This window comes from Lissotriton helveticus, chromosome 2_1 (assembly GCF_964261635.1).
Source record: "Lissotriton helveticus chromosome 2_1, aLisHel1.1, whole genome shotgun sequence".
In the NCBI taxonomy this organism is placed as follows: Eukaryota; Metazoa; Chordata; class Amphibia; order Caudata; family Salamandridae; genus Lissotriton; species Lissotriton helveticus.
Window position 1 is genome coordinate 1,257,974,118 of NC_136059.1, and position 288,358 is coordinate 1,258,262,475.

Consider the following 288,358-nt stretch of genomic DNA (forward strand, 5'->3'; position numbering starts at 1 on the left):
TCAATGAATGGAGACATCTAGGTGAATTCTGCTTTTTCTATCAGTTTGCTGAGGAATGGTGTGTTTGAAATTGGTCTGTAGTTGTTTGGGTCCTGAGTGTTCAGGTTTGTTTTCTTTAATATTTGACTTATGTATTCCCTTTTAAAGTCATCTGGTAAAACTCCTGTTGTTAAGGAATGATTGATGATTGTTCTGACTAGTGTGGCAGCAGAGGTTGCTAAAAGGATGTTTCTGAAGATTTGCGGTGGATAATGGTCAGAAGGGAAGCCAACTAGCCTGCTTGTTTTGACCAGATCCATGAATTCAGTTTCTGTTGAAAGAATGCAGAGACTGGGTTAACTACCCTTGGTGGGAATTCTTGGAAATGGGGCTGTGCTGGTGGTTTTCCTTTGGTTTAGATAGGAATCCAACATGCCTGCTTAAGCTGTGTAATGATTTGCCAGTAAATTCTATGTCAATTGGATGGTTTCCTTCTGTGCATTTAAGTTTGTGAAATTAGGTGAGAATAATATGAAATTCTTTATTTGCACATTTTACATTCAGAATTCTGTTTAAAAAATAATTTTCTTAGCTTTTTTGATAGTTGACTTGTATATTATGTTGTGTTTGTGTAGGCAAAGTTTGTCATGGATGTTGTTTTGAGCCAGGTACGTTGCAGTTTTGCAATTTGTTGTTTTTTACTTTTTAGTTCTGTTTTCATTTAAAGTGTTTGTTTTCTTTTGGCAAGTTTTGTTGTTTTTGGTGGAATTAGGATATCAATAGTTTCTAGAAACCTCTCATAAAGTTTCATAGAGTCTGTGAACTGAATGTATCGTGTCCAGATCTGTGTGGGTTGTTAGATGCGTTTTTAGGTGTTTTAATATTCAGTTTGTTCCCAGGTCGATATGTGCTTGCTGGTAAGGCGACCTTAGGTGTGGAGACCTGTGGTACCTTATGTTGGAAAACTCCCAGATGGTGGTCTGACCACGTGATTGGAGTAATCCTTTGGAAGGTGACTACTCTGGATTGGCAAAAATGACATCTAGGATGTGTTCAGTGATGTGTGCAGGTTTGGGGACGATCTGATGCAGGTTAGTGATGAAAGTTGTGGTATGGGGTATACTGGATTTATTAAACCATATGTTTAGGCCACAAAGGATACACAGGTTGGAGTGTAGTGTCAGAAGGTTTGAAACTGTGCCTAGAAATGTGTCTGGGAATGTTCCATTTCTAGGTTGTGACCTGCAAAGATAGAGGAGGTTACAGGAGATGGTTGGTGTAGGGTTGCATCTGGAGATGAGGGCCTCAAAACTTTGCATGGAAATGTCCCCAGTTTAGTGAGATGTATTGTCATCTTGAGTATAATAGCTAGTATGCCTCCACTATGTGATTTTGTGTGACAGTTTGGTAGCCTGGATCAACAGCTTCATGCAATACTGGAACTATGTCATCCCCCAACCATGATTCCATTATGAGGTGTAAGTCAGGTTGTGTGGCTGTGGAGAGGTTGTAGATGTGGTGCTTGTTTTCAAAAGCAGATTGTGCATTTATGAGTAGGTGTTTTAGAGATTGTGTTTTGTTGATGTTGTGAATTTGTTTTCTGGAAGAGTGAGTAGTATCCTTTGGGGTTGTAGCAGATGGACTATTGGTGATGTTGTTAACTGTATTCGGATAGGAATAGTGTTTGTCTATATCATTATCCTCGTCCAACAGGCGTAGAAGGCAGTTTGTTGAGTCGGTGCGCGGGCAGTGGAAATACTGGTTGAGAATGAATTGGTGAGCCTTGCAGTTGTTTTTGTGATGTAGTCTTGTGTAATAGACAAAGAGTTTCAAAGTTGTGAAAAGAGGTGTGTTGTTTATGTCATCTGCACATTTTTAGGGTGGAAGGTGAATGTGTTGTATGCGTAAGGGGTTGTGGTTGAGCATGTGGTTCATGCTTTAAAGCTCTAAATTGTGCAATGGATGAAAGGCTGGTGGATATTGTGCACTGGAGGAGTTTGTGTTTTGTGTTGTTAATGTATGAACATGTGGGTGCAAAATTGGTTTAGGATGTGTATTGTTTGTGTAGACATGAGTGTGGGAGCGGGTGTTTATATTTTGTGATGGAATGTAGTAAGAAATTTTGTTTGTGCTGTTTTTGTGGAGTAGTGATGTGTGATATTGGTGTAATGAGTTTTGCGTAGGATTTGGATCTAAAGCACTGGGGGGAGTGGATGTTGAAAAGGAAAGATGGTGGAGCGTCTATATGGTGTGTGAGAGGAGATGAACATGGGTTATGAGTGTCTGTAGTAGATTTGGTGGCAGGGTGAGGAAGCATTTGACAAGAAGTGGGGTGTAAGGAGGGTTTGGTTGTTTGTTTTTTGTTTTTGGTAAAAAAAGAGGAGGGGTTATTGTTAGAGGATGATATGGGCATGGGCTGAGTAAATGGTTGACGATGCTTGAATGTGGTTGGTTAGCAGTAAGAGAGACGACTTGTTTTTTGTGTGAAAAGGGAGGGTGTGTTTTAGGGAATTGAGGCTATGTGTAATATGGGTTTGGGGATACATTCATTACAACGCAGGCATTACAACGCAATGCCTTTACAACGCGGTCATTACAAAGCAGGCTCCATTACAGCGCATGCCATTACAACGCATGCTATTACAAAGCATATCCCTCACTGACCAGCACCTTCCCTCAGGTATAATAGTAATAGTAATTTTCGTTGTAATGGAATATGCGTTGTAATGGCTTGCGTTGTAATGGAGCCCACTGTTCCCAATAAGGTGCGCGCGCATCTCTCTTCCTGTGAGCGCGCATCCCCTGTGTGGAGCACGCACACACAGGACATCCCGAGAGAGAATTCAGGCCGCCGCTTCAAAAAGCGAGCGGAGCGAAAAGCACTTCCTTGATGAGGTTTTGCCAGCAGGAGTGCAGGTACGGCTGGCTTGGGGCACTTGCTGTATGTTTTTGGCGTGGCGCTATGCGGGGAAGACTGTCGGCTTTTGTTTAAGTATTCATGTTAATCACAGCCCCTTCACGAGCTGTGATTAACATGAATACTTAAACAAAAGCCCACAGTCTTCCCCGCACGTGCTTTACTAACAAAAGAGTAGAGCAAGTTTAAAAACACAGCTCTGTGTTTTTAAAGTTGCTCTACTCTTTTGTTAGTAACTGTTGGAGAGCATTGTAAACCCATGGCCTGACCTTCTCAGTATAGCGTCATAGCACCTAGTGGTCTTCGCAGGGTACGACCCCAGAATTCCCTCCAGTTAGTTCCTCGTGATGCGAGAACCCCGTCTGTGCGCGCTCAGTATGAAAGCTCCATTACTTTAATTAGGTATGAAGGGTTGAGATTTAAAATGCAAATCTGGGTCATTGCATATGTAAATGTGCAGCTGCAGTCTCGGAACATGCCAAAAGATATCAGCTGAGGTGCCGGCCATTGACGGGAATCAACTCAAGGCTGGCGAACAGGCCTTCAACGCGTCAAAACGCAAAGCCTACTCATTAACGCACGGGACTGCTGATTTGTTAGACACGGGTCAAACGTGCTGTGGCTTATTTGAGCGTAAAAAGATTTACTTCTAAATGCAAAGTATTTTTCTGAAAATCCCAGTACCTCGAAAACTTGGCGCAAAGGCGTGCATCTTGAATCAAACTTTACACTTTATCTACACACAGATGAGTTTCCTCTGCAGTCACAAAGCTTAATAAAAAGAGTCGCAAGAGAGGTACCATTATAAACAACCAGTACAGTGTGGTTGGGGCGTTCTATGACATGTGAGACACCATTTTTACCAAGAATTTGTCTTTGACTATATATGCTTTTTACATTAAGGAAGCCACAATACTGCAGAGTTGAGAGCGCTAACCTGTTTCCAGGCACTCTTCGTTTTGGCAAATCAGGGAGCTAAACTAAAACGTATTTCATGCACTTTGATAAAGTAAGGAAGTCAGTATTTAATCTTCTGTTTACATGGTTCACATTCTCACAGCCTGGCTGCAGGGGAGGATATCATATCTCTTCCTCTGAGACTGCATTCTGCTGTAATAGTAGTCCTGCTCACATATGTTCAATTCATCTAAACAATACCAACCAGTACCACCCTTCATGGGCCATCCCTTCCAACCTTGGGACCCACAAGCTCCCCAATTCAATTACTATGGGCAGCAGCCTTTTTTAGGCCAGCGCCGAGGCCCCAGAAGGGGAAGAAATCGAAAAGGAACCCAAGTTCATTGGAACCAACCACCGGAGACCACACCCGGTGTATCGACTCGGAGCCAAACAGCCTCCACCAGTCGGGGAACTTAGTAGTGAACCTATCAGATCAGGATTTAACAGAGGCCCAGACGAATGTTTTATCAAAAGGTCTAGGTTTTGTCCCTACGAACAGAATGGACAAATTTAAAATCTGCCTGGAGATGAAGGAGTTCATGCGAAAACTAAAACTCCAAGCTTTTTTTCAAGATTCCACCAAAGAGGGCACCGAGCAGTCAGACACAGGGTTAAAGAAAAAGTCGACTTTCACCCCACTAGACTCAACTATCCCTGTTGAACTGCTAACCTTCGAAAAAGCAGTAATGGATGATCTTGACAAGTTACCCACGGGTGATAAGATCTCCTTTTGGAACACTTCCAGGCTAGAACAAACAGCCCTACAAGAACTTGCAAATAACCAGACTATAGTGATCAAACCAGCTGATAAGGGTGGGGCCACGGTTGTACAATCTCACTGCAACTATGACAGGGAGTGCAGGAAACTGCTGGAAGATGAACGTAACTATCAAGAACTAAGAGATGATCCATCTGAGGAAGTAAGGATAGCGATCCAGATCATGATCGAAGAAGCCAGAGCTAATGACTGGCTCACTAGGAAAGAGAGTGAGTTTCTGGTCCAAGATAAACCGAAAATACCATACTTTTACACTATCCCCAAGATTCACAAAGACGCCCCCTATCCACCTGGGCGTCCGATAGTGTCCGGTATTAACTCACTCTTGGAACCACTATCGAAGTTTGCAGACGCATTCCTTCGGCCAATTGTCCAAAAAACCGACACCTATCTCAGAGACACTAAGGCAGTCCTCCAATTGATAAAAGACGTTCCTTTTGACCCAGAGCATGATCTCTTATTGGGACTCGACGTGGAGAGCCTTTATACAAGCCTCCCACACCAAGAAACGTTAGAGATAATAGAGGAAGTACTTTTCTCTACAACATGGGATTACCAAACCCCCTAGACAAGTGGTCTTGGAGTGTATCTCTTTGTCCCTCACAAAGAACTTCTTCCAATACGAGGACACCTACTACCTCCAAAGACATGGAACCAGCATGGGTAGCACCTGTGCGCCGAGCCTGGCTGGACTCTATGTACACCACCTGGAATCAACAAAAATCCTGGGACAGAGCAATCCCTATAGACACCAGGTATTAACATGGAAGAGGTATATAGATGACATTTTTGTCATCTGGAGGGGTAACCAAGACTCTGTTGTCCAGTTCATGACCTGGCTGAACCAACAAGATCAGTTCCTGAAATTTACACACACGGTTTCCAATGAAAATTTGGTGTTTCTGGATTTAAACATCTACCCGAAAGACGGTAAACTTGTAACGAGCACTCACTTTAAGCCTACAGCAAAGAACAGTCTGCTCCTGTACAGCAGCTTCCATCCACGCCACCTGCGGGAGAATCTCCCGTACGGACAGTTCCTCCGCCTACGTCGGAACTGTAGCAACATTGAGGATTTCAAAACACAGGCGGCAGACTTGGAGGTCAAACTCTTGAACAGGCAATACCACACGAACATAGTTCGGAAAGGCCTCAAACGTGCACGGAATAACAACAGGGAAGCACTTTTGGAGGATACCGATAGGAAAGAACCCGATCCTCGCCCAATCTGCGTGACAACTTATAACACAAACTCCAACCAGATCACAAAGATCGTGCACAAACATTGGAGAGTGTTATCCTGTGGAAAATTGAATTTTCCTAAACCTATGTTTGCGCATAGGAGAGGAATGAACCTGAAGGATCTTCTAGTTCATACCAGACCGAAAGCTACAAGAGCGAGTGACCCCCCCAGGATAGCAGGTGTAAGCGGGCACCACCCCTGTGGCTCGTGTGTATCTTGCCAATACACGCAGAAGAGTAGAAACATCACTTTTTCTAACAAATCTACATGGGTACAGCGAGCCTTCACTAACTGTAACACCCGCAATGTGGTGTACCTAATCACATGTCCGTGCCACATGGAATATGTGGGAATGACCAGCAGACCCGTGAAGATCAGAATGGGCGAACACCGTAGCAACGTCCGTTGCAATAAGACTACCACGAAAATGTCTACACATTTTGCTACTGTTGGACACAGTGTCCATGACCTTAAATGGACCGTCATAGAAGCCTTTCCCAATGATAGAGACCTTCTATCGAAAGAGCAACGTTGGGTGTACCGTCTGGGGACACATCGCACAGGCTTGAATGACGATATTCCTTGGGCTCAGTTGAATACCTAGGGTCTGCTGCTTGTGAGACAGCCACTGACAGCCAAAGCCATCAGGAATAATTTCTTTGCAAATAGGTGTGTGGCTCTAATGCTTTCCTCTTTACCTCAATAGGTTTACCACCGGTCCCCCCCTTTTGTTTTGTTTGTTTTTTACAAAAACAAATAACCCTTTTTTAGAAAAATGAAAGTCTTATACATGACTGTATTTTCCTTATGATAATAATCTGAAGCCATTATTAGCTAGACTAAACTAAAAGCTCTTCTCCAGTCCTCAAAGAACTGCCTTTGAACACAGTAAACCTCCTCCTGTTAATTTATTGAGCATAAAACCCTGTAATCCGCTCCACCATGAGCCACACTACTTGTAATTCTTTGTATGCCTTGCTGGCTTTCGCCAGACCTCGAGACAAATGAACATTACCCATTTAGGTACTTGTGCGCACGCGCACACAACGGGCGATAGTGACCTGAAGACGCGCATGCGCGCAACGCAGGGTGACCGGCGCATGCGCGGTGCACTCTGCACACGCATTGCTTCTCGCTCAGCGCCGAGTAAGTCAGAGCCTTCCCTCAGTACCCCAGGCTTGAAACTGTAAACGAGCTCCTATCTTAAAGCCATGAACCGATCCGTGTATCCACCACACTTAGGATCGAACGCGCATACTAACTAGCAGGTAGCGGACCTTCCAGCATGGCCGCCCTCGTTACCAACCTGTTTGGCCCTTAAAGTTTCGGCGGGTCTTTCCTGATGTAATTGATTAATTATCCAATTATTTAAGCATATAAATACTCGCCGCTCCCTTCCTCCCTCACAACCACGGAAGCAGCAGACGAAGGAGGAAGCACAAGCGTGCAAGGGGCTCAGTAAGTACGGCATAGCCGGTTCAAAGAGGATAGACCTGTATATCCCAGCAATGTCTGTACCTAGAGATACTACTAATGGGATAGAACTTACAATGCAACCCCCATCTTTTCCCTCCTGCAGTTGGGACCCCACTATACCCTTCAGTCTAAAGCTGACTCATGAGGCATTACTTCCTCCATTGAAAAGTATGTATTTGATTCCCTGGCTATTCGCATCCCCCATTACTTACTCTGTGTGTGTGACTATGTGTGTCTGATGATGTTTTTCTTCACCATTCATGCTAGATCCCTCATTTGCATACCGGTATATCTGTGTGTGTATGTCTCTTTTCCCTTACAGGTGATATTGAGTTAAGCGCATACTGGGATCGGCGCTATTATTAAACTGGTTTTCTTATCTTGCAGGCATACTACATTATCAGTGTAGTAGCATAGTAGTGTTGTAATTATTAATTGTATTTACACACATAGTTCCTTTTTCACTTTTTTTGTATATACACCATTTCTACCTTTGTGGAGGAAACACTAGTGAGTGACAGGGGGATCTCCCCTAAGGTCCTGACGAAGAGGCCGAGCGCCTCGAAACATGTTGACCCACATAGGAGAGAGAGCCCATTAATCAGCTCCATCTCTCCGCTTCACTTTTCTTTTAACAATACCAGCCAGTGTTTAATAAATATCTTTTTTCCACTAGGCCAGGTATTTTTTAACATTTCACCAATATCTCACTCCTGACCCCACTGACACTCACTCCATACACATAGCACTTCCATCTAAAGGTGCTCCGGCGTATCCGCTTGTCGCAGCACTGCCCCGCCCCGCAGCGGGACGGGAAGACACCGACGATGAAGCATGACACCAAGGGCCCTTTTGGTGTGTGAGGGGTATTTTAACAAAGAAGGTGTATTCCAATAATATCCGGTTATACACCCACCCATTGCGAGGTGGCCCTTGTTTGATTGACCTTTATCCCTGTTAAGAGGAGGACGTGCCCACCTCGGTGCCCATCGGCACCACCTCTTCACTCCCCCCTTTTGATTTCCCTGCAATTCATCTAAACCCCAGGCTTCCCCAAAGAGTATCTTGTGAGCTACTGGTAGCTCCCCAGCTACCTGTAAGTAGTTCACATGTCTAGTGCACTAAATTAGAAGATTTTGCTGAATTGGGCTAATATATGTATACCACATTTTTAAAGCATGGATTTGAGACAAAAGAAATATTTTCAGAATTCATAAGTTGATGTTTGTGAAAATTGTTTGAATTTCCAATCTAACCATTCCAACCTTTCAGTTCGTTAAACATAAACACGTGTTATTTCAGCACCAAGATACCACCATACAGATGCTATGTTATGTTATATTTAGAGCTAATATTTGAGTAATAAACAATGCAGCATTGGAGACTTATTTTTATCTTGTTGAATTGCAGCTATGGCTGTTAAGTATTACCTAGGTACAGAGGTTTCTCACTGATAATGGCTATTTTGCAATCCTGGTGTGGCCACTAATGTAATCTTGTCTGGTGTGGTCTCTGTTACAGCACTAATATTAGTAAGTCAGGCTGATTTTCTCTGAACATAAGTAGCTCTTATTGGAAAAAAAGGTTGGAGACACCTGCTCCGACCCTTTCCACCACCCCATTCAGTTCCACCACCCTTGGCGGTCTTCATCTTTAAAGCCTGGGTTCCAAGTGACCCTTGGAGTGTGCCTGGCCAGCTCATGTGGTACTGTGGCCCATATGGGCGTGTTATCTCTCTCCTTGATTTGATCTGAGGCTGTCATGTCACCTTCCCTCATTGGATGTTTCTATGTATGTTTTTTTATAGGCACACACCCAGAGAGAGCAGCACACTGCTAAATGTGTGTGAAACCCCGGGAGCCTAAGTGTTTGACAAAGAGGCGGAATATTCGTCGATGGTTATCCCGAATGAGCACATCGTCCACTTGTGCCTTCTTTTTTTTAATGTAATTCTCTTCCTGCCCCTTCTTCCATGCTCTTTTCTGAATTCTAGGGATGTTGTTTCATCTCATCTCTCTCTATCAGCTGAAGAACTCCATGTACTTCAGGCAGTCTATGGACCCTCAGCCGTTGGAGTCTTGTGCTTTTCTAAACCTGAAGTGTACTTGTCTTTGTAACCAATTCATGTCATGGCGTGTGTATCCAAATTGCAAATCTGCCTTAAACCCCTTAACGTGGGTTGTATGTGTGGAAATGCACCGTCTTTTCAGTTTTTTAAAGCAAAACTTTGGAGTGATATTTGGCGCTGCGCACAAGCGCGGTCCGGTTCCTGGTGCACACAGCCATGACTGCAGCGCCCAGAGACCCTACACTGCCGCACACAGAGGAAAAGAATTAGAGGGAACATTAATGGAGCCTGCGTTGTATTGACTGCATTGTAACGATGTGCGTTGTAATAGTTTGCATTGTAATGTCATACATTCTGTATTTTGTGGAATTTTGTAGTGTTTGATGAGAGATTAAATTGTGGATTTAGTTTTTTTTTGCTATGAATGAGTAGTATATGTTTGCAGAGACTGTGTTTGTATGTATGAGGATGTGGATAGGTTATGGTGGTGGTTTTTATTTGGAAAAAAGGCAGCATTTATGGCTTTAGGCCCAACCCAAGCAGGCCCAAACAGACAATGCCCTTGTCCTCTCCGCCTGGGCTGAAACGCTCTTGGAGTAGGGCTTGAAAAAGCTGATGGTGAGGTCAGTTGGCTCTCTTTCACCCTGTTAGGCTCAACTGTAGGCCAGGCCAAGTGGTCGACTAGCAACAGGCAAGTGAGTGCAACTTGAGGAGGGGTTTGTGCAACTCTCTATTCCACAAGCTGTGTCTGAAGAGCAGGTAAGAAGAGGGGGACATGGAGCAGGAAAGGCGGGAAAATGTCTTTTTAAGCAGTACGTTTTTTAATAACAGAAGAAATTCCCGAAAAACTACAATGTCACTTTCAGCAATAAACAGTAGTACAGTATAAAACCAAGGAGTGCACAGCTATTGGGCTGATAGGCAGATTCATGGAGGGAGCAGGGCCCTGTGAGTGGAGAGCCAGGGGCCAGAGAAAGCAAGCGGGAAAGAGAGGAAGACAGAGCCTACAAAGAGGGATACAGTGCAGAGGATAAAGAGCAGAAGAGAGAGACTGCACAGAGGGAAAGGAAGGAGATTTTAACAGGCTTTAATACACACACAAAATGTTTTTCGTTAAAGAGGTTCAGACTCCAAGTGGACCACTGACTTTACTAGAGATCACAGATTAACAGGTATTAACGCTATGTTATATTTGCAGTCAGATTTGGATTAAGGTCAGATTAAGAGAAGGAGTGATGTCGCTCCTGTTACCTGCAGGTGCGTCTTTCTCTCAAGGGATCACAAGCTCAGACTGAGAGAGGTGGTATTGAGCCCCAAAGGGTATATCCAGTGGAGGAGGTGTGGGGGTCACGTGGTACAAGCCCAAAACTGGGAATCCCCTTTTCCTCTCCACCCTTAGCCGCGATGCCCTAAAATAGTGTTTTTTGTGGGTGTGTTTTTAAATATTTGTTTTACAGGTTTTCAATTCCAAAGTGTTGAATCAAAAATACTATTTAATTTATGTTAAAAGTGACAGATCTACATGATATCTTACTCCTTCACAAATGTGAATATAAGGAAGTCTGTTTTAAAAGAAGAGAATTTATTAGGCATGCATTTCTTGAAAAAACAGACAGGAATGTGTACACATTGGTGACAGTGTAACACATACCCCAAATCATTTTTTAAATGTCCTTTCTAATGTCCAGATGATGAATCAATGATAAACAAAAGAAGGATACTTAAATGGACTTTTGCAGATGGAAAGTTCTGTCACATATATGTTGGAGTATCCCATCTGAAAAACTCAAAATCAGGCATAACTCAGGAAATTGTAGAAATGCATTAAGGTTTAATCTGTTTCATATCATGATTTCAAGTTTACATTTTTATTTCAAAAATATATATGAATCACTATATGAACTATTTACTGTGATGTTGTACCAATTTTTGTCTAAAGTGAAAGTCACCTTATTAAAAAAAATAATCACAATAGTAAAACAAACTGGAAATAAGTATTTACTTATGCTGTAGAAATCATTTGTAAATCCCCCAAAAATATTTCTTAATTTCTTCAACAGCATACATAAATATATAGGGCTTGATACATGAATAAATTCCTTCATTACTGAATCCATATAATATTTTGAACATTTGAAAAATACTTACGTTATTTGAAGTAAGTATTAACACTGTGAAATGCTCAAACAAAGGAAACAGGCTTTCAGTTTATTCAAATATTGGAACAACATTGCAGTAATTTTTATACACATTGATTCATATTTTAATTTTCCATAATACATTTAGTTGCTCTTTTGCCTTGTACACACACGGTACAAAGCTATTTTTGCTTTGTATTATTTTTTGTGACATAAGTTCACTTTTCAAACCAACAAATCTGAAACATTCAGAGTTCTTAAAAAGTTCCTGAAAAGAACTGAAAATGGTTAAGAGAAAAGTTCATAAATGATATAGGAGCAATAATGGGAAATTACGAAACTGTGACTAAATGGTTTTTGAAGATGCTCCCTACATACATGAGATAATGATGAAAAGGAACCAAAGTTTGAAAGCCTTGAAGCAGGTGAAATCGGAAAAATGTTTTGAGAAAAAATTTAATGATCAGTTCTATTTACACAGATACAATAAAACTATTGTATATAACTCTCAGGAGCAGGTGAAGGGGACATTGGCCATGAATGCAGGGAAGCAGCTGTCCACAGTTTTTCGGGTAGTGAGACCATGGTCACTGATTGACACAGTGGCATGGAGGGTGAGGGGACTGGAACAGAGGCTATCAGCTCGTCAACATCTTCGGAGGCATCCACAAGCAACCAGTCCCTAGTGGTGGCGGACCCTATAGGAACTGTACCAACTGAATCCTTGTCTGCCATCCAGAGACCTGTCTCCAACCTCCTTCTTTCCCCCCCCAGTTGGCCAAACCCAACCCCCTAAAAGGGTTGGTGTCTCCTTTGCCACAGGTACCTCATCCCTACCCCTGTCACCCTGGCTGCACTAAGTAAAGAGGCTATTGACCTCTTATGCAACAACGCTGTAGGTCAGACTGTGATTTTGAATGGCACCCAGGGCCTTAGTTGCAAAATGCAACAAATGGTTGCACTTCTGGATGCCATTCACAGTTCAATGTCTGGCATGCAGAGATCACTTGCTAAAATAGCATCCTCACTGACCGCAGCGTCTGAACCAGCCCAACTTTTTACCCCAACACAGGTCCCTTCTTCATCCCAAGTACCATCCCTATTCATAGCACACTCACTTCTTCACAGGCACCCACTCCAGAAGAAAAGCAGCACAATCACTCACACATGTAAAGACAAACACACAAAGAAACAGACAAACAACATACACACACAGTTGACACCACACTCACAAGCCCTACAACCACACCACACCACAAGCACCTCAACCACACCCAAAAGCAACCCAACCACCAGCACACCCACAATCACCAGCACACCCACAAGCACCACAACCACTACCATACCCACAAGCCCCACCACACCCACACCAACCACCTCAACAGCACACTCATCCAAATGCACACCTACACACATAACACCAACCAAACTCAAATGGACACACTCACACGAATACAAAATACCTGCCAAGCCACACTCATCCAACATACACCAAACCCACATGCAACTGCAAAACATACAGACACACTCACATCACCTATTCCAACTCCCTCTACCTCCCAATCCTCTCCCACCCCTCCTACCCATTGCTCAGGTACTGCGACAAGATGCTCAGGTTATTCCCTCCAATTCAGGTGGCTATAAAAACAAGGTTGCATTTTATGCAGATGACCTGGCAATTTATACTTCAGACCCGGTCTTAACTATTCCTAGGGTAGAAAATCTGGTGAAAGAATTCGGGCTACTATCTGGTTATTTGGTTAATAATACAAAGTCTGGGATAATGTGCTGGAATGTCCCAAACTGGAGGGGAGAAGTACAGAATGAGCTCAGATATCTGGGAATAAGCATTATAAAACCATTAGAGAAAATCCCAAAGTACAATTTGGAGAGGGTAGTAAAGGAGGTTGACACACCACTAGCTAGATGGAAAAACCTGTCCCTGACCATATTAGGGAGAGTGAATTTAATTAAAATGGTGATACTCTCTACACTGATGTAACTTTTTACTTGTATCCCTCTGACATTCCCCAAGTCTGTTATTGACAAGATACAGGGGAAATTAGTCAGTTTTGTCTGGGCATCAAAGGGAGCCTGGCTTGCTTGGAAGAAATTGAGGCGTAAGCTTGAGAAAGGTGGGCTGCCTCTCCCAGATTTAAAGTTGTATTCTATGGCCTTCCAGTTTAAAAAGTATAGAATCCTTCTTGGCACGCCGGGGTCTTCATTCGGGGTCTTAATTTTGGGGAGGATTACTGAAAGAAATAGTAAGGGAGTGGGGCTCTAAAGGTTTCTTATATAAGTTTGGGGCAAGGAAGTTCTTCAAGAAAGTTAGGCAGCACTTACTCTTTGGCTGGGAATAAGGAAGATGCTTGGAATGGGCTACTTTTCAGATTTCTCCCCAATCTGGGACTAACCAGGTACGCCTGAGTGCCTTCAAGATCGGTTGATTCTCCCATTGAGGAGGGCGGGAATTGAAGTATGGGGGGATCTCCTGACAGTGCAGGGGAATGTTGCCTTGGGAAGTGCTGGTGGCAAATATGGGCGATCCCCTTTCAAGACTTAAATACCTGCAGCTGTCATCTTGGGTGGCTGCCAATGCACAGGACATCAGTGGAATCTGGGAATTCGATTTGAAACTACAGGACAAGGCCGCCAGAAAAAAGGAAATTGCTGATTGGTATTGGACTTTCCTAGAAGCCGAGGATAGGAAGCTGAAGGCACCATACTCGATATGGGAAGGAGATATCAAGATGACTGACCCACAACTAACGTGGCAACTTTCTCTAAAAATACTTTATAAGGTGGTCAAAACTGCCAATCTGAAGCTGAATAATTTCTTTACAATTAACAGGTTGTACTGGTTGCCCAAGAAGTTAACCAAGTTTATACCAGAACAGATTCCAAAATGCTGCAGATGCGGCATATTAAGAGCTGACGATCTACATATGTTTTTATTAATGCCCAGACTTACAGGTGTACTGGCAGTATGTCGAGAAAGTTGTCAACAATATTTTTGGGCTGAGTATTACTCCAAGCTCAACACTGGTCCTGATGTGGTTGGAGGACCGCCCAAGTCAGCCCCTATTGGCAGCCAGGAGAGCCCTTTTGTTCTATTTGATGGTTTTAGCCAGGAGAGAGAGCTGTAAGCGATGGACAAACCCCCTCCCCCCCAAAGGGGATTGATTGGATGCAGGCAGTCAGAACCATATGAAAAATGGACATTGGCGCTGGGAGTGGGGGGGGCCTTGCTCTAGTAGTGGGATCTTGGACAATTTCCAAAGATGGTGTGGAACTGTAACGCATTAGGGAGATGTCCTATGATTACACCTGCGTGAAACCAGTAACCAGGAAACTGGTAGGACTGGATTAGCAGGGTCAGAGTTCTAATTGCAATCGGCCTAAGGTTGGAATAAGTCACACTCTAAGGCCTGGTTTTGCAGACATTGGTGATATGAGGACAAAAACAAATAATAATATGTAATGCATATGTATATAATTTGAAGTTTACAGAAAATGATTTAACACACCTGTATGGACACATTTAGAATTTTGGATTCATGTAAATTTTTGTGCAGGTGTCCATAAAGGCAGCTTCGACCAAATTGGTAATTAAAATAACATTATACAGGTGTGTTTCATTAAACTTCTTTAACGACCACATTACACTCATGTGCATCACACATTAGTTAAATATTGCTTGTAACAGTGATTTTTAAAAGCATGAGTCTAAAGCTAATGTAAACAGAGAATTCAAAGTCAACAAGTAAGAAAGAAGCCTACCTTTTATTTCGGCGACGACGTGGTTGATTTGCTTTGTGGTCAAGTAGCAGCAGGAAATGCAGGACTTGGACAATTGGGTCCATAATGGAAAAGGTAGTGGAAAAAAGGTAAGCATATCCCTTATATCCCTTCGGAACACCAAACTCGGGTGTGGAGGTTTCCCCGCCACAGTTATGTTGGCAGAAAGGCACGCCGTGATTGGCATGGCGGAAATACTGGCTCCCTCAACAGCCTCTTTTGCCTATGGCTCCATCGACCTGGGTGGACTTCTGGGGGAGACGGTGGCACTCTGACAGACTCTCGTCCATCGACCCGCCAGCATCTAAATAGAGCAGGCGGACCATCTAGTAGGCGGATGGAGAATCTTTAAGAAAAGCAACGGCTGGATCAGATACGCCAAGATCTAAATCAGGCCCTAAGTATTGCTGGATCATGGCTTATTCAAAGTCAACTGTTATTTTATATGGGGAGTAGCTGTTTGTTTTAATTTTAATTCGGTTTAATAGTTCATAGTAAGTGCTACTTTGTTTATAAGGTAGCAAGGCATATATGAATGGTATATTAGTGTTTTGATATTCACCATATATGCTGTATATCTAGCATAGGTGAGTGAATGGTTTGGGGCATATTTTGAATGTCCCATCCATCATACATGTTTGACATTGGCTTGGTTTTAATAAGGTATCTGCTGTAACAAATATAATAATGCGTGTCTCATTGTTAAGGTTGGGAATTTAAATATTTCGGTATCTTCTAGGAGCAGGAGGAGAATCACTGGTGACTTTTTTAGTTCATGCTATTAAGCATTTCAAGGTGGGTATAGCTGGTATCTTGCCTGTGATATGTTTAATTACTTTATGCATTATTTCTTTAAGTATTTTATTAGTGGGCTCTTGGGAACTAGTGCTTGCCTCTCTTAAATTTTGTAGTGCATGCCTTACTTTGGTTTCGGTGGTGTGTGGGGGGTAGTTGTGCTCTCTTGCAATAATATCAACATCATCTTTTGTAGTAGACATCCCATAACAAACATTAGAGTAACATTTTTTACTTTTCCAATTATAATTTTATTATATATATATATATATATATATATATATATATATATATATATATATATATATATATATATATATATATATATATATATATATATATATATATATATATATATATATTCACTGAAAAAACCATAGGTTATAGACCATATATAGTTAGGAATTAGCATTTAAAAAACCTTATTTTACTCACACAAAACCATTGAAATTCCATATATAGTTAGTTGCACTAACTATATATCGCACACCCGCAATCCACTGCTGATGATGTCACATATTACATCATTCATGACATGGTCAGTGACATCACTGATGACATCACTGATGACATCTCAAATGACATCACTGATGACATCACTGATGACAACATCCAGTGACTATGTTTCTGTAAAGTTAAAATATGTCTTACATATTGAAGAATGAGTGGATGTATAAGTGTCTGGATGAAGGATTTGTAGGTGCCTGACTGACTGTATGAGTGAGTGATTAAATGTGTCTCACTGAGTGCATGGGTTAGTGACTAAACTGTCTTAATTTGTGCATCATTATGTCTGTTGTTGTGTAAACTGCTGCATGTGTTGATCAGTAGCTATATGAGTAACTATATGGGTTATTGATTGATTGCCCAAGTATTTGCATGGGAGACTGAGTGTGTGTGTGGCTGGCTGGGAGGTGTGTGACTCTGTGCAGATCAATGTGTACTTGTATCAATGATTGTATAAGAGAGTAAGTATGTGTTAGTATATGGTTGAAAATGTAAAGTACTCTATGTTTAAATGGAAAATGGAAAAAATAGAAAATGGAAGTGTGATTGATTCTTTACAGGACTGACTAGGTGTGTGAGTAACTCCATGGATGAGTGGCAGAGTGTGAGTGTCTGTATAGGTGTATGAGTGCATATGATAGTGTTGTAAAGATGAGTGATTGTATGTATGAATGATTGTATGGGTGAATGAGTGAATGTGTGTGTAGACGTAGGAATCAGTGAGTGCGTATGTAGTAACTAGTATTGGTGTGTCAATGGTTTCAAAAATTATACTCTGTATTTAACACTGGGTGAAACAGAGGTTATATTAAAATGTGAGGAGATGCATTGTATTGTCACATGAATGATATCATCAGTGATGTGGTCATTGATGTCAAATGAGATGTCATCAGTGATGTCATCAGTGATGTCATTTGAGATGTCATCAGTGATGTCACTGACCATGTCATGAATGATGTAATATGTGACATCATCAGCAGTGGATTGCGGGTGCGCGATATATAGTTAGTGCAACTAACTATATATGGAATTTCAATGGTTTTGTGTGAGTAAAATAAGGTTTTTTAAATGCTAATTCCTAACTATATATGGTCTATAACCTATGGTTTTTTCAGTGAATTTTCAAGGTTTTGTAAATGCTAATTCCTAACTATATATAGTCTATAACCTATGGTTTTTTCAGTGAATTTTCAAGGTTTTGTAAATGCTAATTCCTAACTATATATGGTCTATAACCTATGGTTTTTTCAGTGAATTTCAATGGTTTTTTAATAGCAAATATCATAACCTGTCGAATGTCAAGTACGTGGTAAGTAAATACATTTTCGTGTTTATGCACACTGATCTGCTTTGAATGCTGCCCCCCCCCCCCTCATTTCTATTAGGAGTACTCTCTCTTTGCAGATAGTGAAGGGTAGTTAACGCAGGCCTTTGCCCCCGTTGTAATCCGTAGTGCCTGCTTCTCTCTCCATTTGATTGATTGTTATCCAAGCATTTACTGTTTTAGAATTGGTTCTCTTTGGTTCATTCTCTATTTACAAACAAGCACAGAGTCGCAATACTCTGTTTAGTCTTTGCAGATAGTGAAAAATCGTGTAAAAAAACAAAAGGAATCGAGCAAAATCAGTAGGCCACTAATGGGATCTCTTTTTGACCTCGCTAAAATAGAAATTTTAGGAACAACCCCTCATGAGAAATACGAAACTAGTGAGATGAACTGAGCTCCACACCATGATGGCTGCAAGACAGCTCGGCTCCGCCACCCACCCCGCCCAAAATAACGATAAACTCTATGCAAATATTACAAATATATACAACACACCAGCAAAGTAACAGGGTAAAACATTTTATTAAATAACTATTTACATAACTATTTTATACTTTTTGTTGCCCGATCCGGCTAGCTCAATCGATCGAGCATGAAACTCATGCACTCTGATAGTTCAAAGTTTTGAGGAGTGCTTGTTAGACTGTCTGAAGCTTATTTGCACCTGCTACAGCTTCACTATTCTCAATGTAAGTGGGGGCTGTTTGAGGACGTGACTGCATTTGAAAACAATGTGATGCGGTGCCTCCCTGAACCGCTTGACGGAGGCCCCCGAGGGACGGTGTGATGGCTTTTTTCTCTATGGGATTTTTGAAAATTCTATGTCTAATAACTTTGGCGTTTGTGGACGGAATTGGCTGAAATTTTCAGGAAAATGGAACATTTTGTTTCTGAGCAGCCCCTGCAAATTTGGGGGGGGGGGGGGGGGGGTTCGTCAAGGGGGGGCCGAGAAAAAAGGGGGGTCCCAAAACGCGTTTTTCCCATGTTAATTTCCATAGGGCGGTTGGCCTCACTTTTAGCCCGAACGGCTGAATGGATTTGCACGAAACTTGGCAAAATTGTAGGGACTGGTAGCCCGATGTGCCTTTGCTAGGTCTCAATATATGTGCTCCAGTGGATTTTGAGAAATTAACGTTAAAAAAAAGATATATATCTGTGACAGCGTCCCGGGTAGCGCTCCGTTTCGCGTACTTTTCGCGTTACGGAGCTTTGCGAAGCGAAGCTGATTGGCTCTCCGGTGTCTGCAAACATTCCAAACAGTCCGTAGCGGCCGCCATCTTGTCTCTCGGTAGGATCGAGAGACAAGAGGAGGCCAAAGCGAAGGGGCAAATGACCATAAGGGGCATAGTAGATCCTCCCTGACCCCCTAGGTTTGATGTGGAGGCTTTAAAAGGGCCCAGCCAGGCAAAAAAAAAAAAAAATCGTTTTTTTTCGTGGGGTGCGCCCGGTTCGCGAACCGGGAAGCGGTCTGGGGAGCGTACTACAAGGAAACAAGAATGATTGACTTTTAACTTATTGTATGTTTATAGACTTTTTTTGATTTATTTATTTTTTCTGCCGAGTGACGTCTCGGCCTATCTCCACGGGATGCAGTCCCTACTATCTCGTCGTTTAAGCCCAGGGGGACCGGTAGTGTGGGAGAGATAACGTCTGTTAACGTTCGATTCGAAGGAAATCAGGAAGTGTTGATAAACATTGTCTGCGCCATCTTGCCTTTTTTCAAATGCCACACTTTTGTCGTGCACGGCAGCCATTTTAGATGCCTTGACCAGACCCACTCTCTGCACGCTGTCGATCCTTAGCATGGCTCCCCACCCTCGCAAGCATCTCCCCCAGGCACTGGTCACCCCCGCTCTCTGTCTTATGCATGGGCAATAAACCTCCCCCCATCTGCGCTGCTCTTCCTTGAGAATCACACCCTGTGCCCGCCCGACACCTCCCTTTCGCCCTATTCACTACCGCACCCTCTGTCACTCCTCTTCCTCTGTGTCCGATTGTCCAGGCCGGTCCCAGGCTATCACCTAGCCCTGCAGATGTAGTTTATGGCCCCAGCTGTAAAGAATCACCCCTCTTCAAAGGAGTTACAGTAGATCAAGGCCCCCACCCGATGAGATCCGTCACACCACACGCGTTCCTACTATCTGAAAACCATCCTGTATTGTGATTGGGTAGGGGACCGAGCCTGAAGCGGAAGATTCCAGGGATGCCTCTTTGTACATCAAAGTTTTTACAATTATGTGTCACATTAAAAATATATAGCACTCCAACAAAGTAGTAGGATTATAAAACTTTAATAACTTATAAATATATACAACGCAACAAAAACAGTAAATACATTTAGACATTTTGTTGAAAAAAGAAGCAACAATGGTCAGTAGCTGTGTTTTGTGCGAATAGTCCCAAGGCAGCACAACGTGCTGAGTTCTGGACGGCACCCAGGTGATGTTACCTGGGTGCCGCACTGGTTTTGGGTATCCTACAATGCAGCTCCGAAAAACGGCGTGGGGCGTCCCGGGGGGTGGCCTCGTCAGTAGCGGTCTGTTGTGCGAATAGTCCCAAGGCAGCAGAACGCGCTGAGATGTGGATGGCACCCAGGTGATGTCCAGTAAGTTGCCGCACTGGTTTTGGTATCCTACAATGCTGCTCCGAATAACGGCGTGGGGCGTCCCGGGGGGGGGGGGGCCGGGTGAGGCGGCGTGAACGGGCCTCCCCAGGTGGAGGCTCGTCTGCTGTAGTGGGGCGCCCCTTTACCGTTTCAGTTGCCATTCCGCCCGCTTTTGGTACACTGTGCCAAAATCCGCCATTCAGCTGAGTTGCGCCCACTCTTGCGGTGCAGCGATAGGCGGCTGCCACAGGACTCTCAAAATGGCGGCAGGCTCTTTCCTTTTTGGGCCTGGTCCACTGAAATGGCCCTGGGACACCTTGGAACTCGGACGCTTGTCTGCTAGGGCTTGGGCTCCATTCTCGAAAGCGTCCCCTCAGCCTTGAAGATTCTACAAAAGTCTTGGGGGCCCCTGACTCCCGCAGGCTTCTGGTGGGGAGCGGCTGCCATGATTGCTCGTGGAATGGCCACGACGGAGCTACGAGATGGTGGTGCTCTCATGCTGACGCCAGCTTCAGTCTGAAACATCCAGAAACACTGTAGACTACCAATTCGATTTGTTCCGGTAGCGCCCCAATGTGACCCGGTAGAGAAGAACTTGCCCTCCCCTCTTTGACTGATGGTTCTTGTTGCCTGTCCCTTCTGTTGTCATTTAACAGAACTATTTAGCCTGCTGAAAGGGGTTGTGTTCCGACCGCTGGTTGGAGGAGACATTTTGACTATATTCTGGACCTGCGTTGTCGCGTAATGCGTCATATGACGCGCCGCGTTAGCGCATCCGGAAGTGCTCCGGTGCGCAGCTTCCCGGAAGCGATCCGGGGCGCGGCGCGCAGCGCGTAACGTAAGCATAACAGGTCATGTGACTTGTTAATAAAACTTTTCATTGGTTCATTTTACTTTTCTTATTCTAATGATGAAAGGCTTGGTCATATGACCTAAAAATTACACTTTTTATTACTTTCGAACATTATTTTTTCTTAAACATATATGTTATAATGTTCCAGGCTAATGTACTTTCCCGGAAAATTTACAACTATCCTGCCAGTAAAATATATTCCTTTTTCGAGAAAAAGGGCGTTTCTTCGTCCCATGACGGAGCCGTTGAGCAAAAGAGGCTCGGCCTGCTGTCTTAGTCGCCGATACGCCTGAATATCAGATTCTTATCTATCACTTTATGTTGCAGGAGTAGAAAACACAACAGCCCTTGACCATTTATCTTTACTGCGTTCCTGCGTATTATACCTTTTACCCTTCATGTAATTGGACTGCTTTATTTCACTTGCCTTTTACTGATTCGAAAACAGTGACTATTATTAAAAACTTTACCAATGTAAATACTACTACCATGTTTTCTTTTAAAAACCTTTATTGTGAAAATGTCAGTATACAAATACGGGCCTATAACCACGTGGGCCGGCCACGGAGCAAACTGTAATCGTATATGATGAGGAGACATTTACACTGTAGAGGAACGTAACGGGCGGGCCATTAGGTTGCAAGAACTAAGGTGTCTAACAGTTGCGGAATCGGTGGACGTACATTTTATAATTAAAATACGACAGGGCCAGTTACAATAAAATTATCTAGATATACATTTGCGGGCAAGTACCATGGGTGACGTTAATTCGAACTTTCAATAGTACAGTAATCAATAACACATCAGAACTTAATATCAATAGGGATGTCGAAATATTCAATCAATTCTCGTCCCCGCCCGCCATGTGCTTCAAAACTGCATACGTATCTCGTGATATCAAGGTTGTGCAACCAGTACACAACAAGGAGTTACGAGTCCCATTTATTCCGGTGCCATTTTGGGCGAGGACGGGCAGGTCCAGGATATAGTCAAAATGTCTCCACCAACCATCGACTATGATGATGTTCATATGCTGTATTTATTAGAGTAACACTCATCTGTCCACATGAAATTAATTTGCCACAATCTAAACATGTCATTTTAATCTTTCCAAAGTTCTTCTGAATATTTGGGACTGTTTCCCTTGCCTCTGATGCTGTCAGTGCCACTTCTTTGGTGAATGTACTGGCAGGTCGGGGGTTGTCCTCCAAATCTCTCTTTTGTGCAGCACTATAATTAATCGGTGCCACCTCTCCATATGACGATGCATGGTATAATTACCATAACTATATTTTTTTTCGGTTCCTCTGGGGAGTACATCGTGGCAGATGAGGCAGGTAACGTACCGGGCATTTACCTTTTTTGCATGTAGAGGAAAGGAAAATAGATTCGAGCGTCCGAGTGCTAAGGTGTCCCAGGGCCATTTTAGTGGACCAGGCCCAAATCCAAAGAACAGGCCGCCATTTTGAGAGTCCTGTTGCAGCCGCCTGTCGCTGTAGCAGCAAGAGCGGGTGAAACTCAGCTAGACGGCGCTCCACTGAAGGAACATAGACTTGCTGTGGACCTTTCATCTTTTCAACACACACCAGTGCGGCAACTTGCTAGACACCACCTCGGTGCCATCCGGATCTCGGCGCCCCACTGCAGATGAAGTGCCTCCACATGGAGGGAGAGACTCGTTTGCGCCGCCTCCCCCCCGCTTCTCAGAACTCTCAACTATGACACCACCTCGGTGCCATCCGGATCTTGGAGCCTTGTGCTGGTTCCGGCCTATTCACACATCGGTCCGCTACTGACGCCACCTCACAGGCCAACGGGGCACCCCACGCCGACTTTCGGCGCAGCATTGTAGGATGGCCACACCAGTGCGGCAACTTGCTGGACACCACCTCGGTGCCATCGGATCTTGGCGCGTTGTGCTGCCTTCGGCCTATTCGCACATCGGTCCGCTACTGACGCCACCTCACAGGCCAACGGGGCACCCCACGCCGACTTTCGGCGCAGCATTGTAGGATGGCCACACCAGTGCGGCAACTTGCTGGACACCACCTCGGTGCCATCCGGATCTTGGCGCGTTGTGCTGCCTTCGGCCTATTCGCACATCGGTCCGCTACTGACGCCACCTCACAGGCCAACGGGGCACCCCACCCCGACTTTCGGCGCAGCATTGTAGGATGGCCACACCAGTGCGGCAACTTGCTGGACACCACCTCGGTGCCATCCAGATCTCGGCGCGTTGTGCTGCCTTCGGCCTATTCGCCGCAAGTGCGCACGCAACTCAGCTGCATAACGAGTGAAACACCAAGGGGCGACCCACTGCAGCCGAGGAACCTCCATATTGGGGGCGACGCACAGCATCACATTGCTTTCCAATGCAGTCAGATCCTCAAACAGCCCCCACTGACTGACGCGAACTCACAGGCCAACGGGGCGCCCCACGCCGACTTTCGGCGCAGCATTGTAGGATGGCCACACCAGTGCGGCAACTTGCTGGACACCACCTCGGTGCCATCCGGATCTTGGCGCGTTGTGCTGCCTTCGGCCTATTCGCACATCGGTCCGCTACTGACGCCACCTCACAGGCCAACGGGGCACCCCACGCCGACTTTCGGCGCAGCATTGTAGGATGGCCACACCAGTGCGGCAACTTGCTGGACACCACCTCGGTGCCATCCGGATCTCGGTGCGTTGTGCTGCCTTCGGCCTATTCGCCGCAAGTACGCACGCAACTCAGCTGCATAGCGAGTGAAACACCAAGGGGCGCCCCACTGCAGCCGAGGAACCTCCATCTTGGGGGCGACGCACAGCATCACATTGCTTTCCAATGCAGTCAGATCCTCAAACAGCCCCCACTGACTGACGCGAACTCACAGGCCAACGGGGCGCCCCACGCCGACTTTCGGCGCAGCATTGTAGGATGGCCACACCAGTGCGGCAACTTGCTGGACACCACCTCGGTGCCATCCGGATCTTGGCGCGTTGTGCTGCCTTCTGCCTATTCGCACATCGGTCCGCTACTGACGCCGCCTCACGTGCCAACGGATTTTCTACGCTTTTTATAGCCCTATGTCGCATAACAGGTCATGTGACTTGTTTATAAAACTTTTCATTGGTTCATTTTACTTTTGGTTTCCTAATGATGGAAGGCTTGATCACATGACCTAAAAATAACACTTTTCATTGGATTAAAACATTTTTTTTCCCCAAACGATGAAAGCCCCACCTTGTTTCTGGATGTTTCAGACTGAAGCTGGCGTCAGCATGAAAGCACCACCATCTCGTGGCTCCGTCGTGGTCATTCCGCGAGCAATCATGGCAGCCGCTCCCCACCGGAAGCCTGCAGGAGTCGGGGGCCCCCAAGACTTTTGTAGAATCTTCACGGCTGAGGGGACGCTTTCGAAAATGGGGTCCAAGACCTAGCAGACAAGCGTCCGAGTTCCAAGGTGTCCCAGGGCCATTTCAGTGGACCAGGCCCAAAAAGGAAAGAGCCTGCCGCCATTTTGAGAGTCCTGTGGCAGCCGCCTATCGCTGCACCGCAAGAGTGGGTGCAACTCAGCTGAAACGCGGGCGGAATGGCAGCTGAAACGGTAAAGGGGCGCCCCACTACAGCAGACGAGCCTCCACCTGGGGAGGCCCGTTCACGCCGCCTCACCCCCCCCCCCCCCGGGGCGCCCCACGCCGTTATTCGGAGCAGCATTGTAGGATACCAAAACCAGTGCGGCAACTTACTGGACATCACCTGGGTGCCATCCACATCTCAGCGCGTTCTGCTGCCTTGGGACTATTCGCACAACAGACCGCTACTGACGAGGCCTCCCCCCGGGACGCCCCACGCCGTTTTTCGGAGCTGCATTGTAGGATACCCAAAACCAGTGCGGCACCCAGGTAACATCACCTGGGTGCCGTCCAGAACTCAGCACGTTGTGCTGCCTTGGGACTATTCGCACAAAACACAGCTACTGATCATTGTTGCTTCTTTTTCAAAAAAATGTTTAAATGTATTTACTGTTTTTGTTGCGTTGTATATATTTATAAGTTATTAAAGTTTTATAATCCTACTACTTTGTTGGAGTGCTATATATTTTTAATGTGACACATAATTGTAAAAACTTTGATGTACAAAGAGGCATCCCTGGAATCTTCCGCTTCAGGCTCGGTCCCCTCCCCAATCACAATACAGGATGGTTTTCAGATAGTAGGAACGCGTGTGGTGTGACGGATCTCATCGGGTGGGGGCCTTGATCTACTGTAACTCCTTTGAAGAGAGGTGATTCTTTACAGCTGGGGCCATAAACTACATCTGCAGGGCTAGGTGATAGCCTGGGACCGGCCTGGACAATCGGACACAGAGGAAGAGGAGTGTCAGAGGGTGCGGTAGTGAATAGGGCGAAAGGGAGGTGTCGGGCGGGCACAGGGTGTGATTCTCAAGGAAGAGCAGCGCAGATGGGGGGAGGTTTATTGCCCATGCATAAGACAGAGAGCGGGGTGACCAGTGCCTGGGGGAGATGCTTGCGAGGGTGGGGAGCCATGCTAAGGATCCACAGCGTGCAGAGAGTGGGTCTGGTCAAGGCATCTAAAATGGCTGCCGTGCACGACAAAAGTGTGGCATTTGAAAAAAGGCAAGATGGCGCAGACAATGTTTATCAACACTTCCTGATTTCCTTCGAATCGAACGTTAACAGACGTTATCTCTCCCACACTACCGGTCCCCCTGGGCTTAAACGCCGAGATAGTAGGGACTGCCTCCCGTGGAGATAGGCCGAGACGTCACTCGGCAGAAAAAAAAAAAAATCAAAAAAAGTCTATAAACATACAATAAGTTAAAAGTCAATCATTCTTGTTTCCTTGTAGTACGCTCCCCAGACCGCTTCCCGGTTTGCGAACCGGGCGCACCCCACGAAAAAAAACGTTTTTTTTTTTTTTTTGCCCCGCGGGGCCCTTTTAAAGCCTCCACATCAAACCTAGGGGGTCAGGGAGGATCTACTATGCCCCCTTATGGTCATTTGCCCCTTCGCTTTGGCCTCCTCTTGTCTCTCGATCCTACCGAGAGACAAGATGGCGGCCGCTACGGACTGTTTGGAATGTTTACAGACACCGGAGAGCCAATCAGCTTCGCTTCGCAAAGCTCCGTAACGCGAAAAGTACGCGAAACGGAGCGCTACCCGGGACGCTGTCACAGATATATATCTTTTTTTGAACGTTAATTTCTCAAAATCCACTGGAGCACATATATTGAGACCTAGCAAAGGCACATCGGGCTACCAGTCCCTACAATTTTGCCAAGTTTCGTGCAAATACATTCAGCCGTTCGGGCTAAAAGTGAGGCCAACCGCCCTATGGAAATTAACATGGGAAAAACGCGTTTTGGGACCCCCCTTTTTTCTCGGCCCCCCCTTGACGAACCCCCCCCCCCAAATTTTCAGGGGCTGCTCAGAAACAAAATGTTCAATTTTCCTGAAGATTTCAGCCAATTCCGTCCACAAACGCCAAAGTTATTAGACATAGAATTTTCAAAAATCCCATAGAGAAAAAATCCTAACTATATATACCTACTGGCGACCGCCAGTAGGTAATATATATATATATATATATATATATATATAAATGTTGAGCAAAATGCCTGTAGCATTTGAGGGGCAAACTGCGGGGCTCTGCCTTCCGGGCTTCTTGTTCCAGCATACTTTCTCACAGAGTCCTGCGCTCATAATTCTTCCAATTAGTTCGGAAACCCGAGCTTCATCCTGCTGCTCGAATTTTCAGATTAGCAGGCGATGGTGCTCCCTCCACGGCCAGGCTGCCGTGCAAGAATATGTTGAGCAAAATGCCTGTAGCATTTGAGGGGCACACTGCGGGGCTCTGCCCTCCGGGCTTCTTGTTCCAGCATACTTTCTCACACTGCAAAGTTTTCCAATGCCCGACGCGTTTCAGGGGGACCTCCCCCCTCCTCAGGGGCTGCTTCCATCAAACACTCAAAAATGCATCACATGGTTACTTGACATTTTATTCAGACAAGCCCCAAGGTAGGCGTGTCTTTTCATCCATCGTCATACCCAGCATTATGGGACTTGGAGTCACTGTGGTGATGCATGTGTAGTTATAGGCTTTTTAGTAAAGTCGAGGGTCTGGGATCCATGATGCATGCGATTAAAACCTTAAGTAGGCTGCCTGTGTGTTTCAGTGCGCTGTATCTGAAATAAAGAGTCCTGCGCTCATAATGCTTCCAATTAGTTCGGAAACCCGAGCTTCATCCTGCTGCTCGAATTTTCAGATTAGCAGGCGATGGTGCTCCCTCCACGGCCAGGCTCCCGTGCAAGAATATGTTGAGCAAAATGCCTGTAGCATTTGAGGGGCACACTGCGGGGCTCTGCCCTCCGGGCTTCTGAAAGGGATGAGATCCTGTTTTGGATTACTCGCAAAAGTAACCAGCTACAGGCTGTTTATCCTCACACAACACCCCAGGGTACATATGAACTGTTAACTGTTAACTATGCGAGTCCCACTTGGTATGGTATCACCTATAGAAGAGTGCAACCTTGGGAAAAATATTGAGGAGTACTTATACTAGTATGCACAGCACATCCTTACCATTGTTACCTGAGGTGTTCAAACAAAAATAAAATGAGCAACGAGCTGCACCTGCTTTTGATGTAGGAATTAAGTTAATAGGTAATTTAGGGACAGTTTCCTTGAAAGGTCCGAGTGACATTCGTGGATATCCTAGGATATTTAGCTGCAAAGCCAAAACTCAGTTCAAAGAATGAGAATGATGGCTCTGGTCAAAAGAAAGCTGCGCAAGTGATTAAGAAAAAGCAGAAGGTGAAACAAAAAAACCAGAACTGGGTTCCCTCCAATGCAATATTCCAGTAGGGCTACAATTTGAGGTATTGTGAAAAAATCAAAAAACACATGGGTATCAGTATTCTGATATCTGTTTTTCCCATTCTTTACAGGACTCTAGTGACAGTAAAAAGTCAGAAATGAGTGGAAGTACTGAGTATCACAGAAAAAGTGAGTAGGTCAAGCAGAAGATTGAACTTAGCGCCAGGATGCTCCTTCCGGAGCGACAGTTCGCGCTTTACAAATATCGATTAACATAACATAACATAACATAACATAACATAACATAACATAACATAACATAACATAACTGTGCACGAAGTTGAAATAAAAAAGAAAGTGAAAGGTTTAGAATTAAAGACTCACTTTAAGAAGAAGAAAGCAACAGGTTTATCAAAAAGGAATGCCCTACAAACTACATATACATCTGTGGAACGAGACTTGGGCAGTGGAACTACTGGAAAGTGCAGCAGAAGTGACAATAGTTCACCAGACTCTTAAAGAGAATCCAGTGGCAACTCTAACTAATGAATATACACGGGCTGAGACACTGGACGGATATGTAAACTCTCCAGATAGTGTTAATGGAGTTGAGACACAGACTGGGGGTGGTTTATAATTAAAATTATATTCTGGTCTCATTTGTCAGATGCTTATGATATCACACTCACAGAGGATGACTGGCCTCCAGATGTTGTGACAGATGCGCCTTGTACCTGAAGAACTCAGGGAAAAATATGTCCAAGAATAGGCTTTAAAACAGGCTCTTGCATTATATAGAAACACAGCAGGGTAGGACAAAGAATCTGTTCCACATGCGATTCCCTTAAGGCTTGAGTCCCAAGTTCAGGTTCAATATCCTCTAAAGCCAGAAGATTAAGCACAATATAAAAATAACTTAGATCCGCAACAATTCCACCATGAGCACTTCTCTTTTCCTGGTGTTCAAACCTGATTATTCATCCAGAATAGTTTTCGATTTTAGAAATTTGAATGCACATACACACACACGCTGTACACATGCCTACAGAACGGGATTAATGATTAATTTAGTGAGGAAATGTATAAAACAATGGTCAATATATCCAATGGATTCTTCAGTTAAAATGTAGTACCTGAATTCCATTATCAAACCGTTTTTTCATTCAGTGGTTTACAGTATGCTTTATAAGATTGTCCTAGGTGTATAAGAACTGCCATCGGCTCTTTGCAGCAAAGAATATGGAGATCTTACAAGAAGATCCAAAGGCGTTATTACATATTGATGACATATATATTACTGGTGATGACTTGACTAAACAGCTGGCCAGGGAGGACAGGATAGTGAAACATTTAGCCTGACAAGGGTATAAAATTCATTTTAAGAAAGACTACACATCTTAATGTTATTTTTTATTGGATATGAGTTATCCAGTAAGGGTAAGGGATTGGCACTTGACTTCCTGCAGAAGTCTGCTACTTTACAAGTTATAAGCCCTCATAGGGTTTTTTAACTTTGGAACTTTGGACTTATCATATTATGCTGAAGGGTTTTAGCCCTTGTATGAATTAATTATACCAACGTTTTAAAAAAAAAGAATTTGCCAAAAACACACATAGCTATCTTACGTGGACTGCTGTAGACATGTTTGAGACTAAGGGCCAGATGTACAGTGCCTTTTGTTTTGTAGTAAAGAATCCGATTTAAAGAACCAGACACTGCAAAAAAGCATTTATTAATGTACAAAGCAAAAATTGTAATTCAGTGACTCGTTATCAAATCGCAATTTAGATTTGCGACCAACAATCGATATCAGTATTTGGAAGAGGAGTGTTTAGCACATCCCTTCCAAATACTAATTTCCCTTGGAATGTATTAATGTTTTTTGATTGGATTCCAGTTGCAAAACATTAATCTTTTACCACCTTCTCAAAGAAGGTGGTAAGCCATTTTCAAATGGGAAGGAATCCATATAGGTACTCTGTGGAAGGATGGACGGAAATACAGCTTAGGAGGTTTTTCATTTTTTTAATTATTATTTTAAAAACAAGATACAGGGAAGGATGTATAGTTCAGCCGAGATAGAACCAGCTGATTGAGGCTGTCTATTCTGATGACGGTTGCGAGAGGTGTATTAATCTTTCTTCTCTCCTCAGGTCCTGTGAGATGATTGCTGCCATCACCGTCAGAAACACAGGAGAACGTTGTGGTAAGTAACATGTGGGTTGAGGTTTTGTTTCTATATCCCGTCACCAATCACCCGTAGTATATTGTGCTTATCAAGAGGTTACACCGTGGCAGAGACCTACAGTCTTCCAAACAAACAAAAATATATCTCCCTTGGGGTTAGCTTCTAAAGCTTGTGCTTAAACAGTGCTTGACTGTTATTCCTTTCTTGCCCCTCTTTTGGAAGCTCTTTCCTGGTTTAACTCAAAGGCTATTCTGATACTCAGACACCCAGTGAGGATGCAGCATTTTTAAGGGGGGGGGGGGGGGGAAGGAAAACCAATCCAGTCCACAACCACAAAAGTGCCTTTTTCCTTCTCCTCATTATGCCTGAGGTAAAAAGTAATAAAACAAAAACGTTTTCAAGTGGCCCCTTTCTCGTGACCTGCAAACTAAAGGAACTAAAGAAAATAATGTACAGTTTTCCCAAACTCCCGCTGGTGCCCGCATCACTCATCTGAAAGCCACAACTCTCCAGAGTTGTGGCGGGGTTCTGCATGAAGGCTGGTGACATCCATCACTCTTTGCTCCAGTCTTCTGTCTCGTCCGTAGAAGCGGCTTCCCCACATTTTCCTCCTGTCCTCCGGATATTGCAGCAGGTGGTAGCGCCGACGCAGGTACCTGCCCAAAGCTCCATGTTATCTTGGAGTCCTCCCCTCTCCCCAGGGTCCTCTAGGGCCGGGATCGCTTACTGCATCTTTTGCCTCCTCTGACTGGTCCACTGTACTTTTTGATATTCTCGCCCTGCCACCCCAGTCTTCAAAACTGGAATCAGACGCTAGTCTGCCATGAAAACCTCAGAACCAATGGGAATGTCTCCCTCGGTGTACTGAAAATACCAGAATGCCATATTAATAGAAGATTTTGTGTTATATGAATGCAAATCAAATAAGGCCACAAACTAACACCCATGTACGCTTCCACACAAACATGAACACATGCACAGTTCTTCAGACGTGAGTACTAACACAAACAACAGTACCCAGCCCACCCTTCCAGTTCAAATCCACAAATCTCCTACTACCTCATTCTCTTTCTCATGCTAAAAGATGTTTTTGTGCAGAAAGACTGTAGGCTTGTTAATGGTTTTCTGACTAGATATATAGAAAACAATTATATTGTGTGGACAGAATATCTTGTCAAAAATATTGAGGGCCAAAATATCAAAAAGGTAAGTGCAAATAGGGAAGTATAGATTTACTATCTATATATATATATATATATATATATATATAGATCGTGATCAAGTTAACTGTGTTAATGAAACGTGTTGGTTGTTCCTTTAATCTGGAGACCTTGTGAAAATAAACTATTTGGGAAAGCAGTTTTCTGAGAATGTGTTTTCATGATCTGAAAGGATTGTAGTGGATATATATATATATATGTATATATATATATATATTCCACTCCTCCTGCTTCTCCACGCTACTCGCACGGCACGCAGAACACAAGGACCACCACACAGCTTGTCCAGTACAAAAGGTTAGTTTATTATCACCTTTGTATCTCACTGGCCTGACGCGTTTCGGGTATGGACTACCCTTGTTCACATAACGGTTCAGTGGTACCGGAGACCTTTTATCAAGCACACCACGTGATTCATAGAAAGTGAGAACATACTCATACAGAACAGGATGAGTGGCTTTTTCATTATTTGTAAAGCACATTTGTAGTGTTTAACTATCTGAACTTGTCATTTATAGTTTTAACATATTATAGCAGCATAAATGCGTTAGTGGTAAACATGGACTGGATTTGTGCAAATCTACAAAAATAAGTTAGTATGGCATATAACATTGCAATGTAAACAATTTAAAAGACATTTTTAAAATTATTTACTATATACACAGTGCAATAAATGTATGTCAATAACATTCAATTCAAAGTGTCTTACAGCATAAATGCTAAGAATGTATGTGCAAAATTATGCCCTTCTGTAAACTTGACTACTCTATTTCCAATTTATACCATTTTCTAGTTTGCTTGGGTGTTACACTTTGTGCAAATTTCCTGCCTCAGTGCAGTCGCATATGTGCAAATTAGCTATCCGTGCAAACTATATCAGATTCTCATATATACATGTGCAAAAATGGTAGATTGATTCGTATTGACTATTAACAACTGGTCCCAGTTGTCATAAAAAGCTCTCTTCAAATCCTATATCAAAAAATATATTTAGTGCTCATGAAAGTGAATGCTGTACAATATTGTGTTAAAAGATATATATATATATATATATATATATATATACAGTGAGGCTTTCTGCAGAATGGTTAACTTTTCTTTATACATTATATTACAAATGCTCTCTTGAGCGGTCAACGGAACACATTACAAATGGATTTTACCACACAACCCATATAACATATGTCCATGTACTTAGATTCACTTTTATACAGTTTATTTCCATCAGTTTTATCCAGATCAATCAAAGTTCTGCAATCCTGTAGAACGCTTCATCGCATTGGCAAAGACGACCAGTGAGAAGTTTTTTCCTTCTTGTTCATCTATGTTTGGGATCCTCTTTTCAACATACTAAAGAGTGTGGAGGCAAGTTTAAAAAGGGAAGGCAGTGAGTATATGGCTGTAAGTCATGTAAATCCATAAAACAATATATGACTACTCAACTGATTATTCTAAAGAAATGTATGTAGATCCTCCGTGTTGTTGAGGCCCTGAGGGAACTTACTATTGAGATTTAAGATGTATTTAGTCTCTAATTGTCTCAAAAGAATTTCCCTGTCACCTCCCTTCCTGGGCATAGGGACGTGATCAATTACATAGTATTTTAAACAGCTAATGTCTTTATTGTGCATGGCCTTGAAGTGCCTAGCTACCGGATAGGCCGGATCATAGTTAATGATTGCCCTTATGTGTTGCAGAATTCTCATGTGCACCTGTTTGATGGTGCTGCCCACGTACCTGAGCCCGCAAGTGCACGTGAGAACGTACACTGCATAATCTGTGCGGCAATCAAAGTTTCCTCTAATGGTTTGTTCTTGTTCCCTGAATGGAGTGCTATATTTCGAAGTGTTAACCCCAAATTTGCAGGCCGACAGGTTGCACACTTAAAAAATCCTTGTTTTGCCGGTAATCATGTTTTGACTAAGGTTCCTTCCATCATGGATTTTGATAAATAGGATTCCATGGTTTTACATCTTTGAAATGTCACTGTTGGTTTCTCAGGTAATCTATATTTTAGGACATTGTCTGTTAACACTATGGGCCAATTTTTTGTTAAGATAGCCTTAATCTTACGCTCCTGCATACTGTAGGTGGTCACTAGCCTAGGTGTCTCCATATCATTGCCTTCCTCCATTGTGCCCGCTTGATTCATTGGAAGTAAGGATTCTCTAGGTCTTTCATTAGCTTTCTGAACTGCTTTGTTTAGTAAGTTATCAGTGTAACCTCTTCTTCTGAAACGATCTAAGGTTTCATTTTTACTTTTGTCATACTCATCCTGCGTGCTACAAATACGTTTCAACCGCAGCAATTCCCCAAAGGGAATGCTGGCCATCAGATGCTTAGGATGGGCACTGGTGGCATGCAGCAATGCATTTCCTGCAGTGGGCTTCCTAAATGCACTAGTGACCAATTTCTCATCCACTATCTGTATTCGTACATCCAGGAAGTCCACAGTAGTGGAACTACTGTTGGATGTAAAATGTAGGTTACACTCATTAATATTGATTTGATCAATGAAATCTTGAACACTGATACTGTCACCCTTCCAAATCATAAAAACGTCATCAATAAAACGTAACCAAACAATGACCTTATGTTCAAAAATCTCCCTGTACTTGCCCATGAGGACTTGCTTCTCCCAGAGCCCAACGTGCAAGCACGCATAGCTCGGGGAAAAGCAAGCCCCCATTGCCACACCCTGCCTCTGTCTATACATGTCTTTGCCATAGGAGAAGACATTGTTTTCATATATATATATATATATATCCCCCTCCGGCCTCCGCTGCATCTCTTTTGGGGAAGTAGGTTATGGATGTATTCTGCGCCAAGCCAGGATCGCAGTACGGATGGCCCTGTTGTGTAAGTGACCCGGATAGACGGGCAATACGCTGCTCCGCAGTGGAAGATATGCTCGAGGAATCGGGAGATCCGGTGTCCGCCGTGACAGATGGGAGAATTAGTGCGGAGTGAGGTATTTTACCTCCGTCAGGACGTTGTGTGGCTGCATGGCTGTCCCCACACATTGCTTTCCCTTTTTGTCTGGCTGCGGCAGTACGAGGGGACCCGAGGAGGCTCTTTGGGACCTGGGTGCATATTAAAGATTCACGCCATCCTAGCCTGCAAAGGACATTGGAGCCGGTTTGATTATGGAATTGCCCCCCACACCACCGGCCCAGCTGCATGAACATGTTGCATGCTGGGAGTTGGTGTTTGCTTAATGTTCCGTGATCTCCAACAGGTGAGCGGATTGAACTCGGGGAGGAGCCTAATGTCGTCAGCATCATTATAAGCAAAGCAGGACTGTCGGACTAATTGCAAAGACTCTTTCTGGTGTAGGGCCCTGAGGAAGGCAAACATGCCGAAATGCATTCGCCGCAACCAACCTGTGCACTCGTGTAATAAAGAGTTTCTACAGGAACCCCCTCTGGACTCCGCTGCATCTCTTTTGGGGAAGTAGGTTATGGATTTATTCTGCGCCAAGCCAGGAGCGCAGTACGGATGGCCCTGTTGTGTAAGTGACCCAGATAGACTGGCAATACGCTGCTCCGCAGTGGAAGATATGCTCGAGGAATCGGGAGATCCGGTGTTCGCCGTGACAGATGGGAGAATTAGTGCGGAGTGAGGTATTTTACCCCCGTCAGGACGTTGTGTGGCTGCATGGCTGTCCCCGCACATTGCTTTCCCTTTATGTCTGGCTGCGGCAGTACGAGGGGACCCGAGGAGGTTCTTTGGGACCTGGGTGCATGTTAAAGATTTACGCCATCCGAGCCTGCAAAGGACATTGGAGCCGGTTTGATTATGGAATTGCACCCCACACCACCGGCCCAGCTGCATGAACATGTTGCATGCTGGGAGTTGGTGTTTGTTTAATGTTCCGTGATCTCCAACAGGTGAGCGGATTGAACTCGGGGAGGAGCCTAATGTCATCAGCATCATTATAAGCAAAGCAGGACTGTCGGACTAATTGCAAAGACTCTTTCTGGTGTAGGGCGCTGAGGAAGGCAAACCTGCCGAAATGCATTCGCCGCAACCAACCTGTGCACTCGTGTAATAAAGAGTTTCGGAAGGAACCCCCTCTGGCCTCCGCTGCATCTCTTTTGGGGAAGTAGGTTATGAATTTATTCTGCACCAAGCCAGGAGCGCAGTACGGATGGCCCTGTTGTGTAAGTGACCCGGTTAGACTGGCAATACGCTGCTCCGCAGTGGAAGATATGCTCCAGGAATCAGGAGATCCGGTGTCCGCCGTGACAGATGGGAAAATTAGTGCGGAGTGAGGTATTTTACCTCCGTCAGGACGTTGTGTGGCTGCATGGCTGTCCCCGCACATTGCTTTCCCTTTTTGTCTGGCTGCGGCAGTAGGAGGGGACCCGAGGAGGCTCTTTGGGACCTGGGTGCATGTTAAAGATTCACGCCATCCGAGCCTGCAAAGGACATTGGAGCCGGTTTGATTATGGAATTGCCCCCCACACCACCGGCCCAGCTGCATGAATATGTTGCATGCTGGGAGTTGGAGTTTGCTTAATGTTCCGTGATCTCCAACAGGTGAGCGGATTGAACTCGGGGAGGAGCCTAATGTCGTCAGCATCATTATAAGCAAAGCAGGACTGTCGGACTAATTGCAAAGACTCTTTCTGGTGTAGGGCGCTGAGGAAGGCAAACCTTCCGAAATGCATTCGCCGCAACCAACCTGTGCACTCGTGTAATAAAGAGTTTCCGAAGGAACCCCCTCTGGCCTCCGCTGCATCTGTTTTAGGGAAGTAGGTTATGGAGATATATATATATATATATATATATATATATATATATATATATATATATATATATATATATATATATATATATATATATATATATATATATATATATATAAGTCAAGATACATATATGTGGAGTTAGGCATAGTAATACATTGCTTCCCCATAGAAACTTCCCTTCACAATATATTTCTCTTTAATATTCTCTGCACAATATTTTGTCCACTCAATATTTTTTCTTCCGTATTTTGTGCATCCCACTTCAGTGTCTTCATCTGAAGGTGTAGTGCGAAGATTTTCAGCCCTCCAGGCATTATATAAATTTGTCTGCTAGATCCATCCCCACACACGTAGTAAAATGCAATTGTTTGGTCTTTGGAAGTGATTTTGGTTATACTGAACATACAAGGTAGTGCGAGAGAGTCAGAGAGAGAGAAGATATGTGTCCATATTTGAGGCATGATGTATTCGTTTCGCTTTGTTTATTTCGAAGCACACACAGGTCTCCATCAACTAAATTAGCCCCCACCGCAGTGACATCAGCCCCCAGCTCGGCAGCATGCCAAAACGCCCGGTAGCCAGTCCGGCCCTGCCTGCATTGGACTAGCAATGTACATAGTATGATGATTGTATACATTTGCAGCATTTTGTCTCACTAGGTATCAATTAATTGAGCAAAATTAATTTTGAGTAAATCATTTCCCAAAAAATGCACCATTTGCAGGACTTAAATCCCATTTTACTTGTCTTTTTTCAGGGGAAGTACAATAAAGACTACTATACACAAGATCAAACTGTGTGGGTGTGTGTGCGTGTGTGTCTGAGAGAAAGAGAGAGAGAAAGAGAGAAAAGGTGTGATTAAAACACTTCTGCTGGGGCACTGGATTTAGGGCCCTTTAGAAGCTCAGAGATATTTTTTAATTTTAACTGTTTTCTGTTATTGTGTCATCGGCTGCCTGTAGTCTGCAGGCCATGGTTATTATTTTCAGTAAAAATGTAATCAATTTTGCCAGCCGCCCTGGTCCTGTCAAATCAGCTACATTTGCCCTGGATGGCTCCACATATAATTTCTCATTTTACTGTTTTTTTCTAAACTTTCTGCTATTGGGCTTTATGCTTGCCGACCTAGTTATTTGTTTTATTGCCAGTTGCATTTATTCTAGCATATAGGTCTCGCACAAGGTCCTGCAGTCAACATGGTATTCCCCTGCGTTGTGTAAGGATTGTTCAATCATATGGTCTTACAAACGCCTTCCTTACAGTCAAAAGTCCGTTTTTTACATATTGTATGAATATACACACATCTTATATTCAGAAAAGAGCACAATGCAGTATAAATGTTTTTTTCATTGAGAAGCAAATTTGTTTGATTGAATTCACAAAATATTATTTGAAATAAACCGTTCCATAAATAAAAAATAACTACTCCTATGAATCGTCACTTGTAGCGTCCTCCCCAGCCTCAGTACATGTAAATGATTACACCACACTCAAAGCTTGGTATTGCTTGTCTTTATTCCTTAGCATGTAACCTTGAACTCAACATTCTAGATCATGAATTCTATTAGCCATTCCTGAACACTTACATCACAGTTTTATGGAGTCCGTCAGGAAACAAAAGGGTCCTGTCATCTCTAGTTCACAAGGCCCTACATCTCCCTCTTGTTGAATAAAAAATACAAATATTACATACATACATCACAACTCTTCAATGAGTAATTGTGGAGCTTGAATCAATTGCCCAGACCGTGTCCTTTGAGGCTGTAAAGAGAAGATTCCATGGCTGGCATTGGTTATACAGAGACAGAGGCAGTCAGTGGGATCTCAGCCATCTCAATTGAAACAGTCTCATTTCTGACATCTGGAGATAGCGAATGATGAGGCAGATTCTTGAAATACGAAGAATCTCACGTAATGGACTTTCCAGGAAGGTGAGTAGTCACCATTTGTCTTTTACTAGTCACAACCTTAAATGGTTCAGCATCAAATAGAGCATCAGAATTGAGTTTTCTCTTTTGTCTTACTAGGACTCGATCGCCCTCTGTAAATGCTGTGTTCTTAGCACATTGGCATTGGTCTGTGTAGGTTTGCATCTTGTGCTTGTAACACAAATCTGTTTGACGAAGTTCACCTTTATCTGTTGATCTTACATTGGTCCACTGTGGCAACTTGGTCATCATGGCTCTCCCGAACATCAGGGTGGCAGGACTTTCACCTGTTGTTGAATGGGGAGTTGACTGGTAGGCACAAAGAGCAGAATGAATTACTGATTTGAGATCAAGCTTCTCTAGTGCAGCACGATCAAAGGTCTTTTTAAGTGTACTCATAAAACGCTTGAAAATGCTATTTGCTTGTGGCAAAAGGCATGCTTTTCTGATGCTTAACATTGAGATGATTAAGAAAGTCTCTGAATTCTCGACTGTTGAAAGGTGGGCCATTGTCAGACTTTAGAATTGAAGGAACACCACATGTTGCAAAAATAGCATCTAACATCTCGATAACTTTTTACTGAGCGATCGATGAGAGGTCTTCTACCAAAGGAAAACAAGAGTACTCATCAATGACCACCATCTGGTGATGCCTATTGTTAAAGGGCCCAAAGAAGTCAACAGCGATTATCTCCCGCACATGCTTCGGAAGATCAGACATGTTCAATAGATGCTGGGTTGTTTGGGAAGATAAGCTGTTGCACAAACGACAGGGCTTTAATTCCGTTTCAACTCTTTTGTCAAGTCGCGGAAACCAGACTCGGTCACGGAGAGCTTGTTTAGTGGTGACAATTCCACAATGTGCTTCATGTGCCACTTCAGAAAACTTGTTGTTGTATCGAACTTATTGTAAGACAATACGTTCCTGAGTAATGGACAGTTCATCTTTCCCATTTTTAAATTTCTGATATTCACAGTCATTTGTAAAAGGTTGAGTGCACTGTTTCCAGTATTGACGTGCAATAATGTCTTTAAGTATAAGCATGTCACTATCTGTGCTCGTGGCGGTAATGATTTGTTCCAATGAAACAGCGGCAGGTGTACTGCACTTTACGATAAAGTTAATGTATGCTTCAGCTGCTTTGGAAGTGGTACCATGACACTTTACTGGCAGTCATGAAAAATAGTCACCAGGTTCCTGATCTTTCACTTGTCGGTGCATAATAATGTAGTCATATTTATGTAGTTGCAAACCTCAATGCTAAATATGAGAAGGCATCTTGACTTTAGGATTGCCAAAGATGATAAGCAATGATTGATAATCTGTGACAAGAGTGAAATGCTTTCCATATAAAAATATGTGTAAATATTCACAAGCCCACTCCACTGTTAAACTTTACTTTTCAGGTTGTGAATAGGCATGTGTAGTTTGTGACAAATGTCTGCTAGCATATGCCACAATTTGCCTTTGAGCATTTGAGTGTCCATTGTGTTGGGCAAGGATCGAACCCAACCTGTCCGGGCTTGCCTCCACAACCACTGAATGACGCTTCGGATCAAAGTAGGTAATAACTGTGGTGTTCTCAATTGCATGTTTGATTTTCTTGAAGCTTTGTTCACATTCATGTGACTGTTGAAATGAAGCATTTAGTTTCGTTAAGTCTCTCAAGGGAGCACTTAATAGGGCAAAGTGTACCTAGAACAGTAACTGGCCATGCCAATAAAAGAACGCAACATGGTAACATCTTGTGGGGTACGGGTGGCAGACAAAGTATGTATTTTAGCCGGATCTGGAGTGATTCCCCTATCAGACAAAATATGGCCAAAAGAATTTGAGTTTTGCTTTGTGGAACTCAAACTTCTGTGCATTCAAGGTTAGATCGGAATCAGCAAGTAATTGACACACTTATGTAAGAACTTTATCATGTTATTTTCGTATGGCCCCAAATACCAATATGTCATTACTGTAATTGAAAGCATTTATGACAGGCTATATTCAGAGATGTTTTAATGCATGGGCAAAGTAGTCTCTGGCCTAGGGCCCCAGCCTTTCAGGGGGCCCCCTGACAGAGTCAGATCCTTTCTCCAGAGTTTTGGCCTAATGACCTTGAATATTTCTTAAATAGATTGTTTTAAATATTGTTTTCCTTTAATTTATTTTCTATGTACCTGATGTGTGAGAGTCTAATACAGCCATTTTGCAGAGAAATGTTGTGTTCATGTTTCATGCAATATACATAAAAAAAGTTTTTTTAGATCAAAACAAGGCCTAACATATAAGAAATGGGAGGACGTCACAGAGATTATTTGCAGGAATATTGGTGAGCTGCTGCTATGTTACAATATTGAAAACACACATAACTATCCCTGAATATTAGACATCAACACATTTAGAGCCGTATTTCTGAGAAGTGAATCATCGCTGTATGAAAACAGTGATGCGCCACTTCTTAGTGCGCCCTTCTTGTGACATAAAGCATCATGTTGCAAGGAGTTAAAGATACGTCAGTATTTCAGACGTATCTGTAAGCGCAAAAGTGATGCATTGCTGGGGTGTGTCTGAAAATAGACACAACTCCAGCAATGTGTCCTTTCACATGGGGCTTGCCTGCATCAGTCTTACACCTGCTGTGAGGCAGGTGTAAGATATTGATGCAATGGCTGTTGCTTTCGCCTTTGTCGCCCCGAGTGGGATGGGTATGCTCAGACGTGAGTCCCATGCTCTCCACACCACCGGAGTCAAGCTATCCAGGCTAATGACGGCTGATAGCCAAAAACTGGTCCTTGGATGCTTGATTCCGGTCCAGGAAAGACATGGCTTGGCAATTCGGGCTGGACTGTTCCCATGAGGCACAGGGTCAAGGCTGATTTGCATATGGCCATGTCTGACCTGGGGTGGTGTGGAGTGCAAAAAAACGATGAATTTAGGCCCAGATCTCTGTACTGGGGTGAATGTATTACAATGTTCTGCATTCTGTCCATCACCTGTTGTTTTTGCCTTTGTCCCCCGAGTGGGATGGGTATGCTCAGACGTGAGTCCGATGCTCTCCACACCACTGTAGTCAAGCTATCCAGGCTGATGACGGCTGATAGCCAGAAACCGGTCCTTGGATGCTTGATTCCGGTCCAAGAAAGACATGGCTTAGCAGTTAGGGCTGGACTGTTCCCATGAGGCACAGGGTCAAGGCTGATTTGCATATGGCCATGTCTGACCTGGGGTGGTGTGGAATGCAAAAAAACTATGGATTTAGGCCCAGAGCTCTGTACTGGGGTGAATGTATGACAATGTTCGGCATTCTGTCCATCACCTGTTGTTTTCGACTTTGTCGCCCCAAGTGGGATGGGTATGCTCAGACGTGAGTCCCATGCTCTCCACACCACTGGAGTCAAGCTATCCAGGCTGATGACGGCTGATAGCCAGAAACCTGTCCTTGGATGCTTGATTCCGGTCCAGGAAAGACATGGCTTGGCAGTTCCGGCTGGACTGTTCCCATGAGGCACAGGGCCAAGGCTGATTTGCATATGGCCATGTCTGACCTGGGGTGGTGTGGAGTGCAAACAAACGATGGATTTAGGCCCAGATCTCTGTACTGGGATGAATGTATGACAATGTTCTGCATTCTGTCCATCACCTGTTGTTTTTGCCTTTGTTGCACCGAGTGGGATGGGTATGCTCAGACGTGAGTCCCATGCTCTCCACACCACTGGAGTCAAGCTATCCAGGCTGATGACGGCTGATAGCCAGAAACCGGTCCTTGGATGCTTGATTCCGGTCCAGGAAAGACATGGCTTGGCAGTTCGGGCTGGACTGTTCCCATGAGGCAGAGGGTCAAGGCTGATTTGCATATGGCCATGTCTGACCTGGGGTTGTGTGGAGTGCAAAAAAACGAAGGATTTAGGCCCAGATCTCTGTATTGGGTGAATGTATGACAATGTTCTGCATTCTGTCCATCACCTGTTGTTTTTGTCCATGGCATCCTAGAAGTGGCACACTGAGATCTCATAGATTTCAATGCACCACTTCTACGAGGATTTTTGCAGGGGAACACCCACCCTGCATACATTATACCTGGTGCAGATATAATGTGGTGCAGGGATTTACAAAGTGACGTATCTGCCTAGATGCGTCACTTTGTAAATAGGGCGTAACATGGCACATTTTTTACGCTGCTGGTGCATCACAAAAAGTGACGCACCGGCGGCGTAAAAGTGAAGCAAGGCGTCATAAATAAGGCCTTTAGAATTTGGGCGAGTGTTCCTTTGGACTGTCAGGGACCTAATGAAATGAAATGAAATAGTGTATTTAATAAAGCACGCAGCTACTCAGACTAGAGTGTCCTGGCGCGAGACAGCGGGAGAAAAATGTGCGTAAAAGACCCATCAGTTATTAAAAACCCAGGTTTTTATGTTCTTCCTGAAAGAGAGTAGGTCTGTGGTTAGGTTCAGAGACTTAGGGAGCCTATTCCACAATTTTGCACCTAGAAAGCCGAGGCATCTGCCCCCAGTGTGGGCACGGTACAAAAGGGGGTGGTAATGGACGGAGCATCTGAACCAATCAAACACTCACACCCAGACAAAATATCTGGGTTTAATCCATCACCGTTCTTTAGCCCACTCTGCCACCCCAGTTCAGACATGGCTATATGCAAATCAGTCTGACCCTGTGCCTCATGGGAACAGTCCAGCCCGAACTGCCAAGCCATGCCTTCCCTGGACCGGAAACAAGCTTCTGAGGACCGGTTTCTGGCATTACAGCCGTCTTCAGCCCGGCTTGCTTGAATCCAGTGGCAAAGTGAGCAAGGGACTCACGTCTGAGCATACCCTGCCACACTTATGGCAGCCAAAAGCAGTACAAAAGGGTGTGGTAATGGACGGAGCATCTGAACCAATCAAACACTCACACCCAGTCAAAAGATCTGGGTTTAATCCATCACCGTTCTTTAGCCCAATCTGCCACCCCAGTTCAGACATGGCTATATGCAAATCAGTCTGACCCTGTGCCTCATGGGAACAGTCCAGCCCGAACTGCCAAGCCATGCCTTCCATGGACCGGAAACAAGCTTCCGAGGACCGGTTTCTGGCATTACAGCCGTCTTCAGCCCGGCTTGCTTGCATCCAGTGGCAAAGTGAGCAAGGGACTCACGTCTGAGCATACCCTGCCACACTTATGGCGGCCAAAAGCGGTACAAAAGGAGGTGGTAATGGACGGAGCATCTGAACCAATCAAACACTCACACCCAGTCAAAAGATCTGGGTTTAATCCATCACCGTTCTTTAGCCGACTCTGCCAACCCAGTTCAGACATGGCTATATGCAAATCAGTCTGACCCTGTGCCTCATGGAAACAGTCCAGCCCGAACTGCCAAGCCATGCCTTCCCTAGACCGGAAACAAGCTTTCGAGGACCGGTTTCTGGCATTACAGCCGTCTTCAGCCCGGCTTGCTTGAATCCAGTGGAAAGTGAGCAAGGGACTCACGTCTGAGCATACCCTGCTACACTTATGGCGGCCAAAAGCGGTACAAAAGGGGGTGGTAATGGACGGAGCATCTGAACCAATCAAACACTCACACCCAGTCAAAAGATCTGGGTTTAATCCATCACCGTTCTTTAGCCCACTCTGCCACCCCAGTTCAGACATGGCTATATGCAAATCAGTCTGACCCTGTGCCTCATGGGAACAGTCCAGCCCGAACTGCCAAGCCATGCCTTCCCTGGACCGGAAACAAGCTTCCGAGGACCGGGGTCTGGCATTACAGCCGTCTTCAGCCCGGCTTGCTTGCATCCAGTGGCAAAGTGAGCAAGGGACTCACGTCTGAGCATACCCTGCCACACTTATGGCGGCCAAAAGCGGTACAAAAGGGGGTGGAAATGGACGGAGCATCTGAACCAATCAAACACTCACACCCAGTCAAAAGATCTGGGTTTAATCCATCACCGTTCTTTAGCCGACTCTGCCACCCCAGTTCAGACATGGCTATATGCAAATCAGTCTGACCCTGTGCCTCATGGAAACAGTCCAGCCCGAACTGCCAAGCCATGCCTTCCCTAGACCGGAAACAAGCTTCCGAGGACCGGTTTCTGGCATTACAGCTGTCTTCAGCCCGGCTTGCTTGAATCCAGTGGAAAGTGAGCAAGGGACTCACGTCTGAGCATACCCTGCCACACTTATGGCGGCCAAAAGCGGTACAAAAGGGGGTGGTAATGGACGGAGCATCTGAACCAATCAAACACTCACACCCAGTCAAAAGATCTGGGTTTAATCCATCACCGTTCTTTAGCCCACTCTGCCACCCCAGTTCAGACATGGCTATATGCAAATCAGTCTGACCCTGTGCCTCATGGGAACAGTCCAGCCCGAACTGCCAAGCCATGCCTTCCCTAGACCGGAAACAAGCTTCCGAGGACCGGTTTCTGTCATTACAGCCGTCTTCAGCCCGGCTTGCTTGAATCCAGTGGCAAAGTGAGCAAGGGACTCACGTCTGAGCATACCCTGTCACACTTATGGCGGCCAAAAGCGGTACAAAAGGGGGTGGTAATGGACGGAGCATCTGAACCAATCAAACACTCACACCCAGTCAAAATATCTGGGTTTAATCCATCACCGTTCTTTAGCCCACTCTGCCACCCCAGTTCAGACATTGCTATATGCAAATCAGTCTGACCCTGTGCCTCATGGGAACAGTCCAGCCCGAACTGCCAAGCCATGCCTTCCCTGGACCGGAAAAAAGCTTCTGAGGACCGGTTTCTGTCATTACAGCTGTCTTCAGCCCGGCTTGCTTGAATCCAGTGGCAAAGTGAGCAAGGGACTCACGTCTGAGCATACCCTGCCACACTTATGGCGGCCAAAAGCGGTACAAAAGGGGGTGGTAATGGATGGAGCATCTGAACCAATCAAACACTCACACCCAGTCAAAAGATCTGGGTTTAATCCATCACCGTTCTTTAGCCCACTCTGCCACCCCAGTTCAGACATGGCTACATGCAAATCAGTCTGACCCTGTGCCTCATGGGAACAGTCCAGCCCGAACTTCCAAGCCATGCCTTCCCTGGACCAGAAACAAGCTTCCGAGGAACGGTTTCTGGCATTACAGCTGCCTTCAGCCCGGCTTGCTTGAATCCAGTGGAAAGTGAGCAAGGGACTCACGTCTGAGCATACCGTGCCACACTTATGGCGGCCAAAAGCGGTACAAAAGGGGGTGGTAATGGACAGAGCATCTAAACCAATCAAACACTCACACCCAGTCAAAAGATCTGGGTTTAATCCATCACCGTTCTTTAGCCGACTCTGCCACCCCAGTTCAGACATGGCTATATGCAAATCAGTCTGACCCTGTGCCTCATGGAAACAGTCCAGCCCGAACTGCCAAGCCATGCCTTCCCTGGACCGGAAACAAGCTTCTGAGGACCGGTTTCTGGCATTACAGCCGTCTTCAGCCCGGCTTGCTTGAATCCAGTGGCAAAGTGAGCAAGGGACTCACGTCTGAGCATACCCTGCCACACTTATGGCAGTCAAAAGCAGTACAAAAGGGAGTGGTAATGGACTGAGCTTCTGAACCAATCAAACTCTCACACCCAGTCAAAAGATCTGGGTTTAATCCATCACCGTTCTTTAGCCCACTCTGCCACCCCAGTTCAGACATGGCTATATGCAAATCAGTCTGACCCTGTGCCTCATGGGAACAGTCCAGCCCGAACTGCCAAGCCATGCCTTCCCTAGACCGGAAACAAGCTTCCGAGGACCGGTTTCTGTCATTACAGCCGTCTTCAGCCCGGCTTGCTTGAATCCAGTGGCAAAGTGAGCAAGGGACTCACGTCTGAGCATACCCTGTCACACTTATGGCGGCCAAAAGCGGTACAAAAGGGGGTGGTAATGGACGGAGCATCTGAACCAATCAAACACTCACACCCAGTCAAAATATCTGGGTTTAATCCATCACCGTTCTTTAGCCCACTCTGCCACCCCAGTTCAGACATTGCTATATGCAAATCAGTCTGACCCTGTGCCTCATGGGAACAGTCCAGCCCGAACTGCCAAGCCATGCCTTCCCTGGACCGGAAAAAAGCTTCTGAGGACCGGTTTCTGTCATTACAGCTGTCTTCAGCCCGGCTTGCTTGAATCCAGTGGCAAAGTGAGCAAGGGACTCACGTCTGAGCATACCCTGCCACACTTATGGCGGCCAAAAGCGGTACAAAAGGGGGTGGTAATGGACGGAGCATCTGAACCAATCAAACACTCACACCCAGTCAAAAGATCTGGGTTTAATCCATCACCGTTCTTTAGCCCATTCTGCCACCCCAGTTCAGACATGGCTACATGCAAATCAGTCTGACCCTGTGCCTCATGGGAACAGTCCAGCCCGAACTTCCAAGCCATGCCTTCCCTGGACCGGAAACAAGCTTCCGAGGAACGGTTTCTGGCATTACAGCTGCCTTCAGCCCGGCTTGCTTGAATCCAGTGGAAAGTGAGCAAGGGACTCACGTCTGAGTATACCCTGCCACACTTATGGCGGCCAAAAGCGGTACAAAAGGGGGTGGTAATGGACAGAGCATCTAAACCAATCAAACACTCACACCCAGTCAAAAAATCTGGGTTTAATCCATCACCGTTCTTTAGCCCACTCTGCCACCCCAGTTCAGACATGGCTATACGCAAATCAGTCTGACCCGTGCCTCATGGGAACAGTCCAGCCCAAACTGCCAAGCCATGCCTTGCCTGGACCGGAAACAAGCTTCCGAGGACCGGTTTCTGTCATTACAGCCGTCTTCAGCCCGGCTTGCTTGAATCCAGTGGCAAAGTGAGCAAGGTACTCACGTCTGGGCATACCCTGCCACACTTATGACGGCCAAAAGCGGTACAAAAGGGTCTGGTAATGGACAGAGCATCTGAACCAATCAAACACTCACACCCAGTCAAAAGATCTGGGTTTAATCCATCACCGTTCTTTAGCCCACTCTGCCAACCCAGTTCAGACATGGCTATATGCAAATCAGTCTGACCCTGTGCCTCATGGGAACAGTCCAGCCCGAACTGCCAAGCCATGCCTTCCCTGGACCGGAAACAAGCTTCCGAGGACCGGGGTCTGGCATTACAGCCGTCTTCAGCCCGGCTTGCTTGCATCCAGTGGCAAAGTGAGCAAGGGACTCACGTCTGAGCATACCCTGCCACACTTATGGCGGCCAAAAGCGGTACAAAAGGGGGTGGTAATGGACGGAGCATCTGAACCAATCAAACACTCACACCCAGTCAAAAGATCTGGGTTTAATCCATCACCGTTCTTTAGCCGACTCTGCCACCCCAGTTCAGACATGGCTATATGCAAATCAGTCTGACCCTGTGCCTCATGGAAACAGTCCAGCCCGAACTGCCAAGCCATGCCTTCCCTAGACCGGAAACAAGCTTCCGAGGACCGGTTTCTGGCATTACAGCTGTCTTCAGCCCGGCTTGCTTGAATCCAGTGGAAAGTGAGCAAGGGACTCACGTCTGAGCATACCCTGCCACACTTATGGCGGCCAAAAGCGGTACAAAAGGGGGTGGTAATGGACGGAGCATCTGAACCAATCAAACACTCACACCCAGTCAAAAGATCTGGGTTTAATCCATCACCGTTCTTTTGCCCACTCTGCCACCCCAGTTCAGACATGGCTATATGCAAATCAGTCTGACCCTGTGCCTCATGGGAACAGTCCAGCCCGAACTGCCAAGCCATGCCTTCCCTAGACCGGAAACAAGCTTCCGAGGACCGGTTTCTGTCATTACAGCCGTCTTCAGCCCGGCTTGCTTGAATCCAGTGGCAAAGTGAGCAAGGGACTCACGTCTGAGCATACCCTGTCACACTTATGGCGGCCAAAAGCGGTACAAAAGGGGGTGGTAATGGACGGAGCATCTGAACCAATCAAACACTCACACCCAGTCAAAATATCTGGGTTTAATCCATCACCGTTCTTTAGCCCACTCTGCCACCCCAGTTCAGACATTGCTATATGCAAATCAGTCTGACCCTGTGCCTCATGGGAACAGTCCAGCCCGAACTGCCAAGCCATGCCTTCCCTGGACCGGAAAAAAGCTTCTGAGGACCGGTTTCTGTCATTACAGCTGTCTTCAGCCCGGCTTGCTTGAATCCAGTGGCAAAGTGAGCAAGGGACTCACGTCTGAGCATACCCTGCCACACTTATGGCGGCCAAAAGCGGTACAAAAGGGGGTGGTAATGGACGGAGCATCTGAACCAATCAAACACTCACACCCAGTCAAAAGATCTGGGTTTAATCCATCACCGTTCTTTAGCCCACTCTGCCACCCCAGTTCAGACATGGCTACATGCAAATCAGTCTGACCCTGTGCCTCATGGGAACAGTCCAGCCCGAACTTCCAAGCCATGCCTTCCCTGGACCAGAAACAAGCTTCCGAGGAACGGTTTCTGGCATTACAGCTGCCTTCAGCCCGGCTTGCTTGAATCCAGTGGAAAGTGAGCAAGGGACTCACGTCTGAGCATACCCTGCCACACTTATGGCGGCCAAAAGCGGTACAAAAGGGGGTGGTAATGGACAGAGCATCTAAACCAATCAAACACTCACACCCAGTCAAAAGATCTGGGTTTAATCCATCACCGTTCTTTAGCCGACTCTGCCACCCCAGTTCAGACATGGCTATATGCAAATCAGTCTGACCCTGTGCCTCATGGAAACAGTCCAGCCCGAACTGCCAAGCCATGCCTTCCCTGGACCGGAAACAAGCTTCTGAGGACCGGTTTCTGGCATTACAGCCGTCTTCAGCCCGGCTTGCTTGAATCCAGTGGCAAAGTGAGCAAGGGACTCACGTCTGAGCATACCCTGCCACACTTATGGCGGTCAAAAGCAGTACAAAAGGGAGTGGTAATGGACTGAGCTTCTGAACCAATCAAACTCTCACACCCAGTCAAAAGATCTGGGTTTAATCCATCACCGTTCTTTAGCCCACTCTGCCACCCCAGTTCAGACATGGCTATATGCAAATCAGTCTGACCCTGTGCCTCATGGGAACAGTCCAGCCCGAACTGCCAAGCCATGCCTTCCCTAGACCGGAAACAAGCTTCCGAGGACCGGTTTCTGTCATTACAGCCGTCTTCAGCCCGGCTTGCTTGAATCCAGTGGCAAAGTGAGCAAGGGACTCACGTCTGAGCATACCCTGTCACACTTATGGCGGCCAAAAGCGGTACAAAAGGGGGTGGTAATGGACGGAGCATCTGAACCAATCAAACACTCACACCCAGTCAAAATATCTGGGTTTAATCCATCACCGTTCTTTAGCCCACTCTGCCACCCCAGTTCAGACATTGCTATATGCAAATCAGTCTGACCCTGTGCCTCATGGGAACAGTCCAGCCCGAACTGCCAAGCCATGCCTTCCCTGGACCGGAAAAAAGCTTCTGAGGACCGGTTTATGTCATTACAGCTGTCTTCAGCCCGGCTTGCTTGAATCCAGTGGCAAAGTGAGCAAGGGACTCAAGTCTGAGCATACCCTGCCACACTTATGGCGGCCAAAAGCGGTACAAAAGGGGGTGGTAATGGACGGAGCATCTGAACCAATCAAACACTCACACCCAGTCAAAAGATCTGGGTTTAATCCATCACCGTTCTTTAGCCCACTCTGCCACCCCAGTTCAGACATGGCTACATGCAAATCAGTCTGACCCTGTGCCTCATGGGAACAGTCCAGCCCGAACTTCCAAGCCATGCCTTCCCTGGACCGGAAACAAGCTTCCGAGGAACGGTTTCTGGCATTACAGCTGCCTTCAGCCCGGCTTGCTTGAATCCAGTGGAAAGTGAGCAAGGGACTCACGTCTGAGTATACCCTGCCACACTTATGGCGGCCAAAAGTGGTACAAAAGGGGGTGGTAATGGACAGAGCATCTAAACCAATCAAACACTCACACCCAGTCAAAAGATCTGGGTTTCATCCATCACCGTTCTTTAGCCGACTCTGCCACCCCAGTTCAGACATGGCTATATGCAAATCAGTCTGACCCTGTGCCTCATGGAAACAGTCCAGCCCGAACTGCCAAGCCATGCCTTCCCTGGACCGGAAACAAGCTTCTGAGGACCGGTTTCTGGCATTACAGCCGTCTTCAGCCCGGCTTGCTTGAATCCAGTGGCAAAGTGAGCAAGGGACTCACGTCTGAGCATACCCTGCCACACTTATGGCGGTCAAAAGCAGTACAAAAGGGAGTGGTAATGGACTGAGCTTCTGAACCAATCAAACTCTCACACCCAGTCAAAAGATCTGGGTTTAATCCATCACCGTTCTTTAGCCCACTCTGCCACCGCAGTTCAGACATGGCTATATGCAAATCAGTCTGACCCTGTGCCTCATGGGAACAGTCCAGCCCGAACTGCCAAGCCATGCCTTCCCTAGACCGGAAACAAGCTTCCGAGGACCGGTTTCTGTCATTACAGCCGTCTTCAGCCCGGCTTGCTTGAATCCAGTGGCAAAGTGAGCAAGGGACTCACGTCTGAGCATACCCTGTCACACTTATGGCGGCCAAAAGCGGTACAAAAGGGGGTGGTAATGGACGGAGCATCTGAACCAATCAAACACTCACACCCAGTCAAAATATCTGGGTTTAATCCATCACCGTTCTTTAGCCCACTCTGCCACCCCAGTTCAGACATTGCTATATGCAAATCAGTCTGACCCTGTGCCTCATGGGAACAGTTCAGCCCGAACTGCCAAGCCATGCCTTCCCTGGACCGGAAAAAAGCTTCTGAGGACCGGTTTATGTCATTACAGCTGTCTTCAGCCCGGCTTGCTTGAATCCAGTGGCAAAGTGAGCAAGGGACTCACGTCTGAGCATACCCTGCCACACTTATGGCGGCCAAAAGCGGTACAAAAGGGGGTGGTAATGGACGGAGCATCTGAACCAATCAAACACTCACACCCAGTCAAAAGATCTGGGTTTAATCCATCACCGTTCTTTAGCCCACTCTGCCACCCCAGTTCAGACATGGCTACATGCAAATCAGTCTGACCCTGTGCCTCATGGGAACAGTCCAGCCCGAACTTCCAAGCCATGCCTTCCCTGGACCGGAAACAAGCTTCCGAGGAACGGTTTCTGGCATTACAGCTGCCTTCAGCCCGGCTTGCTTGAATCCAGTGGAAAGTGAGCAAGGGACTCACGTCTGAGTATACCCTGCCACACTTATGGCGGCCAAAAGCGGTACAAAAGGGGGTGGTAATGGACAGAGCATCTAAACCAATCAAACACTCACACCCAGTCAAAAGATCTGGGTTTCATCCATCACCGTTCTTTAGCCCACTCTGCCACCCCTGTTCAGACATGGCTGTATGCAAATCAGTCTGACCCTGTGCCTCATGGGAACAGTCCAGCCCGAACTGCCAAGCCATGCCTTCCCTGGACCGGAAACAAGCTTCCGGGGACCGGTTTCTGGCATTACAGCCGTCTTCAGCCCGGCTTGCTTGAATCCAGTGGCAAAGTGAGCAAGGGACTCACGTCTGAGCATACCCTGTCACACTTATGGCAGCCAAAAGCGGTACAAAAGGGGGTGGTAATGGACGGAGCATCTGAACCAATCAAACACTCACACCCAGTCAAAAAATCTGGGTTTAATCCATCACCGTTCTTTAGCCCACTCTGCCACCCCAGTTCAGACATGGCTATACGCAAATCAGTCTGACCCTGTGCCTCATGGGAACAGTCCAGCCCAAACTGCCAAGCCATGCCTTGCCTGGACCGGAAACAAGCTTCCGAGGACCGGTTTCTGTCATTACAGCCGTCTTCAGCCCGGCTTGCTTGAATCCAGTGGCAAAGTGAGCAAGGTACTCACGTCTGGGCATACCCTGCCACACTTATGACGGCCAAAAGCGGTACAAAAGGGGCTGGTAATGGACAGAGCATCTGAACCAATCAAACACTCACACCCAGTCAAAAGATCTGGGTTTAATCCATCACCGTTCTTTAGCCCACTCTGCCAACCCAGTTCAGACATGGCTATATGCAAATCAGTCTGACCCTGTGCCTCATGGGAACAGTCCAGCCCGAACTGCCAAGCCATGCCTTCCCTGGACCGGAAACAAGCTTCCGAGGACCGGTTTCTGGCATTACAGCCGTCTTCAGCCCGGCTTGCTTGAATCTAGTGGCAAAGTGAGCAAGGGACTCACGTCTGAGCATACCCTGCCACACTTATGGCGGCCAAAAGCGGTACAAAAGGGGGTGGTAATGGACGGAGCATCTGAACCAATCAAACACTCACACCCAGTCAAAAGATCTGGGTTTAATCCATCACCGTTCTTTAGCCCACTCTGCCACCCCAGTTCAGACATGGCTATATGCAAATCAGTCTGACCCTGTGCCTCATGGGAACAGTCCAGCCCGAACTGCCAAGCCATGCCTTCCCTGGACCAGAAACACGCTTCCGAGGACCGGTCAGTGTGGGCACAGCATATTTTAGGCATGATGGCCAGGTTGGCATTGGAGCATCTTAGGGGTCTAGATGTTGTGTAGGGATTAACACACTTATTTAGATAGCCGGCTCCTAAGCCATGGAAAGCTTTAAAGAAGATGGTCATCGCTTTTAAGTTGATCTGTTCTTTTATGCGGAGCCAGTGTAGAGACTTAATGATAGGGGTCATACTAGATCTGGGTTTAGGTCTCAGGATGGCTCTGGCTGCCGCATTTTGTACCACTTGTAGGCGCTGGATAAGGGATTTGGGATGACCGAGGTACAAGCTGTTGACATAGTCAAGCTTTGATATCAGCAGAGCCTGCACCACGATCTTTCTGCTCTCAAGCGGTAACAGTGGCAGGATTTTTTTTTGCATCCGGAGTATGCCAAAGCAGGCGCCAGTCAGGTTTTGGATTTGAAAGCGCAAGGAGAGTGTCTTGCCTATGACAATTCCTACGTTTTTTACTTTCAAAAATCAGTTGAGTGTCATCAGCATATGAAACAATGTTGGCGCCCTCTTTCTCTACCAGAAATGCAAGAAGGGATAGATATATAATAAAAAGGGTAGGACACAGAATGGAGCCCTGAGGGACACCTACATTCATGGCTGGAACCGGGTATGAGAAAGGGAGGAGCCAGATGTCCTGAGATCTATTTGCCAAGAAGGATGACATCCATGTTAAGGCAGTTCCCCCAAGGCCGATGTTTGCACGTCTCTCCAGGAGCCTCTCATGTGAGACCGTATCGAAGGCCACCGACAGACCTAGCAGTATCAGAACAGCCTTGCCTCCATGGTCCAGCTTACCATTGAGAAATTCAGTCACTTCCAGCAGAGTGGACTCTGTGCTGTAGTTAACCCTGAAACCGGATTGGGGCTCATGAAGGAGCTTCCCATCTTTAACGCCTTAACTGCGGGCGTTCTGATGAGTGGGCGGGGCTGCGTTGGACGTTGGCCGTTGGCAGCACTGGGGAGGGAGTGCTCCAGTCGACCAACGTCCGACGAGAGCACGGAAGGGGTTAATGTGTTTTTGGAGGGCCTTGTTTACATGCTTCTCTCAAACTTTGGAGAGGGCCGGAAGACGGGAGATTGGCCTGTAGTTGGCAGGGTCCGTCGGTTTGGCGTTAGTCTTTTTTTATCCGTGGAAGAATCTTGGCATTCTTCCATAATTTCAGCATGTTGCCTGAGGAGAGGGAAGCATTAACCGCATGCGTGCGGGCGGAATTCCGCTCGTACGCTGAGATTTTTTAAAGGGCACTTTACGTGACGAGCTGGGCTCGTCATCAGCGTGCGAGGAGGCTACGCCATGACGAGCCCAGCTCGTCATCAGCGTGGAAGGGGTTAAAGAGCTGGTTTACCTTGGGGTTTATGGAGCTGGTTTACCTTGGGGTTTATGGTGGGAGCTAATAGGTTCAAGATATTCGCTCGACATGGGTCGGTAAGAAAGCCAGACTTAATGCTTTGGAGAAGGGTCAGTGACTGTTCAAGCTGAAACTCAGGGAAAGCTAGTAAAGATGGAGGATCCAAGAGGTGAAATTTGCTATTAGAACTAAGGTAAAAGGTCAGTTCTTCCTCTGAGATGTTATTGAAGGCTTTTTGGATCACGGAGATCTTTTTGTGGAAGAATTGAGCAATTTCCTTAGACCATTCTTCTGTGCATGGCCTTTCCTTTGTGCCGGCTTTTGAGGTGGTAAAGGATTTAACTATGCTAAAGATTTCCTTTCTCTTATTTTGGGGATTTTCTATCTTGGTTTGAAAGAAGTTTTTCTTGGCTGCTGTGATGAGAACGTAATGAGCTTTTAAGGTGTCTTTATACACCTTCCTGTCCTCAGGTTGATAAGATTTACGCCATTTCCATTCCATTTTTCTACAACTTCTTTTGCTAGATCTGAGGGAATCGTTAAACCATGGAGCTGGTGGGGCCTACCTTTTTGAGGAGTGGGAAACAACCGGTATCGCTGCACCAATGTAGGTTCAGAGCCATGAATCTATTAAGAGGGCGTCTGAGTCCGGGCAGCCAGACAGCTCTGGCGAGGAACGACCGAGAACGTCTGCTAACATCGGGATGGATATTTTATGAAAAGTCCTGTAATGAGGGACCCTCTGCCCTGCCCTAGCCCAAGAGGACTGTGGCAGAGTTGGGAATGACACATTTTAATAGGAGGTGGTCAGACCAGGTAATGGGAAGCGGTAGGCTTACTGATATGTCAAAGTTGTGAAAGATTTGGTCTAGGGTATGGCCCTTCTCATGTGTGGCGAAGAAATAGATGGAAACATGTTGCAGGCCTGCAGAGTCTCCAACAAGGAATTTGTCTGAGGGTCTTTTCCATTGTCCATATGTTTATTGAAATCTCCCATAATAAGGCAGTTGTATTTTAAGGTCAGGGAGGTGGTGGTTCTATTAAGCGTAGTAATAACATTTCCAATTGCACCAGAAGGTCTGTAAATCAGAAAAACATCTATGCTATTATGGGGGAATAAGGTACAGTGGAAACCTAAGGACTCTGCGCCCTCAATGTTTTCCATCGGGATGGGAGAGCAGTCTAGTTTTTTATTGTAAATTATGGCGACACCGCTCCCCCCCACCCCCCCACTCAGTCGGTCCTTCCTAAGGATTTCATAACCTGTAGGGATGGCCAAGGTAATAGTAGGGATGGAGGGTTCAGACAGCCAAGTCTCAGTGAGAAAAAAAAGATCAGGTTGTTCGTCTAAAAGTAGGCCATAAATGTGTGGTTCATACTTTTGCATAGAGCAATAATTTAAAAGGGTGGCCTTTAAGTCCTCTGTTTTCTCATTGTTTTCACACTTATTGTTGCATGGGAGGATCTTGGGTGCTAGTTTCCTGGGCAAGAGGAGAGACCAGTTGTACTTATTGCATCGAAAGTCTACCTCCAAGCTCAGATCAGCCGCTGTACACTGACATAATGTTAGCCGCCTAAGGCTAAGCAGTTTTTCCCTATTGTAATATAGTGGAAGAAACTCACTGGAGGGGAATTGAGCAGCATGGCCGGCGCCGGACGCTGACGGAACACTAACGGGCGCTGACGGGCTTGCCTTTGGCGCACCCGTTGTGCGCGTCCGTCTGCATCTGGAATATATAGGCTAATGCCTATGATGCAAGCTGGATCGCTAATGCAGCTGAGGAAGCAGAAACTGCGGGGGCAGAAGTGAGGAGCCTGATATTAGCCACAGCCCTCTGCACAATCGGCGTATCAGCCACTGCGGACCAGGACTGGAGGAAAAGTGAGATGCGAATCGGAACAGGAAAGGAGGTGTAGGCAAGCAGAATCAAGCAAAGTGCAAGTGCGTGTAAGTATGAGAAATTGTTAAAAAAGCACAGAATAATTCAGCCACACATATACAATTTAAAAAGTATTAAAAACCTTGTAGCAGGGCAGGAAACAATAAATCCTACCGATGTCAGCTGTGCGCGTCCGTTTACATCGGTAATTAATAGGCTAATGCCTATGATGCAAACTGGATTGCTAGCGCAGCTGAGGAAGCGGAATCTGCGTGGGCGGAAGTGAGCAGCCCGATAGTAGCGCCAGCCCTCCGCACAATCGGTGTATCAGCCGCGGCGGACCAGGTCTGGAGGAAAAGCGAGATACGAATCGGAGCAGCTAAGGAGGGTAGGCAAGCAGAATCAAGTAAAGTGCAAGTGCGCGTCGGAAACAGAAACTGTTAAAAAGCACAGAGTAATTCAGCCACACATATACAATTTAAAAAGTATTGAAAACCTTGTAGCAGGGCAGGAAACAGTAAATCCTACCGCTGTCAGTTGCGCGCATCCGTTTACATCGAGAATTTATATGCTAATGCCTATGATGCAAACTGGATTGCTAACGTAGCTGAGGAAGCGGAAACGGCGTGGGAAACGTGGACTCCAATTGGCTCATAAATTTAAACCTGTTCTGTACAGGGGCCCCCAAAATATGTTTGGCCCTGGGCCCCCAAAATCCTTAAGATGTACCTGGCTATATTATACGTCGAATGGTATCTTGAAAAAGTTCTGCAGCTGATGATACACCGAAACTTTCTCTTTGATATCTGAACAAACCAATATGGGTAGAAAAGGAGGTAATGTACCTACAATTTTCTTGGAGTTCCAAATGATGTTATTTGTTCTGATCAAATCGAAAAAAGACTTTGGCACCATTTAGCTGTGTGATCAGGTCGGCCAATGTGTGGACCTGGATGATATTCTCTTTCAATTGCCTGGTTAGCTTGACACATATCAACACAGATGAGTACAGCCGTTTCACTATCCTTTTGGGACACTACCACTATGGGTGAAACCCTTGGTGTCGGATGAGTAAAGCACTTATTGATATCATGCATTAGTAATATCTCCAGTTCCATTCAACAACTCTTGTAAATGAAAAGCAATCTGCCTTTGTCTTTGAGCAACAGAACAAACATCCTTATTGATAGTTGCACTTTTATGGCCTTAAGTTTTTCTAATCCATGAAACAAAGGTGGTAACTGACTTACTATTTCGGAATGAGTATTCAGGTTGTAGTTTACAGATATCCGTCCCATATCAGCAGGAGTAATGAAAATGAATAAACAGGCACTCAACGCAATACTGTGAAGTACGTGAATGGTTGCTTGGACTTTCGTCTTTTTGTTTTTCATGGTTGCTATGAATGAACCTTGACTTTTTAATGGCGTCAATGCAGGATCACCGCAAACTCTCTGTGAGAGCACTGTTGATTCTTTGGGTTACGTATCCCCTATCTCGTCGCCAGTTGTAGCGTCCTCCCCAGCCTCGGTACATGTAAATAATTATGCCACACACGGAACTTGGTATTAAACGTCTTTATTCCTCAGGGTGTAACTGTGACCTCAACATTCTAAATCTTGAATTCTATTAACCTCACCGAACACTTACGTCACAGTTCTATGCAGTCCATCAGGAACCAAAAGGGTCCAGTCATCTCTAACTCACAGAACGCTACATCACTGAATTCACTTTAGAATTGTGTGTGAATACTCTGTATAACGCCTAGTTCTAAAGATCAGTGACTTAAAGTCTGATGATTAGGAATTCATATCCTGCTTTTGAGATGGTCCTATGTGTGCTCAAAAGTCTTTTACATCGCTTGGTATTTCAATTGTCTCTCTAATAAAGGAAAATTCAATTTGTTTCCTATTGCGATGGATACCGCAGAAGCAATTGTGAAGGCATGCCCTCATCCGCAGAATACTGAAAACCCTGCAATGGCTTTATCTATGGTAAACTGTGCACTATACAAATGTGACTAGCATAACATATATTTAATAACTCACATACATACATAAATAAATGCACACTTCCTCAGCTACAAACAAACAGAGAAAGAGATATGGGTGAATGATCGACTGAGAACCTGCGAGTGGGAAGAAGGGAGGTGGGAGCAGGGATGATGTGCAGGGGATAAGGAAAAAATGCTGGGCACATCTTAATCTAACTTTTAAATCGAATTTTCAGTTTTATTAGCACGAGTTGCTATTTTCCTCTATGTTTTCGTTTATCGCGCTGAACATCCCTAATTCCTGATTCATCTCCCTCAGCTGTCTTAAAAGGTTCTTCCCCTTCCATCCAGCAGCGTAAGACTTTAGACTTTTGGGTCATGTCCAGAGAGAATTCAGTCATAGTGTGTTCGTAATAAGTAGGCAAAACAACAGAAAAATACAACACATACATGTGCATGCAGATATATCTGTGCGAGTGAACGTACACGCCAATGTCCATGCATTCACTTACACACCATTGCATTTGCTTCCATGTCAGTGCTTTCATAGACATCTATGTGCCTGCGTCTACTTGCCAACGTGGGCGTTCATGTGTATTCATTTACTCTAACTTCCATTCATGAGCACTCATGTGCTGGTAACTGTGCATGTTTGTGCAAAAATGTGCTTGCACTACACATATGCAAAGATAGAACATCTAACACCCAAATGCTCACTCTCTTAGACAATCATTTCTAGTCTCTACAACACACACATGCCTAGATACTCTATCACACGCTCTAATACCACATTTACTCATCCTCAGACTTTCAGGCCCAAATACTTCAAGGCTCTGTCCCTCTCACACATGCACATAAGCATAGACATACAAAAACACACGCACACGAGCACGAACAAGGAAAGACACTGTCACTCAAAGAAAAGAACATTTACACTAAGACAGGAACATGCTTAAACTGTGAAAACTCACAACCTAGAAATTAAAGTCTGCATATCACAGGTTAAAAATATGAAATGACTTACAGCAGTTGCACTAAGGACCAGTCAATCACATTCACATGACTTTTTTTTAATGTATTTTATTGCATTTCTCAAACTTGTACAAGGTAGTTTTCCACAACATACTTTTTGCATTGCAATACAAACAGATTGTTACTGTCAAAAAGTATACAGGAGACAAAACATCAATGTGACAGTAAGTGTATCCAAAACTGACAGAGTAAGTATGATTGTAGTGCATTAACTACTTTATTGTACTGACAAATATAAAGGCCAACTGACCGCCCCCCCGACCCCCACTAAAGCGTACCACTGCCATCCACTGCCATCCTAGACGTCACAGGACGTTAGGAGTGTGGAAGTTGTCCCAGTTTATGGAAGACCCAATTTGTCAGTGCCTAATGCTGACAGCTATGACAGGAGGGATGACAGGGGTTAAAGACTAAGTGAGTAAAGCCCAGAGGAGCCTATGTGGTATCAGGGGGCATCCTCCAGCTGTGCCTTGACCTGTGATGTACGTTGGATTGATGAGCTGACATGCAGAAAGCTGGCAAGTAAGATATTTATTACAGCACAGAAGTAAACAGGACTGTAGCCCATCTGGCCAAGCTCCAACTGCCACAATATAGAACATGAAGGAGCATCACAGGGAGAATCTACAAGCAATCTAGAAGGCTGACAGGGTAGGAAAGCTAAAGAACGTTAAGCCATGTACAAAATATCTCCCACCCTTTGGACAACAAAAGAAAAGAAACAAAACACAGAGAACAAAAGAACAAAAGGCTCTCAATGGATGTAATCATTTAAGTAAACAAGTGGGTGACGAGAGCGAGGACTCCTCAAATTAACACTTCAATGAGAAGAATGAGCAGGAACAGAATCAGGGGTAGAAGCTCCGACTTCACATGAAGAAGAAGAAGCTCCGACTTCACATGAAGAAAAAGAAGCATCACCACTACCCACCTCCTCCCGTACAGCAGGCAGAGAAGAAGCATTTGAATCCCCTTGAGAGGATAACAAGTAACCATTACAACTTTTATCATAAAGACAGGAAGAACTCCCCCGAGAAGCTACACCACACTTTTGATAAAGCGCCACTCTCCTGTAATTCCATTTTTCTCCGTTATCAAGGAGTACATAATGAGTAAAAGCTTTCTTAAGGCCAAAAGGACCCCTAAATTTAGTAAGACCTTTGGCACACCGACCAGGCTTGACCTTGACAAGATCACCCACTGAGATCGGTAAAGAAGTTAAGTCAGGTGAGGAAGATTGGTTGTCACACCCTCTTAACCACGCAGGAGTCAATCTCGAAACAGGGGAACGACCACGCATCAACTCAAAAGGAGTCTTTTCCCCTTGTTTATGAGGAGTTGAGCGATAGGCCCACACAAGTTCCTGAACACGCTCATTCGAAAAACATCCACTCGCAACAAACATCTGGATCACGCCTTTCACCAACCGATTCACCCTCTCACATAAGCCATTGCTCTCTGGATTGTAGAGACAAGTGCGATGATGAGCGATACCACACTCACGCACAAAGGAAGCCATTTTCGCAGAGGTTAATTGAGTGCCATTGTCAGTAATCAGCACAGACGGGAAACCCTCATCAAGAAAGACAGACTTAAGAAAACAGATAGTGGAATCAGTTGTAATCTCTCTCATGAAACGAACAGTCAACCACTTTGAGAAACAATCAATAACAACCACAGCAAAACGTTGATTAGAGGGTAACTCATTCATTGGACCAATAAAGTCTAAGCAAATAGTATGCCAAGGTACATCCTTAAAAGAGATATTGCCAATTGAATGAGAACCTACAACCTTTAAACGTTTCTCTCCCTCCCTGCATAAGCAACACTTAACAACACAATCCACAGCATCAGCGTCAATTGAAGGCCACCAGAAATTCTCTTTCACACGCCGCTGGGTGAGGGTCTGGCCCAAATGACCCTCGTGAGCTAGATTGAGAATTTTATTTCTCAAAGAACTAGGAGGGACAAAGCGATCCCCTCTCATCAACACATTCTTACCACAGAGAGACAACTCACTCAAAACACTAAGGAAGGGTCTAACTGAAGGCTCCAGAGTACTCTCCCTTCTCGCCCCCTTAACAACGAGATCTACAACAGCTTTTAGGACAGTATCCTCTTCCATGCCTTTTGACCATTCCTCAGCAGAAAAGGTACCCTCCCCCAAAAATAAAACATCTTGTAAGGAAGCAACGGCAGTATCATCACATACATCGTCCAAAGAGTCCCGTCCCTTAACGGAAGGCACCGGAAGACGCGATAAACAATCCGCCTGAATATTTCTCCAACCATGTACAAACTCCAGTTCTAACTGATAATCTTGTAAACGAGAAGCTAACCTAGCTAATCTGGGCGATCCCTTGCTAGTTCCTCCAGGCGCTAAAACATTGAGTAGGGGCTTGTGGTCTGTACGAAGAATAAATCGTGAACCCCACCAATAAGTTCTAAAATAATTTACTCCCCATGCAGCTGCAAGAGCTTCCCGTTCAATCACAGAATAGTTTGATTCTGAAACAGTCAACGGTCTAGATGCAAAGGCAATAGTTTTCTCTACACCAGCATGTTTTTGAAGAAGCACAGCCCCAAGACCAATCCCACTTGCATCCACCATCAAGATGGAGGGTCGCTTAATATCAAATGGGGTAAGTACATTAGCGGATTTAAGTTCTGCCTTAATCCCACTAAAGCATGACTCTTGCTCGCTAGACCACAAAAACTTGACACCCTTCTTTAATAAGGATCTTAAGGGAGCTGTTTTCGATGAAAAATCCCTTACAAACTTAGCGTAGAACTCGATTAAGCCCATGAAGGACCTGAGCTGCTCTTTGTCAGCAGGAGGAGGGGCTAATTCAATAGCCTCCAATAGATTTTTCTTTGGTTTGATACCATCTGCAGAAAGGCAAAAACCCAAGTACTCTATTTCTTTAACCAAAAACGCACGTAAAGTGAGCCCAGCATCACCCACTCTGTGTAAAACACTTTGCAAAACACCGTTATGTTCTTCCAAAGTATCACCAAAAATGAGGATGTCATCCTGGAAGAAAATTACCTTGTCTAAACCCTTAAACACTTCTGTGACCATTCGCTGAAACACACTAGCAGCAGAGATGAGTCCGAACGGTAACCTAGTGCATTGAAAAGTTCCTTCACCAGTAATAAAGGCTGTCAGATGTTTTGAATTTTCATCCAGACGAATCTGGTGATATGCATGTTTTAAATCCAACTTGCTGAAAAATTTTGCCCCTTTAAGCGTGGAAACCAACTCACCAATATTTGGCAACGGAAATACATCGGCCACTACACACTTGTTCAAAGAACGCAGGTCTACACAGAACCTAATTTTGTTGTCAGGTTTCTGTGAAATAACCACAGGGGAAATCCATGGAGAAGCCTCCACGGGCTCAATAATTCCGCCTTGAAGCATTTCTTCCAGAACTGACTTCACTTCATTACGCAAAGCAAAAGGAACCCTCCGAGCCTTGTGCTGAACAGGAATGCTGCCTTCTTTCAACACAATTCTATGAGAATATCCTTGCAACTCACCTAATTGTTCCCTGAAGACGTGACTGTGACTAGTAAGTAAATCATCCACAGAGACATCTTCTATTACTAAAACAGGTTCATCAGCTCTAGGGTTTACAACAATATGTAAATCATATTGATGGGAACGTCCCAAAATGGCAGGACCATCTGCAGACACATAAACCTTACCCCAAGTAGATCTGCCCTTAAAGACAATTCTCCCTTCAAAGTAACCAAGAAGATCAATTTTTTCGCCCTGGTAACCGGAAGGAAATATGTCAGAAATTTCTAGATGTTTGTCACCCCACACATCATTCAGCAAAGATGCAGGAATGATGGTCCACTTAGAACCAGTGTCGACCATCAGACTGATACATTTGTCATTGATCCTAAAATCAGCCTTAGGAATCCGCTCCCTTTTTTCAAGACAAGAACAAACTGAATCATACAAAACCAGAATTTTGTTAACGTCCCGTTTTAGTTCATTATACTCACTCACCACAGTAACTCTTGGGTTGGACTTGTTTTTGCACATTTTGGCAAAATGCCCTATTTTGCCACAACGTAAACACTCTTTATTATTCGCAAAGCAAAACTTTGCTTCAGACGCATGCGAATAACTTCCACACCTAGAACACATTTTTGACTGTGACTTGCTAAAGGGCTGAGACTGAGACCTACTAAAGGACTGTTGAGACATATTCTTTTTCTGCAGAATATAACCCTTTTTCCTTACAATAGCAACAGCAGCTGCTTCATCATCGCTGTTGTCACTATTGAAAACTTTTTGCGACACTTCAGCAACTTTTGAATCTAAACCACTCTTCTGTAGTTCTTTCATGCATTTCTCACTCTCTTCAACCACTTTAGCTAACTCAATCGCCACCTTCAGAGTAGGGTTTTTAGCAGCCCATAACCGTTCTTGAATTTTGCGATTATTTGCTTGTACAATTAGTTGATCCCTAATGAGTTCATCCGTCATTTGACCAAAGTTACACTTGATGGATAGTTCACGTAGACGGGCAACAAAATCGTCTATACTTTCATCCTCAAGTTGCTTGTTCTTGTAAAACTTGTATCTTTGCAGAACTAAATTTTCTTCCTTTCCAAATCTAATTTCGAGTCTTGCAACAGCTTCCTTGAACTCATCTAAAGGTTGTGAACCAGAAGACAAAACTTGCGGTAGAAATTTAAATAAACGCTGTCCTTCCTTTCCTAAGGTCGTCATCAGAAGCGCTTTTTTCCTTTTGGGTGAAAAGTCCTCTCCATCTAGGGCCTCTATATAATTGTTGAACATTATAATCCAATCCTCCCAGGCTGTGGAAGGATTACCCGGTTCACTCAGAAATTGTGGGGGAAGTGCAACATTGACAGACTGTGCCATGACTACTTCTTCAATAAGTAATCACCACAAGGTGAAAGAAAAATTAAAAAATAAATTTTTATAGTTGCACAGTCTAGGACTAATTAATATAGTAAATCTAATAGATAGAAGAGACAAGTTACTGATAAGCGCTAGTAGGAAAGTGTAGAAAACTGTAACCAAGTCACGTATTGAGCGCTAAATTTTTACCTTTATAAATGTTGAAGAAAGGTAAATAACCCAAAACCGGCGTTAATAAAAACGCGCGCTTACTTGGTTGAAGAAAGTTAAAAGTACTGCTTGATGTCGTCTTCACAGAGACATTTCTGTCACACTCGACAGTGTCAGCTTATTCTCACCTTAAACAGCGTCAACTACGTTTCTTTCAGACTCGACAGTGTCAGCTGATGACTGCAAGGCTTTGGAATTACTTCAAAATGGCCGTCAGCGTCAGACGTCATCCGGGTCACATATTTGACCTTACGTCTATGACGCTTGCGCTAAGACGCACCTGACCTCCGCTCGAGATGCACCAGACTTCGGTTCGAGGATTCTGTGAGTCACGTGAGATGCTTGCGGCGTCCTCCGTTACCCAGGAAACAGTTACCCAGGAGACGAGAAATGAACTCACCAGGCAGGAAACGATCTATAGCTGACATTCACCCCTTCAAATCAACAGGAACTTTGTGAAGGGAGAAAAAGGTCAAAATCGAGTTGCGATCGCTTCTTCTGGGTACCGCTCGACATATAGAGCAGCAAGGAGAGATAAAACAAAAACGCCTCTCACGGTGGATTCGTTGGGAACAATACGCCGTTTCTTCTGTAAATTTTGACACCGCTGTAATTCTCCAAGTTCAAAGGATGGCCAGACACATCCCATCACCAAGTCGCCAAATGATGTACGTTGGATTGATGAGCTGACACGCAGAAAGCTGGCAAGTAAGATATTTATTACAGCACAGAAGTAAACAGGACTGTAGCCCATCTGGCCAAGCTCCAACTGCCACAATATAGAACATGAAGGAGCATCACAGGGAGAATCTACAAGCAATCTAGAAGGCTGACAGGGTAGGAAAGCTAAAGAACGTTAAGCCATGTACAACAACCTGCTAGAACAAAGTGTCCAATTTCATGGCTATAGGTCATTTGCTTAGCCCTCGGTACTCCTCCCTAAGTAATGCCAAGCTCTCAGCAGAGCCCCAGGGATGAACCTTCTCCTGCCAGTTCAGCACTGTGGGTGGAGCAGGAGACTTCCAATGACGGGTTATTTCTTGCTTAGCAAGGAGAAGTGCCAAGTCTACGAAACGAGATTCGGTCGAGGAAGATTTAGATCGGGTATAATCCCAGTATGCAATATTCCATAGTGTCCCAGTGTATGTTTTCAGTGTGGCTTCTAAGCGTATCCCGGACCCCTTCCCAGTAAGAGGAGAGATTAGGGCATGCCCATATCATATGCAAGAGGCCAGCTTCATCTGCGAGGCTTCTGGAGCAGTTGGACACATCTGTAGGGAAGATTTTGTGTATGTTACAGGGTGTCAAATATGCTCTATGTAATAATGTGAACTTAATTAACTTAATTCTGCTGGGATATCCCAGAAGAAACTGCCGCTCCTTCGTGGGAAGTGGACGGCCTAAATCAGCCTCTTATCGGTCTCTTAGAGAAGTCAGCGCAATATGTGAATGGGAGCGCAGCCACTTAAGCAAGTGCTTACCTGTGCCCGTATAATGAGGTGCCTGTACTAGTGCGTGTGTGTCCAGTTCTTCACCTTGTGGAGACCAGTGTTGGTGTATGTAAGGTAGGATAGTGACTTGTAAGGAACAGAGCCCCAGGAAGATCATGAGATTGTATAAAGTCACGGTGTGAAAGCAATATTCCATCCTCAAAGAGGTCACCAATGACAGAGACACCAACTGCTTCCCAAAGTGAACGTTTATTGGACGTAAGAGTACCTGCCGGAGTGGGTAAGCCGCATAAAGGAATGTTCGGGACCTAAGGAGTCGTGCTGTGTATAATACAGAGTGCAGTGTCCCAGTACATAGCGCATTGTGGATGAGCAAAGGCAATTGGATAGGGGCCATTGGCACCCAGGTAAAAGCAGTGCATGTAAGCACCCAGGACGCAGTTTGGAAGGCGTACCATCTGTTTCTTGTAGATGTAATCCCACCAGCCAATATGAAAGCCATTGTAGCTGGGCTGCAAGACAATAAGATCAGAAATCAGGAGCGCCCAGCCCACCGCTGTCTGCTGGTGACTGTAACTTAAGGAGACCAATTCCAGGCTGTGTAATAATTAACGGTAGAATAACAAAATAGTACATTAATTGAGGGAACAGGACCATTTTGCAAGGGCCATCCGACCCGTCACCGATAAGGGTAGGGTGACCCAGAATTTTACTTGGGCTCTCAGAGCTGGAAAAGCCTTAAGTAGTTTCCCTTCAAGCAGGTCGTGTGGGATTGATTGACCTGGATACCCAGGTATCTGAACGTGTGGTGTGCCAAAAGAATTGTTTGAGTACCAAGGGAAATTCTATCATGTGGCATAGCACCTTGGAAGGAAGATGTGTATGATTTGGCATGGTTAACACGCAGGCCAGATGACTCCCTAAATGTGTGAAGTATAGTAGAAATAGGGCTATGGTCCATTCCGTAGTCATGAGTGTATATAATCATATCACCGGCAAACAAGGAGATCGCCTGTGATTGAAGCCCACATGGGATTTCTCAGTTTGCTGCTTCCAGTCGGAATTTCTGTGCCAGGGGTTTCATCACCAACACAAATAACAGAGGGGATAATGGACAACATTGACACGTTCCGCAGGATATCGGGTATTGAGTAGAGATGTGTGTGCCCATTTTGGCTTGAGCCGTGGGGTAAGCGTAAAGCACCATGACCCAGGTAATGAGGGTGCTAGGTATGGCAAATTTCCGCAACACCAAGGACAGGTAGTCTTAATCCAAGGAGTCAAACGCCTGTTGCAGGTTAGGAAGAGACAGCCGGCATTAACAAAGGGCATTCCCTATTTCCATAACTTGGTAGAGGTGCCTAATATTTAGCAAAGTGCTCCTATGTGGGACAAAGCTGCTTTGGTCCACCTGCACTAAATTTGGGAGCAAGGGGAACAGCCTCTGGGCCAGCACTTTACTGAGGATCTAATATTCTGAGGTTAAAAGAGAGAGTGGTCTGTAAGAAGAAAGATCATCATGGGCCCAGCCGGGTTTAAGCAGGGAGGTGACAAGAGCCTGACTGGTTGTTGAGGGTAAAGCACCTGCCTGTAGAGATACCTTGTAAAGTTCTCCAAACGAGGGACCAGCCATGTGGCTGAAGTGGAATAAAATTCAATAGCCAAACCGTTGATGCCCGGTGTCTTGTTACGTGCCATGCCGCAAATCGCAGTGTGCAGTTCTGCCGGTGTAATGGGTGTTGCTAATGGTGACTTCGCTGCTTCTGAGACCTGTGTGAAATCATCTCTCAGCGCAGGGAGCAGTGGGGGACTAGCCTTGTACAGGTTTGCATACTATGAATGGAAAGTGACATTAATGTCCAAAAGTGTCTCAAAGTTTGCACCTGTAGGTAAAGTTATGGATAGGATTGTGTGGGGGACAACTGCGGTTGCATCATGCAGGCAAGGAGCGTGCCTGGCCTATCCCCCTTGGAGTGTATTTTTTGCGTAGGTTTAGTAGTCAATCAGCTGCGGTTGCTCTAATGTTTCTGCATGTTGCATCCTAATGTCTTGTAGGGCTGGTGGGCGTGTGGAGCTATGGACAGTGTCCTGTTCAAAGATTCCTGGTTGCTTCTATACGCGTTGTAGGTTGCGAAGAAAAGAATGCCGACCCCTGTAGCAGTAGCTATGTAGACTCCCCTAATCATGACCATAAATGTCTCCCATTCCACAAGTGGTGTGGAAGAAGTGCCCTCATTCTCGGTGAAGTGTCAATGGAAGTACCTGCAATATCCCTAAATACCGCATCCTCCAACTGTGCCGGTTGCATACGCCTTGTGAGTTTTGGCGTGAAGACCCTGACCCATGACAAGAGCAGCTCAAGTGGGTTATGATCGGAGAAGGTTTTACCCAAATAAGTTGGGTTGGAGAACACCCCGGCCTATGTACTGGGCAGAGAATGCGGTCTAAACAGACATGTAGACCTTGAAGTGGAGAAAAGAAGGAATATTCCCGAATACCCTCATTATGAGCCCTCCATATATCAATCAGGGACCAATGTGACAGCCAGCTCGAGAGGATCTGGACTTGCCTAGCTGAGTTAGTATTGGGCAAAGGGGATGTGAACGGTCAAGGTTAATAGCTAGGACTGCATTCAAATTGCCTCCCAAAAACCAAGGAAGGTGCAACCACTCTGACAGGACTGCAAATACCTGTTGTAAGAAAATGTCTTGCTCAGTATTTGGTGCATAGACACTCTACAGGACTACCATTCTCCATTCAATAACCCACGGATAAGGGCATAACATCCCTTGGTATCGAGTTTAGTGGCCTATGCTTCAAATGAAACATCAGCCCTTAGTCAGACAGTTGCCCTGTGGGCGTCCCCCAAATATGTTGTTGCAGACAGTTGTCCCCTCCATTTCATGCGCAGCTTAGCAGCTTCGCGAGCGGAGATGTGAATCTCTTGCAAGTAAACTATATTTGCTTTCTGACGGTGTAATTACACAAGAACCCTATGCCGTTTATGAAGGGACCCCAGTCTCCTGACAATCCAGGTCAGTATCTTATAATGTTGTACGGTCATTGACACGGCACAATCACATTAGTAGCTATAGCTGTGGGGACACTCCCTGCATAGGAAAGGATACAGGAGGCACAGGGGTCTATCTGTTTTGAAAAAGAAAATGTGCCCATTACTTGGCCCAACAAGGAACAGACGTTCGACCAAACTAGAATGAACAAACAAATCATAAGAATCAAATAAACCACTGTGCAATCGTTTGAGAAGAGGACGAAGCATGGAATAGATTAAGGCCCTCTCTTCTAGGAGAAAGTAGCCACTAATGCCCTGAACTGATGACCAGGGAATCCCATATGTGGACAATTGTAACGATACATGAAAGACATATAGCATCAGAATCAAAATCAAACTGAGTGCATACCAAACACCAAGGGGCCAGCTGCTTGGCGTACAGGCCCTGTCATGAGTATTAGGGTGCAACAACCTAGGGGTAGGGAGAAGAAGAGAAAGGGGAGGGAAGGGAAGTGAAGGATTAGCAGGAAAGAGGGAATAGCGGGGAAAGGCAGAGGAAAGTAGAAGGAGAAGAAACATATATCCAGGAAAAACAGGTCAGTGGAAGGAAGAAATGAATATCGGGACGAAACAGACTTCTGGTTGGTCATGAAGAGTCACAAGGGGGCGTCGCCCCATGTAAAGGTCAGATTATATTATCATAAGTTTGCAGTGTCGCATTAAGAAAAACTGCCACACTGGCATTAGAGTCAGTCAGAGTTCGCACTTGCTGAAGAACTAAAGATCCAAAAGATGACATTGTGTTCAATTCTGCCACCCTTCCCTCCAAGGCCTGTTGTGGAGAAGGTGCCTCCTTTGAGACAGGCCGTCATGCCAGTCTACGTCAGCGAGGCAGACCATGCTCTACCATCTGTGTGCGCTTCGATGGAGGCTGATGACGTGCTTTCTGGTACCGGTGCTCTAACCAGTCCCAGGCAGCATCAGCAAAGATATTCATATTCATTCAATCTTTATTTCGGCCGTTGGCCATCAAAGATATACAGTAAAACATGTATAGTCACTATAAAATCAACATACATAATCAATGACAATATAAAGCCTTAAAATTACATACTAATAAAACTGCGTTAAAAACTGTAAACCTTGAGATTAAGAGGGAGCCTGCATCTTCAAAATGCGAATGCGAGTGTGCCAGACATTAGTGAGGAACTTTGCTAGTACAAATACAGTTAAACTGGAGACATCGGTTTTTAGGATTCTATACATTGGGAGGTACTCCCTACCACCCAGATTTCTAATCAATGGTAAGAGCCAGTATTTCCTCGCTGCCTTATAAGCTGGGCAAAACAGAACCACATGTAAATCACTTTCCTCTGCCGCAGTGCAAGCCGGGCACTGCTTGGTGGAGGGAGGTGATGACCAGGAACTGGTAAAGGATCGTAAAGGCAGTGTGCCGTATCTCCATTGAAGGAACAGCTTCCTGGCCAACACGGGAGAGATGGCATCTAAAACTCTCTCCTGCCTGTACAAGTCCTTGCTTTGCAAAAAGACAGAAGTTAGTGACCCTTCACACTGACTGTCTAAGGCCGTGGCTAATTTATGTTCATGATAAGCGCTAGCCAGACCTTTCCTTGAGATATTTAATGAGGCATTAGCAGGGGTAGACCAAAGGTCGGGGAACCCCAGTACCGTACAAGAATTTTGAATGTATTTTATCCAGGGGATCAATAGCGCTTTCGGGTGGGTCAATAGCTCCATTAGTTCCGCCCTATAGGCGAGAAGTTCGTTGCTACTCCACAGCCTTCGCCAGAAGGCTATGGGTCTCAAGCCTAGTTCGTCAGCTATGGGGCGCAAGCCCAGATCTAGCCTCAGGGGGAGGAGCGGGGTGCTGGGTGGAAGTCTGACTATCTGTCTGATGAATTTGTTCTCTGTTAGAGACAGACTACGACAGGATGTGTGTCCCCACAATTCCGCCCCATACATAGTAGCACCCCTGGCTTGCGCTTTGTAGATCTGGATAAGGGACCCCAGTGGTCGGTATGTGGAACCATTTAACATCCGCGTGATACCCCCTGTGGTCTGTATCAATTTTAGATTGGCCCTGCTCTGGTGTGATCCCCAAGACATAGTTTCGTTGAGAGTTACGCCAAGGTAGTCAAAAGTGGAAACTCTCTCGAGCCGCGAGGCTCCCAATAGCGGATTTGGGCGCAATTTATGACTTGGGTTCAAAACCATAAACTTAGTTTTGGCCGCATTAATTTCTACGCCTCTGTCAGTGCAAAAGGCCACAAATGAATCGAGGATCCTCTGTATCCCCATTGGGGTTTTGGACAGCAGCAGGGTGTCATCTGCAAACATAACTGCAGGCACCCTACTGCCGTTTAGTTTAGGGGCGTCAGTGTATTCAGTTGCATTTAGGTGGGCGATCACCCCGTTGACAAAGAGGCAGAACAGGGTCGGTGCCAGCACACAACCCTGTCTAACCCCTCGGTCAACGGGGAATCTATCTGTCAGAGCCCCAGACCTCCCGCACCTCACTCAAGCATAATTATTTTCATGCAGTCTCTGCAAGATTATCAGGATGTCCGGGGGAACCCCCATCTCAGCCAAGACGCTCCACAGTTTCCCTCTGGGCACCAGGTCGAACGCGGCCCGCAGATCCACAAAAATTGTGTATAGGCTGCCGCCTTAGAATACCGCTGCCCTCCAGTAAATGATATTCAATCGAAAAACCTGGTCCACCGTGGAAACACCCTTTCTAAATCCCGCCTGGTACGGGCTAAGGACACCCAACTCTTCTGCCCAATCTTGGAGCCGATTCAACAATACCCTACCAAACAGCTTCTGTGCCACATCGATTAAACTGATTGGTCTGTAGTTGACTGGGAGAAGAGGCGAGCCCATTTTGAAAATAGGGACCACCTCCGCCCCCAGCCAAGTACTAGGGATTTCCATACCGCTGAGGACTCCATTGAACAACGTGGCAAGGTAGGGCGCCCAAACATTGGGCTCCTGCTTGAACAGGTCCCCGGGTAGGCCGTCCAATCCTGGCGCCTTTCCCGAGGTAAGTCCTGCTATTGCAACCCTAACCTCGCCCAGTGTTATCGGATCTCCCTCATAATCAGGCCAACCAGCACTGGTGTCAGTGGTGGGTTCTCCCGGTTCAGAGCTATAGAGGGATTGAAAGTGTGTCTGCCACACCTCTGGTGCAATATTTGGCTCAATTGCCGAGTGTAGATTCCCCGACCCCCCGCTTACTATTCTCCAAAACATTCGGTGGTCCTGTGTCACTAGGGACTTAGTGAGCTCTTCCCATTGACTCTCTTCCCATTCGGTTTTGGCGTGGGCAATAAGTTTTTTATATGCCCATCTGCGTTCTCTTAGCTGTTCCCCGCCTAGACCCTCCTTGATCGCTCTAAGGAGTTCCCCCATTGCTCTTCTACAGGCTGCGTTGTACCATGAGGATTTACATGGCTGCCCCCTCCTTGAATTCTGCACGTTACTAAAGAGGACGGGAGCCACAGCCTTTATGAGATCCTCATGGGCCTGGTGTAATTTGGCCTGTGAGTCCTTAATTCCCACCTCGGTAGCCAAGTCTCCCACAGTTTCCAGAATGGGTATTATCCCTGCATAAAGCCTCGGGAGTTGTTCCTCACTTGAGGCCAGTTGTTCCCACCTGATCCTTCTCCTGTTGTTTTCCAGGAGAAGTTCAGGTTGGATCCCCTCCCCTGATGCCGCACGAGTTCGGCGCCCGGGGTGGGTGAGGTCAAGTTCAAGGGCATTGTGATCACTGTCTAGCCTTTCCCTAACCCTAAAGTCCCGAATAGCCGGCCAGTTCGCTATCTGTACCAGGACATAATCCAAGCGAGATTCTCTTCCCACTCTATTATAGGTGGTTCTGCTGGGTATGTCAGATCTAATACGCCCATTACAGGCTCTAATTCCAAACTTCAGGGCAAGGGCTGTGATCTACAATGCTACAGGAGTCCATGCCTTCGGGGGGGAGCGTCTACCGTAGGCACAAACCACCTGGCCTCTTCTTCCATTGGGAAACCCTCTAACAGGCCTGGTAGTGGCTCGAAATGGGAATTTAAGTCCCCTCCTACTACATAGGGTAGATCACTTGGTAATTCGGATAGATAATCCGAAAGTTCATCTATAGTGGACGATTCCCTGGCAATTCCAACTGGCCTAGAATAGATGTTTATTAGGACACGTTTCGCTAGATTTGGCCAGGACAATAGAACCACGAGGATGTCATTGGAGGGGACCGGTAACCGTGTGGCCTCACAGCCTAGGTGGGATGCCACCCAGGTTGTGAGCCCTCCTGACGGGCGTCCTTTGCCCTCCCACCTGGCCGGGATGAAAAATGACTGATAACCTTTGGGCCCATAGTCTTCCCTTGCCCAGGTCTCCTGGAACATGCAAACATCCCCAGTCTCAATATAGGTTTCCCAATCTTGAGCAGCCAGCTTGTTGGCTAGTCCGGCTACGTTCCAGCAAATTAGTCTCAGATGTTCGATGGTTGGAGTTGCCGGGATGGGAGAATGGGGGGTGACAGTTCCAGGTATTGCACCAGTTATTCCATCAAGAACATTGTCCAAAGCGGATTCAAGTGGCTCAAGGAGATTACAAGAACCATTGTCCCAGGTCGCAAAATTATTGGTGGACAGTCAATCAACCCCATCAAGCCCGCTCAGACAATTAAAGCGGTTAAAATGGAAATAGGGTGTTTCAGGTGGCTGATAATTTGGACATCGGACATATTCTTTGTATCTTGGTCTCCGTTCCACCCTTGTCCAGTTTCCTTGTGGCCGATCATCGTACATGCGGGCGGGTGGAAAAAAGAAGGAGACTGGCAAGGTCTGTATGGTGGAATCCAATGATCTGTTTGAGCCAGCACAGATGTGTAAAACAGTGCCAGGGTCCCTGAAAGTCACCATTATACAGTCCCCCATAATTGTTTTCCTCGTATTCCCCAGCCATGGCACCCTTCTAACCATAATGATCTCATTGTTAAAGTGTTGTGGTAGGGGTCTGTTCCAGTTGAGCCATTTAATGACTTTCCTTTTAAGGGATTGGAAATCTTCGTTTTCACCCCTTCGTAGAGGGGGGGCACCCGCTAAAACCACCATAAGAGTATTGGCTTCCGGTGGCAGATCTGGTCTCCGCGGTCTTTGAGCGGGCTGGCCGGGAGGGGGAGAGGGAATACTAGCAATGGGGGGAAACTCATGATTTATACCGGGGTCTAGATTGAGAAGGGCCGGGTCTATTAGCTGAGGAGGCATGATATTTGGGATGCTTCGTGGGGTCGGGTCTGGAATGGCCATAAGTGACTGCAAGGGGGCGACAGTAGTAGCGCCCTGTGAGGCTCCCACATTTGCGCGCTGTAATTCTCCTGTTTTGGGAGGGGGATTTTGTTTGTTAGGGAGAGCTCCTTTGGGTGGGTTGGGCCCCATGGTTCTGGTCTGCTTGCTGACCGAGGTATTCAGAGTAGTTAGAGTTGCCTCTAAGATGGTGAGCCTAATCTCTACTTTTTTCAGGCTTTCGCTAATGGGCTGCAAGAGTGAACGTAGTAGAAATTCTATGGTCCCTGAAGATATAAGGGGGGGAGCTTCATTGGATGCGTTAGCCGCTGAATCACTGCTCGTAACAGCAGTGGTAGCACTTGTATCCTTGGTAGAAATAGTATTCACATTATCTCTAACCCTAACGGGAGTAAGTACAGGCTTATGTTTTTTACCAAAATCTAAGTAGGAAATTTTGGTTTTCCCCTGTCCCTTCGTCGTCTGTCTTCTATGCTTACTAGGTGGGGGGCCATGCATTTCCACCACTACAGTGTGTTTGGGTTTGTTTTTCTTGGTTTTATTTAGAGAGGGGGGGGTTTGGGTAGCCAGATCGACAGCCTTGTTAGTAGAGGTTAAGGGTGGTATGGCCTCCGTAATCTCTTCGGGCAGTGTACCCTGGGTGGTAATAATATCCCTTAGCAGTAGGGGGACGCCATCTTGAGTTAATGGATCCTGACTGTCATTAGGGATACCTTCCTCTTGGGAGATGGAATAGGGAGTTATCTCGCTAAGGGGTCTAGTTTTTATGGTTTCAATTGAGCGGCGGCGTTCTGCCCTGCGCTTCTCCAAGGAGCTTTCTTTACCCCCTTCTCCCTTAGCGGATTTAAAATAATTGTCCAGAGTCCCGGTGCTGTTTCCCCCCACCCTTGTTGGAGTTTCACATAGTGCAGGTGAGGGCATGGTAGTAGTCTAATCCTTAGCTCGACTACTATCGGAAAAGAGCCGGCGAAAGAGAGTGGGCCCAGCCCAGCCTCCTTCAGCCCCGGACGGCCACAGACGGTCCCGCCCTTGTCCCGGGCTTCTCCCGGCGCCCTCCCGTGCGCTCCCGCGCCGCGGGAAGAGCTACTCCTAATAAAGGAGGAGGGTGTTCAGGGGGCGGGGCAAGCAGGGAGAGCGTCCAGGTGCAGGTGATGATGTCAGCGCAGGGACTCCTGGGCAATGGAGTCCCTGATCCTCACCTGGCGCTCGCAGCCCAGCTCTCCGCAGTTCCAACAATTCCCCAGTCACAGCGAGCAACAACGATGCGCCCAAGCACACGGGCGAAGCGGGACCCGCGGAGCGGGTTCCGCAAGGTCTGGCGGTAGAAAAAGCAGCCCCAGCAGGAAGGACCTCACACGGACAGAGCTCACGCTCAGAAGTCAGCAAATGTCTCCTCAGCAAAGAACAATGAATGTTCGCCCTGTATAACCTTCAAGTGGGCTGGAAACATTAAGGCATCAGTAAGTGTCTCACAGCTTTGCTGCTACTTGACTTCCTGCAAGGATGTGCAGCATCTGTGCACCTCCAATGTATAGTCCGGGAAAAGAGACAATGTGACATTGTCACAGTGATAGGGGCTGCCTCTCTGGCATTCTGGAGAAGATGATCACAATCTCTGTAATTAAGTATTCAGGCTACCGTGGGTTGAGGCGGCGTTCCGGAGGGAGGGCGACGGGCTGGCACCCTGTGTGCTCATTTCACAATAAACAGGGGTGATAGGCCCTGAGGGGCAATCTCTTTTTGCAGCCATTGTTCAATGAATAACATTGGATTGGGGCATTCCGTGCCCTCCGGCAGCCCTACAGTCTGCACATAATTCTGGCATGCTCAGCCCTCAGTATCATCTGCTCTCTCATGAAGAAGCCAATGGCAGTGGAATTTGAAGCCTGCTGGGGGGCAAGCACAGTCAAAGTAGTTTCCGCGGTGTACATTTTGTCAAATAGTTTACGATGAGCATCTTGTTATATACCATGGTTTGCTGAGAGGGAATTGATACAGTGTTCAATGGCAGACCTGGAATCTCATATTTCTTTGAGTATCAGGTCCAGCTTATCCGGTAGAGGGGCCAGGTTCGTAGGCAGAACACAATCCTCGAGAGTTTGCGTGGAGGAACCATCAGATTGACTTTCTGGGAAGGTCCACAGCCCTGCTGGGACAACAAACAAGTGGATTTTGTTCGCGCCGAGAGAGGATGATGTGGCCAGGCGTGATGCAGCTGTGCACGAAATTGGGCTATCGCTACACATGATTAGCGGCGAAAGATGAGGGATTCCTGGGCAGTGGTCTGGAACCCTAGAATAACATGTCTGCCATTTTCGGCAGTTGGTCAAACTCCACCACATTCACATGCGTTAGGTAAGTTGCACTATGCAATAGGCAAATCTCATCCATTAAGAAACCCATAACCTGAAATCTGAAGCCCCGTTTTTCCACCCTTGAGTAAGCCTTTACTGTAATTAAGCTCACCACATAGCAGGCAAAGTCTGCCTACTAAAGACACTGACTCTCACACAGCAACCAAACTCCCCTGGTTTTCTCTTCATGGACAATCATGGTTATCCATGGCTTATACATGGGCAGTCAAAAAACACCGTTGTTTATTTGTGTTGAGAACATGCATTTGGCCTATCCACTGGGAGTTCCACTAAATGTAGGTGACTCTGAATGCACTCCCTTGTGTTAGACGAAAGGTGGAAAAGCCTCCTCCCTATGGAGGATCCTTTATTATTATCTTATGTCGATTTGTATAGTGCACTTATCACCTGTGAGGGTATCCATGCACTTGAGCAGTGTGTAGGTGAGTGTCAATTCAGAGTCATTTGAAGAGAAAGATCTTCAGCTTCTTGCGGAACTGAAGAAGTGATGAGGAGGCTCTGATGTGCTGTGGGAAGCTGTTTTATGTTTTATGTGTGATGTATGAGGACAAATGACATCCTGTTCTGCTCTTGTGAATGCGGGGGATAAGTGAGAGTGAGTATTGTACACAAATGAGGACCCCCAAAGATTGAAGAAAACAAGGAAATGGTCAACAGTGCAGTGCAGAAAATATAACATACTAGGATTAGCAGCACACCAATGGCATTAGGCACCCATGAAGTAGTCTTATGATAACTGGCACAACTAGCCTAATATGATACCTAATACATAGAAACATCTGATTGATATGCGATCACTTGGGCTTCTGCAAATCCCTCAGACAAATCCTCACACCCTGGCTCGGCTAGACACCATCATCCTAAATATTGACCAGTAGTAGACTCCAAGCAACGTGAATGTGTATTTGTAGCCAGCACATCAACCCTCAAAAGTCAGCATGAGATTCTAAATCAACAATTGAAACTAGTCCAACAGGTTTATCATTGCACACCACTTGCATGATCCAAGTTCAACACATTCCCATCTTGGCACAAAGATTAATTCTGCCAACGAATATGACATGATGTATCCCATCCTTATCCAACAACATCTGATAAAAATGTGCATCCACATCTCCATTTATAGCATTTTATATTCTCCTCATCCCACTCAAATTCAATAGCCCAATATTAAGGCAATAGTGTCACTCCAGGCCAGAGGTCCTCAATTTGTAGGGTGCGACCCCCATGGGGGTTGGGAAGTCCTGGGAAGGGGGTGCACATTCTACAGCCTCACTTCTGCCAGGAATTCAAAATATTTGCTCTTTTTTTTGGAAAAAGACAACTGTCCAGGACGGGTAATTCCGATTGTTAAAATGCTTCAGCTGAAGTTTCATTAATTAAGTCTCCTGTGCTGTGAAACGAAGCAGGGCAGACAGCTAAACAAGTCTTTGTGACCTATGGTCACTAGTGGATTTTCCTATTGACAGCAATGATTAAGTTTCACTGTTTTAGTTTGCACTGATTTCATTGTGCTACACAAATCTATAACTCTGGTTATATGTATGGCATTCTGTTTGTTTTGGTGTTTTAATTAAGATAAAAATACACTCTATTTTTCTAAGTTGGTGTTGAATTTCTCTCAAGTTGTGTCGATTACTTATTGTCCATGTTGGGACTGTGAAATGCTTAATACATGTTGCTCTAGTAAAGCCTGACTGATCTTTGACACACTACCAGGACAGAGCGCAGGATTTATTAGTATGAATCCAAGGACCAACTTTAGGGTTTGTGACAGTAGTGCATGGTGAAGCCTAACTAGCACCCCCCAAAAGTACTCCACCTTCCTACGTAAGTAAGTAAGTAAGCTTTATTCGATAAAAAAATCATATCATAAAAGCATTTCATACATTTTTAAAACAGCAATCATCAGTGTAAAAACATTTCATAGCAGTATATTAACTGTGAAGGCTCGGTCACTGGATTAACAGTTTCCTTGCAACCCTAAGACGCCAGGCCCAACCCAAAAATTTTGCCATGCAGGTAGAAAAAAAGGGTCTAGCATCTGAACGTAAAATGCGCAGTGCTTCTAGATGAGAACGAGTTCCCAAACACCTGCAAAGGGGCCTCAACCACCTACGTCTCGGGGCTGCATAGACACTGCACTCAAACAACATGTGGGACACAGACTCTATCCTAAGGTCACAAAAAGGGCAGTAAGGTACGGTTTGGGCCGGCGGTCTCCAAGTGGACGTAAACTCACATAATGGAAGCACCCCCACCCTGAACTTAATGTACAATGATCTGTCCCATGAGCTCTGGATAATATCCAAATAAGGTTCCTTTAACGGTAACTCTTTAATCGACAAGAACAGTGATACTGATTTGCAGTGGTTTGAACTACGAACCCTCTCACTGTCTACCCATGCCCAATAGACCTTCTTGAGCTGTTGTTTCGGGGGTGCGGATTTGTTGGCCCAAGCCTCTCCTAATCCTAGATTATACAACAACTTTTTCACTTCTCTGAGCCAGATAATTTTATGCGAGCCCGATAGCGACATAATGTCATTCAGGGCTTCTGCATAACTTCGAAGCTCCTGCACGTTCCAGATTCTGGACCATAACAGGAGTGGGCACAGTTTCGCCTGATCGCAGATAGCCCGGGTACCTGCATCTAGCAGCAGTGGGATGGTTGGTGTACTGTGGGGCAACCCCATTAAATCTTTGTGAAAGTTATTCTCAAGGCGAGCCAGGGTGTCAACTTTATGAGTGCCCCACAGTTCGGCACCATAAAGTGCCGCGCTCACAACCCTTGCCCTGTAGATGTCCAGCGGCGCCCCGATAGGTTTTAGTGATGAGGCTCGCTGCTCCTTGAGCAAGGCACCTGCCACCCTTTTATGTGTCAAGAATACTTTATGGTGATGTGCCTTCCAACTCATGGTGTCACTGATGCGTATTCCCAGGTAATCAAATTCTCTAACGCGATCAAGTGGAACAGAATCTAAGACCGGGGGAAAGACAGACTTTTTGGGCGGATTGAGAACCAAAAACTTGGTTTTCCCTATATTTATTGCCAAACCCCTTTCATCGCAAAAGGCTTTAAAGCTGGAGAGCAGCGATTGGATGCCCATTGGGGATTTCGAAATGAGGAGGGTATCGTCCGCGAACAGGAGCGTCGGAATTTTCCTCCCAGCAAGGGTGGGTGCGTCTGATGGATGTTGAAGTAAGTGCTCCACCACTCCGTTGATATAAAGAGAAAACAGAGTGGGGGCAAGCACACACCCTTGCCGGACGCCCCTGTCCACGGGTATACGAGATGTTTTCTCTCCCTGTGTACCCCATCTGATTTGGGCAAAATTCCTGTCATGAAATTTTACAAGGAGCGAGAGCAGGTAGGGCGGGAGGCCTAACCCATCGAGGACGTTCCATAAAAGTGCTCGTGGTACTAGGTCGAACGCAGTCCGCAAGTCAATGAAGACCAAGTACAGACTGCCCCCTCCCAGCACCACCACTTTCCAATAGATCATCAGAAGACGGAACGTCTGCTCGATTGTGCCTGTTCCTGGTCTGAAACCCGCTTGGAGATCTGACAGGATATTGTTTTCATCGGCCCACTGAACAATTCTGCCCAATACCACCTTTCCTGCCACCTTTTGGGAAGAGTCCAGTAAGCTAATTGGCCGGTAGTTTGCTGGGTCGTCCCTAGAACCTTTTTTAAAAATAGGTACAACTTCAGCGCCCCTCCAGGAGTCTGGGAAAGCGCCACCCAGTAATACCTCATTCAAGAGGGAGGCAATTAATTTGCTCCAAGAAGATGGATGATTCTTGATTAGGTCTCCTGGGATCCCGTCAGGACCTGCCGCTTTGTTTGGGACGATGCATTGGATTGCTCTTTCAACATCCAAGCTAGTAAATAACTCGACCTGACACTGGGAAGCAGAAATGGAATTAGGCAGTAAGACAGTGGGTGGGACCCCCGACTGAAGTGCACCTGAAGGGGCAGAATATAATTTCAGAAAGTGGTCAAACCATACGCCCCCGGGGATGTTACAAGTAAGCTGCTTATCAACCGGCTTTTCCCTAGATCTTAATAGGTCCCAGAACCCCTTAGCGTCTTTCCTGCTGCTTGCCTCTACTAGATCTCCCCAGAAATTGGAATCATATTCCTGCTTGGCTTCAGATATGGTTTTTTTATAGGTTTTCCTGGCGGCCCTGATATCAGCTGCATTTTTGGATTTTAATGTGGCAACAAGTTCCCTCTTGGCTACACGACATTTACCTGTAAACCACTTTGCTGTTTGTTTCATGGGGCCCCTACGAATTGATTGGGGAACAATGAATATATTACTCAATGCCAATACAGTCTCAGTGTATAGGGGTAAAATCTTAGTGTCAGTTAGCTCTGAGATGTTCATCCGAGACTCCACTCCTTCCAGAATAGTCCCGGCTTGGGCCATCCTTATTTCATCGGCTGAAACTTTCGCCCACTTCAGGCGCCTGCTACAGTTTGTGGGGGCCAGTTCGTGGGTAGATTTCCACTTATGGGCGGGAGGGCCATAGTTTCCGCCCTGCCAAGGAGATAAGATGGTTAGTGATAGAGGATTGTGATCACTATCACTTGACACTATGACCTCCATGTCTTGATGGTATTGCCAGAGGTTATAATTAAGCATCATAAAATCAATCCTTGATGTATGGCCTGGCCTGTTGTAGGTGTGGGCGCCTGTTTGGTCGGATTTGGAGCGCCCATTTGCTGCACGCAAATTGTGCTCCATGCAAAGAGCATTGATCTCGATGGCGTTTTGCGACCATTTGGGAATCGGGTCAAGGCTGAGAATAGGAATGCCTCTCCTGGAATCCTCCTCAAAAGTGTCCAAGATGTCTTCTCTGGCCAGGGGTTCAAAACAGCAATTGAGGTCGCCTGCGAGCATTACGTAAGAATCCACACTGCAGGCGGCCAGATTGTGATTTAGGCCTGTAGATGGTAGATGGGATGCACCGCCTTTGGCACCCCTCAAGTAGATATTAAAAAGTTCCAAACTTCTTCCCCCTTTATGGGTTATCGTTAACCACTGGAGATCTAGTGACTGGGTGTTTCTCACTTTTACTCTGAGGTCCAAGGCAATGTTAATCCAAATAATTAGGCCGCCTGACGGGCGACCTTTGGAACCTTGTTCCTGGGCAGCGGGGATGAAAAAGGTAGAGAATCCCACTCGATGTCTTGACTCCATGCACCAGGTTTCCTGGAAAAGACAGATGTGATATGGTTCCAGGAAATCATTCCATTCAGGATTATCGAAATTGCGATCAAGACCAGCCACGTTCCAACTTAGGATTTTTAGGGCAGGATCACCAAGTGGAGAATCATCTGCAAAAACAATAGGCCCAGGAGAGACAAAGGTATCCTCAGGTTTAAGAGACCTCACAGGTAGCTCAATATGCTGGTTAGTGGTTGCGATCGCGAGGCAGCCAGGAAGAGTAGAACCTGGTAATTCAGTAGAAGTGGCTACAAAATGAGACATGTAGGGTAAGTACCGCCAGTCTACCCTGCCGGTATTTTTAGTTATATCAGATGTGGAAGGTTCCCCTACAGACCGCGGGCTATTTGGTCGTGCTGCTTTATATGTTGCAGACTCAGAACCAGTACAATCCTTAAGATCATGTCCCTGTAGTGGTGAGATTTCCGTTCGTGGGTGGTTAGCTGAATACACTGGGAGTCAATCCACCTCCTCTAGAGTCCCAAATCTATTATAAGTGGAGGGACCATTCCAATGTAGTAGGGTCTCCTTCTGGCCACGGGAATTATTCAGCCATGGATGATGCTGGACCAGTGTCCAATTTTCCCCCTGATTCCGACTTGGTCGAGGAGGATAGAAGAAGGATACTGGTTTAGGTGTAACTAGGGAGTCGTCATTGTTTGGCCACATACAAATGTGGTGCGCCGTATGGGGATCGTCAAAGGTCACTACAACGCAGTCTCCCGGGATGGATTTCAGCGTTGGGCCTACCCAGGGAGTTCTGCGAACCATTAATACACGACTTCTTCGACCATTGGGGATTGGTCTGTTTGCGTTTAGCCAGTGCATTATTTTGTTTTGGAGCGACCAGTGATTCTCAAATTGACCATCACCTATCGTGGGAACACCCGTCAGAACAACCACATAGTCATTTACCTCTGGAGGGAGGTCAATATAACCACCTCTAAAGTTGTCTTTTACAGGAGGAACTTGGGATTCTGTAGGGATCAACCTGCTGGGTATATTATGCTTAGGATTTTGCTGATGGCGTGAAGGGTCCCGTGGAGGGATCTTTGGTTTTTCACGAACTTGCTCCACCGTAACAGTCCTTGGTTTTGGGACAGGCTTTGTTATGGGTAGTACATTAGAGGAAGTTTGGTTGGTTTGGGGTGCAATGGGTTGTGGCGCTGGGTCATCAACAATAATACCCTGGTTTTCAAGACTTTTCAACCCCAGAGTGGCCAGAGCAATAATGCTCCTCTCCATTTCTAGCAAATTGTTTTCGATCCTAGACAGTCTTAGATCTAGGGGTGACAGCAGTTTTTTGAGAGTCTCCCATACCACCTCTATAAATTCCTTATTATTTCTAGTTAACCCATCTACTTCAGGATCCACACCTGCTGGGATATTAATAAAGGGAATGGGTAGAGCCCTTTCCTGACCCCCATTCGGTGGATGTGTGTTAAGAGTAGGCTCAGCGCCAGCACCAAGTGCTGTGGTGTTAACTAAAGGCAGATCCTTGGGAACAGCAATTTTCGCTTTTTTGCGAAAATACGCAGAGCGAGAATTGCGTTTCCTCTTTGGTTGCTTGCCACTTGGGGTGATATTAGGTAAATTTATCGAAAAGGGAACAGTAGAGGAGGGGTTGGGGACACTAGATGGTGTTGGTGGGATTATTTCAACGTTATTTCCCAAGGCCACCTGACAGATAGCTGGGGTCGCGGAATGGTGGACATCGACCTGAGTAATTATACAATGTGGAAGGGCCGGGCGCTCAGGAGTGACAGAAAGAGCTATATGGCCTAAGGAGGATTTCTTGGAAAGACCAATTACTTGGGACAATCGTCTAGCGGCATCTAATTCTAGCGAGACCCGGTTTTGAAGTTTGGATATCTCTTTATCAATAGCTATGTTGGTCCGGGTAATAAAATCATCCATGGGGCCGCTAATCTGAGACCCACCTTTAGACGTTTTACTGCGGGTAACCATTGGATTCATAACGATGGGAACACAGTAACAAAGATAGTTCTTAAAAAAAATCCCTAAGTAGATCTGTAAAGTCCAGGAATACCAGATAATAAGAGGGTAGGCCAGTCCAGTCCTCTCCGTCCTCGAACGGCCTCAAACGGCCCGCTCTTTGCCCGGTCTTCGCCCCGGGCTGCGTCCCGCGCTGCGGGAATACTAGGAAAATAAGTAGGTGGCCGGGTAAGACAAGGGGGCGTGGCAGCGGGGAGAGCGGACCGGAAGTTGGAAGATGGTCTTGCAGGGACTCCTGGGCAATGGAGTCCCCTGCACGCTCGCAGCCCCGCTGACCACACTCACCCGGTAGCCTGCTGCAGTCCTTCAGCGGTACCCCGGTGTCCAAACAGGCGATGCGGCACCCGCGGAGCGGGTGCGGCGAGTGGTAGCGCTGGTCCTGGAAAAATGCCGCTGTAGCTGCCAAAGTGCGTCCGTGCTCAAGGGCGTCCCACAGGTGGAGGAGTGGTAAGGGCTTTAGTACTGCAGAGAGGCGGGGGGCGGCAGCGGGGAGAGCGGACCGGAAGTTGGAAGATGGTCTTGCAGGGACTCCTGGGCAATGGAGTCCCCTGCACGCTCGCAGCCCCGCTGACCACACTCACCCGGTAGCCTGCTGCAGTCCTTCAGCGGTACCCCGGTGTCCAAACAGGCGATGCGGCACCCGCGGAGCGGGTGCGGCGAGTGGTAGCGCTGGTCCTGGAAAAATGCCGCTGTAGCTGCCAAAGTGGGTCCGTGCTCAAGGGCGTCCCACAGGTGGAGGAGTGGTAAGGGCTTTAGTACTGCAGAGAGGCGGGGGGCGGCAGCGGGGAGAGCGGACCGGAAGTTGGAAGATGGTCTTGCAGGGACTCCTGGGCAATGGAGTCCCCTGCACGCTCGCAGCCCCGCTGACCACACTCACCCGGTAGCCTGCTGCAGTCCTTCAGCGGTACCCCGGTGTCCAAACAGGCGATGCGGCACCCGCGGAGCGGGTGCGGCGAGTGGTAGCGCTGGTCCTGGAAAAATGCCGCTGTAGCTGCCAAAGTGCGTCCGTGCTCAAGGGCGTCCCACAGGTGGAGGAGTGGTAAGGGCTTTAGTACTGCAGAGAGGCGGGGGGCGGCAGCGGGGAGAGCGGACCGGAAGTTGGAAGATGGTCTTGCAGGGACTCCTGGGCAATGGAGTCCCCTGCACGCTCGCAGCCCCGCTGACCACACTCACCCGGTAGCCTGCTGCAGTCCTTCAGCGGTACCCCGGTGTCCAAACAGGCGATGCGGCACCCGCGGAGCGGGTGCGGCGAGTGGTAGCGCTGGTCCTGGAAAAATGCCGCTGTAGCTGCCAAAGTGCGTCCGTGCTCAAGGGCGTCCTTCCTACGTGGTTAGCCCTATGGGGTCTGCTCCCAAGTTATAGTAATGTTGCCACTGTTTAATCTGTGCTAGTTTTTGCAGGTGGTGGGTAACAGCACTCATTTTTGCGACATGGACTCATTTTTTAAACTATCAAACCTTGACAGAGCGCAACAGAGAAAGGGCAGAAAAATAGCAAAAAAGAGCGAAACTAGAGAAAGATAGTAAACAGTGACAAAGGGATAAAGTAAGAATGACAAAATGTAACAGCTAAAGAGACATGATGTGTTGGGTTGTGGAAGAAAGAGGCATGAAGGGGAATAAAGGCAGAGCAGCATATTCAGCAACCCTTACATTTGTGAATTCCAGCTGTGGGCTGCTACAAAGAACTCTGAACCCTTGTATAGAGAGTGGTTTTGTACTAATACCTTAATCAGGGCTGAACTAATTATCCGACCTATGGCAAGCCCAATAAAAGCCAATAAATCAAGAAGAAAAATATTTCAATCTTCAGGAGCAATTGAAAACCAGTCTATTCATTTTTTGCCCACTGGCCCAATTTTTATGATGGCATTTGTAGCTTCAGGAACAATGTATTGTTATGTTCTTTGTATTTTGAGTGCATATACACATATCTTCTTGGCACTGAGAGAAGATATATCAAGACTAATAAAAAACATCAATGCGTGAGAGGAAGCGGGCTACAAATTAGAGTGCTGATTGTCTAGTAGCTTCCTAAAGATAGGATGGTTTGTTTCAGCTTGCAGATTTTAAAGTAAAGAGTTCCAAAGCTCAGCTGTAGCTAGTGAGAAAAATCTGCCTCCACAAGGAACCATTCTTAATTTGGGTACTGCCAGCAAAAGATAGTTACAAGAATGCAGTGAGTGAGTAGGGAGAAAAGGAGAGATAGTTTACTCACTAATAAGCCAGGCCTTTTGCTATGTATCACCTTGTGGACAGTGGCTAGTGCTTTGAAGATGATTCTAGAATAGATAGGCAACCAATGAAGTGACTACAAGATTTGATATGGAGTCACCTGGGGATCTCCAGGATTGCTACATTCTGGATGAGTCGAAGACTACAAATAAATTTTTCCAGAGTAGTCAGATGAATTGAGTTTGCATAGCCTAATCTTGATTGAAAAAGAGTGCTCACTACAGGAATGGGTCTGTGTCAAGAGATGGAATAATTATTTTCAGGATGTACAGTTGGGCAAAGCAGGCATCGACAACTCTTACAACCTGGCAATCCATGCTCAGTTTACAGTCAATATGGACATAAAGGTTGCAAATAACAACTAAAACCATATTTCATTTATATCGTACCCCTGCAAAGATGATGAAATGGGGGAGGGGCTGAACAATGGGAAATGCTTTAGACGGTAAACAGACATAATATCGATTCCAAAATATCGACTGGACATAATATCGAGGTAAAAATATAGACTAGACAAAATATAGACCAGACATAATATAGACTACAAAAATATCGAGTAATATCGATATTAATAGCCAAAATATCGAATCAAAAATATAGACTAGACATAATATCATCTAGATAGAATATAGACAACCAAAAAATCGAAAATAAGGTAAGTTTTAAATAATTGTGTAATATAAATGTGTAGCGGGTTGTGGGTTTATAGGGGAATAGGGTGGGAAGTAATTTAATTATAATTAATTAAATCTGTAATATAATTGTAATTGTTAATTAACTATTAATTGTTAATTATTTAAAATATAATTGATAATTAATAATAATTGATTAATTGATCAATAATTAATTTTTAGTAAATTATTTTCTGTAGCGGGTTGTGGGTTTATAGGGGAATAGGGTGGGAAGTAATTTAAATATAATTAATTAATTATGTAAATTAATTATAATTGTTAATTAATTATTAATTGGTAATTAATTAAAATATAATTGGTAATTAATAATAATTGATTAATTGATAAATAATTAATTTTTAGTAAATTATTTTCTGTAGCGGGTTGTGGGTTTATAGGGGAATAGGGTGGGAAGTAATTTAATTATAAATAATTGATTATGTAAATTAATAATAATTGTTAATTAATTATTAATTAGTAATTAATTAAAATATAATTGGTAATTAATTATAAATATTTAATTGATAAATAATTAATATTTAGTAAATTATTTTCTGTAGTGGGTTGTGAGTTTATAGGGGGATAGGGTGGGAAGTAATTTAATAAAAATGAATTAATTATGTAAATTAATTAAAATTGTTAATTAATTAATAATTGTCCATTAAATAAAATTTAATTGGTAAATAAAAGTAATTGGTATTGGAAATTAAATTTAATTGGTAATAATATTTGTATTAATTATTTTTATTTATGAAGTTTTTACTTTTTCTACTGTTGCACTCACTGGAGTGGGAATAGTAATTTTTACCCCTATGCTATCCATCGTTTTCCCTACTGTTGCACCCACTGGTGTGGGAATAGTAATTTTTACCATTACGCTATCCAACGCTTTCCCTACTGTTGCACCCACTGGAGTGGGAATAGAAATTTTTACCCCTACGCTATCCAACGCTTTCCCTACTGTTGCACTCTTTGGAGTGGGAATAGTAATTTTTACCCCTACGCTATCCAACGCTTTCCCTACTGTTGCACCCACTGGAGTGGGAATAGTAATTTTAACCCCTACACTATCCAACGCTTTCCCTACTGTTGCACCCACTGGAGTGGGAATAGTTATCTTTACCCCTACGCTATCCAGTGCTTTCCCTACTGTTGCACCCACTGGAGTGGGAATAGTAATTTTAACCCCTACGCTATCCAACGCTTTCCCTACTGTTGCACTCTTTGGAGTTGGAATAGTAATTTTAACCCCTACGCTATCCAACGCTTTCCCTACTGTTGCACCCACTGGAGTGGGAATAGTAATTTTTACCCCTACGCTATCCAACGCTTTCCCTACTGTTGCACCCACTGGAGTGGGAATAGTAATTGTTACCCCTACGCTATCCAACGCTTTCCCTACTGTTGCACTCTTTGGAGTTGGAATAGTAATTTTTACCCCTACGCTATCCAACGCTTTCCCTACTGTTGCACACACTGGAGTGGGAATAGTAAATTTTACCCCTACGCTATCCAACGTTTTCGCTACTGTTGAACTCACTAGAGTTGTTACAATAAATTTTAACCATTTTGCTATGCTACGGTAAAAATATTATATATGTTTATTTAATAATATGTATTATATATATATATATATATATATATATATATGTATTATTTTATATATATATATATGTATTATTTTTGTTATATATATTTTTTTATTTACATTAATTATTTATTAATATTACATTTATTTAATAATTTTAACTAAGTTTATATTAAATATATTTATTATTATATTAGTTTTAACTTAATTTAAAGATATTTAAAAAAAACAATATTTTGACAGTCTATATTTTTGTAACTCGATATTTTTGAGTCAATATTTTTGTATCTCGATATTTTTGTGGTCGATATAATGTCAGTGATCCGCTTTAGACATGGGGCAGATTTGGCTGATATTTTACATACCTTTTATGCGTGCAGTAAGTTAACTCAGCTTCTGTGCCATATAGAAAAGTTCCTCTCGGAAATCACTGGAGTAGAAATAAATATCACACCGCCCACTATGCTGATGGGCATAGGGGAAGATGTGACTGAGGGACATCCAGCTTTTGAATTTAGATATTTAATTTTTATGGCAGTTGCTGTGGCCCATCTTTGTATAGCCTCCTCATGGCTGCAAAAGGAAGTCCCAGCTTTTGAAATCTGGAGAGCTAGATTCTTTGTTATTTTTAATGTGGAACGCAGTTTATATGCTCTTAAGGGCACACGGAAACAGAAACTACGTTTGTCAATCTGGGGGCCTATGATTAATCATATGAAGGAGTAATATGAAATTATTGATATATTGGTGCCTAGTGTTTGGCTCTTAGGGCTCGATTTAGTTTTTATGTTGAAGGAATTTATATTAACCTCTTTGGAAATAATATGGAGTTTTATATGATATATACCTCATCTGCAATATGAATTTGTATGTATTTAAAATTTTGGATTGCAATAAAAAAACAAAAAGGTTGCAAACAACTGGAGATTCAGTTGAATGCGGCCTATGGTGTGTTTCCAATTGGATGGAGATGATAGGGTGAATAGGGACTCAGTCTTTGTCAGCCCAAGGAAATGAGTGGACATACACCACCCAATTTTAACTAGGCATGTTGTACTGATGACTGGGCTCTGGTGAAGTGATCTGGTACTTGAGAGCTAAAATATCGGCTGGATGTTGTCTGCTTACAAGGAGAGGCAGGACCCTACAAGAAGAGATACAAGTTCTGCATTACGTAATTGTAGGAAGGTGCCAACGTTTGCATGCTTACCCCCCACTTTTTGCCTGACACATGATGCACTTTTGACTTGGTGTGCCCTGGGTCCCTGCCAATTGAGTTCCCAGGGCCTGTGTACTTTCCCAAAGCTGTACCTTTGCACCCACAGTTGACACATCTCTGGCCACAGGTAAGCCCCTTATAAAAGGTACAATGGGTACCAAGGGGTCTGTTACCAGGGAAGGCCTCTAAGAGCTGCAGCACCTATTGTGCCATCCTTAGAGGCCCTGTACCTTAACACCCTGCCATTGCAGGCTGCATGTTTTAGTGCAGAGAAAAGTGAAGAGTCGACATGGCACACATCTGAGCTATATCTGCAACTCACTGCCTGGGGACTAGGTAAGTCACCCCTCTAGCAGGGAGCACTAGTCCCCAGGTGAGGGTACAGTGACATGAGCCCTGTACCCCGACAGTGTTTAAGTCCATTGTTAGACATTATAAGTGTAGTAAGCCCATAAAGAGAATATGGTCTGGGAGTTGGTCATTACGAGCTCCACAGCTCCATAATGGCTTTACTAAAAACTGGGAAGTTTGGTAGCAAACTTCTCTGCACACAAACCCACACTGATGCCAGTATGGGATTTAATGTACAATGCACACAGAGGGCATCTTAGAGATGTCCCCTGAAAAACGGCCAGCCCTGGCGTAGTTCCAGAATAGCTACCCACCATTTGCCACAACCAGACAGGTTTCTGGACCCCTGGGTAGAGAGCCTCTGCTCTCTGGCTCCAGAGACAAAGACCATCCAGGGCAGAGGTATCATCCATAGGATGCATTGGGACTACGGAGCTTCAAAGGCCTACCACCTCTGTACGCTGTCCCTGCATTTTGCTGCCCTCAGCAACTGACTCCCACCGGTTCTGACCAACACTTCGGGTGGGAGAATCAGCAGGAAACCTGAGCTAATAGGGGACGTGGGCCCACCTTTCCCAACCCCACCCCTCAAGTGGGGGAGGCGAGGTGAAGCACACATCTCAGTCCTCTCCATCTTGGAGATGAGAGGGCACAACCAATTTTGAAGAGGTTCATGCCCCCCCCACTGGAGGGTGGCATAATACCAGGAAAGGGACCCATTGGTCCCGACCTACACACCCTTGTAACACCCCTAAATCTAGTATTTAGGGGTGACCCTGACCCTAGCCTCCTCAGATTCCAGGAAGAAAGAAGAAGGACCGAAGAGCCGAAGAGCTGTGCTGACCCATGAAGAAGAGGACACCTATGTCTTTAGCTCCAGCCCTACCGGCCTTTACCATCATCAATCTACCTACAGCAACAACCCCGCCGAGTCCAGCACCCAGCAACCCCCAGAGCCCGCAGGCCATGCCTGCACTCATCTAACAGACTCTGTCTCTTATGAGCGCCGGATTTGTTCAAGCTAAGACTTACCCACAGAATACGGATTCAGGTGGCTCCGCGATTCTGCACCACTTTGCACCCGACGCCCATAGCTCAAGTTCAAGTAGCCCAACACAACGAGGAGGTCTCCACAGTGATCCTGACCCTGGAACCGGTGATACCCGACCTCCATCCAGCTCCAAAATAACGCCTGCAACCTCCACCTGAAGGGTCGCTCCGACCATGACTGGAGCTAGTAAGAGGAACCTGACGCCAAAGGACATCCTTGCACCCCACGCCCCATGGCCTTGGGTGGCCCAACCGATGGTGTCCAAGCATCCCCTAAGATCCCAACTTACCTCTTCAGCTGGTGGTTGCCTCCAAGAAGTCTCCCTGCCCGAGCCTGCAGTGTTTTTTCTGAACCGAAGATCTCCATTTACATTCAACAGTTCCCCAACGTCGCCTTGGCACACTGCGCCCGGCCGCCCCTGTGCCGCTGGTGGTGCAGCTTCTGTACTGATTGTTGGCCCCTGCAGTGCTGATCTTAACCCGAGGAGCTTTGCTCCCCCAGTCAAGTGGCCTGCTTGTGGGCAATCCGTGACCGAAGGCCTCCTTAGCTCTATTGGCTATCACTGGTCCCCTGCACTTTGCACCTGTCCGTCACAGTGCCCTGGTGGTGCAATTTGAGTGCTAACCTAGACCTTGGGGCGCCTTGGTCCTAACCCCCAAAAATCCCACTCATAAATTGTGTACTTACCTGTGAAACCGATAGCCATTTTTCTCCCACAGGAGCCAATGTTATGTGCTTTTGTTCCTAAAATGTAGTACTATTATTTTGTATGGAGAAAAAGTAACTACACTCCAAATCCTACAAAGTCTTACTTACCGTGTATTGTGAGATCCCTGTGTGGTATCCAGGCATACCACCCCGCGTAGTCAATGTAGTCTAAAAGCAATTCAAAAGTATTCCAAAAGTAATTACTGTGTAATTTAAACTGCTTTTTGAACCAATACCAACCTGTACCGATTGCATATTCACCCGCAACTATATTTCCTTGTAAAGTCTTACATTTGAGAGTATATTTTACTTATCTGTTACAAGTCCTGCTTGGTTCTAAATATAAAACATAAGTATACCTTTTTTTATACTTACCCAATTGGTCTGGATTCAGTCTCTGAGTGTGTGCCATCAGTCTTTTTTAAAAAAAAATCTTTGTATTAATTTACGCAGATGTACAGCAAACATATATGACCATCACCGATTAAAACAGGTCAATTGGTTACAACTCTCGATGTCCCATGTAATCTCAGTCTATGAAGATCTCCCATCAGAGATCATCTTCGTTGACCTCACTGATATTGCCTTCCCCACCTGGTCTATTCCCATGGGCGAGGGAAGGAGTACATATAGTTCCCCTATGTGCGTTCCATTTACACCATACCCGGTCCCACTTCCTGGGGTGTGTGCCATCAGTCTTGATTAGGTGAATACAATAAATGCTTAACACATCCTCTGGATAAGCCTAACTGCTCGCCTACACTACCACAATGAGAGCTGTTAGTACTTACCTAATTTAGCCTCTGCTATTCCTCTGGGGACTTCCAGGACCCTGTGCACACTATATCTAACTTTGGTATAGTATATACAGAGCCAGCTTCCTACAGTAATTAAACAAGTACGGGGAAAGAGTAGATCCTTGCAGGACACCACATCTCAAAAATCTGTCTTTGAATTAGAATGGAGGTAATGTCACATCCTGAGTTCTACCGGGCAGAAAGGATTTAAGGACCATGCTGGAAAAGCCAATGTTTACAAGGGTTTTAAGCAGAATTCCATGGCTGTTGCTGTCGAAGGCTGCATCGAACATAATCAGAGGCCCAACCCCACCGTCCATCCACAAACCTCCTAAGATCATCAAGAGCTGAAAGCACCACTAGCTCTCTGCCTTGGGCAAACTCCTGCCTGCCTGAAGGGCATCTAAAAGACTGTTTTTCTTCACATTTTTGCAACTGGCTGAAGGTCAGCTTCTTCAGTAGCTTACCCTGGAAGGGCAGTAAGAATATAGGATGCAAAATATTTAGATCATCAGGATTTCCTTCTTGAGAAGTGGCTTCACTACTGTCAACTTCCATGCTTTAGGGATAGTTCCCTGGAGAGTGGAAGTTAGCAGTAGAGGAGTCATTTTTCAAGAAGGCTACCTTAAATCCTGATCATCTCAGACGCAGCCAATTAATGCATGCTAAAGGGCCCAGAGTTACCTTGAGGTGCATGAAAAGTACCAAAAGTGCCACAACGTGCTTCCTCCGCAGGTATATCGCGAGACACTTGATAGCCAACCTTTCCGAAGAGTTTTTCTAAGATTAAAACCATCCTTGACAGTGAAATTCAAACTCTCTCAGCCCATTGCTTTGAACAGGTATTCCTTTTTACCTTTGATCAGAATGGGTGCTTCCAACTGCATGCCACGATTTAATGCGCTGTCGGTTTATTTTGGCTGTGTTCTTTCATGTGGTATGTACTGATGCATCTTCCACTGGGAGTGACGTATAGGTCGTGAGACAATTGTTTGTTTGCTCATCATGGCTTCTTTCTCCGACCTAAACCAACATGTTATGCAAGTAACAAGGGAACCAAGCAAGCACTTTTTTGTGAATACTTAAAGAGGTTGAAGACTCAATCTTTGCAAAAAGGGCAGGGGTGGGAAACGCAACTCCTCTAATTATCTGGGTTTCTAAATCTTGATCTGTCAGCTCAAGAAGGTTGCTCTCGCAGGCAATTTCCCTGGGGGAACATCAAAACGAGGAATCAAAGCCTGTTACACTCACTCGAGGCGTGCTGAATACATGCTGGCTGCGGGAGCCCGGCTCCGGCGGGACTGCATAATAAAGATGGATGAGAAAGGTACTTACTGTGCAGAGCAGCAGTTCGCAGCATCCAGAGTACAAAAATGGCATTTAATTTTCGATATGACAAAGGACGGATGCAATACATCCCCTTTTCGAACTAAGTCTATTTGTTCTCATTATTTTATTGGAAGGGCATATATTTACCTCCTACAGCATTACAAATATTGCTGACCACTTTTTATTACAAGTCAAATTTGAAATTCAAACTTCTTTGATGGAAATAGGTTCTGTGATACCATCTTTCTTCAGATTTACCTTCCATCCACAATCATAATCCTATTCTGCCTCTTTCAAGTAGATTTTCAACCATGAGAATTTACTTGGAGGCGGAAAGGTGCCGAAACGAAAGGTTACACCATTATTAGCTACATCAACACTATACTCTCAGGGCCTGATTCTCAAAGGAAAACTTACACTTTTGTGTATCCTTATGAGTGCGGAGACTCAGCACATCCAAATACTTCTTGTAAATGCCTTTGTGAATAGCAAACAATTGTGAACCTACACAAACGCGTATCAGGCCCTCAGTCAGTTACCAGCAGGGCTATCCCTGAGATTAGAATGATATTTTAGGATAAGACACTAAAGCTACAATTCAGGCTCAGAGAACCGACATTTCTGCATTGTTACAGCAAACTTACAGGCGCTGTCCTTAGAGAGCACTAGAGATAATACCATAAAAGACTCAGCAATATATGAATCTTGAACTATCAGCTAAAGCAATAACATACAACACAAGAGCTACCGAGAACACCTTATAGGACCTGTGCGTATATGGTATTCTTCAGAACAGTGGTTCACTAGTGACTTATTTCAATATTTATTAACATTTTCCGGGAATTGTAAGTTGCACTGTGTAAACTCGGAATATGTCTATAAAAACTGGACAGACTTTAATAAATATAAATCTTGCTAGCTACTTCAACACAGTTGTTTGTAACATTATACATATAAAATAACAGATAGGTGCTTAGTGTACCACGTATTCACATGAAGCATATCAAAGATAGTGACTAAAGAAGAAAAAAACCACATAAACAAGAGTATACTGTGTATCACAATGCCACTGGATTTTCTCATTCCATGTAGAAGGAGCCATGTCTGTTTGTTTGTGGAGTTTGTGACGTTTCTATCTTGTCAAAGATCGTAGGTTTATCTTCTGGTCTGGGATGAGAAAAGGATACCTGGATCAAATTAAATATACAGAGGTGAATTCAAAGGACTGCAGTAGATGGGCTTAGGACCATAAAAAGGAAGTTTAGGGACTAACTTAAGTGAGCGAGGAAACATTCCTGAGCGGAAGAAAAACAGGCGCAAATGCGTCCTTCATCCTTATAATTAAAGAGCTGGGGGTATATAAAAAAAAGTGTGATAACTACCGCAAGAGTAGCGTAACGCAACTTTCACCATTGCAGCCTATCGCGGGAAAATAACCCAGTGGCAACGTGGAATTCACAACACGGCGGTAGCATGCGATAGACTGCCGAAACCGTGGACAATGTCCGTGATACAACCACCTCAATGGCGACAAAAATACAAACCACAACACCAAAAAACCTGCGATGGGACAAAGTGCGATGAGGAAACCAGCAAAAAGCAGCGCCAGACCTGCAACTGACACCTGGCAGGCGGGAAAAATCAACATAAAAATAGAGAAAAAAACACAAACACAACCTGACCAACACCCTAGCACCATGGAGGCTGCTGGAGCAGGCGCAGAGGATGAGAGCAACCCCACATGCACCCCGGCCGACCAGCCCGGGACATCAGGGACAGGAAAGGGCAAAGACAAGAAGAAAAGGAAGACGAAGTCCAGTCCGCATGCGAACAGGATCATAGTCACAGAGGTGATGGAACACCATCAACAACTGTTAGTCACCTCCAACGTGTCATTGGGCACCCAAAATGGAATATGGCGGAACATCGTGGACAAGGTGAATGCGGTCGGGGAGCACAAGAGGACAATGAACGAGGTTGAGAGGCGATGGAATGACATCAAGCGGCGGACCAAGGAGAAACTCTCCCCCAACCGGAAGGAAGCAACACAGACTGGAGATGGGGGCCCAGTACCACAGCTCGAGCTGGATAACTTGGAGGTGCTGGTTTCGACAGTCATCAGTGTGGAAACTGTGGACAGAGTCGGGGGGATTGGACTCTGCCCGACAGGACACAACACAACCGCAACAGGGTGAGTGACCTCCAGGTACTGGGGGGACGGGTAGAGATGGGCAGAGTGGCACACATGCACAACCAAGCGCAGCACAGTGCACACCCACAATGAATATGGGTCCTCGCCCAGATCTACAGACTGTCACAATGCACAATGCCATGCTGTTTGAATGTCAACATTTACCATGCAGCTACATACATGTGGACACATTGTAATAAACCATCTCCCTTCACATCGCAGGGGCACCCTCAACACCTCCTGCGGAGCAATCCCAGCCCCTCTTCACTGATGACAACACTAGCATCGACACCCAAGCCATCCAAGACATCATTAACCTCATCCAAAACTCACCTCCAGGATCAGGGCAGGCCAGCAGCATCGAGGAGACCCCACCCACTACCCAAAGCACCCAGCAGGAGGCACCCACAGCAACGGCACCCCCCCAAGACTCCCAGGAACAACACACAGCCTTCCAACTCCTTGTAGTGGACAGCCAGAGGGAAACCGCAGAGCAGGTGCGGTTGGGCTTTGGCAACATGGCAACCAAACCTGAGGTCTTGGGTGTGTAGCCTTGCTCTATGGTCTCCAACGAGCCCTGACTGACATCACTGGAGTCATGATGCGGAGAGAAGAACACATGTCCGCTCAGAGTGGCTCCAGCAATACTAGCCATGAGCTGGCACACATGCGGAGGCTCATGGAGGACAGGGTGCGAAGGGAGGCGGAAAGGGTGGCAGCCACCGCTGCACATCAGCGGAATGTAGCAGGGATCTACCATGCCCTGCAGATCCTTATTGTGGCATTGCTGCCACAAGGCATGGTGATGTTAAATGCTGCTGCCCCAACACCATCCACATCTCTGCCCCCTGGTGTGGCTATGCCTCCCTGTGCGGCAGGCCTAACCCCTCCGGCACCTGAGGTGACAGTGCCACACAGTATGCCAGAAATACCACCTCCGGCACCTGAGATGTCAGTGCCACACAGTGTGTCAGACGATCGACGTCCGGCACCTGAGGTTACAGTGCCACACAGTGTGGCAGACAATCCACCTGAGGTGACAGTGTATGTGCAACAATTCCTAGGCAACTACAGTAATAACAAAGGGGACTAGTTAAAAATAGGAGGACATGAAAAATGAACATAATAATAAAGTCATATATTATTTAATAAACAACGAATAGTTATACAGTTAATATTCATGTTCAACATATTAAATATACAATAAAATACAAAAATTTAAAATAAAACCATAACATAATACAAATTCACAATAATTACAATCAATAAAAAATGAAAAGGTGGTACACAATTTAAAAAGTGGCGAGATAATGTATTAGACGCACGTTTCGGCGTTTAAGAGAACGCCTTCTTCAGAAGCCACATAGAATTTTTAAACGAAAAGGAAGATTGAGCCTGTCTTGGGTCTCTTATTAAATATGTCGAAGACCTATGAACTGTGCAGTATAGTTCCCAGAGGGTTCAATGCGATCTTCAATCCAATCGTAAAAACATCTTAAGGATGTAGACTGTGTATAAAAATTAGAACAATGTATCACAGGCAGTCGGTCAGAAGAAAGAAAAAATCGTGTCCTGGTGCGGAATGTGCCGAGGGCTTTTTTCAGTGATTTTATCAGTCAAATTTACGAGTCTAACATCCAAAAAATGCAGAGGAGTTATACGTTTACTTCGGAATGAATCTTCCGTAGTGTTTCACCCTCTTGATGTGGGGCGGGAATATATTACGTCGTTCTATCGATTGGCAGATACCTCGGTTTTCATTACACGAGTCGCGATAACGACGGGTTTTTACCAAAGAAACGAGGATGCATGAGATGACTGACGGCGTCCCGCGTCCGTTAGGATAGTAGAGGTGACGGTGCCACAAAGTGTGGCAGAAAGACCACCTCCAGCGACTGAGGTGGCAGTGCCACACAGTGTGGCAGATGATCCACCTCCGGCACCTGAGGTGACAGTGTCACACAGTGTGGCAGATAGAACACCTCCGGCACCTGAGGTGTCAGTGCCACACAGTGCCGCAGCCGATACAGCAACACCCACAGGTGGGACAGGTCACATATCCGGGGACGAGGATGTGGACGGGCTTGTGATCAGAAGGGCTCAGTAGCATACATTCCCGCCACCTGGCCTGTTTCTGCCAACACATGGCCTCATGACCTTCCACTGACCCCCGATTCAATCAGATGCACTCAACTTGGACAGCGACATGGACTGCCACATCCTGTTTGATGACCAATGACACGGCTACCAGACTGCGGACTGCACCCCTCCTCTTGCGCAGTACTTGTCTTCCATGGATGGACTCTGGCTGCCCTCCACGGGCCCATATAGTGTGATGTAATCAGCAGTGCCCTATACCGCTCCAACTGAGGAAAAGTACTGGATGGGCAATAAACATCTTTCATCATTCATGTATGTATGTGTGGATGAATGTAGGGACAGTGATTTCCCTTGCGTCAATGATGATCATCCTGTGGGATGCCAGTCAGAGGGTGATACATGTCAAATTGGGTCACGGGTCCCATGGACACCACAACAGGGACACACGCACCAGCCACTTTCTTGTCCAGACATGGACTGAACCACGCCCATTGCCCACAAGTCATTTTTGCAAGCCCTGCCCTGTTCCGGCATACAGCAGGCCAGACCACTTCGCTCACGCTCCTGCGGGGGCCTCATTGCTACCCATCGCAGGCGTACTCGCTGGTGGTGTGCAGGTCACTGGTGTAGTTGTCAGCATGTCACAGCCATTCTCTGAGGGCAGATTTGCACGCAAACTACACCCACACAGCACAGGCGTCACAGGCCATGTGACCCCGTAAATATAAGGGGCCAACAACATCACAAACCCCTCTGCCGCTTGGGACTGGATAACGGACCGAGGCCTTGAGGCCGGCACGGGCCTACTGCCACGTGGCGCTGACTGGGGTTGAACAGAGTTTGTGACACCCGAGGCCTTGAGGCCGGTACAGGCACACGGCCACGGGACGCTCACTGGGGTTAGACAGGGTTTGTGGCAGACACTGCATTGCGGCCGGCACAGGCACCCCGCCACTGGACGGGGACTTAGGGTGCACTGAGTCATTGGCACCTTGAGCTGCTGAGCGGGTGTGCAGCCAGCGATGATGGCCGTCCTGGTGGTCCGGACTGCTCAGGATGTGTGCGCCTTGCTGGACCGCAGTGTAGGCCATGCCAGTGGCCTGCGCGGACCTACTGCCATGTGACCCCACTTCTGGAGTTGAAGAGTTAGTGGCACCCATTGGGCTGAGCGGCTGTGCAGGCTGTGATGTTGCCGGGTGCCCTGGTATGTCCTATGCCATTGTGTGATCAAGTCCCAGCACCAGACGTGTGACCTGGTGGCCTGCGCAATGTGGATGCATCGTGTGGAGGGTGCCATGTCTGCGGGCCACGGGCTTGTGGCTTGCAGTGGCAAGTGGTGGGACCTGCAGTCTACACGCCGGTGGCGGAAGGTGAGCAGTGTCGCCTGGGTGTGCATGGGCGGGCATGCTCCGATGGGTGGCGGGAGGGCCTGCGATGCCTCTGGCTGTGAGTGCATGGGCGGGCTGGTGGGCAATGTTGTCTTGTGCAAGTGTGTGTACTGTGCCAATCACATACCTGGACTCTGTTTCAGATGACGGCTCTGTCTCAGATGCGTGACCTGGTGTGCTGCTATACGTACCGGCAAGTAGTTGGAGACACACCGGTGGCAGCAGGTGAGCAGTGTGGCCTGGGTGCGCTGGGTCGGCTCCCTCTCTCTCTCCCCCTCTCTTCTTCTCTCTCCCTCTCTCTCTCTCTCTCTCCCCCCTTTCTTTTTCTTTCTCTCTCTCCCCCTCTCTTCTTCTCTTTCCCTCTCTCTCTCCCCCTCTCTTCTTCTCTCTCTCTCCCCCTCTCTTCTTCTCTCTCTCCCTCCTCTCTTCTTCTCTTTCTCTCCTTCGCTCTCTCTCTGTCCTTTGATGTGTGCAGGACACACCTTCTCATCATGTTTTTTGTCCTGCAGGCTGTGACCTACGGATTGTGTTGAGGGGAGCCACCATGTGTGTTCATTTTATTTCTGTGTTGTTTCAATAAAGGTTCATTGTTTGCTTCGAAAGTGAATGTCTGATGCTCATTTCTGTGACGACACATGCATGTCACCAGTTGTGATTGTGCAACATCAGGTGGATTATTTCATACATGTTTAGGTGTAGCTGATGTGGCTTGTCTTTGTAGGGGGGTGGCCCGGGGGTGGGGTCCTGAGGGTGGTGGCGGTGGGTGTTGTGGCCCTCTTGAATGTCTGGCCTGCATCCTGCATAATCAGTTGCTCCATGGCATCTGTTGCCCTTCCGATGACACCCTGGGCTATGTTCCCTTTTGTGGTGCAGGCGGTCTTCCGACTTTACACCAGGTTAGAGAAGGTGTATAATTCCTGTTGCTAACGCACCTGGGGCCAGATGTAGGTAATTTTAATTTACCGATTCTAAAACACCGAGTCATACCGAATCGGTATTTCAGAATCGGAAAATGAGATGTAGCTAAAAAATCGGTAAAAATTACCGATTCGGAATCACTCGGTATTTGAATTCGGTATTTACCGAATCGGTATATACCGACTCGGTAAAATCCGATTCGGTAAAACCCATACATTCCAACGGGCCCATGGCCCATAGGAATGAATGGGTATTACCGAATCGGTAAATACCGAATCGGTAAATACCGATTCGGAAATTTGAAATTGACAAACATGTGAGCCTGTGAACCAATCAGGAACTCCAACCACACCCAAACCCAAAGGTACTGGGGAATCAACCAATCAGAATCAAGCACCCCTCCCCAGTACCTGGGACTGGCCACGCCCATGCAGGTGCAGAAACCAACAGTTAGGAGAGCAGGAGAACAGACTGAGGAGCAGGCTTCCCTGAGCTCACCTGTACAGCACCATGGAGAGTCAGGATGCACAGAGGGATGCTGCTCAGCGCAAAAGAAAGATGAAATTCAGCCCTGAGGAACTGCAGGTGCTTGTTGCAGAGGTTGTCAGACATTACAGCAAGATCTTTGGGAAACAATCTCTGCATGTTGCTGAGTCCATCAAGCGCACAACCTGGATTGAGATACAAGGCAAGGTAAAGGCCATTGGTGTCACCCACCGTGAAATAGACGATCTGAAAAGACGGTGGTATGATCTCCGCATCATCACCAAGAAGAAACTAGCTGCCCACCGCAAGGAAGCTTGAGCAACAGGGGGAGGAAGAAACCGAGCCCCATGACTCACCGACATAGAGGAGCTGGTGGAATCCACCCTTGAGCCTGAATCCATCCACGGCATCGGGGACGCTGACAGCTCTGCAAGAGCTGCAAAGAAACGAGGTAAGATGCCAGTACATTGTCATTAACCCATTTACCTATTCCCCTTACACACTCTGTGTGCCTACATCATACTCCAGAACATGTTTTACCTATGTCCTGCAATGCATCATGGGAAATGTAGTCATAGGTAGATACCTCTATGCAGTCAGCATGCCATGCAGCAAGGGATGCTACAGACTACTAGCATAAGCAAATGAGGGACAGGCAAATGTGCTATAGTATTGTGTTTAATCAAGAGACACAGGTGAACCACTCCACTGACACAATGTCCATGTCTGTCCACAGGGGAGTCATCGCGTAGCGCAGCAAAGGATAGGGAGAAGAGGAGGGAAGAAGCTGGACCCAGCACAGGACACGGAGGGAATGACAAAGAGCAGGCTGCCAAGTCACCTGAGGAGCCAACACCACCACAGCCACAGTCCCCTCTGTTATTTGGGAGTCAGGAGTCAGGAGCAGTTGCACAGTCCCCCACCCCCACAACTCCGTCCCCAGTGCTGGAAAGGGCAAGGCGCCCTGATGTGCCCCCCCCCCGCATACTGGAAACATCCGAGGAGGAAGAGGATGAGGGTGACATGGCCATCAACCCACAGGATTCAGCCGACGCTGAGCAGCTGCCCACTCCCAGAGCTGTGCGGGCCAGTGTCCGAGGACGAAGGCCATGGGAGGCAGATGAAGTGCGTCAAGATCAGGGGGTCTTCTGCGGACTGGAGGCCACCATGGTCAATGTTCAGCGCCTGCAGGCGAAAGCAAGGATGGGGGTTCAGAGGCAGGCACGCACCACCAACAACAAGCTGGATGAAATAGGCAAGGGCATTGGAGACATATCTGAGAGCATACAGTCAATGGCACCTGGCATTTCCGACATGACACAGTGCATGACTGTCCTGTGCGACAAGTTGGACAGGAAGCCTTTGGAGAGACGCAAGGCTCGTGTCGATGTGCGGCAGCAGACAAAAGCCCTGAACAGATTTGCAACTGCAACCACCCTGCTGTGCAGACGGTCAGTGGCGATGCAGGATGCCTTTGTGCAGTGCTGCACCAATTTATCTGTGGGAATGGCCAGAGTGACCTCTGATATGGAGCTCATGCTCGCACAACAGACTGCCACTCGAGGCGACATATGTGTGGGTGAAAGTGAGGAGTCCACCAGGAGGAGTGGCGCAAGCACTCCTGTACAAGAAATACGTAGGAGCAGCAGGCGTCATGCTACTGAGACAGGCCACACCGAGAACATTGACACACAGCCACAGCAGTCCCACCCTGTTGTCCATGGCCGTAAACATTGACTATGCCCTCCACCCAAGGAACAGGTCACGGTGGTGTTAACCGTAACAACACAGTCATGGACATTTATATAAAGTCTATGGAGAACTGGTTTTTTTTAGAGGTACAGGGAGATACTGGGCGCACTGCACACGTTAGTGTTGGGAATGGATAGGTCTGGGTGCAAGTAGGCGAGGGGAAAAGGCCCTAAACCCCTCCAAGGGTGTGCGCACGCTAAACAATGTAAGAACAGATACCAAATGCACACCAAATTACAGTACAGAGAGAGATGCCTCAATGGACATAAATGAGTACAAGTAACAGAGTTCAGAACAAAAAAGGGGAAGCGATGTAGTACGATTCCTCTTTATTTGCATGGACGGCCAGCCGACACGTGTTTCGTCGTCAAGCGGTAACAATGCTTGCACGACTCATCAGGGCTGTAGCGCGAAGGAAAAGGACCACAGGTCGCTAAGCCGGTGATACTTCCGACCCGGCCCCTGCTCGAGACCAGGTAGACGTAGGTAGGTGGATGTGGCTCCAGATTCCAAGGATCATGCAGTGTGAACGATGCTTTATGTAAAGAAAACAGTACTCCAAGCGACTCCAGTAAATGGATGCCACAAAATGAAATAAAGCATCCGCTTCGCGGTGCTAGCGTGACTGGGTTGAATGATCGGAGATAAGGGTTCCGGAGTCTTTTGATCGCTCCAAAGTGCGGGATCGGTAGTTATTGCGAGACCTGCGGGATGGGTGCCTCCACGCAGCGGTTCCGGGTGCTTTATTTCATTTTGTGGCATCCATTTACTTGTACTCATTTATGCCCATTGAGGCATCTCTCTCTGTACTGTAATTTGGTGTGCATTTGGTATCTGTTCTTACATGGACATTTATATATCGTGTTCAGAATGTGTGCTATCATTGCACTTGCGTAGTGAAAATTAAACTACCTACGTCATGACCTTTGCCTGTCTGTGTCTCATTACTCACTCAGAAATATTGCTGTGTGACCTCTGCCCGTCTCAGTCTCCCATCTGTCGCTGCTGCTGCTACTGTACCATGGGGCTCTGCCAGTTCTGTGTCATCATCAATGTCCTCATGATGTGTGATCTCCACTTCTGTGCCTTCCTTGGTGGTGAGATTGTGTAACATTGCACAGGTCGCAATGATTTTGCAGCACAGAATAGGGGTGTACTGGCGTGCCCCTCCACTCTTGTGGAGGCAGCGAAACCTGCTCTTTAGGAGTCCAAATGTGCGCTCCACAACGTTGCGTGTAGATCTGTGAGCCACATTGGACCGCCTTTCACTCCTGGTGGATGGGTTGAGGTAGGGGGTGAGCACAAAGGACCGCAGGGCATATGCACTGTCGCCTAGGGGGGAGAAAGACTGACATTACTAGCATGTACATGATACATTGATCTGCTGTGAGTAACAGGGTGTGTCAAATTAATTTACCTAGCAGGTATCCGTTTCCAAATTGTCTGGCAACTAGGCGTGTGTATATTCCACTATTCTGGAATATGTACGAATCATGGGTACTTCCAGGGAACTTCGCAACGATGTCTGTGATGATGTTGCCAGCGTTGCATATGACCTGTACATTGATGGAGTGCGTTGACTTGCGGTTTCTGTATATGTGTTCTGTGGCTGCAGGTGGACAGAGTGGTACGTGGGTGCCATCAATGCAGCCTATCACGTGAGGGAAGTGTGCCAGTTGATAGAAATCAGTCTTGGTTTTTGCAAGTTCTACAGGTGTATCAGGGAATGAAATGTAATGCTCCATCCTCTGCATCATGGCGTCAAGGAACCTCCTGAAGAAGCGGGACAGGCAGCTCTGGGACACACCAACCACTGCAGCTATCACGCTCTGGTATCTCCCGGAGGCAAGCAGGTGTAAGCTACACAGCACCTGCACATGGGGTGGGATGGCGTGGGCCCTGGGTGTTGGGTGCTCCAGGAGTGGGTGTAGGTCCCTGATCAAGTCCTGGATGGTTTGGGGATGTAGCCTGTACCTCTGGAGTATTTCAGGCTCTGTCAGTTGGAACAGTGTTATCCTCTGCCTGTACACTTGTTCCTCCCTTTGCCATTAACTCTCTTCTGCTGCCTGTAGTCTTTGCCGCCTTGCAATGACGTAGAAAGCCGCCATTATGGTTCCACAGTTGCATTTTGGGACTCTTTTTATGGCCTTCATCTGATTACCACCTGCATTCAATCCATGGTAAATACCGACTCATAAATACCGAATTTCCATTTATTCGGTATTTTTTGGCTTTCCTACATCTCCATGGCCATTTTTTACCGTTTCTTATTTACCGAATCAAAAAATAAGAATTCGTTAAATATGAATTCGGTAAATTCCGCCTCGGTAAGAATACCGACTCTTATTTACCGAGTCGGAATTATACCGACTCTTATTTACCGAGTCGGAATTATACCGACTCATATTTACCGATTCGGTAAATAATAGGCTCCTACATCTCATTTCATTTATACCGGTCGGTAATGGACGAAATTACCGAATTACGGCCGTTACCAACCGGTATTTGGCTACCTACATCTGGCCCCTGATCACATGTTTTGTGTTCTTATCGCCGATCTGTCTGGTCGTTGAGAATGTTGAAGTGTGGTGTTGTCGCTGCTTTTTGCACGGGAACTCCTACTCTGCATCTCATTAGCAATAGTTGTGGGGGTCCTCTGTGGCGATGTTTTATGCACCTGCTATCGCGGGTAAAATGGTGCTGTGGGCTGTTAGCACCTGCTTGTGAATGGCGGGGTAAATTTATCACGACTTTTGCTGCGATAAAGTGCAGTTAATTCCATGAGAGCTCCTTGTGAATATGCCCTGTTACTCTTATAAAAATAATGACATCTATAAAAAGGAGGTTATAGGGACTATTAGTGTTATTGCCAAAAGAAGTAACCCAAAGGTGAGCAAAAGGAGGCTAACACTCATGTGGCAAACAGAGAAAATAATTTCTGTTGGCAATTAAAATGTGAGGGAAAGACACAGCTAGAAGGTTCTCATAGTCAACTTGTCATGTGCAATATAATATTAGGTATAACTTACCTAGGCCCCTGTTAATGCTGTCAGTTATATGTGTGAGCTCCGCAATCAGAAATAAAAATAAAAATGAGCATCCCTGTCTTGAAACAAGCACTGGCCTGAGGCTCGTGACTGTTATTATGGGATGCTTGGGGATTACAATAAGGTTCCAGGAAGAAACTAAAAAAGAAAAGCTATTAGCTCAGGGCATAAGCCTATGGCTAAAGTGGGACACATGTGCCATGCATCCATGGCCCAAAACCAGCTCATTCCTGCAGAGAGGAAGAACAGGCCCACAGCGCAACAGTCACTGTCAGGTGTGAAGGCTACTGGTGAAGCCGGCGTACAAGGTCAACTAAAGATGGCCGGCAGGTAGTGTCAGACAAATATCTAAATGAAGTAGATTGGGTAGATCAAGGAGAAACATCTGACTGGATTGCATTACCAAAATGACATAAAAATGTGCCTAGTCTAATTTAGACAATGAGAAGAAGGGGGCAGGCGAAGGGGAGATGGGGCTGGAGAAAGGGGAGGCTCTTCTGAATTGAATATGTGCACCCTATAAAACATGACCTGGGTTCTTTATATGATCATTCGTCACAGTAAAGGCTACACAGTGGTTCATTATAATCTGGTTACATTACAGTCTGAATTTATTACATGAATACAATTTTTACATTTAACAAGTACAGACTAATCAACAAAGGAACAATACAAATGAACATAGAGATGAAGAAAACATATAGTGTAACCACATTAGCGTAAAAAGGTTCCGAAGGGGAAGTACCCAAGAAATAGGTTAAATGCTGGTATTGTAGCATTCTATCATTATATGAAGATTCCACAGAAATCAGTTTTCCATAATATTATACCATTCTTCTGAGACATTCGGTCCGTCTCATTTGAGTTACAGCAATGTATATGCACTTATATTCAAGTCTTTGTATCATTTCTTGCAGGTCACCTCCTCTCAGTGGTTTTTGAGCCACCTCGATCATGTGCCAGTCTAAGTCCTCTTTGGCGGGTCCCTTTTCCAAACAAATGTGCCACTTGTGGTGCAGTTGACCTTACACTGGACCGTGCATCTGTGTTGTCTCATTTGTGCTTTGTAGGTTGTGCAGTTTGGCTCATGTAAATCAACTCATAAGGGCACCTTGTACTGTAAGCCATGTGGGTTGAGTTGCAATTTGAAAGTAACTTAAGGTCCTGTTTTATACAGTTGTGATTAATAGGAGAAGTTGTGGCCTCATGGTCAGAACTGCCGACTATGGAACTGGGGAACCAGGTTCCAGCCTTAGTGTCAGCTCAGCCTCCTGTGATTCTGGGCAAATCACTTAATCTCTCAGCGCCTACCCAAAAATGAATGTGTCCTTGTGTAACGAAACTGGTGCTCATGTAATGCACTCTGATACCTTCGGGTGGGGTTCGGTACATAAATCTGCAACAAAAAAGAAAAATAGTATTGGGATTGAAAGTATAACAGCACGGTATGCAATTGCCACATTAGTAGGGTACATAACATAGTGACTGTGGAATTTTTCTCTCTTTTTTTTTCTTTCACCAGCATGCACAATGTGGTTTCTGATGATGTGGACAAATTTTTAAACAAATAAAAGTTCCAGAACAAGTCTGCCTATTAATAGGGCATTCCAATGTTTTTTTAAATATTTTCAAACCTTTATTTGAGTCTGGGCTAAAAGCAGTGATGCAAACCTATTTGTCAGATTGTTTTTTAAGTTTCGGTGACAGTAGCCCTCTTTGTGGCTGCCTTTACTATCTTACAGGGGGTACCTCCTGGCTGCTAAGTTGTCTAAGAAATTGGGTTCAGTAAACATTCTTAAATGTACAATTGCGCCTAATACATTAAAGCTGGCCAACATGGAGTCTGCTTGCAGTGCCATGGAGTGAAAACATTTGTACTGTAATAACTTGTTTTTATCTTTGGGTTTGCTCTTGCTTTCATCCTGTTTTTCATTTCTTTCTTTCTCTCCCCTTTTCTCTTCTTTATTTCTTCCATCTTTGTTTTCTTCTGCCTCTTTCTTTATCTTTCTTTTCATCATTTGACTTCCTACTGTATCTTTCTCCCATCATCTCCTTTTTCTACAATGTTCTTTTCTATTTTAATTCTATCTTTCCCTCTATATCACCTTTTTTCCTGCTTATTTTGTTCCTTTCTCTTCCTCTGCTGAGCTAACTTTATTTGCTCATCTTGACTCATCTGTAGGCCTCTTTGTTTTACCACCTTGCTCTTACTTTCATTTTATTTTTCATTTCGATTTCTTTGCCTCTCTTTCATTCTCCTCTTCTTTCTTTCTTCTTTGACTTTCTTTCCTCCTGTCTCTCTTTCTTTGTTCCTTCTTCATCTTTCTTTTCAGCATCTGGTTTCTTACTTTATCGTTCTCCCACCCGCTCCCTATTACTTACTCTCCCTCTCGCCTGTTATTTTCTTTCTTGTCTGCTTCCTTTCCATATCCCTTTTTTCTCTTTCTTACTATTTAGACCATTTTCCTTTAATTTTACTGTCACATTTCCATCCTTTTACTTATTCAATCATTGTTTGTATTTTTCCATTATTCCATTTTCCCATCTTTTTGTCTTCTTTCATTTAATACACCTTTATTCATCATTCTTACAGTGTTCTACCCTTCTATTCTTCTCACACTCCCTCTTCCCATCTTGTTCCATCTAATCCTCCCTTGATTCTTTCCCTCCACCTTTTGTTCTTTCCATCTGTCTACCAGTCCTTTCCTTCATCCGTCTTTCTTTCTTCCTGCCTCCTTCCATTTTTACAATCTGTCTGCTATCTTTATTTCCTTCTTCCTTGCTCACCTCTTCCTTTCCTTCTTTCCTCTGTGTCATCTTTAAAACATATTTCCTTTTCCCTTCTTTATTCTTTTCTTACTTGTTTACTTCATTCCTTTGTCCCCTCTTCATATTGTTTTTTTTTCTTTTTTCAATTCCTTCCTTCTGTGGTGTGATTTTCAACCCTGGCAGAGGGATTTACAAAATATGTTAAAGTAGGGTATAGCACTTTACCAAATGGGGTGTAGGGCCTCGCTAATTAACCTTACTGTCTTTCAGGCATGAGCTAATAGGTCTAATGATAGTCGCTGTGTACATATTATCACAACAATAACTTGCAACTAATGGAATGCTTTCAGGCAGAGTAGCACCTATGCAAATTGCAAAAGGACTCTCATATTTACAGGCAAGGAATGGTTAGACGAGAGTACTATCACTTTAGGATTTCTCCTGGCTGACATAATAATAGTCTCATACCTACAGATAAGAGATAGCAGGTGCAACCTATTCAATCAAGTGATACCAAGCACATCAAAGTTCACACACTTTCTCTACGAGGGACCAACAACCGCCATCGCATATAAAGTGTACATGTATTCAGTGGGAGAATAGCACTTTGCACCAAATAATAAAATTTGCACCGGCGTGCAAACTATCATATTTAAAGCAAACCCTAATGCTTAAGGTAAGAACATAAAAATGACTTTGCCACACCCCACATTGAAAGTGTTACTGACGCGAGCGTTCCCAACTAGAGGGAACTGCACCTTCATTGGGATCAATAGGCAGCGATTCGGACAGCAGTGGGCAGAGGAAATACATTTTGAGTATGACTGCATTTTACAAACAAATACCACACAGTTTTTTACACTGTCTTTCCTGAACAACCAGTAGTGGGCACTAGACAATGCTATTGTGCTGCAGGTGCAGTAGGTCAAGGCATGTATGACGGTTCAGATTTCAAACTCTAGCAGACTCACACTATACCTCCGGGGCATGGGTCTCATACCTTTTCTCTAATGAGAGCTATTTCTGGTAAGTAAAAATTGTCGTGAGCTACTGAAGTCCATCTAACTCACATATTACCAGACACCCCCTCGCCCAGATTCATTGACTTTACACCTAAGGTCCTTGGAGCCCGATAATATTGTTTGTACAAAATACTGTGTCCAGGGGTACTATGATAGGGTTGCCATGTGAGTCAGTGAGTGCATGGTCTGTGGGGATGTATGAACATGTGTGTGAATGAATGCGATATATGTGTATGGGTGACTGAGAGCCTGTGTCATGTATGTACCGGTGGCACAGGGCATACCTTTCTTCATATGTGGCACCGTTACATATACAACACAAACATACTACCTTTTAATAGGAGAAATTTAAAGTGCAGAAAATTGTTCTGTAGAAATGTTCATAATAAGGAACATTTTTCTGCACTTGGTGGAACATTCTTCAGCATTTTAAATTTCCCCCATTTTAAAAAGGAATTAATTGGCATAATTAAAAGTAGAGATAAACATTTAGACAACAAACCATAAAAACATTTTTCTTCACTTTAAATTTCTCCCATTTAAAAGAAAATGACAGTATTTTTCAGTTACAAATATGGCACAGGTTCTACCAGCCACTGGGAGCAAGATACCTGCTGTTTGTAAAAGTGACACTTTGAAAAGGGCAAAAATTAAAATGAAGAGTGAACTTAATCATTATGTGTCTGCTTCATTTTAATGTTCTCTCATTTAAAAGCATCCAGAATATCATTTTTTCTCATGCTGCAATACTGAGTTGGGAACAACTCCTATTTAAGAGTTAAATACCTCCATGAATCAGTTCTAAACCTCTGTGACACTCAAGGGTCATACGGCTTACTGAACACTGCTCATTATCAGCCTCTGCTATCTACAGCCTGATAATAAAGTAAAATAAACATAGCCTTTCCTTAACTTTAATATGGAAACACAACACTTATTTATTGCAGTTCTTAATTAAAAATGAACTCAAGGCTGGGAGCACTCGAAGGTTTCTGTGAGCTACTGGTAGAATGCGATTGATTGGTTGGAGACACCTGCTCTGGGAGCTTCTACTGGACAAATACCTGAGATTAATGCATCAATCCTCCTACAAAAAGGACTGCTCAGACCATTCAGACACAAACAAGTGCTTTCAGACTCCTCCTTTTGTATTCATAGTTACAATGAAGACATGAAACACTGGAGATCCAAAGTGGAAAATCAATCAAAGCTCAGCAGTTTGGATATTGGATAACAGCTCTGCAGAGCCAGCTGTCATTAGTGCATGTTTCACTTTCATTAGAATGCTAATCGAAGGTACTCACTCTATAAGAAGTGCAGCGAGAGATCTTAATCTTCAATGGGTGCTTAGATGTGTCAGGTAGCAACCATTACTATTAGAATTTGCCCAGAAATGGAGCAAGAAAGGCGACACATGAGAAAGAAGCCTAGTCTGCAAAGTTCTCATCTAAATGCAGTTATTGCTGGGTACAGACAGGACTCCTACTGTGTCAATTCTGGGAATTTGAAAACAACATATTTTCAATAAATCAGTGAGAATGTTCACCCAAAGCAGTCCATGAGGGTATGCCTTCCACTTAAGCTTGTATATCAGAGACACTGCAGTTCCTATATGAACGATAGGCCTAAAGCTACCAGACATGTTTTACAAAGTAAAGCCTGCCGATTAATCAAACCTTCTACTGTAGTAAGTCCTTTCAATAAAGCAAAGGTTTTCTTCAAGGTCATGTATATTAATACTGTTGGTCCACTTCCCTGCTCAAACAATACGAATAAGTATTAGCTACAGTTGATCAAGTTCTTGATTTAGGTGAATTTAGCAGAAGCATCAAGCAACAGCTCGCCAACTCATAACAGACCTACTGTGCTTTGAAGTAACAAGAGGCGTAGGAGCATCTCAGTCCGTCCAAGTGCTGGCTTTAACTTCCATGGTGCTAGACGAAAGTTTAAAAGAAAGTCTAGCTACATAGGGAACACAACTCCACTTCTCTAATCCTTTCAACTAAAAATCAAATTGATTGGTAGAATATGCATACAGCGCGCTTAAGCAGGCCTTGACTTTGAAGGTGCCAATTAAAGACATCATGGTTTTGTAACCTATTTAGTGTGCAGAGAGTTTAAAATAATCAGCTGACAAACTACTTGACGTACACCATATGAAAAATGATATGGCTTCTCAATGTATGTCTCGGACCTCTGAAGAGGCTCCAATCTGCAGGATCAACCATGTGTTGATCTGTTCTAGGATCCACAGAAAACAAGACATTGCCTACCCAATTCCAGTCCCGCTCCATCACATCTAAAGATGCACCAAGTGGCTGCATACCAGAGGCAGGCAACCTCATCCATGAGAAGATTCCTGAGACAGAAGCCTTTGGACCTGCTTTCCGCTCATCAATACTGGTAACTGGGGTGAAAGACACATAAGCTGGGATCTTGTGTCCACCGCTGAGAGACAAAAAGAAAGGCCAAATATGGAATTACTTTGTGAAATCGTATCATGCTGGCCCATTCTCAAAAGACTCCCAATGTCACTGCCCAAATTACTGTACAATATCCTACATATGAAATGTCCCTCCCTGGAACTTCCTAAAGAAACCATAAGTATTGTTGTAATTGAAGGTCCATGTGGGCGGTGGCACTGAACCTGCATGAGGACCTTACAGCAACCAGCTGCAGGGACACGGCCCCTCTGCACTGCTCAATACTTGTAACCACCAGCACCAATTCTTTCATCTGAGATAAAAGGACTGTGACCTGATAGTGTGCAAAGCTCCCACCACTAAGAATTGGAAGAATGAAGAACCTAATGGCCATGTCATGATTGCCTATCTACCTTTTACTGATTCCAATTTTCCAATTCTTTAACCTGTTAATCTCAGGTGGAAAAACGGATGCATGACTACCATTCAAAATTTAATTGCAATAAAACCGAGATCCACTTATTTTTTGAATCTGCTATTTTTGCCTGTTTTGCATGGTCTTAAACCAAATACAGCACAATGCATCAAGAACTCAGAAGTCAACATAGACTCCAATCTTTTTTTGGTGCAACAGATTAAGTCTGCGGTGAATTCCTGCTTGTTACCTTTGGAAATGTTAAAGAGACTGATAGGGCTTTTCAATTTTTTCTCATAAGGTGCATATTCTCCTATTCTTTATTTTCTGCTAGGTTAGTTGATTGTAATGCAGTCTAATTAGAGCTACCAAACAATTTAATTTAATTTAACAGAATGTAGTTGATACAAACTATGGGGCTAGGATAATATTGGGATTAAAAGGAAGACATTACGTCACATTCATTTACCTCCCTGCATTGTCCTCTTGTTAAAAACATATGGTTTAAACATATTTACGCTTGGCATATTAAACAATATAATTCATAAGACAGAATGTCCTCAGGGTTATTCTGAGTTACATCCTTTAATACAGCCTCTCAAATCTAGCGATAACGCACTTTTAGTAATTTCTTGAGCCCAGCGTATTTCTTTGGACGTTTGTGCTTTTTCAATGGGCGCTGTTAAAAAAGAGATTGTCTTCCTGAATATCTCAGGAAGGAAGTTATTCATTTTAGATTCAGGAAAGGTCTGAAGACTGTCCTTTTCCCAAAACGCAATTCGACTTTTGTGCTAATTCAATGAGGGTTGGGTGGTATCTGTTTTGGTCTACCACTTTGGGAGCTTGCCTTTGTGATTAAAAAAAGAATGAGGAGTGGGCGACAAATGGTGCCTGCTTGGCATTCATCGGTGCCTTCAGTGCAACTGACCCACTGGCAGCTACACACACGCTAGGGAGATTACCAACCATGCCAGTCTTTTTTTCCCACCAGGGAGAGGAAGCTAGGGTCTAAGAGTGATCCTAAGGAATGCACCCACTACCACCACTGTATGAGGCTCATAGTCTCTCGTCAATCATTGGAGCTATAACATATACTCCTTTTCCTAGCCACTGTTTCACATTAAGGGTGGGCAGTAATGGGACATCTGCCACAAAAGTAGCCAATGTCCGACACTCACTCTGCACCTCCGCACCTCATTTAGATTGTGGGGAAGTCAATGTTCTCCATGGTGGGGCTGTTGCCGTCTTTGCCATCAGAGACATTCTCTGTGCACTCCTTATGCCCAGGTTCAGACTGGCTTATGAGATAATCAGGCAATGCCAGAAAGGCTGGTCAGACAGGTCAATGTTTGGGCTGTTTTTGTTTTGGCTCTTTGTGGGCCTGGTTTCTGGTCTGGTGGGTTGGTGTTTACTGTTGATTACCCTGGTATTACCGTATTTGAACCTATATGGATACTAAGAGAGTGCCCTAAGGGGGATTAAACCAGGATTTAAGCAAGCACTAAAGTATATTTACCCTGGTATTACCACACACATTCCCTTCAGCAAGCACAACTGTTTGCAGTCTCCCATATGTTGCAAAAGCCTATATATACTGTGTCTTTACAAGTTCAAAAGTGCCCCGATTTATAAATATGGGCCATTTTTTTAGTTATCTGATTTGCTAATGGGCCCACTTTTATTTTGGCACCTGGCCTACTTTCTGTCCCAGTCCAACCTTGTTTGTGCCACTGGACATGCCAACAGATGGGTCCCCCAATTAAGTACCCCTCCAATACCATTTCCACCAGCATATTTTCTGTATATAATTACCATATGAACTATGGTGGTCCCTGACAAGAACCTCTTTCAATGTAGCCGTTAAGGAGAAACCTCCCAGCATGTGAGCGATATTAGTTATATCATACTTGGAAATGGACACCTATTTTATTTTATTCCCAGAAATAAAATAAGTGACGATTGGCTGCCTTGCATCATTTTACCCCAGAAGCAGCTCCTGTTTGAGGAGCGATTTCAGGTGAACACTGTCCACAACAAGGGAGGAGATGTTTTCATTTTCATTAGCGGACCGGTCGCTGCTGGTGTGGCAGCGGTGGACCCTCCACCACAACGTTGATCTGGGTTACTGGAACACCTATCTTTAAATGAGGTCCTTAAATGTTTGCCAACTTCAGTTTTCTCTTGTACACAAGTAAGGGGCAAGATACTCTAATAATATTCCAATTTCCAGCGCGCTAACAGCCCTCATATGTGCGTGTGAAAGGACATTCTGACAATTCTCAGGCTCAGGATCGGAGTGCCGACCTGATTCTCACATATCCTAGCGAAGGAAAAAATGGTACATGTGAATCCTCCGAACAGACATGCCACGCCACCAACATGCATGTCCCCAGGATAAAAAATGAGTGGTCCTCTGAGGTCAGTATCTCGTGGTAACATTCAAAAAATCTCCAAGAGAAGAGGGACAGAACTGAAAAGAATCGCATTGAATGCATTTAAAATAAAATACCCCATTTCTCTACCAGACATTCCCAGAAACAAATTTCATATTTTTTTCTGAAGATTAGTGAAGGAGATACTCACCAAATGGCTGCTTTTTCAAAGGTGGGCTTTTCCATCATGTGACCTCCGAAAATGTAAACACAAGCTCAACTGGTAGTGTTGGAAGGGGATTTCGATTATGACTTGGCTCATCCACTCATAGGAGTTTAAAGCCCAGCTAGTCAGAATGACCAACAAACGTACTCTACTGAAATCCATTATATGAAAATTCACCTCATGGATATTCATTGTGGTAATCTGAAAGAACATATCAGGATTTTACGATTTGGTAGGCTGACGAGCACAGATTCACTTTGGATACTGGACTGCTTTTTTCAACATGGCAGCTTGAATTGAGTGTTCATAGTGAACCAAAATTTCATTTCAATTGTGTTAATGGATGTCTTGGAACCTGCGTTTTGAGTTTAAAAAATCCTAGAGGAATGTGCACATAAGAATCTCTTTCACTTCTTCCAATCCTTTGAACCCTCAAACAGCCCCACTGATACATCAAGAGAGCTAACATAAAGGTACATACATTTGACCTTTCATTAATGTGATTTTTGAATCTGAGGAGGCATGTAAAGTAATATTTATAGATCGTATTCTGTCATTTTTCACCCCATCTTCTTTTACACTTAGAGGCTGGAAGACATCAGTGACGTGGAGTTACCAGGACTAGAACACCCACTGTGTGCCAGCCAGAGATGACAGAGAAACGTCCTGTGGACATGCTCTCAGAAAAGTTGAGGCCAGGATCCAGTAGACTGCTGGGAGATCTCAAGTGAAGCCGCTGTCTACACCGCTGCTTCCGTGATTAATCTGAGGGGGTACCATCTCCTCCAGCTACTAACTGTAAATTGTTCACAATGCACCTCAGTATGCGTCAGCACACTGGAGATGAATTGGTAACTTCATCTACTGCACATGCAACCAGCTTTGAACATGCATCAAAGACTCGTGCCTGCCAGGGTCCAGTCACCCACAGACATGTCAGCTTCCAGTGATCATGAGATCATATATGGCTTCGCTGACTGGAGGTCCTGAATCTTCAGCCAAAACAATGGCGACAGGTGTTCTTCTGACTTTTAAGGTGAGTGAGTCCAGGAGCCTTGGCCCCAGGCAGACACACTGGACCAGATTTTTGACATCTATATCCAGTACTAGGTTCTGTAAGAATTAACGTAAAAGGGGTATTTTGTTGTACTAGGTCCTGACACAAGATATTGTGCCTTACTTTCTTAATTGGATATTGACATCTATGAGAGCCTCCAACACCGTCTCACAGGGTCAGTTTAAACCCCTGAAATATTGGGCAGAAAGCTTAAGTACCCAATGAGGACTTTGTTACGTTTGAATGTCCGAAAAACTTTCAAAATGAAGTTTATCCCAGGCTGTAAATCTCTGATATTCTGGAAGAAACAAACACTTTAGCCCTGGCAGGATATGCTGACAGTACCATGTGCCCCCCATGCTGCAGAAATGTTTTGATGCAATAATGACATGCCAAAGAAGCTCTGACTCTTTTTGTGATCAGTTACGTCACATGATGATCAGGGGCACTGTGGTACAGAAAATTTTGGACCTGTGTCATAAACATATTCGTATCATGACGAATTTGATATCAGCAGGCCGAGAATGACTAGTGGACTATGCACAAGCATTTTCGTCATATTCGAGTGACGAAATCACCCTGTATTCTGAGTTTTCGCCCAGAACCCTCGGGTTCCATTTTGTGAATAGCAGCCATTTTGTGGTTGCCCTCACATAGGCCGGTGACTAAGGCCATTTACCGAGTCTGAAGGACACGTACACCTTCGCTGACTCCTTCACGACCTGGGTAAGCTGACTCCACTGCCCAAGGTCAAAACCTGTTCGGTCAGTTTCTCTCCCAGTGGCCGGTCGAGATAGTATCAAGGCACAACATGCAATAAACCCTTCATCGCACACAAACCCTTCCTAATCTTACACACACCTGCCTCTGTTTCTTTCTTTATGACTTGCTTTACGAGGAGGAGGCACCTGTTTTTATTGGGGTTTCGTCGATATCTGATGAAAAATACTAGGCCTTGCCGGGTAATTGATTGTGGGCTGAACAAACTGAAATATGGGCTTGTCATCATGACTCTGCTTTTTCTTTGTATTGAAAATATGTGAATGGTCAACTGTAAAATAAGGAATGTTTGCCTGAAGCATAATATTTTGTATAAAAAGAGAAGGCTGGCTTTGTAAGATTGAGCAGTCTCCTGAGAATATACACCGTGTTGTACTTCTAGGACGCCTGTTACTTGGTTGCAGCCAATAAACGCGATCTTTGACTTCACCTAGAAGACTCTGAGTTTCTGTAGTCTGAAACAGGAAGGACCCGAAGTCTTAGGGTGTGTCCCTGGCACCGCTGGGTTCTGAAAAACCCAGTACTTCAGTTGGCGCCCAACGTGGGGCGATTTTAGCGGTACCGGTCCAAGCCAGAGGTTCGTGAGGAGCTTCGTGTGAAAATTCTGGAGGAAGGCCGCCACTTCATCGACCCCTGCATGTCGACGTGGTCCGAAAGTCTTTACTGCGAGGTTCCCCGCTTCCCGACGGCTACGAAGGACAGCTGCCCTGACTATCACCCTGTTTTGGACCCTTGATGATTGGTAGAGCGAAACGAAAGACGAGTCTTCTGGTGACGTCATCGATACCTCAGTTAAGTATAAGTGGAGCGTCTCCCAGTCCTTAGTTTGGTTCTTAGTTTGGGTATCCACTTGGGATCTTTGATTTGGAACTTGCAAGTACCAAAGCCGAGGGACTCGTGTATTCACGAGACTATCGTATTTCGATAATCCTTTGAAGTTTGAAGCTAGACTAGAGAGCGAAGATGCCTGGTCTTAGCAGACTTGGAAACTTATTTTGTCTTGGTTGTAATAGGGATTCCCGATTGGAGGACTCGTGTCCGGTTCCTCCGATTGGAACTCCAACCTATGAGCTCTATGTGAAACATGGCGTAGGTCCAATCACATATAATGAAGTATGGATTCGATACACCAGAAAGGATGGTGTTTTAAAATGGCCCCAATATGGTAGTTTTGACACAGAGATATTAGATAATCTAGAGGTTAGACTTTTTAAGAAGAAAGCCCGGCCGGCGATGTTTGACTCTTTCCGCCTATGGCGAAAGGAAGCCTAACAGAAAGAATTTAAATTAGCTAAAAAGAATAAAAGAGAAAAGGGTATTTCGATAATGCAAGCTGCTATGCAATATAAAGATGATGAGGAAGAACAAGCGAGTGAACAGTTGCACAGGCAACGTAAAATGGCGATCTATAAATGCTATCCAGTTTTGTCACCTCTCCAGCAAGATGCAGCAAAAGAACTTGAGAAAGATCCTTTAATGTCTAATTTATTGAATTCGCCACCCCCCTATGCGCAGAGTGCTACTGCACCTCCGCAACCTTTAGTTGTGCAACCTGCGGTTGTTGTGCCCCAGGTTCTTCCACAACCGCCAGCTCCTCTTCAGTTGGCTCCTACTGCTACGGTTCAGCCTCCTCAAGGGCCGCTGACTTTGCTACCTGCTCACCCTGTACTCCTTACGACTTTGCCTATTACACCGACTACCTCTTCTGATATTCCTATTGTTACTGCGTCTGCATCTGCATCTGCATCTGCCTTGCCTCACTCTGCTTTTACTCCTGTTCTTTCGTCGACTTCTCCTTCTGTTCGGCAGAGAATGACTGATACAGTTGCTAGTCTTCTGTATCCTCTTTTTGGGGCAGCAAGCCTGACCCCTGCTTCAACACACAAACAGTTGCGTAGTCAAATGCCCGACTCTAGAGAGCGGGAAACATTGAATTATTTGGCACACAAATGGGTTACAGACCCCACAAGATATGAGCTAGATTCTGTTATGGATGTCTTCCATCAGCGGGAAGCACCAAAGCAGAGATATGTTTTTGAGAAAATGTGTACTTTTCTTTGTGAGGATTTAGAGGAAAATGATTTGGAGCCCAATCCGCCTGAGTTATGTCGTATGCGGTTCGAGTTTGCAAAGAGCACAATTGTGGGTTCCGATGTTAAGAAAGCAGTTGCGACATTGTTGTCGTTTAGGAGTGAAGGTGTTTCTCGGTCATTGTTTGAGCCTGATCCCTCTGTTAGGAGGAAAGCGAGACAGTACCCCATGAGAGAAGTTCCTCCGGTATGGAAGGAAGAAGTTGCAGCTGATGTCGCTAATAATATCGATGCTATACCGGCACATTTTCAGCGTGTTTTTGTCCATGTTCCTTGGAAGCGAGCTGAAGTTTCGGCCCTTAAGCAGACTTTGCCTGATCCCCGTAAAAACCCTGCTGGATATTACAAGGAATTATCACAGACTGCAGACTCATGTATTATGAATTTGGCAGATATCGACATGTTGTTTAGAAATGTTGTTCCACAGCCTTTATGGGGTTTGATTCGTCACACAGATCATGCGCAGGAGTTAGGTGATACCTGGGCTAATATTTCTGCTGCAGATGGTCGACAAGTTGGTGGTGCTAAACCTGAGCCTGTAGTTGCAGAACTCCCTGGTAAAATCGTTACTGTTAGATCTGGGGGTCTCTAGTTGACAGAGGTAGGTACCACTGTCCAAATAGGGACCCTTGCTTCTAGTCAGGGCAAGGAGATAACCATCTGAGATAACCCCTGCTCACCCTCTAGGTAGCTTGGCACAAGCAGTCTAGGCTAACCAGAGGCAATGCGTAAAGTATTTGTACCAACACTCACAGTAACACAGTGAAAACACCACAAACTGACTCCACAACAGTTTAGAAAAATAAGGGTATTTTTAATCTAAACTACACAAGACCAAAACGGCAAAAATCCAACATACACAGTTCAAGAATATGGTTTCAAAAGAGTTCTTAAGGTTGCGTTAAAATTCTTAGGTTGCAATAGAATTCTCTACGATGCGATAGAATTCTCTACTGATGCGTGAAAAGTTCACAGTTGCGTCACGTTTACTCACAGTACCTTTTAGTTGCAACAAAGTTCCAAAAGCAGAAGCTGGTGCGGTGGAAAACAAGCGATGCGTTGCTCCTGAGACCCTGGGGAGGCGATGCGACAGCCCCGCTGCAGCAGCGGGCGTGTTGCGCCGAATCCGGTCTGAATGGGGAGGAAGGCCACTTGTATGGATTCCGGTGCGTAGGTTCCGTAGGAAGTCTGTTCTCGCAAAGGGACGATGCGACGATCTCGTAGGGGCTGCGACGATCTCCGGGGCGACGATGCGCGGTCCATCGGTGATCCTCTCTCTCGCAGCTCCTCGATGCGATGGTTCTGCGACGATGCTCGCAGCGACGTGATGCGGTCCGCAAGCAAGCGGTGCGGCGTTCTCACCCAGCGACGACAGGCTCTGGGACGACTCTCGCAGCGATGTTCGATTCTCCCGCACCGGTCTGGTGCGTCCCGCAAACGAAGGATGCGACGTCTCTGGCAGCGGCGTCAGGCGCTGCGACGATCTCGACCTCTGTAGCGGCGGGAAACTTCTCGCACTGTCGGGGATGCGATCCGCAAGCGAGCGATGCGACACTTTTCAAGTTCAAAAGTCACTCAAGCTTAGTTTCAAGCTTCCCAGCTCAGGTACAACTTCCAGAGGCCCCACAACTGGATCAAGCACTCTAGGAAGGACAGAACTCTCTCAGCAGAGTTCAGGGAAGCTGGGGGTGAAGTCCTTTTGTTCCTGGGACTTCAAAACAGGGAGCCAGCTCTACTCAGGCCCTTGGAGATTCCTTCAAGACAGGGGACACAGCTCAGCAGCAAAGTCCTTCCCCTCTCCTTGGCAGCAAAGCAACAGGTCAGTCCAGCAGAGCAACAGCAGGACAGTCTTCCTTTTTCAGTTTCAGCTTTCTCCTTGGCAGAGGTTCCTTCTTGATTTCCAGGATGATCTAATTTTCTGTTGTCAGGGGTCCTGTACTTATACCCCTAAAGTCTTTGTTCTCTTGGTGCATGTGGGCCCTGAGCCCGGTCTAAACCAGTTCTGGGTGGATCCTGAGCACTTTGTTTTGCTGGCTGCATCTTTCTTTTCAGAGTGAGGGGCAGGGTCCTCAGCCGCCCAGCAGGGGGGTGGAGCCAGCATTGTGGAAGGCAGGCACAGCCCTATTCAGCCCAGGTGATAACTCCTCCCACCACTCCAGTTGCAAATGCAGTCATTCAGCCTAGTGCTGACTCATCCAGCCTCCTGGGGAATCCCCCAGCCCCTGTCACTCTCAAACCAGACAGTCAATACACAAACAGGCCCAGGCACACAGAAGGGTCAGACAAGAGAACAGCAACTTTCTAAAAGTGCTGTTCTCAAACACAGGATTTAAAAACAACCTTTCCCAAAAGATGTGTTATTAAATTCTGAGTTCAGGGATGCTAGATACTTATGTCCTATCTTGTTCCTATGGGAAGAAATGCTGTTAACCACTGTAGCCAGCATCCCCCATGTTAACCTATGGAGCAAGATAGCCTTACAGTAGTGAAAAACGAAAATGGCTGCCATTCACTACCAGAGCATGTCACCTGCATTAGTACATGCTCTACCTTTTACATACACTGCACCCTACCCAGGGGGGTACCTTGGGCCTTCGATAGGGGTGACTGATGTGCACGAAAAGGGAAGGGTTAGGCCTGGTCAGTGGGGATACTGACCAGGAGGACATGGCAGTTCTAAACTGCACACAGGCACTGCAGTGTCAGGCCTGAGACATCATTTTAGGGCTACTCCTGTGGGTGGCACAATCAGTGCTGCAGGCCCACTAGTAGCATGTGTCATCACCAGCCCTGGCAAACCCAGTGCATTTTACTAGGGACTTCATGGTGATACAAATATGCCAAACATGTATATTCAATCAGAATAACAATTTACACAGGGAGCACTTACACTCTGGCACTGATCAGCAGTGGCAGAGTGTCCAAAGCATCTAAACCAGCAAAAACGAAATCCAGCACAGCATCAAAAATACAGGAGGTAGAGGCAAAAAGATAGGGGAAACCACGCCAAAGATGCCAGGTCTAACACGTGTCCCCTCCAGCTGAAAGTGGGGAGAACTGCCCACCCTCTTGGGAGTTCTCTTCACTAAGGCGGAAAAACCTGGACAGACCATCAGCATTGGCGTGTTCTGTGCCAGGGCGGTGTTCCACCGTGAAGTCCATTCCCTGTAGGGAGATGGACCACCTCAACGGTTTTGGGTTCTCATCCCTCATTTGCATTAACCATCTGAGGGGCCTGTGGTCGGTCTGAACGCGGAAGTGAGTCCCAAACAGGTAGGGCCTCAACTTCTTCAGAGCCCAGACCACAGCAAATGCTTCTCTCTCAATCGCACTCCACTTCTGTTCCCTGGGGAGTAGTCTCCTGCTAATGAAGGCTACCGGCTGGTCTCCTCCCTCCTCAGTGATTTGTGAGAGTACTGCTCCCACACCATGCTCTGAAGCGTCTGTCTGTACTATGAACTCACTGGAAAAGTCAGGTGCCTTGAGCACCGGTGCTGTGCACATGGCAGTTTTCAGGGTTTCAAAAGCAGTTTGGCAGGCGTCAGTCCAGTCAACTCTTTTGGGCAACTTCTTGGAAGTGAGTTCTGTCAAGGGGGCGACAATGGTGTCATATCCCTTGACAAACCGTCTGTAATACCCGGTGAGTACTAAAAAGGCTCTCACCTCTGTCTGGGTCTTGGGGGGCTCCCAAGCCAGTATGGTATCAATCTTTGCCTGTAGGGGCGCCACCTGGCCGCTCCCCACTTGGTGTCCCAAATACACCACAGATCCCTGCCCTATCTGGCACTTGCTGGCCTTGATAGTGAGGCCTGCCCTTTGCAGAGCCTTCAACACTTCGCAGAGGTGTTGCAAATGTTCCTCCCACGTGGAGCTGAACACAGCAATGTCATCCAGGTATGCGGCGCTGAATTCCTCCTGCCCGGTCAGTACCTGGTTAACCAGTCTCTGGAATGTGGCTGGGGCATTTTTCAACCCAAAGGGCATGACTCGGAACTGGAAGTGCCCCTCTGGCGTTGAAAATGCTGACCTCTCTTTGGCCCCATCAGTTAAGGCATTCTGCCAGTACCCAGAAGTCAAATCAAATGTACTGAGGTACTGGGCAGCTCCCAACCGATCCACGAGCTCATCAGCTCTGGGGATGGGGTGTGCGTCAGTCTTCGTGACCGCATTAAGCCCACGGTAGTCCACGCAAAACCGGAGTTCTGGAGGGCCACCGGGCGTAGCAGCTTTCTTGGGCACCAAGACCACTGGGCTAGCCCAGGGGCTGCTGGAGGGCTCAATCACCCCTAGCGCCAACATCTTGGAAACCTCTTCCTTGATGCTGGCCCTGACCTTGTCAGCTACCCTGTAAAATTTGTGTTTCACAGGCAGACTGTCGCCAGTGTCCACATCATGGACGCACCAGTTGGTGACTCCTGGGGTCAGGGAGAACAGGGAGGAGAACTGACCCAACGCTTGGCGACAGTCACTCTGCTGCTCTGGGGTCAGGGTGGGCGAGAGGACCACACCATCCACTGACCCATCTTGCTCCTTAACTGCCAGGAGGTCAGGGAGAGGATCACTATCCTCTTCCATTCCTGCATCTGTAGCCATGAGCATAGTCACTTCAGACCTCTCAAAGTGTGGTTTGAGGCGGTTCACATGCAAGACTCTCAGGGGCTGCCTGGGAGTCCTCAGGTTAACCAGGTAGGTTACCTCACTCTTCCTTTCCACCACCTCATATGGCCCAGTCCACTTGTCTTGGAGCGCACAAGGCTCCACTGGCGCCATCAGCCACACTTTCTGCCCAGGTTGAAATTCGACCAGAGTGGTATTCTGGTCGTACCATCTTTTCATTTCTTCCTGGCTTGCTTCCAGGTTCGCCTGAGCGAGCTTCCTGAAGCGTTGTGTCTGGTTGCGGATGGCCAGCACATAGCTGAACACATCCTGGGGGGTTTTCCCATGGGACTTTTCCCAACCCTCCTTCACCAGTGAGAGAGGTCCTCTAACAGGGTGGCCATACAGGAGTTCAAAGGGACTGAACCCTAAGGACTTCTGAGGTACCTCCCTGTAGGCAAACAACAGGCATGGTAACAAGACGTCCCACTTCCGTCTCATGGGCTCCGCTAGGCCCATAATCATACCTTTCAGGGTCCGGTTGAACCTTTCAACCAACCCATTTCCTTGAGGGTGGTAAGGAGTGGTGAACTTATAAGTTACCCCACACTCCTCCCACAGAGACTTCATGTACTTAGAGATGAAGTTGGTACCCCGGTCGGAGACCACCTCTCTGGGGAACCCCACACGGGAAAAGATCCCCATCAATGCACGGCCCACCACGGGTGCTGTGATTGTCCTGAGAGGGACTGCTTCCGGGTACCGGGTGGCATGGTCCACCAAGACCAGGATGAACCTGTTGCCTAAGGCTGTCTTGGGGTCCAGGGGCCCTACTATGTCTATTCCCACCCGCTCGAAAGGGGTGCTCACTACTGGGAAGGGTTGAAGGGGTGCCTTCAACTTCATTCCAGTCTTGCCACTGGCTTGACAGGTTTGGCAAGATCTGCAAAAGGAACCAACGTGCTTTCTCATCTGGGGCCAGTGAAAGTGGGTGACAAGCCGGTTCAGGGTCTTGTCTTGCCCCAGATGTCCTGCAAGAGGCACGTCATGAGCCAGACCCATTAGGAAGTTTCTGGAGCGCTCGGGTACCACCAGCACACGGGCTGCACCGGGCTCAGCAAACTTAGGCTCGCTATAGAGTAGGTCCTCTTCCCAGTAGATAAAGTGATCTCTGGCTGCTCCACCTGCTGCCTGATCTATAGCCTGTTGCTGCAGACCATCGAGGGAAGGGCATTCCTTCTGCGCCTGGCAGAACTCCTCCCTGGAGGGACCACCTTCCTGCTGCCAATGGGTCAGCTCAGGTAGGTCTCCCAGTTCGGCCACCTGTTCCCCTGTAGGTTCCAGGGCATCCCCCTCAGGTTCTGCTTCCTCCTGGACCGTGGGAACGGCTGGGGCTGGTTTCCCGCGCCCTCTGCCTCTTCCTCTCCTGGCAGGTCTCTGGGCCACTGTTTCAGGCTCCAGTTCTGCTGAATCACCCTTACTGGCTGCCATAGCACGCGTGGTCACGCAGATCCACGCAGGCAGACCCAACATTTCCAAATGAGTTCTGTGCTCCACATCCTTCCATGGAGAACTCTCCAGGTCGTTACCTAACAGACAGTCTACAGGCAAGGCATCACTGACAACTACATCCAAGAGACCAGAGACTCCCCCCCATGCAAAGGGAACACGTGCCAACTTGCAGAGGCGCACTGAGCTGTCAGCGGCCACTACAGGGCGGAGCGCACCAGGGATGATTTGCTCTTCAGACACCCACTGACACCTCACGGATGTCACGCTGGCTCCTGTGTCTCTCAGAGCCTCAATCTCCCTCCCATTGATGGTCACCTTCTGCCCATATTTCTTAGTGTTAGAGGGCAGTAAGGTTTCCTGGACCACCTCTTGGTCTCCTAGAGAGACAAGGGTCATAACCGCTAGCTCCCCCCAGTCACTAGAAACCAAATCCCCTCCCAAAGCTACACTAGCTAACGCTGGGGCGGGGGCACCAGTGGGTGCTTGCTTCTTCTTGGGACATTTTGGAGCAATGTGGCCCACCTCATTGCAGTGATAGCAGGTAGGGGGGCCCTGGTTATTCCTTCTATCTCTATTGTCCCGCCTGCCCTTAGAGGGCCATGGCTGTTTAGCTTTGGGGGGTTGGGATTCCTTTCCCTGGAAACTATTTTGGGGCCCTTCTGAGAACTCCTTTTGATTACCCTTGTCCCCCCCACTCTTCTGCTGGGGACCCTGCCCACCTTTGGCTGTGGTACCCACAATTCCTCTGTGGACCCTGGTACTGGTCCAGCGGTCCGCCTCCTTAGCAAGCTCAATGGGGTCTGTCAGCTTGCTGTCTAAAAGATGCTGGTGCACCTCTGGAACACAAAGACTACTCAAGTGCTCCCAACTGATTAAATGCAACAACCCCTTAAAATCAGTTACTTTACTGCCCTTCATCCAACCTTCCAGTGCACGTAAGTACAAATTCACACACTCCATCCAAGACTCAGACTCTCTCTTCTTGGAGTTCCTAAACTGCAGTCTGTACTGCTCAGGAGTAAGGTCATACCTGAGACATAAGGCCTCCTTCATATTGGGGTAGGTCATGGCACCTGCTAATTCTAAGGGCTCTAGAGCACTCCTCCCAGAAGCCTCAAAATGTTTCCACAGGCCCGCCCCCCAATGCTGCTCAGGCACACCATTCATCTTCAATGCAATTTCATACGAAGTGAACCAGGCATAAATATCCTCACTCCTATGGTAATTCTGTACCAGGTCTTTGGGAATATATACTTTACCCCCATGCACTGGCTGCGCGCTGCCACCATTAGAACTGGCATCCACCTCCTTGGCTTTAAGATCCAGTTCTCTCATGCTCAACTCATGAGCCAAAAGCAATTTCTTTTCCTCCAAGGCGCGGGCACATTTGCTCTCCTCCGCCGCCTTTTCTCTCTCTTTATCCATTTCCAATTGCTTCATTTTCATTTTCATGACCTCCAACTCATACTCTCTCACTCTTTGATTCTCTTGTAACTCTTCTGGGGAGAGGCCCCTGCTGGAATGGTTGCTGCCAGCTCCTGCACCTACTTTGCCCACTGGCAAATCTGTGACTTGAAAACTGTTTTCTACATCCACATCATCATCTCCCTCTTGTGCCTCCCAATGGGCCTTCAAGATTTTCTGCAGCTCCTCCTTTCTATAGGCGCTCTTTATGGGGCACTCAAACTCAAGGCAGAATTTCCTAAGTTGCTCAACTTTGTATGAATACAAATCTCCAATGGCAAACTACATCTCTACTTCTGCCCCCTCACTGAGTGCCTTTCCTTTCGCAGACATGATGTTTTGAAGAGTTACTCAAAAATAGAATCAAAAATCAAAAACCAGTAGTATGCGGTGGCGTAGTGGTCTGCACTCACTAGTGATGTACACCAATTACTGTGGGTCAAGTACAAATACAAGTTCAAATCCCACCGCCTGACCACCAATGTTAGATCTGGGGGTCTCTAGTTGGCAGAGGTAGGTACCACTGTCCAAATAGGGACCCTTGCTTCTAGTCAGGGCAAGGAGATAACCCTCTGAGATAACCCCTGCTCACCCTCTAGGTAGCTTGGCACGAGCAGTCTAGGCTAACCAGAGGCAATGCGTAAAGTATTTGTACCAACACTCACAGTAACACAGTGAAAACACCACAAACTGACTCCACAACAGTTTAGAAAAATAAGGGTATTTTTAATCTAAACTACACAAGACCAAAACGGCAAAAATCCAACATACACAGTTCAAGAATATGGTTTCAAAAGAGTTCTTAAGGTTGCGTTAAAATTCTTAGGTTGCGATAGAATTCTCTACGATGCGATAGAATTCTCTACTGATGAGTGAAAAGTTCACAGTTGCGTCACGTTTACTCACAGTACCTTTTAGTTGCAACAAAGTTCCAAAAGCAGAAGCTGGTGCGGTGGAAAACAAGCGATGCGTTGCTCCTGAGACCCTGGGGAGGCGATGCGACAGCCCCGCTGCAGCAGCGGGCGTGTTGCGCCGAATCCGGTCTGTATGGGGAGGAAGGCCACTTGTATGGATTCCGGTGCGTAGGTTCCGTAGGAAGTCTGTTCTCGCAAAGGCACGATGCGACGATCTCGTAGGGGCTGCGACGATCTCCGGGGCGACGATGCGCGGTCCAGCGGTGATCCTCTCTTTCGCAGCTCCTTGATGCGATGGTTCTGCGACGATGCTCGCAGCGACGTGATGCGGTCCGCAAGCAAGCGGTGCGGCGTTCTCACCCAGCGACGACAGGCTCTGCGACGACTCTCGCAGCGATGTTCGATTCTCCCGCACCGGTCTGGTGCGTCCCGCAAACGAAGGATGTGACGTCGCTGCGACGATCTCGACCTCCGTAGCGGCGGGAAACTTCTCGCACTGTCGGGGATGCGCTCCGCAAGCGAGCGATGCGACACTTTTCAAGTTCAGAAAGTCACTCAAGCTTAGTTTCAAGCTTCCCAGCTCAGGTACAACTTCCAGAGGCCCCACAACTGGATCAAGCACTCTAGGAAGGACAGAACTCTCTCAGCAGAGTTCAGGGAAGCTGGGGGTGAAGTCCTTTTGTTCCTGGGACTTCAAAACAGGGAGCCAGCTCTACTCAGGCCCTTGGAGATTCCTTCAAGACAGGGGACACAGCTCAGCAGCAAAGTCCTTCCCCTCTCCTTGGCAGCAAAGCAACAGGTCAGTCCAGCAGAGCAACAGCAGGACAGTCGTCCTTCTTCAGTTTCAGCTTTCTCCTTGGCAGAGGTTCCTTCTTGATTTCCAGGATGATCTAATTTTCTGTTGTCAGGGGTCCTGTACTTATACCCCTAAAGTCTTTGTTCTCTTGGTGCATGTGGGCCCTGAGCCCGGTCTAAACCAGTTCTGGGTGGATCCTGAGCACTTTGTTTTGCTGGCTGCATCTTTCTTTACAGAGTGAGGGGCAGGGTCCTCAGCCGCCCAGCAGGGGGGTGGAGCCAGCATTGTGGAAGGCAGGCACAGCCCTATTCAGCCCAGGTGCTAACTCCTCCCACCACTTCAGTTGCAAATGCAGTCATTCAGCCTAGTGCTGACTCATCCAGCCTCCTGGGGAATCCCCAGCCCCTGTCACTCTCAAACCAGACAGTCAATACACAAACAGGCCCAGGCACACAGAAGGGTCAGACAAGAGAACAGCAACTTTCTAAAAGTGCTGTTCTCAAACACAGGATTTAAAAACAACCTTTCCCAAAAGATGTGGTATTAAATTCTGAGTTTAGGGATGCTAGATACTTATGTCCTATCTTGTTCCTATGGGAAGAAATGCTGTTAACCACTGTAGCCAGCATCCCCCATGTTAACCTATGGAGCAAGATAGCCTTACAGTAGTGAAAAACGAAAATGGCTGCCATTCACTACCAGAGCATGTCACCTGCACTAGTACATGCTCTACCTTTTACATACACTGCACCCTGCCCAGGGGGGTACCATGGGCCTTTGATAGGGGTGACTGATGTGCACGAAAAGGGAAGGGTTAGGCCTGGTCAGTGGGGATACTGACCAGGAGGACATGGCAGTTCTAAACTGCACACAGGCACTGCAGTGTCAGGCCTGAGACATCATTTTAGGGCTACTCCTGTGGGTGGCACAATCAGTGCTGCAGGCCCACTAGTAGCATTTGTCATCACCAGCCCTGGCACACCCAGTGCATTTTACTAGGGACTTCATGGTGATACAAATATGCCAAACATGTATATTCAATCAGAATAACAATTTACACAGGGAGCACTTACACTCTGGCACTGATCAGCAGTGGCAGAGTGCCCAAAGCATCTAAACCAGCAAAAACGAAATCCAGCACAGCATCAAAAATACAGGAGGTAGAGGCAAAAAGATAGGGGAAACCACGCCAAAGATGCCAGGTCTAACAGTTACCTACATGAAGACTTTAATGCCTGCTATGCGAGTGAATTGGGACAAATTGTCTGCATGTAAGCAGAAGAAAGAGGAAACCGTGTCTGATTTCTTCACTAGGTTTGAGGAGACCTTTATCGACCACAGTGGTCAAGACATGAGTACAGAAGGTGGCCAACGGTTGTTCGTTGACAAGTTTGTGCATAATTTACTTCCTGAGTTGCGCAAGAAATTGAAAGATTCAGAGAGTTCGTGGGCCGTTTCCTCATCAGCACAGATACTGGCTACTGCGCAGTATTACGAAAATAGAGACAAGGACGAGAAAGATAGAGTAGAAAAGAAAACTAAAGAGTTAAAAACTAAAGTTCTTTTACAGCAAGCGTATCCGCCTCGTGGTGGCCAGCGCGATTATCAGCAACCTCAGCAATTTCAGAGAAACTCGCAAAGGTTCGAGTTTTCTCAACCACGATTTCCTGTAGGCCCTAATCAGTGTGCATATTGTAAAGAAGATGGTCATTTTAAAAGTAGTTGCCCTGCTTTGTTACAGCGTACGAATGGTGTTTCTACTGCAAGAGGTCGAGGTGTTCCACAAGCGCCTAGAGGTAGAGGACGGGGAAATTTCCCCCAGAACGCGCGCCCATTTCCACCTCAGAATTCAATGAATAGTTTTGATCAGCAGAATAACGCGTCTGGTACTATGCTGATGACTACTATGCAGAAGATGAGAATATGGAAGGTAATGATTGCTAGGACAGCCATAGACAAAGAGAGGGAGTTGTTTCAGTTCCAGTATGTCAGAGTGGACCTTATGTTGAGGTGATTACATCAGGTGTGTCAGAGCCTTTTCTGTTGGATACTGGTGCTTCAAAGAGTTCTATTATGCATTTTAAACTCCCTGGCGCACCTTTGTCTGGCGAAATGAATGTTTCAGTAGGTTTTTCTGGCGCCCCGGTTAGGAACCCGATTTCTAGTCCTATGTCCCTTTCTGTTGGACCTTGTGAATTAGAAGCACCCCTTATTCTGACAACAGGTTGTGGTGAAAACTTGTTAGGATTGGACCTGTTGAAAAGATTGTATGCAACTTTGTATTGTTCTCCTTCGGGAGTACAGCTTACACTAGGTAGGAAAGTAGTCTCCCCAATGTATTTGTCAAAGGATAAACTTCCGACAGAATTGTCGCTTCTTCCTGATATTCTTTGGGCTACTGGTCCTAATGATGTGGGTCTTTTGGAAATACCGCCATATGTTGTGACATTGAAAGCCAACGTTAAAATGCCACGAATTCCCCAATATAAAATCTCTAGTGAAGGTGAAAAAGCGTTGCTAGCGATCATTTATGTTTTAATTGAAAAAGATGTAATTGAAGAGACAAGAGGCAACGTTTGCAATAGTCCTGTTTTGCCTGTTTTGAAGCGTACTGACCCTTCTCAGCCACCCGTTTACAGTTTTTTGATTGATCTTAGAGAAGTGAACAAAATCGTTGTGCCACAATTTTCAGTCGTTCCTGATATCACTGCCCTATTGACTATGATTCCAGCTTCCGCGACCTGGTTCTCGGTGATTGACTTGAAGAATGCGTTCTTCAGCATCCCGATTGCAGAGGAGATTAGGAATATTTTCGGCTTCAGTTTAGGAGGTCGAAGCTTCCGCTTCAAACGCGCTCCCCAGGGCTACTGTGAAAGCCCATCAATATATAGTCAAGCTTTAAAAACACAGCTTGAAACGATTGTTTTACCTGATGGCGCTACACTCATTCAGTATGTTGAGGATTTGCTTGTTGCTGCAGATACTAAGGAAATCTGTAAAGAAGCCACGTTGTCGTCGTTGCGTCATTTGTCTGATTTACATCACAAAGTGTCTCTTTCCAAATTGCAATATTGTCGACAAGAAGTGACCTACTTAGGTCATCTCTTATCGAAGGAGGAAAGGAAACTGACCCCAGAAAGAATTCAGGCAATAGCGAAATTGAGTGTGCCTAGGACACAGAGAGAAGTGCGTGCTTTCTTGGGCATTACATCTTACTGCAGACAATGGATACCGAATTTTTCTTTGTTGGCCAAACCTTTGGTGGCATTAACTTGTAAAGATACACCGAAACCCCTCCCATGGTCTGAAAATTGTCAGAAAAGTTTTTCAGAATTGCGTGATGCATTATGTTCGGCTCCTGTGTTGGGTACCCCCTACTACAGTAAGCCCTTTACATTGTATGTCCATGAGAAAGAAGGTTGTGCATTGTCAGTGTTGACACAGTTGTTCGGAAACAAGCAGCGTCCATGCGCGTATTTTTCGTCAACTTTGGACCCGGTAGCTAAAGCATTGCCAAGTTGCTTAAGAGCCACAGCGGCAGCAGCTGTTTCTATTCGGCAGTCTGCGGGTTTAGTGATGAATAATACATTGGTTGTGATGGTTCCACATGCAGTGGTCACGTTGTTAAATAGGACCAAGACACAGCACTTAACTAGTGCTCGATTGTCAGGTTATGAGTTGACACTTTTAGAGAGTCATGTACACATAAAGTGATTCAACACGTTGAATCCAGCTACGTTGTTGCCAATTGTAATAGAGACAGATGCTTCTGAACAGCATGATTGTTTTCTCAGAACAGAAGACGAAACGAAAGGGAGAGTAGACCTTCAGGACACTCCTCTTGTGAAGTGTTATGGTACCTTATGGGTGGATGGTTCATGCTTCAAGCTTCCGAATGGTGATACGACTGCAGCATATGCTGTTGCATACGATTGTTGAAGCTGCACGTGTCCCACATAATTCAGCTCAAGCAGCAGAGTTGATTGCACTTACAAGAGCGTGTGTGTTATCAAAAGGAATGAAAGTGACCATATATACTGACAGCCAGTATGCATTCGGTGTGGCCCATAGTTTTGGACGATTGTGGAAAGAACGTGGGTTCCTGACTTCGCATGGAGCTAAGATACAGCATGGTCAGTTGGTGAATGAGCTTCTCGAGTCACTTACTGCCCCTGCAAGTTGCGATTGTAAAATGCAGTGCACACAAGTAGGTGACTGATGATGTTGGTCGTGGAAATGCATTTGCTGATGAAGTCGCAAAAGAAACAGCAAGGGATGTGATGAGTCGAATTTATGTTGCAGGCCCTGCAAGATGGGTTGGTGACATTGGAATGTGTGAAGACACCATAGAGAGTGTGAAGTCTATTCAAGCTGAAGCTACAGAGAAAGAATTGAGTGTGTGGAGAGAGAGTACGGGTAAATTGGATGCAGGATGGTTCATGCTTCAAGCTTCCGAATGGTGATACGACTGCAGCATATGCTGTTGCATACGATTGTTGAAGCTGCACGTGTCCCACATAATTCAGCTCAAGCAGCAGAGTTGATTGCACTTACAAGAGCGTGTGTGTTATCAAAAGGAATGAAAGTGACCATATATACTGACAGCCAGTATGCATTCGGTGTGGCCCATAGTTTTGGACGATTGTGGAAAGAACGTGGGTTCCTGACTTCGCATGGAGCTAAGATACAGCATGGTCAGTTGGTGAATGAGCTCCTCGAGTCACTTACGTTGCCCCTGCAAGTTGCGATTGTAAAATGCAGTGCACACAAGTAGGTGACTGATGATGTTGGTCGTGGAAATGCATTTGCTGATGAAGTCGCAAAAGAAACAGCAAGGGATGTGATGAGTCGAATGTATGTTGCAGGCCCTGCAAGATGGGTTGGTGACATTGGAATGTGTGAAGACACGATAGAGAGTGTGAAGTCTATTCAAGCTGAAGCTACAGAGAAAGAATTGAGTGTGTGGAGAGAGAGTACGGGTAAATTGGATGCAAATGGTTGTTGGGTTGAATTGTCAGAACATCAGCGATGGTTGTTACCCGATGCATATGTGCTTGCAGTGGTTACAATGGCCCATGGAATGGCTCACATCAGTGTGAAAGGGATTTGTAAGTTGTTGGCTCCAGTGTGGCAAAATGCGAGAATCCCAAAATGCGCAGAGAATGTAGTCAAGAATTGCATGGTGTGCTTGAAATACAATGCTGGTAGGGGAACCCCCAACTCCAGCTGGTCATTTTGCGCCTCCAACGTACCCGTTAGAGGTTTTGTAGCTAGATTTCATCCACATGGAAAGGTGCAACAATTTGAAATACGTACTCGTTCTTGTTTGTGCCTTTTCGAGATGGGTAGAAGCATATCCCTTAAAGGACAACACTGCCTTGTCCACAGCTAAAGCCCTTGTCAAAGAATTTTTCCCCAGATTTGGAATGCCGAGAATGGTCTGGAGTGACAATGGGAGTGAATTTGTAGGACGAGTGATGAAGAAAGTATGTGAAGGGCTAGGCATCCAACAGAAATTCCACGCTGCAAATCACCCCCAATCAGTTGGACTAGTAGAATGCTACAATGGCACATTAAAACTAAAATTGGCCAAAATCCAAGCGAGCTCTGGTCTTAAATGGCCTGACGCTCTGCCTTTAGCACTCCTATCAACAAGAATGACTGTGCATTCGCGAGTGGGACTTAGTCCATATGAAATAGTGTTCGGCCGTCCGGCCAACATATGGGGAGTGCCAAGGCCGACAAAATTCAGTGAGATGGAACACCCTGTACTGCTTGATTATTTGTATGAATTGACGGCTAAATTGCGTGTTTTACACCAACAGGTTCACGATACTCTGCCTCAGGTCTCTGAAGCTCCAGGACATCCTATTACTCCTGGATCCTGGGTTTTGGTGAAGAATTTCCAGCGGACAAAGAATGATCAGCCCCGATGGACAGGCGCCTACCTAGTCCTGTTATCAGCAAGATCAGCTGTGCGAGTAGAAGGGAAAAAGAACTGGATCCACGGCGTACACTGTCCCTTTGCCTCTGCCATACGACCGGTGGGTCCAGGAGGGTGTTGCTGACTCTGAGACTGAGACTGTGCCTCGTTTTCTACCTTTCAGTAATGCACGCATGAAAGGAACAATTTCTGAACAGGAAAGTGACAATCTTTTGCAAGGAGTTGTGCCACCGTCAATTCAATTGGACACTGCAGAGCCTGAACTGCTGTTTCAATACCAGACATTACCTGGAAAAAGGCGCTATAACCTGAGGCCGAGAGCTATGGACTAATACATTTTTCTTTCCTTTACTATTTTTGAAAGTGCAGCGCTCTCATCTGAGAAACTTTTTTATTTTTGTTTTTCGAACCACCATCCGGGTTCAGCTGTAGGGTCGCGGTTGCCCAAGTCTTTGGAGTGCAGCTGAAGACGTTAGGTCGACAGTTCTGGTTGGTCTAAGGGAGTTGCCCTGGACTGACAGAAGCATTCCTTAGCATAGAACACCCTACCACCGCGAGCAGCATTTAGAGAGGATGGAGTTTTTCGAGATGGAGAGACCTGCCATAGAGGTGAACTTTAAAGCTAAAATATGTAGAATGATGACCAAGAAACGTTTTTTGATATTATGCATTTTCATGTTGTTGATGTTTTTTATAGGATATGTTTTATTCTCTTTTCGAATTACATTTGCACCCACTACACTGCCCATACCTCCTCCTACTGTTTCCTCGCATTCTTTCCACCCTTTTCCTGAACATGAGTCCGTTAGGAGATTAGAATTTATTAATAACTCCTTCGTTCAGCTTTTGCACCAACACCAACTAGTAATGAACACGACTAACTGTTGGGTGTGTGGTCTTATGCCTCACATAACGGATAAAGGTATCCCTTATCTGGTCCTGCCTTTCAGCCATAATGGTTCTGTGTGGGCATACAGAGCAATGTTCATCTACGCACATGAAGTCTACCCCCTACGTTCTGAAAAAGACAATCCAAAGAATAGTGCTCTAGTTAAGGGTATAGTAGATATGATTAGGGAAGATACTTCCTATGAGACTATCCCAAGAGATGAGACACTAGCATCCATTGGATGGAACGTGACCGGATATGGAGTTACTCTGGGTGAGAAACAGCGAGCTAAGAGAACCTCCCCGATTTGGATTATACCCCATCAGGGTCACCTATGTCTGCAAGGTAATGGCAAGAATCCCAGAGCTCAGTTAGGGAAAAGCATCTGCACTGAGACATATGTTTTTGCGTCCCAGACTTCCCCTTCGTTCTTAGCAGCTAAGGGTACCTATTTCATCTGCCATGATAGAGCCTATACATGGTTGCCCCCTGACTTTTCGGGCACGTGTTTCGTTTCGTTCCTGTTGCCTCCCACCTACACAGCTGCGGCAGATTACCACAAGACAAGGATAGTTAGAGGTGTCTTCAGTAAAGTAGACACTGCAGGACAAGAATTTGGAGACTTCTCTAAGGGTTTTCTGCCGTTTTGGGGACCCATGGTTAACAGCAGGAACATAAGGCAATTGACGAGGGTGGTTGAATCCACCGTAGATGAAACTGCAGGTGCCCTTAGTAACTTGACTGCTGAGCTCCAGTCGGATCGCCTTATGACCCTTCAGAACAGGGTCGCGTTAGACGTCATACTTGCAGACCGAGGTGGGGTATGTAAAGTGATCCAATCGAGTTGCTGTGTTTTCATTCCAGATAACGCTCCAACAGTGTACCAGGCCATCTCCAAACTACATAAGATCTCTGAATCTATTCATGTGGATAAAGGAGATTGGTCGTTGATGGGGTGGTTTTGGGAACTGTTATCCGCCTGGGGATGGAAGATTCTGATGGTCATTGGGATGATCTTAGCCATTCTTTTCCTGTTCTGTCTATGCGTACAGTGTGCTCCTGCTATATGTGGCCTCTGTGCTACATTGTGTGTAAGGAAACCTGTATCGAGGGACGAGCTAAGTAATAGGATGATGCTACAGCAACATCTCAATGACTTTAGGAATATAGACCTGGACTCAGATTAGCGTGAGGATAGGTTGATTGCCTATGTAAGGGCAAAAGGAGGGTCTGTGGTACTGAAAATTTTGGACCTGTGTCAAACATATTCGTATCATGACGAATTTGATATCAGCAGGCCGAGAATGACTAGTGGACTATGCACAAGCATTTTCGTCATATTCGAGTGACGAAATCACCCTGTATTCTAAGTTTTCGCCCAGAACCCTCGGGTTCCATTTTGTGAATAGCAGCCATTTTGTGGTTGCCCTCACATAGGCCGGTGACTAAGGCCATTTACCGAGTCTGAAGGACACGTTCACCTTCGCTGACTCCTTCACGACCTGGGCAAGCTGGCTCCACTGCCCAAGGCCAAAACCTGTTCGGTCAGTTTCTCTCCCAGTGGCCGGTCGAGATAGTATCAAGGCACAACATGCCATAAACCCTTCATCGCACACAAACCCTTCCTAATCTTACACACACCTGCCTCTGTTTCTTTCTTTATGACTTGCTTTACGAGGAGGAGGCACCCGTTTTTATTAGGGTTTCGTCGATATCTGATGAAAAATACTAGGCCTTGTCGGGTAATTGATTGTGGGCTGAACAAACTGAAATATGGGCTTGTCATCATGACTCTGCTTTTTCTTTGTATTGAAAATATGTGAATGGTCAACTGTAAAATAAGGAATGTTTGCCTGAAGCATAATATTTTGTGTAAAAAGAGAAGGCTGGCTTTGTAAGATTGAGCAGTCTCCTGAGAATATACACTGTGTTGTACTTCTAGGACGCCTGTTACTTGGTTGCAGCCAATAAACGCGATCTTTGACTTCACCTAGAAGACTCTGAGTTTCTGTAGTCTGAAACAGGAAGGACCCGAAGTCTTAGGGTGTGTCCCTGGCACCGCTGGGTTCCGAAAAACCCAGTACTTCAGCACTGAGAAGTGAGATCACTGTGAATGCAAGTTTCCTAATGCAGGCGACTACCTGGCACTTGCAAGTGATTGCTACAAATGCAAGAATAAGGGTCTCTTTAGCAAGGAATCCATACTACTATTATAAAGAGAGAGCTGAAACCTTTGAGGCCGGTAAACTCAAGAAGTACAGCACCAATCACAACACCCAATACAGCATTGGAAAGGGGAGTTGCAGCAGATTGACATAGGCTATACAGGTGGCCACCATATACATTAGAAACGTCAAAGAACCTTAGGGGTAAAGTAGTCCTTGTGGGCGTGGGCGTTGGTGTGGGCGTGTTGGGGCGTGTCGTGGGCGTGTCAAACTACACACATTTTACTTTGCGGCCGTAACCGTTGTCAGAGGGGCGTGGGCGTGTCAAACTACACACTCAGAGGGCCATGGGCGTGTCGGGGCGTGATCGTAGCCATGTCAAAGTACAAACATTATACTTTGTGAGAGGGGCGTACCACAACAGCGTTCTCAGAGGGACGTGCCACAAATTTTATAACAAAAACCTGGCCGCGTCATTCAGTAGCGCGCCTTTCCATTCACGAGTTATAATCACTTCTCACACGTCCGTATAGAAGACACAAGGTGCGCCGCATTCACGCACATTGCCATTCAGGCGGCGTTAATAACATATGTTGCGAAGCAACCTTTGTGGGCATAAGCGTTACCGATCTCAACCGGGGATAAACGCAGGCGTCTCAGAATGCACACGCCCACACGTCTCAGAATGCACACACCCACACACAACAATGCTGAACACCACTTACACCTCACGAAAACGCTAATCTCACTGTGATGAGATTAGCGTTCGTGCACGTTGTGAGGTGTGCGTGCCCTTCAGCGTTGTTGTGTGTGGGCGTGTGCATTCTAAGACGCCTGCTGCATTGGAAAGCAGTGAGGTAGCGTTCGGCAAAGTTTGCAGTCCTTCAGGTAAATCTTTTTTATACCCGGACAACGTTGGGACAGGCAGCTAGTGTAGACATAAAGTCCCAGCAGGTACTTTCCCAAATGCTAGTGTCTCTGCAAAGCATTCAAATAGTTCAAGGGATCACATGCTTAAATCACATCATTGCACTTGAGAGACCCCACACTGAAGAAAAATCCACAAGAAAAACCTCCATCTCTCCAAGGAATGTGATTCTACGAAATGCTAAGATGTCTCCATCTGTAAAAGTGTGATGGCTAACAGTGGCGGCACCTCCGCTAAGGTGGAGGAGTGTCGCCCCACTGCTTTTTTGTAGTGAAACAAAGGGAAAATAAAATAATAATAACTTGCGTTATTATAATTTGTATTTTCTCCTACTTCCGCAGCTTTGCAAGAGGGGGCGGAGCAGAGGAGGAGTGGTAGGCAACACCCTCATAAATGCGCAATGACTGCTTGCCTGCCCTCTCGGGCCGCACAACACAGTCTTGCACACTTTGCATGTTCTCCATGCAGGCTGCATTACAGCCTACATGGAGAACATGCCCCGACCTCCAGTCAGCGTCTGAGCGGCAAAACAAGGTGCTCAGACCAATCACAACGCTGCTAAGGCAGCATTGTGTTTGGCTGACTTGGAGCCTGGGTGTGCTGCCTGTTGAGGCCAAGCGAGGAAGGACTACGGAGGAGAGACGCGGCGAGGAAGCAGAGAGAAGGTACTTTTAATTTTTTTTTATACCCACTTCCCCACCCGTCCTCCCTGCCTCCTGCCCACCCTCTACCTCCGCTGATGGCTAAAGACAATGACATCGCAGAACTTGTTCTGGATATTAAGCAATCCTAGTGGAAGAATATCCTTTTTCTCACTGACTCTGGTGGGCTTCTAATACTGTAATGATACCTAGTTCACCATGTTAACAAGTGTAATTTCACTTAAAACATATACCTGTGGAGATCTTCTCTCATGGCTCTTGTGAGTTGCTATTCAACAGCGGAAACAACTGTGCTTCTCTTTTCCTCTAAGGCTGGCATGGGATAGATTCTTGATGTTCAAGGGGAAATATAGGATGCCAGTAGCGTTTTCAGACTGCCATAAGTTTAGCGAACTCCATGTACACTGTTGAGTAACTGCTAGAAGAGAGTGCTCAGAAAGCTCTGGCATTGTTGAAATGCTACAGGAATATGCCAAAGCTTTGGCATGTTAAAGGACCGATAAAACTACACATCAATTAAAAAAGTAAAGCCAATAGGGGTGAGAGTGCGCGCTCTACAAATACAGATTGATAGCTCATAACTTCAAGCACATTTCTTTCAACACACAGAAGTAAGTAGAAACTGAGACTGAGAACCTCCTCCTGCAAGATATCATCAAACCCGCACAAGGAGCGATACCCTGGGTATGTTAATGTTCCCAAATAACAGTCCCATGGCCAGATTAGTATTAATGTGGGCTTGCAGCGACCTACACCTGGTTTTCTGGAGAGAGAGAAAGATGCCTGGTCTCTAGGATCCAAGATGTGAAACATCATCTGAAAGGTACTCAGCTGTTTTCAAACAGGACTTGAACAAAGGTTACCATTCTTAGAACTGGGGACATTGTCACAATACATTACTAACAGATGTGCATCAAACATCAGCCTGTTTTGTACTCAGTTTAATGCCATCCTGGTATAAAGTCCGCTGCTGAGGTCTTTCAAGTAAACAGAAGGTGATTGAGTGTCTCCCACACTACCTGATTTACAGTGATGACAGTCTATTGTACAGTAAATCTCCACAGGGACAAGTTGATACACTGGCTTCAGTTTGTAGAGCTTTGGCTCCACAAACGCCAAAGCCACACGTGCCTGGACCCCTTATCGGGTGATTTGCCGTGTTTTATACATCCTGATTGATTGACAGACTCAAACCTCACACTTAATCAAGATATGGATGGAATTAGACAGGTTGTACTGAAATGTGCGAGAACGCATTAAAGATGATCTGCTTAAAGTAGCTGCCCGCAGGTTGTTTTCCATTCTCACAAATCTAATATTCCTGTGATCGAGTCATAGCATAGCTGCCTACTAGGCAAGTTAACTATAGGATTTTACTTCCGTAAGTGTCTCACTGAGAGAACTGACCAAGGAGAGACATTATGTTCAGTGGTCTCGAAACTAGCAGTGTGTACTTTGCTCCACAATTAAATCAGTGTGAATGCCAAGCATATGGATTTGGAACCCATCCTTTTTTTGCAGTTTTATATAGTGCAAACTCAACTCAAAGGTATTGGAGCTCTAACATGATCACCAGTTACATTACACAAGGTCACATTAATTTTTTTTAAGCACAGGAAAATGAAGTGATATGTCAAAAATCACAGTTTGTTGATCCAACGTGAGACTCAAACCTGGTTCCCCAGTTCCAAAGTCGGCAGCCACGGCTGCAACACCGCATCCTCCTTACTCAGTGTAAACATGATCCTGGGGTACCTGTCAAGGTCTGTGCCTATGCCAGTCAAAGCCTGGTCAATCCTGAGTCTGCTTGCTTGGAAGCAGAGAGAGAAAGAAAGGGTAGCAGTGGTGTGGGTGGGAATTTCAAAAGGTTGCTTCAAAACAGGCCATAAACCCGTGAAAGATCATAATCCCAATGACTTGTTCTCTGGTTTCCCAATGGAAGAAACCTTATGAACGTCTTTGTTGAGGAATACCTATGACATTTTGTAAAACAGGCAAAACTTGAATTGATAATCTGAAATTATTTTGCAAGCCATGCAGAAATACTGCATACTCATCCCATTGACTGAACTTATTCAACTAAAATGATGGAGTGATCTTGAATACTACTAGGAAGTGCATAAAGTTCACTGCAGGCTTTGTTCTTGTTCTGCTGGATGAGCACTGTCAGCTCTTACAATCAAATTCGTAGCTGTGTCTTTTCTATACAGTTTACTTTTTATCGAATCCCCTTCAACGAACAATTCTACATCCAGGAATTCTATTTTACTCTCTTGATTTCATTGACTGAAGGGGAGAAGTATGGAATTAACGATGTGGCAAGCCTATTGGGGGTGGAAACAGACTATAGTTGTACTAGCGGGTTACATCTAACTTCTAAGTTTGTACCTCAGGGACAGCAGTGTGCAGCAATTGACTTATTTGTGCAGAAAACATTGGAAGAGATCCATAGAGTTGAGGACAGTCAGGCGAAGGGGGACAAAAGAACAAGAAAAAAATGGAAGGACAATTTAACACCTCAGGAACGGTGTGCCCTGAAGAGTCTAACAGATGAGGATAATATAGTCATTAGAGAAGCTGATAAGGGGGGGAACATCGTAGTTCAAGATAAAGATGACTATTGTCAGGAAATTAGAAGACAGCTATCTGATCAGAACTGTTATTGTAAACTTAGGATTAACACTACAGTTGAGGCATTGAGAGGCATTTCTGAGCGTCTATTCTCATGGAAAGAAGTGGGTATATTGGATGATGCAGAATTCAGATATTTAAAAGTAACAAATCCTTCTTTTCCTTTCATTTTTACACTACCCAAAATACACAAGTCAATGTTAAACCCACCTGGTAGACCGATAGTGTCTAGTATAGGTAGCATGACAGAACATTTATCCGAGTATGTGGATATATTCCTTAAACCCTTGGTAAAGAATCTTCAATCATATATACGAGACACAATGGATGTCTTAAACAAACTAGAAAATGTGAAATGGGAACAAGTAATGAGCTTTGTCACTTTGGACGTAGTGGGGCTCTACACCTGCATTAACAACGACAAAGGTGAACAAGCGTTAAAACACTTTTTATGGAGCCGAAGTGCAAGTTTGATTGAACACTTGGACATGATAGTGGAAATTAGTCCTAGCATCTTGAAAAACAACTTTTTTATGATTCAGAATGAATGGTTTCACCAGATAAGGGGCAGGGCAATGGGTTCCAGGTTTGCTCCCCCTTATGCCAACATTTTTATGGGTATTTTCGAGAGCGAGCATGCCTGGAGCCGTCAAGCAGCAAAATGGATGGATCACATCCTTTTTTGGGGCCGGTTCATAGATGATATTTTGGTACTTTGGAGAGGGACCCAACAAGATTTGAATGACTATGTCCAATTTCTAAATGTGAATGATTTTAATGTCACTGTCACAATGAACCATCAAGATAGTAAAATAGAATTCCTGGATGTAGAATTGTTCGTTGAAGGGGATTCGATAAAAAGTAAACTGTATAGAAAAGACACAGCTACGAATTCGATTCTAAGAGCTGACAGTGCTCATTCAGCATCCGTAATCAACGGAAGACACATGTGGCAATAGTTTGAATAGCTGTAAAGTGGAAAAAAGTGTTTGTCTTAGAACTGAATATTAACTACACAATAAAATAATTGAAGATTAAGGAGAAGAACAAAGCCTGCAGTGAACTTTGTGGTGTGGACTGTCAAAGAATTGCATAATTTGATGCACGAAATCGAAGTTTACATAGACGCTCCTTTTGATAGTGGTTGTTTTAATTTGTGTGTGGCTTTTACGGTGGGCTGGGGAAAGCTGAGCGTCAAACCTCTTGTTTAAGTCTGAAAACGTTGTATTAATTGACATAATTTTCTCACTGTGCACAAGATAGTAAACCCCTCACCGTGTCAGGATTTTGAATACTGTTGCCATGAATAGTATGCCCAATGGCAGCACTTCTGGTGTGTGCACCCTTAAAGTGCAGATGTTAAGCAGAGATGGTGGGACACGGCAGACTGCTAGGAACTCCTAAACTGGGATTTTCCCATGATTAAACCGGGATGTTACTTTCAGCCATACTAATAATTATAACTAGTTGACAAAAAATATTCTTGTTAGGAACCTGAGCTTGTGTTTGGGCTTCCCAGACCGTACGAGTACCATCTACTGAAAGATACTGTCAGAACGCCTTTTAGAGGGCCATGGGCATACCGGGGCTACTGAGCCCAATCGTGGTGGTTGAGGCCTTTTACTCCTGATGTGTGGGCACCCGACTTACTATGGAACCTCAGCTACTTGGCCAAGTAGCCTTTCTGCACTTGACTCTCAGTGGTAGCTGTTGACAAGCAGTCAAAGGCTCCCTGGGGGGAGAGGGGACGGGGCATGTAAATACAGATAAGTGAACATGACTCATAACTCAACGTGCTCACAGTATGAACAATAAATCAATGTCCAGTCAAAACTTACTTTGTAAAAAAAAAATAAGTATTTTATTTTAACTCTACACATGCATGGGGTCATTCGAAGAGCCAGGTCTTAAGGACTTTTCTGAATTGGCGCAGCGTCAGGCTTTGCCGGAGGTGGAGGGGGAAATCCAACCTTCTTCCTTAAAACATGGTTGTGGTTACTCTCCATTCACAGTTGGCCTCATCCAGGGAGTGCTTACTAGGAGGTTGTGCTCAAGAGATCCCCTTTGGCTTCTTAGATTTTGTCAAAAGTGTTTATGATGCGGCAGCAGTGTTAGCAGTGAGTACCCAGGTCACGAAGGCCCAGTACCAGTCTTACCTGTTCTGGTGTTATGGAAACCTTCACTGGTGCAGTGAGTGCCATCTCTGTGGGCCCTCCTGGTCCTATTCAGCAAAGTCGGGCTGCTCGCAGTGCACGCAGCAGCACCCAGCGGTGCAGAGTCTCTTCTTCGTTTCAGCGATTTGAGCTGCTGCTGCTCGGCAAACATGAGGTAAGTCACTTTTACCCTAACTGGGGGGTGGGGGCTATGATCCTCCGTCTCTTGACTGGAGTCCCAGCGAGGGTATGACGTCTTCACCGGCTTCCTTGCAATCCTCGAGCAATCCATCAAGTGCAGATCACAATGTGCAGGCTTGATCTGCCGAAAACAGCAGTAATCTGTCTGTCAGGGCAACAACCTGAACTCTTGGCCACAGTGGCACTGGCAAACCCTCCTGATATATGGGATTGCTACGTTACTCACAGTCTGGGTACACACTCTACCGCTGTGAATGTCCTCACGATGGTGGCCCATCTTGACATACAGGGTCGCCAATATTGGCACACACAAACCTCACACTCCTGGCCTAAATAAGTTCAACTGTAGACCCGTCCTGGCACACAGAGTCACTTAGGCAGTGATGCAGGCATGGTGCTTCCTGCACAGCGCTCTTTCCAAGGCTCAGATCACGATGGCCCTTTCCAGGCATACGGGTTGCAAGACCATTCCTGCACATGGGCAACAACCTGATTGGTGCTCAGTCGTTCTCTTCACACCTCGTTGAGGGAGTCCTCCCGGTAGGGCTCCCCACTGGACCTTGGTAACACCCTCTTACTCATAGGGCACGCTGAACTTGAAAAGCATGCAGGCGCTAGTGCTAAAGGATCCAGGGCAACCAACGTTGGTTTCCTTGGGTTATGTCCCCTCACCCAGTTCACCAGTTTGCAGACTTCTGCTACGCAAAACTCTGCGAAGTGCAAAAAAACACGCTGCCGCTCTACGCGGAGCTCTGCAAGTGGTGGAGTGCGCTGGATAAATGCAGTTCGCAGTGATTTTCAGTGCCAGGTGCTTGTCTGCACTGTGCAATCATCGCGAACGGCACCATGCACAGCTCAAGCGGGCGCTGCTTCTATTCTGCCGCTAAAGTAGATTTTTACTTGAGCTGCAGCTTTCTCAACGCCAATGGACAGTTTCTCAACGCGAGTGGTAGCGAGCATATGTGACCATTCGCAATGAGAAACTTGACCGCCTGCATTGAGAAATCTTGCTGAGAGGTTGATTTTCCATGCTTGCGCTCGCCAGCTTGATGTTGACGTTCGTGAACGAGGAATAATCTCGCTGGGAAGTGGACTTTACTCATTTGCCAACTTGAGGATGACGAACGCAAGCAAGGGAAAAAACTATGCGGAGTGGAGTTTTTGGGTACTCTGTGAGCTCGGCGCAACGCGGAGTGCAGAAATCTCCGCAAACTCAGTGAGCGGAGCAGAGTTTACTGCCCAGACTTAGAGACTAGCAGGTCTTGGCCCCCAGTCCTGGTCACAGGCATAAGTCTTGTAGAGCTTCTCGTTCTCATACGGCCTGTATGGCTGCTTGGCAGATGACAAAGTTTGCGGTATCAACCTCCCCTTCTTATAATTTATTTCCAGACACCAAAAGCAGATATAGTGTTCGAGTCTATGATGCCTTATGTTGGGGTTCTGCTTCTTTTGAAGTGTCCACTTCTCTTTTTTTTATTTCTCCTCGAAAGGATGTCAGCCACAGTGATATGTGCATCAAAAGATTAATCTCAGGTTGCCAGCCCCACTCTTTATGATTCCCTTATCAGCCACAGCTCCTTCCTTAAATGTGTCCACTGAATCAAAGAGCAACCTTTTGAAATGTAAAGGAAGAGTCCCTTCCTCCCGTATGTGTTCCACCCATCTAACAGGGATGCAGCAATACACACATCTATCTGATGGATCCCTGTATCCCTCATGTCTTCACCAGGCAGGTCTGGGCTTCCCAAAATGAAACCCAAGGCACTCCATGTGATGTGCCCTTGCAGAGACACTTGCACTCAGTGTACATTCATAGCACACTTATTGCCCAGTAATGTTACCCCATGCATTGTGCCAATACAGACATACATTCATAGCACACATTCAGTCTGTGGGCACTGCTCAGTACTGTATCTTTTCTGTATTGTACCAGGGTGCACGATTTGAAAACACGCACACTGTGCGCTACACAGAACTTCACCCTTCATGTATGGTACTTCACACAAAAACACATACACCCAGCACATACTTACATTGCACAAGCACTGCACAGCACTACATCTCTCACATATTTTATTCTTTGCAGGCATACATACACCCAGTAAATCTATTACCCACACATATACAGCACAGTACTGCTCTGTCCCTGCACTGAACCCTTACCTGCCAAACATCCATCCAGTGCAGAGTCAATACTCCTGCGCAGCACTCCACATCTTCCTGATGTAGGTTAAGGGTGAGTTAAGCACACAGCAGCGGAACTTTGAAAAAGGTGAGAGAGCCTATAGGTCTCACTCCAGTGACAGGGTAAAAAGGACCTGTTCACTACAACTGATCATTGCACGCTGCCACCACAGCACTTGTGTTACTTAATTCTTGGTGAAGGCAGTAGCCTGCCACCAATATAAGGGTTGAGTTTTGGACACCCCTGCCGGCCCAACAAGACCGCACTCCGTGAGACAGGTCTATGTCATGGCATACATGCATGATCTGTTTTCGCCTGTGCCAAAATATCTGCATCAGGGATCCAAACAATAGTACAGTTAGACTCTCAGGTGAGGGGTACAAGCCTTTAAACATGCAGCAGACTTTTCCATTCAACAGATATATTTGCCAAAATAAACCATGGAATCAACCACTCAACCTACTCTTTGTTTTACGAAATGTATCAAAGAAGCTGAGAGCTAAGAGAGAAGAGAACTGAATTGGCCCTTTTGGAAGGACTGTTTGCTGGTACAAATGTGACCATGTGGTCTTTTTATATAATACTAGTACTGGAATACAAAAGCAAAAAGAACAAATGATGGATGGAATGTTTTCACCCCCAGTCAAAAAGATTTGGGTTTAATCCATGTTTTTGTGCTCACCAGGCCAACACAGTTTGGAACCTGCCATAGGCAAATCAGTCTTGACCCTGCTGGGCATGGGAACAGTCCAGCCCGAACTGTAAGTCCAGGTCCCACTGGAGCAGAAACAAGCATCCTGGGACCAGTTTCAGACAGTAGAGGCTGCTGTTTGGGATGAGTGGCGAGCGGGTGGGAATAGGAGTTGGGAAGGGAGGGAGGCAAAATAAAAAATAATCTATTTTATTAAAACTTACCTTCAGTTGGCTGTGTTGTGCTCCTTTGCTCCTCTTCGTCAAGCACAGGCTCCCAGAATGCCCTGCAGTCAATCCTGAAGCTGTTGTCACATGAGAGCAGCTTCAGGATTGGCCTGAGCATTCTCGATTAGCGCTCCCTGTGCCTGCTCTCTTAAACCTCAGCAATGCAGCTGAGGTTGGAGAGAGCTTCACGGCCCTTGACGGTTTGACCGGCCTGAGACATCCGGCCAAACGGTCATACGCAGTGAAGGGAGTGCACTACCATCCCCTTAGGCCCAGCCTCTAAAACTCAGCAGGAAAGGAAAAATAAAACGAGTGTTGTTTCATTTTTCCTTTCCTGCCGATTTTGGGGTGGGGTGAGACGCTCCTCTGCTCGGTGGAGCTGCAGCTGGTTTCGGAGTATCACCCTTCATTAGGCAGGATAGCCTAAATCCAGTGGCACAGTGAGCACGGGACCCACGTTTGGGCATTCCCATCCCACTTAGGGCGACAAAAAGAAAAAGAACAGATGATGGACGGAATGCTGAACAATGCAAACATTCACCCCCGTCGTAATACAGCCTTTGGCGCAACTAAATGTAATTGCAAACCGTGCGCTTGTGCATCTCATTTGTTAGCATATAAATGTGATTTCCACGTTTGCGGGAACGTAAAATCAGTAATATTGAATATTGAGCAAATACACTCCTTGCGTTTTTTGTAATCCAGACGCTAGGGGGACTTCAAAATTATGAACCTTTCATGCGCAATAGAACTGCAGCGGTTCAACCAGTACAAAAAGACTGAAAATAAAGTCCTCTCACTCTGCTGTTGTCCTCTGGGAAGTGTATGTGCTGGTGTGTTTTCTATCGTATGTGTGTCACAATGTTAACGGCACACGTGTTGATTATTTCACTGTAGGAGCACAGAGGAGAGATGACAGCCGTCAGCCGATAGAACAGTAATTCAAACATGCGCAACACGCTGTGCTCTCTGGGTTGAAAAATGTTTGCCAGGAAAATGGCTCTATCAACTGTTCTCGCCATGGATTTAGAAAGTAGGAGACAGGCGCCACCCAGTGTTCATGATACGTCATACACCAGATGTAAATCTTTTAGTTCAGTGCCTATTCATTTTCTTGCCATTAATGCCATTCCTGCAGAGTAATATTGAATTAAAGAGCCAAGCAGATTTTAAGCAGCGATGAATGTGGAAACAGAACTCAAAATGGCATGCGTGCGCAGTTATGTTAGCAATTTCGTATGATTTAAACAATTTCGCATTCCTTCATTGCATCAAGGTCTACGTTCTTGTTTGTTATCATATCATACGCCATCCACAAAAAAGCACATTAGCTAGCTAATAAGAAGGGATATTTTTCTCTTCAAAGACCTTTAATGTGATTTTGTTTGGACTAGAAACCAAGGTGGAAAAGGGCGTTTGTTATACAAAGCACCAAAGATGAGGAAATGAGGTACTTTTTGAAGACACCTTTTAATTTTTTACTGTCAGTACAGCTATTAATTCAGTAAACACTTCACTATGATAAAATAATTTCCCACTATATGTTTCCTCTTTTTTACAGACAGTGTCCTCTTTGCACATTTAAAAAAAAGGGATTATAAAAGTCCACTTTCCATCTGTGGCAGCCGCTGCAAAATTTAAGTGGGGGGACGGGGGAGGAGGGGAGGGGACAGGGGAAAAAAATTATAATATACATTTTTTAAACTTACCTGTTCCAATGCTGCCGCCCGCCTCGGTGCTCCTCTTCTTCCTGATGGTGTCTGTCGTAACGAGGTGCAGAGGGCACTAGGACCCTGCACAAGAACGAACTAAGGGGCCAGCCACCGGACACCACATCCGGTCAGGGAGGGGGACGGGGCAGTAATGGGAGACTAGGGAAGAGCGAGGACGTGCCTGCGAGCACGAGACAATGAAAGAGAATACAGTAATCGAATGCACCCTACCTGTGTCCTGGTGTTCCTTTTGGGCCCGGGGCAGACGCAGGACACAACATCTGGCGACATGAAGGTGGGATCTGAAATTGCCACTAGGCGCATGTGCCTGTGTCCCCTGTGACTTAAGGACGAAAGCAGAGCCAGGAACCCACCCTGGTCTGCCTGCCAGAAAAGAAGCAGCCCGAGCCTCCAGCGTGGATTTCATTTGACTCCTTCCCTGCATCTGCAGGCACCGCATCCCAGTGACTCCTTCCCTGCATCTGCAGGTACTACAACCCAGCGACCGGTCTGCTGTTCCTGAGCTCCCATGAACTCTGAAATGTTCAGCAGCACAGGTGGTGGGTGGCTCTACAACCCCCTTGAGGCCTGCACAGTCTTCCTAGCAAGTTGGAGGTCAGTATCCCTCGGTGGAACCGCTGGAGCAGCACCCCTGTGCACCGCATCGACTTACCATTGCCAAGGCTTGTTAACTCTGTTCACCAGAGATCTTCGGGCTCCAAGAAGCTCCAGCCTCAAGCATCTCCTGCAACCAAGATCCTCACCCACACCGCATCCTTTGCACTGCGGGCCTTCATCCTTTGGTGAGCTCCTCAAGTTTCCCTTACGACTCCTGTGGCTACGGCCTGTGGGTCCTCTTGAGGGTCTTCTTTGGCTCCAGTGGGCTCCCCTGCTTGCTTGGGGCCTACTCTGACTTCCCGGCTCGTGGTGAGTCACTTGGACCTTGCTGGTCCCGACACTACACCTTTTTCTTCCACTACATAGTTTGCCACTGCCAATGCTTGCTGGAGCCCCTGCCAGACACTGACCCCTTGGCTTGTGACATCCGATGTGGGACAGCTTGTAAATGGTTCCTGGTCTTCGTCAGCATCGCCTGGTCCATACAGCTGCACAACAAGGGCACTGTCAACTCTACTTAATCTCTGACATCGGTGGGCATCTGTCTTCCGCGCCTCCTGGTCATTACTGAGTGGCATAGACTCTGTCCCCTCTGCTTGCAAGTACCTCTCACCTTGAATCCACCCTTCAGTTCCACTGGACTCTTCCCATCTTCTTCATCAGCAGCATCTTCCTGAAGTCCTCCAATGTGGTCTATGGAAGTTTCTGACACCACTTTGCACCTATGCACCCAGCCTCCCTCATGTAGGTATCCTGGTTCCTGGGGTATCCACGGGTGGGGTGGTTCTCCAACCTTCTGTCTTGCACTGGGTTTCTTCTGGCTCTGCTGGGAAGGGTCCTTCTTTTTTAAATTGCAACCGTAATTTACCCATTGACTTGAATTGAGTACGCAGTCGTGTTCCCACAGTGCACACGACCTCCGTGAGGTTCTTAGATACTCACCTTGCGTGGTTCCTTGGGTACAAGACTCTTCTATGTCTTCTGGGTCCACTCTTGATTTGAGTCGTGGTTCGCATTCCACTATTTTAGTTTATAGTTTGGTCTCCCAATTGGGGCCACTGTGTATTTGTGCTTCTCGCTTAAACTATTGACAAATTATTGTGTGTATTGTGCATATATCTCCGGGTAGGAGATATTGTACTGTGTTATTGAGTGTTAATAATAAATACAGATTGTTTATAACTATATTGTGTGGTTCTTTTTCACTTAACCCATACCATAAGATTAGGTGCTGGTGAAACAAGATGCTTTACATTCCTTCTGGACTAAGCCTGAAGGCGGCTCTCCACAGCTACGACTTAGAGAGCTTTCTAAGGTTCTCTAAGACCATTAAAATCACCATAAGGGTTGTCTAGATTAGAGCAGGGTGCTACACTTACATAAGTAGATTGGTTGTTAAGGGTCTAGCACAACCCTTTCTCCAATTTTAGGAAGTTTAGTTTACACTAGGGTAGGTAGGTGCAACACCACACTACACCTAAACACCATGTCTTTAGAAATGGACCTAAATGAGACCCAGTCTTCGAAATACAGTGGTCTTACATTCCAGGAACTAAGGACCCTGTGCACCCCAAGTAACTTCAAGATAGATAGCAAACCAACCACTAACTATCTCTTAGAGCTGCTTATCATAGATGATCTCCAGAACCTTGACTGGTCAGGGATCAGGACAGTGGCCCTAATTCTGAGCATGACAAATAGGAGTAGGAGGACCCCACATTGGTGAACTCTAATCCCCCAGGGAATAGTGCATATAGTACAGAGGGTGTCCCTAGACGTAGGTCCCCCTTTATTCCTCCTGGGAGGGTTCAGAGTAGACAGAGGAGGTCTAGATCTCCCTCTGTTGCATCTGATACTTCAGATACTTCTATAGGGACCTCCGTATCTATCAAACTGGAGGACTCCTTGCACTGGGAGTACAATATGATCAAATTTGGGAGAGTTAGACTCAAGCTTAGGCGAGATCAGTTGGCCCTGGACAAGGAGGTCCTAGAAGTACAGAAAGCTAGGAAGAAGCTGGGACTAGAGTCCCATGGTGGCAGCAATAGTGTCCCTAGAATCAGGGCACCATTCTTTGACATTAGGAACCTGAGCAAGATAGTCCCTTCTAACCAGGAGGGGGATGACATCCATAAATGGATCACTGCTTTGGAGAGTAAAGTTCAGAAGGTCCCTCAAGGGTAGTGGGCAGCTATCCTGTGGCTCTCCTTTGCGAACAAAGGTAGAAATAATCTCCTCACTGTTAGAGAGGACTGTGAGCACTTTCGCGGCCGCTTTGATGTTCTCAGTGGCCGCGCAGCTCACTGAGAACATCAAAGCAGCCGCGAAAATTCTCCCAAAGCCTGCAGGTAGACAAATGGTGCACGTGCCCATCGCACATACACTGTGCCCGATCCGCCTGCAGACTTTGGGAGCATTTGCTGAAGCCCCACTAAATATTTCACAGAGCATCGCTTACGCGATAGCTCAGCAAGACCTAAAAAGGAGTTCTACTTCGAGAAATAAGGAAAATAATACCAAAAGCGCAACGGCGGCAGATGGTGAATCTAGCGCATGAGTCCCACAGACCCATAGTGGCAACAAAAAAGATGCTAGGGTAAAAAGTATGGTTCCCGTGGCTCGATTGACTGGTGGAAGACACAATAATGAACTGTCACATATGCCAAATAACGGGAAGGCCAACAAAGCCATAACAACTACAAGTGTCCGACCTCCCCAGGGCAGTGTGGACAACAATGGCAGCCGATTTCTATGGGCCTCTGGAAACTGGCAACTACTTGCTAGTAGTAATTGATTCCCCATAAGTGTCATCAACATCAGCCACAGCGACGTTGTCAATATTTAATGACATATTTGCAGCATGGGGCTCCCCACAAACAATGAAGACAGGCAGTGGGCCACCATTCTCGGGGGAGGAGTTTCACGTATTCATGGGGTAACTGGGCATACATCACAGGAAGGTAACGCCTCTGTGGCCACAAGCAAACAGCATGGTGGAAAGGTTCATGGGAAACATCAAGAAAGCCATCCAACGTGCCAAACTGGCACAGATTTCAGTGAGCCAGGCCCTGTGGGCAATATTAAGAGACTACCGAAACACCCCACACAGTTCCACGGGACGATGCCCAGCAGAACTGGTGTTGGGAAGATCAAGCAGGACAAGATTACCCCAGCTGGAGGCAAAAGAGCCACTGAACACAGCAGCATTGCTGCAAGAGATCAAGAGGCAAAAGGAAAAATGAAACAGTACCCAGACGCATGGAGACATGCCACGGCATCCAAGCTGAAGCAAGGAGACTCAGTGCTGGTGCATCAACGACAAGCAAGGAAGTCGGACAGCCCTTTCCTAATGTGAACCGCTAACTATGATAAATGTCAACGGGCCCATGATATCGGCTGCAGCAGGCCCCTACCAGATCACCAGAAACAGCTCACACTTCAAGGGACTAAGGACATCAGATGAGGAAGAAGGAAAGGCAGCCCCAAGAGCAACGTAAAACATGTCAAAGAGGAAGTCATGGACAGCATGGAACCAGGGATAGGACCAGGTTGAAGAGATACCAAATGAAGGAACCGAAATGTCTTGCCCAAAGAGAGTGAGCAGAAAGCCAAAGAGACTTATTGGGGAACTATAGTGATGGGGACAAGCAACAAACATCATCAGTAGCAAAGCAAAACAAGGACGATCAGAGTGTAGCAGGACGATGATGACAGTGCTTCTTCTGTCCCGTGTCCTGCCAGTGTTTTTCTTTTCTCTCTCTCTCTCTCTCTCTCGCCCTCTTGTTTTTTTCTTTCTTTTCCACAAAAGGGGAGATGTACTGAATGCAGAGGGCACTACTACCCTGCACAAGAACGAAGGGTGGGACCAGCCCTGGACATCACTTCCGGTCAGACAGGTTGACGGGCAGTATTGGGAGACTAGGGAAGAGCGGGGACGTGCCTAGGATCACAAGACAACGAAAGGGAATATTGTAATCGAAGACCCCTACTTGTGTCCTGGGGTTCCTTGAGGTCCTGGCAGATTCAGAGCACGACAGTGTCCCTAAAGTCCCTGGGATACCAGCACAAGCTTCCCACCCAATCCTGGCGCTGCTCTCGATAGCATGAGAGCAGCACCAGGATTGGTCTAAGAAGTTTGCTTTGCAGCTCAGACAGTGCCCGGGAGTCTGTGCTGTTTCTCCAGCCCAGCTGTGCAACACAGCTGGGTTGGAGAAACCTAAGTGCGCATGATGGTAATCGTCATGCGCATTTAGGTTGTTGTTGGACCCGGTCCTTTGGGCAGGTTTACCCCGTGACTTTTTGCTTTTTCCTAGCCTGTTTTTGGAACCTGGATTGGTGATTGTAGGCCTCTGCGCACTTTTTCACTGTGGTACAGTGTAAAGTGCGTGTGCTTTCTGTGTATGGATGGTGAGTGACCTGCCCTCCCATAGGAATGAATGGGAAATATGTATGCCCATGGTAGATTCCTGATGCGTGGGGAGTGCAGGGGCGAGTTTGATATGTATGAACTCGTGAGAATGAATGCTGCAGAATGGTTTATGCGGCATGGCTGTATCTAGTCCAGAAGCGCCACTTTTAGAAGTTGGCATAATTGTGTAGTGAGTCTGCTAGCACGTGATTGGCTGATGGGCCTGGCCCAGGCATGCCTGGGCCTGTTGGTAGATGGACTGTCTGGTTTGAGTAAAACAGGGTCTGCAGGGTCTGCAAGGCCCCGGAGGAGGGGGTAGATGAAAGGCCCCTCTGCTGTCAGGGATGGGAGGAAAGAGCGTCTGGTGGTGCCGGGCTGTGCCTGCCGCCCACCCTGCTGGCTCTCCATCCTGGCGGCCTACTGTCCCCTCTGGCCCTGAAGCTGTCAGGGAGACGTAAACCAGAAACATTCCAGTACTCAGGGCCCCTTGCACGAAAGCTTCAAAGTACTTCAAAGGCATTTCTGTGTATAAGAAGGGACGGTGTCTCCTTCCAAAATGTTCTTGTCCTGGCTCTTGTGGCTGACTCGGATCTACCAGGGGTGGGCGCTGCCCAGCCCCTGGATACCTGGATTCCTGGACTCCTGGGGGACCCTTCTGCCTGCCTGGGCTGAAGGGGGGACTTGGCTTTACCCCTGGGGAAGTTCTGGGACCATGGCAGCATGGAGAAGCTGCCTTTTCCTGTGGAGAGCGCTGGAGTTGGTTTCTAGCGCCTAGAGGCGCTGTGCTTCGCCTTGAGCGCCTGGGAGCGCTCTGCCTGCTGTCTAGCGCTTTGGAGCGCTTCATTTCCCCCAAGCGCATGAGAGCGCTGTCGCCGGACTTTCTAGTGCTTAGGAGCGCTTTTGGTGCTCGCTTATAGCGCTGGAGGCGCTGAGGATTCCTGGCCGTAGTTACTTAATTAATTACGAGTGCCCACCTCGATCTGCCGCGGTGAAAACAAACCACGAAGGGGCCGCGACCGGATTGGCCGGTGGATAGTCGCGTCATCGGCGAGGCCGCGCTGCCATTGGTTGGCGGCCTCGCGTCATGAGAGGCTCGTCGCAGGAGCCGCGACGCGATTGGCTGGGCCGCCCCTGAGTCCGTGGTGGAAGAAAGGGGAAGGCGAGAAAGGTGGCGGCCGGTTAACAGGGCTCCCGTGTGCCGAGGGAGCCCTGCAGCGAGAGGGAGAGCGGCCGCGAGCGGCTGAGCGGCCCGGCGGGGCTCCGTGGTGGAAGAGGAGCCCCGCGCTGGCCAGACGAAGAGAGCCGCCGCCCGGAGGAGCCGCCCCTGAGGCCCGGTGAGTTGAAGGGCTGGGGGGCTCCGCGTGGACCGGGTGAGACGGGGGCTCTGTGATGCTGCTGCTCCGTGAGGGAGCAGATGGGTTCTCGTGGTGCCGGTTGAGGCACCAAGGAAGGGCGGCCCCGAATGGCAGTGGGTCGCCCCACCGTGAGCAAAGAGCCCGCGAGGGGCTCTTGAGGGCCCGCATTGCTTCACGTTGGTGCCGGTTTAGAGGCACTGCTTCAGGGCGGCCCCAGATGGCAGCGGGCCGCCCCAACGGTGTGTAGAGCCCGTTTGGCTCCAGAGAGGGCCATATTCGAGAGGGGGGGGCTTCGGGGCATATTGTCGGTGCTCGTCCCCTCCTGCCCCCGAGTGTGAGGACTAGAGTCCGGTGAGGCTCCTGGGGGCATCATTGTTCTAAGAGTCTGTGTGGCTCCAACGTCTGGGGCATGTGTGATATGCCCAGAGCCCGTGTGGCTCCAGCAGTGGCGCAGTTGGCGCCTAAGGGCCAGTGAGGGCCCTGGTGCAAGTTTGTTGTTCTCCAGGTGCCCAGCACTTTGTGGGCACCTGCCACGTTTAGGCTTTTTGTACTTTGAGACTGGCACCCTGACTTTGGACTCAGGGCGTCGGAGCCCCAACAAGGCCGTTGGCCTAGGGACTGCCACAGGTAGTGGCTCATGTGATAGTATTTGCCTAATGTGAGTTTTGCGCATTGTGATGTGGTGCTAGGAAATGTAATGCATTTAGTATGATTACGCACCTTGATCTTACACCTCTGACTGTTTTTAGACATCATGTGATTCTTGCGCTATCGCTTTACTCTTGACCCCTCTGAATGTGTAGGTTTATGCATCATGTGTCTTACTTTTCCTGCGCTGCACCTCTGAATGTTTAGTCATCATGTGTCTTCTTGCGCTGCACCCCTGAATGTATTTTATTGCATCATGTGCTTTATTCTTAACACCTCTGAATGCTTTAGGCCTCATGTGTTTCTCTTTATTACTCCTCTGAATGTGTTCATGCATCATGGGTAAGGTGTTCTGGTTTATACCCCTAAATGTGTTTATTCTTAGGTGGTTGTCTTTTCTACTCCTCTGAATGTAGGTTTATTGCATCATGAGTAATGTATTCTTTCTTAGACCCCTAAATGCTGTGTGATACTTAGGTGGTTCTTCTTTCTTAGTACAGGTGGTCCTAGTAAGGTCCTGGTCCCCTGCGTGACAGTCTCCCAAGGAGTGTAGGGTTGCGTAGGTGGTACTTACCTGTTCCCAGTAGTTACTGGGTGTGATCTATAACTGTTGCTTTGTGTTACAGTGAAGTTTATATACTTTTATTCTAATTTCTGACAAGTATTTCTATATCTGCAAAGTGTTGATTCAGACAGTGGCCTATGTGGCCCTGTCCTGTGTACATAATCCCTTGTGAATATTGCCGTGCCAGTTGGCACAATGTACATGTGTGATGTCTATCTGATATGTTTTGACAATACAAAAGTTATTTTAATATAACCTTGTGTGGAGTCTCTTTTGTGGTGTGCCTAGTATGTTGTTGCTGTCGTGCGCTGGCGCAAATGCTTTACACATCGCCTCCGAGTTTAGCCTAGACTGCCCGCGCCATGCTACCTAGAGGGCGAGCAGGGGTTATCTTGGCGTGTGACTTCCTTGCCCTGACTGGAATGGTGGTTTCTGCCTGGCTTTGGCATAAGCCTTAGCCTACCAGAAATAGCCGGTTTCCAACATTGGTGGGTCAGCGGTGCGGATTTGGACATGCGTTTGCCCAGCGCCATAGCGACAACTGGCTACATTACAAAAACTCTGCGTTTTTCAGATAGTCACATATTTGGGATTATTGTTTTTGATTTTATTTTTCCTCAAAAGTGTCATTTTCAGATGGTGTTCCTGCACTTTATGTTTAGTGGCAGATGAGAGAAAATGACAGGGCGGGACGCCAGTAGATAGGGGAGGTTCCCATAGGTTAGGAGTCCCTTGCTGGGTCCAGTGTCCAACTCCTATTCCTGTCCCTGTGTGGGTAGTTGGAAGAGCGGGAGGGTGGAGGAGAAATTGCTTGCTCAGGAGGGTGGTTATTCCCTGAGTGTAGTGTGTGTGTCTGGATTCCCCGTATGGTAGGATCCAGTGGTGGCAGCTTAAATGTGTCCAGTGCGTGTAGTCCATTCCCAGTTCCCAGAGTATGGTGCCTGGTGCTCAGTAAGAGGGTGACAGGGTGAGAGTCATAGGCAGTGAGGAACTGTCTCACCAGTCTGGAGGGGGAGTGTGTGGATGAGTGCCGTGTTGAACTGGAGGAGTTCGTGTGAGTTTTTTTTAAGGAGCTTGCACGTGAGGTGTACCTCTGGTGGTGTGCAGGAGGTCCTGCAGAGGCATTGGACAAGAAGGTGGATGTCTGGCGGTGTGCTGGATGTCGTGCAGAGACATTAGGGAGTGATTCTAAAAGTAGTGGCTTGTGTATCTGATGATCCTGTGTAGGTGAAGAGGTTCATGTGTAGCCCAGCTATGTCCCATTAGGATGGTAGGGGTGTAGGGGCTCACGTCCTGTCTCAGTGGAGGCGGAGTGAGTATGGGACGGTGTGTCCCACGTTGGCCCGAAACCCTGTCTCGGGGCCTGGAGGGTTCCCTAAGGGAGCGCCAGGTCAGGGGCCTAGGCGGTACTTCTAAGTCATTTGAGGAGGATCTTCCTGTGTCAAGAGGACGGGGAGTGTCTGTAATCAGAACTCCGGCGGTCCTAGTGTTGGGCAGTACCGCTTCTAAGTGGAGGGTGCAGAAGTCCTGGCTCGCTGAGCATTTAACCGTCTAGAGCAGTGGTTCCCAAACTTTTGACTCCTGAGGACCCCCATTGAGTCACCACTGGAAGCCGGGGACCCCCAAGCAATTTGTATGAGTTAAATTTCAAATATTAAAACAGTAATTCGAAAAAAATACACACGTGTGCACACAAAACAAAACAAATACTCAAAGTACTTAGGGGCAGATTTACAATAAGTGACGCATCCATGCATATCAGCAGGGATGCGCCACTTATTGTGCGCCATGTCTCTGCCACCATTGATGCGCCGCATTTACAATGCTGCGCCTCATGGGGCAAAAAAGCACAGATGCATGACGCATCTGTGCCGTAAAGGTGGCGCATTGCTGGAGTTGCGTCGCAAGCGCGACACAGCTCCAGCAATGCTCTGGGGGGCCGAATCTTGTTAATGCTGGATCAATCCTTACGCCTACTTCAAGCAGGAGCAGGGTTTTGACGCAGCATGGGCCCCAAAGTGACTGAGTGAAATCTTGTAGATTTCACTCAGCCACTTTTAGGAGGCCTTCCTGCGCCGGAACGCCTCTTTCTGGCGCAGGGCTTTACAACGTGGCGCATCTCTCAGATGCGTCATGTTGTAAATACCCTGCACCATGGCGCATCTTTTGCGTCGCCGCTGCCTCACGAAAGTGACACAACGGTGGCATAAAAGAGGAGCAAGGGGCTTGTAAATCTGCCCCTAAGGATTTTGGGGCCAGATGTACAACCATTTCATTTAGCGCCTCGCAATTGGCGACACATTGCGAGTGGCAAATTGCAAGTCGCTAAATGAAATGTACAACAGTGTGTTTAACACTGTTTCGGATTCCCAATGGGGTCGCAAATTGCGAGGTTCATTAATATTAAATGAGCCTCTCGCAATTTGCGAGCCTATTGGGAATGCCAGCCCTCCTAGGTATGGTGCCTGCTGGGCTCTGCAGGCCACCATGTCTGGGACTGCTTTTAAATAAAGCAGTTTAAAAAAAAAAGCCCTGGGGACCCCTTCCCATTTGCAAATGCATTACCATCTACTTGAAGTAAGTGGTAATTGAGAGTGTTTTGCGACCGCAAAAGATTTGTACATGGTTTTAAGACTCGCTATTTGGAAGGGAATGCCCCTTCCAAATAGCAAGTTGCAAAACCTATTTAGCGAGGCAATGTACATGGCCCAATACGTTTTTGCATGTGCAAGCGGGTTCACGAACCCGTTCACGCATATAAAAGCAGATCGTACATCTGGCCCTTAGTATTTTATATTGAAGTAATAGCCCCTCTGTCACATGTATTTCATTTGTTTTATAGCATCTCTCATACCATTGTAGGATGTCAGAGCACTTTACATCACACACATATAGAGACATTGAATCCTACATGTAAAACAGTGTGTATATAAAATGTTTAAAGATTGCTTGGTCAGGAAAAGCACAAACTCAGGATTCAGAACATAACACAGTGGCTAGCACTGACTTTAACATTAAAAATGTATTTCCATCCAAATAAATCTTTTTTAGCAGCATCAGGATAATGAATAACTGGGGAAAAACAAAAGTTACTAACTGGTACCATGCAGTTTGCAAGCAGCTCTTTGATGACAGTTTATAGGTCCCTCTGCTACATTCCGATTGTCACTTATGAAGTGCACAGTAACAAAAGAATCTCTGTGACAAAAACAGTAACCACGAACCTATGCACATAAAATGCTGCTTTTTAAAATGAATGTTACACATTCTTTGCAGTAGGCACATTAACCCTCTGAGCTACATTAGTTAAGTCAAAGCTGCCACTAAACAAAACTCTCCTCACGCTCCAGCAGGTACATTAATCACTGGCTTTATCTTGACACTTTTATTGCTGCTGGAAAGCAGCTAATTATACAAGAAACTTTTCTGTGCTTTTAAAGCTGTTGCCTGCGGACCCCCTGGGAATGTGTCACGGACCCCTGGGGGTCCGCGGACCACAGTTTGGGAAACACTGGTCTAGAGTGCTTGACCATTTGGGGGGGCCTCTGGAGGTTGTTCCCCGAGGAGGGGGGAGGCCAGGTTCAGGTTCCGCCTGACCTGGAGGGAAGGGCATCTGTAGTCAGTGTCCTGTCCGGTTGTTGGCTTCCAGGGGTACCGCTCCCAGGTGGGAGGGTGCAGGACTCTGGAGGGGGGTGCAGAGGGACGGTGTCCTTACTTCTGACCCCGGTGGGAGGAGAGTGTGTCGCTGCTACGCCGCTGGCGTGTGCTCTGTCTAGCCTGAGACATACTGTGCCTGTGATAGTGGAACTGGAAGGAGGTGCAGAAGGACGGTGTACTTCTGACCCCGGTGCAACTTAAGGGTGTAAATCCTAGGTTGGGAGATTAGGAAACTTCTAGGTCAAGGGGAGTCTCTACTAAGGTGGATCAGCTGAAGAGACTGAGGAGGCGGCCCTTGCTGTGTGTTCTAGGGCCCACCTGCAGTTTGTTGTTTCCACTAAGGTAGAGGAAAGGGGGCTTTGCTGTGTGCTGTGTCCCCCCACCTGCTTGAAGAGGGACTGTGCTGTGTGCTTTGTACCTCAGAAGTGGAATCGTTTCCAGGTGGTAGACCAGTGACGGAGTGAGGTCCTGATCTGGTAGGAGAATTGTGTTCTGGTGAGTGCTTCCCTGTGAGGGTTATTCCTTCACCCTGACTGGAAGCCAGGGTCCCTACTTGGTCTAAGGTACTTACCTCTGCCAACTAGAGACCCCCAGTTCTAACATTGGTGGAGTAGAGGTAGGATCGGGCATTCTTGCCGTGACTTCTAGTCAGCCTGAGGGTGTGGTCCCTAGGTTGTAGGATCAGTGGTAGTGTAGCTACCCTGAGGGAGAGAGTGGAGATTGGCTATTGTGTGCCAGGGGCTTCTGCCCCCACTCTGTGGATTGGTTAGGACCTGTGATCTTTGGATGGCCTAGGGCCTGGTCCTGGCTGTGGATGACTAGTGTGTACCAGTGGGGTATCCTAGTTGTGTCAGAGAGCTTTTGTTGAGGGAAATCCCTGTGGGTTCAGAGTGGCGAAAAACTGTAAGGTGGCCCTGCCCTGCAGGCCCGTCTCCGTGGTTTTGTCGCCCAAAGCATTGAAGACCATCAGTGTAGTGATTGGTCTACCCTGCGTTTTGGCTGGAAGGGGGATGTGTTGGACCCGGTCCTTTGGGCAGGTTTACCCCGTGACTTTTTGCTTTTTCCTAGCCTGTTTTTGGAACCTGGATTGGTGATTGTAGGCCTCTGCGCACTTTTTCACTGTGGTACAGTGTAAAGTGCGTGTGCTTTCTGTGTATGGATGGTGAGTGACCTGCCCTCCCATAGGAATGAATGGGAAATATGTATGCCCATGGTAGATTCCTGATGCGTGGGGAGTGCAGGGGCGAGTTTGATATGTATGAACTCGTGAGAATGAATGCTGCAGAATGGTTTATGCGGCATGGCTGTATCTAGTCCAGAAGCGCCACTTTTAGAAGTTGGCATAATTGTGTAGTGAGTCTGCTAGCACGTGATTGGCTGATGGGCCTGGCCCAGGCATGCCTGGGCCTGTTGGTAGATGGACTGTCTGGTTTGAGTAAAACAGGGTCTGCAGGGTCTGCAAGGCCCCGGAGGAGGGGGTAGATGAAAGGCCCCTCTGCTGTCAGGGATGGGAGGAAAGAGCGTCTGGTGGTGCCGGGCTGTGCCTGCCGCCCACCCTGCTGGCTCTCCATCCTGGCGGCCTACTGTCCCCTCTGGCCCTGAAGCTGTCAGGGAGACGTAAACCAGAAACATTCCAGTACTCAGGGCCCCTTGCACGAAAGCTTCAAAGTACTTCAAAGGCATTTCTGTGTATAAGAAGGGACGGTGTCTCCTTCCAAAATGTTCTTGTCCTGGCTCTTGTGGCTGACTCGGATCTACCAGGGGTGGGCGCTGCCCAGCCCCTGGATACCTGGATTCCTGGACTCCTGGGGGACCCTTCTGCCTGCCTGGGCTGAAGGGGGGACTTGGCTTTACCCCTGGGGAAGTTCTGGGACCATGGCAGCATGGAGAAGCTGCCTTTTCCTGTGGAGAGCGCTGGAGTTGGTTTCTAGCGCCTAGAGGCGCTGTGCTTCGCCTTGAGCGCCTGGGAGCGCTCTGCCTGCTGTCTAGCGCTTTGGAGCGCTTCATTTCCCCCAAGCGCATGAGAGCGCTGTCGCCGGACTTTCTAGTGCTTAGGAGCGCTTTTGGTGCTCGCTTATAGCGCTGGAGGCGCTGAGGATTCCTGGCCGTAGTTACTTAATTAATTACGAGTGCCCACCTCGATCTGCCGCGGTGAAAACAAACCACGAAGGGGCCGCGACCGGATTGGCCGGTGGATAGTCGCGTCATCGGCGAGGCCGCGCTGCCATTGGTTGGCGGCCTCGCGTCATGAGAGGCTCGTCGCAGGAGCCGCGACGCGATTGGCTGGGCCGCCCCTGAGTCCGTGGTGGAAGAAAGGGGAAGGCGAGAAAGGTGGCGGCCGGTTAACAGGGCTCCCGTGTGCCGAGGGAGCCCTGCAGCGAGAGGGAGAGCGGCCGCGAGCGGCTGAGCGGCCCGGCGGGGCTCCGTGGTGGAAGAGGAGCCCCGCGCTGGCCAGACGAAGAGAGCCGCCGCCCGGAGGAGCCGCCCCTGAGGCCCGGTGAGTTGAAGGGCTGGGGGGCTCCGCGTGGACCGGGTGAGACGGGGGCTCTGTGATGCTGCTGCTCCGTGAGGGAGCAGATGGGTTCTCGCGGTGCCGGTTGAGGCACCAAGGAAGGGCGGCCCCGAATGGCAGTGGGTCGCCCCACCGTGAGCAAAGAGCCCGCGAGGGGCTCTTGAGGGCCCGCATTGCTTCACGTTGGTGCCGGTTTAGAGGCACTGCTTCAGGGCGGCCCCAGATGGCAGCGGGCCGCCCCAACGGTGTGTAGAGCCCGTTTGGCTCCAGAGAGGGCCATATTCGAGAGGGGGGGGCTTCGGGGCATATTGTCGGTGCTCGTCCCCTCCTGCCCCCGAGTGTGAGGACTAGAGTCCGGTGAGGCTCCTGGGGGCATCATTGTTCTAAGAGTCTGTGTGGCTCCAACGTCTGGGGCATGTGTGATATGCCCAGAGCCCGTGTGGCTCCAGCAGTGGCGCAGTTGGCGCCTAAGGGCCAGTGAGGGCCCTGGTGCAAGTTTGTTGTTCTCCAGGTGCCCAGCACTTTGTGGGCACCTGCCACGTTTAGGCTTTTTGTACTTTGAGACTGGCACCCTGACTTTGGACTCAGGGCGTCGGAGCCCCAACAAGGCCGTTGGCCTAGGGACTGCCACAGGTAGTGGCTCATGTGATAGTATTTGCCTAATGTGAGTTTTGCGCATTGTGATGTGGTGCTAGGAAATGTAATGCATTTAGTATGATTACGCACCTTGATCTTACACCTCTGACTGTTTTTAGACATCATGTGATTCTTGCGCTATCGCTTTACTCTTGACCCCTCTGAATGTGTAGGTTTATGCATCATGTGTCTTACTTTTCCTGCGCTGCACCTCTGAATGTTTAGTCATCATGTGTCTTCTTGCGCTGCACCCCTGAATGTATTTTATTGCATCATGTGCTTTATTCTTAACACCTCTGAATGCTTTAGGCCTCATGTGTTTCTCTTTATTACTCCTCTGAATGTGTTCATGCATCATGGGTAAGGTGTTCTGGTTTATACCCCTAAATGTGTTTATTCTTAGGTGGTTGTCTTTTCTACTCCTCTGAATGTAGGTTTATTGCATCATGAGTAATGTATTCTTTCTTAGACCCCTAAATGCTGTGTGATACTTAGGTGGTTCTTCTTTCTTAGTACAGGTGGTCCTAGTAAGGTCCTGGTCCCCTGCGTGACAGTCTCCCAAGGAGTGTAGGGTTGCGTAGGTGGTACTTACCTGTTCCCAGTAGTTACTGGGTGTGATCTATAACTGTTGCTTTGTGTTACAGTGAAGTTTATATACTTTTATTCTAATTTCTGACAAGTATTTCTATATCTGCAAAGTGTTGATTCAGACAGTGGCCTATGTGGCCCTGTCCTGTGTACATAATCCCTTGTGAATATTGCCGTGCCAGTTGGCACAATGTACATGTGTGATGTCTATCTGATATGTTTTGACAATACAAAAGTTATTTTAATATAACCTTGTGTGGAGTCTCTTTTGTGGTGTGCCTAGTATGTTGTTGCTGTCGTGCGCTGGCGCAAATGCTTTACACATCGCCTCCGAGTTTAGCCTAGACTGCCCGCGCCATGCTACCTAGAGGGCGAGCAGGGGTTATCTTGGCGTGTGACTTCCTTGCCCTGACTGGAATGGTGGTTTCTGCCTGGCTTTGGCATAAGCCTTAGCCTACCAGAAATAGCCGGTTTCCAACAGTTGTGCACTACTCCTCCCCTGCTGGCTGTGCCTGTGACAACTGCCAAGTCCCACTCAGACTTGGCTGGCCCTAGAGGGATATGGGAAAAATAAAATGATAATAAAACCAATTTATTATCCTTTTTATTTTTCACGTTTCCCTCAGCTGGCTCTCAGCCTTTGCGGAGGAACCGCCGGTGAAGGTTTCCCTCCTTTGTAATCTAAACACAATCCCAAAATTGAGAGAACATTTTAAAAATCATACCTGTCCACATGATAAAAACGTCCCAGTAAGCTGGAAGGCAGGGATCCAATTCTTCCAAATATTTTCCTCTCCATTTTGTTTCTTATTAAGAAATGCTCCGGAGAAGTGGACTTTGAAGGTATTGCGTGGGTTCCTCAGTGTTTCAATGCCAGCTCGTTGCCAAATTATAAAGTCCAAGAAGACACCATATAAATATTAAAGATGCTTTATTGTAGATGGCAACACCGATACAGAGAAGCACCGAAATGCTCACCTTCACTCGCTCTGTCCTCTCAACGGCTCTCCTGGGAATTCCTCTCTAAAGTAGAATGCAAACAACCAGTGCAGGTGTCAGAGAACACAGCTAGTGATAACATAGTTACAATAGGCATAAATCTGACATTACATTGTACAGCTGTTGGAAGTGTTTAGCACGGAAAGTAATCAGGCGTCTCAAGGGGCATGGTCTTGTCATACATACGGTTACAAAAATGTATTGCAAAATCCTGCCCTCCATACAACAAATGACACCTCCAATAGCAACTGCGAAGGACCTTGTGGAACATACAAGTATAAACGCTAATGAGGACATTGAAAACATCATTCTGATTATTTGGAAAGGTATGTGAAACATGGCAAGACATCAAAGACACCAATTTGCAATACTTTGTAAAACAATAGCAACCCTTCACCAGCAGGACACAATGCTTGTAATGAGCATAAATGTATTATGTCGTTTTGGGGTATGGCGTGCAATTGTGCTTTAGCCATTCACTGCAAATATACCGTTTTTATACATACTCTATGGGGATTTAGTTGGCCTCCTTCAGCTATGAACACATTGTCAATTAAGTCTTGGATATGTCCACTTGATTTTAGTCTCACCTTCTCCCCATACCCTGTTTGGGTGAATACTTCAATCTCCACAAAACATCCTTTCTTCTAAAAAAAAAAATATACGGTTGTGCACTGAACCAGGCATTTTTTCTTTGCTTTGTCCAGGTTGCCTCAACATCAAACCAACACACTGGCTTTGCCAATGCTTGTTTGCTGCAGTGTCTGTCACTTTACTTTAAAGTTCTTTGTGCCTCGTGACGTATTATTGACGTAATGGATCACCACAGGTCGTGGACTCTTCTGATAACTGTTTATTGTTTTGCAGTTTTTATGTACGCTAACTCGATCCGAAGATATAGGAGCGTTTTAGGAGTACCAGTTACATTACACAAAGACATTCATTTTTGAGGGTATACAACCTTTATAACGCAACTTTTACAACGCACTACCATTACAACGAAACTTTTACAACGCAAAAACTATTACAACGCATGTATTTACAACGCATGTTTTTTCAACGTAGGTACCTTTACAACGCATACCATTACAACGTAAGTATTGGTAAGTATATAATTATAATTAAAATGTTATGTTTGGGTTTTTTTAAGGGGTATTTTTAGGGTTCAGGGTCAGTTTTGGGTTTTTGGGTAGAGGGGTATTTTTAGGGTTCAGGGTCAGTTTTGGGTTTTTGGGTAAAGGGGTAATTTTAGGGTTCAGGGTCAGTTTTGGGTTTTTGGGTAAAGGGGTATTTTTAGGGTTCAGGGTCAGTTTTAGGTTTTTGGGTAAAGGGGTATTTTTAGGGTTCAGGGTCAGTTTTGGGTTTTTGGGTAAAGGGGTATTTTTAGGGTTCAGGATCAGTTTTGGGTTTTTGGGTAAAGGGGTATTTTTAGGATTCAGGGTCAGTTTTAGGTTTTTGGGTAAAGGGGTATTTTTAGGATTCAGGGTCAGTTTTGGGTTTTTGGGTAAAGGGGTATTTTTAGGGTTCAGGGTCAGTTTTGGGTTTTTGGGTAAAGGGATATTTTTAGGGTTCAGGGTCAGTTTTGGGTTTTTGGGTAAAGGGGTATTTTTAGGGTTCAGGGTCAGTTTGGGGTTTTTGGGTAAAGGGGTATTTTTAGGGTTCAGGGTCAGTTTTGGGTTTTTGGGTAAAGGGATATTTTTAGGGCTCAGGGTCAATTTTAGGTTTTTGGGTAAAGGGGTATTTTTAGGGTTCAGGGTCAGTTTTGTTTTTTTGGGTAAAGGGGTATTTTTAGGGTTCAGGGTCAGTTTTAGGTTTTTGGGTAAAGGGGTATTTTTAGGATTCAGGGTCAGTTTTGGGTTTTTGGGTAAAGGGGTATTTTTAGGGTTCAGGGTCAGTTTTGGGTTTTTGGGGTACAGGGGTACAGGGTAAAAATAAAGTAAAATTAAATTTAAATTAAATTAATTAAATTAAATTAAATTAAATGACATTACATTACATTAAATTATATTAATTTCAATTAATTTACAATTAAAAAATTAATATATACTTACCAATCCTTACGTTGTAATGGTATGCGTTGTAAAGGTACATGCGTTGTAAAAACATGCGTTGTAAATACATGCATTGTAATAGTATTTGCGTTGTAAAAATTTCGTTGTAAAGGTATGCGTTGTAAAAATATGCGTTATAACGTCATATATCCATTTTTGAGAGATCAAGTAGATTTACCTGATAGTGAACCGACTACTAGCATGGTTCCCCAGTTACAAAGTCGGCAGCTCTGGCCATTATGCCGCATCCACTCCCTGTTTCGCGTGAAAAGACGACACACAATTATAGAAAACAATTTACTCCTAAAAACACATACTCATTAGCACTACAGTGGGAAAACAGCACCTCGTGATTTACATATCACCAAACCTGCCAACTTGTAGAACAATCTCAGTGTGAGGAGAGTGCCGGGCTATGAAGGGGGCAGGACCATGCAGAGAAGTACCTAGAGGAATTTTTGAACCCCCTCTACCCCCAACCCCATTCTAAATAAAATTTAAAAACATTGCTGAGGATGGTCGGTCCCAATGTCGTGCGGGGTATTCACACCCCTTAAAGGACATCTGTAGTTCAAAGCCCCGGAAAACCAACTGTAAAACAACTATTTGCAGTAGTTTTCAGCTCATTTTCCCAGCCACAGTGTGATATCGGCCCCCTCACCAGGAGACCCTGGGATGGGAGCTGATATCGTGTGTCACACTGTGGCACCGTGTCAGTTGGCGGGTCTGTACCTAGGCCTATCTGTACCAAGCTTCTAATGTCCATGATCAGTGAATGCTGGCAATACCTGTCGTCCAAGTCGGAGCCCTGCTGCTGACAGAGAGCCTGCTGAGCAGGCCGCACTATTGTTCCAGCGGCTGCCGCTGTCGCCAGGGTTACAGAAACACACACATGCCAAGCTCACACACAAGACACGCGCGGGCTGCCGTTCCTGGCAAGGGGGGAGTGCGGAGGCCAGTGCAGGTGCGCACACGTTAGAGTGAGTACCCCTCAGCTGCAGTGCCCAACGCTTCCTCCCGCTGTTTCGCTGCCCACGGCTCGGTCAACTTTCTGCCAACCGGCGCCTACCCGGCCCCCCCTTGAGTTTCATACGAGGACCATCGTCTGCACCGCGGCAGCCAGGCAGTGATATCTGCCAGGGAGCAGCAGGTATCGGACAGACAGAGTGGGCCGGATTGCTATTGGTCCCCTGAAGTCTGGCCGCTCGCGCCGCCACGCTCCCCGCTCGCGCCTCTCACCTGCTGCGCCTCCTGGCTCGTGCTCTGAGCGGCGCCTCTGCCCTCTCACTCCGCAGGGATGTATGACCGCGCCCCGCGCGAGCTCACCCTGCACGTGGGCGGCACGGATCCTAACGTGGGGCCTGGAACCTACGACCTGCCATCTGAGACCAGCAAACATCGCCCAGGTAAGGAGTGCCGCTAGGGACAATTCTACAGCTGTTTCAATCTTGAAAAAGAGACAACTCAGGGCAGCCAGAGTGACCATAATCCGTGAGCGGTTGAAGATGACGGCATTTGGGGTTGACAGCATTCTGAAATGACGTTTGACATTCACTCAGGCAAATTAGTGCATTTTGTAACACAGATCTGACATGCCACTGGGTCATGATGGCAGGCAGGGTCTTTTAAGTAGTTGCACGAGTTCAGTTATAGTGACATCTGTTATTGAAAGCAAATCCTTTTCTTGTTATTATTAATTATAGTAACAATAATAGTGTTAATAATAATAAGTAATCATAAATAATAATAATAATAATAAAAATACGTTGTGTAGATATCTCACAAAAATAGAGGGAGTTGACAGTCCACATAGAAAAGTGTAAGGACAGGCTGGTAGTTGCTTGACGTAGTAGGTTGGATGTAAAATGTGAAGACATGACTGCAAAATGTCAATGACATAATGTGGCTGTGTTTAGATTAGAGGCACTCGTATGATGGGAACGCACATTGTTTTGAAACCATGGATCTAATTATTTGTACCTAAAAATGACATATGGTTTTCACGACTTGTATAGACTCCCTAAGAACGCTGTTGAGACCTGATGTATAACTGCTGTAAGCACAAGTGACATAATCTGTATGAATAGATTGTCGGTATAATGCCTTACATTATATGTATATCTGTTGAGCAAAATCAATAAAAATATGTTATAAAAAAAAGACTATACATAACATTTAATAAAATAAAAGCTAACGCCGAAGTGATAGTTATAGAAGCTGAGTGTTAAAGTTCTGAGAATCACACATCATAGCCCCTAATTTATAGAAGACAGTGAGAGCAGGCCTCACGCAATATTTTAACTCATTTTCCCAGGCGCGAGCAGTGCTCGACGTGCATTGAAACAAGCATTGGTAAATGCATTAAGTTTCGCCTGTGGTATTAATAATAAGTTAAGAGGTGTAGGAGCAGTGCAAGAGTGCAGGGAGAATGGTGTGAGCGCTCCCTGTGCAGGGTGAGTGGTCCATGAATGAAGATTGATAAGTGTGTGAGTGCAGGGTGAACGTGTCTCGATGCATGATGATTGATGGCGTAGGGTTCAGTAGTGCAGAGTACAGTAGCATAGAGTAGAGTTGCATAGAGTTCAGTGACGGAGAGTGTAGTGTTGCAGAGTAGAGTGTTGTAGAGTGCAGTAGTGTAGGGTGGCGTAGAGTGCATTGGACTAGAGTTTCATGGTGTAGACCAGAAGGGTGCAGAATAGAGTGAAGTGGTATAGGGTACATTAGCATGGAGTGCAGTGGCATGGCGTGGAGTGCAGTGGCATGGAGAGCAGTGGTATAGGTTGGCATAGAGTGTAGTTGTATAGAGTGCCATGGTATAGAGTGAAGTGGTGTAGAGTAGATTGTTTCAGAATAGAGTGAAGTGGCATTGAGTGGAGTGGTGCAGGATAGAATACATTGGCGGAGAGTAATGGCATAAAGTGGAGTAGAGTGCAGTGCTGCAGAGTACAGTAGAGTGGATTACAGAGAATTGGTTTAACCCCTCCCCTGCTGATGACGGAACCGCTCCGTCATCAGCCGCGGTCGCGCTGTGCTGATGACGGAGCGGTTCCGTCACGGCCCGCTCGGCACGCCTGCACGGCGCGGATTCCTGGGCCTGCGCTGAGCGTTCTATTGAGCGGGGCGGGCCATGACGGAACCGCTCCGTCATAAGCACAGCGCAACCGACGCTGGTGACCGAGCGGTTCCGTCACCAGCATGCGCCCGCCGCTCTTCCGCCCCGCCCCCTTAGCACTGCGGCGGAATAGCCGCCGCAGTGAAGGGGTTAAATGTATGGGCATAGAGGGGCAGTGGTACAGAGTAGAGTGCAAAGGTGAAGAAAGTATTGGCATTGAGTGCAGTGGTGTAGAGTGCAGTGTTGCAGAGTGGCGTAGAGTGGATCCGAGCAGAGTGGAGTACCATAGACTGGAGGGTGGAGAGAAGGATGCACTGTCATAAAGTAGAGTGGTGCAGAGTAAAGTCAGAGAGGAATTGTACCTGCAACGACTTAGTCACTTCCTTTTTCCATGAACATTTTGCTGCTATTATCGACCCAGCTTGTGACAAAAAGACATGAAGACTATACCAGGTCATTCTTTTCAAACTTTCGAAGTTTTTCTTGTGTGCTACACATATCCTCTGTGAGAATGCACCATTTTAGTCAGGATTTGAAAGTGGCATGACATATTGCATTTTGAAAAAACTGAACAAACAAAGAATTAACACAAGGCACTCTAAAACATTGACTTGAGGCGACATAGCTCTGAGTCTACCAGAACCTGTTTGTTATAGCCTTGCAAACCTATCTTTCCAACAACTCACACCAATTTGTAAGCACAAAACTAAGTTACTTAGTGAAGTATAATTGGTTTTAGTAAAATACACTATGGGTGGAGGATGGGTCGTTCAGGGCTTACTTGTGTGAACTGCCTGTAGTTAGCTTATTAGTAACTTTGAAATACATTTAGAATGTAACTTGAGGTATCACTGACTTAAATATGGTGAATGGTTACGCAAAACTACCCAAAAAACATGACACAAAAGCAGTGGCGTAACAAAACTTGAGGGCACCCCCCTGCAAAGTACGCGGAGGGCCCCACCCCATTCTCTACACCAGTCAAGAGCTCTCAGGCCAGTGACCTGCAATACTGCAGGGGCTTCGGGGTTTATGTTATGCCACTGTTACCAATACAGCTGGCAGTCATAGGTGGTGGTCTATCCACTATAAGGGTTCCTGACATCAGTTTACCGTGGAGGTTTGCCCTATTTCAGGTGGGTTTCCTGATGTAGACTCATGTCATGATTTACACAATCAGGCCAACTCATCGTTCAGTTTTGCCAAAAGTGCATCCACTGCTCCTGCTCTTTCACACCTCATTCCTCCCTCTTGCTTTCTATCTCTTCCTTTCCATTATTGCTGAGCATCCTATATTTTCTTCATTCTCATCCCAGTGTTTTCCTTTCTATTCTCTGTCACTTTTATCTACAACTTTTTATCTTCCATCCCGTCGAAATCCTTCCACTATGCTTTTCCTATCTCCTGTGCAGTATTTCTCTCCCTTTCTCTGTTCTTTTTATGCTATCTGCTTTGCATTTCCTTCATCTATTTTCTCACCCTCTCCATTCCCTACCTCTTTTCTCTTTTCCTCTTTTATACCCCACCCTCTCTTCCTTATCAGCTTTCCAGCTGACCTTGTCCTTATAGCACCTCGTGATTTCTTTCCTGCTAACTTTCTCACTGTATCTATCCCATGATTAGCGCTTCCAGTGTATTCTTATCTATCACTATGCTCTTCATCAATCCCGTATAGACCAGGAGCCTGGTTATCTCATCATGAGCTCTGATTGCCCTTCCTCTTCCTCATACTCTCCCTGAACCCCTAGACTCAAAGGTTGTCTTTAATTACTCCAAAGTCTTCACTGGTGTCTCCAGAGAACCCAGATGGTGCCAGTTCCCCAGGTCTATTTGTCCTTGCTCCCATAGTGCCTACCACTACAGCTGCTCAATGTATTGGGTGACGACACCGAAAAAACAGACACTGCACCTTGCCACACACATTTAATTGTCCAACTACATTTTGTAGCAAATCAGTGTTGTGTGATTAAAAGGTTTGAATCTCTCTCTCTCTCTCTCTCCATCTACATACATACACTCACACACATACAAAAAGTTTGCTGATGGAGGAGAGGATTTTGCTGAAGTGGGGGATACACCCATACCTCTGACCCACCACAAGCACTTTTTGTTTGGGACCATGTATAATAGCCTTGTTCAAACCCCTTCACTTCCCTTATTACACATACAGCATTCTTGTTGTTTTTTGTACAGTGACATAGCAATGTTGTTGTGGACACTTATGCAAACAAAAAAAAGCCCCCAGCAAGTCAATACCTCATATACAAAGACATCCACATTGACACAACTCCCAAAACCCCCTAGGCATATTCCAACATAGGAAAAGGTGAAAAATAGTATAATGCACAAGCTGCTACATTTAGGTCAGCACATTTGCTTAAAGAGGTTGTGCACTTTTCTTGTGGTCAGAGTATGTTTATCAACATTTTCCATCAGCTGTGACATTAGTAAACCTGGTCTTGGAATCTCTGCCTGCTGCCTTTTAATTTTGCTAATTCATTGGTGTCCACACTCTTATAATAAATTGTAAAGACCAGGCAGGGCTAAGGTTTTTAACACAGGCAACTATGTGTTACCATTCTTGGACATATGTATTTAAACAGTCCATTGTTGTATTTCCTGGATGCTAACAACTCACTCTTGCTTCTTTTTCAACTTCCACGCCACTACCTCACAAAGCCATTTACTGATAAGCACCACTAACGATCAAGGACGAAATCACCCCCAAAAATAAGATGTGTTCCAACCCCACACTGTCTTCCCAATAATTCACTGCTGGAACTGGGGGTCTCCCGTTGGCAGAGGTAGGTACCTTTGACCAAATAGGGACCCTTGCTTCTAGTCAGGGTAAGGGGGAAACACACTGTAGATAACCCCTGCTCAACCCCTTGGTAGCTTGGCACGAGCAGACAGGCTTATCCCAAGGCAAAGTTTAAAGTATTTGCACCAACACCCACAGTAACACAGTGAAACACCTCAAATGAACACCACTCAGGATGTTTATAAAAATAAAGCTATCTTTATATAGATTAGGCAAGACCAAAACGATAAGACTGCACATACACACTTAATGCCCTTCTTTGGAATCTCTTTGATACAGTTCTTGGTAAAAGTTTGTGTTAGAAATAAATGTGGTAGTTTCTGTACTCTAAGTGACAGCATAATCAAATATCACCACTCAGTTCTCTTGAGCACATAAACATTGTCTCTAATGTTAAGTTGCAAGGTTTCAACAATACCACTTCAAGCCGGCCTCAGTACCATACTCTAATAACTGTGCGAGTACAAGCCTGCCAACACAGCTCCCAAGCAAGCAAGACACTGCCCACCTGCAGCGCTCCCACCAGTCTCGGGCGCAGGCTCTGATAGCTGATCAGAGCCGTTACCTGTGGGTACGACGTTGATGTTGCAGTCTGCGCTGGGCAACTCTCTGGGAAGTTCAATCCTTGCTGACACTCATGGACTCGAGCGCAGCTCCGCTCTCCACGCCGGACGTCCTGCTGGGCGATTCCTACTCGCCAGTGAAGCTTAACTTGGGGAAGCCCCGGTTGCTAGGCAATGCCTCGCGGCTGGGGGTTACAGCAAGTTTGCTCCTCTCCCTCCTCGATCCTGGCTGGCGGCGGTGATTTCGGCCACTTTGATGGTCTCGGGCAGTGCGCTGACAGGCACTCTCGGGTGCAGAGGCGATCCTTAGGACAAGTCACGCTTAAATCAAGGCAGACCTCACAAAGGGCATCAGCTGTGTACCGACCAGCACACCAAGTTAGCCAAACATGGGCAGATGATGCTGAGGTCACAAGGCCACAGTCTATGTGCGGAGACACGCACACAGCAGCTTGGAAGATGTTACCTGGAAACTTTTATATCCCTGAGTTTCCACAACAGGAGGTCAGCTCTCCCCGAGCTCTTGGAGACTTTTGGACACAGCACACAGCAAGGTCCTTTTTTCAAGCTAGTGGGGGGGACACACAGCAAAGTCCCCTTTTCTCTTCCTCCGTGGAAACAACAAACTGCAGGTCAGCCCCAGAACACACAGCAGGGGCAGTCTGCCTTCTCAGTCTCTTCAGCTGATCTTCTTTGGCAGAGATTCCTGTTGATTGTAGAAGTAATCTTGGAAACTTTTATATCCCTGTGTTTCCGCAACAGGAGGCCAGCTCTTCTCAGGACCTTGGAGACTTTCTTTTCAGGACACAGCACATAGCAAAGTCCTTTCTTCAAGCAGGGGACACAACACACAGCAAAGTCCTTCTCCTTCCTTTAGTAGAAATAGCAACTGCATGCCAATCCCAGACACACAGCAAGGGCAGTACTTCTCCTTCAGATCTTCAGCTTTTCTCCTCAGCAAAGGTTCCTCCTTGATCCCAAAGTAGTCTAACTCTCAGGGGTTTCAGCTCTCATATTTATACCTCAAAAGTCTCTATGTGTGAGGGGTCATGGACCCAGCCCAAACCAGTTCTGGGTGCACTCTGCCATTGCACAACTTCTTCCTTTGTCAGTGTGGGCCAGGGTCATCAGACGCATCACAGGAAGAGGGGCCTGCATTGTGGGAGCAGGCACAGCCCTATTCAGGTCCAGGTGCTACTCCTCCCACCACACCAAATGCAGATCGGTCTATTCAGCCTAGTACTGACTCACCCAGAATCCTGGAGCCACCCCAGCCCTTGTCACTCTCAAACTAGACAGTCAATCCACAAACAGGCAGAGACGCACAGAAAGGTTGAACAAGAAAATAACCACTTTCTAAAAGTGCTATTTTCAAACACTGAATTTAAAAACCATCCATCCTAAAAGATGTGTTATTACATTCTTAGTTCAGGGATACCACATTCCAAATTTCCATCTTGCTCATATGGGAAGATAGCGATACAAAAGGGGATGATGGACGGAGCGTTTGAGCAAATCAAACACTCACCCCCAGTCAACTGATCTGGGTTTAATCCATCACCATTCTTTAGCCCACTCAGCCACCCCATTTCAGACATGGCTATATGCAAATCAGTCTGACCCTTTGCCTCATGGGAAAAGTCCAGCACGAACTGCCAAGCCATGTCTTCCATGGACCGGAAACAAGCATCCTGGGACCGGTTTCGGATTCATAATCCTCATCAGCCAGGCTATCTTGAATCCAGTGGCCAAGTGAGCAAGGGACTCACGTCTGAGCATACCCTGCCACACTTAGGGCGAACAAAGCGATACAAAAGGGGATGATGGACGGAGCGTTTGAGCAAATCAAACACTCACCCCCAGTCAACTGATCTGGGTTTAATCCATCACCATTCTTTAGCCCACTCAGCCACCCCATTTCAGACATGGCTATATGCAAATCAGTCTGACCCTTTGCCTCATGGGAAAAGTCCAGCCCGAACTGCCAAGCCATGTCTTCCATGGACCGGAAACAAGCATCCTGGGACCGGTTTCGGATTCATAATCCTCATCAGCCAGGCTATCTTGAATCCAGTGGCCAAGTGAGCAAGGGACTCACGTCTGAGCATACCCTGCCACACTTAGGGCGAACAAAGCAATACAAAAGGGGATGATGGACGGAGCGTTTGAGCAAATCAAACACTCACCCCCAGTCAACTGATCTGGGTTTAATCCATCACCATTCTTTAGCCCACTCAGCCACCCCATTTCAGACATGGCTATATGCAAATCAGTCTGACCCTTTGCCTCATGGGAAAAGTCCAGCCCAAACTGCCAAGCCATGTCTTCCATGGACCGGAAACAAGCATCCTGGGACCGGTTTCGGATTCATAATCCTCATCAGCCAGGCTATCTTGAAACCAGTGGCCAAGTGAGCAAGGGACTCACGTCTGAGCATACCCTGCCACACTTAGGGCGAACAAAGCGATACAAAAGGGGATGATGGACGGAGCGTTTGAGCAAATCAAACACTCACCCCCAGTCAACTGATCTGGGTTTAATCCATCACCATTCTTTAGCCCACTCAGCCACCCCATTTCAGACATGGCTATATGCAAATCAGTCTGACCCTTTGCCTCATGGGAAAAGTCCAGCCCGAACTGCCAAGCCATGTCTTCCATGGACCGGAAACAAGCATCCTGGGACCGGTTTCGGATTCATAATCCTCATCAGCCAGGCTATCTTGAATCCAGTGGCCAAGTGAGCAAGGGACTCACGTCTGAGCATACCCTGCCACACTTAGGGCGAACAAAGCGATACAAAAGGGGATGATGGACGGAGCGTTTGAGCAAATCAAACACTCACCCCCAGTCAACTGATCTGGGTTTAATCCATCACCATTCTTTAGCCCACTCAGCCACCCCATTTCAGACATGGCTATATGCAATGGTGATGGATTAAACCCAGATCAGTTGACTGGGGGTGAATGTTTGATTTGCTCAAACGCTCCGTCCATCATCCCCTTTTGTATTGCTTTGTTCGCCCTAAGTGTGGCAGAGTATGCTCAGACGTGAGTCCCTTGCTCACTTGGCCACTGGATTCAAGATAGTCTGGCCGATGAGGATTATGAATCCGAAACCGGTCCCAGGATGCTTGTTTCCGGTCCATGGAAGACATGGCTTGGCAGTTCGGGCTGGACTTTTCCCATGAGGCAAAGGGTCAGACTGATTTGCATATAGCCATGTCTGAAATGGGGTGGCTGAGTGGGCTAAAGAATGGTGATGGATTAAACCCAGATCAGTTGACTGGGGGTGAGTGTTTGATTTGCTCAAACGCTCCGTCCATCATCCCCTTTTGTATTGCTTTGTTCGCCCTAAGTGTGGCAGGGTATGCTCAGACATGAGTCCCTTGCTCACTTGGCCACTGGATTCAAGATAGCCTGGCCGATGAGGATTATGAATCCGAAACCGGTCCCAGGATGCTTGTTTCCGGTCCATGGAAGACATGGCTTGGCAGTTCGGGCTGGACTTTTCCCATGAGGCAAAGGGTCAGACTGATTTGCATATAGCCATGTCTGAAATGGGGTGGCTGAGTGGGCTAAAGAATGGTGATGGATTAAACCCAGATCAGTTGACTGGGGGTGAGTGTTTGATTTGCTCAAACGCTCCGTCCATCATCCCCTTTTGTATTGCATATGGGAAGATATGCAGGTAAACATGTTACACAACATTCCCCATTCTATCCTATGGGGAAGATAGCCTTTCAATAGTGAAAAACGAAATTTGCAGTATTTCACCATCAGGACATGTTACCCACACTAGTACATGTCCTACCTTTCACATACACTGCACCCTGTCAAGGGGGGTAGCTTGGACCTACCACAGGGGTATCCAATGAGTAAGAAAATGGAAGGGTATGGCCGGGCAAGTGGGTGCATTGTCCAGGTCGACATGGCAGTAAACAAACTGCGCGCAGGCACTGCAGTGGCAGGCCTGAGACATCTTTTTAGGGCTACTCATGTGGGTGGCACAACCAGTGCTGCAGGCCAACTAGTAGCATTTGAATTACCAGCCCTGGCACACTCAGTGCACTTTTCTAGGGACCTACTGGTAAAACAAATATGCCAATCATGGATAACCAATCATAATAACAATTTACACAGAGAGCATATGCACTTTAGCACTGATCAGCAGTGGTAAAGTGCCCAGAGTCCTGTAGCCAACAACCATAGGTCAGGAAAAACAAAGGAGGAAGAAGCAACAAGTTTGGGGATAACCCTGCAAAAAGGGCCAATTTCAAACATTCACTTTAAAATACTCCACAGAGGACGGATCCATTTAATGTTTGACAATAGCCCCATAAACAGACTTCCTGTAGAGCATCACAACCCATCCAACCTGCTACTGTTTAGAGAACAAGTCAAGGATCTCCTGCCAACACCTGTAGAAAAATAAGCCTTTTTAGGGGCTCACTGATGCAGGGGTTCAACCTTATCAGACCATTGGTCCTTAAACCAATAAGATAGAGATTGGCACAGAGGCTGAAATATAAAAACAAGTTTATTAATCACTCATGAGTGGGACTATATCCATACAGCACCCTTGGGCACTGTATGAGATAGTTCAAGGAATACAGGGACCATGGGGTTTATATACCTACTTTGTTGCTGAATAAGCATGGAGACTCAAAGAGGAGGTACAAGCATGTACAAGCATAACTATCGACTAACATGGGCAGACAAAAACCTCTTACTCAGCAATGTGGGAGGGGACATAGGACAGCTTAGTCAGTTGAAACAGCCTGACAGTTACATTCTAAAACAGGTGCATTCTAGCATCTACATGCCTTTCTGAGCATGTGCAGTGCTCTGGCTCAGTACTGAAGGAGTTAACAATAGTTGACGACTCAAGCAAAATAGGAAGGCAGGCAACAGTGAGGATGGCAGAATCACATGGCTAACACATGGCTAATGCAAATGAATGCCGTAAACAAAATGGCTTCAGCTTATGCTAACAGTAATTCCTGCAATTTCCACAGACGGTCCTTTTAGCATTAGCTGAAGACATCGCTATGCAATAGAGGATACATGAAAATTATCTTCCATATTAATTAGCATTAACTGGCTAATCTCTGGATCAGTTACTAGTTGGGCACTTACTTTAGGCACATTATGTTTAACTGATGCCCAAGGAATGCAAGTAGAAATACATAGGGAACAAAGCATTGGGCCACATTGGATACACAGGCAGCAGGAACACAGAATCGCAATAATTATATAAGGCAGATAATAACTTCCCGCACCAGATAATAGTGTCAAGATCCATCCCGTCCAAGTCCATGTCCCTGAATCTGGGTGGATTTCAGTGGTTATTTTAGGTAATTTAGAAATTGCCTCAAAAACTGAAGGGGCGTGGTCGGTGATATACACGCAGCAACTGCTCCCAGTGATGCGGCATGCTCCACCACGGTCCGCTAGAACCACATCGAGGACCATCCTGTTTTGGAGCGCCACAATTCTCGCAATTTGTAGTTCTTCCATGAGGTTTCCAAGTGCCATAGCTGTCTGATTGGTTATAGCCTCTACAACACGTGTCAAGCGCCTGATTTTTCTGCTGTTTAAGGTCGCACCAACAAAGAAGAATAGTCCTAAATTAAAGTCACCATACAGCTGCAGTACTGTATCAGTTTGATCCACCTCATCATGATTTATTGTTCTCTTATAAAGGTTCTTAGAAATGTAATTATACAGTTTATAGTCTTTGTGGTAGGATGTAGGAGCCAAAAATACAGGTGGTAATAAAAAGGACACGTAGAAGCTACCTGACCACCCAATAGGTAGGTGGTAATACCCTTTACTTCCACAAGTAAAATACATGTTGTGTGATGACAAAAAATGACTATTGTTTATTCCAGTAATGTTTAGTGTTTTAGTGCAATCACTTTTCCCCACAGGAATGCTACCAATACTGCTCACACATAGGTCTGCTTGAGCTCTAGTAACAGCTATAACAGGAGATCCATTTCTTTTGGTTGTTCGAGTGTTCGAGAAAACATAACATGTGGTGGAGTTTCCTCAGCGATACTCCTCCATTTCCCATACAGTTCCTTTAGCCTGTGGATCTCCTTCCTCATCAGGGTAACACACTTTGTTTAGTTGGGCATTCAGTCCACCTACATCAGCTTCAGTAATGTTAGCAACTTTAGAAGCCCATAGTAGCGCAAACCAGGCCCTACAAGAACCATTGTGTGAAAACGGCAGAGGAATGAAAGGTTTTCCTTTCTTATTTTGATGAGCTGGCATCATTCCACATACCCAACAGTCAGCAATGTTTGTAGCATTGTGGGTGTGATGCACCATTTGAATAAACGTATTGTTGAGATAGGACTGTCGGTGCTTCTGTTCATGATAAGGGAGAGTATAATAAAGGTGCTCAATGGGGACAGGAGTAGTGACAGTAGATTTCGAGTCCAACAATAAAGATAGTCTTTCGATCACAGATTCTCGGAGCAGTTGATCTCTTCTCCGCAGGCATATTCATCTCGATGTTGGAAAACAAAACTGATGGAGTCCTAAGGTCCTGGGCAGCAGTTGGTTTCTTCACTGAGGGTTGAGACGGGTATCACTAAAAGCCCCCCCCTTTTGTAGCTCAGCCTTTCACTAACCCAGGACTTTGACTCAACCAGTCTTTTTCAACAATTAAGTTTCTCCTTCCCAGGGTCGCAGCTGATATCGAGATACACCCAGAATCGTATGGTCCGGGAAGACTTTCTCAGGCTCTGCAGGTGACGCAGCTTGGCCTCTCTCTGTGTCTAGGATGTTGCGGTGATTCTTCAGAGCAGCAGGTTTCACCAATGCGAACTGCACCCTTTTGCAATGAGTGGAGTGGACCCAATTCTTCCGATTGGTTACTCGGACTGCAGTTCTAGTAGACCGTAGAACTTGCTCAGGTCCTCGCCATCTGGGTTCCAGGCTGCTCGACCTCTGGAACACCTTCACCATCACGTGTTGACCGGGCCGCAGATCATGACCATCACCTTGCAACCGGTCAGGAAGAGCTTCTTGAACCTGCTGATGATTAGAAAGCAAGCTGTCAGTCAACTGAGACAAGTAGTCACTCATCAACACATAAGGTTCATCATGTATAGGGCGTGGCTGAGGGATCCCCCAAATGTTCATTGGCCTTCCAAATACCACCTCATACAGCGTGAGTCCAGATCATGTATGTGGTATCGATCTAATAGAGAGCAAAGCTAGAGGCAATGCATCAGGAAATTTCAGGGATGTGAAAGCTAAGATTTTAGCGAGTTTCAATTTCAATGTGGAGTTGTAACGCTCCACCAAACCTGCTGACTGCGAGTGAAAAGCTGCATGAAACTTATGCTTAATCCCCAATCCTTTCAAGACATACTCAACAACTTGTCCAATGAAATGAGGTCCGTTGTCACGTTACAAAACTCGGCAAACACCGAATCTGGGGAAGAACTCCTTTAGGAGCACCTTTGCTGTAGTAAGAGCTGTGTTATCCTTCGTAACGTATGCCTCAATCCACTTACTAAAGGCACAGACCACCACTAAGGCATATTTTAAATTATTACAGCAGTCTAGCTGGATGTAATCCATTAGCAGGACCTCAAAAGGTGCAGTTGGTATTGCAAATCCTCCTGTTGGAGTTCGTGTTCCCTTTCCTGGATTATACTGGAGACAAATAAGACAAGACTGGACTATCTTTTTAGCTATGCCGGCAATATCTGGACACTCAAGGGTAATCGCGCGCTTCCTATAAATTCCATTAACATAACATAACATAACATCCCAAACCCGCATAAGTAGATTTGCTATTGAGGATGCTCCAACATGTGCCGGCCCATGTGCCATGTGAATCATAGGATGTAAGTAGGCTGTGGGCAATTTCCACTTGGTCATGTCTTTAGTCCTCCAACAGCCCTCATCATTCAATGTTCCCTCCTTAGACCATTGGTCTAATTCATCAGCAGAGGCAGATTGCTCCATGTCCAGTACCTCTTGCCTGGCATCATGCCAACGTTCAGCCTGAGACTCAACCACGTACATAGATGTAGTGCTTCGGTGCATTGCAGTCACACGGGCTGTGTAATCCACAAAGGCATTGCCCTGTCCTATTTTATCAGTCACTTTCTTGTGTGCGCTACACTTAACAATCACTATTTTATTAGGATATGTCAAAGCAGTAAGGAGATTATGTACTAATTTCCCATGCACTATTTGCGTCTTGTGTGATGTAAGAAAGCCTCTTTCTTTCCAAAGGAGCCCAAAATCGTGAGCTACTCCGAAAGCCTATCGGCTGTCGGTATAGATGTCAACAAACAGATCAGTGCTAAGCTCACATGCTCTTGTGAGCACTATCATATACACCGATTGGGCTGACTTTAGTGGAATGCGAGCTGTCTCAACTACAGTCTGAAGTGTCGTAATTGCATTGGCAGCAGATGTTGTGCCATTGGGCAATTTCAAGCAAGACCCATCAACCCACAGTTCCCCGTCAACACTAGAAAGGGGCGTATCTTGTAAGTCAACACAACCCTTTGTTTGCTCTTCAGTAAGGAATATACAGTCACGTGACTCTTGTGACTGAGGCTGAGTAGCCTGAAATGGCAATAGTGTAGCGGGGTTTAGGGTAGAACATCTTTTCAATGTGATATGAGGGGGTAAAAGTGTAAATTCATAACCTGTCAGGCAAGCACTAGTTAAGTGTTGCGTTTTTGTTTGGTTCAGAAGGGCATCAACTGCATGGGGCATTAACACAAGCAATCTGTGTGACAAGACTATTCCCTCACTCTGACGTATGGCCACAGCTGTCGACGCTAGGGCCGAAAACACCCAGGCAACGCACAAGCGACTGGATCAAGGACAGCTGAAAAATAGGCACAGGGAGGCTGCTTATCACTGTGTGTCTGGGTTAAAACCGAGAGAGCACAACCGTCCCTCTCGTGTACATAGAGCGTGAAGGCCTTAGTGTAGTCTGGAGCTCCTAATACTGGTGCAGAACAAAGAGCTTGACATAACTGCTGAAAAGGATTCTGACATTCAGTAGTCCATGGGAGAGGTAGCGGAGTGTCTTTAGTCAAAAGGGCCAACAAGGGCTTAACAATGTGGGAAAAGCCAGGCATCCACTGCCTACAGAAAGAAGTAAGGCCAATCAGTGCACAAACATCCTTCTGAATACAGGGTACAGGTGTGTCCAAAATAGTTTGAATGTGGTCTGATGTGAGTGTGCGTCCCCCCTTAGACAAGAGGTGACCTAAATAGGTAACCTGCTGTCTACAATACTGCAATTTCTTTCGAGAGACCTTGTGATGATGGGATGCAAGAACTGAAAGCAATAACAGTGTTTCTTCTTCACACTGTTCAGGGATATCAGCTGCCAACAAGATGTCATCGACATATTAAATAAGAGCCACCACTTTCGGCACAGGGAAAGAATCAAGCTGTCTCTTCAATGCTTAGCTATAAATGATTATTATTGTGTCTTTTATAAAGCGCACAGCTACCCCAACGGGGTGTCCCAGCGCTGATTGAATTAGAAGATGGTCTCTCAAGGTGGGAATTACAGGCGAAACAGGAATGCTTTCAAGGATCGGCGGAATTTGAGTTCTGAGTTACTCCTGCGTAGATCCAAAGGCAGTTTGTTCCATCTTTGGGCAGCGCATAGCTCAAAGGTTTTGCCTCCAGCCCGGGATTTTTTAAATCTTGGAGTAACCAATAGGAGTTTAGCGTTTGAGCGCAGGGCTCTTGAATTACTGTACGGCCGGAGGGTAGCACGTAAATGGGCGGACCCATTGCTTTTGGTAGTTCGGTAAGCCAATGTCATGGCTTTAAACTCTATGCGTTTACTCATGGGGAGCCAATGCAGTTCCCGTCGGTAAGGTGAGATATCCTGCCTGCGGGAGAGGGCACCAATCAGCCGCGCGGCAGCGTTTTGTACAATCTGGAGTTTATGACAAAGGCCTTTAGTTAGTCCTAGATACAGCCTGTTGGCGTAGTCCAAGTGTGAGATTATTAACGCATGGACAATTGTTTTCCCATTGGCACAAGGCAAATAATCGATTAGTTTTTTCAAGATTTTAATCTTCGAGAAACAGGCAGCTGAGACTGTATGAACCTGACTCCCAAAGGATAGTTTGTTGTCCCATCGGACTCCTAAGTTTCTGACTGAATCCTTCGGATTAGGGGCTTGGCTAAGATCTTCCGGCCACCACAGGTTCGAATTTAAAGGAGATGGCTGATTGAAGAAGAGCACTTCTGTTTTACCTGCATTCAATCTCAGAAAATTAAGGTCCATCCATTTAGCGATGTCTCTTACGCAGGTTTTGAGGGGGTCAAAAGCACTAAAAGAAGGTTCCTCAAACGTGAAAAGCAACTAAATATCATCAGCATAGGACGATGATTTGATTCCTGTGCGAGAAATCAGTTCCGCTAATGGCGTAAAGTATATATTAAAAAGAAGAGGGCTAATTGACGAGCCCTGAGGGATACCCCATTTCAGTGGCCTGGCTGTTGAAGTGACGGGAGGGGTGTGGACCTGCTGTTTACGATTGGATAGAAACGAGCCGATCCATTCAAGGACCTTGCCCTGAATTCCCTCGGCCTTCAGTCTTTCCAGCAGTATAGGATGAGAGACGGTGTCGAATGCTGCTGATAAATCCAGCAGCACCAACACCGCCCTTGAGCCTCGATCCAGAGTCCAGCGTACAGAATCAGCCATCTCAATAAGGGCTGACTCCGTGCTGTAGCCCTTGCGAAAGCCATGTTGGGTGCCATGAAAAAGGCCATTGCACTCAATAAAGCTGGTGATTTGCTGGCGGACTAGTCTTTCCAGAATCTTAGCAGGAGCTGGAAGGAGAGATATCGGCCAATAATTGGCCGGATTCTCTGGATCTGCATTGGCCTTTTTTAGAATCGGAACCAAGAATGCGTGTTTCCAGGCATCCGGGCAGATCCCAGAGCTCAGGGAGAGATTCCATATAGGATTGAGAAAAGGATTGAGGAAAGATGCTAGTGCTTTATACTGTTTTGCAGGCCAGGGATCCCCAGGTGACCCTGATCTACACCTAAGTAATTCTTGAAGGGAGGACTCCTCAGAAATTTCTGTAAATTCTGTAAGGTCTGGGCCTGTGAAGTGGGGGTCCCTCTGTACCATAGGGGAATCCACTCTGTCACTAGTCGGGAAAGAAGCATGAATCTGAGCAATCTTGTCCTCAAAAAATTCGGAGAGGTGAGTGCAGAGTTCTTGAGAGACTGGCTGTTTTCGGATCAGGGCTTGGGGATCAGTAAAAGATCTAACGATCGAGAAAATTTCTCTAGGGGCATTGCTTGCTTTGTCAATCTTATCGGCTAAAAAGCTTCTTTTGTGCTTGACAAATTGTTTGCGATACTCCTTAAGAGCTTGGCGATAATCATATTTACTATCAATGGAGTAGTCGGATCTCCATCGCCTTTCCAAAACTTTACACGCGGACTTTAGTTGGCGTAATTCGTCCGAAAACTAGGGGGCCGCTGGTGGGGACCTAAATGTTTTTATTGGCCTGAGAGGTGCCAGTGAGTCAATAGCCTCACTGACCCACCCGTTGAGGTTAGAGATGCGTGATTCCAAATCCTCAGCAGGGGGAGGGCTGTCGTCTTTTAGATATTCAGCAAGAGTGGTAGAAGAGATTTGGCTCCAATTTCTACCAAATTTCTCGCTTCAGTTCTCCCCTACTTGCACGTTGACAGGCCTTTTGGTGTACCGGCCCCCTGGGAGTGTGGGTGATTTCACATCATCATTAATGGAAACTACCACCCTCCTGGCTGCGGTCTCGTCCAAGTTCATTTTGCTGGGAGATCTCAATTGCCATTTTGATGAAACTACTGATCCAATGGCAACCAACCTGTTGAGCGAGTTAAGCGCCCTACAGGTGAAATTGATAAATACTGGGGCCACACATGTTAAAGGTCATCTCCTGGACCCCTTTTTCACGAACACGACGGGTATATCTGCTATGCCTCCCCTTGCTCTTCCCTGGTCCAACCACTTCTTGATTAGGGCTAACTGGGAAGTTAAGTGTGATGACACCCTCCCTCTCAGGAAATTTAGAATCGACAGGGCATGGTCAAGGCTCCCTGTAGAGGCTTGGAATGCCCGCCTTGAGGGCACCCAGCCTGAGAAGGGTTATGACCCGGTAACTGCAGACGCCACAGTGAGAAATTGGTTGTCCAATGCATTGGATCATGTGCTTCCACTTAAGAAGATGCTTATTAGGGACAAGAGATTGGGGTCTGCTCTATGGTACACCTCTGAGCTCAGAACTCTGAGACAGATCTGTAAACGTGCGGAGAGACGATGGAGGAGGAGCCCGGAGACAGATAACAGGGACAAATATCGCATGGAACTAAGAATATACAAACGTGCTATACGCACCGCTAAGGCCTCCTTCTATGGGGAGAGAGTAAATCAGGCTGTGTCCTCATCTAGGGAAGCTTTCCTAGTAATGAAGGAGCTTCTTAAACCGCCTGAGCTCACTCCTGTCTATGACAGACCTCAGGAAAAATGTTTGGAATTAGCCACCTATTTTAAGAACAAAATTGATATTATTATTAGTTCTCTCCCTGTGATGATGGGATCAGTGGCTCCTTCTGAGGTCCTCAGCATGCCGGAAAATCTACTGACGTCTTTTGGCCCTGTGTCTTCAGGTGAAGTACTGAAGGTCCTCGGGAGTCTGAAAAGTGGCTCACCGCGGGACCCAGTCCCAATGCGGTACTTAAAGCAGGCCGCATTGGTGATAGGAGAACCCTTGACCGATTTGGTCAATCTTTCGTTCTCTCATGGGACTGTGCCGCCTGATTGGAAAAGCGCGGTTGTTAAAGCACTTCTGAAGAAGCCTGGCTTGGACCCGCAAAATTTGGCCAATTTCAGGCCCATCTCCTTGTTACCAGGAGCTATCCAACTTCCTTGAGGAGAATGGGCGGTTGAGGGACTCCCAGACGGGATTCCGACCGGGCCATGGAACTGACACGGCTCTGCTAGCAGTGGTGGAGGAGGCCAGGAGCACTTTGGATGCAGGGGGGTCAGTGGCAGTGATCCTCCTGGACCTCAGTGCGGCCTTCGATACCGTCAACCATGGGGTGTTGATACAACGTCTAGCTGAGTCTGGTGTCGCTGGAGTGGCCCTGGAATGGTTGGCCTCCTTTTTGGAGGGGCGCACCTTCGAGGTCTGGGAAGGAAACGCAAAATCTCCCCCCCCCCACTTCAGTGTGGGGTGCCCCAGGGCTCATCCTTGAGCCCCACGTTATTTAACGTATACATGGCACCCCTGGAGGATGTGGTGTCTCCGTTTGGCTTTAAGACCATAAGCTACGCGGATGACACTCAGCTTGTGGTGAGTTTGACACAGCTTGAGAAACAACCTGAGGCGCTCCATTCTTGCTTAAGAGAGGTGTTCGATTGGATGTCCAGGTCATCGCTCAAATTGAACGGATCAAAAACAGAGCTGATGATCCTGGGCCAGTCCAGTTTTGCCCTCTTGGCGAGCAGCTGGCCCAATTGTATGGGCACCCTGCCAGACCCAAAGGAGGAGATTAAGAGCCTGGGGGTCTGGCTGGAGCCGGATCTGTCCTTTAGGACACACACCAAGAAGACCGCTGGCGTGTGTTATGGAATGCTCCGGTCGGCCCGCAAGGTTCTCCCCCTGCTGCCAGAACTCTCCCGGAAGCTGTTAGTCCAAGGCTTAATCATCTCTCGCCTGGACTAAAGTAATGCACTCTTTCTCGGAGCGCCAGAGTCAACGTTTAAGATCCTGCAACAAGTGCAGAATGCAGCAGCAAGGCTGCTGCGGAACGTTCCGGCCAGGCAGTCAGCCAGGCCTGCTTTAAAAGAACTCCATTGGCTCCCTGTTAGGGAGAGAGTTACTTTTAAGGCCCTCTGCATCGCCCATAAGAGCATACAGGGGCAAGGACCAGCTATCCTGAAGAACATGATCCGGCCCTATAAGCCCACAAGAGCTTTACGCTCCGAAAATAAACATCTCCTTCAGACAAAGAGAATTAGGAGAGCCCGTTCAGGGGGCAGGAGTTTCTCTGTCCTCACAGCGCGCGCCTGGAACTCCCTCCCGCTCGCACTACGCTCCGAACCTAATCTTCTCAGATTCCGAAAGCATCTGAAAACGCATCTCTTTCCAGAATAAACACAGCTTCTCTTCTTCCATTAGTTGCCTGCCCTTGGTTCTATAAGCGCTGGGATGCCCCTGGGTAACCGTGCGCGGTATAAAATTCAATAATAATAATTAGAAGGGGGTCTGTCAGAGCGGGTCAGTAAGATTAAAAAGGGAATCAAAAAATGATCTGACCAAATAACTGGGATGGGATCGTCAATCCTGATTACAGGGAGATTAGAACAGATTAAGTCTAATGAATGACCGGCTCTATGGGTAGGATGAGCAACTAGCTGGGGCAGGTCACAGGCCGCAAGAGTGGAAATAAAATTCGAGCTTATGGGGCAGGCAAGGTCTTCTGCGTGTAGATTGCAGTCCCCAAGGACCGTATAATTGGCATAGTGGGTACACGCTTGTGAGATGTAGTCCAATAATGCCGGAAGATGAGTGGAGCTAGAATTAGGCGGGCGATACAACAAAAGACCCGCAAATGAGACTGATGCTGAAAGATTAATACAGAAGCAAGCCCTTCGATACAGTCAATCGAGTCAAAGTGGGGAGAGGTGATCGTCCACCTATTTTTGTGAATAATTGCCACTCCACCCCCCTTTTTCCCAGTCTGTCGGTTAGCGCAAATAATGCTAAAACCTTCTATACCAGTGTCATCTGTCATTGACTGCCCACTAAAGTCATGGAATGTCTCTTCGAATCGCGGAAAGAAATCAGAAACTGACTTATCCGCTTTCTGCTTGCAAGACGCTAATGTAGTCCAATCTATTTTCTTAGGGGGTAGAAGGGTTTTCAACTTAGTTACAATGGCTTTGGGAAGATCCAATATCACTTGTTGTGGTTTCTGCGCAGGCGCTCTATCAGCATCTATTCCCACTAACTGCACCCAAGTATCACCATAAGCTACATTAGCATCTACCTCCCGAATCAATGTCCATATATCAGGGGGTAAAATAAGTCCAAAGAACATGGCAATATCAGGCAATGTCATAGTGCAAGAACTAATAGCTCCTTCTACCTCTTCATAAAAAGCAGCTGGATTTTTTCATGGATCAGGCAAAGCACCTTTAAGAGCCACAACATCTGCTCTACTTCAAGGGGTATAGACCCAATTATAAATAAAATATCCTTTTGCGTTATCTGATGTTTTATCGTCACTCGTTCCTGCGCCCTTTAGAGGAACATACAGAGGCACAGCTTCATGCATCGGTTTTACAGTGACTACAGGATTACCAGTGTCTGTATCTATCCATGTAGCTCCTTCTTGGTGTACTGGGGTCTGAACTGTTTGCTCAGCTGCTGCTGTCTCAGCTGCATTTTTTCTCCTCTTGTAATCGGAATTCATCAGTGCACATCTTAACCACTCACCTAATTAGATTGGACACCCTTGAAGGAAGAAAGGTGCCATCGTATAACTGTTTATAATCTGCATTTATGTCAGCAGGCTCTAGAACTTTGGAATGTTTTCTAAATCTAGCCACTACTTTACAAGTAAGTGTCTCAAAAAAATATAACTGCTCAAACTCTGACCATTGCTGAATCACTACTAGAATCTCTGAAACAGGGTCATGTCCATAAGCTGATTTACGGGCAGCGGATCTAAGAGTGGCCTTGCGGTCAGCACTCAAAGTAGAGCGAGTTGCCCGCCTGTCTAATTTATCCTTATCTTTCTCATTCGCAGACCAGTGCTCTTCATCAGAAACTTCAGTCTCAGGGGTACTAGGGAATTATAGAGAGACGGAGGTCTATCTAACAAAATGGAATCATCTTGTGGTCTATTAAGCATGGGATGAAGGGGGCGCCAAATAGGGTACTGGCCAGTTACCTCTAAATGACGCTCACTATCTTCTCTCTTTTATTTCCCTCATCTCTTTATTTTTCAATTCTAATGCTTTCTGGTAAATTGGTTAGCACTGTTCTTTTTCTGCTACAGCTTCTTCTCTCCTCACTCGCACATTCACCTCTTTCACCCACATTTGTACACAAACATAGCCTGTCGACTTTTTTCCTCAATAGACACTGCTCAACATACTGAATCTGTTTAAGGTCAAATTACCCATTTACAGGCCATCGTAGATCAAGATCCTTTTTAGTGTATTAGTTCCACAGTGTACTATACATTGTGTAAGAAATACCGTTTTGAATATACATAAACCTATTCGGTGTCCCCTCTTGGGGAGCCGGCTGAGTACTTTCTAAATCGATATTGGTATCATCAAAAATGCAACACATTCTACGAAGTGTGCCAGGAGCAGGCATGCCAAACATATTATAATACAATTGCATGTTTCAGAGATATGCTTATCTGTTGAATGTTCTTCAGTGGTATGTGTTGAAACCTAAGTATTAGTTGTCTCAGCCTGCAGGATATATAGACCTAAATCAATTGTGCTCCTACCCATTTGACCAGTGTCACAAGCTTGTATGTTCTTACTATGTTCTGTAAGGCATCAAATAATTAATCCTATCACTGGTAGAAGTGCATCTGTAGTACCCACTCACAATCAGTATCAGAGGATTGAAGTGAACAGTGATTGTGCTGACTATCTTTGTGAAGTTGCCATCCAACACCTGTATTTGTGAGAGACAGGAACAGCATTACCTCATTAATGCAGCAAATGGGAACTTTATCGCCTTTGCAGCATTTGCAGGGCCACATTCAGATGGCATGTCTGGTGAGCTTGGTGACCAGGCTAGTGTACACTGTCCTATGTACCTGTAGCAGAAAGACTAGGCGTAATGCATTCACACACAGCACGCTCCTGCAGCATCTCTTCACTATTGCTTGAGTAGTGAGGCAAGACTGGACCGAGTCACGGAACAACCATATACTATAGAGAAACACAGCAGGACTAGTGAGATAACCACTTGTGTGGTTTTTGGTTTCACAGTCAGGTTGCTGATTCCCGACCCTCATAGCCTTCTTTCTCTTCAGTGACCACATGGTCTACAGTCAGACGTCACAGTCACCTTCTATCTGTTCTAACCTTCTTTCTCTTCAGTGACCACATTGTCCACAGTCAGACGTCACAGTCACCTTCTATCTGTATTGATGAAGTTGGAGGACTGGGTATTTATTCAATAGTCAGGAGCCATTCAAGTAGGAGGTAAATTCATTATTTCATGGTAGGCCTGTAGGTTACAGGAACTTCAGGTAGGCCCTGTCAGGGCTCCGTCCCCAGTCCAACTGTCCCTATCTCCTAACTTCCATGGCAGACCATGCACCAACATTCTGTTACATCATTTACTCTCAGCAGTCCACACACCATTGCAGACAGACAGGGAATGGAGATCACACAGAATGCTATACACCTCCTTTCTGAAAAACAACACACTAAGAAACAGCCATTCCTTTGCATATAAAGTACAGAAACAATAATTCATAATTAAGACATTTTCCACATGTCTACTTTACACATTCACCCAACAAAAAACCATTAAACTCTTCAGTACCCACAAAGACGTACAAAGACAGCAAATAGCAGTCACATACACTCTGCATTACAGTCCAAGACTTGCAAATCTTGCGAGCTCCTCAGACGTGAGACCCTACCACCACATGTCTGCACACTCACAATTACACCATATATCGTTTATTTGCACTGGATATGTAGTCATGGAAGCTCAGTCAAGCAACAGGCAGGGCACGGAACCCACTGGGTTCCCTCAAACAAGGGCTCCCCATCATCACTGAGTACCCACTCAAGACACAAACAAAACAAAAATGGAAGATTTAACCATACAACACATTCACTCAAAACTTCCTTTACCAGACTCCACCACAAAACCTGCCATCACAACTACACATATACACAATGTCCCCAGACATCCTATTCGTGTCACTAAAATATGCAGTTGACACAGGCACAACAACTCTCATATTTTCTCCATCTTCCACAAGCAATACACACAACCCCAGGAGGACAACATGTTCCACCACACAGTCACACACAATTTGTCCATCCAGCACTCCAACAAACCTCAACCCCAGTCACACTAGCTGGACAAATCAATATGACCAATTGCCGGTCTGAAGAAATCACATAATCTGCACCCAGTGCCCTGCCTTCTCAAAATAGCACCAGAAAGTCGGGACGTCTTCTGAACCCATTAATGACAGCCTCTAATAAATACATACTGACAAATTATTGACACAACATACACACAGCAGTGCAGCAATATAAGCCTTGACACTAGACCACATTAGCAGGCAAAGAAGTACTCACTTACAACACAGAGCTACATCAAACTCTACCATCCACACATTACTCTTGCCCATCCATTATATGCAAACTGAATAATGCACCACAAGACAATCACAACAATACTCTGCCTCCAGTACCTGTCAAATCTTCCTACAATCAAACAAATCATCCTTCATGTCAACTTTCTACAGTAACAACTAGACAAGCGCAAGGTAAGTGGTTTTATTTATTTTCTTTATCCCATTGTATCTCGACTCCCCCCCGCCCTGTCCCACCGCCACACCACGCTTACCTGTACCCGCCACACCTGGTAACAACTGTTCCCAGAGCAGATTTAGGTAAACAAAAACACACTTGAAAACAAAGACTCATAATCCCTCACTCTGATACGCTACCTCAATTCTCCCTATTTGTACAGAATGATGGTCCCAGAGCACAGTCAGGTGGAACTTGCGGCTACTACTCAAAAACCAAAGGGTACTACAATTCACTACGCTTTCACTCCACAGGGTATTCCCCTTGCAACCGCTTGCAAAATAGTACTGCTCTTTTCCCACATTGTACCTTTGGAGTAATTCCCCCATGCAAGTCCTCACAACTGGACTCTGCTATTCCTCAACTTAGCACACTATACTTGTACTGCTCTGTGTAACATTTCACAGCAGGATGTTGCTCTTCCCCAATTAGCACACTATTGGATTCTCCCCTTTGCTACTTCTTACAACAGAGTACTACTCTTCCCCAAGTTAGCATATTATTGGGTACTTCTCCATATAAGCTCTAGCAACGGGCTATTGATCTTTCCCCAGTTTGCATCAACACACACAGGTATACTACACTTATGTTTCCTGCAACAAGGTACTAGTCTTCATCGTATCTGTAGCATTTTGAAAAAACCCGACAGCACACATCTATGCCACAACATTCAGATAGGTACTGTCGAAGCTCTCATTAATTAAGAGAGTTGATTAACAAGTTCAGGCTAGGTCTTCGTCTAGGTCTTCGTAAGACGTAGTCCAAAACTAACAAACAAACCTTTACAAGACAGGATTGCAGATTAAAACCTCATGGATTTATTAAAAAAATATGATAATTAGAGAAAGCAAAAAGTAATTATTTAGTTAGTTAGGTATTATCATAAACAAAATAATCAAAGTATAATTCTGGAAGAGGGCTATGAAGAAAACCCAAGTAAAGACTAATTAACAAATCAGTAACCAGACTGAGATGGCGTTGCTCAATAAACAAATGTAAAATTGTAAGTATAAATCAAATAGGCAAACTGACATAGAGTCCGGACTATATAAGAAATAAATAGGGCTATCTGCTCAATTATGTAATCCTTGTTCAATTTTCTGAATACTTTCTGATAATAATGATCATTGTTACTCATTCACTGTGCTCCAGACAAATTATTTACATGACCTGGCAATGCTGGGTGGTGTTCAATTACTGAAGCAGAGTAGATGCTTTAATTACTGTGCAAGATGCCTCTAGAAAGATCAATACATTTCTTTTTATAAAAAAGTGTGTTTCAGATCTTTCTCACCTGAAATCCGGCTCTTGTTACAAAAATGTTACTGTGTCTTTTCTCATGATTTGTGGTAGTGTAGTTTGATACCACAGGTTTGTTGCAGAGGTTGTCAGGCATTTTAATTACGTGAGCCACCAGACTTTAGGTAATTCTGATGAAAAAGGACCCCACATGTATTAGGAAAGGTGGCAAATGACAGCAGGGACACTTACCACAGAACCCCTATCATTTTATGCGAGAAGGTTGGTGGGGAGGGTGACACAACCTCAGTTCACATCAATGCAATCTCAATCTAAATATAATTCCTTTCCTGTGTTAGAATTAAGGCCAGACATGTTGTACTGTACTGTAATTTGTGGCTTAGCATAGAGTGTAGATGTGTTCAACAACCAACTGTTTGTCTTTAATTAAGAAACCATCAATCTTATAACTCCAATTATTGTGCAATTTTGTATCGGTTTACATGAGAAGCTTGTTGGGGGGTGGCACAACCTCTGTTCATATCGGTTCAACCTAAATCTGAATTTAATATATTCTCTGTGTCAGAATGGAGGCCAGACATGTTGTACTGTACTGTCCTTTATGGTTTAGCATAGAATGTAGAAGTGTTCAACTACCAACTATTGATCTTTAATTAGGAAACCATCAATCTTATAACTTCAATTAATATTTTAGGAAATTAGGTATTATGCAGTACAGTACAGATAGAGAAGTAAACAATTAAACCTTGAACAACCAAGTTTTAAGGTCCTTCCTAAATTTAAAAAAGACTATGTTCTTTTTTCAACGTGATGGTAAGGAGTTCTAAAGGCTGGCCGTTGTGGCTGTAAAGCTCTTACCGCCCCATCTCACCCTTCTAACTCTAGGAACATTTAGGTTTCCCAGTTCTGTTGCGGGGATTCTGCACATACACAGAACTATGCGCAGGAAACCAGGACCTTGGTGTATAGGGGTTGTACCTTCCTACCCCCTTAGTGCCCAAAATCCCAAAACTAACCAGCTATAGTGTCTCATTCGTTCTCCTACATAATCACAAAGCTACAAATGATTAGACAACCCAGAAGACAACACTCCCGACTCTCTAAGGAATCGGCGTAGCAAGACATACCCTTTCGCTCACTCACTCATACTTGTCCACAATAAGGATAGTCAGAATTAATGTATAGTTCAAAATTTTTATTTTAACTATCATGCTCTATATTGCAGTATACAAGCCACTAACAGCAGTAAAATTCATAAACCTAGCACAGTTTGCATTGTTACAATACCATAGAATATGAAGGGGATGTCATTATATATAGACAATGGAAAAAGGACTATATGGCCTAACCACCCTCCCCTTGGTAAGTTAAGGTTTATTATATAAAGGAAGATCGCTGGGGTATGTCAGCAGACCACGTACCTTAGAGCCTAGATGGTAGGTTTACATCATAGGAACAGCATAGCTCTTCTCCAAGGAAAGGTTTCCCTCAGGTTTCCCTCCAAGTGTGTGTGAACAACATGCAACCCCGTAATATCAAAGCACAAGCTCTCCAGCAGCGCAGCTATGTGTAGCATGTTTTGTCTAGGTAATAGGGACTGACCAGAACAGAATAACAAGGGGCATGTTTTTTGATCTTGCACATCGTGTTCAGACTGAAACATCAGAGAACGCAGAAAGCAGACTGTTCTCATGAGAAAGACACAAACAGAGTCTTGCAAAATAAAGTGATGTAGTAACATGTGCAAAAACAGCATCATGGCAGCAGAGCTCATTCTGACTTAGCAATGTCAAGAATGACCCTAAGGGCCATATAACAGTTCGGCCGATCTGAAAGCTCTGGCAGGAGTGTAAGGCTTAAGGAATTTCGTCAGCTGTAGGGGCTCCATGTTGTTAAGAGATTTAAAAGCGATACATAATGATTTAAATTGGATCCTCTTAGCTACAGGAAGCCAGTGGACTCGGACTAAAGCTGAGGAGATTCCATTCCGTTGGAAAATTTCCTGTCATTAACATTGAGTTAAAAATCACAGTTAAAGGAATGGCTATAATTTCTAGCGAAATGCGAAGAATTTAGGGAGGACATGGATCTAATGGAGAGCCAGATTTGGTAGCAGCAATGAGTTTAGAGGTTTGTTCAACTGTCAATGTATTAACCCCTTCGCTGCGGGGGTTATTCCCCCGCTGTGCATAGGGGGGAGGGGGGTGCGCACAGACTATTTACTAATGCAATTACATTATACTACACAATTCCAAAGCACAATTCGGACTCTGAATTCTAAATATTGCAGTCTCCTCACAGAAAAGCAGAACAACGTTCCTACCAAGCTGATGGACAGTAACAAAACAAGAATTTGCAAAGCCAATTGGTCTCACCTATGAGACCTATCGTTTTTGGCAATTTTTGCTGTACAGCAGTGTGGATGCTTTTCAGTGTGGGCAACACTAATTTAAACAAGCATTGGCATAGCCAATAGGTCTCGCCTTTGGGACCTTATAAGTGTTTAGCCTTGCAACACTTGATGTTGTTGCACCAAGGATATTGTGCTGGAAAACCAACAGCCGCGGCCGGTAGTGGGAGTACCTGCCGGGCGGTGATGTGGGGGGTGGGGGGGGGCAGGGTGGGGGTAGTAATGTATGGATTACTGAGCTTTACAGGTAAGTAAACATATAAATAAATAAAACGAATTTCGTTGCACGCACTGCATCGCATTTGGTGATGCAGTGCCTGCAATGAAATTCATTTCATTTATTTATATGTTTACTTACCTGTAAAGCTCCGTAATCCATACATTACTACACCCCACTCTTCCCCTCCCGCTCCCCATGTCACCGCCCGGCAGGTACTCCCACTACTGGCCGCGGCTGAAAACCAAACACTTATAAGGTCACAGCGGTGAGACCTATTGGCTATGCCAATGCTTTTTGGTACTTGGTCTTCCCTGACCAGGGCCATCCCAGGAGAGTCTTGGGTTTCTCCCACTCAAGCGGCTTGTACCTGAGACCAGAATCTCTCATGACGACAGAGACCACGGCTGTGTATTACAGCAAGTCCAGCAGTGAAACATCACTGCTACCCATGACAGCAGGACAGAGAGAATGACCTCCACATAAGGAGTGTCAATAAACTGAGCACCGGCACCGAAAGCTGCAGGACCATGAAAATTAAAAAGGCTGTTCAAAACAGCACCACCACCGTGGTGCACTCTGTCGTCCATGGCGTGCAATGCCACTGCACAGTTCACTGCACCAGGCTCTGTGCATCATGGCCATCACAGACAACACACGATGCAATAACACCAGATTAACGTGGGTGAAATATCGAGAACCAAACAATGCCAAGGAGGGTATATACAGGCGTGTACAGATGCACTGTGCTTGCTATGCTTAACTCGACAAGTAAGTATCCTGGTGTGCAGTCAATAAAACCGGCGCGGTGCTTACATAATTCCCTTCATAATGTTTCGGGCTGTAAATTCGGCCACAGCACTCTTGCATCACAACATTTTTGCCCTCAACATTCTGGAGTACATTTTTGGGCCTTACCTGGGTCTCTCCTCGTGTTAGCACGGTGTGCTGCCTGCTGCATAAAAGAGTACAAACCTCCCTCACCCCACCCTAATAAAATGGAAATGTATGGCTCTTGTTTTCACCTTATACGAACACTTTATCTTTAAGCAAGCTTCTGCCCTGCCATACTTCTGGCTTACCACAGCAAATGGTGCCATTAAAATGTGACCATTCCCCAACCTCTCTATTACACCTTGAGTAGGTTGTCTGTCTGGGGATATCAGTCAAGATAAAGTACGTACGGAAGCTGCTATCTGACTACTAGTATTTTCTACAACAGTCTAAAAAGGAAAAGAGGGTACAATCAAAAATGGAAGACAGACTTTGACGTCAAACAGGGTCTAAATGCAGAGCCCATAACTAATCATTTCTCCAATGCACAATTAAAAAAAATGCAATAATACATTGCTTATTATTATATATTACTATGCACACACACGAATTTTAACACTGTGGATGGCGTACTGGTTTTATCGTCCTTCAAGGCAGAAAGACAGCGCCTACTTGAAAACGGCTGTCTGGAGCTGGCTCGTGAATCTATACAACAGTCGCATTGACCCACCGAGCTATATTAATCGCCCCTCACATTTCAGCTCTATCGTTGGAGCTGCCGAAGATAAGGGATTCAGTGTCAAAACGCGCCGCCGGCTTTGCCACTAATACAATAACGTTGAAACACTGACATCGGGGTCTGTTTAGTGGACGTTAAGTTCATACCAGGTATTGCTGGTGGTTTGAATATAAAGTCAGGCATCTGTCTACTTGCAATACATCCGGCCTAGCGCCTAAATTATCTGGGGGCTCTAAAGCGTGCACCCCTCTCTCTCACCGAAATCAGACAGCCCAGCTCTTATGATAATTTCGGCACACTGTTGGCAATGCTACTTGTTCACAGCCGTCTAAGCACGTGCATGCTAAGGAAGTGAAGAAATTACTTCTCCAACAGTGCAAGTGGGCAGATTTTGGTCCCACTGTAATGTTGCAGAAGCTTGAACAAGCACACGTTGGGTTCTACCCTCGGCTGCTCCACTTGGTCAAAATAGCTTGACCGTGAACAAATCCCAGGGTTAAAGTTTTATGCGCACTTTGCAATGAGTCAACTATCAGAACAGGAGAGAGGTGATTTCAACTTGGGCCCTACACTCCCTCTGCAAAGCGCCTAAAACAAGCAATTTAAAAGTACAATGATGGAAAGAGCTTCTATCTAAACTCGGTACAAAAGGGGGTGCTAATGGACGGAGCATCTGAACCAATCAAACACTCACACCCAGTCAAAAGATCTGGGTTTGATCCATCACCGTTCTTTAGCCCACTCTGCCACCCCAGTTCAGACATGGCTCTATGCAAATCAGTCTGACCCTGTGCCTCATGGGAACAGTCCAGCCCGAGCTGCCAAGCCATGCCTTCCCTGGACCGGATACAAGCTTCAAAGGTGGCAGAGTGGGCTAAAGAACGGTGATGGATTAAACCCAGATCTTTTGACTGGGTGTGAGTGTTTGATTGATCCAGATGCTCCGTCCATCACCACCCTCTTTTGTACCGCTTTTGGCCGCCATAAGTGTGGCAGGTTATGCTCAGACGTGAGTCCCTTGCTCACTTTGCCACTGGATTCAAGCAAGCCGGGCTGAAGACGGCTTGATTGCCAGAAACCGGTCCTCGGAAGCTTGTTTCCGGTCCAGGGAAGACATGGCTTGGCAGTTCGGGCTGGACTGTTCCCATAAGGCACAGGGTCAGACTGATTTGCATATAGCCATGTCTGAACTGGGGTGGCAGAGTGGGCTAAAGAACGGTGATGGATTAAACCCAGATCTTTTGACTGGGTGTGAGTGTTTGATTGATTCAGATGCTCCGTCCATCACCACCCTCTTTTGTACCTCTATCTAAACTCAGCAGCGCAACAGGCTCATGAAATGACTGGCTTAGCTTCTCCTTGTGCTCGCAAAGGGAAAGTTTTTTTTTTTAAAGCGCTGAAACACAAACGCGTGGGGCACTAAAAGCTAGCGGCTGTGTGGACAAAGGCTTTCCTGTGGTGCACAGCGTTTACCTTGCGGGAGCCAGCAGATAATTGCTAACATATGGCACTGCTGCTCGCTCCCAAAAGGCAATCGGCAAACGTGCACGAGGGCTTATTGGGAACAGTGCAAAACATGCACGAGTTCCCAATAAAGCCTGGAGCGATTCCAAAAGGTCTCTAAAGCAGTGCTTCCGCGCTGCTAGTCGTGACCTAAAAAGCGCTATGACACGGACACAGTGAATGCACTATTTTGTAAATTGCATTAGTGCTGGATGCATCGTACTCCTTTTTCTTTATTTTTCTTTTTAGCCATGCTATACAACATCCTCGCAGCTACACAACATGGCTATGAATCATAGCCAAAGTCGGCAATGCCCATTCTGTACAGCATGAAAAAAAGGCAATGACAGAGTCAAAAGTCTCAAAGATGAGACCTATTGGCTTTGCCAATGCTTGTTAGGTCTCAGCACAACGCCCCTATGATTCTGAGCAAATCAGTTAATCTCCCCATGGGTGAAAAAGAAACAAAATATACCATTTGGCAAAAAAATTAACATTAACACAACAATTGCACCAATGCCCATGTCTTAGTGAAAAAACAGTTGTAAGCATAAAACATCTCTTGTCCCAATAAAAACAGATAATATCTGCTGCCACAGTAAACATCAATTTTAAAGGAGAAAATGGATTCTCTGAAGTGAGCGTGGCATAGAAAAACATACCCACAAATGGCAAGCGGTTAAATCAGGACGACAGGGAGAAGAAAGTAGTACTTCAATCACAACACGATCAGCTGAAGGACATCAAACAAGCTGAAGCAATCAGAACTTAGTCTGTTTTCCAACTGAAAGATAAGCAAATGAAGCCAGCACACAATGCCCAATTAGAAGGCAGCAAATAAGAATGACAATGAAGCTAACGAATGTTAAGCAATGGGAGGGCTGCACGACTTTTTATATATAATATCTCTCACAAGCGAGAGCGCATGCAGCTCTTACGATGTTGCAGGTGAGACCTAATTAGAGCAGTGTAACTGACTATAATTGTGAACTTTACCCTCACTATATACTTGTGATTCAGTAAACCGGTATAATCGTTGAAACTGATGTCTTCAATGCACTTCTATGAACCTCATTATTTCTCCACAATAATCAAGTCAATACACAGCAAAGATAGATAAAACATGAAAGGTTAGGCCACAGGAATTTAGCTGACAGGGTCGCCAATAATGAATCAGTCTTGTCAATGAGACCCTCAGTGTTGGAACTGCAGAATGAGGTCAGGGTTATGGTGACTAAGATAAAGGAGCTGTAACGTAGGAATGAAGATGCAGGAGGGCGATCCAGATGAAATAATGTGCACATGTAGATGTATCCCTGAGAAAGATGAGTGAGCTCAAACAGGGAGATTTGTTCAGAATGGGCTGCTGCAGAACATCTTTAATGGCAACTCACCACAATATTTTTTCATAGAACATGCGCACAGGGTGCCCGGGTAGGCTCCAGGAGTGCTGCCGTTCCCACTCATTTAAAAACTTTTAAATTACTGAGATCATAATATGATCCTCATTAAAGCATGCAAATATGAGGGTGTGTGGCCAAACCTGCCATGATGGCATATGTGTCGGCTTGAGGCTCTGAATGTACGCCCGACAATCACTAATAATCCGAAGCAGTAGGGCATCCCAGACCACCATGCACAACGTGGAGCATCAGTAAGATATCAGCGGGCATTGCACAGGCTCCAGAAAGGGAGGGAGCCCGCATTATGCGGTAGCAACAAGAACATTCATGGCCACTCAACATGGCGGTGTCCAGCGCCGAACAGTGGAGGTGATGACAGGACCGACACCCCCAAACCCTCCCTCGATCAAGAGCAACCTAGCAGGGAGAGCAAGGGGGAACCGGAACGGCTCCCGAAGATGGTTACACCACAGAGGAGGGAAGAAAAGAACACCCCGAGAGTGGAGGACTGCAGCCCACCGGAGTGGACACCTAGACACGCAAACCGCAGGTATGGCCAGCCTGCTCTGGTGAGGACGAATGGTGTGCAGCGACACTCGGGCGCAGAATACCACGAGGCCCGGTCCGTGAACTGCTACTGGGCAAGAACTATGAGAGGCCTGGCCGGGGAGTTCCACCATGACTCCGGTTGCTCTTGGGCCACAGTCACGCAGCTGCGGGGTAGGCCTGCGGTGTCTAACCACCATAGGTGCCGGATGAAAACCTGCTGAAGGCGTACCTGGCTCCCACAGATCCGGCGGCTCTGCACTGGAATACAGGGGGTTGTAACTAGCAGACAAAGCCCATGTTGCAGGGAAAAGAGGAGAAGGCCCCACGAAGGTTCTAGTGATCCTAAGATAAACATGCTCTCAACCGACGGGGGCCTATGAGATGGCCTACCAGGAAGAGACAGGTGACGCTGGCAGGCTCCCGGCTCGGGAGGGAGTAGACCTGTCAAACAGGCCCCTTCACCCACAACTGATACCATTGGCCATAGGTAGAGAAAGGTGTGTGCGGCTGGGACCCATATTGTACACCTGGAGGCCCGGTCCCAGCCACCGCGCAAGGGGACTAATCGGGGAGGTGAGGAAAGGAGTCCCACAACTGAGAGACCCTAGGTAGAGGTCGGCAGCGCTCCCCACAATCCGGGGATTCGGCACGTGACCTTGAGGTGCGGGGAGAGGGACAAGAGGACCCGACCCCCCCAGCAGATGACAACTGGGGACAGAAAGGAGGCAGAGCCTCCAAAACAAAGGGATCGCAACCCTCCCTGGAACCCGGCATGTGGAGGGCTGGACCCTGAGGGCTATCGCCACCCCCCATCTGGACACTACAGTGATACAGACACAGTCACTTTGTTTGAAGGGGGAGACGGTGGAAGGCCCAAACGAGATCAGAGGATCATTGGACGAGCAGCCACGCCGAAGAAAATGTCCACCCACAAGGGGAGAGCCAGCTTGGCCAGCAACTGGACTCAACCTACAACCTAGAAGAGGGGGCACACCCCACCCATCTGTCTCAAACTAAGGGGAGGCTGCAGTTCAATGCAGCACAGCAAACAGCAACCTTCATACATGGCCCGCCCCAGCAAAGGAGAAACGAAGGAGTACATGGAAACCATGACCGCCCAGTCAATGTCTGAAAGCTCAACAAGGTCCTGGCCGCTATTGAACATTCGATAGTGACAGCAATGGAGGAGCAATTTGGAACCCTTGCAACAGACCTTAGCATCTTGCGAGACGATCATCGAAAACTCAGTGATAAAGTCACTGACAGGTAGAAAGCCATCTCAGAACTGCAGCCACCAGCAAAAGCACAACAGGAAACCCTGCGAGACCTCAAGTCTCGAGTCTCGCAACTAGAAGAAAGAATAGTTGACTTAGAAGAACGCTCTCATAAAAGTAACATCCGAGTGCTGAACCTACCAGAGGAGTGGAAGGGACAAATCCCATCATCTTTGTGGATACATGGCTCAAATCATTTACACCCGCCTCAGACCTCAGAACTCATGCCCTTCTCAGTGGAAAGGCTCCACCGGATCCCGGTGAGGCGGCCGCCCCCGCCCCCCCCCCCCCCCTCCAGACTGCTCTTAGCCAAGCTCCTCCACTTTTGGGATAGAGACTCATTACTAATAGCAGCAAAAGAAAACTGACCCATAAAGGTGGAAGACAAACATGTAATGATTTCCCCAAATTACTCTTGTGCGGTGCAGCATCAACGGTCAACTTCCTAGAGATAAAGCATCTTCTTCGCCAAAAAGGAATACAATATTCACTATTATTCCCAGCATGCCTCAAGATGATGCACGAATAAAAGACAACCTTCTTCACTGACCTGAAGTAGGCAAATAACTGGATGGAACTCCACCTGCAGAGTATTCAACACCCAGCACCTACCTGGAAAAACAGACGACATCGCAGGGTAGAAAAGTCACAACAGAGATACAAATCCCGATCTCGTAATATGCAAGGGGTACCCCCCGACCTCGAACAAATCATAGCAGAGCGCCGGGAGGCCCTAGAGGCAGCCGCGGATCTGGGTCCAGCCTCGACGAACTCAGACGAAGAAAGAGGTCCACATATCTTCATATCCGAAGAGGACCCTAGTGACTCAAGTACATCCTGAGCAGAGTCTGTGACTCCTCCATTGGTGACCCCTTAAACAGCGGACACCTTCATATGATGGACACCAAATGGACACTAGCCTACACCACAATTTCATTCATTCTCAAACAGGCCACCAGAACCCCGGTAGCACATACACACATTAAATGTCATGACAGATACACACCTCAAGCCCCGCTGCAATGCACATAGTTCAATGGGCCACACGCACCACCGACACCGAAGTCACATGAGTGCAGCCCCCTTTGAATCCTCCACTTCTCACACTATGCTTCATTTGGATGTAATGCTTGTTGCAGTAGATCCCCAGCGTTGGGATTACATCCTGATACAGTTGTTGTTCCTTCCCCTCAGTTCTACCCAAATTTCCCATACCACGCACATACCATGGGTGGGTATGTATACTAGCTTCCTCGTAGCAGCTACAGGGCAAGGACAGACGTGGCACAAAGTCACAGCTAGTACTCCCCCTTACACCATCACCGATACCTCAAAATGGCCCACACAGCAGACACTAATTTCCTCACACTGAACATCCGGGGAATGCATACGGCGCGAAAGAGATACACAGTCCGGAGTTTTAGCCCAGTTTACAACTTCACAATGGATCCTGAGAGGGGATTCTAATTGTGTATGAGGCCTCTTCCTGGACAGATCTCACCCTCCCACCGTTCCAGCCTCCCTGGCGGGAGCATAGATGAAGAGATACCGGGTTTGGGTTTGCTCACTGGTCCCTCACAGAGGCTTGGAGAAGTCTACACCCAACAACAAAGCTTTACTCTCTTCACTCTATCCCACATAACCTACAGGTGCGCTTAGACCGCTATCTATGCTCACCGGCAGTCATATCCCTAATCCAATACCTGGACTATGTGGAAAGGGTCCTTTTGGACCATGACGCCCACATATTGGCATCAGGCAGTCCCCGCCCCTGCCACCAATTCCTACATGGAGATTGCCACAAGACTGCCTTGAGGACCCAGTATTCTGCCATGAACAAAAACACAGCATCCAGAATTACTTTGCAGAAAATACTCACTCGGCCTCCTCTAGGATGCTAAACTGGGACACTTTTAAAGGGGTTATCCGAGGTGCTTGTATTAGGTAGATAGCAGGGGTCTGTAGGACCTTAGAACGCTAGCTATTATCCACAGAAACAAAGCTTGCCACCCTAGCCACACGTTGGTCCAGTGTCCACGACCCAAGTCGTGGTGGTTAAAATTACATATGCAGAGGCATAAGCAGACTTACGTAGACATAATTTTAAAGCGTGTGCAGCCAGAGCACACCGAAAGGGGGACTGGTCCGATGCATTACAAGCCTGGCTCATCCGACAGGACACAGTTGCAGGCCCACTCACGGAAATAATTGACCCCACGAGTATCACGGTCTACACAAAAGTGGATATCCTGCAGTTCTTTTGTACGTATTACACTAAGGTCTACACAGCTCCTAGACAGAAAGTTTTTTAGCCCAACTGACTATGCTGTGGATTTCCCCAGAAGATCGCGCCGCTCTAGACACAAATCACTTAGTCAGATGTGAAACAGGCAATCCATTCCTTGGCGTGCAACAAGGCGTCGGCTCACTACAGATGTCAGTGGAATAGCACACCACATTTGCCACGCAATTGGCACCCATGCTCGAGGAAATGTACAGAGTGGCATTAGATGAGGGAGAACTTTCTGGCTCACTCTGTGAATCTATTAAGGTGTAGTTCCTAAAACCATACCGTGAACCTACGTGACTGGCATCCTACCTACAAATCACACTGCTATCGGCAGACTGCAAGATTCTCGGGAAGCTCTTGGCAGACTGGTACACCCAAATTCTCCCGAACATTAGTACACCCGGACCAATGGAGGTTTGTCTGGGATAGAACCATATCCCACAACATCAGGTGATTGTTCCACGTCCAGAATGGTATCCCCAAGCAGTCTGCCTGATTCTGGACCTGGAGAAGGCATTTGACACCCTGGCCTGTCCGGATCTGTTTGCAGTGCTACAGCGGGTAGTGTAGACCCCAAGCTACTGGCATACACAAGACTATTGTTCACAAACCTGTCAACCCGAATACGCCTGGGCCGCCTCATCTTCGAACCCTTTCCGGTGGCACCGAACACACATCAGGGATGCCCCCTCTGGTCGCACCTCTTTGCTACAGCAATGGAGTCTCGGGGGCCTTACTCAGGGAGTGTGGTAAGATGGAGGGCATCCCCATGGCCGGTACACCCAGAGTATGTTTCTGTATGCTAACAACCTGCTATTGTATGTACAGGACAACACAATGAATTTTGCTCCCATTTGGGAGACACAGATTTTGCCGCAGTAGCCGGACTAAAGGTAAACTGAACGAAATCCACTATATACCCCCTAAATCCCTACCTCCCCTCACTAGTGATCAATGTTGGCAACATCAGGCTGACCTGGAGTGATCAAGCCCCCAGTACCTGGGAATTAGACTCTACCACTCTCCTCGTGATCTCTACAGGGCAACCTCCGTAGGGCGCTAGCAGGGATAAATAGCCCTGGTGAAGATAGTCATAGGGCCACGCCTTCTCTACCACTTCACCAATCTTCAGATTATCCGCCCATGCTCCTTCTTCCGGGAACTGGACTCCCTGCTCATCTCGCTAATATGGAGCGTGGGCCGCCGCAGAGTGGCCCTGATCAAGATGCAGCTGCCGCTAAACCAGGGGGTACTAGGAGCTCTATCATTTGAGATGTACTATCTGGCTGCACAGCTGCAGTGGTTATCTTGCTGGACAGCCGGATGAGGACTGGGAGAAATGGCTCAGAGACCGGCCACACGACGATCCCCGCATTATGCTGCCTGCTCCTACCCACCAACTGACCGGATCCAACACACCCACTGCAAGTCAAAGTGGCCAGTTCCTGTATGAGAAGAGTCCAGCGCCTATACCGTGGGAGACCACTATATAACCCCCTGCTATCGCTAGTAGGTCTACCCTGGGGAAATGGTCACTACACATTAAACCATACACATTTGGACATCCTCAAGATAGGGTCCCTGTTCGAAGAGGGACAGCTTCTTACTTTTGATGGTCTAGTGGAAGATCGTGGGCTTCCGCAGGGACAATTCCCTCTCCACAGCCAAATAGGTCCAGACTGCAGACAGCTATGGGACCTGGCTGATGAGGAACCACTGACACACCCAGTCCTGCACACAATATTAAACATGGGACTGGGGTGACACCTCATCACCTGAATTTACAAAGCAATCCGAGAATTAATGAGTGTGACGATTACTCAGCTGCGGCAAACGTGGGAGGAGTACTTTGGACGCCCATTACAGAACTCAAAATAGGAAAGGGACCTAATGCACTCCAGGAACGTTTCTTGTACCATGCGATTTAAAAACATCCAATTCTATATCCTACACAAGGCTTACCTCACACCAGAGAGACTCCAGCAGTTCTACCTAGACACACAATTTCTCTGTCCACAATGTCAGACACCCAGCGCCACATTCCAGCATATGTTCTGGAGGTGCCACATCAACAGAAGTGTGGCTCACTGGTTAGAGGAGGCATACCCTGAAGCAGAGGTCAGAACCGGGACCAGGGTTCAATTCCCGACGCGGCAGGGTCTTGAGCCCAAATGTCCACGGACTCAATAATTCTCGCTTCGGTGCCTACTCGAATCACGGGTTCACACTCTGCAACTCTGGGCAATAGCTTGCTTAATCTCCACTACAGCCCCCCTGCGGCGGGATGCCTGGCTTACACCTTGGGGATGCCCAGTACGGGTTATCTCACAGGGAAAAAGCCAGGACGGGTTCCCAAAGCAAGCGCCTTGAGACCTTGAGGTGATAAGGCGCTATATAAGAACCTTTGACATGACATGACATGACAACCCTTGTGGGGAACAATCCATACAACGGTACAGGAATTCACGGGCTTGCCTGACATAGACACATGGGAGGCCTGTGCGATCAGGGTTTTCTGGCGCCAGAAACAATATAAAATTCAGATACAATTTGCATCACATGCCATATTACTGACAAAACGTGGCATCACAATGTACTGGCGTGCTCAAGGGGGGCCCCGATGGCGGCTTGGAGGGGAGCGGTCAATAAGTGGGGCACGGCAGAAGAGGACACACTGAGAAATAAGGACGTACGGGTGTGCGGCGGCACCGCATCTCCAAGAAATGGGCAGCATTTCTCCAACGATTTCGGCTGAAAACGACCGAAGCTTCGTCACCTAGAACACACGCAACTAATTTGGTGGCACCTAACATAATAACCGCCATGGGAGCTGTGACTACAACCGCTTGTCAGCACACACCATAACTTACGCCCCACAACATCATCGTAAAGTATAAGCATACGTCTGTCCACCCTTACCCCTTCTTATCAATATAGCCCCGGTTAAAACCAATAGTTAGAGGTCAAACAGTTCACCCACATTCCCACCTACATGGGTTACCCTACACATGGAATTTAGCACAAGGAGGGGATAGTGAACCACATCCCCACACACGAACAATAGGGTCTAACCCTGTAAATCCATTTCCACCCGTCACCATACCACTGCCACAGCGGGGGTGAAAATCAGTAATAACTGTAAGCTTCACCACTGTGTTGATGATGTACAATAAATGTGCAAAGTGCAAAAACACAACAAAATGGTTAAAAAATAAAAGCATGCAACCATGGTCCATGGAACTATGAGAACTCAAAGGTACAAGTATTCCCAGACTACACGAATCTGGTACAGCGATGGAAGGCGAGTTATTTACAAGTCAAGCAGTGTCTATGGGAACATGGGATCCGCTTTACATTATTGTTTCCAGTGAGACATAAAGTAATAGTGAATGGGGAATTCAGATATTCCTCCTCCCAGGGAAGACTGTGACTTGGCTGGAAATACAAGGACTGGCTTGCCCATCAGCGGCTACAGAAACCAGATCACCCAGGAGATCCTCACGATGACAGCGAACAGCAAGGAGCAAACTTTGGGATGTATTAAAGTTGGTGGACTGGGGCAATCGCCTCACAACGCCACATAGGGTTAAGAAAGTGCTGATGCATCAGATTTTCGATGCTGAAGCGGAGTTGTGTAGGCTGGAAGTTAGGACAATACTTGATGCAGATGATAGTAAGCGCAAGCAGTAGGTGTTAAAACAACACGCAGATCTGATTGATAACCTCAGCAGATCCACTATAGGAAGTATCTGACCAGGCAACATGGTTGTGGGAATAGGATGTGTCAAATGTCCTTGTGGCTGTTGCAAGATGGTATGGATCGAATGCCCATTTGCACAAATAGAATAAAAAAAAGTGCCCTTGTATACAAACAGCAGGAAGATAATGCTGCATATGCCCAGTATTATGCTTCACTGTATTCTCTACCCCAGGGAATGAATACCCTTGTAATGGCCTACTTTCTGCAATGTATTTATCTGCTCACACTGAACATGATACAATGCGATGAACTGGTTGAGCCCCTTGCGGCTAGTGAAATTGCGGCAACTATTGACCCTCTTTCTAAAAATAAGACTGCGGGAGCAGATGAATTGACTACCGTGTTCTAGGTGACCTGTAAACAGCAACTGATCCCATATTACTGACACTATACAACAAATGGTTGAAGTAGAAATACTACCCGAATCCACTAGGATGGCCACCATAGTAGTTCTGCTCAAAGAAGAATGTGATTCATTGGATGTTCATTTATGTAGGCTTCTCTCCCTCCTCACTACAGAAAACAAGATGCTGGGGAGTGTCTTGAACAATCGTCTTGCACATGTTGGAGTACTCGTATACCCTGGCTAAAACAGATTCATTGCGGGTAGGCATACACATATGAACTTAAGGAGGCTCTTCCATATTCTAAATCATGCCTCTGCTAGGCACCAGGCACCCATGATCACAACCAATGAAGTTGAAAAGGCCTTCAACTCTTTGATCTTGTCATATTTGTTTGAAGTTCCCCCTGGGTATGGAGCTACTGGTCTGTCTATTTTATGAGGGAGCGGATGAGTGGGGCATCCGGCTGCTAGGCGTGTCACATATAATTTCATTGTATGAAGGTGATGCTCTGCTTTACCTAGTCAATCCTCGCACAAGTTTGGGAGGGGTGATGGAGCTTTTATCTAATTTTGGAATAGTGTCTGGCCTGTGCACTAACTGGGGCAAGTCTTGCCTCTAACTGATCAAAGTGACAAACTCAGAAGATCCTTGGGTGGGTCTCCATACATATCTGGTATGGACGCCTGATTCGTATAAGTATTCAGGCATGTAGATTTACCGTATAAATGAACATTTGATACGGGGCAACTTGGGCAGTGCAGTGAGTGGTATCCTGTGTTCTGTTCAATTCTGAAAGGGATTTCCATTGTCACCATTACGCAGAGTGGCTATAGGAAAGTTACCGCTACTCCCTCATCTGTTATATTACTTCTTAGCTCTACTGGCACATCTATGGCGCCCCTTCTGCAGGGGGCTGAACAGTCTGTTCTCTGACTTTATTTGGGCTCAGAAGAGTATGAGGATTGGTACAGGTGGAATAGGCCTCCCTAATCCTGGAGCCTACTATTTGGCTGCTTCACTGATTTGGCCAATGAGATGGGTGGGGAGATCAGTGGATGGGAGTTCCTGTGGATTGAGGCTTTGTTGGGCAGTACCTCGTTGCTTGAGATGTTGATGTGGAGAGCAGTGAGGCTGAAATTCATGCCTCACACAATCACCATAACTAAGCATTGTTGGCAACACTACACTAAAGCCAAAGAATTGGCTATTCTTTACTACCCAGAGCTACTGCTTTGCTGTCTACATGGGTTCAAAGCCTTACTCGGATACATATACAAACGTTTATGAGTGGAGACCAGGATACACAACATGAGGGACCTACCTGCAGGTGAAGCCTAAATACCATTTAAAAAGTCTCAGTTAACAGTCTAGTTTAAATGTGCAACAAAGAACTTGAGGCTTGGAAAAGACAATACAACAAACTATCTTGACCGAGGCACCGGCCCAGTCCCTGTCTAAATTATATACATGAATATTCCCCATGTAGTCCCCCACCAGGTGATTCTGGGGCTACTCCATAGTACCCTCTGTCCCCAGGCCTGTTCGGGTCTCATCCCCCTTCCCCCATGGAACGTCTTCCTCAGCAAGTTGCCAAGGTCCCCACACCTTTTCATATATCCTGGGGCAGCCGAGTGCCTGATATACCATTTTTTCTTAGTGCAGGCACAAATCTACGTTAGATTCACAGGCCCTTTGCGTTGGGATTTCTCTGTGCCCCCAAAGCCGAGCCACATTAAACTTTGTCACCATCAGGGCAGTGTTGCAGAAGAGTAGAGAACATCGGTTCAGGGACTGTTCCCCCTAGATCCCCAGGGCAATCAGCTGGGGGGGTCAACTCCAGTGTCCAGCCTAAGACTGTGGATATCCTCCTTCCCACTCCCCCCCCCGCACAGTTCCTCCGAAGTTTGGGGCATCCCCATATGGTATGCAGCAGTGTGCCTTTAAGTCTGCAACTCCTCAGACACAGTTCTGAGTCTGCGCTCCCCATTTGAAACAGTGTTGTTCTAGTCAAATTAGCCATATGGAGGACCTTTAGTTGGATAAGTTGAAATCAAGCCTGGATGGCTGCATCCCAAGGGTAAGAAAAAGGGTTTTCCCTTGGCTGACGCAGTTATAATTTCATGCACATGTATTCACGGAAATAATCTACATAGAGACACTAGGTCCCATACACTGTAATATATCCACACATAAATTAAGTAGCTCGAAAAATGTATTCTTTTATAAAAAATAAAGATCTTTTCTTAAAAGTTACACTTTAAAAATTCATACGCACAGAAGGTGCCCACAATAAAACATATTACAATTCATAAGCACAATTTTAAACACATGAATAGTTAAAAACACAATGAATGTCAATACATTTTTCACACAAGTTGCTATATCAACAGAATTACATGAAAGGAGAGACAAACAAAAGACATTGCTAATTAGTCATTGAATGTTACACATCTGAGAACCTGACAATTTCAGAATCTAAACTTGGGCCCGTTTTTTTCTTGACTACATAATAGATTTGTTATCTTGATTGTGTACAGGTGGCGTCGACGCGTTTCGATGGCTAAAGTTGATATTCTGCCATTTTTATCAAGACTACGTGATCAGTCTCTCCTACTTTCTGGGCACTGGTTGGTTGCCACTGACAGGGTTTTTCCTGCGGGTAACCAATTTTCTATCAGAATCTTGTGCATAGAAACCATTTACATTTCATAGACACTTTGTTTACATGCTCACTCTACTCATGAGAACATCATTTGTATTTGGGGAAAGCCCCTCTCATCCTGTACTTCTCCATATTGTACAATCACATACCAATAGTCCTCCCTATATGTCGTATTATTGGACACTTATTTTTTGGTCACCTATTACCTCTATTTCTCCCAATGTTTTACTATCTAGAGCCATGGGAAGTGCATATGCGCTACTGACTCTGATCCTCAAACCCTTATTTGTTATCAAACTATTGTCTACTGGACTATTGTTCGAAGTTGTTTCTATATGGAGAAGCTTTTGCATTTCCTAGCTGTTATTTGATGCCCGACTATATATATAAGGAGTCTTTTGTCTTTCCATATAAAACCTTTTTATTTGAGGCGTTTTTTGGTTTTCTATTTAGTCATGAAACGTAGGTTGAACCTCTCCAATCTCAAGCATAGCACCCTTGCCACATTTTTTAGGGATAAAAACGATTGTTCCCATTACCTGGTTACATAACAATCTTTGTCATGAGGAGTTTGTTCACAGTTTCAGACTTCAAGCGTTTGATCCTTCTCTATACTGCATTCTTAAAGGAATGAATGAATGTGTTTATTACCCTGTTTGCTCCTCACGTTTTCATATCATTTAATGTAAATCTCTAAAAGTTACCTTTGAGCGAGTGTGACTTCTCATCGGATCCGCCCTTCTCTTTATTTTTCTTATTTCTTAGTTATATACACCTTACTACATATGCTACCCTAATTCAGTTTATTATGTCTGTGCTTCCTAGCGTTTTTTTGCTGGCTCATTCGTTTTTTACCTTATTATGGTGCAATAGATCATTGGCGTTTGCCTTGGCGGACTCTATTTCTTTTCTTCTTCGGATTACACACCGACCCCGTTGTAGCGCCCAATACTTGTCACTACAGAATACAGTAAAATGATATTGTTGTATAAACCCCTCATTGGAAAAACCACTGCCTTAGGTTTATCAAGAGTTCACCCCCCACGTCTTACCGTGTTTTACTGGGACAAAACCCAAATCCGGAAGTGGATTATCCTACAGACTTCTTAGGCATCTTGCTATCTGGTGAAACAAATCCAATACAAGGGATTGTTAGTTCAATGTTTCCCCGCATATCTAAGAGGGGCCTATTGGTCAAAATGGGGCGGTTTCCTTACCAGCGGCCGCCTGAGTCAGAGCGTTCCACTTCCTACGGGTACCCGTCAACGTCACTCCTTCTGTCAGTTGCACGATTCAGGCACGAAAGTCCGTTAGCATCGGCCCTGGCGTTATTTAAGCAAACTGATTTGCGCTGTTATTGGCTATCTATAATGCCTGACAGCTGAGTCCAATAAGTTAAACAGCGTTTCTGATTCTATTACAGGACCGGAGGCTTCAGATTATGCTTCTCAAACTTTACTGCATCAACACAGCAGCCAATGAAAATATATTATTTTCTCAAATAAACAATAAATTACTACATTTCCCATGAACACCATGGTTATAGGCACGCCCCCACAGTCCATAAGAACCCCTTGCGTGCACATCACTTCCTCTTTCTTTGCTGCTCACAAGCCAGAGTTAAGTGCACCTTCCCTGTCCCCTCACTCTGCTTGTTGCTTTGGGGTGTCTTGGGGAAAGTCTAGATTTATTGACTAATGCGGGTGGTTCCGCTTATGAATTGAGGACTGGGGTGCTCTCTGTGGCATTTGTATTTGTTTTTGCATTTATTGGTTCTTCTGTGGTTTCTCGATTCGAGCGCTCACCTTGCGCTTCGTTGCTTGGGCCGTCTTGTTCCAGGGGCTGCTCCCGCGGTGGAGCGAGCGCCTGTCAGCGCGCTGCTTCCGTTGTGGAGAGCGCGGCTGTCAGCGCGTGTTTTCTACGGTCTTTGACCGGCGAGGGGCAATCCGCGCTCATCACTGGGGCCCGGTACCGGCTGCCTGAAGGCGCGCGGAGGCTCCCTAATGCGCCCTGCGTTCAGGCCGGGTGGCTCACGGCCGACGCGCGCGCCCAAAGACGCTGACCATTTGGGCTGGTTTTAGTAGTATTTTGGTCGCGTTTTGGGCGGCGCGCCTCGGCACGTCCCCCTGGCTTCCTGGAACGCGCGTTTTGCGCGTTCTACACACCGGCTTGCCTCTTGTTAGATCGCCTGTGCAGGGTGTGTTAATTTGAGAGTCCAGAGTGGGCACACGCTCTCTAGATTTGAGGACCTTGGCCACTGGCCCTACTGACTACAGCTTTGCTGAGGGGGTTTGGGTACAGTTTGTGTGGTGATTACCTGTTGTGTGCAGTGGTCTGACCCCCCCCACCACCCCCAAAGGCTGCCAGGGTTATTCCCTTGTATTCAGTGCCATTTTAATACCATGGAAAATTGGGTTAAATACCCTGAGGAGGAAGAGGCAGATGGGGAGGATACTAATGAAGGGCAGCAGGACGCTGTTCTAGAGGATAACATTGTCGAAGCTTTGGATGCCTCGGTCCAAGCTTCAGTTGACAGAGCCATGGAGACGAAGGTCCCCCAGACTGTGCAGCAAGCACTCGCAGTGGCCCTGCGCCCCATTCGTAAGCAGTTGGAAGGCTTTGCGAAGCGTCATGGCTACGATAAACGCAAGAAGCAGAAGCGCGATGCTCCGTCTACCTCTACTTCAGTTCCGGAGGAGCGCCAATCGTGGCCGCATGCGCAGTCCTTGGCTTCTCTTCCGGTTAAAGAATGCCCTAGTCAGCCACGTTCTGGCGGCAAGGCGAAAAGTAAACGTCCCGTGGTGGTGGACACGGATACCACCACCACTAACACTGATACCAATACCGATACTGATACTTCGGAGGAGCAACCTCCGCCCCCTAAGAAGGCCAGACCGGCTTCTAAGCCTGTGGAGGACAAGGCCCCTAAGGCCTTCCACTTTGACCCTTCGGACATCGTCCACCCTCGGTCTTCGGACTGGGTCCCGCCAGCGGACGTATCTGATTACATTCACGACCACCTCCGTAAGAGCTTCCCTCGAGAGGTGCGCAACCGGCTGCGGTCGGAATGTCCGCGTCCGGATATTCCGGACGGTGTCGCGGACACACCGGAAATAGACGCCAGTATGCTCACTTTCCTGAGGAAATTTTCGAAAGACCCTAAGAGGGGGCTTGACAGGGCCTGGCGAGGCTGTCAAGACAAGATGCTTGATGTTATTGGGCCCCTAGCCAAGATCCTGGAAATGGCCTTGGCGGCCAAGGAGGGGGCGACTCCTGTGGATCCGGACATACTGGCGGAGTGGACTCAGCGCGCAATTTGCTTTCTTGGAAACGCGAACTGCGCAGTGTCTTCAGAGAGGCGCAAGTCGTTGCTCATGCGCATGGACAGCAATCTGACAGAGTTGGCGGAAGCGGAACCGGGCCCTCTGGCCGGTGGATGTCTCTTTGGAGACAGGTTCGTGAAGGACGTCACCAAGTATGTCGGCACCTTCACCGCCTTGGATAAAGCCCAGAGTGGTATCAAGCGCGCCCTCACGCAGGGTGTTTTCAACAGGGCCGGGCGAGGCGGGGGTCGCTCGTCAGGCCGAGGATTCCAGAGAGGCTCCCAGAGAGGTGACTTTGGCCGCGGCCGCGGCGAGTGGGACTCCACCCGCGGTGGCACCTTCTATCCGTCCAGGAGAGGATTCAACAAAGGACGTTTCCAGTCGGGAAACAACAGGGCGAGTTTCAAGGCCCATCAGAGTTCCGGTGAGTCTCACAGATGTGTCTCTCCTTCCCTTGGGGGGTCGCACGCAACATTGTCTGCAACAATGGCTGGTGTTAACTCAAGATGTTTGGGTCTTGCAGACTGTTCAGGGATTCAAGCTGGAGTTCTACTCTCCTCCTGCGCAAGCGTTTCCCCCGCCACCTCTCCATTTTTCCCAACTAGATCACAGTTTTATAGAAGCAGAGGTGGCAGACTTGCTGAGGAAGGGCGCGATCGCTTTTTGCCAGAGAAGTCCTCGCGGCTTCGCCAGCAATGTCTTTCTAGTCCAAAAGAAGGGAGGTGGCAACAGACTTGTGCTCAACCTCAGAGATTTCAACCAACATCTGGTGTACAACCATTTCAAAATGGAGGGTATCCACATGTTAGCGGATTTGTTGCAAGAAGGAGATTGGTTAGTGCGATTAGATCTGAAAGATGCATATCTTTCTATTCCGATTTTTCCTCCACACCGCAGGTTCCTGCAATTTCAGTGGCGCGGCCAGTGGTACGAGTATTTAGCTCTTCCTTTCGGTCTCTCCTCGGCTCCCTGGTGTTTCACCAAGGTAATGAAGCCAGTGGTGGCTTTCCTCAGGGAGAGGGGTGTGCGCATGATCATTTACCTAGACGACATTCTGATCATGGCGCAGGACCGGTCAGTGTTACAGCAACACTTGACCATGACTACTTCCTTGTTGCAAAACCTGGGGTTTGTGATAAATCTAGCGAAGTCAGTAGTGACCCCGACTCAGGTAATAGACTTTCTGGGGTTCACGGTCAACTCCCTCACGGCGCAGCTGCTTCTTCCACAGGCGAAGTTGAGGGACTTGAAGAAGGAGATCAGGAAACTGCTAGACAGGCAATTGGTCTCGCTCAGAACACTGGCCAGGATTGTGGGAGTCCTGGCGTCCTCTATCCAGGCGATATTTCCGGGCCCTTTGCACTACAGAGCCCTCCAACGTCTGAAGATCAGACACCTTCAGAAGGGTCTCTCGTATACGGACTCAGTTCCGCTTACGGACGAGGTTCGGCACGAACTCCAATGGTGGCTGGGCCACGTGGATGCCTGGAACGGCAGAGCGATCTTCGGGTCGCGACCAGATGTGGTAATCGAGTCGGACGCCAGCAGATGGGGCTGGGGCGCGCGCTGTGGAGAGGTTTCCACAGGCGGCAGATGGTCGTCTCAGGATCTGGAACTTCACATAAACTGTTTGGAGTTACTGGCAGGATCGTTCGCGGTCCGCACGTTATCCCCGAAGCAGACATCATGTTGCATCCTCCTGCGCCTGGACAATGTGTCCGCAGTGAGGTATATCAACAAGTTGGGCGGCACGAGGTCGTCTCTTCTTGTCCAGATAGCCAAGGAGTTTTGGCATTACTGTCTACAGAACCAGATTTCAGTCATAGCGGAGTACATCCCGGGTCAGGCCAACCAAGTGGCAGACTGGCATTCCAGACACTTGAGGGATTACAGCGACTGGAAGCTGCTTCCCCAGGTCTTTCTCTGGTTACAAGCGATTTGGGGTCCTTTTCAGACGGACCTGTTCGCCTCCAGGTTGACGTATCAACTTCCCCGGTTCTTCAGCTGGAGACCGGATCCGATGGCGGAAGCGACGGACGCATTTCTCCAGGATTGGTCGGAAGGGACCCAGTATGCATTTCCCCCCTTTCTGTTGATTCCCAGAGTAATGACTCAGGTGATACGGCAAGCGGCGGAAATTGTCATGGTGACTCCGTGGTGGACATCACAAGCGTGGTTTCCCAAGTTGTTACAGTGGAGCTGCGACCGCCCCCGGTTACTGCCGGATTTGAAGTGGTTGTTGCAGGGCCCTCGTCAGGAACAGCACCCATTGCTGTTGGAGGGCAGGTTATCCCTGATGGCATGGAGGCTTTCAGGGAACAGTGGCAAATGCCAGGAATTTCGGACAAGGCTGCTGACTTTATCAAGCAGGCTTGGGCACCTTCCACCAGGAAGCGATACTCCGCTGCCTGGAAGAACTGGGTGGATTGGTGCGTGGGACGACGTCTGGATCCCGTGGGGGCAGGATTACCCCAAGTGTTGAATTTTCTATCCGAGAAGGCGGCAGGTGGCCTAGCGTATCGTTCGGTCAACAACTTTCGCTCAGCCCTCTCGGCGGGGCATGCCCTGGTGGATGGTAAACCAGTAGGCATGCACCCGGTTGTTTGTAAGTTGTTGAAAGGCATCAGGGTGGCCAACCCTCCCAAACCCAAGTATTCAGGTTTGTGGGATGTCTCGGTGGTCATTTCTTTGCTCGACAGATGGCCGGTTAATTCTCTCCTGTCCAGGAAGCAATTGTGGGCTAAATTAGCCATGTTGCTTTGTCTATCCTCTTGCAGAAGATCTTCAGATGTCAGAGCGCTCGACGTAACAGGTAGAGTGTTTACCCCTGAGGGGGTTTCTTTTCATATTACAGGTCGTACTAAAACAATGTCTCGACATATATCTTATAATGCTTTTCCTGACAATGAAAAACTATGTGTGGTCCATTGTTTGAAGACCTACGAGGAATGTACGAAGGCCTTGCGGCCGCAGGGCTGTTCACAATTGTTGATTTCTATTCAAAAGCCCTTTAAACCAGTGGCGGCTGCCACTATTGCTAGATGGCTTCGGTTCATTATGAAGGAAGCTGGTGTTGATACGAGTATTTTTGGTGCTCATTCAGTTAGAGGCGCAATGGCGTCCAAGTCGTATGGTTTAGGATCCAGTATCCAAGATATTATGCATTGTGCAGATTGGTCCTCTGATTCAACGTTTAAGACGTTTTATTATAAGCCGGTGGGAGATATTACTTCTGTGGTATTTAAACAGCGTTAAACTAGCATAATCTGAAGCCTCCGGTCCTGTAATAGAATCAAAAATTTGCTAGCATTCGCGACAAGAATTTTCAATTCTATTAAGGACACGGAGGCGAGGATTATCCCACCCGGCTTACTGTACTGTATGTATTAAGCCTACCCACCCTTTTATGCAAGAATTACGGGGTGTTGTTTCCTTTATTTCAGGATCGGATAAGAAGTCGGATTAATCGACTCAGGAAGGGCTGAGATGAAGTCGGACTGACTGACGACTGACGTCGAGATGTCGACCTGAAGTTCTTCTTCCACGTTGGAGGATTGTTTGGTTCATGTTATGGACTGTTTTGGTTTGGTTCACGTTATGGACTTAGCGCCTCAAAGAAAGAGGAAGTGATGTGCACGCAAGGGGTTCTTATGGACTGTGGGGGCGTGCCTATAACCATGGTGTTCATGGGAAATGTAGTAATTTATTGTTTATTTGAGAAAATAATATATTTTCATTGGCTGCTGTGTTGATGCAGTAAAGTTTGAGAAGCATAATCCTCGCCTCCGTGTCCTTAATAGAATTGAAAATTCTTGTCGCGAATGCTAGCAAATTTTTGATCCCCCCGCGCTTTTTTAGCTACGTGAATCTAAACCTCGATCTGGCTACATAAGAAGCGGGTTCCAAGCCTCGTTGTCGAACGCGGCCATGTTTTTTGCTTAGTACTTTACCTAGCTACATTCGAAGCATGTACCAAACCTCATTATCGAATGCGGCCACATTTTTCGCTTAGTTTGTTTGTCTACACTGCATATTTACTCGCTATGTTGGAAGCGGATTCCAAGCCTCGTTATCAAACACGGCCATGTTTTTCACTTGGTGTTTTACCTACACTGCATATTACCCTCGCCCTGATACTCGTCATCTCATGTCGTGGAATGCCAGTGATCTACACTTTTATGAAAATTCACGGCAAGTTTAAAAATAAAAATAAAAATATAATAAAATCACCTAATTTGGGAGAGGTTGATTTTTTCTTTTTTTGCTATCTTCGGATATACTTACTATTTCTCTTGTTTCTGCAGGGGGTGTGTGTGTGACACTCCATTGTCTATTAAAGAACTATCACAATTGGAGCCCCATTTTCAAGCAGCATCCAGTGGTGATAATTGCTGTCAAGTCATATACATCACTCCTAACAAATCAGCTAAGGGCTGGGTTCTATCATATTATTTTCACATCTCTCCTATACTGTCTTTTTAGGCCTCTAATTGCTTGCCACTATTGTCATCCAGTCATCCCTTGAGTTGAGGCCTCTCCTAATTGTGTCAAGGTGGCATATGAACCACTGTTCACGTGCCTTCCTGAGCGCCTCTAAGTTGCCTCCCCTCCTGCTGATGCTGAATTTCTCCAGAATAAACCACGAACATTGATTACAATCATGGTTGTTCATTTTAAAATGGTCCGTGAATGGAGAATTTTCCTTTTGGTTCTTAACCGCTGATCTATGCTCTAATAATCTAATACGGAGTTCCCTTCCTGTCTCCCCCACACAGCCTAATGGCATACTATGAGGTAGATTACACTTTTACTTCTGCAATTATTCAAACTTCTGGAAACCATTGTTTTACCATTAAAGTTTAATGTCTTACTCTCCATGCAGTTTGGGCAGATGGAGCATGAACCACACCTATAATTGCCCACTGCCCTTCCTTGTCCCGTCAAAGTGGTTTGGGAATTTGCTGCATGATTCTTATAGGTGTGCACTAATGTGTTTCTCAAGGTTTTGTTCCGCCTAAAAGAGAACAGCGGTTTGGGCATGGGTGTTGCTAACTCACTATTAAGAATCTTCCAATTGCGGTTTACAATGTTCTTAATTTTATTGCTAAGTCCTGAATATTGGCTAACAAACACTATTCTGTCATGTGCTTTGTTCGTTTTCTGTCTGTTAATGTCTAACAGGGCGTCTCTGTCGTAAAACCTAGCCCTCTTTAGAGATTGTTTGACTAGTTTTTAGGTCTCGCCTCTCAATGCGCATGCGCATTGAGCGAGACTATAGGCGCTTAAACAAGGTTTACCCAAGGTTTGCCAAGACTGGCGATTTGGTGCTGTGCCCGTGCGCTTTTAGGTCAATGCGCAAGCGCATTGACCTAAAATGCGCGTGCACAGCATCAAATCGCCATCTGTTCCCCAGCAGCACTCCTCCCACTCCTTTGAAGTGAAGCTTAGCTTCACTTCAAAGGCCCCTGCTGCTTCACACCCTCATGCCGCTCTCCCCGCTCCGCCCCCTGCTGCGGCCGTGTCGCACTTCTCCTCCCCCCTCCCCACATTAATGCCCTCCATCTTGTTTGTTGCAGTCTGTCTTCCTTTTGTCTCTCCCTATCCCTCTTACTTCACCTCTTTCTCTCCCCTTCCCTCTGCTTCGCCATCTCTTCTTTCCCTCTCGATTCCCCGTGTTTCCTCCTTTCCCCCGCCTCACTCTCTTCACTATATGTCTCACTCCTTTCTTTCTCCCCTTTATATATTTTTTCCGTTCTCTACTTCTCTCTGTCCCTTACCTCTGAGTTATCCGCTCTCCCCTTTCTCTCACCGCACACCCCTTCCCTCCCTCCACTCGTCTGTTCTCTCCCTGCCCCCTTGTTCAGTATAAGGTTCCTGACATATAATGGATGAAAATTGTATTGCTTACCGGTAGTGCTGAAGAGAAACTCGTGAAATATTCCAACACCCCCGGGTGTAGGCACAGTGCCTAGAAGCGGTATTTCTGTACGTTGCAGCAAATCATGTATGCATCTATAGTAAATAAAAGCGAATATAGTAAAATGTATCGTGGCTTCTTTAGGAGCTCAGTGGGCATAAACCTTTAAGCCCTTCCAACGATGGGCGCAGCTACAAATATATTTATATATACATATAATACATATAATGTTAGCGTGTTATACAGCGCAAACTCGACCCCTATGTATTGGAGCGCTTTACGTGAGCACCAGGTACATTACAAAAAAGACATGTTGCTTTTTTTGCAGACACGGGGCTATTAAGTGATTTACACAGAATCACAGGATGTTGAGCCGACGCCAGCCTCGTACCTGGCTCCGCAGTTCCAAGGTCAGCAGCTCTGGTCGTTATGCCTCATCCTCTCCTCTAATGCAGCGTGTATAGTAGGCCCGGGGCCCCTGGGACCCATTGCACCTCAAATGAGTAGCTGTTTTACTTCCGGGTCAGGGGATGGGTGTATAATGTAGGGCTCGTGGTGCCCTGGTTCAGCAGTCTCCAATCCTGCGTGATTTCTCTGCGTAGCTTATGGATACAAATCATATAACTTGTGTAAGTGGCACTCGTATGATGTCAATGCTATAAGTGTTAAGAACACTTTATAATTTCTAATTGTGACACCACCCGCCACTATGTACCCAGATTTGAACATACATGTTTCCTTGCTGGATAAACATCAACCACTACCTGCAGGATACAACAGAATGTCGTTTTCCTGCACGGTACATTTTTCTGTGACATTCCATCTCGTGCGAACGCTCAGGTGACGGGCAGCCGGATCGCCCTGTTCAGGGAGAGGGTTTCTGCGCGCCTGGCTTCAGGCAGGAGCACTCGCGCTTTCATATTTAATTCTGGTCGGCCGAGTTATCGCTTCCCATTTCCGGTATTCAGTAAACAGGGCCGGTGTATTGGTATGCAGAACCGCCGCTTTCCACCTAATCTGTGGCAAACAGTTTCTCTACCCCCTTTCCTGCCGCTCGTGATCTGCTTTTTGTGCTTTTTTTAATGGCCTGTTAACCCCATTTCACACCTGTGAATGGGGTTTAAATGGCATGTCCCGTAACAAAAGAGGGGGGAGATGGGAAGGCATTGTACCGAACAAGGTGTCAGCACCTCCCTTTTCTCTCACGGCCACCAGGCCGTGTTATTTTTTCAGCCTCCCCTTTTTCATTTCTCTCTCCTAGCTTCGCCCATTTCTCCCAATCACTCTCTTTTCTCACTCTCATACCTCGATGTCAGTCAGCTACACACACCACCGCCGCAGTGCCCGAACCGCCAATGCTCGCAGCCTCCATGGTCCAAACACACCAAGCAAATCTAGAGGAGGGAGGTTTTAGTTTGAATGACTAAGTGCTGTGGCAGCACCCTCTCTTCAGTGTTGCATTCCAAATGCTATAGGTGTCACGTTCGCGAAAGTTATAACTATTGGCATTGTAAATGACAAAGCTATCAATTTAGCTGTTTTAAAAACCAACAAATAAATAAAATATTTTGTCATTTACAAGACCAATAGCTCCAACTTTTCTAATGCGAGACCTATTGCATTTCCAATGCTTGTTTAGGATATCCTCGCTCTCGTAGTTTTCTATCCATGATTTCTGCATGGTGATAAAAGTCATCCAAGGTTGTACAGTTGCGCCTTAGCCTTAAAAATTCCCCGAATGGGATATTGTCCTTTTGTGATCGGGGATGATTACTGCGATATTGGAGCAGACTATTTTTATCTGTTGGCTTTGTAAAGAGTTCTACCTTAAGTTTACCTTCTGATTCTTTTATTTTAATATCTAAGAAGTCGACACTACTGTCACTATAGTGCGCCGTGAACTTCAGGTTTTTGTCCCCTAAGTTCAGCCACTCTAAAAAAGAGACTAAATCCTCACTAGCACCGTTCCAGACAAAGATGATATCGTCTATGAAACGGTGCCAGTGGGCTACATTCTCAAAATATGGTGCCATCTCATTGTAGATATGTTTCTGTTCAAAATTCGCAACATAGAGACATGCCAGACTGGGGGCACAAGTGGCCCCCATGCTGGTCCCTTTCACCTGCTTGTACAGTTCTTCCTTAAACAGAAAGATGTTATTTTCAAAACTAACTCCACACATCCCATGATGAATTCCTTATTACCCCCATTGAGGTCTACTTCTTCTAAAATGGAGGATATCACTGTAATAGTATCATCTTGTGGGATATTTGTATACAAAGCTTCGATGTCCAAGGTGACCAGAAACTGGTTCACCTTGTCGAAGCTTTGCCCCTCAAAAATGGAAATAATGTGGGCTGTATCTTTTAGATATGATCTCTGCGCCTGTACTAAAGGACGCAGGAAAAAATCCGCGTACTTGCTGAGGGGTTCCAGCAATGACCCCAGACTGCTCACAATTGGCCGCATCGGTGGATTGGATGTACTCTTATGAATTTTTGGTAATCCATAAATTGCTGGAATTATTGGGTTTCTATTAAACAGGAATCTATATTCATCCTCACATATGTAGCTATTTTCCCTACCTTGGTTCAGAAAATTGGAAACATCTTTCTTGAGCCTTTCTATCATCTTGAAAGAGGCAGAGGTGTAGTGGTCTGTAACAACCAGTAGGGACTGCATCCTATGCTCATAGTCTGTACTATTAAAGACCACTACACCCCCCCTACCCCCCCCTTATCAGCAGGTTTTATGGTTATCTCGTTGCTTTCTTGCAGGCTTTCCACGGCTGTCCTCTGATTTAAAGTTAGGTTATTGGTGTACCCCTGGTGTGAGCCTAAACAGTTCCTAATTTCAATCTCTACAATCCTTTCAAACAGTTCCACATTTTTTTCTACCTGATTCAAGGTTGGCGTAAATATTGATTTGGGTTTGAATCCTGTAATATTCGGGCCTTGTTCATACTCTCTCTCATCAAAAAAATCTGTTAAGCCTAACCTTTCTGAAGAAACTTTTCATGTCCTTTTCTAGTTCGAATTTATTCGGTGGGGCACTGGGAGCAAAACTAAACCCATGCTTCAAAACATCTATTTCCTCTGTGGTCAATATTCTATCAGAGAGGTTGATGATTGGAAAGTCATTTACCTCCAATATCTCGCATTCCTGGTTTTTAAATAATTTGGTGTCCCCTGGTTTTGAGGTTGATGGTTTCTCGTCGGCTCCTCCCGTGAGTTATTCCGGTAGCCTTTCTGTCCCCTGTAGGGGCGTCCTCCTAAAAAAGTTTGAGGGTCTTTTTGATAGTTAGGGGCAGACCTTCCTGTATGTTCTTTCATTTGGTCTTCATCCTCACTTGACCCCGAGGTTCTGAAAAGGTAATTCTTTTGGTCCCACCCCTAGAGTATACTTGTCTTATGTTTTGGGGTTTTTCCCATCTCTGATCTTTTCTGGACGTGTAGTAGTCCTTCTGCAGAAAGGGGTACACTAACTCAGCACTGAAATTATCTATGTCTTTCCTGAGTTTGGTGGATTTTCTATTGGTTAAATACTCATGGTACCCTTCAATATATTGTGCTAATTCTTCCAGTTTCTTTTTAGCATCTTCCACTGCACTGTTTTGTCTAAGTGCGGCCTCTAATTCTTCTATTTGTTGTCGTTCTAGGATTACAACTTCCTGTGCTGTTTCTATGATCAGGATTAGCCAGTCCCTACTACAACGGTTTGCAATATGTGACCATACATTTAAGAATTTTTTGTTTTCTATAAACAACCCAGGCTCATTTCTAATGCGCAGCCCGAGTGGTATTACTCCTGCTCTTAGGTATCCCATCAAAAATTCTGCATGGAGTTCCGTTCTAACCAACTTTTTCTTTAGATTGAGGATTTTCATTAGTTCCTCATGTCCACTCTTATTTGTCACAGTCGTGCCTCCCGTTCTCGGTGTTGATTTAATAGTTTATTAAATTGGTCCTCGGTGAACCCAAATGTTTTGAAATTATCCATATTTAAATTAATTTCAATTACCGGGAAAAATCGACCGTTCTTACAGTAAACTGGACCAGTGAATATGTACTATTTCAAAAGGTCCTCTGTATAACAACTCTCCAGTTCAAAAGAACTGTACTTACAATGTTTTAAGGTTAGAGTGTACCTGCAGGTCGCCCCAAAATCATCGTCCTTCAGTCTACCCAAATCTCCTTCCCATTTTCTTGGGAGAGGATCCATTTGGGGGTTGCTATGATGTAGGAGCATAGAGTATAATTTTGACACCCCGTGTTCGGTTATGGGAGCCCTGAGTACTCTATATTCTAGGGGGGATTCATCCAGGGAGTCCCAAAGCTCCTCAAAATGTGGCCGAAGGAGATGTCGCAGATGTTGGCAACAGAGACATTGGCTCCAGGATAGTTTATATTGGTTTGAGGTTTGGGAAACAGCACTATCTCTTGCTCCCTCCATATGCCCCCCACCTTGAATATTTTGATCAAGCCCCATTTTGCATGTCCTTGAACTGCCCTCAATCCCTTTAATCAAGCTGTGGCCCATAGTGGGATTTCTGACATCAACCTACCCTTCCAACCGAGGTTGCCATGTGCTCGATCCCGACCACCACCTCTGTGGGCATCAGCAACTGAAACATCCCTTGACCATGATATAACCGTCAAACATATCCCTCTGGATCCATTGCACGTCTGTCATCCATCAGAGAGGATTCCTGCAGCATTGGGATTTCTCTGTGCCCCCAAAGCCGAACCACATGACGTTTTGCCACCACCAGGGCAGTGTTGCCGAAGAGTAGAGAGCGTTGGTCCAGGGACTGTTTCCCCCAGATTCCCAGGACAATCAGCTGGGGGGGATCAACTCCAGTGTCCAGCCTAAGACTGTGGATATCCTCCTTCGCACTCCCCACCCCACCGCTCCTCCGAAGTTTGGGGCTTCCCCATATGGTATGCAGCAGTGTGCCTTTTTGTCTGCAACCCCTTAGACATAGTCATTCAAGCTGTGGCCCATAGTGGGGCTTCTGACATCAACCTACCCTTCCAACTGAGGTCGTCTGGTGCTAAATCCCGACTACCACCTCTGTGGGCATCGGCAACTGAAAAATCCCTTGTCCATCATATAACCATCGAACATATCCCTCTGGGTCCCTTGCACGCCTGTCATCCATCACAGAGGATTCCTGCAGCAAGGACAAGACCCAGTCCTTGACCATCTGTATCATGGCAGCCCAATGATACAAGCGGAGGTCAGGTAAGGCAATGCCTCCTTCCATCCATCTTCGTGTGATGTCCATGCTATCCTAGATGTCCCACCATACCAAGAGCAGGGTTCGCCTGACATTTGTCACCTCTCGGAAAAACTTCAGCGGGACCTCAAAAAGTATTGTGTAGGACGTACAAACATTTGGGGAGGTATATCATTTTAAATTGGGCTGCTCTACTCATCAGGGAAAGTGGCAGCTTTTTCCACTCTTCCACCTCAGTTTTATACGATTTAAGGATTATCCCTAGGTTTTCTGCTAGGAACAGTTCCCAATCTTTTGTGACAAAAATTCCCAGATACCTAAACCGCCTGGGTTGCCACGTTAGGGGGTGATGCAAGTCCAACTTCCGAACTTCTTGGAGAGTGGAAACACAGTTGACTTATGCCAGTTTATCCAGGAGGAGCTACTACTCCATACCCCCTTTAAATCTACCAAGATTTAGAGGGGAGTATGGAGTAGGAGCTCCTCCTAGATACCCCTCATTTAGCTTTTTAATCCTGCCAAGGTGGTCCAATAATAAAGGAATGTAGGTGGAGCCTCCTGAGGCAGTTTTTAGCACACTCTTTTCTGCACCTGTAGTCCCTCAAGAGGGATACTATTTTCTTCTCCCTCTTTCTTAACCTCACACTTAAAAAAAGCAGCGCTCCGTCCAGTGTGTTGGTCGGCACCTGGGTGCTAAAGCGGCCCTATGATGTGAAGCATGCCACTAATTAGTGGGTGAGGGCAGTATTGAAAAATCTAATGATTTTCCCTTCTATCCCTTTCTTTTCTCTCAACTCTCTGTGTTGCTGTGTTCTTCTCTTTGGACAGAGATAAGGAGTAGAGTCTCTCTGGTGTCTTTTTTTAGTCCTTCTCTTTTTGTGGATTTCCTGCAACTTGCCTGATTTATTGCCTACTTTGTAAAGTCTGCCTTGCTGTGCCCCAGTTATTGCCCATGCCTCTGGGTGGAGCAGGCGGCTCATTTCCTCTCTGGCCCTCTAGCTGTACTGCAAGGCCCAGGGTTGGCGTGGATACATACTTGGCAGCCCACTGAACCAACTGCCTTTCGAGCTCATCCATTTACTTGTCTCTTTCCTTACGTTTACAAGTTACATGGGCTATAAGATGGCTAAGACTCATACACAGTTACCTCTGAGTCCACTGTCCATGCGTTTTGCTTAAAGTACGGAGCTGTTGTCTCTGCCTCCAGCCTTCTAGTATACCAAGTAGTCAGGTGCCATGGGCCCAACTCCCACTCCCCCCTCGAACTCTGAATGTCAGTTAATAGGAATGTTATCAGTAGAGAATGGTCTGATATGCCCCTTGCATGCCTGAAGCAACCCAACTGTTGGCGCGGTGTCAGACATGGAGCATAATTAGTTTGAGCTATATGTGTGATTTTTGATCTCCAGGAATTCCTCCCGCCATAGGTCTACCAAACTCATTGTTTCCAAAAAGGACGCCAAATGCACATCTCATCTGTGTGGCACCCCAGATTATGTCATTCGATCCAGGTCAACATGGTGGGTTCGGTTAAGATCCCCCCATCAACAGTATAGACCCTGGTACTTCCATCAGCCATGCAGCCAGTCTATCCAGTCCTCTCGCCACCAATCTGGGAGGGAAGTAGCAGGTGGCTAATGTCCCGACCATCCCATTCCATCGGCCGCTCACAACAGCCTGGCAGCCCATACTATCTGCCCATTTATGGGTCAGTTGCAAGGAAAGCGACACAGGAAGTTAGTATGCCCACCCCCCTGGTAGAGGAAGAGAAGCCGGCATGGACCAGTGATTGATATTTGCCATGGTGCAGCACTCTGTAGGGGTTGCATCACAAAATGTGCCTCTTGAAGAAGAATATATAGATCCAGTCTCGCCAAGTATTTCCATATTGCCTCACTCTTCAACTTGTTGTCCAAGCCATTAATGTTCCAAGACATAACTCTAAGGGTGAGGCACATGATACTCAAGTGATGTGTAGTCATTGTCCTTGGTGTCTCTCCTAGGCTAGTGTCCATCTCTACGGTGCCTCTGTGTGCTTCTAACAGTCCCCCAAACTGCCCTTCTCCCCAGCCAACCTCCTCTAGGAGAAGTGTGGCTCAATGGTTAGAGCAGGCAGACCTTGATGCAGAGCTCTGGTCAGGGACCAGGGTTCGAATCCCACCTTGGCGGGTCTCCGGCTCATTAATTCCCCTGACTGGATATTCTCGCCTCAGTGCCTGTTCTGATCATGGGTCCCATGCTGCAACTCTGGGCAATAGCTTGCTTAGTCTCCACAATGGCCCCAAAAGCGCTGGGATGCCTGGCTGCACCTGGGGGGTGCCCAGGAGTGGACATTTCCCAGGAAAGCCAGGAAGGGTTCCTAAGCGGTATACGGACAGCGCCAGGACACCTCCGGTGGAGGTAGCTGTGCGCTTTACAAATTCCGACATTTACATTTACATTTTAGTTACAGATTCACAACTACCTGCCCCCCAATCCCCAAGATGTCTGTCGCCCCCACTCAAAGAACCACAACAACATTACACATTAACTTGCAAGTCTCTCCTGATGAATGTACGGGGGCAGGCCTAGCCCCATCCAACTCATAGGGATATCTGTCCCCCAGTCAGGCAATGACTAGTCCAGTTTGGGCTGCTTTTCTCCCCCCCAGAGCCCACACAGTCAGCAATCAGTTCAGATTAATGTATCAGCAGTCATCGGGGTAACTACCGGCCTGTTGCTCTCCTCTAAACCCGGTCCGGAACCCCCGGAGTCACTGGCATTCTCATCAGGCTCCTTCACCAGAACCTCCCATTTGTTACGTGATCCCCAGGAGTTGTGCTGCTGAATGCCCACCACAATCTTGGCCATCTCAGTCTCCGCCTGGAATCTCGTTGGGCGTGGGCTGGAACACCCAAGCCTCCTCCACCTCGACTTCCATTGCTGCCATTCCCCTTCAACAGTTTGGTCGCCCAGGTCTGGGAGAGGGTTCCTTTTGACTCCAACCAGTCCCAAGCAGCCGTGGATGTGTGAAAAAAGCGTGTCTCCCCGTCTGCGCAGACTTGCAGCTTCATCTAGAAGAAAAGGGCATATTTTAGATTTAGGATCTGACATGCCACTTCACGTTCTGAAATGCTTCACGTTGCCTCTGGACAGCGTTAGTGTAGTCTGGATATATGTTCACTGTGGCACCCTTGATCTACCAGGGTCCATGAGCCCGCACCACCTGCTGAATATGGTGTCAATCACAGACGTTTAGCAGTGTTGCAACTACCGACGTGGGGGGTGGGGGTACAGGCAACTGGGGCCTGCCTAGTATTCTGTGCGCCCTCTTTATCGTGAACATGTTCAACGCCTTGCCACCCATCATCTGGAGAACCTAATTCTCCGAAAATAGTTCTATGCTTGGGCCTTCCGATGTCTCTGGGACCTTCCCCCCTCTGATATTACTCCAGCTGGAGTATCCTTCTGTGTCTTCCGCCCAATCCTTCAGGTGAGCAACAGTCTCTAGCAAGGAATGGGTATTCTCATCTCCCCCAGGGATCCTGGACTCTGGTCAGTTAGGACATGCTCAGTCTCACCCACTATCTCAGACAGTTTCTTCAGATCTGTCCACAGTATCCTTAGGTCCAGAGTCACTGCATCTATTTTGCTCTCCGGGGCCACTTTTGTATCCCTAATAGCTACCAGTATGGTTGCCGTTTGGTTGTCCAGGTCATATGCAGGGAGGTGCATGGGGCTTGCCACAGCTGGTCAACCCTGCCCACGGGAAGGGCCCCGGTTGGACAGCAACCCACATGCCCCTACAGGCATGAGTACCTTCTGCCGACTTCTGGGTCCTCAGGTTGGGGGTACAACCTAGCGCAGTGATCTCTGCTCTTCTCCTGGGGGGTCCCTGCCAGTTATGGTATTGGACACACTCTCAGCACGCAGGGATGGTTGGCCGCTGGACTGTACCCTTTGAACTCCGTCTCTCTGCTCCCGCTCTGTTGCCACCAGGGGCGTGTTTATCTGTCCTCCCCACCTAATTCTGGCCCTCACGGATGCTAGATCAGTCCTACTCCTGTCCAGCTGAGGGCCACCAGTTTGACTGCCCGACCTCTCCTGGGCCCTGTTCGTCGTGGTTTGTCATCTCTGCTCCCTCCACAGCTTTTGTCAAGGAGAGGCCACTAACACTCCCCATGGGCTCCCTCCTGGTCCTGGTTCAGGTCACCACACCCGCTTCCCCCAGTCTCTCACTAGGCCCCCATCCCTGCGAGGATCCATCATCACTCTTCCTGACCTTCGCCTTGGGCCAGATCCAGGCCCTTGACTGGGCCGCGGCTGATTACTGCCGCCTCCGCTGCCGCCTTGCCTGCACTCAGCGACAGGCCCCCTGCCTCCACAGGAGCCGCCTTCAATAACATCACTCAGCGCGGGCCTCACCCGAGACAGCTTCCGGGTCATCCGGCTTGTCGCTCTATGTAGGAGCCACAGCCGCCATCTTGGCATTAGGATATAGCCACCTTGCGGGCTTCCTTCGCAGGGCCAATCTACTTTCCCACATTGCTGCCCACTCTCAGAATCCCTTCGTCCCCTCTGGGGTGACTCTGGGGGGGCACCAGAATAGTTGCTACGCGGGGTCGACTGCCAGAGCTTGGTGCTCACCTGGCCATCTTACCCCACAACTCAGGCCACACCCCGAATGCTGGACAGCTTTTGGCCCATGCTGAGGTACTAGACTCAGACTTGGCCTACCACACCTGATGGCCCTCCAGTGTGTGAACTATGCACAAGTCTTCTCACCCTTGGAAGTTATCGCCACATGGTGACTCCCCCGTATGGTGCACTGGCTCTGGCCTTCTATATGGGACATAACACAGTCTATGTTGACCTAGGAGACCTCACTGGAGTGTGAATTGACTGAGGAAAAATGGAGCAAGGTACTGGAATACACACTCTTCCTTTAGCACTAGGACACTTCCTTTAGCACCAGGACGCTTCCTTGGAAGCAGATGTTTGCTCCTTATAAATTTCTCTTCATTCATTCATTCATGCAGACATACGGTGACTCAGTTCAATTTTGTGCAAATTAATTATATGCACCAGACGTACCTGTCCCCTTACAGGATAACCAAGATGTATCAAGGGGCTAAATGTACGCATTCACTGGCGCACTGCCACCATGTGGAGTGCAAATGCTGTCACGTTCAGGTGTTCTGTCAGGGACTGTGGAAGGTTACACCGCTGGAACCATTATAGTGCCTTTTGGGCCAGGTCCATAGACTTACCAGACTGTCCAGACTCACGCTGTGTTCTTTTGTTTAAACAGGTACTCCATCTCTGCCTCTGGCCTCGCTGTTCCAGCGTGGGGAGAGAGTCACCTCGAACCTCCAAAGATTCCCAGACCTCACCCAGGGACTCACAGAAATCTGCCCTGTGACAGGACTTTCAGCTTAGTGGGATATAGGAGCATATATTGCAATTGTAGCACCCGTAGCTTCCTTTTGACACCCAGGAAAGACTTCTTCTGCTCCTGTACCTGCCTGGTGTTGTCCGGGTAAATAGTGATTATATTGTTCTCATAACAAAGATCTTTCTGTTCCCTGGCCACCCATAGTTTACAGTCTCTATCTCGATAATTTAACACTGCTGCTACGATGACCCTTGACTGTGCACAAGGTGGGGGCAGGGGGTGTGGCATCAGGGCCCTGTGCGCTCTATCTATGACAAATGCCTCTGAAAGACTCCACGGGTGCAGCTGGGTGTGAATCCACTGCTCCAGGAATAGCTCCGCTGACCCCTGCTCCACTCGCTCCGGAATGCCCAGTCCTCGGATAATGCTGTGTCTGGCGCAGCCCTCAGCATCTTCGGCACAGCGCTCCAGGGCCTTTGTTGACTCAGACACCAGGAACACCTGCTGTTTAAGGTTTGAGGGGAGAGGTGGCAATGCTTAAACAGGCCCTCAAACCATCACTCTGACACTGCGAGGCACTGTTCATAACAGGCTTGTCCTTTGGAAGATCGGTCACATCAGGGGTCTATTACAGTTCACAGAGGGGGGTGGTGCTGTCCATGTGGTAGTCAAAATGCAGGCTGAAGCCTCAGGAGAATCAATCAATCAATCAATCAATCACAGACATTTATATAGCGCACTACTCACGCGGAGGGTCTCAAGGCGCTAGGGGGGGGGGAGAGCTGCTACTGCTCGAACAGCCAGGTCTTGAGCTTCTTCCTGAAGGAGAGGTGGTCTTGGGTCAGGCGCAGGTCGGTCGGAAGGGAGTTCCAGGTCTTGGCGGCCAGGTGGGAGAAGGACCTTCCTCCCGCTGTCGTTCTCCGGATGCGGGGGACGGCGGCGAGGGCGTGGCTGGCTGATCGGAGATGTCGTTTGGGAACGTGGAAGTTGATGCGGTTGTTGAGGTAGCTGGGGCCTTGATCGTGTAGGGCTTTGTGTGCGTGGGTGAGGAGGCGGAAGGTGATTCTTTTGTTGACGGGGAGCCAGTGCAGGTCTCTCAGATGTCCGGAGATGTGGCTGTGTCGTGGGATGTCGAGGATGAGTCTGGCTGAGGCGTTCTGGATCCGCTGGAGTCTCTTCTGGAGCTTGGCGGTGGTTCCGGCGTAGAGGGCGTTGCCGTAGTCCAGTCGGCTGGTGACGAGTGCCTGGGTGACCGTCTTCCTTGTCTCGGTGGGGATCCACCGGAAGATCTTCCGTAGCATGCGCAGGATGTTGAAGCATGACGAGGAGACGGCGTTGACTTGTCTGGTCATGGTGAGGGAGGAGTCCAGGATGAATCCCAGGTTGCGTGCGTGATCTGTCGGTTTGGTCTGCCTATAGTTTTGTGTCCTGGAGGGCTCCGAAACTCTCCACAGCCAGCGTTTCTTGAGAGCTCTGATGCACGTAGTGCTGAACTCCCCAAGCTCATCAGGAGAATGCAGCCGAGGACCACAACCAGGGTATGCATGCCCAGCACAAGTCGGGAAGGAGCCGCCCCAACAGGATGATATTTTCAATTCCAGTCCCCCAGCCTGGTGCCAGAAGGAGCACAGCAGAGTCCACAGTCCTCACTCTGGGGGGCGGTCTCCCGACTGGAAGCGGTGTGACCGAGTCCAAAGGTAACACGTCACGCGGGTGGAACCCTCCACCAGTCGCATTCAGGCCGCAAGCAAGCCCAGGCAGTCCCTTGCCGCTGTGCCAGTCGCTGCCACTGCAGCCAATGCCGAGGTCAGCGCCCGCCACAGGCCCGTCCAGGAGGAGGCACAGGCAGAACACCGTGGGCTCCACTCACCTCCTTAGCAGGCTGACCATAGCTTTCTCCAGCCGCCTCTCTGCAGTCTTGAAGGCTTTGCCCCAGACCGAGTGTCAGGGCGTCCGGCGAGTCGGTCCTACCCTCAGATGTGGCCCAAAGCGCTCCCTCCCGCACAGTGAGGGAGGTGAGGAGCACCAGTCAAGGATTCCTCAGTGGGCGGTGTGGGGGCTCACTTCCTAGGTAGGCCGGCCACCGCTCCCTCCAGCCACGACACTGCAGTTTCCGGGACTGCGCCCCAGACCGAATGTAAGGAGCACGTGGCCGCGGACGTCCACACTCAGTCACAGCCCATGGCGCTCCCGCACGCCAAGGGAGGCAAGGGGCACCAGTCACAGCTCCCTCAGGGTGTGTGTGTGCGCTCCACAGGACGCGAGCACCCCCTGTGCAGCTAACCATCGACTGGGCCTCGTCCAAACTGCTGACAGACTACCGACCAGGCTCATGCATCAGATTCCCCCACTGAGCAGGCCCACAGGTGAAGGGGCGATACACGATGTCTCTGCAATGAGTTTACACTGGTTTCAGGAGGAGTGAAGCAGGATAGCACAGGATTTCCCTGGCAGGCCGGCGGGGAGCTCAGAGGCTCACGTCCTGTCGGCCATGTTCCTTGGCCACTGTGGCGACCTGACAAGTTGGGACCGAGGACAGGACACTAGGACCCTGTGGGTCATGAGGGAGGTGACCAGGTCACCAGACACCACATCCGGTCAGGGGACAGGAAGAGGGCAGATCCGACTAGGGCGACCAAGAGGACGGACGTGGGTACGACCAGCTGCATCCAAGAAACGAATAAAGATACGTGATTGCACCAACCTGTGTCCCGTGAGTCATTGTCTTGTGTGGTGCCCACGACGAGGACACGACAACTGGCGACGAGGGTGAACTCGACGTGTGCACATCATCATCGAGTCAGGAGCCCACCCTGGATAGCGTCGTGAGGAAAGAAGAGGAAGAAGAAGTGCCTTCAACGCGGGAGCCCACCCCGACTGATGTGGAGACGAAGACTGCAGACTCCGGTAAGCGCTGTGTAGAAAGCGCGAAGTGAAAGGGAATTGGCGCGAGCTCTCGCGAGAGTCTCGGCGGCCATTTTCAAATCAGGCGCGAGAACCAATCACCGCGAAGAAAAAGACGGCGGCCATTTTGAAGTCAGGCATCGCGTTGATTGGACGCGAAGTCTCGCGAGAACACCGGCGGCCATCTTAAGAGCAGGCGCAGGATCCAATCAAAACGAAGGAGACGGCGGCGGCCATTTTAAAGAGTCAGGCACAGCGCGAACAACAGAATATAAGAGAAATAAAAGAAAAAAAGTGGAAAATAGACGAAAGAAAGTGCACACAAGAATAAAGGGCACTGAAAGTGAAAGAAAAGGTAGAAATAAGTGCCAGAATACTATACACATATATAAGAAGAAAAAGGAAAGAAAAGAAACTAAGACAAGGAGAAGACAAAGAAATAAAACAAAGAGACAGAGAAATAACACAAGGAAAAAGGACCAAGAAAGCCCAGAAGAGGCCAAATAAAGAAAAGGTAGAAGAAATAACACAAGGAAAAAGCACCAAGAAAGCCCAGAAGAGGCCAAATAAAGAAAAGGCAGAAAAGACAAGGGAAGCCAAGAAAATAAAATAAAGAACAGAAGAAAAAGAAGAAAAAGGAAAGAAAAGAAAGAGTACAGATAAAAGGAAGAAAGAAAGAATGGCAGATCCAAAGCCCAGCGCGCAATACAGGACACCACTACCTTTCAACTTGTCGGAGCCACAAACAGGAATAAGGTGGGAGAAATGGATCAGACGGTTTGAAAGATATGTAGATGATACAGATGTAGCAGATGGAAAGAAACGAGGATTACTGTTGAACTTAGCAGGGGATGACGTTGAAGAACTCCTGGTGACACTGCCTACTGAGGAAACAAAAAACATACGACCAACTAAAGAAATGTCTAACAGCCAAATTTGACCCACAGCGCAACATTGATTTCGAACGATATACTTTTACCATTGCCTGTCAACAAGTGGGCGAAACACTAGACGACTTCGCAACAAGGCTGAGAAAGTTGGTAACACATTGTGAGTTTGACAAATTTGATAACGAGCAAGCAATAAGACTACGGATAATAGAAGGATGTCGCGACACAGGATTTAGAGCAAGAATACTAAAGGAACCAACGTCATTGGAAAAGATCCTGTCCCTAGCAAGAGCAGAGGCGAGAGCAACGGAACATGCCAAAGAAATGGAAAGAGGGAAAAGCGTTGAAGTCGAAAATGCACACTTTACGACAAACAGATATCGCACAGACCGATGGAAGAATGACCGGAGGGAACAAAAAGAGAGGAGACGACCTGAAGGAACATGCTACAAGTGTAGTTTTGAAAAGAAATTATAGCAAACAATTAATAAGAAAATGCCAAAACCTCTCATTTAAATACTCGTGTGTATAGCTCCGACATTCACACAATCTTATATGATTATGATCACAGAGAGATGTATATTTTGTTTTTCAAGAATCTTTTATTTTTATTTTATAACAATAGTTGTCTGATTATTTTGAGTGTCCTATATAGGCTCTTTAAATAGATGATTATAATATAAAATTCAATATTTCATTTGATAAAGGTATACACATTTAAAGAAAAACTTGAAAAATATAAACACATATCACAAAAACCAACAAAGACAAGTCGGTCAATGGTCTATTGTAGTGGGCAAAAGCGGTGAGTATTGGCACTACGCGCGTTTCGGCATTCTGCCTTCATCAGGTGACCGTCATTCACGTGTATACTGTACAGGACAACAAAGACTATAAAAAATACAAAAACATACATATAATTATATTGAGAAATTTAAAAAGTCGTAGCATAATGGTATTTACAATTTACAATTCGAGAGGGTATAGGTCATTATTTACATACAAATATATACAATATTTACATACAGTAGCTCATGACATGATTGGAATTAGCTCTTACATATGTTCCAATGGAAGACACTCTTGTTATCAATTTTTACACTTAGTTGCAATTGGATCTGGTATATACGTACACCATCAATTCTAAGGGACCATATCGTCATGATGGATGTAACTAGTTTTTATTTCGCCAATAGAGACCATGAGGCTATTAGTATATAGACCATGCAAGAAACATGTCGTTCATAAGTTAGAGTTTTGGTTCTTAATTGGCTAGCCCTCCATTATATGCCCATACTGATGGTAGCATAGATATAACATGTTCTAATTTTGAGTACGTATATCTCTTATAGTAAATGGTATCTTCAATCTTACAGAATCGCTTGTTCCCATGGAATGTCCTGGTTTAAGCCTCGTGTGAATGTATTCAGAGAAAAAATCCAGAATACCTCCCGTTTTTTACGGACTTTGTCTGGACATAGGCCTTCACGTGTCTCAATATGTTCCAGGATAATCCAACGTACATCCTCTGGTTTGTGATTCTGTTCGATATAATGGCTAACCATCAGTGCATTTAATTTTTGGGTTCTGATTGCAGATTTATGTTCTGTGAGCCTCGTGTACAGGGACCTAGAGGACTCACCGACATAGCCCAAACCACAAGGGCATAGAAGCAGATATACAATATTTTTGGTTTTACAATTCACCATACCTGTCAATTGGATTTTTACTCCATTGTGTTCCATTTCCTTTGTTTCAATCGCCTGGGGACATACTTTGCATGTTCCGCATTTATAGTTTCCGGTGACTGGATCTAAATTAGTTAAACTTCTTTGGGTAGGTTTTACCAATGGGGGCATGCGTGACCTGACCACTATGTCTTTGAGATTTTTATTTTTGCGATATGCAAAGAGTGGTTTTGGCAGGTTTTCGTTGGTATTCTTGTTTGTATTCAAAATGTGCCAATTAGAATAGATTATCTGGCGTACTTGGTTGTTGAGACAGGAATGTCTTGAAACAAACACCAAGTTCGAGATTTGTTTCGGTTTTGTGCCTTGCAGTAGATGTTGCCGATCGTAGAACCGTGCCCTTTTATAGGATTCACGTATATGATGTACGTCATCCTCCATTCAAAATACGGCGAAATTGCCCTTTTTCATCTTCTATAAGGTAATACCTCAGCCAGACACTCTTTTGAGCTCTATCTTCGTATCATATATATCGAGTGGCTTTTTTGATGCTCGAGGGAGATACATATATATATCTGTTCTTATCTTTAACAGCAAAAGAAGAGATTACAAACTATATTTGCCAGTCTCCCAAACATGACGTTTCAAGATTTTCAGTATATCTAGGAAAAGGTACCGCTTTCTGTCTATACTTTTGATATCAAGTAACTTATACAGACTGAAGCTACACAAACATTACATATGTATATTTATATTTCCCCAGTGACACAGACAATGTTCCCACTCAGGGGCCTCTGAGTATAGGCTTTTGGGGGAGAGAAAAAAGAAAGAAAAAAAGTATATTGGAACAAGCACCTCGACCACAGATTGGGTCTCATAATCTTACATTTTCATGACAACCAACTTTTAAAACGGTAAATATATACGTGGATTCTATTCAATTCGCACGTTTGACCAAAATAGTAACTAATGGCTATACTCACTCTTTATCTAGACGTGATAATCTATGAGGATCTTCAAACGAATCTCACCACTATCTACATAGCGATATTGTATTATCAAAAAAAAGGTTGGTAATCCCTCTAAATGATCCTATTATATATACTCATGCTACCGTTTTTAGGGACTTATCCATACTATTACAATAGGAGTAGACATGACCAAAGTGTAAATCTTTAATCACCTGTAATATAGATATCTATTCCAGCCATATACAGGGAATTATATCTGTCAGTTCTGTCCTATATAATGGTCTGATATGAAATGTGTCTAAAATTTAGAATATAGATCTTTGAAGTAAAAGGTATATCAGGTTGTCTTTCATCAGAATAGATAGACCTGTTCATGTGCCATATAAAACATACCTTAACGAATAAATGTGTCTTAATGTGTATCCTATGACTTTATTGTCTGAGCTGCTTGCAAAACTGAGGAAATTATGACATTATGTGCGAACGTACTCAAAATTAGAACATGTTATATCTATGCTACCATCAGTATGGGCATATAATGGAGGGCTAGCCAATTAAGAACCAAAACTCTAACTTATGAACGACATGTTTCTTGCATGGTCTATATACTAATAGCCTCATGGTCTCTATTGGCGAAATAAAAACGAGTTACATCCATCATGACGATATGGTCCCTTAGAATTGATGGTGTACGTATATACCAGATCCAATTGCAACTAAGTGTAAAAATTGATAACAAGAGTGTCTTCCATTGGAACATATATAAGAGCTAATTCCAATCATGTCATGAGCTACTGTATGTAAATATTGTATATATTTGTATGTAAATAATGACCTATACCCTCTCGAATTGTAAATTGTAAATACCATTATGCTACGACTTTTTAAATTTCTCAATATAATTATATGTATGTTTTTGTATTTTTTATAGTCTTTGTTGTCCTGTACAGTATACACGTGAATGACGGTCACCTGATGAAGGCAGAATGCCGAAACGCGCGTAGTGCCAATACTCACCGCTTTTGCCCACTACAATAGACCATTGACCGACTTGTCTTTGTTGGTTTTTGTGATATGTGTTTATATTTTTCAAGTTTTTCTTTAAATGTGTATACCTTTATCAAATGAAATATTGAATTTTATATTATAATCATCTATTTAAAGAGCCTATATAGGACACTCAAAATAATCAGACAACTATTGTTATAAAATAAAAATAAAAGATTCTTGAAAAACAAAATATACATCTCTCTGTGATCATAATCATATAAGATTGTGTGAATGTCGTAGCTATACACACGAGTATTTAAATGAGAGGTTTTGGCATTTTCTTATTAATTGTTTGCTATAATTTCTTTTCAAAACTGTTTTTGCCCTACCTATAGCAAATCTATTTCGCGTAGGGGTCCCCTGTTTTTCAAACTACATGCTACAAGTGTGGAATGGAATTTCCGCACAGAGGTCCATGCCCAGCATTTGGCCAGACATGCAGAAGATGTGGTGGAAGAAATCACTACGCCAGTATGTGCCAAGGCGCACAATTCAGAGGAGACGACAAAGGGAGAACAGGAAGACAACAGGAATCGACAGCAAGACATATCAGGTACATCGACAATGAAAGGAGAAGCTCATCACGAGGGTCAGGCGAAGAAGAGGAAGAAGTGAAAGTGGAAAGATTATACCACATGTCGGAGGTGCGCATCGAGCGGAGCGAGGAAGAAGAAGCAGGAGAGACAACACAGCCAGCAGACAGAAGCACCAGAAGAAAGATGGACCAAGCAAAGATAAGAGTAGGAGCGCATGAAACAGACTTTATACTGGACAGTGGTGCAACATGCAATGTCATGTGTATATTGGAATATGAGAGAATGGAAGTAAAGCCGGCCCTGAGAGCATCCCAGGCAAAGGTTTTTACCTGGGGGGGCAAGTAAAGAAATAACCAACTGGGGAAAATTCACAGAGGAACTGAGATACAAAGACACAATAAAAAGAGAAGACATTCATGTTCTACAAGGCGATGTCCCAGGGCCATGCCTGATGAGCAACGGCACAGCGAAAACGATGGGCCTTATAACGATGAGATATAACAGAAATCATAGAGCTGCTGAGAGCAAGCAAAGAGAAAATTCAGTGAGCAAAGAAAGAGGAAGAGAACAAAAAAGAGTAATTGAAGGAACTAATACAGCAAAGGGCGGCGGTAGAAAGAAAGGAACGCGAAGCAAAACAGAGGGCCGAGAGCAACGATCAAGACGACGATAGACTGACAAAAAGGGAGCAGAAGGAGGACCACGGAAGAACAGAAACAAGGCAAAAAGGGGAGAGCAACGACGACGAGAAAGAGCGGTTGGCACACTGAGAGCAGACGGAGGACAACAGAAAATCAGAAAGAAAGTGTTGATGGCAGAAAAGGACAATCAAAGAAAGAGAGCAAGGAAACAAAGAAACTACGTAGAAAGAAGTAGGAAGCAGAGACTGGGGAGAAGGGTAGACGAGACAGACAAAATATCTCTCTCTCACTCTCTCTCTCTCTCTCTCTCTCTCTCTCTCTCTCTCTCTCTCTCTCTCTCTCTCTCGTCACCACAACAACAAGCAAATGCAGTCAAGGACTGAAGGGGCGGAAATGGTCAGGGAAGCAACATCATGAATATTTTGTTTACAACAAAGGGGGAGATGTGGCGACCTGACAAGTTGGGACCGAGGACAGGACACTAGGACCCTGTGGGTCATGAGGGAGGTGACCAGGTCACCAGACACCACATCCGGTCAGGGGACAGGAAGAGGGCAGATCCGACTAGGGCGACCAAGAGGACGGACGTGGGTACGACCAGCTGCATCCAAGAAACGAATAAAGATACGTGATTGCACCAACCTGTGTCCCGTGAGTCATTGTCTTGTGTGGTGCCCACGACGAGGACACGACAGCCACGCCCCCCTATGCAAATCAGTCTTGACCCTGGTGCTCATGGGAACAGTCCAGCCCAAACTGTCAAGCCAGGTATTGCCTGGACAGGAAACAAGCCTCCTGGGATTTGTTTCAGGGTAACACCCCTCATCAACCAGGCTAGCTTGAATTCAGTGGCAAAGTGTGCAAGGAACCTAAGAAGATGATGCACCGTGCACTGAAACATTTCAGACACTCGCCCCCGTCACAGATCTGGGTTGAGTCCATCATCTTTCGTTAGCTCACTTTGCCACCCCAGTTCAGACCCAGCCATATGCTAATCAGTCTTAGCCCTGTTTCTCATGGGAACAGTCCAGCCTTAACTGCCAAGCCAGGTCTTCCCTGGACCGAAAACAAGCATCCTGGGACCAGTTTTGGGGTGACACCCCTCATCAGCCAGGCTAGTTTGAATCCAGTGGCAAAGTGAGCAAGGGACTCATGTCTGAGCATAGCCTGACAACTTAGGGTGAACAAAGCAAACACAAGTAGATAATGGACTGAGCACTGAATCCTTTTAGACACTCACCCCCAATCAAAGATCTGGGGGTGAGTGTCTGTTTTGTGTTTTGATTTACTATAGTGTGCATTATTTCTTGTAGACACAATATGTATGGTGATATTAGTTGGTAATGAGATGCAGGTCTTCCTGTATACCTGTAAGGTACATACTACATATACATCAGACTGCAGAATTCATCACATGGGCATACTCTAACAACAAATTATCATGCTACTGTTCTCTTCTCACGTCGTTACTAGGAAGGACACCTTCTCACTAATCCCATTAGTAATGATACATAAGGTACATTCCTCCATATTTTGAGAGTGCCATGAACAAAAGAATCCAGGTAGTAGCGTCTGCCAGAACTTCTGGCATCTCCCCAGACACAGCCCATTCTTATATGTATGCTGTGCTGGCCAACGACTGCTTTGGTCTGGGCCAGGTATTTGACAATCTATCTCACTTCTTGTAATAGTAGAACATATATATGAGCAATTAGGGGTAGGATACATAGGCTTTGGTTCTTCATTTTGTATACTTTTGCTGTGTTCACTGTTGGTAATATAATAGTAGTCTTCACAATAATGTTGCTACTTATGTTCTGTACTATGTTAGCATATATACCTGTAGGAAATTACCATCTTTTGCATGGTGTACCCCCAGATGCTAGCCCTATATGTTATTGCTGACGTTAGAACGTTAGCACTTTACCCGTTTGAGCAGTGGTAAATTGCCTCTGCTCCCCCTTTATAGACTGTCAAATTGGCATAACTCTATTGGCATATTTAATGTACCTATAAGTCCCTAGTATATGGTACAAGGTGTACCCAAGGCCTGTATGTTAAATGTCACTAGTGGACTGCAGCACTTATTGTGCCATCTACTGCGGTAGGCCTTGTCACAGGCTATAAAAACAATAATGTTCTGCTGGAAAAAGCTTTCAATCTTTGCTTCAACCGCGTTCTGGATATTTAATAGAATGCCCCTGAAGTGCTGTGACAAGGGCTACTTATCCTCATTGAAATACAGCCTAATCACTGTGTTCCTCATCTTGCAGAGGCCATAAAAGAGTTTTGAAAAATGCTTGATAACATCAAGGTTTTCAAGTTTTTTGACAGGTACAATCTTTCAGCCGTGGCGTACAGAGCATACATATCAACATTATCCCGTTGGCCTTTATGGGACGGCAAGGCTGAGAAACATGGTTTATGGTTTTGCATGATTGCTACTTTGGAAACCATATTAGTCGACCGTTTCATCTGCAGGCTGTTGCAAGAAAAATATTCCAAGCTAATCAGGCAAGGAATGTTTGGAACTGCAGGCCGTTGGAGGAAGCTTTCTGTCAACAGCGACATCGGGGGTGTCCGTAGATGAAAAGCTTGTGGTCTGCCTTTCTCTAAATGAGACAACAAAGAAACAATTGGCCAGGTAGGTTATTTCGAAATAACCTACCTGGCCAATTGTTTCTTTGTTGTCTCAGTTTGAGTGGTCCAGGCCAGATAGTGTACAGACCCAAGCCTTCTTTGTTTCCCCTTTCTCTAAATGAGGCGGGTGGACCGAGACTTCGGTGAATATAGTATTCCATCATGTTTACAACACTTGCCCACCAAACTCTAAATCAGGTCCACCGTCTTTAACATATAGAAAGAAACATAAGACACTCCTAGTCAGAATTCTTTTGGGCTTGACTACTACAGGACACTGTCTTTGAGACCTTCATACTTGTTACTGTACGATAAGGGGGCTCAAATGCTATGTTTTGGACTTGCATAGTGGAGCAGAAGAGTCTTCTTGTGCTCCCTGTCCTTAGAGCTTACGGCACCAATGGAAATACTGAATTGCTTGCTTCACCGTGCCCATCTGTAACCAAGGGTCCTTGACTCGTCAATGGTGAACTGTGCTGATATGCCTCGTACAATAGCATCTATCGAAGTAGTAGAACTAGCAGCACTGTGTCTCCATATCTCTGGCTTCCTGGTGCCATCACTGGGCTATGTAGGCTCAGCTTTGAGTACATCCTCAATTGCGGGCCTGGCCAAGAATGACATCTTGTGGTTAGAACAGCAGGGGCTTCTATCAGGCACAGCCTGCTTTCTGCAAGACCACCACTGAGTCAGTGCTCCTTTTGGTATAATTCAAGTAACACTGACACATTTGTGAAATTGTTTAATATTTATTTCACCTATATAGCAATTTCAGCTTTGGCTATGTGTCAACTTTTCTCTGTGTCTGCCTGGGCCATGCTCCTGTCCTTCCAACATGTGCTTGGGAAAACCTGTGTACCAGAACAGATCGGCGACACTAAAGATGTGGTGCCAGTGACAACATTGAAAGGACCACCCCCTCCAACATTCCAGGACCACAGATAGCTGCTAGCTATGCTTTTCCCGACAGCACTTCGGAAGGAGGCAGGACTGGGTAGCGGTTTCGGGCATCTCATGGTTTGGAACCTGTGATTGCTCCTTTTGTTTGGTCTACCTCACATCTGAGTGACTGAATGCATTTTGTTACCGGACTTAATTTGGCTCTGGGGTTTTTCCTAACGTGAAGCACACTTTGCTCTTATATAAAATAGAGTGGACTGGATTTCCCCACTTCCTTTTGCTGGTTTATCATTCACAGACATCCTGACGTTACATATTAGGAGTGCCTTATAGATGTTCTGAAGAAGTCCATTTGTTTGGACAAAATGCGTCAGCTGTTCATTTCAACTTGATCTGTTTAATATTTTGAATAAATTAAGATTTGAAGCAACAACTCTGGACACTGGTCTGATAACTTGCTGTGTGATTGTTTACAAAGTGATGCACCATTTGCTCTTGTTAAACATTGTTAATTCCAGTATTGGACTGCACTTACTGTGCACACGCAATTCTAGGTACTTCCCAATATTTATAACTAGCTGTACCCTGCCATGCGTTCCTGTTGCTCAGTCTGGTTAAATGGAAGAGAAAGAAAAGAGTAAGCGCACGTTACTAATATGTTTAATTTCACAATGCTTGTGGGCACACAATATGTTTTTGTGACTATTGTCACCCTCCACCCACTTCCCAGTCTGCCATCCTGACACCAACTGTTCATCCTAATATATGTAGACTATTATCTCTATGCGTCCCTTGTAGTTTTTGTACAGCAACCAAATGGATAGGGTATGTTCGGCCTTTCGAGTAAAAACACACGCGTATTGGACACGCGCGTATTCTAATCCCACGTTGTGTAAATATCAACACACGCTTAATCGAATGCAACATTGTGTCAACATTTCAAATCAATCGGTGAAGAACTTTCGGAGATTTAAGATTTTGAACAAAGGAACATTGACATTTTTATGTGTCTATTCGGGCTTTCGATTAAAAACACGCACGTATTCGACACTCACGTATTGGAATCCAACATTGTGTATATAAAAAAAGCCCCCTATTTGAATCCAACGTTGTGTTAAAATTTCAAAGCAATCTGTGAAGAACTTTCGGAGATTTGCGATTTTGAACAAACAAACATTTACATTTTTATTTATATAGATAGATAGATAGATAGATAAATAAATAGGGATAGCAGGTGAGGTGCTAGTTTCTTGCTTCTACTGTCCAAGCTTGAATGATGCTTTTTTAGAAGTTCAACCTCTGAGATAGAGAAACAGTAACCGCTGAACTAGGTTGTTGAGAGCTACTGAAACTGCATTTGCTCCTTCTGTCCTGAAGGATCCCCTACACTAAAATGAATGGGAGCCCCAGACTGCCCAGTCTATTGGTTCCAGCCTTCTGGGCGTCTGATTTCATTTAGCCACTGGATGGTAAGAGCTTTGCTCGGACTAGAAGATAATTGACAGAACCAGGAGATGCCACATCTTGAAAGCGAAAGTCTGGTAAATGAACATATAAAATGATTACAGCAAGAAAAAGGCGATGAGCTCTACTACATAAAAAAGCATGCAGGTAATACAAAATTCTAATTTTATTTAAGAGTGGACTGCTAAATATAGCTCATGTCTCCTGCTGTGACTCTGTTAATTGTCCATCAAACTACTTATATTTAATAATATAATAGCTCCTTCTTTATCCATAAAAAGATACAATAAAACAATCATACAACAAAAAGTTAATACGAAAAGATAAAACTACACAGCAAATTAAAACAAGACAAAATACTAAAAACCCCACAGGTCTGTGGCTATATACCCCATCACAACAATAGTAACCTCCTGCATACAAAGCAATGCGAGGTCAATCAATTCTGGATATCCTGGATCTATAAGCTGCCTGCAAAAAACTAATCACAGCAAGGAGGGTATGGGGGTCTGATAACAACTGGAGGTGCACAGGTGCCACTTTTGCCTGCCTGAACTTCAGACTCTTTAATAAATGCCGAAGGAATAGTTTTCTAGGCACTGGGAATAATTTACACAATAAGACAAAATGCAACGTGTCCTGTGGAGATCTAAGATTGCAGTGACAGGGGCCTCTTAAGGTTGAGGAAAAAATCCAGCTGGAGAAGCTAAAAGGTGGTGAATTTGATTAAATTTGAAGCTCGTGATTAAAAATCTAGTGTGGGTGCTAGGGAGTGCAAAAAGGTATGGTTCCATACCCAGCATGGACTTTAACATTACAAAAGCCCTCACTGTAGGTTTACTGAGCTTTTTGTTTTTGCCCTGGGCAGTAACAAATTTATGATATAACTCGTTTTTGATGTTGAGATCCCAAGGGCATAATGTGTCATGTGCAAAAAAAATGTCGGGCCTTCCTATTGCCTTTGCAGATTCTTTAAGGTTCAAAAAGGAATTTTATTTAAGAATATAGGAGTGTCATAGTACAATAAATGCGATTAAGCAACGAACAGTGAGCAACAATATTACACTACAAATGTATTCCAGCATACATATTTGAATAAAAACAAGGAATAATAATGTCCACATTAGAAAAATAGGAAAAATATAATAAATAAGTTACAAAAGAAAAAAGAGGAAGTTAGAGAAACTATGGAGGTTTAAGTACTTTTTGTTGAGAGGGTTTCGGTGAAGAGTGTTTTTTAGCACAAGTGTCCAAAAATGTCATAACTGCTCGCCATAGCTGAAGTCTTTTGAGGGCATTGGATGAAGGTAGGTTAGAGAATGTATCCAGTCTGTGATTGTGACACACATCATACCACCAGGCCTTGTATGAAATGTTCGGAAAGTTTTTCCAATTTCTTGTTATTTGTTGAAAGGAAACAGCTATTAATAGATCTATTATTTTAAAATTAGTTGCATGGTTATCCCAAACTGAAGAAAGGCTGCCTAAGAAAATGTGTGTCAGAGAGAACGGGAATTGTGTAGAAAATATTAAGTTGATTTGAAGCCGGACCTGTTTCCAGAATTACTAAAGTGCATGAGAACAACAAATGGAATAGATCCGCATTTGGAGAGGAACATGGCCAGCAGATATCCGGAGTATTGAGGAATCTTTTAGGTAAAAGTTGTGGAGAAAACAGAAGTCTATAAACCCCTCCATGCTCATGACGAGCTCAGCTCGTCATGGCATATACCTCTCAGGTGCTCATGACGAGCTGAGCTCGTCATGACCACACCCATTTTCATTGCTGTCCAGCACAGCAGGGGAAACTCTCAAGCAGCGATGAGGTTATACACATAAAACAGTGTTTGGGTTGAGCTAGCTGATCTGGACGATTTACGTATTTTAGTCCATAAATCATTCCACAAAATAAGAGACCATTCCGTGCTGAAATCTTTTTCCCATGCTAATTCAGTATTTGTTTTCTGTCTCAAAGTGCTTGTGATTTGTAAAAAAGAGTATAATTTAGAAGCCTTGGGCTGAGTGTGTAGTTGGTCGGAGAGGTCTTTATGTGCATGAGTGTTGGATTGTCAATATTGTTGTTGGATAACGATGTATGAACATCAAGAATAGCTTCACGAAGACGCTGACATTTGGAAAGGAATGAGTTCGGTAAGGCGTATAACAGTTTGAGAGAGGAAAATGGAAGAAATTCTTCATTTGAGAACAACTGATGTATCCAGATTATACCTCGTTGTCTCCAGGATTTCCAGTAAAAAGGTCTGTTACGTATTAGTAACATTTTATTATGCCATATGGGTGAATTCAGAAAGGATTCGGGAGTGTCATAAAGTAGGGGAAATATAGGGTTCAGTAATTTTGTGGTGTACTTAATTAATGGAGTAGAGAGTGTTTGGGGTTTGCGAGAGAAAGAGAAGTATTCTTGAAATGAAAAAGGAGACAGGAACGAGAGCTCTACTGACGTCCAAAGAGGGAACCCTCCACAGAGTCAAGCAGCCAGTATGAAACCTGTCGCAAAAGAAAAGCTTTGTGATAGGCAATAAAGTTCAGAAAATTAACTCCACCTTCAGCTTTAGGCCATGATAACTTTGAGATAGACGTACGTGGTCTTTTCTTATTCCATAAAAAGGAGGATAACACTGAATTAATGGAATTAAATAATTTAGTAGATATGGAGACTGGGATGTGGTATATAATACTATGGGGGAAAGCATCATCTTAATAGTATCCAGGCGACCCCACCAGGAAAGATATAGAGGGTGCCATTTATTAGTGAGGTCTGTGAGTTTTTGGAGGCAATTGTTTAAGCATAATGTAACTGTCTCCTTTATTGTCGGTGTAAAATTTAAGCCAAAATATTTGATAGAGGTCGATTTCCCCATAAAGTTAGTTGAGATAAAGTCAGCTTTAAAGGTGTACTTAGTCAAAGGCAATATTTCGCATTTATCACTACTCAATTTACAGCCTGATATCAATGAAAATGAATGGACTTCATCCAAAAAGGCCTGGGTCGACTCAGTAGGATTTGAGATAAAAAGCAAAATATCATCAGCATATGCTGCAAGTTTGACATTAGTTGTAGTGGTCTGAAAACCATGTATGTGCACATTTTGATGAATTCTTGAAAGGAAATGTTCAAGGGCCAAATTAAAAAGAAAGGGGGAGAGAGGACATCCCTAATGCACCCCTCTTCCAAGGTCGAAGAAAGAGGACATTAACCCATTAGTACATACAGCAGCACGAGGATTCGAATATAGTAGGAAAATTAAAGAGATGAAATGAGGACCAAATCCAAACCATTTGAGAGTGTAAAATAAATAACACCATTCTACTCTGTCAAATGCTTTTTCAGCATCAAGTGCTATTGCTCCAAGGGAGTGTTTCAAATGCGTAGCCTTGGATAAAATATTGAAAAAAAAGTCTGGTGTTGTCTTGTATAACATAACCTTTCACAAAGTCAGACTGTTCCTTGCCTAATATCTTGGGGAGATAGGAGTCCAAACGAAAGGTCAAGGACTTGGAAAAAATCTTATAATCAATGTTAACAAGTGAAATGGGTCTGAAATTCTTACAATATTTCGGATATTTCCCTTCCTTGGGGATCAAACATATGTGGGCATCTGAAAAGGTACCGTCAGACTTCCCTAATGATTGAAAAGACTCAAATAAAAGGTGTAATTTGGGCATTAATACATTGGAGAAATGAAGAAAAAACTCAACAGTAAACCCATCTGGTCCAGGAGCCTTGTCTTTTTTCAAATGTTGGTGTGCAGCTAAGAGTTCTTGTTGCGAAATCGGAGTTTCCAGTAATGATAAGTCAGCAGAAGACAGTTGGGGTTGTTGTATAAGTGAAAAGAACTGTGAAAGTGAATGGTCTGTGGAGTTAATTTCGGATGAATATAGTCGTTTATAAAATAGAGCAAATTCATCTAATATCTCAGAGTCCTTAAACTTTAAGACAGAAGCATCATCAAAAATAGCATCAATATTCACCTTGTTCTGTTTCGTTTTTAAATAATTTGCTAAGAGTTTTCCTGCCTTATTTCTTCCACCATAAAATTTTGCGCTAGATTTTAATAAATATAGAGAAGCATTATCTGTTGATTCCTTGTTAAATTGTAACTTTGCTTTGATAAGGGTATTAAGAACATCTTTGGAATTAGAGGTGTTACAAAATGCTCCAGTCTCTTAATGTCTTGGAACAAAGAACGGGTACGATTGCGAGCAATAGTACGCTTCTTTGACACATAGGAAATAATAAAATCCCTAGCGGAGGCTTTAAAAGCATCCTAAATAGTTGAAAAAGGTAGGGAATCAGGGTGATTAAGGAGAAAGTATTCATTAAAAAAGGTTTTGAATGAAGAGGAAAACTCTGGGTCCAACAGCAAAGTATTGTTAAAACGCCATCTTCTGGGAATATTAGGTTTGGGTAAAATGTCAACATCAATCAGAACAGGAGCGTGGTCAGATAATAAAATAGGGCCTATCTCCGCATGTGTAAGTGCTTGTGAGATATTATGTGATACAGAAAAATAATCAAGTCGTGATTGGGAATGATGCACTGGGGAATAAAATGTATACTTCTTTATATAAGGGTTATATAATCTCCAGGCATCCAAAAGTTTATGTTGTGTAATCGTATGAATAAAGGATTTATGCGGTTTGTTAGGGATAAAAGATACTTTAAAATTCCGATCTATAAAAGTATCAAAAACCTGGTTGCAATCTCCCGCCAAAATAAAATTGTCTTCCATGTAAGAGTTAGCTGTTTGGCCACTGAGCGCCGAAAGGAGGCATCGCCATCTGTTGGGGCATAAACAATGAAAAAAGAGACTGGAACATCCTTAAGCATCAATTTTACATTAAGTCAACAGCCATCTGTATCAGAGTCTTGTGAGATGAGCTTAAAGTTAAGGGATCTATGACACAACATCATAACTCTATTACGTTTACCATCTCCACTGGAATAAAATAATTCTCCCACCCAACCTTTTTTAATTTTAATGACTCATCTTCAGTGAGATGGGTCTCTTGCATGAATACTATGTCAGCATTTAACTTAGCCAAATGAGTGAGTACTCTCTGCCTTTTAATAGGAGAATTGAGACCTCTAACATTCTAACTAACTTTAACGACATGGTAAATTATGAGAAGTAAGAAATATCAAAAACATATCAAAAGCTGCCAAAAAATGTGGATTACAAAAAGATGCATAAGAAAAGTAAAGTATGGTGAGCAATAGGAAGTAGGAAAAAACAATATCAATAATAAATTGAGAAGAGACAAATAGAAAGGGATTATTAATAACACCTAAATAGTAAAGGAGAATTTGATAGGTAGGATTAGTAAAGTAGAGAGATAGAAAGCCAAAACGACGAGTTGGAAAAAGAGAATGAAAAACTAACTGAGATTATGTTAAAAATTATGAATAATAGAAGCTGGAAAATTGTAACATGTATAACGGAATTAAAGAGATAATACAAAAAAGAGCAATGAAAAGTATCACAAAGAAAAAGAATATCAATAACACCTGAGAAGAAGGGAGAAGAAGTAGATAGGAAAGAGAGGAAGAAGAGGAAGAACAAAAATAGGATAGGAATGTAGGAGAATGACATACCTACATATGGAGAAACCAAATAGGCACGGGGAGGGGTGTGGAGCCACATGGAATGGACAACACATCCGGGGTCAGCAAAACGAAAGCCCGGGAAGACATCATAAGACGAGGATAGAGAAGCTATGGAAGAAAAAAAATCATAACAAATGATAAAATATTGTGTTATAGCAAACATGAACAATAAGAACCAAGAGTAACAATGAACACATTTTTCAAAAAGCGAGTCATGGTAATGGTAGCAAAGGTAGAATAAGAACAAGGAGAAAACAATACTTAAGCTACCAAACATTAAGATGAAGAAAACGGCATCCAAACAATGCAATTAATGAGCAACAATATCAGGTCTTGAAAGAAGAAGAATGACCAGAGGAGTCCATAGCAGTCGGTTTGCATGAATTGATGAAGCTTTGTAACAGCAGAGGATCTTCATATGTAGTTGTTCTATTATTGTAGGTAACTTTAAAAAGGCAAGGGTGAAACAGACCATATCTGGCCCCAATTGAACGAAGGTCAGCACGCATATTCAAAAAAGCCTTGCGTCTGTTGGCAGTAGCTTTAGCATAGTCTTGTGCGAAGAACAGAGAAGAGCCTGACCATGTGACTTTTGGAGAAGCTTTGACTGCTGAAAGAACCTTCAAGAAATCCGTGTATTCTAAGAAGTATATGATAACTCCTCTTGGTCTTTGTGAGGACGTTGCATGGGATGGAATGCGTCCTAACTGATGCGCTCGCTGAATGTTAAGAGTCGTTCCCTCTGGCATATGGAGTAATTTAGGGAGAAATTATTTGAAAAAAGCAAGAGAATCAGCTTCTTCAAGTCCTTCTCCCAGGACATAGATGCGAAGATTGTTTCGTCTATTGCGATTTTCCAGGTCCTCTACCTGTTTTTGAAGCGTAGCAGCTTGAGAGGTGAGATGAGAAACATTGACACAAGTTTCTTTCAGGGAGGAAACATTTTGTTCGACTAATGAAACCCTTGTTTCAAATTGAGACCAATTGTTCGTTAAGAGTTGTAGTTTGCTGTCATTTTCTTCCATGAAGGGTCGAAGAGCCCTAATTTCTTCCAATAACAGTTCCATGGACCTGGCGAGATTAATGTAGGTTTTAGTCGTTTAGTGTTAGATTTCCCTAAGGCCACAGGAGAGGGCTCCATTGTTACCTCTGAGCCTTGAGGAGAGGATGCCAGAGAATCTTCAAGTTTGGAGAACGCAGAAAAAATCCTCACATTTTTTATAAAAATGTGCTTTGGCATGAAAAGTGAAGAGTGTCACGTCACCGTATTGCCCATAAAGCACTTTAAACACAATTCGTAATAATGCGAGCGCAGAGTATGATGGAGTAAAGACCACACAAGAAGAGAGGTAAGTTCATGAGGAGAAGAGTCAATACCCTGACATATGTGTATGCCTTTGATATTAGCTGAGAAGACTCTTATAGTGAAGATAACAGCCGTTGAACAAGTTAAGTGCCTTTTCAAAGCAATTATGTGGTAAAAGTAAAAATAAAATTCACGTTTTAGAGGGTCATTGAGGGACCTTCATGGTTGTAATACACCACCACCACTAGTTGAGCAAATATCAGGTAATGAAAGTCAGCATGCAATAATAGCTTCCTAGCTTGCAAGACAGGAAATGTTTAATCCAAAAAACAGTGAGAGAAGAAGGGAGCGCTTGTTTCAAGATAGGGGAGGCACTGCAATCTGAGGACATGCTGTGAGTAAAGGATGAGAGCGCAAAATGGCCGATACATAGGTTGCAATGAGAAAGCTGAAACAAGGACCAAAGTACACAGCAACTTTTTAAGTCCTTCAAATCCTTCACTGGGAGCAGCTAAATAATGTTTCTAGCAATCCAAAAGCATGGTATGTGGCATTTGTGAAAGATTTAGCAACGACGCGAGGAAACGCGCGTTCGCACAATAAAATCAATTTGCGATGTGAACGGAGCCGCAAAAGCGCTCATTTTAGAAAATTAAGGTGCTTATCTGTAACAGCAGAGTTTGTCGAGGGTTCAAAGCAAGCCCTGAGTCGTCACATGGTCGTATATGGCGTCAGCAGAATGGTAGCTTGCTTCGAAATGCCAGGTCTTTCAGGTGAGCCGCGGAGATTCACCCGTGCGCCTCCATTCACCTCGGGCGCCAAGCCACGCCCCCGCCTGTGCAGATTCTTAATATAACCTATCCTGTGAATTTTGATGCCCTGTTCCAGGGCCAGGCAATCCCCTAAGATTAAGCGGTTTAAACCCTTATCTTCGCATAACCAGATCTGTATCCAGCAAAGTAAAGGTTTATTAGCCACTTGATCTACTAGGTAATCGACCCCTAGCTCTTCGTGCACAGACCAGGCTGGCGTGCCTTGGGGGACTCTCAGGATCCAAGTAAAAACTTGTTTTCAACCACCCGTAAACTATAAGAAGTGTACCCCCACACCACATTGCCATATACAACGATCTTGATGGCCTTGGATTTATACAGTTTCAGAATAACCTCCGGGGCTCATGAGCCCAGTCTGCTGGCAAAGCTAGTAATGGCCCCCACAGATTTACTCAACTCGCTGCGCTTCCCCTTTCAGAGGGCTTGCCACTGCAAGCGGTAGTCGAAGGTCGAAACTTTAGCCAGAATGTGATGGCCCGATTAAAAAAAATTTGAACGAGGCCCTCGCTGACCAACAACTAGTACATATGACTTTTAGTAAAATTGACCACCAGGTCCGGCTTGTCCATGAAAGATATAAAACCATCTATTAAAATCTGCAGACCCCGGTCCATCAACACTGCATCATCGGCGTAGAGTAAAACTGATAAGGCTCCCCCTTCCCACTCTGGGGGAGTCCAACTGAAGGGCCAATAGGGCCGCCTCAATGCCGTTAATGTAAACAGAAATAAGAATGGGGCTAATATACAACCTTGGCGCACCCCCCTCATGCAGTTGAAATGGTTCGTGAGTGCCCCCTCATGCGTGTATCTCACTACAACAGTGATCTGGGCATGAAGTGATATAAGTAGATGAACTATAGAAGGGTCCACTCTCATGGAAGTTAAAATATACCATAACTTAGTCCAGCTGACACAGTCAAACGCGGACGTGAGGTCCATAAAGGCTAAATAAAGTACTCCTGGTTGTGTCAGGGTATATTTGGCAGTCACAAGAGAAAGATTAAGACATTTATCCATAGGTGACATGCCTTCACAGAAACCAAATTGGAAGTCTGATAAAATCTGGTTGTCTATGGCCCACAGACAGTCTAGATAAAAGAACCCAACCCAAGACCTTTACCACAGCGTCAATAAGTGAGATCGGGTTTTACAATTGTGAATTGTCATTGTCCCCTTTTGTATAGATTGGAATAAATGTAGCGATGGACTAAGAGGGCAACATCCCCTTTAAGGCCACCATGTTTAAGACTTGAGTTAGAATGGGGCCCAGACTTGTATGTTATCACGAAACAGATCTGGGGGTATTCCATCGGGTCCCGGGGCTTTATTTAGTGAAAGCGGCAACTTATATTTCTTTTGTGTTAGGGTAAACAGGAGATAGAGACAGTTGAATGTCAAGGTCAGGGCAGAGCCCTGTAAGTCAAAGCAATCATTTCTATGAGCATTTTAAGTGCACATGATTTGAAGCAGCTTGTAGCCCCCAGTTGCTCAAAGACAGATGTTTTAATGAAACATTCTTAGAAGAATTTCTTTTTTCATTGAATTAGAAAATGCCCTGATGTACAGAATAGTTAAAATGTAGTGATGTAACACGGAAACTGTAGTGGTGGAAGGGTGGTGGGGTTGGGAGGTGCCTAGTCACAAAAAGGGCATGATATCTGTTTTATTTGGGGGGGTTGTAAAGTGCTGTTGTTGCTGACTTTAGAACTCTAGCATTCAACCACCCTGCAGTGGTCTCATAGTGGCTATTCTGCGAGAAGGGCACCGCAGTCAATAAAAGTGTGGTGTTAGATGGGAGATAAGAAACACGAAAAGCCTACCTGACTCCTGCTTAAGCATGGGAGGGGGTGCTGGCTTTCAAGGCAAGCATTGTGTCCTAGGCCTGCCTTGGCCAAGGTCCTGGGAAGAATTGTTTGTCCAGCAATCCAACCTCTCTCCAGCCCACTGGAAGTTAAGGAGGTTTTTGTGGTACATCTTGTCTTGGAGGCTCCTCGTCTTAGGGGCTCTTAAATGGCCCATTTGATAATGAGTACCATTGAGCTCAAGCAGTAATGAGCCTCAGTCAAGCCAGCATTGAAGTCTACCCAGATACTAATTACAGCACCCCAACATTATGTGGGTGGCGCGGTCACTATGCACAGGAAGGATTGCAGACAACGTCAAGAGAATGGATAAGGATGCAGCCAGGCAGGCTCATGATTTGTAAGGATCCGATATTGAAAATAGACTAAAAAGGGTTCTTGATCGGTTCACTCCCCAAGTCTAGAAGGCCATTGAATTTGCTGTCTCAGGTGATTAACATATATTACCTTAATGTATTATTTTGGCTGTTTATTCTAACTGATATTTTAACTTCTTGTATTATTTAATTGATTTGGTCTGTTTTGTGACTGTGTTGTGTGGTTATTACATATTACCTACATTTGAAGAACGGAAGTGTAAAGGAAGTAACAGCGGTAATACTTTTCCTCTACCAGTAGATCTCTTTATGCCATGGCCCAATTGTATCTTTTGAGTATTAGGATTCTTTTTGGCAATATGGGAATTCGATATTTAATATACAATAAGTAAATCATTCTGTTTAAAAATATGGGGATAGAGAGCAGAATATATAATTGGGTTATATCTCACAATATCGAGGCCAATAATATCGACCTGCAAATATACCAACTGCATGTTATCGTCCTCCCTCATCATGAAAGTAAGCATATATGGGAAAGTATGGATTTCCTATTCTTGAATCCTCTACTTACCTTTACGGTATGCTGGTAGTTGATGTTGTGGAGTTGAAATAAGTGCAGAACAGTATTAAAACTTCAGTATTGTGGTACAATGCCATATAATATCCTTCCTTCCGGAAGTGAGTGATGTTGAAGATGAAGTACGGCATATGAAACTAGGGATGATCAACATTTTGGCTTATATGTAGAAAAGTATTTTGAAAGTTTTATTTCAGAGTTCAAGTACTCCTAGGTTTGATTACATTATTGCACTATTTAAAGGAGTTCAATGGCTGAAGAGTGCAGAATTCTGATGGAGCTATTAGGTGGCAGCATAGGTGTTAATTAAGTAATTGAATTATGTAATGGAACTGAATGGTAGGACTAGTAGTCATACAGTAAGTGAACAAATGTGAAGGCAGGTATGTTGTCAATAATGGCATTAGTGATGCAAGAAATGCTGTTTGTTTCAGGTCTAAAAGAAAGTATATTCATGTACATGTGTGTATAACAAAATATCTAATGTGTATGAGGTGGAAGAGACGAACAATTATATCAGTAATTTGGTGCTGCATGGTAGAAGGGTGTCCAGACAATCTTGTGATGTGTGGATTGATGCACAGAAAGTGAGGATACTGGTGGGCTGCATTTCACATAGTATGTTGATTTCACAAGAGATGTTTTAAAATGTGTGCTATGGGTGTTTGTAATTTGGAATTAAACTATATGTTTGTCTTGGTCTCCGTGGCATTATGATGAAGATCATGGACATGGTCTAGACAGGGATTGTTTTCCAAGACAAACCCAGCTGCGTGTACTCTTTTTAGAAAAGTGTTTAAAGATGAATCATCAAAATTGTTTAGCCATGAAATTGAAACTCTGTTGTCCGTAGATGATTTCCCTGATGGTATTCATTTAACTATACCATTTTATGAATGTTATTTCAGAGAAGCTAGGAGTGCTGAATGGATTTGCTGGTAGAACAGTCTTAAAATATGGGGTATTAATAGTGATATTTGATATTTGATATTTATGGGATTTTGTAAAGCGCGACTATCGCTCCGGAAGGAGCATCTTGGCGCTGAGCGTGCAGAAAAAAGAAACATAGTGATGAGTGAATCAGATGGCTGCGAAGACTGAGGAGTCGGATTGCTGGAATACCCAGGTTTTCAAGAGTTTCCTGAAATGGCTCTCAGTGGCGGCTAGCCTGAGGTTGACGGGAAGGTTGTTCCAAGCTCTAGATGCTAGGAAGGAAAAAGTCTTCCCCCCTCGCGTTTTTAACTTAAATCTTGGGATAACGACAAGGTGGGTTCCTGAGGATCTCAGGCAGCGCGTAGGATTGTAGTACATAAAGCGCTTGGTAAAATACAAGGGACCAGTTTTTCTAGTGGCTTTAAATACAGTGAATAGGAGTTTAAACAAAATTCTTTTGTGAAGAGGCAGCCAGTGGAGGGTGTTGAGGGCTGCTGAGGCTGAGGACCTTCTGGGGAGTTTAAGGACGAGTCTGGCAGCCGCATGTTGAACACTTTGCAGTTTCCTCAAGGTGGACTTCTTCACTCCTGCCATTAGTCCGTTGCAATAATCAAGTCGGGAGAGGACTAGGGCAACCACGACTGATTTTCTGGCTGAGATGGGGAGGAAGTCGAAGAATTTCTTCAGTGTTCTAATAAGACTAAAACAGCCCCCGGCAGTGATGCGAACATGGTCATCAAAGCTGAGGGATGCGTCGAATTGGATGCCAAGATTGCGTGCCGAGGAGACAGCATTCGGCGGGGCTTCTGAGTTTTTTGGCCACCAGTCTTTTGGGGAAAAGGACAAGTCTTTCCCTAGGGGTATGATCTCAGTCTTGGCACTGTTACATCTGAGGTGGTTACTATTCAACCATAGAAAGTGGCAATTTGGGTTGATCTTATTCCTTCCATAAAAAGAGAATAGCTTTGTGAGGAGTTGGATGGATTATGACACCACCACATCTCAGAGGCTAGGCCTCCACAGCTGGCATCAAAAGCACATGCATGCTATGCATATGTACGTATTTGAGTACTGTTAATAATTTAATTTGGGTTGATTGCATCTATTATCTAGTATAGTAGATATGATGGTCACATTGAGTGATTCTTCTGCATTCCTGCTGTTTCCAATGTCTTATCATCAAATTAATTTATAATGCACAACACTTGTGAGCTCATAAATCCCTCATTCTCTGTTTCACGTTAACTGTAGTTGACCCATTGCCATTCTTTTCTAGTTGCCATTGTTATATTTTTAGCTTTCATATATTACTAAAGTGATTTCGCATAGTGCAAATGATGAACTCACTGTGACTGAGCAAGAAAGAGACTTTACGTTTTTTGCTACCTATGCCAAACTATAGCATAGCACAGAAACATGCCTTAGGAGCTGAGACCCACCACGTGCTCTGAGTAAAAAAAGTATTTGTCAGTGGTAAGAAAAATCCAGGGATCAAAATTCATATTAACAGTACATTATGTACAATATATAAAATTTCGTCATACATGAATTGAGAAAGAAAATGTCATGCATATGGGCAGTACATTTTCTATAGATTGTGAGTGCTGCCTGTATGCGTGTGAACTGTGCAATACAGATCGGATACAGATACGCTGACGTAACGTGTGAGGCGAAGGCGGAGGCGGAGCTGCGGTTAGCTGTGCACTGCGAGTAGGGAGGAGAGCGTGGGGCTGCTACCACTGCTTCCTTTGGCTAACGCCAACTTCTTTCTTGCCACGAGCAACTAGATGGGGCTGAGTGGGCGGTTTCTGGTCCCTCCTCGCCTACTGAACTCAACCTCCCCCTTTGCACTTGGGGGCCCTTTGGCCTGGTGCAGTAGCCACGAAAAGAACTGCTGCAAGGATTCACGGAGAGTGGAACAAGTGATGTTGGTGAGCCCGTTCCAGCACCTCTCAGCCTTTTACATTTTAGCCCTTCCAAAACGCTGCATTGCTGAATGATGATTAGTGAGACGAAAGCAAACTAAAGCAGACCAAATTAAGGCTATGGCGGCGAGACTAATGCTGTAGCTGGAGCAAGACCCAGATAAACTCTGCAAAATTTCTTATCAAAACAGTGAACTGTGGGGAGAGAAGTCCTAAAAGAACTTTATGCAAGCTTCAGTCTGTCGAGTGAGGGTGCACTTTGGTCAGATCCCTGTTGCGTCTGGCGGTGATGCAGGGGTTGTGGAAGCGGTTCAGCTAGGTCTGGGTGCGGCTTGCAACCTAGAGGAATCATTTCTGTTTGTGTGGTCAACTTATCGTCAAACTGGCCTTTCGCTGATTTACTATACCGCAATATTAGAAAGGCTGCAAGTTGGAAGATCAGGAGAGGGGTGAGTCCTGGTGCGAGCCCTGGTGCTGGAGAATCAAAGGAATCAGATGCTGCACTAGACTACTAAACTTGCTCTGCAACTTTGTAGCATGCTCGTGCCCCTTCCCTGCAGAGTTACAGCGGAACCAGCTACTGAGGAAGAGAGGTGACACGATCGTGGTATCCAGATCAAGGGGTGAACCAGTGGCTGTAGTAACAAATTTGAGCCCCTCTCTGCGGAAGCAGCCCAGCCTGGATTGGGCGCAGCTTGCAAGTTCTGGACCCCGATTTCCCCCTGAACAACCCTCCAGTCTAGATGCTAGGCTACTCCATCTTTTTTTTCATTTCCCAGTTCTATTTTGCCTCATTGATTCAATAATCCTCTAACAGCTCAGGTTAATATTATGACGGCAAACAAATTCCGATCTGGTAGAATTCTTTTTTTCGCGACTGTGACAAGAAACAAAACCCATTCCATTAAGAAACAGAAACCCGTATTTGGGAGCTTTAAAAGGGAGCTGAATAATATTGGCATACTTTCAAAAATGTCCTGAAGAAACTCCTACCTCCACCATAGTGTTGTTGCAGTCAAGTATGAATGTTGAAATGCAAGCAGCTGAAGATCAGCAGACTGTGCCAAAAGAGGTCAAGTGTGTGCTGTATAACTCTATTCTTGTCTTATAGAAAACAAGGGAACCCACTGGGTAAATAAGGACCCTGGGTGTCAACTTTATATTAGAAACAATGGTCCTTAAAAATACATTTATATCACAATAATAAATATAGACCAACATTTAGTGCTAGATTTCAGGTTGTCCAGCTGGACACACAATTTAATAAATCAAAGGAATGTTAAACATATTCAAGAACAAGCAACAATAGAGTGGGACACAGTCCTGTATCCTACGCATAAAACAAAGGACAATTACATTTGAACATTTAGTTTTTCAGGCAAAAAGACAAAGGAGGCTTAAAGTCAGTGATAATAAATGACAAACTTTCCAAAAACAATATTCGCACTGGTTTTAACGCAATGTTTTAACGTGTGAATATGTTTCATACATCGACGACGTTTCGATAACTTTTAGAAGGATAATGGGATCATCATCAGGACGGTATGATTGCATGCCTGAGTGTAACAAACTGCCTTCATTAAGGACAGAGCCTGGCTTGGGGTCCGTTTAGGATTATAACGTCCGCGAAGCAAGGGCAAAGGTACTGTACTGTTGGGCTCACAGGAGAGCCATCAGGGGAAATAATGTGAAGGGCGACAATCCAGTCATTTGGAGGGCTCACGGGAGAGCCGAATAACGGAAAAATTACACTGGGCGACAATGCGGTCCAGTAAATACTTGTTGCTTGTTCTTGAATATGTTTAACATTCCTTTGATTTAATAAATTGTGTGTCCGGCTGGACAACCTGAAATATAGCAATAATATTGGTCTATCTTTATTATTGTGATATCAAGGTCTTTTTAAGGACCATTGTTTCTAGTATAACTCTATTCAGCCAGTCCAGGAACTCCCCTGTAGGGGGAAAATTCATCCTTTGGGTAAAATTAATCCTTGGGTTAACATTCCTCAGTGTGGACTGTTATAGCAGAACCACAGATTTTACAGGGTTCCATTGTATTGGACTATACTTTGCTGGACATTTCACCTTTCAAAACAAATGAGGAGGTAGTAAGCACAGGTGTGGAATTATTGCTTGAGATACCCAAGCGATACAAAAGGGGATGATGGACGAAGCATTTGAGCAAATCAAACACTCACCCCCAGTCAACTGATCTGGGTTTAATCCATCACCATTCTTTAGCTCACTCGGCCACCCCAGTTCATACATGGCTATATGTAAATCAGTCTGACCCTGTGCCTCATGGGAACAGCCCAGACCGAACTGCCAAGCCATGTCTTCTCTGGACCGGAAACAAGCACCCTGGGACCGGTTTCGGATTCATAATCCTCATCAGCCAGGCTATCTTGAATCCAGTGGCCAAGTGAGCAAGGGACTCACGTCTGAGCATACCCTGCCACACTTAGGGCAAACAAAGCGATACAAAAGGGCCATGTCTGACCTGGGGTGGTGTGGAGTGCAAAAAAACGATGGATTTAGGCCCAGATCTCTGTACTGGGGTTAATGTATGACATTGTTCTGCATTCTGTCCATCAATTGTTGTTTTTGCATTTGTCACCCCGAGTGGGATGGGTATGCTCAGACGTGAGTTCCATGCTCTCCACACCACTGGAGTCAAGCTATCCAGGCTGATGAAGGCTGATAGCCAGAAACCGGTCCTTGGATACTTGATTCCGGTCCAGGAAAGACATGGCTTGGCAGTTCGGGCTGGACTGTTCCCATGAGGCACAGGGTCAAGGCTGATTTGCATATGGCCATGTCTGACCTGGGGTGGTGTGGAGTGCAAAAAACCGATGGATTTAGGCCCAGATCTCTGTACTGGGGTGAATGTATGACATTGTTCTGCATTCTGTCCATCAATTGTTGTTTTTGCATTTGAGATACCCAAGCGGCTGAAAACATCTTTGGGAATGTTTTCTATTACTCCAAGCCTCCTAGCTTCTCTTCTATTCAACATTTCAGTGTCCCCCGATTTCCTATTGAACCGGTTCAGTAATATTCCATCTGATTATGTGTATTTTTCTAATTCATTGATAAATCATGAACATGTTTTATCATTCATTTTTTCTCTATTGGAGAAGACCACTGATAGTTCCGATCATATCTTAGATATTCTGTCAGTGATACTTAAGGAATTGCCTTTAAAATCAGTCGGAGATAGCATCTCAGTAAGTTTTAAAAGTTCTGGGCCAAGTAGTAGAGAGATAGGAGTCCAAACAGGAGATTCTAAGTTGGCAATTGAAACAAAATTTAATAACTGGAAAGGTCAGTTGATCTATCCCAGCTGGAATGCCTCTTTAAAAAACAAGATGGTTTAGGACAAGCCATCTCCAGTAAGGGGAAGAATTGCTGGCTCCAGCGCGGAATATGGATAAACATTAATGTTTTTCTGATGTTTAACCCCTTGCATGCTGCCGCGATTCTGCGCCTGTGCGACACATTCCGATCGCGGGTGCGGTCATTACGGCCCCCAGCCGTCATGAGCACACGAGCATTGTAGTGCATGACGGCTGGGGGGCGTCATCAGCATGCAAGGGGTTAAAAAAGTAAAAAGGGTAAAAAGTCAGGTAACATAGAGGAACCTGTTTTTAAGTCAGGCATAAGAAAAAGAGAAAAATAAATTCAAAGACTAAAAAAGAAAAGAGCAAGAAGGATTACATTTCCTATTAGGGTGCCACAAGAAGAGACCCTCGTGGGGCAATCAGTAGCAATGGGACATTTTGTTGATGCCCTGGTTGGGGAAGCCCCTCCAGTATTGATCACTAATTCTCACGAAAGGGTGGGGGCGTCTGATGTCCCATTTATGAATCTGAGCAGTTGGGCCAGGACAGATTGGTGCAAGTACACAGCAAGGTCGGCCTTTAAGGTCTGAGGCCGAACAAAGATGGGGTAAGGGATCAGTAGTTAGCACATATGAGGAAGCAAGTGAGTTCTGTAATTGGTGGATATCTTTGCTGATATGGAATGTGTTCTTAATAGATCATGTATTTTATCTCTCTTTGAATCAATTCCAAGGTTGTCTAAAATCTCTTCTAAAGATATTTCTCTGGTGGTCCTTTCAAAGGCCAATGAAATCCCTACATCATGGCCAGTTGGCTAGGTCTATGTTTACTCCAGGATCGTGGGGTATGAAGTCATGAACTTCGAAGCTTCGAAGGTCAGGTTTTGACATCTACGACTCAATCATACATAGATCCGTCTTCTTCGAAGTGTCAGCAACTAAGGTGAAGGCACAGGGGGAGAGTCCAAGCATGTTCCCTTGTTTGCGGTGTTGGGGGCCATGAGTTTGTTGGGTTTGATAACATCCTTATCATGAAATCTGAAAAAGGAAGGCAGATCTTTTCCAATTGTGAAAAAACACCCTACCAGCATGAGAACACATGGGAATGGATAGCAGGGGCAATAAACTATAAAAAGGTGATTTCTAGACCTCTATTTTCTAGATAATGATGATATTGGGGTTAACTTGTTGCTATGGAACACTGCACGTCTGAAAAGGAATTCAGATAATTTTCAGGCTGTTATTGAGGAGAGAAACCCTATGATCATTGTAGTGGAAGTGAAGGATGAGTCGATGAGCGACTATAAGGTTTGTAGCACTAAAGCAGTTAAGGAGACGTTCAATCAGCCTACGGGAGGCCTAGCCGTAATGCTAGGTGTAAACTATGAAATCGAGGAGCGCATCTTGTTTCAGGAATTTACAAATGTTTTGACAATCTGCATTGGGGACTTTAAAACAATTAATAAACTATTAATTTTAATTTCTTTAAAATTTTTAAATTATTTAAAAATGTAACAAATATATATATATATATATGATCAAGGTATAAGCATACCGAAACGCGTAGGTTGTTCGCCTGTATCGTGATTTTCGATTTTGATTGGAGAAATAAATCAACACACTGCTGCTGAGAATTGGAAAAGTGTGAGTGCGACTTCATTTCGGGATCCTGTGGATGACATAGGATTGGAGAGTAAATATATTGTTTTTACACATTAATGAATTTATTCAGATATTAATTGGTGTTTGGGAGATGTGCATATTGATTGTTTTCCTTCCTGCCCCAAACCCATGCCAGTGATACGTAGTAATAGTATTTTTTCCATCTCTATGATTATCACATGGTGTGCACTAGCACTTTAAAAGTTCAGGCATGAGGGGTTAAGATTTGACTGTGATCAAGGGCATCCGCCCGAAACGCGCCAGTTTTTGCTTCTGCTCAGCTTTGCTCAATAAAATCAACTGCCTCAGATCGTATTAGTTGAGTCATCTGTCTGGCCCTGGGGATCCGGGGCTGCAGTCTGGCTTTTTTGTTCTGAAGTTTATGCCGCGGAAGGTGGTTGCTTCCGCTACGATTCCACTCCTCTGAAGTAGTCCGCCGTCGTCAACCAGGACGAGGTCTATCTGTGGTAACAGGAATTTGACGACGGACCCTGCCTTGTGAGAATAGACACACCCACATGAAAAATAAGCCTGCCGAGAATGCTGAGCGCTGAAGGAAGCACGCTGTGTGAAAACGCTTCGTGGAATCTGAGCGAGTAGGCTGATATCGGCGTGGCGAGACTCCTGTGTGGTGAGTGAACAACCTTGGCTGTGAGGAGGAATTAGGCAACTGCGGGTGGGGGCAGCTCCGATATCGGTCCCCACCGCATTAAGCAAACGAGCACACGCACTGATTAGCAGAATCTAAATTGAAAATGACGGAAGATGCAGTGAAGGGGCTGGAGGCGGCCTCACTAAAATTGTTTTCCAACTTGCCAAAAATCCCCCAGAGGGGAGCTACGAATATAGCAGGCATATCGAGGGCAATGCAAGTACACCCCCCATCAGATGAAACACAAATTAAGGCTCTCATGAAGCGCTTGGAGAAAGTAATGAAAAACGAAGTCACCAAATGGTGGGAACACAAATCACTTACAATGTACATTGCAGAGGAACGTGTTCCACGGGGGTTACGAATTCTATTGGCACCTAATTATGATAAACCCCATCCAGAAATGTTGAAAAAATGGGGGAAGAGTAATTTAGAGACTTCACAAAATCTGATACTTATTCTAATTGAATATGCTGAGATAGACCGTGATTCTTTGCTAAAGGAGCTGGAAACAATTAATGAGGAGCTACTCAAATTTGAACCCAATGATCTTATTATATCTATGAGAAAGGAGGTCCAGGAAAGGGTGAATGCACATGAAGAAAAAATTAAGGTGCGCAAAGCGTGGAAGTTTGCGCGCGACAAAGATGATTACGAACACGGCAAAATCTACACTTTCACGCGCAAATTTGAGGATGCAAAAAGGTTGAAAATCAATCAAAATAAAGCACCAGTTCAAGCAGGTGGAGGAGCAACCTCATCAAGCAATAGTACACGTGAAAATCACATTGAAAGAGCACCCAGTACGAGTGACTCCAATTCCAATTTGAGTAGCAATTATAGTGACAACTCAACAGTAGGAGATGAAGATGATGAACCCTCAATGGTTCTGGATTTGGGCGAAGAAATTGATTTTTTGTCAATGCTCGATTGCAAACTCTACGCCCACGGAAGCAACTACAAAAACAAAAACAGCAGAAAACAGGGCCAGAATCAACCTGCGCAGAAAAGAGCGACGCCGAAAAAACAGGCACAAAAAACAACAACAAAGAGAAAAATTCTGGCGCAAGAACAAAGATCAAATGAAAAAACAATAATCAATCTTTCATCTACAATACTGACAACAGTGGAAAAACAGTTGCTCAGTCGTGGCCTTACCTACTGTCTACTTACAGACTTAAATTACACAGCCACAAGAATAGATGTGTTCCGCTACATCCGGAAACTGAAGTTGTCCAAATTCTTCAAAATTAAACAAAATCCAAACTCTACGGAATCAAACTCAGCCACACCCTCCATTTCAAGTCTCCAATCTAGTGATGTTAGAGGCTTACTCACTCTATGCCAGCTGGGTAAAGAAATGAATGGTACGAGTGATGACTTGTCAACACAAGAGGAGCTAAGGACTGCTGAAATCCAACAAATTGGAGCAGGATCAAGCCCTTTCAAACCATCGTCTAATTTCATGCCCATGATGCCTAAGGATGCAATAGACTCATTCCATGATGTAGTGATCTCAGACCTCAAGAAATTATACCACCAGGTGAAACATCGAGGTAGAATCAAGCAAGACCAAGAAAAACAATATTGGGCTCTGGTTTCAAAATTGAAAAACGACCACCGCAATGTGGTGTGCAGTTCTGATAAGGGTGGAAATATCGTTATCTGGCCTCAAGAACAGTACATCACGGAGGCCACTCATCAGTTATCAGATACTGCGTGTTACACCAAAACTTGTGTCAAGCAATATGACCTAGCCAGGGAGAAATTAAGAAAACTCCTCCTTCAATACAAGAGGGAGGGTTTAATTTCCACTCAAGAATTTAAATTCCTGCTTGTTGAACTACCGGTCGTGGCACGTTTTTATCTGATACATAAAGTCCACAAGGAAATATTCCCCGTACCTAGACGGCCAATCATCTCTGCCATCAATAGCATGGGTGAACATCTTGCTCAATACATAGATTACTTTCTACAACCGCTGGTGGTAAAGTTGCCCACCTATATTAAGGACACGGGACATTTCTTGAACAAAATCAACAACACCACTTGGACAGAAGACTCTCTTTTGATTACGCTTGACATTGAGGCTCTATATACGAGCATAGAACACCAAAGTGGATTAAGGGCTCTCAAATTCTTCCTGAGCACCAGACCTGCAGATTGCTATAACCATAGTAAAATGCTGGTTGCTTTAGCTGCATGGAGCCTCAATCACAATTTCTTTATGTTTGGCAAGGACATTTACTTACAAAAGAGGGGAGTGGCAATGGGGGCCTGCTTTTCCCCTAGCTACGCGTGCTTGCACGTGGGCTATTGGGAAAAGCAGGTCCTCATGGGCACACATCATGACATCTTTACAGAAAATGTGCAAATGTGGGTAAGATTTATTGACGATGTGTTTTTAATTTAGAGAGGGGATGAATTGAGTGCACTTGCTTTTATTGACAAACTTAACGCTAATGAGTACAACTTAAGGTTTACCCACCATATCAGTAACAAATCAGTTGATTTCTTAGACGTTAAAGTATTCCACAAGTCAGGCAAGTTGGCTACCACCCTCCATAGAAAGGCTACTGCGGGCAATTCTACTCTGCACGCTAGTAGTGCCCATCCGTACCATACAATTGAAAATATCCCTTATGGGGAACTGCTCCGCCTCAAAAGGATTTGCAGCAGTGAAGAGGAATTGGAGAAGTGTACTATGGAACCTCTGAGCAGGTTCAGAAGAAGAGGGTACCATGTTGACACTCTTAAAAAAGCAGTCAATAAAATGAATCAGAAGTCTAGAGACTGCCTCCTTCAACAGAAAGGACTGAGTTCAACAATCAGTGAAGACCCTGAAAAATCAGTGTTGAGATTCATTACACCATATAGTTGCCAAAATAGGAAAATAAGATCAATCCTTACGAAGAGTTGGCCAATTCTCCAAACAGACAGTGTTATCTCACCTGAACTCCCTGATAACCCTTAAATCACATTCAGGAGAGGACCTTCCTTACGCAACCATGTCACCAATCCATTCCCTGAAATTCTAAAACAGAAACCATGGTTCCCGCAACGTCGAGGTTTTTTCAAATGCTCTAGTTGCCGAGCTTGCAAGTTCGGTGTTAACACCAGCACCTACATGACTCCATTCAGTCCAACACCATTACAGATCAAGGGTAATTACAATTGCAGGACGGAGTTTGCTGTTTATGTCCTGGCATGTACTTGCGGCCTGAGGTACGTCGGCAGTACTCGGCTTGCGGTGCATGCCAGGATATTACAGCATCTCTGAGCAATTGTCAATAATGACATTTCTTATCCAGTGGCGAGACACTTCAAGAGTGTGCACAACAACAATCTGGAGTGTCTGAGCTATTACGTTTTGACATCTGTACCCCAAACCCGTCAGGGGGGGACAGAGACAAAATGCTTCATCAACTTGAATCTAAAATGATATTAGAGCTGGATACGAAGGTCCCAAATGTCTCAACACCACAGAAGACCTATATCATTTTCTTTAAGATTGTCCTTCCTATATATTCTTACCCTGTTTCTGTAACCCGCTGAGACCCTACAATTAGTGTTCATTTTTTGGAGTATAAGTCCGCCTATTTGAAATCATACTGACATTTCTCGCAACCTTAAAACAAGATTTTTTGTTCCCTTCCTTTTTTAGTTTTTTATTCCTCATTTACCCTGTTTATACATGTTCTCATTCTTTGAACTTAGGAGTGAAGTCAAATTACTAGTCTTTATTGGACTATATAAAAAAAACAGATCCATTTAGAAACATTTTCTTTTTCTTTCTCATTTGTTTATCTCACTTATTAGATGTTGGGCACACATTTCACTAAATTTGGAGATCAACTATCAGACGTAGGAAATGGGTTTGAGAAAGGAGGGGTTGCCATCATGTTTAGATGTCCCCTCAATATCAGCACCGAGTTGGGGTTGCCATCTACATAAGATGTCCCCACAAGATTGTAAATATGGCTGATGGTTTTTTGTATATATGTATAGTATTTATTGGCAGTTTCTACACATAATATATCATTTATATTGTATAGGTATACATTGTATTTTAGAACGTTTGTTCATAATAATACCTCTTTGTGATATAATGTGTGTGCTTAGTGACATTACCTTATTGTTACATGCTCCTTTCCGTATCAAGTTTTATGGAGATCAGTTTGTATACATTTTGCAGGGTGCTAATATATGTAATTGCCTATGAAGTATATATATGTCAGTATTTTACCATCTTTTCTATATATTTTTTTCAAGCATTTTGCAGAAGCAATCTTGTTTTTACACATTAATGAATTTATTCAGATATTATTTGGTGTTTGGGAGACTCGAAATGTGCATATTGATTGTTTTCCTTCCTGCCCCAAACCCATGCCAGTGATACGTAGTAATAGTATTTTTTCCATCTCTATGATTATCACATGGTGTGCACTAGCACTTTAAAATTTCAGGCATGAGGGGTTAAGATTTGACTGTGATCAAGGGCATCCGCCCGAAACGCGTCAGTTTTTGCTTCTGCTCAGCTTTGCTCAATAAAATCAACTGCCTCAGATCGGATTCGTTGAGTCATCTGTCTGGCCCTGGGGATCCGGGGCTGCAGTCTGGCTTTTTTGTTCTGAAGATATGAAGATATATATATATATATATATAAATATATATATATATATATGAAGAGAGAGGGTCTTCTGAGTAAACAGGAACACGCCTTTTTAAAATTGACTATCCGGTAACACCTACTCTTTACCTTATACCCAAAATCCACAAACAGCTCACACCTGTACCAGGGCGGCCGATTATTTCGGCCCAAGGCAGCCTACTTGAAGCCATCTCCAAGTACGTGGACCATTTTCTACATGAGTTTGTGGAATCCTTACCGTAATTTATTAAAGACACTTGGCATTTCCTCTCTAAGCTCAAAGACATTGAATGGCAAACTGATTATGTACTCATTGCTCTAGACATCAGCACCTTGTACACTAGCATACAGCATGCAGATGGGCTCAATGCCGTAAAATACTATCTGGACAAACGCAGCATTATGTATAGACATCACAACATTATGCTACTGAGAATGATAGAACTATGCCTCAGTAATAATTACTTCCTTTTCAATAGGGAGGTGTACCAGCAATTGAGAGGGGTAGCGATGGGGGCATGCTTCTCCCCTACCTACCTATGCATGTTTACATGTAGGGTGGTGGGAGGAGCATGTCCTCAGGGGGTCTCTTGGTCCCCAGTTTTCGGATAATATAGTCCACTTTTGGCGTTTTGTTGATGACATCTGCATGGTATGGAAAGGGACCCAAGAGCAAGCAAGTGAATTTGTCAACACCATTAACAAGAACCAGTTGAATCTACATTTCACTTCACAAATTAGTGATAGTAAGATCCAGTTTTTGGATGTTGAAATTTACATCAGTAATAATAAAATCCAGACACGTCTACACAGGAAATTTACAGCTGGCAATGCGATCCTGCATGCCAGCAGCTCGCACCCAGCCCATCTAGTAAGAAGTATCCCCTACGGGGAGTTCTTGCGGATGCGTAGAATATGTAGTACAGGCCTGGATTTAGAAACTTGCCAAAATGAAGCGGCTAAAAGATTCTTGGCTCGAGGGTACTGCCCCAATTTGATACAAGATGCCAGAGATAAAGCCAATAGCTCGAGCAGGGAGGAGTGTCTAACTGTTGGGAAGAACAGTAAGGACCGGGATCCCAACTCGGGTGAGGAAAGATTCAGTTTAATTACCACTTTCAATTCAGAGAAGAGGAAAGTCAAGGGGATTCTAAAAAAAGCACTGGCCATTACTCAAAACCGATATTACTTTAGCCCCAATGTTACCAGAGGAGCCATCTATCACCTACAGGAAGGCCCCCTCTATGAGGGACGCCTTGGTAAAAAGCAGTCCTGAGGTATCTGGCACCAAAAATTGGTTCTCAAATAAAGTGGGCTTTCGGAAATGTGCCTCTTGCCGAGCCTGTAAATTTGGGATAAACACATCTCAATATTTTTCTGCATTTGATGAAAGACCAATCCAAATGAAAGAACTGTACACATGTGTTAAGACACTCATCGGAGCTCCGTAACGGCGAACAAGGAACCACAAGACCCAGAACCACATCCGCCCGAACTACAATTCCCAGAGGGCATAGCGCAGTAACACACGCGGAGGGCGTTACCATATCAACAGCCGGGACGCCAGCAGTCAGCGTCGGATATTTTGAAACATAGACGCGAGACCGCTTTGCCGACGCTTCAAGGAAGGTGAGCCTCTATATCCCTTGTGTGAGTTACGGAAGCGCTGGACGCTATTGCTGGAAGGCGGACACACACACAGACAGGGCCCTGTTATTCACGGGCGTTTGTGTCCCGACCAAGCCGTTGAACCTGTCCAGTCCCCGCTCAAGGGTTATCGAGCACTTGGGACACCGTCCCATCACAGAACCTTGCCAGTCCCCGCTCGAGGGTTATCGAGCGCGTGGGACTCCGTCCCATCACAGACCCTTGCCAGTCCCCGCTCGAGGGTTATCAAGCGCGTGGGACTCCGTCCCATCACAGACCCTTGCCAGTCCCCGCTCGAGGGTTATCGAGCGCGTGGGACTCCGTCCCATCACAGACCCTTGCCAGTCCCCGCTCGAGGATTATCGCGCGCGTGGGACTCCATCCCATCACAGACCCTTGCCAGTCCCCGCTCGAGGGTTATCGAGCGCGTGGGACTCCGTCCCATCACAGACCCTTGCCAGTCCCCGCTCGAGGGTTATCGAGCGCCTGGGACTCCGTCCCATCACAGACACTTGCCAGTCCCCGCTCGAGGGTTATCGAGCGCGTGGGACACAGTCCCATCTCAGACACTTTCCAGTCCCCGCTCGAGGGTTATCGAGCGCGTGGGACTCAGTCCACTCACAGACCTTTGCCAGTCCCCGCTCGAGGGTTATCGAGTGGGAGGGACTATACTGGCTTTCCGTTCGTTTGTGTATTTGTTTGCCCTCCGTTGGAGCGCGTCAGGACTGACACGAGTGCGGAGGACGACGGTAACCAGCTTGAATCTTTAATCGAGTGGCATTGTCAGCCATTACTTAGCACGGTGTCCTCTGTTGGTGAGTGCTAGGACTGGCATTCGTGCAGAGGACGGTTGGAACATCTACCGTAGCCCTACCTTGTATATCATAAGACCTGTTAATACAGGTGGGAGCAATCATTAATAAAGAGCTGGTTTACTTATCAAGAAACGTATATTCTCCATTCTTGAGGTACGGACAGGAGTGTACTAGAGTGGTGTTGGAGTTACCCGATCCCGAGGAAATCAAGATTACAACATGTGGAGTGGTGTGGCTCACTGGTTAGCGGCGGCAGACCTGGAAGCAGAGGAAGGCCCGGGACCAGGGTTCAATTCCCGACGCGGCAGGGTCGTGGACCAGGGTCAGTGGACTCGATAATTCTCGCTTCGGTGCCTACTCTAACCAGGGATCACACTCTGCAACTCTGGGCATTAGATTGCCTCATCTCCACAACGGCCCCCCACATACACCGGGATGCCTGGTTTCACCTTGGAGATACCCAGCAGGGATCATCTCACAGGGAAAGCCAGGGCGGGTTCCCCAGTGGTCTACAGCGCTGGGACGCCCCATTGCTGGGGTAGCCATGCGCTTTACAAGACAACCTAACATAACATGCCACACCCAGTATGCGGTATATGTCCTAGAATGCACATGTGGGCTCAAGTATATCGGGAGTACGAAGTTACAGACCTTCATTCGCATCCTTCAACATCTAAGGGTGATTGTAAACTCTGATGACAGTTATCCAGTGGCACGCCACTTTGGTCTGGTCCACAATAAAAACTTAAATGATTTAGAATATTTCATCATAGATGCAGTACCTAAAAACATCAGGGGAGGTGATAGGGAATGGCAGCTAAGGAAGCTAGAGAGCAAATATATACTACTATTAGACACCCGAATCCCAAGAGGGATGAACACTGGGGAGGATTTATATTGTTTTCTTTAGTGGTCCTACCCCCGGGCTAGTCATCATCTCTAATCCTCATTTAGCTGTCAGAGATATGAATTAGACGTGACACAAATCTAACCATGTACAGTATATTTGTCTCTTCTAAAGTGTACGCCTCCATTGAGAACCCCCCCCCCCCCCGGCCATGTTCACCATTCCCCTTTTTTGTTAAACATCGAATCACCACCTTTTATGATGTCTGCTTATGATTACATGGTCAGGTATCAATCAGGGAATTCAGCATGTGCTGCTATATGCCTTAAATCTAAGACTTTGTTGGCAATTATTGCACTTTAATGATAGGTCAGTCCGTAACATTCAGTTTTCTGCTGTGGAAATATGAATTTAATTATATTATATGTCGTTTTTCACGATTTTTGTTATTTGTGTAAAGTTGTCACATGGGGAACATGTAAATCATCCTAATTTTGATCTGCAACATGGGGTCCCCTAGTGCTTCCATTCACAATCAGCCTGTAACCAGGAAGGAGGGATATGCACAATTTTAATATCCCCCACTTTGGATTTTTGGCATTTTTGCACTATGCACTAATTTGCACAGTTTTTTAATTTATGTGTGTTCTTGCACTAGCACTTTAAATGATCATTGGCAGGGAATGTCTTCGACATAAGGAGAGTAGTTATTTAGGAATGTACATTGAGCTGCATATCATGAACTTTTTTAGATGCAGCGATTACCATGTATTATTAATACAATATATTTTATATATTATATACAAGGCATTTGGTAATCTTTTAAGTATTTAGGACTCATTATTATCATATATATATATATATATATATACTGACTGGACTGGGAAATTTAAGTTTAAAGATTTTTAAATAGTTTAATATTTTAATTTATAATATAATGCTTTTTTAACCGCATGCGTGCTAGCGGGTTTTCCCGCTGTGCGCTGAGATTTTAAAAACGCGCGTTACGTGACAAAGCCAGCTCGTCATGCGCGTAGCGCAGGTAACGCCCATGACGAGCTGGCTTTGTCATCAGCGCTGAAGGGGTTAAATAGATTTTATATTATTGTTATATGTATATATATATATAAATACATATGTGATGAAGGCTGCAAGCCGGCGTCCGAAACGCGTTATGTGGACCATTCTTGGCATTTAATAGACTCTGAATTTACACATGCTACTGTGGTCTGTGCCCGTGTGTTCCTTGCTGGTTGCAGTTACTACAGGACTTTGTGCTGATATATATATATATATATATCCAACACCAAGTTTCGGCAAACGAGGAGCCTCAATGGCGGTGGGCAGCGCGGCAGGGACGCCACTCCCGAATATCTCCAACAAATCCAGTTACTGCAAAATGAATTCACACTGGTGCCGCGGCCTCTGTGGATAAACGCTTTTATTAAAGTTTCTGCAACGGGTGCCCAACGCGTTTCGCTGTTTCAGTCACAGCTTGTTCACTTTTGAAACCTGTAACCTGTAACTCGCCCACGAGTATCGACGAACACTAAGATATTCAATAACATATACATATATAACACATATTTATTTTTCAGAAAGACACACATTCACTGGATGGTGTCATCAGTGATGTCATGAGTGATGTCACTGACCATGTCATGAGTGATGTAATATGTGACGTCATCAGCAGTGCATTGCACGCGCAAGTTATAGTGAGTCCAACTACCTATAACGTGGGAATTTCAATGGTTTTATGCGAGTAAAATTTCCAGCTAACTATAACTGGTGTGAAACCTATGTTTTTTTCAGTGAATTTAATAGTTTTTTTTAATGCTAATTCCTAACTATAACTGATGTGAAACCTATGGTTTTTTCAGTGAATTTCAATGTTTTTTTTAATAGCAAATCTCTATAGGTATGAACAGTAATATTTTTTATAACGAATTTTATATTGTATAAATATGTAATATTTTTTTTTTTGCCCCGGGGGCGCTCCCGGGGCGCGTACCGGTGAACGCACGGGTAAGCGCAATGTTACGGCGCGCCCCGGGGCGCGTACCGGTGAGCGTCCCGTTAGCGCTATTCCCGCGAACGAAAACAACATCGTGACGTTTCGCGTAGCCGCGTGATGCGTCATATGACGCACTGCGTAAGCGCACCCGGAAGCACGCGATCGCATACGATCGTGCAACGTCTCGACTCGCTTACGCGACGCGCCCCGGGGCGTGCCTACGGGCGCGCCCCGGGGCGCGTAGCGTAAGCGCGTCGGGTCATGTGATCTGAAAATAACACTTTTCATTGGTGCAGATCAGTTTTGGTTTCCAAATGATGAAAGCCTGGATCATGTGACTTGAAAATAACACTTTTCATTGGTCCAGAACAGTTTTGTTTTCCAAATGATGAAAGCCCCCACCGTTTTTCCTTATTCTGACTTTGTCCTTTGACTGAGGAAGACCTGTTTTGAGTTCTATCTCTACTCTTTACTAGTAGAAAATGGCTACAGTAGCAGCAGCAGCTGGAGCATCTGCCCCACCACCACCACCACCACCATCTAAAAGACCACCAGAAGATTACATTGGTGGTCAAGAGGAAGAGGAGGAGGATTATGAAGAGGAGGCACAGACAAGGGAGTACCTGCCTGAAGATAAACAGCCCTACAAACCCAAAGAGCACTTTATATGGGAGTTCTACAAAATCCCAAGGGGTTTTAAAAAAGTCAACGCTGCAAATGTGACTTGTTTAATTTGTGGTGCTGAGCTATCCAGGGGGAACCCTAACAAAAAGTATTCCTTGGGGAATCACACCATGATTTGCCACATGATGCGTTTGCATCCAAACAATTATTCTAATGCAGAGTTAAGGGACCTCTGCAGTAAGCTACCCCCATCAACGTCTACCCCCATACATCAAAACAACCCACTCCATTGGGTCCGGGGGCAAGAGACACATTGGCTACGATTCAACCTAAGTTTGGCGATTACAAAATCGTATGCAAATATTGTAACAAGACACTTTGCTATGGTGAGCAAAGCATCGAACTTATCATGGTTGCTGGTGATAACCATAAGTGTCCAAAAAAACCCTAATTTTTCCTGATTTTTTTTTATGCTCCAGTTGAGCCATTTACAATTCCCTGTTTTTTGTTTCTCCCCATAAAAAACACAAAAAAATATATAAAAGTGTTCAGAAAAGCCAAAAAAAGGTACAAAATGTTCAAAAAAACATAAAAAAAATATACAACAACAAAAAGAATTAAAAAAACAGTTCATTTTAGAACTACCTTTACTTTATAAAAATAAACCTATATTTTTAATGAATCTGTGTCAATCTTTTTTCTGCAGGGTACGCGTACCGGTATGTGCACCGGGGCGCGACCGGGGAGCGCACCAAAAAAAAAAGAAAAAAAAGAATTAATGAAGGAGTTAGCATGAGGGAAGAACACAAAGAGAGTAATGTTAAGAGAAAGAGAGCTAGAGGGAGAAACACAGAGGGATTGTTTATTACATAGTAAAAAACAGAGAAGGTGTAATAGGGTGAAAGTGAGAAAAGGAAAATGAATAAGGAAGCGAAAGAAGGGAAGAGAGAAGAAGAAGACTAAAGTAGAGATAGTGAGAGAATGTGAGTGGGTGTTGAAAGAAAAAGAAAGGACAGTAAAAAAATGGGGAAGGAAGGGTAGTGACGGATCCGGGATAAATGAACAACGGTGAGAGAGGGTACGAAAAGAGCAGTGAGTATAAGTAAAGAGGGGTGAAAGAGGGTAAAAAATTGAAGTAGGATAACACATGGGGAGTGATAAAGAGAAAGGACAGAGACAGTAAAGGAAAAAAGTGCCTAAATAGGTCTGAGTGACACAGCAAAGAAAGGTAAGTAATGCAGTATGTGTGACTTATAGGGAGTCAGTGGGTGTAGGTCGGGGTGTGGGTGTGTAAGGTGTGTCTGTGGGTGTGAGTGTGTGGGGTACTTCGGTGTGGGTGGAGGTGAGGGTATGTGACATATGTGTGAGGGGTGTATGGGTGTGGGGAGTATGTGTGTGGGATGTATGTGTGTGTATGGAATGTGTGTGTGTGTGAGAGTAGTGTGTGTATGTATGAGGTGTGTGTGGGGTGTGTATGTGGGGTGTATGTCAGAGGTGTATGTATGTGTTGGGAGGGGGATGAGGTGTGTGTGTAGGAGTGAAGTAAATAATTAAGAAAAACAGAATGAGTGAAGAAGCAAAGGAAGGACACAGAGGGTAAGTGAAGTAAAGAATATGAACTGAAAGAAGTTGAATATGAGAGGGGAAATAGGGAAAGGGGAGTAAACATGGAGAATATGAATAAGTGAGGGAAGCAGAGTAAAGAAACAGGAGTGAGGTTGGTTCAGAAAATATTAGTGAGCTTAAAGCAAAGGGTGATGACAAACTACATTTTTTTAGTCACACTTACCGTATAATAAATGTAACTGTAATTACATTTTTTTACTACACTTTGTATCTGTGAAAGAGAGAAGAAATAATAAGTTATAATTAGTAAAATATGTATTTTAAATTAAAAGATACAAATGAAGAGGTTAAAAATCATAACAGTGTATTTAGAAATAAAGTAAGAGTGAAGGACATAGAAAGGGAAATAAAGTAAGGTAGAATGAGAAAAAGAGAGAAAAAGAAATAGAAGGAGAGCAAATTACTAAGAGTAAGGCATATAGATTCACTGACAGAGAGGAAGAGAAGAACAGAGAAATGAACTGAAGGTAAGAAAGATACTAAAACATTGTGAGTTAGTAAAACTAAGTCAGCAAACAGTAGTAAGTAAAAAGATAATGACAGAGATGGAAAAGAGTCTAATTAAGGATGCATTTAGAAGAATGAGGAATAGCAGATAACTGAGAGTAAGTGAAGAACAGTCATAGAGTGAAGGGATGAAGAGAGAGAGGATAATATACAATGATTGAGGGAAATGGAGTGAGGAACTTAGTACACAGACACACTAAGAGAAAAACTGAGTGAGGTGGAGTACAATGAGTGAGCGAAGGAAATGAGTAAGGGAGCAAAAAAGGAAACAGATGAGAAGACGACTAAAACAGTGGTACTGAGAGAAAATAATTTGGTGATGAAAGTAAAGAGAAGGACATTGAAAGTAAGGAAATGAGGGATACTAATGGAACCAGAGTAAAAGAAATAGGATGAAGAACGATGACAGCGGAGCAGTGAAGTTGTTGTAAAAGAAATGATGGAAGGTAGATAAACACAAGTGAACATAACACAAGAAGAGTGAGGCACTGAGGACATAGAGGTGGTGAACGAAAAATAGGGAGAAGAGGTCAAAAGAAAAGAGCAAACAAAGATAAGCGAGGGAGAGTGGGTGATTTATAGTGATAGAGTGCGACAATACTGCTGAGTGAGTAAAGAGGAATTACTAAAAGAGCAAAGTAGGAAAATACGGAAAAGGGAAGTAAAGCAGAGAGACTGAAAGCTGAAAATGTATGCAAGGGAGAGAGGGGATGCAGACAGTTGAAATGAGAATGAGGGGTTGTGAAAGAAGTGGAGAAAAACAACAGGGTTGAAAGAGAGTGAAAGAAATACATTATAAGTGAGTAAAAAGAGCTGAAAGAGGGTGTAAAAAGAAAAGTGAGTGTGAGACAATGGGAATATAATTTAAATTACAGAATACAAACTATAGATTAACTTGTACAACATGTTACATAGTTTATTTTTGCTGTTCTCAGAATATATTGAATTTCACTTAAAAAAGTGAGTTCAAACTACTCATCATATTACAGCGGGGAAAAAAAAACACAATCAAAAAGACTGTGTTTTAAAAAAAAACATCTAGGTATTAATGGTACTGGGCAAGATGGCCGCTAGCGGTATGCAGTGAGTGAGTCGCACCACTCTCCTCCTCCCTACCGCGCTGATCTGATGTTGAAATCCCCCCTGTTTAGCGCTGAGTCCGGTTGCTGCCGTGAATCCCAAGATTTGTGGGACCAGAGGGCAGGCAGACTACTCGAAAGGTGCTTCAGAGGAATCCTCAGCCGAGCCTACCCTCGCGCATGGGGTAAAATTACCGGCATTGCTGAGTTTGTATTCTGCAATTGGTTTAAGATGCCCCCTACTCGTACAACAAAAGGGACCGAGCAGAAAGACGGCAAAGGGGGGACGAATAACGCCGATGCTAAGAAAGAGCCGCCCTCCAGAGAAAGGAATAGAATGGACCCAAAAAACCCACCTCCAATTGTTTTGCAGAAAGGAGCTGTTGGTTTCAAAAAAACAATGAACAAGAAAAATGGCCCCGATGTCGGTACCCCGAAGGAACATGGGGCCGCTACAAAGCCGAAAGTAAAAGAAAGTACCCTGCGGCAACCCACTGTGACAGAGAGTTTTCCCAACATACCTGCAGGCACTGGAGCGGGTAGTACCGGCGCCGGGAGCCTGACGGAGGAAGGCATCGCTAGAAACGCCCTCATGGACGCTGACGCTGAGGCTGGAGCTGCTGGAGCTGTGGTTGCTAGGCAACCAACACAAGCGGGAGAGCCGACTAAAGCGAAGCTGCCGGCCATGATTCAGAGCTTGGTTCCGGGCTTGGAGGAGCTGCGGAGCGGATCCGCCGAGACTAATGAGACTCAAAGCAAGAAGGCAAGTGAGACCGGGGGGCTTTCAGATAGCCAGGTTCCGCATACTGGATCACATATTGAACGCAGGAATGCTGCTGGTTATGCTGGATCTGTTGAAAGGGTTGGGAAGCAAGACCAAACGCTACTGAAGGGAGGCTTGGGGGCGCCACGGCTAGAGGAGTTATCTAGAGGGACTTTGCCTGGCCCGAGCACCTCAGACTGGGCAGATATCATGGTTTTGGCGAATGGCCTTGCTAAGCTGGGGGGTGAGACTTTGGTTGAAGCTGGTACAGGTAGCGGTGCTGCTTCCCCTGAAAAATTCTATTCTGTAAACGAAGATTCTCAATCACAATCTGTGGCCTCAGACGAAGTAAGCTCAGACGAGCCCACTTGTATCGATACAGGAAGTAGCTCCCCGGCCCAGAGAAGTACGCAGAAGAAACGCTTGTCTAAAAGAAAGCCCTCTACAACAGGCAGTACTACTGACCCCACAAGAAAGTTAGCCTGGGACTACTCCGCTACTCCCTTATCATTCATGGAACAAGAAGGGTCCGCCTCGCTGGCCGGTGATCAAGGCTCATCACAAATGGCCCCGGCACCGGTTACGTTGGACTTACTATTTAATACCCTTAAGTCAATGCAATCTGAGGCAAGTGGTGAAAGTAGGAGGGCAAGACAGGAATCAAGGAAGATTCAGAACACGCTAAGGAAAATGAGTAAAAGGTATGATGAGGTGGTGGAAAGAGTTTCCCATGTGGAGGAACGCACAGGCAGACTAGAGGACGATTTGAGAGACCTGAAGTCCTATATACAAGAACACCAGAAAGTGGCAGAAGATGTCAACTGGAAGTTGGAGGAATATGAAAATAGACAGCGCCGAAATAACGTCAGACTCCTAGGGGTGGCAGAAGGTCTTGAAGGGGAAGATCCTAGAATGTTTGTGGTGAATCTTCTAAAAGGGGCCTTCCCCGAGCTGACGACCTGGCAATGGGAAACAGAAATCCAGAGGGCCCACGGTTTCCCGTTTGTGGTTAAAAGGGGTCAAGCGGGGAACCAGGAGGGGAGACCTAGAGCATTGTTGATATATGTAGGGAATTTTTTACTTAGACAGCTTATTCTAGACAAAGCCAAACCAGAGTCCAAACGTACATTTAACAATGTTACTTTTTTTGCTAGGCCAGACTTCTGCCATACTACAGTTGAGCGCAGATGGAGATTGAGGCAGCTGATTTCCACCATCCAAGCCCTGGGCTCAGAGGCCTTTTTGCTGTTCCCCGCAAAGCTGAAAAGTTACTAAAGGGCAGGCTAAAATGTTCTTCACCGAGATTAAAGCAAAGGCATATATGGTGGAGGCTCTGGGGTTTAAGGAGAAGTAAGGGAAGAGTTCTCTCGGGAGGCATGAATAGCGGCAGGGAGGGGGAGGCGACTGCTGCATCCCTAGTGTCCACACATAGGTCACGCGTAACCTATTTGCCTGTAGGGGAGGAGGGGGAGGGGTAGTGCGGGTGGTATTTGGGGAGGGGGTGGGGCGGGTTGGGGGGCGGAAACAGGGCACACATTGCACGCACAGATCTGCAACATGAAGGTTAAAACTACATATATTTGGTATCGGGGAGAAAAAAAGGGAGAATTTGAAAAGTGGAATAGAGATCTGGTACCAACCTTTGATGTTTTTTGATGACATGCCGAATCATGACAGTGAACGTCTGTGGACTAAACGATTTACAGAAGAGACTGCGAGTATCAGCATTTTTTAAATCAATGAATCCAGATTTAATTTGCATACAAGAAACCCATGTGGAGGGAGGAAAGGGCTATCTGCTGGAACAGCTAGGTTTTACTGTACTAGCATATACTAAACAAGGATCAAAGATTCGTGGAGTTGCTGTGTTAGGGAAAGGAAGAGACTGTATAGTACATCGGAAAAAAGAGGATCAATGGGGGAGGTGGGTTATGATCGAAGTGGGCTTTAGGGGGGGGTAAGTTCATGTTGGTTTCTGTGTATGGCTCGACAGGGGATGACCCTGATATATTTGAATATCTGGATCAAGAATTATCAACCTGGCCCGAACCAGTTATATGCTGCGGGGATTTTAATATTGGTTGTCCTTCCAGTGTTGAGATACAAGATAGACAGGGATATAAAGGGAGGAAGAAGAGAATGCATAGGGCTGCGGCAGATATGGCACTGCATAATGCTCTGTCTGATGCCTGGGCCAACCTCTATCCCCAGGCAGATGGTACTACATTTTTTTCAGCTCCACATAGAATTACGGTAAGACTTGATTACTTTTTAATTTCCAATGCACTAATAGCAAACTCATAGATTAGGAAACTACCTCGGTTGGTCTCAGATCACAACCCCCTAATTTTATCATTTAGCTTAAATGGTATAACAAGGAAACCATATAGCTGGACGTTTGAGAGAGCTCTCCTTAAAGATGAAGATTGTTGTAGACATGTGGTTGCTTGGATCAAGGAATTTTGGAGAATTAATAAGGGAAGTACCAGCTCAGGAATTGCATGGGATGCGTTTAAGGCAGGGGTAAGAGGAGAGACACTCAGTTTTACAACTTATATGCAGAAAGCAGAGAGAACCAGGGTTGAGCAGCAAGTTAATACCCTTTTGGTTGCAGAGGAAGCATTGGGTCGCCTAATTGAGGGTGGATGTTTATTGGATCAACAGCTGCTGGAAATCGTGGTACTAAAAGCTGAAATAGCACAAAGTATCGCTAATAAAACAGCAGCAAAATATTTGGCAAGGAGGGAGCAGGCATGTGAGCTGATTGAAAGAGTAGGACATATTCTTGCTGTTAGAACGAGGCCGAAAGCTGCTGCGAGTGATATCAAGAGTATAAGTGATGGGCAAGGTAATTTGATCTTTGATCCTGCAGGAATAAGAGAAGTGTTCAGGAAATTTTACACAGAGCTGTATGATTCAGAGGAGGTTGGGAATAGGAGTTCTACGGATTACTTGGGAAACCTTCAAGTGGCTGAGTTAGAGGTAGCTGAAAGAGAAAATCTTGAATCTATTATAACACTTGAGGAATTAACAACAGCTCTATCAGATCTCCCATCAGCAAAGGCTGCAGGTCCAGACCAGATCCCTGTAGAATTTTATACAACTTTTCTGGGAGTCCTGAAAGTGGAGTTACTGGATACACTTACTCAAGCACAGAGGGGGGTTTCGATTCCAGACTCCTGGGGGGGTACTGAAGTTATCGTCATCTTGAAAAAAGGTAAACCTCCCACAGCCCCTGGGTCCTACAGACCTATTGCATTAATGAACTCAGATGTTAAGCTATATTCTAAAATTCTGGCAACAAGATTAGCAGTAGTTATTGAGAAATTGGTTTCCTCAGTTCAACATGGTTTCATCCCGGGAAAAGGCACTACAGAACATGTCAGAACGGTAATTAACTCGTTTGATGCCATGGAGATATCGGGCGGCCCTGTCGCTGCTCTTTTTTTGGATGCGGAGAAGGCCTTTGACAGGGTCGCCTGGGGTTATCTATGGGGCTTACTGAGACACTTTGGGTTTGGCGAAGGATATATTAGAGCGATCCAGGTACTTTATAAAGCACCAACTGCTAGAATTAAGATCAACAGAGAGCTTACTTCTGCTGTACAGATTAAAAGGGGGACAAGGCAGGGCTGCCCGACCTCTCCTCTCCTTTTCGCACTTTATATGGACCCTTATCTGCGGAGCCTCATTAATAATCCTAGAATCCCCCCCCTCTGCCTGAACGGACTGCAGATCAATGTGTTGGCATACGCAGACGATGTCGCTATAATAACTCCGGACCCATCACTGGCAATTGGAGAAATAGAACAGGAGGCCCTAAAATTTGGTGAGATCTAAGGCTATAGGCTAAACAGTAGCAAAACCCAAATAATCAAGAACTCATTTGCCTGTTGTGATGATGTTAGGGTGGTCCCAGCGGCAGCATATCTGGGGGTTGAAATATCGGCCAAACTTGAGACGGTGGTAGAACGAAATATGACTCCCTTATTGGCAAAAGTCAGCACGGATTTGGTCAGGTTTAACAATCTTAGACTTTCTTTGGTGGGTCGTACCAACGTAATAAAAATGCTTATACTCCCTAAGTTTCTTTATTATTTTAGAACAATACCCCTAATGTTCGAGGCTTCCTGGTTTAACAAGGTGGAATCCATTCTGAATAAATGTATTTGGGCACATGGGAAAACCAGGAGGGCCTATAAATTTATGACGCTACCCAGGGCAAGGGGGGGATGGGGGGTCCCAGATTTCAAATTATATTATTGGGCCTCGGCCCTGCAGTATATGCAGGGTTTGATTGGCGCGAGTGGGGCAGACCCAATCATCACTGCCTCTTCGACTAAGGTATACTCTATGGTGTTGGGCCCAGAAGCAGAGAATGCCTTTTTAGGCTGTGCTGACTCCTCATACTATAAACGCAAGCGGTTTAAGACTGTCTTGGCAGCGTATAACATCTGGACCGCCGTGGCAAAAAAATGCGGACTGGGGAGATTTAATAGGTACACAAGACTGTATTTGAACAAGACCCTGCCACCCTCAATCTTTGCTGATGCTACTATGGCAGAGTGGGCTAGTAAAGGAATTGCTAAGATAGGAGATTTGCTGGGCTTAGATGAGAAGATATTGCAATTCTCCGACCTTGTGGCAAGGTACAATATCAACAGTCGGAGTTTTTTTAAATATCTACAGGTAAGGAGTTTCCTGAGTAGGAAGGAAGGTGGGGAGGCTGGCTTCGCTAAAAATAGCATTGTGGAAAATATAGAACGCGGAGGGGAGTGCTCTATTTGTAGTTTCTACGCAATTCTGGCGGAGCTGAAGGTGGACGATATTGGAAAGTACGAAAATAAATGGGCAGTAAAGTTAGGAATCCAAGGTAGACACTTCTCGGATTCATTAGAATTAGGACGCACAGTTCTTTGCTCAGCCCCGCTCCAATCCCAACATTACAAAACATTATATCAATTATACTACACCCCGGCTCGTATTGCACAGAAGGGAGGAACTACAGGGATTACCTGTTCACGTTGTGGTGAGCCAGCAGCGGATAGCATACATATATTCGCTGCCTGCCCTCAACTACGAATTCTGCTCAAAGGGATGGAAGACTTTCTGGGCTGAACACTTGGGTTGGATGTGTCGTTAACACCAACAGTAACTATGTTAGGGGTCAGGGGGATTGATGGCGAGGCACATCGCGAATTTCTGTTTATAGCAATGGCGGTTTATAGGCTGACGATCGCCAGAGATTGGTTAGATAAAGCACCCCCAGTACAACAACAATGGATTGCCTTGCTTCTGGGAACTTTTAATTTAGAAAAAGGTATTTATGCTAGGAATGGTGGAAGGGCTAGGAGGCTGGGAAGGAAAATACGGGAACCAGTCCATCAATGGAAAGAGAGGACTATAGAAAGTCGTAGTTGAGTTATCCCCGTAAGAAACTGTTTTGTTTTGGTATGCTGCGACAATTTGTTGTATGGGGTTCCGGTCTCTTTCCTGTTTTCTTTTTGTGGGTGTTACTGCAAACCGTATTGTAGGTATTGTACTGTTTTTTTTCTTCTTTTTTTCTCGATATTTTGATTACTATATATACTTATGTAGTTCATCTTTGACTTTGTGCTCTGTGTGTTGCTATATATGTGTGCCCTTAAAAACTTAATAAAAATATTTAAATGTTTTTTTTTTTTTAAAAACATCTAAAGTTATAAATAACACACGTACACTAATCTTTGATTTACTTACTTTTCCTTTAGGCCAAATAGTGTATCATGAAGTTCCTTTTCGTTGGAAAATACTCTGCTGTTCTATAAAATTTCCATTTCATCGACTTTCTAGAAGACAACCTTGAAGAACATCTGAAATATTTTCATTATTTTCATATACTCCTTCTGTTCAGTCATAACTCTTTGCTCATTCCTTCACCATTCCTTAAGGCCAAATAGTGTCAGATGTATCATTATATTTTCAAATGAATTAAAACAAACTCTAAAATTACCGTTTTTCCGACGTTCTGAAAGAAAGGCTCAAACAACATTTTCATAATATTTAAATTTACCTAATTCCATCTGTGACTTACTCATGTTCATCATTTCCAATAATACTGATATCACTTCCTATAAGATCCACTTACAGTACCTATATGACAAATCAATTATTTATATTATCTTGATCACTTTTACTCTGAATATAATTTTAAATAGCAAACTAACCTTTATTAACTGCTCCGGTCTTCATAGGCCAATTACCTTTACTTACATTTCGGTTCTAAAAACACTAGATATGAATTTTTTAAGTCAAAAGGCAAACGTTGTTTAAAAGTCAAATGAGTGTCATTACAAAGGGTCCAACCTTTACAACTTTTTAAATAACATGTGTAATGCCCTGATGTTGTTGAAGGACCGTCATGATAAATAATAGCTTTAGTTCCAAACGTTCTTCCTGAAATTGATAACTGTGAAGCCACAAAATTTTTAATAGAAGTTGTCAATTTCGTTCCATCAGCTCTACATCGTTGGAACATTAAAATGACATAGTGACCATAACTTTGTAGAAATAATGTGGACAGCATTGTAGACTTACATTGGGTACACACCATATTGTGATCAGCTGCTTTAACTAGATTATTGAAAGACACTGATTTGCAGTCTGGTAAAGTCAAATGTATAAATCTTTCAGTGTCTATTCTAGTAGTACTTGATAAAGTACAGTTATCACAGTCATGTTGCCATTGATAAGAAAGGTTAAAAAGATTTTTTATATCTACTCCTTCATCTTCCAATACATCAAACATATACATTAAAAAATCCTGACAATCCTGCTGAATTATCTGTGAAAATGGATTTTGACCAGAACATATGTCTAGAAGATTTCTAATTTCTGAAACACTTTCTATTTTTGCTCTATCACTGCTACATTTCTCTAACACAGAATTCAATAAACAGCACAATGTTTGATCCCGATTTTCGACAATCTGTTTTTGTAAATTTTGAAGAAAAAAAACAACATTAACTACTACATTAGCATAGCAGTTGACACCAGAACTGTTTTCAAACTGAAATCCAGCAACATCTTCAACAGAATCATTTTTCTTTCTCTTTACAATTACAGTTTTATCTACTTTTTGCCTTTTTGCTAGTACCTCACTGCAATTAATCTCATTTCTTCTTTTTCGGCCTACCACACGTTTTTCAAACAGAGGATATTGAGGCAAATGTGGAGCATACTCTCTTCTTAACCTATTGTATTCTTTAACACAATCTAGATCAGCACAAATCTTTGTTTCATCACACTCAATCAAGTACAATCCTGATAAAGTTCTGACTCGTGATAATGCCACATATGCCATACCCTCTTTAAACACAGAACTTCCAATGTTCGCCAAAGCACTATCTACACGTAAACCTTGAGATTTATGAATTGTCACTGCATATGCCAAACAAACAGGAAACTGTTTTCGGCGAACATGTAAGTCTTTCACAAGCAAAAATCTAGCTGAACAACGACAAATTTGTTCTATTTCGTCAATGCCATCAAATTTAATTTTTAAAATTTCAATTCCATCTCTATTTTTGTAATTCACAAAACCAACAACATGACCCATTGCTCCATTTACCAGACCTCTTTCAACATTTAAATTCCTTCTCAAAATGATACGACAATTTAAACACACATTCAGAGTCTTTTCAAAACCAGCAGTTTTAGATATAGTCTTCTCTAATGAATCCAATTTTGATTTCAAATTTTCTGACAAAATAATTGTTGCTCCCATATGCTCTATTTTATCTATAGCTTCCAGTTTCACTATCTCTTCATTTTCTAACTTCAACATTTTGTTGTTGAACATGGAACATTCTTTCAGAGTAGGCATCAAACATATGGCAGATTTCTTCTCGTTAATTTTCTTAAAAATATTCTCTGGAAGAATGTTTTCATTTGGGTACAAATTAGAAATTAATCGTCCATGTAAAGCTTCTTTCCCATGCTGACTTATTTTTCTGATTCTTACATCTTGTAGAATATTTTTAAAATCTTCATCCTTTGCCTGCCGCATATTTTGGAGTAGTTCTGCATATTTGAAATTTAACCATAAATTAACGTTTCCAATGCTTCCTAGGCACTTCCTGGTATCTTCATGCATGACCATTTTAAACACTGGTTGACCTTTCACTGGAGTCAACTGCAGTAGATCTGCAAAAACGATAATATGTTTTCCTCCAAATAAGACATCATAGTCTGTTCTAAGAATTTCTTGCATTCTCAAATGCACAAAAGCAAGCATTACATTTGAGACCATGCTTACTTCATCAATGATAATAAGTTTGATTTTCTTCAGGATTCTCGAAACTTCACAACACGCATCTCCAGATATCTTGTGGTATTGCAATTTGTTATCATGCTCCACTGGCAGCATCAGTACACGATGTAAATTAATCCCTTTAAAATTATGTGCTGCCAGCCCAGTTGGAGCGGTAACAACACAAGACAGCGGTGATTCAGTCCTTTTCTGCAGATAAGTTGCAATTGCTTTAATCAGAAAACTTTTTCCAGTTCCCGCTTCTCCACTCACGTACAGTCGGACAGGCTTAAATGATGTACATGAGCACTCTTTCTTCTCATGACTCAATCCATGTTCAACCTCTTCTGTGACTTCGTCATATATCTGTTTCTGCTCAAGGTTTAATTGTTTCACCAAATCTTCTAAATTAATTACATCCTCTCGAGATTGCTCCATAGCTCTTTCCACCTTATCCATGGCAGTGGCAGCTTCATTTTGGATAATTGGTCCTCCAAGTGCATCCTGACTCAATGAAGCAGAACTCTGACTGTCTTGAGAACTGTCTCTCGCAATCTCTGCAGCAATTGTTGCTTCTTGCTCTATTTCTTCATTCAACATTTGCAGATAATTTGGAAAAACAGGACATTCTATGGTATCCTTGGTTGCATTAAAAGAGTCTTCATAACAGAGAAAATCTCCAAGTAGTTCCTCTTCTTTACGCCATGGTTTAAAGAGTTGCAAAAGAGCCAAATAGTAAAATTCTCTTTTATCTGGATTTTCACAACTCACTTTTCGATGATGAATCAAATGACCTTTTTTCTGTTTCACTAAACATCCTTCACATCCAATGACAGCATATATTCCATTATTGATATCTTCTCTGATGTTCCTCTTATAAATTTATCTTTGCAGAACTTCATAGAGACAAGCGTTCTCAAGGTGAGGACTTCTGTTTGGATAGTATGTATCCAACATGTTTGTCTTCAAAATATCTGTGCTTTCTGGTTTTTTCTCTGCCAAATACTCTATCTCTTGTACAGATTTCAAAACTTGGTTTCGTGTTGCAGCAAGACTTAGACTTATCCAAATGATGGTTCTAGATTTGGCATAGAGACTTGCTGATGACAATCGATCAGAACATTCATATGCTCCAATTTCTCGATGCGACAACATCTTCAGACTGTAACGATATAATTTCTTGCTTAGACTCTTTTCATGTGAAATGTCCTCCCACATTTCCTTCAGTTCTGTCTTTTCTTTTTTTGTGATGTAAGACGTCACATATCGAGCCACAGCAATAGAGTTGTCAGCAACGAATTGAATATACATGTTAGCATTCCACATGAACAAAATCACTGGGTTGTAGTCGTTGATGTACTTGGAGTCTTCGTTTCTTTTTAAATTGTATGTATTTTTTGGTGATTTCCTCGTCACAGTATGTCGCAGAGAAGACATCAAATTATTTACTCTTCCTTTAGAAATCACTGGTCGTGGAAAGCCGAAACGACATTTTGTGTAGAACTTGTCCTTGTTTCTGAATTTTTGACGACAGTACTTTCCACAACGATGGGATTGAAAGCGTAAAACGTGTTGCCTTAAACTGTTTTCTTCGGTAGTTTTCGGAACAGCACATGTTGAATACTCTTCAATGAAGCTCATCACTGTCTCATCCGAATCTGTTCCAAATTTGGGTGCATCTTTAATCCACAACAACATATGTATATGAGGAGCACCTCTCGCTTGATACTCCTTTCTCCAAAAGAAATCCAAAACCTCTCCAAGGGGAGGATTTTTTTGTTGGTAATAAAAGACATCATAGCTTCAAATCTATGATTGAAATATCTGCATGCATTCACTGGATCCAAAGAACACAGTTCTCCAGCAGTTTTGAATTCTATATTTTGAATATTTGAATTTGCCTCTTGTAGAAATTGAAGTAAGTCGTCCCATGCATACTCGGCACAGCTAAGAGTGAGGAACCATGTAGGAGTTCCTAAGTTTCTTAGCATACATTTCAATTTCCCATGACGACGGAACCAATACTCGTTTGTACCACGCTGACAAGCCATGAGATTGATTAAATGGGATTCCAAAATATTATCTTGCAGATTCACTTTCTCCATAAAGTCCCTCGCCGAAACATTTTGCAAATGTGCTCCACTTTTCAGTATATGGTTTTCTGCATAAGAAAGCCCAGACAAGTCACTTTCATACAGTAGATGAAACAAATAGGGAATGCATTGACGAAACCTTGGATCTTCAGCATATAATCTTACAGTTCGGTATTCAGATGCAGGAATTTGTAGTGGTCGATCGTCATATCGTCCACCTCGACCTGTTGGAAATAAATGTGGAAA

At 45.6% G+C, this 288,358-nt stretch overlaps 1 long non-coding RNA gene across 1 annotated transcript; it reads right to left on the minus strand.

Moving 5' to 3' along the window:
- Window positions 1-105,985: 105,985 nt before the first annotated feature.
- LOC144818617 (uncharacterized) lies at window positions 105,986-211,988 on the minus strand. Its single transcript, XR_013607144.1, has 4 exons — window positions 211,793-211,988; window positions 211,628-211,697; window positions 163,956-164,253; window positions 105,986-106,815 (listed from the first exon to the last, which is right to left on the minus strand). It is a non-coding gene; the product is annotated as an uncharacterized LOC144818617 (long non-coding RNA).
- Window positions 211,989-288,358: the final 76,370 nt, after the last annotated feature.